Source organism: Sminthopsis crassicaudata, chromosome 1 (assembly GCF_048593235.1).
Source record: "Sminthopsis crassicaudata isolate SCR6 chromosome 1, ASM4859323v1, whole genome shotgun sequence".
Lineage (NCBI taxonomy): Eukaryota > Metazoa > Chordata > Mammalia > Dasyuromorphia > Dasyuridae > Sminthopsis > Sminthopsis crassicaudata.
The window spans coordinates 661,791,756-662,075,893 of NC_133617.1; the positions used below are offsets into that span (position 1 = coordinate 661,791,756).

At 38.6% G+C, this 284,138-nt stretch overlaps 3 protein-coding genes across 12 annotated transcripts; all 3 read right to left on the bottom strand.

Annotated features, from left to right (window-relative positions):
* Window positions 1-13,800: 13,800 nt before the first annotated feature.
* On the bottom strand, window positions 13,801-81,268 carry PFKFB4 (6-phosphofructo-2-kinase/fructose-2,6-biphosphatase 4). Of its 4 annotated transcripts, none has more exons than XM_074283036.1 (14): window positions 74,242-74,515; window positions 49,487-49,603; window positions 47,944-48,040; window positions 41,483-41,549; window positions 39,799-39,873; window positions 38,356-38,412; window positions 37,495-37,616; window positions 34,903-35,110; window positions 32,186-32,332; window positions 31,020-31,124; window positions 26,274-26,403; window positions 25,992-26,054; window positions 23,437-23,501; window positions 13,801-13,964 (listed from the first exon to the last, which is right to left on the bottom strand). In XM_074283036.1, the coding sequence occupies exons 1-14, from the start codon at window positions 74,336-74,338 to the stop codon at window positions 13,905-13,907; spliced, it is 1,410 nt and encodes a 469-aa protein (XP_074139137.1). In that variant the 5' UTR covers window positions 74,339-74,515; the 3' UTR covers window positions 13,801-13,904. The 4 variants fall into 4 exon arrangements, with proteins under 4 accessions (XP_074139137.1, XP_074139139.1, XP_074139138.1 ...); XM_074283038.1 differs by lacking the exons at window positions 13,801-13,964; window positions 74,242-74,515 and adding exons at window positions 16,860-18,287; window positions 80,961-81,268; XM_074283037.1 differs by lacking the exons at window positions 13,801-13,964; window positions 74,242-74,515 and adding exons at window positions 16,860-18,287; window positions 80,783-81,126.
* A 26,242-nt stretch (window positions 81,269-107,510) lies between these two features.
* On the bottom strand, window positions 107,511-153,191 carry CARD19 (caspase recruitment domain family member 19). Of its 7 annotated transcripts, none has more exons than XM_074283046.1 (7): window positions 153,085-153,188; window positions 124,850-124,992; window positions 119,054-119,207; window positions 112,413-112,472; window positions 111,437-111,508; window positions 109,563-109,631; window positions 107,511-107,877 (listed from the first exon to the last, which is right to left on the bottom strand). In XM_074283046.1, exons 1-7 carry the CDS (start codon window positions 153,101-153,103, stop codon window positions 107,762-107,764), a joined length of 633 nt encoding a protein of 210 aa, XP_074139147.1. In that variant the 5' UTR covers window positions 153,104-153,188; the 3' UTR covers window positions 107,511-107,761. The 7 variants fall into 7 exon arrangements, with proteins under 7 accessions (XP_074139147.1, XP_074139148.1, XP_074139149.1 ...); XM_074283047.1 differs by lacking the exon at window positions 153,085-153,188 and adding an exon at window positions 145,418-145,559; XM_074283048.1 differs by lacking the exon at window positions 112,413-112,472 and having other exon boundaries at window positions 153,085-153,191.
* Window positions 153,192-163,146: 9,955 nt separating this feature from the next.
* SUSD3 (sushi domain containing 3) lies at window positions 163,147-232,064 on the bottom strand. Its single transcript, XM_074283045.1, has 5 exons — window positions 231,464-232,064; window positions 179,917-180,105; window positions 176,002-176,149; window positions 167,399-167,563; window positions 163,147-163,826 (listed from the first exon to the last, which is right to left on the bottom strand). Exons 1-5 carry the CDS (start codon window positions 231,555-231,557, stop codon window positions 163,601-163,603), a joined length of 822 nt encoding a protein of 273 aa, XP_074139146.1. The 5' UTR covers window positions 231,558-232,064; the 3' UTR covers window positions 163,147-163,600.
* Window positions 232,065-284,138: the final 52,074 nt, after the last annotated feature.

Below are 284,138 nucleotides of genomic sequence, written 5' to 3' on the forward strand. Positions count from 1 at the left end.
TCAGATCTACAATAATGCTAATTCAATTAGTCATCTTCGGTCAAGTATGAATGGGTCAACAAGTATCCCTCAAAACACCATAGATCATCCCACTGTGGAATTCATGGGACTCTAAATCCTCTAGAGGGGAATGTCTTCTAAGACAGAACAAAGGCCTTATTCAACTTCAAGTTATCCAGGCTTTCTCTCTCTTGTACCATGAGAAGCTCTTAGGGTTGTGTGTGTGTGTGTGTGTGTGTGTGTGTGTGTGTGTGTGTGTGTGTGTGTGTGTGTGTGTGTGTGTTTTAAGCTCACATTTATAAGCAGCTTCAATGTTTTAACAAAGGACATTTGATGGATAAAACAACCTCATAAGACTGGTGCAATTATTGTTTCTATATTACATATTACATTCTATATTCAAAGAAGGAATTACTCAAAGTAACGGGGGTGACGGTCCATGTTCATATAGCAGAGTCAGAAATGGTGCTGGAACTCAGGTCTCTCCTTATTCTAAGTCTAGAGTGAAAACAAATGATAACACACTTCCTGGCATAGAGGTGATGGACTAAATCTGCAAGGGATACATTTTCGAATATAGCCAATGTGGGGATTTGTTTTGCTTGACTATGTTTGCTATAAAAGTTTTCTTTTTCCTTATTTTTTTTCCCCAGGAAGGGAAGAGAGAGGAAGTGAGGAGGGGAAAAAAATCAATGCTTGATAACTGAAAAAAATTAATTTTATAGGCTCAGATTCCGCATCATTATATATAGTTTTACATACTTGATTAATGTGTTGCTTTTTATGATTGTTTTGTATATACTTTAGAAAGTTTTCTACAGAGTAATACATAGGTATAGCATTTGAAGCTGATTAAATATGGCATTTATGATAATTTCCAAGAAAAATCTGGGCACTAGGCCCTGGGTCAGGGGCGTAACCATTTACTATAACACTGTTTCTTTTTAAAATGTATTTTTTAAAAGTTTTTTTCCCAGGTTATTTTTACATCATAGTCATTTCCTGGTAGCCCATCTACAATACTCCCACACTCAATGAGCCTTCCCTCCTAACAAAGAAAAACAGTAACATTAAAAAAAAAAAACAAAAAACTGGATTCAGAAGCCCCAGGCTGAAATCCCACTTGTGAAAATTACTCTGTAGGACCTTGGACAAAGTGCTTATGAGCTTTGTGTACAATGCTTTTATTTAGTTGTTGTTGAGTCATGTCTGACTCTTCATGACCCCATTTGAAATTTTTTTGCAGAGATACTGGAGTATTTTGCCATTTCTTTTTCCATCTCATTTTAAAGATTAGGAAACTGAGGCAAACAGGGTTAAGTGACTTGCACAGGGTCACACCACTAATAAGTGTCTGAGACCATGTCTAAACTCAAGCCTTCCTGACTCCAGGCCCAGCATTCAAGCCACCATACCACCTAGTGGCCCATAGAGAGAAATACCTTCTTCCTTATTCAGAAGGAATTACAATTTTTGATCTGCAGAGAAAAATATCCTTTCAGTCTTAGATGTTGTTCTATTTGTCAAAGTAGAATTTCTAGCATATTTTGACACATTATTTCATTTTCCTTGTCCAAAAACCATATTCATGTTGTTACTTTAAGTAATCTTAGGATAGATGTCCAAGGGCATAGCTTCCTGTACCAGTTTGGACACTTCTCTCTAAGGTAGGAAATCTTGAATTTAAAATAATGTTAAATTAATTAAAAATGGTTTCTGGTAGACTCGTACCTAAGATGCAGAGTATATTATGATCACCTTTTTTTCCTTTGGTGATTCTTTTGACCCATGACCAAAGCCATCACATAGACAGCTATTGCTGAATTTTCCTCTTCTGATGTATATGGTAATCTGATTCCAAGCTTTGGAAGGTATATGGGAAATTTTTCCTTTCTGCCTCCAAAAAGGCAAATTTCCATCCTTATGGAATAAGGAATACATGAACTAACCTGTTTTCTTCTCTCTTCTAGGTCACACTAACATGGTTCCTTCCAAAATTGGAAGAATGTCACCTTGTTCCTCAGTTATACCATCTGTATCTCAGGGAACCACTCGTGTCATCTCATCTTTACTTGGGGAGTTTCCCAAAGTCTGGGGAACCTCCAACACAACCACGCTAGCACCATACCTGTTTGATGAGCCCCAACAGGTTACACCATAGGTTTCTTGCTTAATTCCTAAGGCAGAGGCCCCTCTTCACTCACTGGATCATTCTTGAGGTAGGAGGACTGCTAAGGGAGAAAAAGCGTTAGATTTGGACTCAGAAGTTTCAGATTTTGGTCTCCTACGCACGTTGGTTCTAATTTCTCTAGCAATCATTGCTGAGTATTTTGCTAACTTGATTCCTTGCTTTGTATCCAGGCTGAAATCCTATCTAAAATATCATGTTGCCTCTCATTGAAATATATGGCACCTGATATATCTTGCATCCAACCCACAAGCTTCTCAAAACAAACAAAATCAGGTATACGATGACCATAAACTCTATGGCTTACACCTTTATTCATGATCCCCCACCAATGTGCTTACTTTTGATAGTCATAAAACATAATAATTGCAATGCAAAGGCATTTAGTGAAATTTAATAAAACAAAACATCCTGCCCCCACAAGCCAAAGGATAATCTCCATGAATATCCAGTAGGCTTTAGTGGAAAGAATTGACATGCACAGGGGACATGTGCAGCTAAAGTCTTTATGGAGGGACTATATATACACACATAGACTACTCACACCTTAGAGGCTGCTGGTTTTCTTAATTTCTTTGGGTGATATCATCATGCAGCTCCCACCAGGTCTGCTTGCAGTATCTCCCCGACTGACTTCATAATCTCTGCTGGACCCAGGACATCTGGACTGAGAAAATAGTCTCTGCTGGTCACTGCTCCACCAGGCATTGCTCTGCTATAGTCTCTGTGAGTGTCCCTCAGCATCTGCCTCTTCATCTGACTCTAAATCCTTGGCTATTTTTCTCAAGGGACAATGGGTACTGTCATTCTCTCTTAGCTTAAAGCCTATAGACTTTCTTCTGTTCTTTCAGAAAAATATAGGAATCCTTAGAACTAGCAAAAAGCCTTTTCTGTCTTGATCACTCAGAATCTTGTTCATGGAAACTTTTTATCTTTCCTGCAAAGGGAAAATATTTTTTACATCTCAAATGCCATCCTTTTTAGAACAAAAGTCAGGCTAAGAGAGTTAAAAGTCCATCAGGTTGCTAAGTGGTGCAGTGCATAGAGTGACAAGTCTAGAGTCAGGAAAACCTGAGTTCAAATTCAGCCTCAGACACCTATTAGTTGTGTGATCCTAATCAAATGATTTAACCCTGTTTGACTCAGTTTTCTCATTTATAAAATGATCTGGAGAAGAAAATGATAAATCTCTTTTTGCCAAGAAAACTCCAAAAACCATCACGAAGAGTTGGACATGATAGAAAAATGACTGAACCAAATACTTTTTTTTTACATTTTTTTATTAATTTTATAATTATAACTTTTTTCTTGACAGTACATATGCATGGATAATTTTTTACAACATTCTCCCTTGCACTCACATCTATTCCGAATTTTCCCTCCTTCCCTCCACCCCCTCCCTTAGATGGCAGGCAGTCCCATACATGTTAAATGTATTATAGCATATCCTAAATACAATATATGTGTGCAGAACTGAATTCTTGCTGCACAGGAAGAATTGGATTCAGAAGGCAAAAATAACCTGGGAAGAAAAACAAAAATGCAAACAGTTTACACTCATCTCCCAGTGTTCCTTCTCTGGGTGTAGCTGATTTGGACCAAATACTTGACCCTTTAAGCATAAGGTGAATCAAAATTTTCATTTCTGACAGTTAAGCTACAATCCTTGCAATGGTTATTTGTTTAATAACTATCATGCAGCTCTGGGATTCAAGAGTCTAATTTTTTACTTCTATGTCTTTTCCATTCTTCCATATAGATGAGAGAGTAGGGAAGTAGGCAGGAAGAAGTTAAGCCTAGGGGGCAATGCCATTGTCTCTTAATTGCATTCCTAGTTATCATCTAAAAATTACTCTTCTATTATTATTGCCTGAACATTGCACTGGTGTCCATTAGACATTTAAGGAAGGACATTGGACAAAGAGCCTATCAAGGAAGAATATGGACAAGAACCACACAGGATGTGAACACTTGGAAGGACTGTGATCTTCATGTGTCTTGGGCATGCTTCAGAACTGTAATTGGTATGTAGTGACCAAGGCTTTCCTCCAGGGAACTGACAATCTCAGGAAATACATGTTTACTTCCTGAAAAGGGGCTCATTTCCTTTTTGTGGTAACTATTATCCCTGAGTTTTATTTTGCAATCGTTTGCCAGCTGCATTACTAATGACTTGGCCACTTCCAATGTTTTGCCATTGTGCCCACCCTCCTCCTACAGCCTCTCTTCCCCGCTGCAATAAGCTACTCTTTTTTCCAGCACATCTGAATTTGTGTTCAGACTATCCTCTATATCAAAGTTATGGAACAACTTCCCCTCCCCAGATACTCTATTGAATTCGCCTCACGCACCAGAATTTCTAGTTATGCTCTGGAGCTGGTACTTTGACGAGGTCACAAATTTAGGAAAGCTTCAGAATGAACCAGTAAGAAAGTGTAACACGAGTGAGCTTGGAAGAGTTTGAGAAAACACCAAACAGAAAAGCATGAAAATATGTCTTATTTCACCTGCATAAAGTGTCTCAAAATTCCTCACATTGCAGCAGGGTCATGGATGCACTGGAACAAACTGAACATTCTATACAAAGCAGAAACAAGATGAGATAAGGAAAGGACTTCCAAAATCGAGAAAGTGGGGGAAATGCTAAGAGTCTAAGGTAGGGCTTTCCTTTTTACTTCCTGGATATTCTTACAGAAAGATCCTGATAAGTAGCCAACAACTCTATTACCTTTCCGGTGGTGGTGGAGGGGGGAGACTTAAAAGAAGCGGCCCTGGCATATTGCCCTATGAAAGACAGAGTCTCTGAGATTCTAGAGGGCACTGCTTGGAAAGGCAGGAACTAAGGTGGACCATGCTATTTGCAGGTCAGGGAAGAGTTCATTGATTCTGTTTATGTGTGTGTGCGTGAGGGATAATGGGGTGATGGAATCATCTGTAAAGAGATAATTTACTCGCACAGCTATCTGGTAGCTATTTTAATGAAATTTTCTTGCTAATGAGAAACAACAGTCAGTTGTTTCCATGTCACCAAAGGAAGGTAAACACTGTTAAGAATCTTTAACTTTTGGTACCCTGGAACAAGGTCTCTCATCCTACACCCTAATAGTGGTTCTGAGAGACAGAAACAATAGAAGAATTAGTTGTGACTCAGTTATAGAGATAGAAAAGCCAATAATAGCATAGACGTGATGGATAGCTATAGCCTCAATTTTTTGAGAAAGAATCTTGAGTCCCCTGGGGACTGAGTGTGGATCACAACAGAGTATTTTCACTCTTGTTGTTGTTGTTTTGCTTGCATTATTTTCTTACTCATATTCTTTCCTTTTTGATCTGATTTTCTTGTGCAGCATGATAATTGTATAAATATGTTTACATATATTGGATTTAACATATATTTTAGCATCTTTAACATATATTGAATTACTTGCCATCTAGAGAGGGGGTGGAGGAAAAGAGGGAACAATTTGGAACACAAGGTTTTGCAGCAGTCAATGCTGAAAAATTATCCATGCATATATTTTGAAAATAAGCTTTAATAAAAAAAGAAGTGCACATGTTTAACCTATATTGGATTACTTAATACTTAGGGGAGGGAGTAGGGAGAAAATTTTGGAACACAAGATTTTGCAAGGGTAAATGATGAAAACTATCTTTGCATGTGTTTTGAAAAATAAAAAAGTTATTATAAAAATTTTTTTAAAAGATTAGATGAGCTCTTCCTGACCTGAATCCTCTGATCTTTTCTAAGTTGCTTGATAAGGAAAGTCGAACCAAAATAATAGTAAATTTATTGATTACAGCACTATAATTAAAAGGCATTAATAAAGGGACAGCTAGATAGTACATGGATAGAGCACTATTCCTAGAGTCAGGAGAACTTGAGTTCAAATGCTACTTCAGGCACTTACCACTTACTAGCTGTGTGACCCCAAAAGAAAAAAAAAAGAAAATATTAAAAAAAAGAAAGAAAAGACATTAACAATGAGAACAATGAAATCTGGTTATAGAAAAGGGAAGTAAGTTTAAAAGGACTATAAAAGAGAAATGACATTGGTTAAAGTTAAACACATCCAGTATTTATCATGATTAATGATTTATTAAAATAACAAAAGTTTAAGGTTAGCGTTATAATGACTTTTTTAGTTTTTATTTTTCTTTGTTGGCTCTTGATATATCTTTTAATATTTTTACTCACTGTTGAAAAGTAAAATGATTATTCATTTTGAAAAAGCTGTCTACACTCATTTCGGCCACTTCCTCTTCTCTCATCCATTTTTCAGCCTTTTGCAATCTAGTTTCCAACCTCATCCCTCAGATGAAACGGTGAATTTCAAGTCTGACCTTTTTCTCAGACCTCATCCTTCTTCACCTCTCTGTAGCATCTGATGCTGTTGAATGATTTCATTTCCTTCTCCAGGTTTTCTTGCTCTTGCTCTTTCTTCTCCTCCCACCTGACTGACTGATCCTTTTCAGTTTTTGCTGGTGATCATTCATGTCCTGTCAATCTCACTATGGATGTAATTCAAGGTCCTGTCCTGAATCCTATTCTTTTCTCTCTCTCCCACCTCAGCCTTTGTGATCTCATCAGCTCTGTGTATTCACTGGCCTTCTTTATGCGGATAACTCTGTATATCCCAGCTTAGTTTCTCTCCTGACTTCCAGGGTCCACATCACTAACTCCTTACTAGACATTTAAACTACATGTCTCCACATTTCTCAACCTCAATGTATCTAAAGCAGAATTCAGTCTTTTCTGCAAACTTCCCTTTTTCTCCACAACTTCACATCATTCTTCACTTTCACTTATCACTTGTCAGTTCTGCCATAGTATCTGTTTCCATCCCCCCCACATCCATTCTAATTCAGCAGTCACAATTCTTTTTTTTTTCTTTTAATAGTTTTTATTTACCAGATACATGCATGGGTAATTTTACAACATTGACAATTGCCAAACCTTTTGTTCTAATTTTTCCCCTCTTTCCCTCCACCCCCCATATGGCAGGTTGACCAGCAGTCACAATTCTTGCCTGGACTATTGCAGGAAGCTCCTAATTGATTTCTGTGCCCTCCCTGTGGCTCTCTTCATATATTATTTATTCTCTACAGAGACTCCTGAAGCACAGTTCTGACTGCTATTGAGCAGCTCTAATGGTCCCCTGTTACCTAGAGAATAGAATTACTAATTACTTTATTTAAACACTTAAAGTCCTTGCAATATGGCTCCAGCAAGCCTTTGCACACTCATTACATACTTGAGTATGTTTGTTTTCTTAACAAACTCTTTGGCTCAGCCCCACTGTTTTACTTGCTGTCCTTTGTACATAGAATTCATCTAGTCTTGTCTTTCCATAGAATACCTGGAGTACATCTTCCTCACCTTTACCTCTCAGAAACACCAGATTCCTTCCTAGCTAGGTGGTAGAGTGGATAAAGCAGTGGGCCTAGAGTCAGGAAGATGTGTATTCAAATCCACCTTAGTAGTTGTGTGACTCTGGGCAAGTTACTTAACCTGAAACTCAGTTTCCTTGCCTGTAAAATGGAATAATAATGGTACCTCCCTCCCAGAGTTGTTCTGAAAAATGAAATAATTGTAAAGTACTTAGCCTGGAACTGGCATATAATAAACTCTATTTAAATGTTAGCTTATTACTACTATATAAGGCTTTTCCTGCTATTATAGCTTTCTCTTAGAACTTCAACAAATAGGATTTTATGTTTATTTATGTTTATATTTATATTTATTTGTGTATGTACATATTGTCTCCTCTGAGAGAATGTAAGCTCTGTGAAGGTCATTTATGTCTTTATACTCCTAGAACAGGCTTGAAACATAATTGACATGAAATAAAAGGTTGTTGATTAACTGAGATGAAAGAAAAAAATAACCCTCACTTATTCCAATACTTAAGAGGAAAGAAGTAGGGGGCAAACACCAAGTTACAGCCAAATACTAAAGGTTCAGCCAAAATGTTAGGGAGAGAGAAAAAAGATTAAAAGTCTCACTAGCATAAGAAACAAGAACAAATGTATGGTCCTTAGAAAACGGTAAAACTGAGAAATATAAGATGGAGATGGGGTGAAGAGGGAGGGGATGGTGGAATATATTAGATCCATTCCCCAAATGCCTTCAATGTTTTTCCAAATCATCAACACAGTTTTAGTGTCCAGGGTCCACAATTCTCACATGACAGTGGCATGTGAATCAGTGTGGGGAAAGGGGAGTTTCTTCAGGTCAGTCACATATGGTTTGAACCAGGAGGGGACAGGATAGGTGGATCACCAATACTGGCCATAAAAACAGTTCAATTGCCAATCATATCAGCACACAGAGCATGGTGTAATAGTCCTCACCGGGATGAGGACGGGGACTTTTTATTCCAGGGTCTAGAAGGTGATTAATAGCTGAAACAGATTAAACAAAACTATTCCAGGAAAATTCATACCCCAGCCCCCAAAAAAGATTTTAAGCCCAAATCTTTGAAGATTTAACCACAAACCTATCAGAGAGGATAAAAAAGCACATACAACTAACTTCTCGGTTACTTTTTGGTGACTTTTCCAATCAGGCTCCCTCCTCTAACTATAGGTACCCTCAAAATTCTATCTTAGCTAAGTCCCCTCTATATTTCACTTGGTGAGTTCCTCAGCTCCCACAGATTTGGCTTCCATCTCAGCTGAGAGACCAATATAGGTCTATGTATTAAAGACCTGATTTCCAGCCTTGCGTTAGTAAATGGATCTCCACTCTATCCCAGACATCTTAAACTCAATACATCCAATATAGCTTTCATTATCTTTCCCCCCAAATCCTCCCCTCTTCCCCAACCACTGTACTCCCAGTTACTCCTACTTGCAAACTTGGTGCCATTCTGACTTTACTCTTTACTTAAGAGTTTGTCTTGTCATATAAACCTTCACATCTCCTGCATATCCTCTACTTTCCACTCACTCAGCCACTACTGTAGCTCAGATCCTCATTATTCAAGTCAGAGCTATTAGAATAGGTTTCTGGTTGGTCTCCCTTCCAGCATCTCCTCTCTTCAATCCATCTTGTACTCAGTAAATGTAATTTTCCTGAAGTTGAGATCTGACAATGTCACTGCCCTACTCTATAAACTCTAGTAGCTCCCCATTATCTCCAGGATCAAATCTAAAATTCTCTAGAACAAAAAAAAATTCAAATATAAAGACTATATGGGCAGGTAGTTTCTGTAGTAAAGCAACAGCCCTGAAGTCAGGAGAACCTGAGTTCAAATCTAGCCTCAGATGCTTAACATTTCCTGGCTGTGTGACCCTGAGCAAGTCACTTAACCCCAATTACCTCAGGAGAAAAAAAGAAGAAAAGAAAATATGTTTCCTTTCAAGTCAATAGAGATCCATACATACAGTTAAGTGGCCATTTCCACATAAGTTTGATATCCCTGTCTTTTTTTATTTTATTAGTATAGCTTTTTATTTACAAGATATATGCATGGGTAATTTTTCAGCATTGACAACTGCAAAACCTTTTGTTCCAACTTTTCCCCTCCTTGCCCCCACCCCCTCCCCCAGATGGCAGGTTAACCAATACATGCTAAATATGTCAAAGTATAAATTAAATACAATATATGTATACATGACCATACAATTATTTTGCTGTACAAAAAGAATCGGACTTTAAAACAGTGTACATTTAGCCTGTGAAGGAAATCAAAAATGGAGGACAAAAATAGGGATATTGGGAATTCTATGTAGTGGTCCATAGTCATCTCCCAGAGTTCTTTCACTGGGTGTAACTGGTTCAGTTCATTACTGCTCTATTGGAACTGATTTGGATACCCCTGTCTTAAACTACCAAAAAATCCTTCTTTTCATTCCATGATTACTATAGTTGTTTAGTCTGTTCAACAATCTGTGACTGCATTTTGGGGTTTTCTTGAAAAAGATATTGGAGTGGTTTGCCATTTCCTTTTCCAGCTCATTTTCCAGATGAGGAAACTGAAGTAAAAGGGGCTAAGTGACTTGCCCGTGATCCCTTAGCTAGACTCTGATATCATATTTGAACTCAGAAGATGGATGATCTGGACAAGTCACCTCACCTGCTGTAAAAAGGGGGTACCAGCACCTATATAAGGTTGTTGAAAGGTACAAAAGAAAAAATAAAAAGGACTTTGCAAATCCAAAAGTTCTAATTCACTAAGGAGTGACTCAGTTTGGGGAAGGGGGCCAACCACAACAAGGACCAATGGGAAATGAGAGAGATGCATATTGATGAGTCTAATGTTAGTCAAATACCCCAGTAATTTGGGGTGAGCTGAGGACAGCCCAGCCTTCTGGTTCTGACTTGTGAATATCCATTCACAAGTTTGGGATAGCAAGCTGGTCTGGATCTGGAATACATGGATGCTGCCAGAGATACATTTCTCTTCCCATTTATGGGCAGCTTTGGCTGCCTGTGGAGGGTGATACCAACTAGCCTGCATTGTCTCCAGTTCCCCCAAGGCAAGGAGTTCTTAACCCAATATATATGTATGTTGTTGTTGTTTTTTTTTATGTAGGTAGATATAGATAAATATTTCAATAGAATTGGTTTTATTTGTAAATAATATATATTTTATGCATTTTAAAAATGAGCCTGAGAAGGTTTCAGTAGACTGCCAAAAGTGTAACAGGGAACCTGAACAGAGACAGCAAAGGGAAACACTGTGAAGCTAGAAACATTTTTAAGTAAGAAGTTAGCACTGGTGCTAGGGTCCTGCATGAGGGAAGAAAGGAACCATTTTGATGATTTTTCATAACCCAGAGATGGCATCATAAACCTGAGAAGCAGATTATTCTCTGATAAAATCCAGTTGCATTAATACTCAGGGTGATGGGGACTTAGCAACTGATTCCACACAAAATCTCTGACTCAATACACACGTCAATTAAACAAACATTTATTAAGTTCCTCCTATGTGCCAGGCACTGTGCTAGGTGTTGGAGATACAAAGACAAAAATGAAGCAGCCTCTGCCCTCAAGGAGCTTCCATTCTATCTTAAAGACCTGGTCATAGTAACAGATGCTACATCGCTCGGGTAGCTGCTGCTAGGCCCAGGGATATCAAAGTTTACACTGTCCCTTTTAGTCATCAGCCATGCTGATGGTTGATAGAGGCAGAGCCAAGCCAACCTTTGGGAGCAGAGGTTCAGGAGCCCCTTGAGGATTGACTCAATTTTGAGAGGCAGCACAGTATATTAGGAGAAGCTTTGGACTTCGGAACAGAGGGCCTGGGTTCAAATTCCAATTCTATCAATTATTATCTGTGTTTGTGGGCAAATCATTTCCCTCTGTCACGCCCTATCTCTGGACCTCAGTTTCTTCATCTGTAAAATAAGACTAAGCTAGATGACCTCTATGGTCCCTTCTAGTTCTGACACCACGCTTCTGGGCTTTGAATGCAGATGCCTGGAGGTGGCTGAAGGGATCCTTCAGCTAGTGCAAACCGCTGGCAGATTGGTTCCTAGTGGATCCAATCAAGGATGAGTGGTTAGAAAGATCTAGCTGAGGTGGCTGATCCACCAACCTGATGAATTCTGGTTTCTGTAGCAGCTACTCTTTTATCATCTACAGTATTCTAGAATACAGGAAATGGTAGAGTTAAATCCGTTTAAAAACATCAACCTAAACAGTGGATTTTTCACTGATTAAACTGCTACATAACTGAAGCTTTTACTTGGAGATCTCAAGTGCTAAGTGGAACCCACCATCTCCCAAGGCAGCTCCACTTGGGAATCATTCTACTTGTTGGGAAGATTTTCCCTTCACTGAAATTTTAATTTGGCTTTTTGCAACTTTGACTCATCCCTCCCTGTTCTTCCCTCTGAGCCAAGAAGTCAAATGCTTCTTCCACTCAACAGAAGACTCTTGGACTATCTGAAGAGCTCTCCTGTGTCTCCTCTGACTCCCAAGGCTTCTCTTCCTCAGTTCCTTCAATTGCTCTTCCAGGCTACCTATCATCTAGTTCAAGCCCCCCTGAACACGGCTTCCAGTCGTGGCAAGGCTCAAGATGGGTTCTAGACCAATCATTTCAGGGAAGAGACAGATAGAAAGAATATTTCTTGCAGGAGGTCTTCAGACATTACCTAAAATCTGATGGGACCAAAACCCATTGGGATCCTATTTACATGATTCTCCCTGTCTCCGCCTCTAATTATGGCTAATTTATATGTCTTTCTAATTATGTATGTATGTATTTCTAATTATGGCTATTTTGTATGTCTCCTTATAAGACAGGGAAGGAACAGTGGGATACACTGGATGAGGACAGAAATGGGAATAAGTGAACCTCTGTGGTTGACAAACATTTCACTGTGAAATATTTTTGTCTGATTCCCCCTCTTCTATTTCCTGCTGCCTCACTCCTTTATCTGTTACAGCTCAATAGTTTGGCTCATCTACAGTTTGCGCCTCTGGCCATAGCCTAGTTCTTTATGATGGTCTATCTTTGCCAAGAAAAGCTGACTCTCTCCTGATAGCCTTTTTTGCTCTCAAGTCCCTGATCTTCCCCAGAAGAACAGTTGTGCTCTACTCCATCTCTACTCCAAGGCCCTGGCTTTGTCTCATTTGTTGGAAAATCAGGGGTCCAGAACCCAGGTGATTCAGTAATTAGGAGGAAAAAGAGAAGTTTCAGGACTACACAACCTGGACCTCGGCGGGTCCAGTAGGAATTTTCTTCACTTCAAACCCCAGAGCTGCCCTGGCTTGTGGTCCTTATCTTTCATGACTGGACTGGGCAGATTTGGAAAGCAGAAACTTAAGGGACTTGTAGGTTCTGTTTTTTCTTTTGTTGACTCCAGAGGATCTTCTTAGTTCTGGTAATTTTTCCCCCCAAAAAAATCCAGAACTGGATTGCTGAAAGGAGCCTTGAATGGCCAAGAGGATTGAAGGGGAAGATTGTCATTCTGGGTATGGGATTCAATTCCATTCAACTAACATTATATTATGTTTAGATTTATAAATCTTCCACCAAGATCCAATCACTCAAAAACTTGAGAACCTATACTCATTCAGAATGCAAGCTCAGTTTCTAGCCCTTTTCCTCTCCCCAGTCACCACAACTCTCTCCTTCCTATCTCCAGCTTTGGATTCTCCAACTCGCACCAAAAGCCAGTGGTATTGCTCCTGTGACCTTGAAACACCCGAATCACAGATCCATCCCCAAATCACAAGGCAAATATCAAGAAGCCCGGATAGAGCCAGAGGAGGAGCGAGCTAGGGCCTCCTGTGGGTAAATAATGGTCTCTGGGTACTAAAAACACATCTACTCTACAATTCTGGGCCTCTGTGGTCAGGAAATGCTTCACAGGGGCTGCAAGTAAGAAATTAATTTGCTAAACCCGGCTCAAAACATCTATTTCTGCTCCATCAAGTCAGGAAACAGATACAAAACTGCCCATAGACACTAGAGCAGAGGCCAGTGAAGACATCTAATTTCAAGCAGCATTTTACAGTGAGGGATGTGTTGAAAATATCACAGAAAAAGGAAGGGTCAGTTTATATAGTCACAAGCTGTCCACTCAGCATCCTTCCACGGGGGGCTTGAAGCATGCTTGTAGCTGAACCCTCGAACACACCATCTGGTCTGAGGGCACAGATACTCCTACCCAAGAGCTGGCTGGGGAGCAGATGGCAGGGGGTGTGTGGTGTGTTGGGGCTGGGTAGGCCTCTTCTAGGCCCAAGCCCCCCTAAGCCAGGCTACAGGTGTTTTGGAACGGTCCTCAAGGCCTCCTCTCGGGAGCGGTGAATATCCACATTCTGCAAACACAGAAAAAGGACCATTAGGGCCCCACTGGACTCTTCCTTCGCTTCCCCTCACCCTCCCGGCCACCTCCATTGTCCATGGCTCCAGGAGACTGTCAGTGGCTCAGCTTGGAGCCTTTGGAGATGTCTGTTGTGCTCCAGAGTTCTCAGGGGACCCTTAACCTAAGGAATAGGGGAGGGGGCAACTATAATGGGGCACCCTAAAGCCTGGGAGGTCTTGGATATGGAGTAGCTGGTTCAGAGGTAGGAGGGTAGGGGAAAGGCAGAGGGGGAGGAGAGGTTCAGGGGTGAAAGCCTCCTTGGAGAACTGACAGGATTAATGCTACCCATGCGCTCTCCCTTCCCCTCTTAGCCTCTTGGAACAGGACTTGTGTTTTAGGCAGTCTGATGAGGTGAGGTTCAAACGAAGCTGGAGAAGCGGCCCTCTCTCTGGCAGGTTCAGTCTTATCCACCAAAGCCTCCCATCCTCCCACAGGAAGCCCCCACATGTCACAGGGAAGAAGCCCCTTCAGCACTGGGTACAGCATCTGGCAGACCAAAGAGCTTAATGAACGCTTGTAGATTGATCCTTTTCTCTGAACCAAAGGAAATAGGATACGGATTCTGAGAGTCCTCCTGAGACACAGGAAACAAGAATCCGCCTTGCCAACGTGGTTTCTCTAAATGGTGCAGGGTCACAGTGAGGAGTGAGCTTTCTGCTGTTGCTGACTAGCCCCCCTGAAAGATAAAGGACTGATTCAGCAGCAGAAATCAGCAGCGACTCCTGATTTGTCTGATTTCTTGATTGGTTTCTTGGAGGATGCTCAGGAATGGGCAGAAGCAACCCAAGAGTCTCTTCTTTGCACGTTTTCAGCAGAAGCTGTCTTTATCAGACCTGCCTTAGCCCACCTTCTCTGTTTGTGCAAGGAACAATCCTCAAACTTGGGGACGGTTTGCTTTGGGGAGCCTGTCAGGTGACGGTGTATATTCTGGGGGGAAGTTGCAAAATGAGAAGTTGTAGTCATATAGTGAGCTGGAGAGGGAAGTTGAGTGCTTTAGACCCAAAGAAAAGTAGGTGACCTACAGCCTTCAGACGAGACTCCCTCATCCCCTCCCTCTGATGCCGAATCAGCCATACTTTGGACTCCGCCCCATGGGCTACGTGTTAGCGGAGGATATTGCCAGACTTCCTAATCTAGGGACACTGAAAGGCCTGGTGACCATTACCCGCCCATGTAGCACCTGTTCTTGGTGGAATGGGGTTTCCATGACAGCTTTGAAATGAGTAATAGGAAGATTCTCTACCTCTGAGCCTTGGTTTCTCTACTCAGAGGCAGGGAGGTTGGACCAGGTGATTCCCAAAGTTCCTTCCAGCTCTATGATCCATGTTTTTAATAACTATAGGCAAGGATCTGGCGACTTTTCTGTATCTCTCCTATTCCATGACTGAGGAGCAGAAATAACAGATTTCAAACAGGTCTTCCCCACTCTTAATTGTTGTAGTTCCTCATCCTGCAATTAGCAAGAGTTTTGCATCAAAGTGCAGTGGGATCCTGTCCACCTCAAGCCCACCCTTTTTGGCCCCCTGGATCTGTTTCCACTCCCTTTAGATTTCTCATTTAAATAATAATAATAATGCTTCTCTCTCCTGCAAACATTATAGGGTCAGCCCTTCTCTGGAGGCTGACATACCCCAAGTTAGTCCACTCAGGGCCAGGTGTCCCGGTCAGCTTAGTGAAGGATGAATCACCAGCTCCTCCTCCTCACCCTGTCACACCCAGGTGTATCAGACCCATGGAGCCAAGGTTTCCTTCCTTGGGTCATGGGATATGTTGTAGGGACCTACCACATTCACATCACCAATTCTTTTCCAGCCAGAGATGGAGCACACTGGGCAGGAATTGCTCAGAAGTGTGGGAAATGGGGGAGTGCCCCCTCCTCCCCATCCTGAGGGTCAGCCTGTTGTCCCAGCACAAATGAACCAAGTTTTCCAGGATACGCTGAATTCCAGAATGTTTATTGAGATTAAAGTCCAATTACATGCGTCATGTGGACAAGACACAATACAATTAAGTTTGCAGAAAAGCCCTCCTGGCAGGTGGCAATTCAGTGTAGGTTTCCTAGCATTCCCTCCTGCCCCAGACCCTAACTCTTCCTAATCTAAGACCAAGGCCCTTTGTATGCTGCTGCTCCTGAGAATAGGCACAGATGGCTTAGGAAACAAGGTATATATGGACCAAGGCCCTGGTGGCCAGTGGGACTGACAAAGCAGCAGCAATTTGGTCCTGGCGAAGGGCAGCTGAAGCTGTTCAGGACTGACAGGGCTGTGGGACTCACACCAGTGGCCAGTGAGGGAGTCATGTACCACAGGCTGCTGGGGGCTGCTGGTGACTACTGATGAGTCTCTTGGGCCCAGGATTCCAGGAAGGTAGGTTTCTAAGGGAAAAAGTTCTGGACTTGGGCAGAGGCACTGACCAGTTCCTAAGAATCTCAAGTGTCAGCACAGTGATTTCTGGAAGCACTCTCTTCTAGGTCATCCTACAGGAGACTGAACCTTAGGAATCAGAGCACTGACCACCAAAGGCTACGTCACACAAATATAGGGGTCCTCTTCCCTGTCCCGACAACCACTTCTAGAATCTCCCTCCTTAGTGAGCCTTAGCAATGAACCTCCAGTGCTCAGGGAGCATCTGGGTTTATTCTCTACAAGGCTTCAGCAAAGCAAAGTCTCCAAGCATTCTGTTCTAGGAGCCAAGAGACCTGGCTTCAAGTTCAGGGCCCCCCATGAATCCTCTGCACAAGCTTACTTCCTCATCTATAAAACAGAAATAATGACTTCCCTGCTGACCTCACAGAGTGTTGTGATGCTCCAAGAAGAGAACGTACGGCAAAGCACTGGACAACTGGGAGGAATTGTTATTATTTTTATTAAGCTTCCATAGACACATAAAACGCAGTCATGATCCTTCCATAAAGTGCTTGGGACCACAAGGTCCCAGCCCTGGTCTCCACACCTTTCAAGAAGGACTCAAGCCATAAACCTGATCCACAGGAAAGATGTCCACATACTTCAGAGCTAAAGACTTCAAGAGGACACGAGAAATTTTCCTGATGCTAGTCACATCCACATCTCTTTCTCCTCTGAGGTATTTTAGTTTGAGCAGTTGGCTAGGGGTGAGACTACAGCCACTATCCACCTTGCTAATGAATTTTCACTTGTGATTATATTCACGAAGTGATAACAACAGCTGTCACCTTTCCATGTTAAATCTCAGTATGTAAAATTATGAGAATTTCTGCATGGACAAAGTGACTCAGGGAGACCATAGCTGCTGCTCTAAGAACTCCTGTATGTGTACATATCAACAGGGAGCCGTCACCCCCTTTATAAATTTCAAAATGGATGCAAAACTGGTAAGAGGTGACTAGAACCCCACAGCCCTTGGTAAGTGTGTGAGCACCTGGCGAAGGTTCATTTTGGCTGATGCTTTGCTATATGAAATCTGGTGTGCCCATACGAGGGAATAATGACAGCTGCTGTTTGGAATTTCAGTGTGTGTACAAATCAGCAGTGAGTAAATCTGGTCACAGAGTGGAGTACAGTACTTAGTGATACAACTGGAGGTGGAGGGTGAGTCTGGATACTTTCAGCTCCTGCAGTAGGGGGCTATGGAAATTTCAAATGTTTAAAAGGGAAAGGATATCTGGATCCCTCTAAAGTGAGGGTGCTCAGTGGAAAGATGTTTTTAAGGCAAATAACACTATGAGAAGGCTCTGCCAGCAACAAGCTAAGGTGGACGCGTCCATTGGTCCCTGCCCCACCCCAGGAAATACTCTGGAGATGTGTTTGGGGATTTTGCCCATCAGCAAAATGCACCAGTTCAACAGCTTAGCAGAGAAGGCAATCCAATGGCACTAGTTTGGCTCTCCCCTAGGGCAGTCAACATAGGGAATTTGCTAACATTCAAGTCCGTCATACAGAGGTTTCACAGTGGCAGTTTACTTCGTACAGGTCTGCCTGCTACTGCACATCAGAGTTCAAACACTGGAGTAGAAAGATTGGATGATTAGAAAACTTTGGAGAAGATGAATCAGCAGATTAACTCTAATGATTAATGCAGAACAGGTGCCTGCCTAATTCTGGGGCAGCTCCTTTGGAGCCGAGCCCCTTGGGGGAAAATCTCTTGAAGACAACTCTTGAGTTGATTTAAAAGTGACTAGAATGATTGAGTTTATGAAAACTGCACCACAAGTTTGATGGCTGATGAGGACACAGGTTCACTGGTGAGCAGGGACGGTGACAAGGGCTTCCTCTGGAGGTCTTGAAATGTCTACATTCTGCATAACAAAATACAGGAGAACATTCATCATGCAACAGGAACAGTTACTCTGACACCAAAAAGCTACTTTCTCAAATACAGAGTCCTGTTTACACAATTGGAACCCAAAAATTTACAATTAGCAATTTTTCTATAAAAGTCATTTACAATATTAACTTTAAATATTTGTGATCTTAGAGATGTTCATTTTTATGATGGTCTATTGTGGGAAGGGAAATCTGGAATGGTTTAGGAAAAAAAAACCACTCACTTTTGCCATAGAATCCCCATCCAGCTCTACCTCTCCCTTCCCCCCAAAAAAATCTTGGAGCTGGTTCCTTCTCTCCAGCTGTCCTTAGCATAGCCAAACACAGAAGTGGCTGTGCAGTAGCTGCTTGGTAAATGCCAAGCATTTGAACAAACTGGCCAAGTGTCTCAGAGGCCAGACATATGCTTGACTTTGGAGGTACTGGGACTACAAGGGACCAATAAGAACCAGAAGCGTTTCTTCCCACCCAAAGGTTTGTGTAAGGGCAGCCTTGCACAGCCCGACTGCTGAAGACTGGAGGGAACAGAAACAGAGAAATTCCGTTCTCTTTCCTTTAGCCTGTCAGCAAGGAAGCACATACAATGGGCCAGGCCCTGTGCTAAGTGCTGGTAATACAAAAGAAAGCCAGAAACGCTATTCCTGCCCTCAAGGAGCTCACATTCTAATTGGGGAAGATTTATCTAGGCAGCAAGCATAGAAAGTCTGGGGGGAGGGGGGAGCACCCTATCAACCAGACAAAATGGCAGCCGGGAGGCAGATTCAACTGAAACACAAGGAGGCAAATTTCTTTCTTTGCACATAGCTTGAGGATCCCTGACATCAAACCCTCCTTCAGCTGTTAACGTCAAATCATCTCTCCCATCCAGGGTGTTGGGCCCTGACAACAGTTTTATGTTTGGGCTCCAACTGCACTTGTAGCCCGTGAATTGTCTCGAGCAATAACTTGAAGGATACTTGTCCAAATGGGAGTAGGGCACAGCTCCATCCTCATTACCAAAGTAACTTAAATTACTTAAGAGAAAATCTTGTACCTCTGATGGCCTCTGACCATTTCAGAGAAAGCCATGCTCCCACTTCAAAAAATCAACTTCCTAAGTACAAGATGGGGAAGCATGGCTGGACAACAAATTGTATGTGAACTGCATGGAAATCAAAAAACTGTGATCTTAGGTTACAGGGGAAAAGCATGGTGTTCAAAACATGAGAAATGCTGGGTTTATTGTAGCTTGACAGTCTGCACAATTCTGAAGTATTGTGTCCTTTTACACCAAATTGACAAGTAGGATTGGTGAGAGGACTGGCAACCATTGTTATACAAGGATCAGTTGAAAGAAAGGAATTTTTAGTCTGGAAGAGAGACTTCTTGGGAGAGAGCAAGGAAAAAGAAACATCATGGTTTGTTTTCAAATATTTGGAGGATTTTCTTATGGGAAAAGGATTATACTTATCCTACTTAAATTAGCCTCAGAGAGCAAAAGGTAGAGGGAAGAGACAGTTTCAGTATTTTTAGCAACGCAATGGCTCGCTAGGATCCCAAAGCACTGATGTGGAAGCATGTTTGAAATATACATTTTTTTTGACATGGTCAATGAGAATTCATCTTGCTGGCTTATGCACATTTGCTACAAGAGATTTATTTCTCCTTTCCAATAGAGGTAAATGGTTAGAGAAAAATCAATGTGTTCACTGACCAAAATTAAATTTATAAAGAACCTTAAAACATGTTGGCATCTTTCTCACCGAAGGTCTTCAAGCAAAGGATGGATAACTACCTACTTGAGATGCTGTGATAGAATGTCTGCTCAAATTTGGATTGGTTTAGAGCAGGGATCCTTAAATTTTTTGTCATGGGCTGTTTGGCACCTGCTGAAATTTATGAACTTCTGTTAACATTTTAAAATACATAAAATAAAACTTAGGTTTACAAAGAAAACAATTCCTACTGAAAGTGAGAAGAGTTGACATGCTGGGCCTGCTACATGTTGTACATAGTTGTATCCTGCATTTCCTCAGGGAGGGTTTCTTTCTCCATTGCAATGACCCTACTGATGTTACATATAACATCAAGCAAAATTCCTATCTCCCCATAAGGGCCTAGACAGAACCAGCAGCTTTAGGATATAATGAATTCTTCCCCTGACTACACCCACATAAGCATGCATCTTTCTTTAACCCCTGATGTAAGGGGGATGATATATCTAATGTCCACCATAGTCTAGAATACGATTCCCAGTGACAATCCCCCATCCAGAGGAAGACCTATCATCCACAGCTATTTCAGGGCAATAGGTAAGAATGCACTGAGTCCTGAGTTGAGTATGTCCTATTACAGATTCAGGGGCTTAGGAAACCTTGATATAACCTGAAATTGAAAGTGGATGGAAATAAGGTGTTAGGTTGTTGTTTTTTTTTTTTTTTTTTTTTTTTTTTTTAACTATTTTCAGAAAATAGCTTCCTTTTTTTTCTGCTAGTATTCCAAAGTTTTAGTAACAGAAAAATTAAAGTGTGATCCCAGAATTCCAAAAACTTCCCAGAGGCAGTGTGACAGTGCTGGGCTTGGAGTCAGCCAAGGTTCCAATTCCAGCTCAGAAACCCATGAGACAGGCAAGTAAGTCTCTTAGTGTCTCTAATGTGCCTTTACACCGTCACTGGAAAAATGAAGAGGGACAGCTAGGTGACGCAGTGGATAGAGCACCAGCCTTGAATTCAGGAGGACCCGAGTTCAAATCTGGTCTCAGACACTTAACACTTCCTAGCTGTGTGACCCTGGGCAAGTCACTTAACCCCAGCCTAAAAAAAAAAAAAAAGATATGCAGCACCTATCCCACAGGGCTGTTGAGAAGCTCAAATAAGATACGATGATAGAGAAGAAGCTTTTGCAAAACGTAAATCATTATCAACAAATTATCACTCAACACTACTCTATTACAAGCTAGAAAATGGTCATCTAAGCATAGGAGGGGCTACCAGTGACCTCAGTCTGATGCTCATCCCCTATTTTGTCCCCAAGACACAGGACAATTCTGGCTTCCAGACTAATCAATGCTGAGCAGACCCCAGGGCTGAGGTGGCTGACTTGAGCCAAATTAGTGCAACTACAAAACAGCTAAAGGAGAATGTTGCAGAATGAGAAAGAGCAAGCCTGGCCCCAAGAGGAAACAAGAGGAGAACACTCTTCCTGCTCCTCTGCAGGGACACAGCTTATATTTCCTGAATTTTCTGATGCACTGCTTGGTTTTGTTGATTTTTTTTTTCTGTCTTTTTCTTTAAAAATCTTCTTTGTTAAATAGCTTGGCTTTCTGGGAGGTGAGAAGAGAAGGGATACAAAGACAAATAGAGGCAATGTAAAAATAAAACACATTCCTAAAATTCTATTTTTTAAAAAATTAGCCTTGCATAGATGGTGCCTCTAGGTCTGGCATTCTCCAACAACATTCTCCTAACTACCAGTGCCCAGCTCTGCCTTCGGGGAGGAGGAAGCAGGATGGACACTTCTTGGCTTTTAGCGGAACAGATGCCCCTGGGCCTTTTAATTCAGATGGAAGTTTTCTCCTTGCAGACCATGCCCAGCTTCTCTCTCTGTAGTCTGTTCAGGTATGGAGAATTATTGGGAAGATGCTCTGTGCTTTTGCAAACAAGTCCTAGGAGCTTTCCCAAGCAGTCCCTAAAGAAAGCTTCCCAAGCGAGCCCAAGCACTTGAGCAGTAAATTCCCTCCTCGGGGATTTGAGGGCCCCTGAATCCATCTTGCGTCCAGCCCCACTGCTTCTCCTGATGCTGTCCCTGGGGCTGGTGGTGCTGGATCCATGTTTCCATGTTCCAGGGTTAGCCGGGCAGCCAGTTGGTTCAGTGCCACAAATATTCAGTACTTCCAGCTGGGCAAATGTTCAGTAATTCCTCCCTTGCCCCGCTGTGGGTCTAGAAGGCAGAGTCCTTGGAATGTATGCTAAATGTATTGCGATTTCCAAGAAAATCTGCATTCTGCATGACTGCAGAGAAGCCAAGAACGGGTGTCCAGGTGGGAAAGTTCAGAGTTACAAACTAAAGTGGGAAGGCTTACCCAGCAAATAGCTGGATCCTGAGTGGGTGGCGAACTTTGGTGCTCTCTTCCGGCCCGCCCCCTTGCCTCTCATAGTCTAAGGGACCACTTAGGAGGTGCACAGGGGACAAGAAGCATGCCTGATGGCTACATAAATTGGCGTTAAGGCCAGTGTCCAAGGCGGTCCACAGACCACAGCGAACACCTGGCTCTCCCTTCTCCAGTGTGCTCCAAGAAGATGCCAGACGGCAGATCTTTGTCATTCCCAGAATGACCAGCGCCATCTTTCTCCACAGCACCTGACCAATCTCTTCAGGACCTGGTGAACTCCCTATCAATGGTCACCGAGGATCAGAGAGCAGCAGGACAGGTCAGAGGAACAAAGCTGAGAGGGAGAGGTCAAAGGGGAAGGAGAACCTGCTCCCAGGTCCACATGACCTATCAGAGATGACAGGAGCACACGGACTACTTTCCTGCATAAATTGTCTTTTCACTTGCGTCTCATGGCCAGGTCAGGGTCCATGTGCACAATGCTCCCGAAGCTCTGAGAAATCAGAACAGATTCCTAGAACTCCCGGGAACTTGGAGCCAGTCCTCTGATGCCAAGCAGATAAATGCTGGTAATCAGCTCTAAGGGCAGGCTGAGTGCCCCTTGTGATCCCATTTAACTCTTTCCATCAACCTAAACACCCTCAGCTCTGACCATGGCACAACTCGGGAAGAGCCGAGCTCATATACAAGGTCAGACACTTGCTAGAAACGTGACCCTGGACAAGGCCCACTTAGTGCTTTTTTGTCTCTGTTTTCTCTTCCATAAAACAGGGATAATAACAACAGCACCTCCTCCCAGGGCAGGACCAAACAATAATTACAAAGCACTTAGCACAGCGCCTGGCACATAAATATTAGCCATTGTTAGCTGTTATTATCCTGCCTCCGGCTGGGCACTGGTATTGTAGAACATAAACTCCCAGTGGGTAGGGACTATCTTGGTTTGGGGCTCTTAACCTTAGTTTCTAGTATAGCCTCTGACCTCAGTTAACAATTGATAATTAGTGATTGGTAGCGGGGCCCACTCCTACCTCAGGTCTGTCTCTGTGTGTGTTCACAGCTTCAACATTGAGGAATATGGATTCCAATTTACAACCTGCAGATTACAAGACAAAGCAGATTAATTGGATAGAAACCACGTGATCTCTGTGCCCGTCCAGCACCAGGCCCCCCAAGGCTGTCTTTAATCCTAGTTTCTCTTCCCCTTTATAGTTTCTCCATTGATGATCTATCACTCCCATTTAGTATCTGAATGCATGTGACCCTCAGATTTCTATCTCTGATGCTGACCTCTCTCTTGTACTTTAACCATGTATTTCCAACTGCTTGCATCAATACAAATGTCCTGCCAGCACTATGAATTCAGTATGTGCAAAATTAAATTCATCATCTCTTCCTTTACCTGACCCTCTTGTTAATGTCTCTATTGCAAAACCCTCTCCCCTAGATGGCAGGTAGTTCAATAATGTCTCTTTTTTAAAAACAAAAAAATAAAAAACAACAACAACAACAACAACAACAACAACAAAAAAAAAAAAAACCAAGAAGTTTTGACATTTTTTTAGGCTTCAATTATTTTCCTCACTTTTTCCCTCCTTCCACTCCTTCCTTGAGGTCCAAAATGAACAGTTAAAAAAAAAAAAAAAAAAAAAAAAAAAAAAAAAAAAAAAAGGTAAAAATATCTGCAACACTAATTAACAGGTCTAAAAAGCCTGATGTCCTAAGTAGTACTGTGTACCCAGAATCCCCTGTTTCTGTATAGAAGCAACTCCTTTGGGCTCAAAGTCTGTGGCTCCAACTGTTTTGCTGTTATCTTTTCCATTTTTTTGGTTGGGTTTTTTTTTTTTTTGGGGGGGGGGATGGGGGAAGAAATCTTTTTACTTTGCATCTGTTCATTTTTGTCTTTCCAGGCTACTTCGACAGAGGCATTATTTCTTACAATATATTCCTATCACATTACATCCCTAATCCTCAATTTGTTTAGTCATTCACCAATCAAATGACATTTGTTTTGCGTTTTTTTGGTTGCCACAAAAAGAGCTGCTAGAACTATCGTGGTGTCGGTGGAAGGGGTGGGCGTGGGCGTGTTTCTTTTTGTCATGAACTTTTTTTCTATTTTGCTTGATAATGCCCCTCCCCACTCCCCCAGAAGTTGGACCAGGTGTTCTAAAAGTTCCCTTCCAACTAAGTCTCAGGATTCTGTGATTCTCTCTGTGCTCCACTCTTCATGACACTGACGGAGGAATCTTCCTACAGCACACTCTGAACATAATGCTGCTTTGCACTTCAGTAGCTCCTCACTGCTTAATGAACAAAGTATAAACTCCACGAGCAAGGCATTCAGTGTCTCCCAGAGCTCGGCCCCAACCTATCTTCCTAACTTTATTTCATATTGTCCTCTTTCACATGATCTGTGCTCCAGCTTATGCACAGTCCTCCAGCATCATCCTGCCCTCTTCTATCTCCCTGATTTGTTTGTGCCAACTTCTATACCTGGAACAGGCTCCCCAGCTCTCTAGCCCATCTCCTCTATATCTATTGAACATCCAACTCAACTGCTACAAGTTCATGAAATGTGCTAATATTCCCAGCAATCTCCCACCCAAATCTCCCCATAATACCTTAGATAAGTATTCTAACTAGTATTGGACTTACCTGTGCATATGAATAATCTCTTTATTAAACTAGTTTCTATTTTATTCCCTAAATTCCATAAGGACTGAAACCACATCTACTTTCACCTTTGCATCATCCCCCAGTGCCAACCCCAACAAGGCTTTGCACACAGTAGGCTCTTAAATGCTTCTGAATTCACTTGAAAGGAATTTTATCTGAGACCACTTCAGTGGTGGAAGATTTCCCCAAAGGGGGCCCAAGAAGCAGCTAGACCAGCTCTAGCAGCTGCAAGGTCATATTACAATCTCACCCCTTCATAGCATTTCTCAAATTCAGTATAACCCAGGCTTGAATAGGATCAGCTAATTCCCTTCTAATTGTAACAGCAAACCCGTGGCCACTACTGCCCCCTCCCCCAAAAAAGTGCTCTGCATCTTAAGCCAGCACTTCCTCAAGCTCTCCCCAAGGCAAGATGGCTTAGGAAGAAATCTGCTTGGGAAATGTGTGTGTATACGGGATAGACAGACACTCTCTTAGAGAAGGGCTAAAATGAATAAATGTCCCAGTACAGAAAAGCAATAATAACAATATAGAATCCACACACCTTTGCTTTAAAAGCTACAATCTTTGGAACCTTACACATATACAGTAACTTAGGAAAAATCTCTTCTTAGGTCACTTTCATGAATCTCTTGTCCACTAAAGCAATCTTAGACTGTCACTCTTATTTATTCAGATCCCTGGAGTTTCTGGCCAGATCACAGCCCACATTATTTTTTTTTTTTTCCCCTGAGGCAGTTGGGGTTAAGTGACTTGCCCAGGGTCACACAGCTAGGAAGTGTCAATTGTCTGAGGCCAGAGTTGAACTCAGGTCCTCCTGACTTCAGGGCTGATGACACAGCACACATTCTATGGCACATTCAGGCAGAGTGACTGAGCTGGGAGATAAACAGCAGGTCTTTTTCCTTACCGTAGGCCACTGGGGTTAACTTTAAAACTGTGTGCAGCGGGCATTTGAGATAAGGCAGCTGTTCTGAGAAATACAAATGGAGAAGAGAGTTAGTCACATCCCAGAAAAACTGAATCCTCCCAAAGCACACACAGCTTCTACTGAAAGGCCTGTGCCCAAGCCCACCACAGGCACCACCTGTGCCCACTGCCCTTCTACGACACATGGCACAAACACAGACACCTCAGGAAGCGGAGGGTTCCCAGGGTGGGGCTGGGCCACACCACTCTTTGACCCCCCTACCTGCAGTCTTGTCTAGAAAATAGGCAAGCAGGCAGCGCATTACGGCCTGGTGACAGATCACCAGGACGTTCTCTTGTCTCTCCAGCTCCATAATGACTGGCTCCAGTCTCTGTACAAGGTCTTCATAAGACTGAAAGAGAACAGAACATCTGTGTACAAGTGACAGCTTCAATTCCCCCAGGTTAGATCCCTCTTTTTCCTTTTCAATTCCAGCAGGGGTAGAATGGGATGGAGTGGATTGAAGAGGGACAGTGGCCAGATCCAGGGGCCGGATTGTGCAAACAAGAGCCGCGAGTACATAAAACACCTCTTCCCAATGCTAGTCTTGAAAATATTCTTCCTAAATCTGGGTTTTTCTTTTTCTAGTAAGGCAGAAGCTGATCCACAGTGAGGCAGCAGGACAAGGGTAACTTGGGCTCCAGCCTCCTCTCCAAGTATATCCTAACCACTGGTTTCAATGCAATCACTTTTGTGCTCCAGTGACTGATGTTATAACCACAACTCTCATCTATACAGAGTCCTTCCTGTAGACTCCTTCTACAGATGGCCAGGGCATCTAGTTGGCACAGTGCCAGGCCTGGAGTAAGGAAGACCCAAATTCAAAACTGGCCTTAGATATTTACTTGCAGTTTGACCCCATTTGTCTCCTCAAGTCAGCAAGACTCCTCTCCCTGAGTTCCTATCTGTCCTCAGACACTGACTTCGCTGTATAACCCTGAGCAAGTCACATCACTTTGTTTGCCTCTGTTTCCCCATCTGTAAAATAAGCCAGTGAAGGAAATAGCAATCCACTCCAGTTCTCTGTCAAGAAAACCCCAAAAGGGGATCATGAAGAGCCAGACATGACTAAAAACGACTAGAGAAGACCAGGTAGCAGCCCCAACACGGACACAGTCAGTGACAGAGCACTCTCTATGCTCATGAGGGAGTAAATACTGAACATCGAATTAAAATCCCAGATCCTTTTCACATGAACTCTTATTTAGCCATAGTTCCCTTATTCTAAAACTGCACAGTAGCATCAGTAGTACTAGTATAAACTCCATGAGCAAGGCATTCAGTGTCTTTCAAACTTTTATTTCACATTATTGTCTTTCACATGATCTGTGTACTACTATTACTACTACTACAGTGAATGTCAGAAAGTACAAGGTGAGCAACTCAAGGCAGCAACCTGCAACAATCCACAATGCTTAATGCTACAATTATTTTATTCAAGTGAAGGAGAATCAATGGAAAGTCACTGTAGACTGACTTTAAGCAAGCAGACTACTCTATGAGAGTGAGATAAGAAAGGGAAGGTTTAATTCAGGAGCACCCAAGTGTCCATGGTGTTTAAGGATCCTAAAGCATCAGTCCTTTTTTTAATTAATAGAGCATTTATATAGGGCTAACACCCAGCACAGCCTCCTGGGATGTCTGGTCAGTATCATATGCCATGGAAGGGCAGTTGGGAACAGAAGGTATCTGTGGTGGGTTTTGGGTAAAGGCCTTTCAGTAGAGGTTGTGATAAGACAGTTCTTTCTTTGTGATATGACTAACTTTCCTCCACATGTGTATTCCTCAAAACAGCTGCTTTATCTCCAGTGCCTGCTGCACACAAATTTAAAGCTAACCCTAGCGGCCTAGAGTAAGGAAAGAGAACTGTTATGTTATCTTCCAACACAATCCCTTTGCCTCAACGTGCCAAAGATTGAGTTGTAGAAATGAGTGTGGACCACAAAATAGCATTTTCACTCTTTTTATTGTTGTTTGCTTGCGCTTTATTTTCTTTCTTACTTTTTTCTGATTTTTCTTGTGCAGCATAAATGTATAAATATGCATGCATACATTGGATTTAACATATACTTCTACCATGTTTAATAAACATTAGATTACTTGCCATCTAAGTGAGGAGGGGGGGGGAAGAGGAAAAATTGGAACACAAGGTTTTGCAAGGATTAATGCTGAAGAATTGTCTATGCATATGTTTTGAAAAATATCTTTTTACATCAGAAGTTCTGAATCTTTCTGTGTGATATGGACTTCTCAGATGTTGTTAGATAACATAAAATATATAGGATTACAAAAGAGGCCAAATACAAAGAGTCACAGTTATCAAAATAATAACAAGACAAGTTTACGGACTCTAGGTTAAGAACTCCTAATTTCGTACAGCAGTGTTATCTATAGAGGCACTCCTGGAGTCTACAAGGTCAATAACTGTGACGTCAGACTCTGGGTCCTCAAGAAGCACCTTCTGGGAACAGCTAGATGGCACGGTGAATAGAGGACCGGCTGTGAGTTCAAATTCGGCCTTAGACACTTAACACATCCTAGCTGTGTGACCCTGGGCAACTCTCATCCCCTCTCCGAAACAAACAAATAAAAAACAATTTAAAGAAGCATCTGCTGATCTAGGGGCAAAAGCATCTGTATCAGCTATTGGGTGACAAAAGACAGATTCCATGCAAGAGTTTGCAGGCCATTCAAATGACCTGAGAGCTTCCCAGAAATGATGACTTCAAGGGACCTAAAAGGGAGGACTTCCAAACCTAGCTTTCTTCAAATATCTTTCAAAACTCTGTGGCCAATGAGGCAATCAATCTTCCTTCCTCTCTCCCTTTCTTTGTTTCTTTTATTTTCAGTCCCTAACTTTTTCCCTTTCTCCTTTCCTTCCTTTACCCATTTCAAATATTTGTTGTCACAAATTTCCATTCTAGTCAAGTTCAAAGAAAAAATAAAATAGGCTTCATTCTAAACTTGGAAGTCTATCAGTTCTCTTAAATGGAGGTAGGTAGAATGTTTTCTCATGAATGCTTTGTAATTATTATTGGTTACTGCTCAGAGTTGTTAAGACTTTTGAAGTTAATTATCTTTACAACAAAAATAAATACTGTTGTTATTATATAAATTGTTTTCCTGGTGATGCTTACTTCATCAGTACATTCACATTTTCTCAGGTTTTTCTGGAACTACCCTCCCTTTAGTTCTTAAAACACAATAGTATTCCATCACATTTACTTACTATAACTTGTTTAATCATACCTCCGTTGGTGGGACATCCTTTTAGTTTCCAATTCATTGCTACCACAAAAAGCTTCCCCATATGCAAAGTTTATAGCTTTAGAGAGCATAATTCCAAATTGCTTTCCAGAATGGCTGGACCAGTTTGTAGCATTACCAACAGTGCATTAAAGGACTTATTTTCCCACAGCTCTTCTACCATTTGTCATTTCTTTTCTTTTTTGTTAAATTAGGTAATCTGATTATAGTAGTACTGTGGAGTTATTTTAATTTACATTTTTCTAATTATTAGTGATCAGGGGCAGCTAGGTGGCGCAGTGGATAGAGAGCACCAGCCCTGAAGTCAGGAGGACCCGAGTTCAAATCTGGTCTCAGACACTTAACACTTCCTAGCTGTGTGAGCCTGGGCAAGTCACTTAACCCCAATTGCCTCAGCAAAAATAAAATAAAATAAAATAATTATTAGTGACTTAGAGCATTTAAACAACATGGCTACTGAGAGTTTGGATTTCTTCCTCTGAAAACGTTTCTATCCTTTAACCATTTATCAATTTATGGGGGGCGATTTTTCAAATCAAACCATTACACTAAACTCAATCGACAGTACCTGGGGAGAGGCTAACTGTCCTTGGGAACTTTCAGATCAGAGATCTGCCTGTTTTGTTTAACTCTTAGCAGGCGGCCAACAGGAAGTCTCCATTGCTTTAAAAAAAACCTTAACTTTAGCTTTTTATTCTGAACTTAAAGATCACATAACATGAGTATTTGCATAATTAACAGGAAAAAAAAAGGAGGAATAAATGTGGAACTTCAGATCTCAAGTATAAAATAAGTCCATTCTTTCCTGATTCTGTTTCTTTCTGATCTTCCTTCTATCTTGCTCTTGGCATTTTTAAAAATCGATGTCTCAGTGAGTTCCTTTTTTTTGGATACTCCAGCTCTATTTGCTCTCATCCTTCAACCCTTCAACCCTCCCCTACTGGGAAGAAGTCCATGTACAAATCTGTCCAATTAAGCAAATTCTCAGACTGAGTTTGCACCACTGCAAATGGCCAGAAGGGGGCAGCAGCTACACCAGGTTACTCCGGAGCTCCGGACATAGGCGAGCTCTAAGTGGCGGGCACAGTCCTTGCATGGGGCCGGGAGCCCCCCTAAGGGGCCGGCACAGCTGAGGTCTCACACTGGCAAGGCCCAGGGTCCCGGGCCCAAGAAAGGTGGAGGGAACCCTTCCCAAGTTCATGGGGGTGAATCAGGCACTTCATTGGGCACTTCTCCAACACTGGCAATTATTTCTAGTGTCGAAAGAGGCCAGACCTCCTTCAGAGACCAGGGAAACCACACCAAGTCAGCATCTCCACCATCCCTGGGCCATGCCCTGAAGGCCAGACCACTCGGAATCAGGACCGGTCAAGTACTGAGGAGAGCCCGGCTCTCTATGTGTCCAAGGCAAGAGACAATCGGTGACTCAGATCAGATCAGCAAAACTTGGAAGGCCTATTTATAGCTAGACCGAAGTTCTTATCTTAGGGTCTGTGAACTGATTTTCTAATATTAATATTATGATGGCTGTAATTCACTATTTTTAATTTCCTTTGTGATCCTAGGTATTCAGTGTCCCCCCACCCCAGGGAACTGGGGGTAAGCACCCATGTCCTAGACAATGAAGCTACAGACAAACCCTCTTCTCTTCAGCCCAGCCAAAATAGGCAAGTCGTAAACCAGGCCCTGAAAGACACATACCTCTCCCTTTGGGTATCGGTATCTATATTTGTCTTGATCTCTAAGTGCAAATTCCAAAGGGTGATGCTCCTGAATTTCTTCATAAGTCATCTCTTCACAGACACCCTTGAAAACAAGGCCAGAAGGCATTAGCTTTATCGCCCCTCCCCCAGACCATAATTCTCTTATCCTTAGAGCTTATTCTGCCCTCCAGCCCTGGAGACATTAGCATTATTATGGGATAATTAGAAATTATGCCATATACTTTGGAGCTCTCAGTCTCTTAAGTATTGTCCACCTAATTCTGAGCCTTCAATATTCTACCTATTATTCCTTCATCCTCAGCCTAGAAAAACGAGGTCCACATGAAGGGACACCACTTTGTGAGAAGGATAGACTCAGGGTTCAAGTAGCTTGCCAGCTGTGTAGGTAAGTTAGGAACTTTCGCTCCCCTTTCTGACTGGTAGGATTTCCAAGTGTCAGCGGAGAAACAAGGAAAATAAAATGTATAACGGGCAGCTTGTGTTAAGGGCAGAGAGGGTTCCAGGAGTTTAGAAAAACAAAAGCCCCTGGGGACTGGGGTTAACAGAACTTCCTAGAAGAGGAGCATCTAAGCAATGGCTTGAAGAACGAAAGAAGTGGGAAGGCTTCCAAGCAAGGAAAAGTATATTAGTAAAGAATAGGGTTGGGAATCTATATAGGGTTTAACAGCAAGGAGTCATCTCCATGGAGAATAAACAGAGGTAGAAGATACAACTGGAAGACAAGCTCAGACCATATCATAGAGTCCTGGCAAGGCCAGTAAAGATACTGGTGGACTTCATTATAGAGAGTCCTTACCTTGCGGACATTTAGGAGCTAATAAAGCATTGTGAATAGGGAAGTGATACGAACAGTTCTAGTCATTAGGGAAATTACTCTAGCAGTCTATTTGGGACAGACCAAAGGATGGAAGGAAGCAACAGGTAGGCAGCTGATTTAGATGTCCAGGTAATGAGGGTCTGACCTAGCACAAGCCCTTCGTGTGGAGATGGGAGGACCCCTGCCAGGGCACCAGTCCCGGAGATCATTTTTTCAGTCCAGTTTTTTCCCACTTCAGGACGTATACCCTGGACATGTACCCAGTGATCTATGGGCGAGCAGGTGAGGGGGTGTGATATCCACTGCAATGGCAGCAGGGAACTTACCGCATCAATTTCATTCAGAACCTTCCACTGCTCATAGGGGACCCCCAGGGCCTCTGCAGTTTGAATTGTCCTCTTCATCTGGCTGGTCCAAACCTTCAGATCTTTGATATTCTGATCATTAATGAACTGGGCCAAGATCTTGGCAAACTGGGGGTACAAAGCAAAATCAGACTCCGCACTCAGACTTCCTTTTACTCCTGGATTCCCTGAACTCCCCAGAGCAGAAACCACCCAGTCCAAAGGAGTCACAGCACCTATCGCTTGTTTTTCATAAAACTTGAGAACACCGCCTCCCCCCCCATTCCCTCAACCAAACACACTCTTGTTCTGATTGTAGGGCTGTACAGATGGATCAGCCATATCTCATCCAGATCAATTCTAATTATGAATGGTTATGGTTATCTTCTAGATTGCCCGAGTGAAGGACAGTGGTTCGGAGGTCAGCATGTATTCCAATAGGAAGTCCTGCTGCTCAAATGTTTTCAGACTTCTCCTGCCTGTGGTCAAAGGAGTGGCAGCATGGGTCTGGCTCCCCCCAAGCTAAATTCACCCCTATCAACTGGGGACCATGATCTTTTCCTCCTTGTACCCCACAGTTCCCTCAGATCACTGCTCCCAAATTCTCATGCCTTTCACAGCCAAACTCCTAAAAACCAAAACCACAAAAATAAAACCTATTTACATGCCTGGCCCCCGTGGCCAGCCGCCTCTCACTTACTTCTCAGCCCCTTGTGATCTGGTTTCTGACTACATCACGCAATTGAAACTTCTCTTTCCTAAGTTACCAATGATCCTATTGCCAAATTTAGTAGATTTTTCCTAATTTGACCTTTCTTTAGCAATTTACATTCTGACATATTTATTATCTCCCCACTGAGTTTTTGATTTTCTCTGCCCTCTCTTTGTTTTTCTTCCTCCTCTGTGATCAGTCTTCAGTCTTACAGACCTCAACCCCCTAATTAGGGATTATCCAAGGTCTGAGACCCTCATGATCTCTCTCTCAGTTATCAGCCCAGCTTTCATAGTTTCTATTATGACCAATTTATGCAGATGACTCACAAATATATACACTTTGCCCTGAGGTCCAATCCTGCATCTTCAGCTGACTCTTGGACATTTTGAATTGGATGTCACAGAGATATTTCAAACACATCATTTCTAAAACAACTCATTATCTTCCCTCATCGCTGCCCAAATCTCCCATCCTCCAAACTTCCTAATTTCAGTCTGGGTACCACCTTCCTTTCAGGTGCCCACATTTGTAACCTAGTCATTCCCAATTCCTACCTCCAACCCAAGTTCTTTCCCGATCCTTCCAGCAACCAGGATGTTGTTTAGTCATGGCCAATGTTTTGTGACTTTACCAGCTACTAGTAGCTCCCAGAAAGTATTTCCTTGTGTTTATTTTTAATATATTGTATGGAGGGGTCCTGAGAGCCAACTTCTGATATAGGCTGGCTGTGTGAAACCTGTTAAGTTACTTTATCTTTCAGTGCTCTTGGTAACTCTTAAGCTCTAAGTTGTAGAGAATGTCAACTTGCCCTGATAGAGCTTTCTCACTTGGAGTTTCTCTAGTGAAAGTCATCCCAAGACTGTTTACTACCTTTAAAATTTCCATATATTTATATAGTGTCAAGCAAGTAGACTTCTTGCACCATTCACTAGTCTAAGCAAGTGTAATCCAGAAAACAAAGAAACAAACAAACAAAAAAACTGTTGCACACACAATACATAAGGAAGGGTGCTTTGATTAAAATTCAAATTTTTTAAATTATCATAATTCACAAAATAAATATAAATTTAACTTTTGAAAATGACTTTTTTTTTGCAGATTTGCAATATTTATATTTCTGAGGTTATTAAAGTTTAAACCTGCACCAAAACTTTTGAGACACCCTAAATCTATACCTGCTATCTCCTTAAAAGGATGCAAGGCAGGGAACTGTTCTATTTTTGTTATTGAGGCTATAGTGCTTAGCACAGAGCCTGGCACTAGTTTACTTCAAACGAGTAACTACTGGGACAGCTAGGTGGCGCAGTGAATAGAGCACCAGCCTTGAAGTCAGGTGCACCTGAGTTCAAATCTGTCTCAGACACTTAACACTTCCTAGCTGTGTGACCCTGGGCAAGTCACTTAACCCCAGCCTCAGGAAAAAAAAAAAAAAAAACAACACAAACAAACTAGCAACTACTCACTGATTGGACTGACTTCCCAGAAAGGACAATTTGCCTCAATATCCAGTGAGCTAAGTGATTAACAGAGTGTTTAGGTTTATGGCAGTTTGGATACATGGATACTTGAATACATGGGAAATACTCTTTGCCCACTTTGGAGATTTTCAGGTCTACTTCTCAACAGCAGGAAGGAGAACTCTATCCACCCTACACCCACAAAACTTCCTGAACAAAAGCTTTGCCATCCATTTTAACTCAGTCCAGCTGGGTTCTAGGAAGGAAGGAAAGCTCCAGTGCTTTCTAGTGCAGACAGGCAGAGCAGCCTGAGCATTCTTGGCTCAAGCATTTCCTATTTGTGGGATGACCTTAGTCATTTAACTTTCTTTACATTCAGTTTCCTCATCTGTAAAATATAATGGTTACTTACTCTATTTACCTTCCAGGGCTGTTGTGATCAAAAGAAAACATGTAAAGCACTTGCTGAAAGGTCAATCAATGGCTGTGTCAGCTACCATCACCGTTATAAGATCATCATCACATACCTGTTTTCCCCTTGGGGACAGTCCTGTGTCCCCTCCTATTCTTCCTTTGAGATTCAGTTCACTTTCTCCATGGCGACAGAGGTAGATGGATCGAGGGGTTACATGAATATTCATGAGGTAGTAAACAATCCGACTCTGAATATGGTCCATCACTCGATTTACCAGGTAACTCCGTCCCACATCCATGATCTTGATATAGGAGAGATCCCTTTCTCCCACAGAGGAGGAAGAGTTGGAAAAGGGGAGGAGAGATAAGAAAGGGGGACCCAGAGAGAGGAAGTTGGGGAGAGAAGTGGAGAAGGAGGAAATAAGAGAAGCACAGATGGGGGAAAGAAAGCAGAGAGAAAGAGAGATAAAGGGAATGGGCAAAAGAGACAGAGACAGAGATGGAGTAGGAGGAGACGGAAGTGAAGAAGAAGAGAGAGATACAGAAAAGGGGACAAGACGAGGAGGAAGAAAATGGAGCAGTAGAGAAAGGAAGAATGAGGAAGAGCCATATTGAAAGAAAGGCAGAGAGAAGGGAAAGATGTGGAGTCAGAGGGGAAAGGGAGAGAGGGAAGGAAAGCACAAGAGAAGGAAGACCAAGAGAAAAACACAGAGATGCTTCACTTCAAACTTCCAGCTCAAACGCCACTGGCTCAAATAACAAGACATTTAATCAAATTCCTAGCCGCTTATGGTCAGGCTACTGTAGCTCCTATCATCACCTCATTCACGGGCACACACTTTCAAGACAAAAACCTTAGCAAACAGCTTGGACTCGTTAGTTGGCAGAAGACAGGATGGGAGGAGCCATTATGGGATCAGACAAGGACCACTAGTGTGCTCTCTAGGCTTCCAGCATACCACCAAGGGGTTTGCTCACACACCACACGTGACAACAATCTGACCTGCAGAGCAGCAGAATCTCTGGCTCAAGGAGCCACTTTTAATGGAGCTTTACTGACTTTTCATAAAACAAAAGGCAGTCCCAAGTTTTCACTCTCACCATGTTCTTCTTGTCCCCTGTAATCCCTTCATCTTGTGCCTCATCTGTGAGTCAAACCAAGAAGCCATGGTGGTAAAAAGCACCTGGCCAGTTTGGTAGATATCATTCCCAGTGTCTCCCACTATGATTTTTCAGATCATGGAAAAGCAAACCTTGAGCCGAAAGGGCCCTTGAACCTCACCCCATCAAGTACAATGCCTTCCTTTTACAGATGGGGAAACTGAGATACAGAGAGGAGAAAAGTCTGTTTAAAGTCACTCAGGGAGTGTCTGAGTAGGGATTTGAACCAATGCCTTTTAGTCTCCAAGACCAGCACTCTCTCCATTACCATGTTCATAACCTCTCTCAGTCCCTCATCTTCCCCTTCTTTTTTTTCACAAAGAAGTCAGTGGTCAAGTTAATCTCCTTTTAACTGATACATCTGTCCAGAGGTCTGCAATTTGCCTCATGCTGGGCTAGACTGCTGAATATGGATGGTGAACACATTGAGGAGGCACAAAAAAAGCTCAATAGAAAAACTGAGGTGGTCTTTGTGCCCAGTACAGGGAAGGGAGGAAAGGAAGAAAACTTCTCTGAAAGAGCAGCAGGCGGCTCTCAGTGAGCCACATGGTACTGAAGGAGGCCCTCACCAAGCTCCAGATGTCAGAGACCTTGCAACCTAAAGGCACAATGAGTGCAAGAGGTGAAAAGGATGGAAGAATAATTCCTACCACTGTGATAAGGTCTACATGGAGAGCAATGATCCTGTTCATCCTGGGAACTTTTCTCTTGTCACCACTAATCATCACAGCAAAAAAAAGCATGCAGGACAATAATTGTCAGAAGAATAAAAAAAAACTCAAGAACACTCCTTGTTAGCCTCTATAGATAGAGGGAATGAAGCCAAGGACCCAAGCAAAAGGGTGAGCCTGGGTGGGAACAGGTCAGGTCTGGCCCTGTGTTTTTCCTATAGGAAACCAGCAGATTCAGCCCACAGCAGTGAAGACCCAAGAAGTTACAGGGTACCACTGGCTACTACCACTGGCAGGAGGATGACAGGGAGCTATTTTCTCATCTAACGCAGGGATCACCTAAGCTTATTCAAAAAATATGATTAGAAAGTGCTATTTCTTTTTTGGAAAGATTATTTCAATGAGATTTTGACAGGACTTATCTTTTTTTTTCCCCCCCTTTTCTCTAGGCAGTCGGGTAGCATAGTGGATAAAGTGCTGGACTTTGAGTCAGGACATCCTGAGTTCAAATCCTGCCTCAGACATTTACTAGCTGTGTGACCCTGGGTATATCATTTAACTCTCTGCTTGCCTCAGTTTCTTCATGTGAAATATGGGGATAATATTAGTACCTATCTTTCAGGGTTCTAATAAGACTAAACATCTTTGTAAACCTTCAAGTGCTGTATAATAAATGCTAGTGATTGTTGTTATTATTATTACTTCTTATCTTCATCCCCAAGCAGTTTAGAAAGGAGGCTTGCCTTAGATGAGCCACATGGGATAGGACAAAAGGAAGGGGCTCTCCACACCAGGCTAACTGAAAGCTGTTTCTTGACAAGTCCGCTTCAGGAGACCTGGCTCTTCCTGGAACCAGGCAACAGGGACACTTACTTGTCTAGATTTTCATCCAGTGTCTCGTAGGAGTTCTTGTAGCATTCAATCCTGTTCATGAAGTCTTCTGTGGCTTCATCATTCCCACAGTCAATGTAGTCAGGACTGCCCAGCTTCACTTGCTATAGGAAGAGAAGAAAAGGAACAGTCAATCCAGGGGAAGAAAACAAGGAAAAAGAGTTCATCTTTTTTTCTACTTTAAGGCTACAGGCCTAGAGGGAGAATGCTTTGTGTACATCCTGTCCTCAAAGTCCCTCCAGAGAAGATCTAACCTCCTTTGCACCTTTCAAGCCAGGTAATACCTAAGTTTTGATAAGAAAAGAAAATGGAATGGGTAGGAAAGAAGGGCTAAAGGATGGGAAATCTGGGTAAGATGAGGTGTTCTAGACAGCCAGGGGGTATCAGGGTGCTCGAGCCTGGGAGGAGGGATGTGGAAAATAGATTCAGAAAAAGGAGGAGGAGAGGGATTTATAAATAGAAGTTCACCAATGGAATTGCTTTCTGCAAACGTGTTGTTGGTCATTGATCCTTGAGTTGTGGCATTAGTACTAATTTATAAAATTGAAAATCTTGGCTACCCTCCATCCCAGGCTGAGCCAGGCTCACTTATCACCTTCCCAAGGGTGTTTTCCTTAATAATCTTACCAGCTTTACAATCCTTCTCCTCCTTTTTTAAATGACATACAGTGTTTCCAGGAAACTCTAGCCTTTTTCACAATGCTGAGCACTAACTGGCTGTGTCAGGCAATAGATGAGGGACAGAATAAGAGCAAAAGATTCCTTTTTTCAGCCAGGGCTTACTCTAGCTCTATACCATAGTCCCCTGAATGTCAAGCAAAGAATTCAGATTAATTCACTTACCACAATGTTGGCAGCAATGACTTCAGGATCCACACAGATTGATTCAACAAAGAAAGTCTGCAGCCTCAAATCCAAGGAATTAAGAACCCCCAAGAAGGGAAGAAATCAAGACACAAAAAAGGAACAAATTTGAATTAGATGTGTTAACTGCTAAGATAACTTAGTTTAAAATCATGGCTAAGACACTGAAATTCCTTTCCCCTCCACTCTACTGTCCCCATGGCAGACCTTCACAATTCTAGGATTCAGAGACTATGATGTTCCTCTCCAAGAGAATAAACTACCCTAAGGATTAAATAGTAGGAGGCTCCTCTTTTTTTAAGAACATTAGCTAACATTTATATAGCACCTTAAAGTTTGAACAGAGTTTCACACACATATTATCTCATTTTCACTTCACAACAACCCTGTGAAGCAGGGGTTATTATCATCCCTATTTTACACATAGGGAAACACAAAGAGATTAAGTGACTTGTTCAGGATCACACAACTGTTATTATTTTGTGCCTCTCAGTTGAGCACTCTATTTGCTATGTTACCTAACTACACGATTTCTTTTAAAAATATTCCAAGTTTGTATCCCAAAGGAATTTTTTTTTAAAAAAGAGAACCCATTTGTACAAAGATATTTATTACAACAGCTCTTTATGCAGTGGCTAAGAATTGAAAATCAAGAGGATATCCATCAATTTAAGAATGGCCAAACAAGTTGTAATATGTGAATCTAATGGAATATTATTGTGCTGTAAGAAATGATGAATAAACTGATTTCAGAAAAACCTGATGCTGAATGAAGGGAGCCAAAACACAGGAGAACTGCAATACTATATGATGATTAATTGTGAATATCTTAACTATTCTCAGCAAAACAATGATCCTAGGCAATCTCAAAGGATTCATGATGAAAATGTTTTTTTTTATCATGATGAAAAGTTAATATACTTAACATATTTAACATGTATTGGTCTACCTGGCATCTAGGGGAGGTGGGGGGAAGAAGGGAAAAAGTTGGAACAGAAGGTTTTGCAAGGGTCAATGCTGAAAAATCACCCATACATATATCTTGTATATAAAAAGCTATAATAAAAAAAATTTTTTTTAATTGTTTATGTATCATTAATGAGGGAAGAAGAAATTATTCAGGTATTAAAAAGAATATTCCTCAAAGCTCAGGCTGTAAGAGGAAGCTCTTTCCTAGAAAAAGCCTACTCCAGGCTCACTGTGAAGCCTCTTTCCTAACAGGGAGAGAGCTTCAGAGTTCGGACAGTGGGTCCTATCCCACCTAAGGAAGCAAGCTCTGGCAGGACCTTCTAACATCAGAATTTTTGTCCAGGGAATAGATCACAAATGAGCCTTATTGGAAAGACAAGTCATAGGAGCAATAGTGGTTGAAGATTGGGCCCCTCGGGTCAAGTCACACAAATCAAGAAATTGGAGATTCACCTTGTAACCATTTTCCTCTCCAAATTTAAAGATGGACTCTCTGCGTTCTCGTGTTGTATTTGTGGCATCAAAAACCTAGAGTCAAATGGAAAAATGGGACTCAATGAATAGTCCTTGACATTTGAAAAAAAGCAATAGAAGACCCCAGATGGAAAAACACACTTTCAACATCCAGTTTGGCAGTAATAGTTCATATAAGTATCAAGAAAAATTGTATATTACAGAGATTGGAAGGGTACTAATTAAGGTATGGAAAGGTGGGAGAGAGCAAGAAGGAGAGAAGGATGAAGCTGTTCTCATGACACCTGCTTTATCTCTTCAACTTCTGTCAAAACCCCTTACCCCCTTCAAAGATGGAACAAGGATTAAACACACATGCATTTATGAGTACAGAGAACAGATGTTCTGTACACAGAAAGTGCTGAGCTGACAAGAGTAGTTCTACATGATTGTGTAGATGGATTACTAGGCCCCTAGAGACCCTTTTGTCACTTGATGACTGACAATATGGCCTGAAGGAGGCAGGGAAGGGTGCTGGGACACATCCTGGAGAAGTTCTAATTTTTTTAAAGACCGTGTGAGACATGGTCTGTGCCCACCAAGGATATCATGAATCCCAAGATTGGGGAAGATGTGTCTCAATAGTCAATCCCCAGAGCCCTTCCACAGGGCTCAGCTTGGGAGTTTTTACACCAACCTCTAGGTCAGGGATTCTTAGCCATTTTTATGTACTTTTGGCAATCTGATTCTATAGACCCTTTCTCATGTTTTTAAATGCAAAGAATGAAATCTATAGTTTTACAAAGGAAACCAATTATACTGAAATATTGTCAAAGTGTCAAGAAATCAAGTTTACAGATCTCAAATTAAGAGCATTTGCTCTAGACACAAAAAACAGTTAATGATGATAATGAAAGCTCACACTTACCTTCCTCACAATCTTGTATTGGAGGTACTACTTCTACTATATCCATTTTATAAATTGGAAGGGCTATAGAACTAGTAAGTGTCTAAGGCAGGATTGCATTCTATTCCCTACACCAAAGGAACAGCTTTGACCAACCTGCCAACCGAGTCACAATTAAAGCTTTCAGTCTTATGAGACGCTAAAATAGCTCCTTCAGACTCAGGGCTGATGAAATTCTATCATTTGTTGGAGTCCAAACTCTTAATCCTGAGAATGGTATAGTTCAACTCTAAGGATGTTTCTCTGAGGTTTCCTACTTATAACTCAGAAGCAGGAACTTTCACAGAAAAAAGCCTCATTTCCCACAAGGGTTTTGGGATTTGGCAGTCTTAAAGAAGGGAAAAACAGATTTATTCCCCATCTGGGACAGTGAGTTGCTTCCCATCTCTTTCCTTCCCAGGCAGAGAAGGTCCGGCTTGCCTCTTGCCCTGGGTGATACGTCATCACAGCATAGGGACAGACAGGTCCATGGGAAGTTTTGCCTCAAGGATTACCTGTGATCAAAGGCCAACAAATACCCCACATAAACATGTTTTTTATACAAAGGCATTCAACTCTTTCCTCAAATTCAAGGGCAAGAGACTATGACCTTGAAGAATGTGGGTGCTCTAAGCGTAACCATGAGCTCACACCGCTGGGTGTGTCTACGTGTAAGTGGAGCACAAGCACAATATGCTGCCATGTATGCTGTGGAGGGATGTGGGACATCACACTCACCGCTACATGTCCGCCCTCTTCACTGAGGAACCGCCTGACATCTCGGAGGGCTGCCTCTGCACACTGTCTGGGAAAAAGAAAACACCTGTGAATATTCTAAGTTTGGATCTACATTAAAGAAAAAATTAAAACTTCATACCAATAAAAATGGTTCCTTCAATAATTTAAACATTATGATTAAGGTAAACTTTAATTTTTTCCAATAGATTTTACTGAAATTCATCTGAGCAAATAATCTGGAAAACATTTATTAAGAGCCTAGTATATGTGAGCTACTGTGCCAAAGACAAAATTGAAGTAGTTCTTGCTCTCAAGGAGTTTATATTTTTCCAAGAAGATAAAGTACATATAGCCATAATAAAGCTAGATCGCCAAAACAAACAGGGTAATTGCTGGGGAGGGGAGCAGGGATGATACTTCAAAAATGTTTTGAAGAAAAGGAGAGACTCTTACAGAGGTGAGGAGGAAAGAATATCTAGGAATGGGGGACAAGGAGAGCAAAAGCAGAATATGATGGTATATGATAAAAAGAAAAAGCAGAAAATAAATGTGATGAAGAAACAAAAGGTATCATTAATCCCTTTTTCTGTAGAAGAAAATCTTTAATTCATCTCTCTGTGTATATACATACATATATACATATATGTATGCATATATATTTTTTCACTTATATATATATGCAAATAATTGATATAGACATCTAAGACCATGTGTTTTATTACTGAGTTTTTATTGTTTTTTTTTTAAAAGGTATTTTTATTGACCCCTTCAGTTCCTGCAGTAGATATGGTAGAAAAGCTTACAGAATAGGCCAGGAAGTGTTAAGTTCTTAAACAGGAACTAACATTGAGTAACATTGGCCAACAGATCCAGGATCTGTCAAAATAGCCAATCTTACCCAATGTTACAATATAAAGGTTGCTATAAGATCAGATATTCATAGATAAGGTGGACTGTGACCTGTCATAAATGGAAAAGAAAAATTTTCTGGTGACTGAAAAGAAATATAGAAAAATAAGAGCTAAAGAGATTTGATTCTAAATAATCAGTACCAGATCCTTTATGTAATTTTATTTAAGTTCAGCCACCTATCCTGCATGTTTAAATTTAAAATAAGATTATTTAAAGTAAGATTTTGTCTTTTAGACCAGTGGTCTCCAATATTTGTTTGACTACTCAATATGTACGATTTACTTTATCTATAAATCATATACAAGTTATTGTTCCTTTTTCAGTTGTTTCCTAACTTAAAAGACTCCATTTGAGATTTTCTTGGCAAAAATACTGGAATAGTTTGCCATTTCCTTATACAGCTCGTTTTTCAGATGAGAAAACAGAGGCAGAGTTAAGTGACTTGCCCAAGGTCACCCAGCTAGTAAATGTCTGAAGATAGATTTGAATTCAGGCCTTCCTAACTTTAAATGAGCTAGAGAAGGAGTTGGAAAATTACTCCAGTATTTTTGCCACTAAAAGTTTAACCCTTTTGGGAAATGTCTGAAGCCAGATTTGAACAAAGGGAGATGTAATACTGTGTAAATTATTAAGTACATTATAAGTACATAACTTACATACAAAAAAAAAAAAAAAAGAAAAGAAAGAAATGACATTTGATACTAGATCATTAGGGAGTCAATGGAGCTTACTGACAATTGTGTAGAAAATGAACTGGATAGACTTCAAAGGCAGGGATCCCAATCAGGAAGCTGTTATTGTTTGTCCCAGAAGTAAGTGAGCTGGATTTAAGAGAGGCCAGGCAAAATCAGGAGGTTGCAGTGACCCTGAAGTAGGGTGAATCAGTGGCCAGAAGTACAGCGAGCCATATGCTAACAAGTATGGGAAAGAAGAAGATAGGGAGGGAGGAACTGGGGTAATGCAAGACAAAATAATGAAATTTCAGATCAGTTGCAACTTATCAGTGTCAACTTATCTGTTGCAATTCACTCAGCAGACTCCAAGAGGAGTACACAGCAGAAGAAGGATGTTGGAATTTGGCCATGGGCATTTGTGCTACATGTTATGAGAGCCCAGGGAGTAGTTTTTGCCGGAAGGGGCTGATCCCTGATTTAGAATGGGAATTAATAAGAGGGAAGCAGGGGATACTTGAGGATAAAATGAGATTATACTGGAGACAAGTCTCATGACTGGTGACCAAAGGGCAGGTGGGTGGGATCCAACTTTTCACCCTCAGAATGTGGGATCACGTATCTTGGGGCTCTGGCCCTTTCTCTTTAAGGGAAATTGGCCAACTTTTTGGACCACGCTTCTGGATAATTGTCAATATTAAATAATTGTTTATTAAAATTATATTATCCTTGTTTTTAGGCAAAAAGTCACTTAGGCCTGGATGAGTTATGTTTATACAATTTGAACTTACGGTTCTTGTTTCTGTACACACTGGAGATGCTAAATGAAAATGTTAAGGATTTTAATTGGTCTTAGAATGTCATACATATCTAAAAATATCTTTTATCATAATCCGTCTTTTAAATGCCCTGTCTCCTTATAAGTTTGTTTCCAACTTTATCTTGATTTCTTTGATCTTAATAGAGCATTTCATTCTGGTTGAACTGACTTTAAGTTTTGAAAAATGGAATTATCTCCAGAAGCTTCCTTATCTTTCAGTTTTTGTTCACTTTAAATTTCCCCCTCTTTCACCTTGAGAAAAACATATTAGGATTAGTAACATTAAAAAGCTGCATTGCTCCTTTTTAAAGTTTTATTGTGATCTTTCTTTATAAATATTATGGTGCTTTTTACTACTTTCATCACGATCAACCTGGGCTCATCTTTGGTTTCCATAACTTTCTCTAATGTGTTTTCCACTTTCCACTTTGTAATATTGCTTCTACTTTTGCTCAGGTGTAGAAGCATATCTTTATTTTTGATAAGATACATATTTTTGGATATGATCAAGCAGGAACTTCCTTTCTTTGACTAGGCATATTGTTACAAAAGTTTTATTTTTATTTCTTTCACTCGGGAGGAAGAAAAGTGAGAGGGACAGAAAACCTAATTGGAAAAAAAAAAGGAAACCAAGCATTCTCCTTCCTGTCACCTAAACTACAGCTCAGATAATGTGACCTCCCTTTGCTATATAATATGCTCATCTCCAGACAGTTCCTCCTTTCATGATAATTAAGGACTGGTTCAGAGGCCATTTGCTTAGGTTCTCAAGAGGTATTTCTGCCCAAACCGTCTGATGATTTCAGAACTTTATCTGATGTCTTCCTGTCTTTCATGGAACTATATTTTAGTCCTATTGACACCCATCATTGCTGAAGATGAGACTTTTTGATCTAAAATAACTTGTGAAATCTTTTGACAGCCACTGAGAAGAGAATCAGTCCCTTAAAATCAGGTTCTGATTACTACTTGGCCACTACTACTGATTCCCAGTTTCTTCCTCTGTAAAATGAGAAAAACTCTTGGCTACACACATATAAACATGAATATGCACACATACTGAGGAAATGACAGCACTTTGGGGTCTTCTGAGAAAGGAAGCTAAAATCTTGTTATGCTTTTCTTCAAAGGACAGCTCCTTTTCCATTCTTCCAATTTATTTACATCAAAGTTTTTTCAGGAAGGCCAATGTTCTCCCAGAAATGGAAGGAATGGATCTTAAAGTCAACAAGTCAATTCACCAAGTTTTTATGAATTACCTACTATATGCACTGGGATAGAAATAAAGGTGAAAAATAGGGTTATAATGAGAGTGACAATATACAAACAAGCTATAGACGTAAGGGATAAATTGGTCAGAGGGAAAGGACTAAGATAAAGAAGGCTTAAAAAAAGCAGGAGTTCAGATGAGCTAAGAAGGAAATCTAGAAAGCCTAGAAAGACAAAGCTGAGGAGGGAGATGGTCTCAGTTAAGCATGACAGTGCCCAGAAAGTAGCATTTTGGAGGAATGGCCCAAAGAGGGCCACCTGACAATGACTTGGGTTGGTTCTGACAAAGGCTTTCTCTTACCCAGAGACCATGGCACCACTGTCAAGAAAAGCCTACCAGCCATGGCCTTTACCAGAAGCCATGAGGAAGCCAGCAAGCTTTGCCCTGAGATACCTTCAAAACAGAAAGAGATAAACATCTAGCCCGCCACTCAGAGACAGCTCTCTGGGAATATAAATGAGAATATAGGCCTCTAAGACCTGAAGGGCCCACTAAACTGGGCCAGTGCCATCAATACTAACTTTAAGAAAATATGGGAATGAGGGTGGAATGGAGAAACCTATGACATACAAAGCTTGGACCACATAGAAGATAGAGAAGGAAACATTATTTAGGCAATGTGTCTACTTGAATCAATACTGGTGAACATCAAGTGGGCCCATCCTTTGTAAAGTTCTTGGGGTAATGTGTAGGAAAATGCTGAAGTAGTAGATAGCCAGTTGGGATTCTGGGGACCTGGGCAACAGCTCTTTGGGTAACCTGAGTCAATCTTCTGAGTCCCCTTTATCTTCTCTATATGATTGACTCTAGCTCCTGGCCTTTTGGGAAACAGTCAGGAATCCACATAACTTGTGTTTCCCCAAGAATATGTATGTGGGTCCATGGTCAAGTTATATGTTCTTCTGGAGCACAGGCATATATGCTATAATAAGATCACTATCTCCCTAATATAGCTGTTTTCTTTTTACCCTTAACATAGGGAAGTTTTACTTGGAAGAAGACAATGCTTCTCCAGGAAGAGAATGGCCCCAACTTTGCTGATGTAACTCCCTGATCACCTGGAGATAAAACTAAGTACCAGACATGTGGAATCTTGACATTTCAGACTTGATAGGTGTCTAAGACCATGCAAGTCCATATACCCTGATGACCTGTTGACAAGATGCATTTCCACATGGAGATGATGGGGCTCTAAGTGTGGAGAAACTAAGTATCACTATATTCTTGTTGCATATTCTTGGCGAGTTAGGGAAAACTAAAGCTCCTTTTTTAAGTATTCAATGCCTTTAGGAGTACTTCATTTTATCTCCAAATTGATCCTGATCCGAGTGCTGGAGTTAGAGCTGCTACACCTCCCACATACATAGAGATTTAAGTATTTATTCATTCAAACCATCAGGCAATTCCCCAAGAATTCAGCTCACTTTCTTCCTCTTGTTTAATTCTGGACCTAGCTCACTCACTGTCCACATAAATTGTCTGCTCTAAACACTGGAAAAGGAAAAAAGAGCAGACTATCATGCCCTGAAGAATTGTTGTCTAGTTTTCCAGCATCTCATTTGGCTATTCAGAGCCATGTTCAACCACACATACTTTCAGGAAATTCTAAAAGGGATGGACCAGTTTGATATTTATCCTTTATGGATGAACCAACATTATGGGCTGCCCATCCGACAATATATTTTAGTTATTTTTCAATCACTTGGGTTTTTATGTAAATAATTAAATCAAATGATTTTAAGTGATTATAGTTCTCATTTAGGAAGCTCTGTAATGTGGTGGAATCAGCAACAACATCATCTACAAATAGAAGCATCTGCAGACTTTACTGTCTATAGCAAGAAGTCTTCTATATCATACCATGAAACAATTTTTTGCAATCTTGTTAAATGGTTGGAAATTTATAAAATAAAACACAAATAATCAAGGGAAACCAACTATATAAGAGTAGTTATCAAAATACTTTTTAAAAAAAACCACTAAGTTCATGAACCCTAAGTTAATTTGTGTTCAGTCATTTGAATTGTGTCCAGTTCTACATGACCCCATTTGGGGCTTTTGTAGCTTAAGATACTGAAGTGATTTGCTATTTCCTCCTGCATTCATTTTATAGATAAGGAAACTGAGGAAGAAAACAGAGATAAGTCACTTGCCCAGGGTCACACAGTAAGTGTAGAAGCCTGGATCTGAACTCAGGAAGATGAATTAAGAACCCCAGATTACCTAGGTTAAGAACTTCTGGTGTAAAGGGAATTCCTTTTTTCACTTTGATAACATATAATATATAATACATAGGTTGTAATTTTTGCTAGAAGAAAAAAATTTTTTTATAGTTAATAAATAAAAAGCACAGTGGAACCTTGTATTCTCCACACCTTTTGGCCAACTGTGTGATGGTAAATGATGTGACCCACTGGAAAATACTGTTTGTGAAGCCTGCTGGTTCCCTTTTCAAACCTTTAGCAAGGATGCCCTGGTTGTACAGATAGATTATTTTCATAAAAATGTTAATGACGCCAAACTCCATAACAACATTCTTTTGTTGGTGATGTTACATAGCTTTGAGTCATGCAATACCATGGTCTTCAAAGAATTAAAATTAAAGGTCACAAAAGGTCAACGCATATGCAAGCTAAATGAGAGCAAAGTGGGGAAAAAAAACAGGAAACCTCCCCTTAACACTAAATCAAAGGTTAATTTAAGTGTCTTCCATAGCAAGTCCAGTCCTGTCTCCTCTTTCTTGGTCTTCCACTGGAAAAAAAAACAACCCAATGAGGCTTCAACTTACTTTCTGATTTTCAAGCCTTCTTCATTGTCTGGAAGAAAGAACTCAAAGGATCTATATGTCTTCACCAGGTCTCGACGATACTGGCCAACATTAAATTCTAAGATGGAAAAAAAAAAGCCATTAAAAACAGTAGGGCAAGTGGGAAGTCCAACACTTCTAAGAACAACACTTATCTCAATGGCAGAGGATCTGCACCCTGCCCCCTCATCAGTCAGTATCCAGGCTGCCTGCTCTGGGATTACCATAGAAGGTGTCCATAAGGCACTGGGCCCTTCATATATGAGGACAGCTCTTCTTGTTCCCTTGTAAAGAACAAGGGGCCATGCTCCCTCTGATCCACTCACCCCAAATCATCAGAGAGGCTTCTCCATGAACCAAAACCATGCATGGCCTATATGCCAGGGATCAGGACAAGCATATTCCAAATTTTATACTCTGCCTCTCATCCCTGGCATCCTTCAGTGTCCTCGACTCTATAATTCACTCAGAACTGATGATTCACAAACAAGGCCATCTGGCTTGAGACATTTCCTAAGGAAGAGCAAAGTTTCCCTGTACTACCAAATGCCAAAACCACCTTTCTAGATTCAGAAAGTCACATGATGGTCAGGGTACCTCAAATCCCACCCAATCTCTTGGAAGTCTTCCCTTAAACCCAAGGAATTCTTTTCTCATGTGTCCAACACCACCACCATTGTCTGGTCAAAATGGAAAGTGTGAAGGTACTCCTTCCTTCCTCCTGAAACTTAAAGAGCCCCTTTCTGAAATTCTTTGTCTGAGGGGAGGCTGGAGGGAGTAAGAAAGGGAAAGAAAACTTTATCAGTATATAAAATACTATATCAATGTGGATTAGCCATTAAAGTTACAAACCTAGTCTGCAAACAATGATACGGAACAGAGATTTTAGCTCCAGACTACAGTGATTTCCAACAAATTTGTAAATTAAATTATTCTAAAAAATTGAAAGCTTCCACTAAAGTCTTCTTATTATGATTCACTATGTTGTGGAGATAAGCCTGGGTTCTCAAAAGTAATGTCCATGAGCCAGTGAACTTAAGTGTGGAGAAACTCCTGAGAAAGTTGGTCATTAAAATGAGTTCATTTAGATGGTTTACAACTCACGGACGGAGGGAGGAATTCCACCAATGAACTCGAGCACCTTTCAGAGTACCAAGGCATAGACTGAAAAACGAGAGATTTCTCCTCAAATTTCTTTTTGGATGAGGTAATTGGGATTAAGTGACTTGCCCAAGGTCACACAGTTAGGAAATATTAAGTGTCTGAGGACAGATTTGAACTCAGGTCCCCCACCTAATTGTCCCTATTACTCCTCAAACTTTAAGATGGTTTCAGAGAATAGTGAGATGTCAGAATTTTTATAGTCGTCTTTGTGATGACATATGCCCTATGACCACCAGCTGCTGGGCTAAAATCGAAGCCTTTCAGACTGTCTAGATGAGGAGCTTCTTCCTTCAGAAGTACCAGTAATGAGATGGAGATGAATCACAAGCCACACACTTATTGAGGCTTCTCTGGCCCTCACCTCTGGTTGGGACACCAATCCAGTTTAAGTAGCGTGTCAGCTTCTTGGAGATATAGGTCTTCCCTCGAGCTGGCAGACCCACCATAACGATCAGTGTGGGACAATTGGTCACACAGACTGAAAGAGAAAAAAACACAAACATTCAAAATCTCTTCTCGCTACACAAGCTTGGAGCCATAAGTCTGGAACAGACTTCTCACACATCAAAGGAGGTCTGTAGAGCTCAGCAACACCCAATGCCCAATGACCTTTGATGTTGTCTTTTATTAACATTTTATCTTTCTATTCACAGGACCCAGCATAAGCTGGGTATATGCTATACATGTAGCATTTGACAAACACTTATTGAATTGAATCTCCCCATTAAAGAAGTGAGGACTCTGACCAAGGGGGAAAATGAAGCTGGTGCTGTTCTCAGAGACGCTGTAGAACCAGCTTCAGTCATGTTTCCAGATGTTTTTGCTTTTTTTTTTCCCCCTGACAGATAATAGCTGGAAGAGGGTTCCACCGAGTCTTAACATAGAGAGGCCCCCAAACCATCCATAAATTAAATCAAAGGAGGAAAATAACAGAACCTAGTCCTGAAGCCAAGGGTTTTTTGGTTATCCAGACCCCATTTAGGGGAGCTGAGCAGGAAGCATCACCAGGGAGAGTGGAGTTCGTTCCCTCTTCAATTTCCCCTAACCCTGCCTACCCTGGCATCCCAGATCCCATCAGGGCTGTGGGCTGGGAAGAGCAACAGCCCCTCGAAAAACCTGGATAAACTAGAAGTCTCTGACCCTCCCCCCTCAACCCATCTCCCCTTGTTGATGCTGTTATTTATGATGGCTGAAGCATCAAGGTGACTTTCCCATTAAAGCTGCCTCCCCACAGCCCCATTCAATGTGCTAAACTCTAGAGAGCTGCCTCCAAAAGCCTTTTCGAACTCACTTTTTACCATAAGCTTTTCAGTTCCCACTTATTCAGGTCTTTCTCTTCGGCCTTGTGGCAGGAGAAAATCTTCCCCTTGGGCCTAAGATTAAAACTGGACACCTTCAAGGATTCTTCCTTGTCATTGGTGACTTGGAGGAAACATCTTTTCCAAGGAGGACCCTCCAAAAAGGCTAGCAGCCCAGCCTGGTTGAGCCAGACCTAGACTTGGTGACCTCCCCAGGTCTGTTTAGTTTAGCCAAGGTCTTTTTTTCCCAGAAGTATGATGCAAAACAAATAGCATCACTTGGAGGCCAGAAATTTTGGCCATTAGATTAGGCTTTAATGTTAATTCTTTAAGCACCTAAAGGTAAATCTCTTTCCTTCTTAAAATTTGTATTTATTTTTTATTTTTTGGTAACCTGCTTGGGCTAGATAAAACAATTTCTCAGGCTTTGATATGCTATGAGCCCACAGGAGCTATCTGCTTCCCTTCTGTCCCTGACCAGTGCCTGGGCTGATTTGCTAGCCAAGAGCAGCAGTTGCTCCATCACCTTTGGGTTTGGGGGTGGACTGGGAACATTAAGAAGGCCCCCTGGCCAGCACTTGCTCCATCATGGGTCAAGGAGAAACACTTGCTCCGCCAGAGGCAGAGCACAGACTCTGCAAGAGGCTTGCAGCAACAACAAAAAAGCCACAACTGACTCGGAGGAAGAAAAACAAGTTAAGCAATGAATTGCCTTCTGGGGCCAAATGGTGAAAGCCTTGAACTGGGGGAGGGGATGAAGACTCTACTTTCTAAGCACAAAGATAGCATTTCAGTCTCAGCCCCCAAATAGTGAATTAACTAATTCCTTCCCCACTCCCACCTCCTACCCCCCAGCATTATTAACAGTGGACATTCACACAACATAATGGAGAAAAGATTAGAGTTAGAAATAGACTTAACAAAGGCAGAATTTGAACCTAGGTTCTATCTGTGGGACCTTGGACAAGTCACAGCCTCTCTGAAATTGTTTCCTTATTTGTAGAATAAGGGAGTTGCCCTCGATTCCCTCTAGGACCCCTTCTAGCTTTGAACTGATGAACAAGCTCTAGAGGTGCTAGCCTGAAGTTATCAATGAGGAAATGGATGAACAGAAAAATTAAGTATTAACATGAATGGCCTTCTAAACTATAATAGGACATAGTACTCAAACACACATGCCCTTCCCAAGCTGAAATCACAGGGTTTACAACTAGAAAGTTTTTCATACCTGTCACTTGTAGACAAGGAACCCGTCTCTCTGAGAGGCTGTTAAACAGATTAACACAACACAAGACAAATATTTACTAAGCATTTTAAGTGCAAAGAAGATGTGCAGGGCACTGGAAGACATTCACAGTTTAGATGTGCTATGGAGGAGCTCACTGATGACGAGACAAGGATCTTTAATATTCAATATTACTGACACACCTTATAGTCTTGCAAAACATGGCATTGTATGAGATCTAAGGGACAGAGTTATTATGGATGGGGATAGAAATGAGGAAAAGATTCCTATTAGTGTTCTATTATTTCAATTATGTTATAACCAGGCTCTCAAGGATGGGTAAGACTATAACAACTCAAGGGCATTAGAGAAGGCATTTTAGGAACAAGGAACAACAAGAATAAAAGTATGAAAGTGTATGAGAATATACAAGGACAATTATGTGGGGGCAGTAGTCATCCAGTTTGGCTGCAGTGTAGTATTAAAAGATAAGCTGAAAAGCTAGCTAGGATAGTGTCAGATTGGAGGATCTCAAATGTCAGTCTGAGAATTTTGGGCTTTAGCAGGCAATTGATAGAGAACCATGTGAGTTATCTGAGCAAAAGATTGATATGGCCAGATTTCTGCTAAGGAAGATTAGTCTGGCAGCAGGTGAAAGATTAACAGGAGGGAGGAAAATAGAGAAGTAAAGATCTATAAGGGTATTGAAACGCTTCTGGCAGATGGTATAAGGACCTCTATTATTACTACTACCACCACAACTAATTTTTGTTGTTCAGTGGTTTTCTTGACAAAGATTCTAGAATGTCATATTAGTATGATTTAGGAGGCCAAGGAGTGTTCTTTCTCCAGACCATTTTACAGATGAGTAAACTGAGGCAAATAGGGCTAAGTAACTTGCTGGGGGGATCACAGAACTTACAAGTGTCTGAGGCAGGATTTGACCTCAGGTCTTCCTGACTCCAGGCAGCTACTTAGCCATTACATTTATATAGCACTTGCTATGTACTAGGCACTGTGCTAAGTGCTTTATAATTATTATCTCATTTGGTCCTCACAACAACCATGAGATGTGGGTACTATTACCATCTCCACTTCCTCCAAGATGAGGAAATGGAGACAGAGGTTCAGGGAATTTCGAAGGCTCATGGAACTAATTAGTGTCTAAAGCTAGACTGGAACTGGGTCATCCTGATGCCAACCAAAGCCTGGTAGTTCTGTCTCCTACATCTGTCCTGGGGTGGTAACAATGGGAATCAAATTGAAGGAGAGCTACAAAAGACATTTCAGGACTAGAAAATGGATTGGTAATGAAAGGGGAAGGAGAAGGAAGATAACACTAAGCCTTACAACTCAGGAAGCTAAGAAGTGAGAAGGAGCAGTTTTTGGAGAAAAAGCAAGAGGTCTGGTTGGGTTGGGTCTGAAGCAGCAGTATAAAGAATAACCGGAGAGAATGGTTTTAGTTAAAGAATAAACCATAAGAGTTGATAGTATCTCCAAGGGAGAGAATGTGGAGAGGAAAAAAGGTTGAGGACAGACTCTTGGGGAATATATACCTCAAAGTGGTAAATGGAAGAAACTTAGATGATCTGGGTGATAGACACCAGATGACGGCAGGCACCAAAAGTTCAGTCATGTGAGGAATTCACAATGGCCATTCTCTCTGGCAAGAACTGGATTTTTTAGGGGAATAGTTACAGATAAAACGGAGGGACACTGACACCAGGAATGGTAAATATGAAACAGAGTGGGAGAGCATAGGAAAAAACAAGTTCCTCAGTGAATTCACAATTACTCAGTTGAAAGGGAACAGCCCATGAGGCTAGGGCATGCCGAATACCGAAAGGGACTCAGTATCCCAAAAGAGTTAGTTAGCAATAAGGAGAAGTGGGGTTGAGAACATAGTGGAGTTAGGAGAGTACCACATGGCTTGGGGGAGAGGGTAAGGAAAAAGACACCATGAGGCAGAGTGCTGTGGCAGACTGACCCAAAGGAGAGCAGCAGCCATGGGATGGCTCACAAATACATTTCATAGGGAAAATTTAACTTCAGGGACATGACTAGGATGTGACAGGACACGGCAAGGTGAGACTTCTCGAGACCCCTACAGAGATTAAATCTCAGGGCTTTGACAATAACTTGGATTTCTAACTGGACAATCTCCCCAGAGGGTGGGACTATGAAGTTAAACTGATCTCTATCAATGCCTTCTCATCCTTGTTTATCTCTGTCCAACACACCATTCAGGACCTCATTATTCCCCACTCTTTTAATTTGTTAAAGAAATCTTTTGAGGATCCCTAAACAGAAGGGAGTCTATCAGATCAGTGCTGAAATTTTAGGGGCCAAATCCTGGGACTCATCTTAAGTAGTGTCTAGAAACAGAGATGAACTAAAGACAAAGATTAGTAGCATCATAAGGGTACAAAGTAGTTACCAGGGCAGAGATTAGCACCAAATCAGTTTGCATCTCACTGGAGCTCCACTCAGGTACTGTGTAGCATTTTGCTCGGGTCCATTCACCCCAATAATCAGTTTCCCTATAAACATATGTGTTTGGGACAATGACCTCATCTTCTGAAACTACTTCCGGCTGGGAATGGACATAGAGCTCATTTGGAGGGGTGGGCCAGGAGTAACTGAAGTGAGTTATCCAGTGAGGTTCTGAGTTAGATGTCTGAAGCTGGTCAATGAAGCTGACTGACCAAACAGAGAGACAGTATCATTCCAAACAGCAAAGGGGTCAAAAAGACTTAGGTATTGGGTAGAGAGGATAACAGGCTGAGATCAGACTCTGTTCTAAGCTGACCAAAGAATTCTGCTGTCCAGCACTACTAGGAGTCCAGGGAGGGAGAGGACAAAGAGCAGAGTTCTTCCCCCTGGGAAGGAATATAAAATCCACTTTCTCTGAAGATAGAGTTTGCCAGGCAAAGTGGAGATAATAATCAATTTTAAGTGCCTTAGCCACAGTTTGGGTGACAAGAAGGCTAATTACTTTGTTTTGGCCTGCCCAGCTCTTTACAAACTAGGACCTCAGTTAATAGATGTTGCTGTTCTTGAGCTGGCCTGGCTGTTCCTCCTGAGGAATTTTCTCTGCATCAGGAGTAAAAACAGGCTTAACTGGAGAGATATGACACCAGCAGGGACTATAACCTTGGGGATTTGATTATCATAACACAGCTTTCTATTTGGATACAGCAAAAGTGGAATTTCTAGAGATCTCTGACAGGACAAAGCATCCTTAACTGTTTGACTTCAGGGATGAAAACCACGGATAAATTACACCTCCTTGCCACACTCAAGAATAGATGGGAATCTATATTCCTATAGAAATAAACTAGATTTGGGAATCAAGTTTAAAAAGGTCTGATCTCAAAACAGAGCTCAAAAAGCCATTCTTCAAACTCTTTTTGCCCAGACAAACAAACCTCCACTCTGAAGTTGTGTGGCATTTCTCTGGGATGGAGGATTTTCTGATTTATTGGTCCTCATCTATACCCAGATTCAAACTTGAGAAATATTAGTTACAGTCCCTTCCCTCCATTTCAAACAGTCAAATCTCCTATCAGAGGCTTCAGGTCTAAAAGAAGGCCCAAACTAGGCATTCTCAAGGACATGCTTTCTTTTCACATGTAAATGAACGTGAAGACAGGGGATTTCCCCAGCGTTATACAGAGGACAGACAAAACAGAAAAAGAGAAAATTAAAGTTTTGAAAATGCTGCTTTAGGTATTTTAAGAAAACTATAGATTATATTGGCTAAACAGTAGCCATAATGCACTAAATAAAGGTTAAAATAGCCATTTTTAGAGAATTTGCAGTTAACCAGAACTCTAACAAACTTCTCTTAGAAGTTCCTTGCATTGCTAAGCAATAGTACACCAACTCATCTAAGTGATCTTTAGCATTACAGAAATGATCTTGCTCTTAAAAAAAGACCCACAGAATTGAAAAATAAAAAATATTTGGTTATTAGCACCTTGTAAACATAGGCTGAAAAGGAGTTTTGAGTGTACCTAAGAAAACTATCGTTAACTTCCACATAATGGATTGAGGAATGATCAGCTGTTCCATTGGGAAAATGTTTAAAGTTAAAAGAAATTTTATCTAATTAGCAGGGAGGCCCAGAGAGGGGCTGAGCAGGAATAGGATTTTTTCTACCTCCCCCCCAAAATCAGTGGAGTGGAGAAAGGGCTCAGGCCAGGCCAAGGAGCAGCCACATCTAAAATGAAAAAGGTGAACTATACCTTCAAGTATAATTATACCAGTTGATCTAATAAAATTACCATATAGATTTTAATTCTAAATATTGGACTGTAACCAAAACTCCTTTAAAACTTTTTGAAATGATAGTCAATTTGTCACCTGCATTTTCTTTCTTTTTTGGGAATTTCATATTCCATACCAGGATCATTTCCTAGAGCTGATGACCTTGCTAGCAAAAATGTTCTGTGAATTTTTCTTCTACTTCCCCCACCAGTGGGGGGGGGAGGGGGGACGACTAACTAATCTGAAAATAAAATCCAAATACATTTTTTTCCACTGTCCTTTACACATTATCTGTATTTTTTTAGATTTTAAAATGCAAGCTTCTAAAATTCAGAACATAGTGATAGCTATGTAATTTTGAGCAATAACTTCACAAAACTCAGCAGGGCTAACAATTTTTAAAACGTAGCTCATAAAATTTTTACAAATTGTACAATATACAATTCAGAAAGCAACATAACACTTTAAACATAGTTCATCTAATTAGGAGATAAAAGCATATGACCTTTTTGAATAAATTACCAAAGAGAATTTTGTACTGTTACTCTACCACTGAAGTAATCGGGTTTTTTTTGGTTTTTTGCTTAAAATTAAATCAAATACAGATTTAAATTTTCAGTAGTAATACTTCTACTTTACCCATATTTCTAAGATCTTGCATCCAGAATAAAGTTCACAATTTTAGCATGTATTTGTTAATAGTGTGTGGTACGGAAATGGTGAGGGGTCACCATTTAATAAAAAAAAAGCTGGAGGGCGCTCTAGAGAAAATCAGCTTATTGTACATTCTGCGGAGAAGGGCATCCCACCCTTCGAGCCTCCTGTGGGCAGGACAGCCCCTAATCCCTAAGGCAAAACACCCCCTCCCACCACTGACCCTCATCCTCATTGGCTGAGAGTCTTACATTCTAAACGAGAGATCTGCCCATGAAATTGAACTTGACCAATAAGTACATAGTTGCCCATATTTGGCTGAAATAGGGAGGAGATATCATGAGAGGGGAACGCAATTATGCCCTTGACTCAGAGTCCTTCAGGCCTACTCAAACACTGAAGTAGATGAAGTCTTACTCGACTTTCACAACTGTCTTGAAAGATCTCACCTCATCTCATTCAATAGCAATTACCTCATAAAATTTGCTTATACAGTTTTAGAATCAGAATTCCAATAAAAACACACATAGTCCCTCTTGCTCTTCCAAGTTACAACAGTTTTCTCCTATTTTACTATTCAACTTTTCTTTCGTTAAGGTTGAAGGGAAGAAAGTTTCCTTGGGGTGCAGGATGGCTAGGCTAATAAGATATACCCTCCACCTTCTTGGGTCCAAAAGGAGGATTTAGCTGGAATTATGCCCAAAAAGTTATCAAACTGTGCATAACCTTTGATCCAGCAGTGCTACTACTGGGCTTATATCCCAAGGAAATACTAAAGGGAAAGGGACCTGTATGTGCCAAAATGTTTGTAGCAGCTCTTTTTGTAGTGGCTAGAAACTGGAAAATGAACAGATGCCCATCAATTGGAGAATGGTTGGGTAAATTATGGTATATGAATGTTATGGAATATTATTATTCTGTAAGAAATGACCAACAGGATGAATATGGAGAGGCTTGGAAAGACTTACATCAACTGATGCTGAGTGAAACGAGCAGAACTAGGAGATCATTATACACTTCAACAATGATACTGTATGAGGATGTTTTCTGATGGAAGTGGAAATCTTCAACATAGAGAAGAGCTAATCCAATTCCAGCTGATCAATGATGGACAGAATCAGCTACACCCAGAAAAGGAACACTGGGAAATGAGTGTAAACTGTTAGCATTTTTTGTTTTTCTCCCCAGGTTATTTTTACCTTCCGAATCCAATTCTTCCTTTGTAACAACAACAACAAAATTCGGTTCTGCACATATATATTGTACTTAGGATATACTATAACATATTTAATATGTATGGGAATGCCTGCCATCTAGGGGAAGAGGTGGAGGGAAGGAGGGGAAAAATTCGGAACAGAATGGAGTACAAGGGATAATATTGTTTAAAAAAAAAAATTACCTATGCATATGTACTGTCAAAAAATGTTATAATTATAAAATTAATTTTTTTTAAAAAAGGAGGATTTAGGACTCAGAAAGTTGGGGACATAGGAGATCCTCATTTAGAGAGAAACTGAGAAGAGCCTATCATACATCAGAGAAGTTGGAGGCGACAAGCAGCGGGGATCTAAATCAAGCAGCATGGTTATCTAATCAAAGCAGTCTTAGATAAGGAATCTCCTCAAGGGAGAAATGCTTAACTTAAAAACTCAAGATTTATTTGAATTACAGAAAGATAAACTGTCACAGACAAGCAGAAATGGGGAGCACAGGAATAATACAGAAAGAAGCACATCTTTTATCGTATATGACCAGATACTACACTAATTCCCATTGCAATATTAAAGATGCAAACAACCCTAAGCCCCCCAAAATAAGACTAGAAACCAGTGGCCTCTCCCACTCCTGGTTCCATCTTTGTAGCTGATACCTATGGATCTAGCATTCCAGAAAAGTGGGGTCATCACCAGAAATGTCAAAACAACTTGATTCAGGGAATCCCCCAAATAAGTTTGATAACTAGCCTTCAGTTTAAAACTGGGGGAGGGAAACCATTACATTTAGGAAAAGGAGGTTTGTTGGCCTTCTTAGTCACTCCTCACCGTAGTTGAGGAGCAGGAATCGAGTAGCAGGAAAATGTTGGGGTGCACATTACTTTCCTTTTGTCAAGAAGAAAGCCAGGGTGTCAAGTACCAAAATGATGTAGGTGATATAGACACCAAAAGTTGGAGTTTGGTCATATGAAGAATTCACAGTGGCCATTCTCTTTGGTAAAAGGTAGATTTAAGGGAATAGGTAAATATGAAAATAGAGTGGGAGAGCATGCCCTTAGCTGGCAGGATAAATCCTGGAAGGGACTTAGACCCTAAAATAGTTAATTAGCAATAAGGAAGAAAAGTAGGGTTGAGAAGCATAGTGAAGAGGAGATACTACATGGCATGAGGAGGAGAGGATAAGAAGCAAGAGTGCCATGGTAGACTGACCCAAAGGAAGCAGTAGTCATGGAATGGGGCATAAATAAATTTCAAAGGGAAAATTTCACCTCAGGGACATGACTAGGATTTTTGATAGAGCACAGCAAAGTAAGATTTCTCAAGACCCCTAAAGAAGATAGGTCTCAGGGGTTTGAAATAACTTGGATTTCTGACTAGACAATCTCCCCAGAGGGTGGGACCATGAAGCTAAACTGATCTCTTTATCAATTTCTTTTCCTCACTTGCCTCAAAGATCAATTAGTTTCTCTCTATCCAACACACTATTCGGGACTTTATCACAGAAGCCAAAGTCAACCTCCTCAGTTTATAGATGGCAAAACTGAGGGACTAGGGCTCACAGTTGTGTCTGAAGAATGAATTCTGGTCTTCCTCAAGTCAGTCCAATACTCTAGCTACTATTCCACTTAATTACCAGCTAAGTGTGGTATCTCTGAAACCAAGAAAGTAAGTAACAGAAGTGATGGTCAACATTATGAAATAATATTGATAAGTCAGGAAGATAATAAGTTTTGTTTTTGTTTTTTTAAATAAAAAAAGGCCATTGGATTTCAGAATTAGCATGTAATTGGTGATATTGGAAATAGCAATTTCAGTAATGCTAAGAGCTGAAGCCAAGTCTGAAAGGGTTGGAGAGAGTATAGTCAGTAAAGAGGCAGAAGTATTGGGGCCTTTTTTTTTTTTTCTTCTTCTTTTAAAATTACTAACAAAACCAAGGACAGAAGGGAAGGTAGTTAAATGAGGGGCTAGGAAAAAGGACATGACATTACATCCTACTCATTCATTAGTTACCTATCTTAATCTGCCTCCACTTGGGTTCCTTCCTTTCTCATATCTCCATTTTCCAGCTGTATACTGATGCAAAAGGCCCCAAGGGTGAGATCAACTGAGTAATTCTGTACACTTGCTATCTTTATCATTATTCAAACCCCATTCTTTGTTCCCAGCTCCCACTCCCTTAATCAAATTCTCCTCAATCCAGTCCTTCTAATATCCCCCCTCCCTTGCCCTATATTCTCTGGAATGCTTGCTTCGAAAATAACAAACTTGCTTTTTTGTTTCCTGCTCTTCCTATCATCTTTTTTTGCTTTGCTTTAATTTTTATTTTCATTTCTAAAATTTCTTCCCGCCATCTCCTTCCCCATCCATTGAGAAGATAAGAAACATAATTCTCATTATATACATGTCATTTCAACTTCTTTACTCACTTAATTCTGGTCAGAAGTAGGAGTGGAAATATTCACTGATCTGCACAGCCACATCTTGGACCTTCCTTTTACTTCCATCACTCAAAACATTCCTCCTATACGGTTCATTCAATCTATCTATCCTTAGAAATCAGTCAAGAATCTGGTAGCTGTTATCTACCAATCCTCAAGGCACTCTCTTTGCTCTATGAGTTCAGTTGCGGGCTCAAATTCCTGCCCTCATATTAATGGACTAACATGCATATTTGACATTCAAACACCCTGACCTCTCAGTTCTTCAATTTCCTCATTTTTCATTACTCACTTGTTCATACCTCACCACAGCTACACAAAGATGGTTACAGCCTTTATCTTGACATTAGCTATAAGTGTTCCATTTCCATGTTCATGAATCCATATTCACCACAACCTGAAGTGCCTCTAGCCCTCTACCCTTTTCCCACCATCACCCTCTGTACACTCTACATTGTCCAATTTTCTCAAATCTTTGCTCCTCATTTTGCCCTACTGAGCCTCAGCCTTGGAATACCTTAAAAACATCTGCTGCCTTTGTTCCTGCTCACATGCTACTGAAATGAAGAAGCCAGGAAACACCAACACATATATACAAAGTAAAAAAGTCATCTACAATCCATACCTCTAAATACTGCCTTTTCATTCTTTTCTTAGCTCTCTGGAGTACAATTTCTAACTTTATTATTGAAATAAAACTGCTCTCCAGAGGGAGAACTATGGCAACTGTATGTATGTAACCCGAGTGTCATCTACAGCTTCTCATTCTCTTCTCATCGACAGAGTCAATCTTCTGCTAAGTCCTTTCAATTTTGCCTTTTTATCATTTTTCATATATTCCCCTTCAAATATAGGTCTCCTCTGACAATGGCACTGCTTAGCACAGATAACTACAATGGGCTTCTGGGTGTTTTCCCTCTTGCCTCCTCACTGGCACCCCCTCAGCCTGGAATGCTTTCATTTCTCCACTTCATCTGTTTTCTCCAATTTCCTTCCAAAAATCCCCCACCTTCTACAAGAAGCCTTTATTCCCCCTTAATGTACTGCCTTCACTCTCTTGGCTATTTCCATTCCATCTTGTACATATCTGATAAGTATCTAATCATTTGTATAGTGTCTCCTCATTACAGTGAACTCCTAAAGACCTGTTTGTTATTGTAACAAACAAATATTTGTTATTTGCTTTTCTTCGTATTCCAAATACTTAGCATACCAGTCAAGGAAGAAAACTAGGTTACAGTGCCTGGCACATAGTAAGAACTTATTAAATGCTTAACTGATTTTTATAGAGAGGTGGGACAAAGCCAGTAATGGAGACTGCCGGTGATCTGAGAAAGAAGAGGGACTACTGAATCAAGCTAGAGAAGAAAGGAATAAGCCAAAGTAAAGGGATTAAGCTTAGAAAAACAGAGATAGTTCACCTGTCATTTGAAAGAAAAGAGGGAAAAGGAGGGTTGTTGATAAGTTTGGAGAAATTCAGGAACAAATCTGAGTAGGTCCATGGTAAAAAACCATAGAATCTTACTCAAAAGAAATCAATTAGTCCAACCTGCATCCAAAAGAAGTCTTTCTACAAGTGCTTATCCTGTTTTTGTTGAAGACTCTCAATGAGGAAGAACAAAGAATATTTGTACTTTTGAATAGTTCTGGTTGTTACAAAGTTTATATATCAAGCCTCAATTTGCTACTTTGCAACTTCCATCTATGGCTTCTGCCTCACAGAATAAATCTAACCCTTCTTTTATAAGATAAGCTTTCTTTTTAAAAAATGTATTTTTATTTATTTCATTAAATATTTCCCATTTACGTGTAAAAAAAATTAAGATTTATTTTAAAAATTTTGACTTCCAAATTCTCTCATTTCCTCCCCCCTTTCCTCCCCCCTTGAGAAGGCAAGCAATATACTAATTTTACATGTGAAGTCATGCAAAACATTTTCATACTAGCCATGGTGCAAAATGAATAAAAAAAGCAAAAACAAAAATAAAAGCATGCTTCAATCTGCACTTAAGAGTTCAATGGTTCCCTCTCTGAAGGGGGATGGCATTTTTCCTCATAGGTTCTGTTGAAACTGTCTTGGATTAATGAATTGATCAGTGTAACCAAGTCTTTCAAAGCTGATCATTACTATCTACAATGTTCTCCTGGTTCTGCTCACTTCAGTTTGCATCAATTCATCTGAATCTTGCCAAGTTTTCTGAAATGAATCTGCTTGTCATATCTTATAGTACAATAGTGTTCTGTCTCAATCATATATCACAAGTTGTTCAGTCATTCCTTAATGACAGGCATCCCCTCAATTTTCAATTCTTTGCCACCACAAAAAGAACTGCTATAAATATTTTTGTACAAACAGGTCCTTCTCCCTCTTCTTTGATCTTTTTAACCAATAGTCCTAGCATTTTTTTTATTTTTTTTTTTGGTGAGATCAAAGAGTATGTACAGTTTATAGCTCTTTGGACATAGTTCCAAATTGTTCTCTAGAATGATTGGAATAATTCACAAATTTACCAACAGCACGTTAATATTCTACTCTCTCAGATTTTCTTGCTCTGTCTTGTTAGCCAATCTGATAAGTGTGAGGTGGTATCTCAGTCCTAATTTGCATTTCTAATTGATGATTTAAATTTCACCCCTTTATTGTATTCTATCCAACAAATATTCTATTTTCCATTCTTAACATTAATTAATTCTCATATTTTGACCCTAAGATGCTTCATCATCTTGGTTGCTTTCATCTGGACATAATCCAGCTTACCAATGTCCTTCCTAAAATATGATAGCCAGAAGTGAACACAACATTCCAGACACAGAATAAAGTACAGCAGGATCCTTACTTCCTAGTCCTAGACAATGTTATATAACCACTATGTTCCAAGTGAACGCTAGTTAATCATGGGATTGGAAGGTATAGTTGGGGCTTAGAGAAGAAAAGAACTGGAATAGTCACGGTTGGGAATGAGATAAGGAGTTGAAATGAGCATAATATAACACACCCTGACATTGTAACAGGTGAAATTAACTTCATTTCTTTTGACAGAGAAACTCGGAGTTCTGGCATAAAGGCAAAAAAATCAAATGGTGAGCATCCTCAAAGGATTCAGATTATCAAATAAGGATGGCAGGCCAGGAAGGAAAAATATCCCACAATAGTAGATAGAAAATGATAGAAAAGGCAGACAATGTGTATGAAGGCTTGACAGAGTCAAATCAAGCCAGAATGGAAGGAAAGATTTTGTACCGAGGGAAAAGTCAAGTCTCCAAAAGTCACGGTGAGTCTGAAGAGTTTACTGTGGATGGGTGTGAAGGAAGACTGGTAAGGAGTCTCAAAGTTCTAAATCTTGGAAGTAACATAACTGAAAGATGGTGAGAGACATGGTGTGATCATTTTGGATCAGACTAAAGTAGAGAGAAGATCAATGGAATCTCCCCATTGCATAGATGAACAAATATAATCATGTCTACTATCCCAAACAGAGGAGAGAGTTTGAAGAATAGGGAGGGAAAACCAGAGAGATCCCTTTTCTGCTCCTAGCTATAAGAAACCAAAGATTACATATTTTGAAATGAAAGACCTTCTTGCCCAACTCCCAAAGCCAGACTTTCTCTAAAGCTTCAGCCAAGTGGTCTAGGAGTCTGGAACTAAAAGCTGTTTACTAACTTCTTCTATAATACCATTTCACAGCAGGACAAAGGTATCCAATCTGTGAAGAAAGAAGTCTTCCATTCAGTGGTCATTTCTGAAAGGACAGGGGAAAAGTTGGGTCAATCCTTGCCTGTAAGGTTCCAAAACAGAATTCTGTCCTCCTTAGCTGCTCCCAAAAAATAATTAAAAACAAAACCTGAAAAAAACAAACCCGTTGCTACATAATATGGCAAAACAAATCCCTCTATTAATCATGTCCAGAAATGTCTCTTTCTATATTTTAAATTCTATCATAAGATAGCGGATGAAGGGTTTGTTTTATCATTACTCTTTTGGACTTAAAACTTTTTCTCTACAATGTTGTTTTCATTATATAAATTGTTCTAATTCCAGTTCACTTTGATCTGTCAGTTTAGTCTTCAATCTCTGAAATTGATGTGGGTTGTCCTCCCTTTAAAAACTAATCCTTTCAGATTCAGCTCTTTGGACATAGTTCCAAATTGTTCTCCAGAATAATAGGAATAATTCACAAATTCACCAACCGCACATTAATATACCATTCTCTCATTTTCCTGTTCCTTTCTGATCCCCAGCCCCTCCTCTAAAATATCTCAAATCCAACCCAGAAATTGCACCTACTAACTACTATGACTTGACCTGTCATTCTTCATTGAGGGTGAGGATGGGAGAGATCTGGAAAGGGAGTGAGCAGGCAATTCAATGAAAAATCAAAACTACATTTAATCATACAAAAATGTTTTGAATCATTATTGATTAGAGAAATGCAAAATTAAAACAACGTTAACTTTGAAATATCATCTTACATTTATTAAGACTGCCTAAAATGATAGATGCCCTTCAATTAGGGAATGGCTAAACAAGCTGTGGTTGTTTGTGATGGAACACTAAGATAAGAAAGAATGAGTAGGTTGACTTAGAAAAACATGGAAAGATTTGAAGGAAGATACTATTTATTTCTAGAGAAAGAACTAACCAATAGAAATATGCATAGTATGATCTTACCTCCAGGTATGTGCTAATAATATATATGTAAAAAGATATGATGAGGTCTAGGGTATCCAGGAAGGTATTAGCAGAAAAAGTCTAAAACACTGATAGGATTATAATATTCCCAGAGACACACAGGGAAAGGCTGGGATGGGATCATCTTGGTCTTAAGTAGGCCTTTTGATTACAATCCTACTCCAGATGGAGGTCTCAGAAAACTCCTCCTTTATTAAATCCAATTAAAGTTATGATGTCAACTCCATAGTTGCCCTCTAAAATATCTGTTCATACAGTAGATCCTAGCTAAACTTCTCTGAATAGCATATTACTATACTACTATATTATATATAATATATATTAATATTACTATACTATATTACTATTACTATAACAAGGATTATAGTTAACTTCTCTTAAAATTTAGCTTGCTCTTAGCTAATAAAATCCTTATACCTTGATTTGGAGAATGTCTAAGCCTACAAATTCTTTTGGGACTCCCAATACCATCCAATCACCTCACTATACTTTTGGGGTACACCCATGCTCCATTATTTTGGGAAGTCTGACTGCATCCCAACATCACAACAGATAGGTATTTATGTTTTAAATTTAAATTCTCTTGAAGCGGGGAGGGAAGGAAAAAAATATGCTACAAACAAAAGAAAACCTAAAAAGCAGCACAGAAAAGCTGGGTAGATTTGAAAATAATGTATTAGTACATTTGTACATAAATAATGTATTAGTACATTAGTACATAAATACTACAATAATGTAGTATTTATTATATAGCTTTTCTTGAAATGGAAATTTACTGTTTTATATAAATCCTGGGTATGTGGAAATGCTTTTTTTCTTTACTCATTTTGTATTTAAATTTAAAATTAATTAAAAAAACCTTTTTAAAAAGAAAGGTTTAGCTACTCTGAAAGTTTAGGAGGCCTATGGCTATTTCTCAGCCACAATTGAAAGGGCATTAAATTTGAAGTCAGATGATCTCTCCAGTTCAAACCTCAGTATGGGTATTTTAACAATCTATTTGACCAGATGTAAATCTAAATGATTAAATCTCTCTGGGTCTAGGTTCATCAATTTTATTAAATGATGGGGTTAGTCTAGCTGATTTCCAATTCCACTGGGCTTTGTAGTTGTAAATCTATGATCTTGGTGGCTTAGGCTGCAAGAGATCCATTCCCACCACTCCAGTTCTGGCCAGGGCTAGTATATACTTCATCCAAGGCTAAACCAAGGTCCTCTAACTTCAAAACCCTTTGTTCTACAAGCATAGAAGGATTTTGAAACAAGTCTATCCCCTATGCTTCTGAATTTCTCAATAGCCAGTGATTTTTCTGTTCCTAGCAGCAGAGAAAGTTCAAATCACATGCTAGGAAAAAGTCTTAAGCTTTCTTTTAGCATTTTGTTCTCCAGAGAAATGGCCTTCCCAGGAACTCCTTCTAAAGGTAAATCTGCCCATTTCACACCAGCCAGAATGACTCCCTGTCAAAAATACTGAGTTCTGCTTCCCTCCTTCAATTTTTTGAAAGGTACAGCTGTCAGGAGATGAGTCCACAGGACAGAGCACACACAAACCAGGAGTCTGTCATTCACCCAAACACCAGCTGGGGTGTGAGCACACACTAATAGCAATCAGGTCAGATTCTGCCCAGCAATATTTTGACATCTCGATTGCCACATATGACAACAAGCTGAAAAGTAATTCTCTAAAGCACAGAGAGGTACAGGTAGCACTTTTGTTTGGGTTTTGTTTCCAAAGTTTAGATCAGCAGAGTTTACTGTCATTCCACATAAGGAAACTCTCCAAAGTCACTACCTGCCTGGCAACTTTTTAGAGTTGCCTCGGGGCACTGAGAGGTTTAATGATTTTTTTTTTTTTTTTTTTTTAAGGAGCAGTCAGTAAACTTTTAGTAATTCCTTACTGTGTGACAGGCACTATGCCACACAGTGTCAGGCTGTAAGACCTGAGTTCAAATATGGTCTCAAATGTTTACTAGGTTTGTCATTCTGGATAAATCATTTAACTTCAGTTTGCCTCAGTTTCTTTGAATTGCAAAACTGAGATAATAGCATCTACTTTTCAGATTTAAGAATTAAATAAGATAATTTTTCTATTAAACAAAAATAACCCCACTTACTGTGCCTGTCATATAGTGGGGATTATCTATAAATTCTTCCTTCTCTTCTATCATAAGCTCTCCCTTCTTCTAAAGTACTTAGATGTATAGGTTTATTGACTCCAGTGGATTGTGAGCTCCTTACATCTGTAACCCCAGCCCTTTACAAAGGGCCAGGCATAGGGAAGAAGCCTAATGAATACATACTGATTGATTCACTAACTCCCTTGGCTATGTCAGATCCAGGCCCAAGGGCCCTGCACCTTCCCACTTTGGCATCTCCAATTGTTCCCCATACCCTTTCCTGGTACAATCAGAGAATCTTCATCCTTAGGGGAACCACTTGATTGCAATTAATGAAGCGGGTCCCATTTACTTGCAAGATTCAGTCTTTTTGGCCTAGTCCAAAGAGATCCTCAGAAATAGACTTCATCAGACCTGGGAGCCTTATGTCCTAGTCTAGGGGGACTCAGAGATGGGTAAAGAAGGCTGAAGGCAGTGACTTAATGGACTTTGCAGAATACAGTGAGTAGGTATAGGACCTGGGTATCTAGAAACTTCCTGGTCACTTAGCTGCTAGGTTTGGAATTTTTTAATAAACTGAGTGGCAGTTTTCAGGTAGTTTTTGGCTTTGGAAAACCTAGGTTCAAATCCCCCCTTTGACACTCTAACCATTCTGCTACCAGCTACCTATTAACTTTTGTACTCAACTGTTCACTCAATTTTCACAATCCTGGTTTAGAATCCAATCACTCTGAGGAGGTTCCCTATACTGGAACTATAGGAAGCAGAAACTCCTTTAGATGAGGGGCTCTAATGACCACTCAACAATTCACTTAACTTCCTCAGTACTGGTTTCCTCATTTGAAAAAATTAGAAGATTTAACTGAATAATTTCTAAGATTTCTTCCATTTTGAGTGATCCTATGACTTTCTCACATGAAAAAAAGAAAACAAGCCTCTCCCCACCCATAAAAAGCTCAGCAACCCAAATTATCACCACAGCCCTCAGAGAGTAAACAAAGCAGTTTCAAAAGGCCAAAGATTATAGAGGAAGATGAATGGTTAGAAAATAGAAAGAAAAAGTTTAAAGGCACTAAAAGGCAAATGAGTTTTTAGATCTTAGATCTTTTTGATCTTAGAACCATCAAATGATTACTCAGGAAGGGAACTAGAGGCAACCAAAAAAAAAAAAGTAACTGAAGGATAGAGCTATTCTGAATATTATAAATATTCAAATCAATTACAAAGGTCTTGGAAGATGCTATCCACACCCAGAGAAAGAACAAATAAACAAAAGTATGTGTAGTATGTGTCAAATAGTAGCCATTTCTAGTTTGGGGTAGGGAGAGGGAAGGAGATTTGGAACTTATAACAAAAATTTTAATTAAATTTTTTTTAAAACTTTTTTTCCCCTGAAGCAATTGGGGTTAAGTGACTTGCCCAGGGTCACCTAGCTAGGAAGTGTTAAGTGAGGTCACATTTGAACTCAGGTCCTCCCGACTTTAGGGCTAGTATTCTTTCCACTGAACCACCCAGCTACCCGGAAAGTTTTTTTTTTTTTTTTTTTTTTTAAAGGAAGTGATTGTAAAAAGTTCCTCATGCCCCAAAATCAGTAAGGCTGCACAATGCTGTCAAGGATAGCACTGAGGACTTATCTGTATGGGTTAAAAAGTTAGCCCAGAAACCATTGAGGCCTTTTCCACTCAGCTCTCACCCCTACCTTCCACTCTTCTTCTCAGGCAGTTCTCTTCACTTCCTGTCTGCAATTTTGACAGTTGAGTACTGTATTATGGGATTAAAGTTCTTTGTATATGCAGGAAGTTGTGTTTTTGTGGTTGTAGCTGTGGCTACCAGACACTTCATCCTTCAAATTCATACATAACTCTAGATAATTTTTATCCACTAACCTGGTGGGGACCTTTTTGGGAACAAACTGCAGCCTGTCTAACTACATCTCTTTGAAGCTAGTTTGTGTTTCTCACTCAAATGCAACTAGATAAACGAGAGCTGATAAAGAAAAGGGGGCAAAAGAAGGCAAACATTTCTTTTTATCCCAAGTTCCGCAACTCCTTTAAATCCAAAGGAAAGATTTTCTGACTTCATTTTTACCCATTCTTCTAAAACAACTTTGAGGTTAGATCATGTCTCCACTCTTCCAATCCTTCCTTGTCCAAGAGAAAAACTCCCTTTTCTTATTGTTGAGGTTGGGAAGGGGGAGACCCCAAAACTTTGAGGTCCCAGACCGATATTGTAAGGTGTCTCAAAAGAATTTGCAGGCTTGAACCCATCTCCTAGTCAAAGGGCAAAATTTTATTGCGATATAAAGACTGAATTCTAAGGGAATTCAATAAAGAACCAAGCAAAGGAGATATTTTCATACAGCTTTCAATCATAGATATTCTAATTCTATGGCTCAAAGGTAGGAAGGATTAGTCTCAGGAAGGAGTGGTTCTCTATTGACCAGATTATTACTGACAAGATTGCCGGTCAGCAATGAATTGAAGAGTGGTTATCTTAACTATATCTCAGGAGTTTGATCAGTGGGAATTTCCAGAGGCAGAAGATTTAGGATTACTCCAATTTAATTTTCATAACTATGGAAACCAAATAAATGCCCATTCTCACATTATAAGATCTATAGTATGTGCAGACCTTTTATAGGGGAAATATAACTTGGGGGGGTGTGCAGAGTTAATGTCACAACTTAATTGGAAACAATCAAGGTGGAGTTTCCTGACACCTCCACCAGATCTAAGTACCATTCCCTGCTTGCCTCAGGGAGAATTATAATCCTAGTCTCCTTCAGGCTTTCTAAACTGATTGCCCACCAAGCTACCCAGGACATCACTAAAGGAAAGTGAAAAGTGGCATCCAGGCAAGCCAGTTCATTACATGGATTGAACAGGGTGTTCCCATAGCCTGGTGCATTCTCCCTCCATCCTCAAATATAATGTCACCTTCTACACAAGACCTTTTCTGATCACCTTAGTCAGTGATCTTCCTCCCCAATCTCTCTACCTCTCCATGAAGGAGATTGTTTTGTATCTATTTTTTACTTACTTAACTGGGTACATATTTTTAACAAATAACTCTTTAGTGAAGTTTCATTTTGGGTTTTGTATCCTCACAGCCTACCTTTCTATGTCTAGATTCTTAATAAATGCTTGAGGCGGAACTCCTATTTTCCTAAAAGATAAGGAAGCTATGTTTGTTCTTTTGCTAAAATATCCAGAGAAAAATACTAAGATCCTGACTCCTGATTCTCAGCTTCCTATAATTGAGCTTACACCCCCACCATTCAAAGGAAACTGCCCACTCCAAGGTCACCAATGACCTAACATCCAAGCTAAATAGCTTTATCCTAAAGTCTTTATATTCTTCCAGATATCAGTTGTATTTGACAATGTTGACTGGCCCCTCCTTCCACATTCTCACCCTTCCCTAAGCTTCCCTGATCCATAACTCCTAAATTCTCTTCTCTCTCTTGACTATTCCTTATACATAAGCCTCCTAAGGGAAAAACCATCACTACTTGCCATAAAACTATCCTTGGCTCCCTTCTCTCTCTCTCTCTCTCTCTCTCTCTCTCTCTCTCTCTCTCTCTCTCTCTCTCTCCTTAGAATACTGCATTCACTCTCTGCAGATGTTCCCATCTTTTTCTAGATCTAAGCTCTCTTCTAAAGAGTTCCATTCCCAAACCAGCTATCTGGATTTTTACCAATACCGAAAACCAAATTTGTAAAAAATAAAACTCATTTCATTCCCTCCTCCTCCTTCAGACTTATTGACAAATTTTATTTTGTCAATATAGATCCTATATACTGACCAATAAGGGGAGACAGAAACACTAGGATGCTGTGGTTACCCCCCCCAAAAATAAGTTACTTATTACTTCCTAGTTTAAACTTTTATTGGTAAAATATTCTACAACTACTTATCTGTAACATCTATGGGCCTCAGGTTTTTCCTATATAAAATGAGGTAAATGAACTAATTGTGCTCTACTGACCCTACCAGATGCAAGTCTAATTAATTTAAATGTAAATCATTATTACAAGCTGTGGAGTGATGTTTAAGGTTAACTTTCTAATAAAAAATAAATTTCCCAACCTGGAGAAAATTTCCTTGGGCAGTTGTCAATAGGGTCTAAGAATAGCATTGGCTCTGACACATGAGATAGTGATTTGTGCTAGGAGAGGGATAAACTACATTAAGAAAATCAAGGCCTTTATAGTATTTCTTTTCTGAGTTTTAATAATGCTCTTATTTACACAGTTACTATTATCTTCTTCTGGCTTAGCCTTTCATCCAGGGAGGCAAGTGTTCCTCTGCTTCTTTGTGTTTTTTATTGTCCTCATTTCTTACAGCTCAGTATTCTATGTGGCACAACTTTGGGGGATGCCACCCCCAATTCTGGGGTATATAGTTTGCTTTCAACTCTTTATTAATATAAATAATGCTGTTGGGATTATTTTCATATGGGTCTTTATCAACATTCTAAAAGTGGGATTACTAGAGCAAATGCATCAACAGTTTATAACTTGTATTGCACAAATATGTATTTCTCTCAAACAGTATTTCACCAACATTCCAGATATTTCCAAACCAAAATTTCATCTCTGCCAGCAATGAATTAATTCACTTTCATCCACCACAATGAATGTTATTCCTCATCCTATTTGCCAGTTTGGTGATGTAAGGTGAATGTCTCAATTATACTTCATCATTGCACTTCAGAATTATTACTTTTCATTTCTCTGATTATTAGCAATTTCCTTCCCTCCCCCAAACTGTGGTCGACAGTTTTCCTTTTTGAAAACTGTTATATTTTGACCACTTATTTTTTAAATTAGGGAATAGCTTACAAATCATTTTAATTGTTCCTGTTAATGGGAATAAATACCAACACTAGGTTTAAAATTCAAGTCATTGATTTTTCCTTCTCTCATCTCCCACATCCAATAAAGTTCCAAGCGTGAAATAGATAGCACAATTAACTCTCCAATATTTCAGCGCCTTTTACCTCTTCCCATAGCTATCACCTTAGCTTGGTCCTCACACCTCTCAAATGGTTTAATAAAGTAACCTCCTAAGTAGTTTTCAGTAGTTTCTGTATTTATTGACTCTCCCCATAGAATCTATGCTTCATAGCATTTCCCAAACTATCTTCCTAATGTATATGTCTGACCTATTCCCATTTCAGTGGCTCCCCACAGTCCATAAAATAAAACACCTTTTTTATATTCCAGCTGGCCTGGAAGTTCAGATCAAATGTCCCTTTATCTTATAAATTATTTTCTGATGCTGTTATCAAAAAGCAATCTCTCTCTCTCTGAGCTTCCTCAGTCCAGAGTCACCGTGTTTAACACAACTTCCTTTGTTCTACATCACAGATTTATCCTCCAGAGGATGATCTTTCCCCGGATCAGGGATTCAGTCTGATCTCCCTCTCAATGGCCCTCCCCCTCCCCCAGTGTACAAGTGATAAAATATTTGTAGAACCAATGAAGGGTGAAAAGAAATCCTAAAGAAGAGGCAGAAACGTGTTGTCTGATTGGCTTAAGCTCTATTTTTAAGTGTGAATTCAAACAGAGAAATGTGGATTGTTTCCCTGGAAACAGAAAAGAAGTTTTGCCAAAAGGATGCAGGCACATGTATTGTATATAAGATAATATGGTTTCCAACCCCCCCCTGAGTATAAAGGCAGAACTAGTTTGGAAAGCAGATCTCAGCAGGAAGCCAAGTTCTTCTGATAGCAGTCTGACAGCAGAAATGTAACAGATTTAGGGAACCTGAATCAGAGAGAATCCAGCTTGGGCATCGAGAGACCCTTTCGTTGCAAAACTATTGCTTGGGATCGAAGGGGGTGGGAGCTGGACTTGTTGCGATGGGACAAAGATCACTACTCAGGCTCATTCTGGGCTGGAGCAGAGGCCTGGGCGGAGTGACAAGGCCCAGAAGCGCCTCAGCACGGAGGGACTTTCCCCGATTCTCCCCATCCAAGTGTGGCAGTTTCCTCACTAACTCGGAAGGATTCCACATCAGATATGAGGGCCCCACAGGGAGCTTAAACTCGTCGGACCAGGGATAAAGGAGAAGGGCAGGTAAGAGGGGGGTCAGTCTTACTGCGGCCAGGATGGGGGGGAAGGAAGTCGAGAAATCCTATCACAAAACGCCAAAAAGAATTACAAAGACAATGACATCCCCTCCCCTCCCTGGCCTCCGCTTCTCACTCATACCCCTGTTCCACTGCTGACCAGCTAATGCAAGCAAAGGCTTCCCGGCTGCCAGGGCTTGCCCAAGAAGGTTGCTCAAGGGCTGCAGCTGCTCGGGCCTTCCTCAGCTTCCCCTGCGGAACCAGAGAGCCTTAGACTTAGCCTTAGAACTAAGAACCACTGGGACGCTGACGCGAGCCCAGCCTGGGTTCAAGCTCACCCCCAGGGGGTAGGACCAGAATGTCTGCACACACACAACTTTACCTCCACTGGAAGGCCCCACACTGGGTCGGGGGAGGGGGCGCGCCGCTAACACACCCAAAGGCCAAAGTGCAACAAGCCTCCCTCCCCCAGCCCTTCTGCCGCGGCCGGAGCGCTCTGGGGGTCAGAGGCGGCTTCAGACCATGCAACAGCCGCACCTGGAAAGCGCCCCTGCCCCGACTCCTCTCACCCAGCATCCCATTCCAACGTTGGAAAAGACCGAGGAAATCCCTCCAGGGAAACTGAGGTGCGGAGCGGACCGTGCGGTCTGTCAGGACGCCGGAGCCGAGAATTCAGGCTCTTTCCTTGGGATCAGAAAGCTCTGCCTCCAAAACTGCCCTCACGCACCTCGGAATGCCCGGGCTCCAGGTCTCCCTCCCCCCGAGCTCTTTCGGACACACACGGACACACGCCCCCTTCCCTCCACCATCCTTCCCCCTCGGCTCCAGGTCCGCACTCCGCACAGCTCTCACTGACAGGTGCAAAGGTGCCCGGCGGGTCTCCCCCGAAGCCGAGGCCGCTCCTCATGCAGACACCCGGCGGGCGCCGCCCGCCCCCCACCCCGGGGTCACCTGTGCCCCCCACCCCCCAGGTGCACCCGCGCCCCTCACTCCCACCCGGACATGCGTGGTGCGCACGCCCGCGCGCCTCCTCCCCCAGAAGCACATATTCCACTCCTCAGCAGGGAGACCGGGGCAGCCCCCCCCCCCCTTCGCCCCCCAGCGCGCGCCCCTCCGCAGCAGCTCAGCGCCTCACCTCCGCGCGGACACGCGTGCTGGGCCGGCCGCCCGTTGCTGTACGGCATCCAGATCTTCTTGAGGGGGTTCTGGGTGAGCTCTCGGGGGGAGGCCATGGGGATGGGCCGCAGTGTGGCGGGCGCTGCGCAGCCGGGAACAGCTAGCGGGCAGGCTAGCCTCGGGATCCGGAGCCACCTCCTCCTCCGCCGGCCCGAGATGGAGCCTCTCCCTCAGAGGCGGGGCCCCGAGGCTCCACCCCCGCCGCCCGGGAGCCATCTCCCCGCCCTCCTCCCACGCCACTCCCCGCCGCCGAGGCCCCGCCCCCAGCCCCTGAGCGGCGGGGGCGGGAGGTCCTCCTCCGGCCCCGCCCCGCCAGCCGGGGGCGGCGGGGAGCGTGGGCTGGGAGAGGGAGGGAAGGAGAGCGGACTCGGAGATCCCGGATCCTCGGCGGCGGGGCCGGGCCGAGCTGGCAGCTGAGTCCCGCCCGCCCCAGACCTCCGGGCATCGGGGCCCACTGAAGAGCTCTAGAACCCCCTCTCCGGGTCTCAGCTTATCCCTGGCTCTTTTCCCGTTCTCCGGATACCGGCTCTCCGCCCTCAGTGCCCAAACCTCCAGTCCCGGGGCCTGCCCTCGCGGACCCCGCACAGAAACCCCCCGAGATCAGCCCCGAGTTCCGGACAAGACCGCTTCCCCTCCGAGCCTCGATTTCTCAGGCCGAAAATGGGGAAGGGCGACTAAGAGGGTCTCCAGTGCTTCTCCTGGGATGGGGAGGGAATTGTCATCCCGAGACCATCACTGAGGAGGACTGCAGGGGTCCCGGGGATGAAGGAGCAGTGGGTCTAGGCCGGCATCCCCGAAGCTGCTCCGGACTCAATCGTGGGAGAGGAGGGAGGGGGAGGGCACCTGTGGGCCTCAGGTGAGGGGAAGGGAGGGACGGAGCCAGGGGAAAGGCCGTGGGGTGTGGCTATTGCGCCGGCCCAGATGCCAAGAGGAGCCTGGAGTTTGCCCTCTGGCCAAGGCACGGCACGTGAAGTGCGAGCTCTCTCCCTGCATGACCAGCTAATTAACCAAGTGGTTTGGGTGAGGGTTAATCGGGGCGTCTATCTTGATCAGCCTCCATAGGTCAAAGGGCACCGTGGCCTACCCCTCTGAGACCTTTCTGCGCCATCTCAGACATCCCCTCCCCCTCAGGCCCAGGCAGGAGCTCAACCCAAGCTCCACAGCCCATCCTCTTTCCCGGACATCTTTGTTCCTTTCTAAAAACAGGTGCTAAAGTACTAGTCCCTCAAGAATCCTCCCGGCTGTGACATGCGGGTCAGAGAACGAGTCCGGGTTCTGCCACTTACTCCCTGTGTGGTCCTAAGCAGACCAATCAATCTTTTTTAGAGCCCAGCTACCTGATCTATAAAATAAGGACATGGGATTGCATGATCAGTTCTAGATCCACGAACACATGACCACTTCATATTTAATCCCACCTCTCCCTCCCAGCTGATGACAGGACTTTTAATGTGTTTTCCATTCTCTCCATATTTATACTCGCCCATTCTTAGCAGCTCATGAAGTGATTTCTATGCACATTCTAATGTGTTAGTCATCCATGTGTTCTTGTAAATGAATGCCCAACGTGAATGCCATGTTCTCTGCTGAGCCCCAGATTTTTGGACCAAGTGTCTGATGGGGTCTATACCCAAGGAAAGGTCAGTGCTGCTTGTCTCCAGAGCAGCTTCAGAGAGTCCAATAACCTGGCTGTGGTGGTGCTGAAATACATGAGCAGGATACCAGAGGGAGAGCTCATCCACCCTGAAACAGTCTCCCCCTGCCCACAGAGTCTGAGTGCGTCCACTTTTAGAAACTGCCATATATGAATCACTTCCTTAAACATGGGGCCATAATCAAGATCACCGAGTTCAGGCCACCTCTAGAAAGCTAGGGTAGAAGGAAATAGAAGCAGCAGATACTTTCTACATTGGTGGTTGTCAAAATGCCTTTTCATCACATTCTTCTTAGAGGCCACAGACACATACTACTCACATCTCGGATGGAAAGATCAAGATGCAAATAATAGCATTTATATAATACTTTTAAGATTTGCAAAGTGCTTTACAAATGTTTTATCTTCTCAACCCTGGAAGGTAGGTGCTTTTATCTCTTTTATAGAAGCAAAAACTGAGGCAAGCGGAGATTAACTTACACCTGAGGTCACCCAGTTTCCAAAGCTTTGATTTAAATTTGAGTCTGACTCCAGATCCAGTGCTCTATCTATAGTACCACTTAGCTACTAAAAGCCACACATAAAGCTTCTTCTCTACCTATCCTTACCTGCTTCTACTTCCCCCTCCATGTAAAGTCTGCTAAGTATGTAAAAAGTTTCCCTTTTAGAGTAAGCACCTGGATTCTCACACTTGGTTTCCTTAAGAGATACTCAAGTCTTTGCCTAACCCATTTCCTTCCTAGACACGGAACACACCTGCAAACCTGCCTTACTCCCAAGGTATCCTCCGTATCATAGATTTCAGGAGAATCTGTGAACTTGAATAGAAAAAAAAAGATATCTTTATTTTTATTAACCTCTGTCTGAACTTGAGCATTTCCATAAATTATTCTTAGAAGAGATCCATAAGTTTCACCAGTTTGCTAAAAGGTCTGAGACACACAAAAGTCACAAGCCCCAGATGTACATGAGTGACTACCAAGCCTCCATTTCTGAATTGCTGAGGGATGAGATCGGGGTATTTAAAAACCCAGAACTGAGAGACTATTTATTCCTAGTTGCCTTCAGCTGCTACTGACAGTGCTGCGGGCTCTGGGCTCAAGGGTAGAAAGAAGCCTGATAAATCCACCCCATCTTCTTAGCTCAGAAAGGGAAGAATCTCCTTAGGTAGAGAAGAGTGGTTCATAAGTGGTCAGCAGGACGCTGTCAAACCTTGACAGGATCATCGAGTTTCAACTTGTTCTAGCCTAAGGGACAACCAGAAAAATGGACATGCGCACATGCAAATGCAAACATTTATACACGGATGCTCAGGCAGATGACCTTTCCATCCCCAGCATAACTTCTCTCCTGGGACCTAGCTGGGAACAGATTCTTACTGGGATCACTTTCCCAAGAGCTTTCCATCTTCCTCCTTACTCCCAAGAAAAAAGTGGAGGAAGTTGGGAGTTAACCTTTGTAAGTCAAAGAACTGATGAGGGACCCTTCCCAACGTAGAATCCATGGCTGAGGTGAGGGGATGAACCTGGCTCAGAGCAGTTCATGCCTAAATAATTGCTGTCCCCACAATTGGCTCTTCTGAGCACATCCCCTTCCCCTCAAACAAAGCAGACCCTCTGTCTTTCCCCCAACTATAATCAGCTCTTAGTTCTCCCCACAAATAGTCAGCAGACATAACTAATCCAGAGTGTTTCATTTGACTGAGAACCTCCTCATAGGGTTGAATTTAGGGGGGAAATGAATTTCTCTTCATTTCCATCACTGGGTCATTCCTCAGCTCCAGAGCCTTTGATGACTTCCACTGCCAGTAGAATCAATCTCAAGGACCTCAATTTGCTATTCAAGATTCTCCACCAAGTGGCCTCAACATACTCAACATTTCTCTATTCACTTTCCTTTTATATCTTAAATGATTTATGAATGCTTTTCTTTTTTAATGGCAGTTATTTCCCAATGGTTGTCATTTTTATATTCCTTCTCTCTTTCTCCTATATAAGAGAAGACAGCTAAAATTAACAGACTTGCCACGTGGGAAAATAACTCCATTCCACACCAGTAGTTTACCACCTCTCTGCCAAATCGTGAGAGCCACGCTCAGTGTCAGCCCTCTGAAGTCTAGCTTGGTCATCACATTAATCAGAGTCCTAATTTTTTTCCACTAAGTCTTATTCCACTACCAACAATTCAAGGTCCAACTTATTTCACTTCCAGGAAACTTTCTCTATAACTCACATAACTTTTTCTCTCTAAACTGTGTTCTCCAGCAGGGAAAAAAAGGGGAAAGGAGAAAAAAATTGGTATTTTTGAAGTGAGGGGAGGGGGAAAAAAAAACACTTGCATGTGACAGTTCTTTGTATACTTCCCTGCCCCATTCTCCTTGGGTAAGAAAGGAGGCACCTAGTGTGACATAATTATGCAGTAACTAATTGGCCAAGAGAGGGCATGGAATTACAGGATGGGCCAATCAATACTATCCAGAGCACAACAGTGGATAAATCCTAGATTGGCAGGGAAATGTTTGGGGAATCTTCATGCCTCTGTAGGACTCTAAGGGAGGCTGAGGCTCTGGTCTCTGGAACCTTGGGTTGGTTTCCTCCTAGAGAACCTTAAAGATGAGGCTAGAAGGTTTAGGTACTATCCAGACTGGTTTGCTCTTGATCTTTTACTCACTTTAATTTTCTTCCATGAATCCTTCCTAAATCAGTTGACTCTTTAACCTTGTGAATTGACTAGAAAACAAGCATGTATGTGGTCTGGATGATGGGGAAATAGAGAGTGGGAGGACAAACTAGGGCACAAAATTACCTTGGAAGGGTAATTTAGGCTAGAGGTTTAAGGGAGAAGGGACAAGTTTCTGAGTCCAAGAAGCCATGCCATATTCAGGAAGCAGGAAAGTCAGAAGGTTGAACAGGCTAAAAAGTTGAGACTTGATTGCCAGTGAATGTTAAGAAGGTAGAGAAAAAGTGCTATGAGAATGAACTGGGAAGAGTACTGGTACACTAAGCCCCGCAAGTTGTGATATCTTTTATAGGGCCCTAAAAAAATTAAGGTCTCCGTTTAAAATGACCACTAATGGGGCAGCTAAGTGGCACTGATAAGATAGAGCACCAGCCCTGAAGTCAGGAGGACTTGAGTTCAAATCTAGCCTTAGACATTTATGTGCCTATGTGACCCTGGGCGAGTCACTTAATCCCAACTGCCTCACAAAATCAAAAACCAAAACCCACAAATATAGAGTAGAAGGTATCTTAGGAGTCATCAAATGCAGGGGAGAGATGCTATTGTCCCTGTGACAATGAAGGCACAGCCTCCCTTCTCTGAATCTTGGTTTCCCTGTCCCAGGAGTGAGAAACAACTCTTGTAGTTTTGTGAAGACCCAAAGAATTAGTAGCCATGAAAGCCCTTAGCAGAATTCTGCACAGATGTAATGGAGCAATGTCACACACACTATCCAGATGTCAGCCTCAAGGCATTCTCTCCAGATGTTGGGGAGGTCTGCAAGCTTTGCACAGATGTGCAGAAGGCTGCACAGAAGAGGGACCATCATAAAAACCTAGAGCACTGGCTGGGCCATGTCGTTGCCATGTTCAAAAATGGTCCACGACTCCCTCATTGCCTCCTTAGCACAAGCATTCCTTCCACAAGCTGTCTTCAGCCTCCTTTTCCACCCTGACTTCCTACTACTACCCTTCACACAAATTACCTTTCAACTAAATTAGCTTACTTTCTCTCCTCATCCTGCCCTCTACCATCTTTGTTCATTCCACCAATGAACAACACTTCCATTTTCTTATCTGGAAACTTGTTGAAATTCATGACCTAACTCGGAGGTCTTCTCTTCCAAGAAGCCTTCCCCATTTTTACCAACTTAAAGTGATCTCTTAAAATACGTGGTATTCTTCCTTTGCACTACTTCAATAGCCCTGATTGCTATTTGTGTACTGTTTTTTTCCCTTCCATTAAACTGTGCGCTTCTACAAGCAGGGTCTTCAGGAGGGGAAAGTGAAAGGTTAGGGATATTTAACCTGGAGAAGAGACTCGAGGGCCCCCAAAAGCTGGCTTTGTCTCCAAATGTATGTCAGGAGGAAAAGGGATTCAGTTTGGCTTAAAGGGAGGCCCTAGAAGCAACGTGTAGAGTAACAACGAGGCAAATTTTTATTAAAAGGAAAAACCTAAAGAGAGCTACCCAAAAACACAATGGCCAGCTGCCTCTGGGGGTAGTGTTTCCTCCCTCCTTGGAGGTCTTCACGTAAAGGCTGGATGGCCACGTACTAGGTTGGTTGCACTGGAGAACAGGACCAGATGCCTTTTAAGGTTCTGGCCCAAAACAAAATCCTGAGGTTCGGTCCTTCAAGGTTCTCTCAGGTTACAAGAGCGCCGAGGTCTCTCACTTCTTGGGTTCTTAACGTGTTTTGTTTGTTTGTTAAAGAGCGGAGAGAGGTGTTGGGGGTGGGGGAAGTTCTCGCTAATCCCTGTAAACTGTAAACTAAAGATCCAAATGTTGGGGAGAACTCGGAGGCTCCGGGCTGGGAGACAGGGAGACTCCGCACGGATGCGTCCAGGAGGGCTGGTTTTCCACTCCTGCTCGGGACAACCTCGGGGAAGGAGGCTATTTTTAGCTTCCTCTCCTGCCCCCTCCCCCCCACCCCCTGCAGCACTTGGGGATGGGAGGGAGGGGAGAGGAGTCTGGGGCCATTCCGAAGAAGCACTCGGGAACCCGGAGGGAGTGAAAGTGGGAATCTGGCTCAGACGTGCCCGCCCCGAGCAACAGCGACGCGGGACAGACAACTGACTGGACAGACATACTGACCCACTCCTTCAGCTGCAGGCCCCGCCCTCTCCTTACCTTCCATGCTCCAGCAGTACCCGAAGGTGTACGCACGGGCGTGTATCACTCCCCGCGAACTCGAGGCTAGTTCCCAGAGGAAGGAGGCAGGCTCAGGGTCCGGCAAAGCAAGCGAATAGCCAAGAAAATCCTGCCTGGGACCTCTGGTCCCCAGCCCCAGCCCCGTGAGCTCTCCTACCTCTCAGGCCCTCCGGGGGCGCTCGCTGGCTCTCCAGATCAGACATTGGGTTCAGCCCGGACCCCCAGTCCAGGAGCTCGAGCAGCTGTTTGCTCCAGGGGCCGGGACCCACCCGGGCCCGAGGGCGCAGGGGCAGCCCCAGCCCCTCCTCCCGGGCCCCGCCCCTGGAGAACACACCCTGGACCCGCCCCCTGCAGCCTCCGGCCCCGCCCCCGACGGACAAGGCCCCGCCCTTCCTGGCGGGCTCCCAACAACTCCCAGCCGCTCGCGCTGGGGTCTCGTAGCGTTTGCAAGTGAATGGGAGAGGGGCTCAGAGAAAGAAGCCGGGAAAAGTTCCCCGCGGAAGCTGCGCCGGGCCCCCTCTGGGAGGGGCCGAGGAATGGGGGAGGGGGCCTCGGAGTGACCAACACGGTCTGTGGGCTGGGCCGGCCCCGCCCTGGGCGCTCCACACGCCCGTTCTGAGAGGGGGAGTCCCCGGTGTGCCTGCTCCTCCCAGGTCCGGCTCTCTCCGGCCCAGAGTCAGCGATGGCCGAGCCGCTCCGGGACTGGCGTCCGTCCTGCAGCGATCACTGCGGCGGGGTCGCGCCGAGCTCGGTGTTAAACGTTCCCCGGTGACAGACACTGGCCCGGTGTGGCCGGGCGTGCCCTAGCCCCTCTAAAAGCCCCGGGCCGGGCCTCCATCCCCTCATCGTCCGCGCTCTCCGGGCTTCGGGGTTCCGTCCGGAGGGTCGTCCCGACCTCCGCTGGGGTTTCTGTGGCAGACACTGGAGCTCTTCGCTGTTCTTCTCTGGGCCATCTTACAGATGGGCAAACTGAGGCAGGCGGAGCCAAGACTGAGGCGCTTTACCCCGGGTCGCACCGCTCGTGAATGCGTGAGGGTCTGAGTTCGTGACTCTGCTCCACGCTGTGCCCGACACCCAAGTCTGTGTGGTGCGGAGATAGCCAAGCGCCGCCTCCGCGCCTCAGCACCGGGGAACGGACGTTCTCTGTTTTCTCGGCTCCGGAGACTTGGTGACCTCTCGTAGGGTTTCCTGGCAGAAATGCTCGCGAGGAGGTTTGCCATTTCCTGCTCCGGCTCATTTTACAGATAAGGAAACTGGGACGGGAGGCGCTCAGCCAGGGCCTGGGCAGGATTCGAACTCGGACCGCAGCTGTCCCGACTGCAGGACTGTGGGTCCATTCACGTGCCACCCAGCTCCCCCTGGAGATGATAATGAACAAGCTTTTATCACACGCTCGTGTCTCCTAGGCCCGGGAAGGAACCTCAGAGCCCCTGGCAGAGGGTGGGATGGGAGTCCGCTTGTGAAGAGCAGTGTTATGGATCTGAGGAGCGCCTATGAGAGTAAAGGGCAAGGATGGGAACGGACAAAGTCGCCAGGGATTTAAAAGCCAGAGCAGAAGTTTTCCTTCGATTCTTGGAGGTGACCGGGAGCCACGAGAGTTGTTGACCTTGGGGATGACATGGACTGACTCTCTACCTAAAACAACCGTTTTCACAGTCGGGTGGAGGATTGTCTGCAAAGAGAAAAGGGGGGGTCTTCTCATTTATTGCAGGGTCCAGGCATGCGCGGGGTCATGAATGTTCGTGTGTAAAGCACTTTGCGGACTTCAGCAGTGGTCCTCAGACTTTTAAAACTCGGGCCTGTTCCCTGCCCCTCCGACTGCTGGAGGGCCGGACTAGGGTAAAAACAAAGACTCACACCCTGTCTCCGCCCCTCAGCCCCTTTGCTTTGTTTTCTATCTCACTATGTGACCAGTATAGGCCTTTTATTGTTTGATAGTTTGTCATATCTTATTCTTTGTGACCTCATTTGGATTTTTCTCGGCAAAGATACTGGAATAAGCTGCTATTTCTTTCTCCTGTTCATTTTACAAATAAGGAAACTGAGGCAAATAGGGCTAAGTGATTTTCCCAGTCACACAACTAGTAAATGTGCAGATTTGAACTCAGGAAGAGCCTTGTTCTGTGCATTATGGTGCCACCTAGCTGCCCGGTTTGATTTAGTCAGCTCTAGAAGTGAGATTTAAGCTGTGTCTTGAAGGAAGCCAGAGAAGGTGAAGAAGGAATGCATTCCAGCCATGGGGGGCAGCTGCCCAGAGAGTGTGGATGAGAGGAAAGTGCAAGAAAGCCAGCCAAGTTATGAAGAGTTTACATTTGAATCTGGATGTAATAAGGGGCCACTGGAGTTCCTTACTAGGATGCGGAAGGAGACATGTTGGGAGGGTAGAAGCAACAAGAGTTGATAACAAATTAGATGAATATGGGGGTGAGTGAAAGTGGCTCCTGAAGACAGCCAGGTTGATGGGAAGGATGTTGGTGCCCTTGACAGCAATACCCAATCTGGGAATAAAGAGTTTAAAAGAAAAGATAATGAAATCTAGTTTGAATATGTTGAGAACCTGCAGGTTGTCCCATTCGAGCCGTCCAAGGGACACTTGGTGATGAACAATTCTAATGAAGAAAGCCTTCACTCAAAAGGCCTAGGAAACAAGGTCTAAGGGGTGAGGGTGGCAGTTCATCTATCACTGCCATGGCAGCCTTCTGCTAGATGCCCAGCTCAGTTTCCATACCAAACATGGAAATGTTCCAGCAATGGGTCAGAGGAACACGGAAACATTTATTGCTACATATTTGTATCCCCTTACTGCACCCAAGTTAGAACTTTTTTTAGAAGAATAAGGGTTGTTAACCGATGATTCATTAATCATAGGGTTCATGGAGAGATTTCAGAGGATCTATGAAGTTAAATTTTTTATATGTGAGACTTTTCATTAACTTCTAACTAAAAATGATAATTTTCTTTAATTGAGAAGGATTCATAGGCTTCACCAGATTCCCAAAAGGGTCCATTATTCTAGAGTCACATGGACCCAAATATTCTACCCATAGGGGAAAAAAAGGAAATTTGTGATGCTTCTCAATATCCCTTTCTCCAGAAGCTGTCACAGTTGCAGGAAATATTTAGAATCAGTCAAGGAGGAAATATAAGAATTCCTCTAAGGGCCTGACAAGATCATAGGGTTATGTAAGAGCTTCTCTGGTCAGAACAGAGGGATTTCAGGAGTTTCTCTGAAGGCATGTCAGGTCAGATTTGTGTACAGAAGTTGCTCTGAGGACTTAGAATATAGTTCATCTAAGGACTTGATCTGAGAAAGTACAAGAGCTTGTCTGAAATCTTGGTCACATCCCAGAACATACAGGATCTCTTCAGTGATTGGATAAGAGCAAAAAACATAAAGAACAAAGAAGGCATGGGTCATTGACCTGCTTGTGGAAGAGGTAGCAGGGTCTGTTCTCACCAGATCTTCAGAGACTCCTGCGGGTTGGGAGAAGAAATGCTGCTAAAAAGGGATTATGCCAGTAAAGGAAGCCTGTGTTTTCCAGCTATGACAACTTCACTTTAATTTAATGGAGGATTTCAAAGCCTTTGTAAATGTAATTTGTGGTAGGGTCATTTCCTCCATCTTGTCGGCATCCATTTTAGAAATGGGCCTAATCTAACATGAAGAAATTTAATAAAATGGAAACAAAATTTGGCATTTGAATTTTAAAAACTCTCAAGTGCAAGATGGGAGCATGTGGCTAGATAGTCATTCATAAAAAAAAAATAAAAAAAAAAAAAAAAAAAAAGCCATAAGATTGTAATGGACTACAGACTGTGTAAGAATGGTGTGACAAAACCTACAAAAATGAAGGTGATAATTGTAATTTTATAAGAGGAATAGTGTTCAGGAAGCCAGTCCTACCTTTCTCTGTCTTGGTTAGACCACATCTGGAGTATGGGATTAAGTACTGGGGACCTTAAGAAGGACATATACAAGCTGAGGAGCTTTCAGAGCAGGGCTATCAGAATGATGAAGGGTCTCAACATCTCATACAAGGATAGGTTGACAAAACATTTACTTTGCAGAAAAGACAAAACATTTACTTTGCAGAAAAGTTGGGGGTGGGTTATGAGTTTATTTTACATGTCCCAGAGAGAAAAGTCAAGAGAAATGGATAAAAAAAAATGTGTAGAAAGGCAAATTTAGGATTGATACAAAGGAAGATCTCCCTAATAATTAGAACTGTTTAAAGGTGAACTGAGATGCTTTAGGATTGAATGAATTCCCCTTTACTGGATGTTTTTAAGCAAAGGCTAATTGAGCCTTGCTTAACTAGAGGAAATTGCTAAAAGGGTTGGATCAGATGATCTCTGAAGTCTCTTCCAGCTCTGAGATTCTATAATTCCAGGATTCTATTATAATTTGTAATTCTATGTACATGTAAGAGATATACAGAGATGAAAAATCCAAAGTTACATACTTATATAAATACATACTCATGGGCTAGTGGAGATGGAAGAGGCTTGAGAGAAGACCAGACTTTGGTAGGGCAAAGGGTGGAGAATGTCCTTCTCTCCAACCCCCTTCCCGCCCCAGCAACAGGGAAGCAAAAACAGAGGGTACTATGTGAAAGGAAGGGCAAGGGAGGGGAAGGATCTGCTAGGCTAATCCCATACAAAGCATTACCACATCCAGAGAAACTCCTCCTATACACAACATTTCTTCCCCCGGAAAAATTACCTAACCCTACTCTTATTCCTATCTGAATAAAAGGTCAGAAATCTTATCCATTTATGTGTGGTTTTGTCCACTGAAGTCCACACTCATACAGAAAACTACCCACATAAGTCTATCTCATCTTGCTCCTCCAAGGAGCATCACCTTCAGCCAATCTGTTCCAGAATTTGAGCATTGAGAGCTGCTTGAGTCCTGTGAGCTTCTGCTCTGGCCTGTTCTATCAAGATCTGTAGGAGACCTGTGGGAACATCCAGGGAGAGGGTGATCCGGGCTCCTCGGCAGCAGCTGGAGAGCACAGAGGATGGTTTCCTTGTAGCCCTTTGACTGAGGGGTTCCTGGGCTCTGTTTCCCACGAGACTGTCTTCCCCAGGAGACACTGGCTGGTGAGAGGCTGCAGAGGAAGCAGGGGGCTCCGGTGTGGTCAGATTCTGGGCTAGACCTTGAATTACTATTACAAGGACTATCAGCATCATCAGGCTCAGCTGTGTCATTGTCCTGGCGGCAGTCTGCTAAGAGAGGAAATAAAAGCTTGGACCAGTCTCACTGGGCAATTCAGAGAGACAGAGACAGAGACGGAGTTAGAGACTGAAAGACCCAGAAACTGAAGGATTCGCAGGCAAAAGATCTAGACTCATACATCCAGAAGCTTAGAGTTTGGAGACTAAGAGATTGAGAAACCAAAAGAACCCTCCTTTACTTACCATACCTTCTGGCCTTACCCCCAGGAATGACCATTAACCCTATTCCTATTCTCTCCCTCTCCCAGTTATAGATCAGAAGTCAAAAAGGGCATATTAGTCCTTCCATTTAATTCCCCAGGTGCCCAAGGACAGCTGTGAAGCTTCACCTTCTTCCTATGAGCAGATCCCAAAGGGTTAATTCCAACTCTTGGGAATTGTCTTCCTAGGTGGTTATCTTAAGACTTGATGCTGATCCCTTTTTCTAGGAGTCCCACACAGAAAAAGGAGAGTATTGTTGTCTGGAAGATTACCAGAGGACTGGGGTCTCAGGAGTTGTTCCAGTTTTTCTGTCCTTCCCTAGAATTTGATCCCTATATCCTCAGAATTCAGACCACGGGAGGGCCATGTAATGTGGGGGAGGGTTGTGATGGAGGAGACTATGACCCTAGCCATGTGGGCACTAGGTGGGGGGCATTTCCAGGAACCTTTACCCTCCCCCAATGACTCAGATGCCCTCATCATTGCCTTCCCCTAACCCCCCTTAGATCTTAACCAAGAATGGAGCCTGGGGTACTGGGAAGGGGACAATTAAGGCTCATTCTCATCCTAATACTTTTGATTTTGAGGTAAAAGGATGAATTGTTTTGCCCTGGGGATAAGAGAGATACTAACGAACTGTGATCTTAGGCAAAGGGAACACTGAGAGGAAAAGTGGCCAAGGTTAGAAAGGGAGAGCTAGGACTTATAACCCCAAGGTTCCAAGGAGTGGCTGGGCACAAGGCATAGAAAAAGGAGAAGGAAGCCTATTCATGCACAGCTACCCACATTCATTGGAACTGTAAGGATGGGTGAATCCTGAAGGGACTTTGTGAGAGCAATAGGAGGTTGACACAGCATAACCATGTGAAATCATAGCAGAGATATTCTATCTGGACTCAGTTCCCAACTTTATTACTTCTGTTTTCTATCAAATATATGTGTGTGTGTGTGTGTGTGTGCTGTGTGTGTGTGTGTGTGTGTGTGTGTGTGTGTGTGAGAGAGAGAGAGAGAGAGAGAGAGAGAGAGAAGAGAGAGAGAGAGAGAGAAATGTAAATTCACTAATGCCACCTCTATTTTTTTCTGTTCTTTCTCCTCTATGACCATTAACACTCCTTCCATTATATATGTGTACCCTGCATACCCTCAGTTTGGGGGTTTCTTTGAAAACAGCAGCTTCAATGCTCCCTAGAAACTGTATCCCTTCTGAGCTAAAGAGAGGAAAAGATGTCAACTTTTCTGGTACATTACCTCATGGCCCCTACCCAAACAGCCTCATCAGTATTTATGAGTGAACATGGGGATTGTGGGCTGAAGAGACAAGTCCTCAGTCATAGGGTCAGTACTCTAAGTATTGTCTCTTGCCTTCCAAAGGTGAATCATCACATCTTGGGGGCCTGAGATGGCCTGGCTGGTGTGGCTATTTAGTCCTTTCAATAGATAGAGCTTCATGGAAACTCCCACCCCCACCCATATGCATGTAGAGCCAAGTTTCCATTGTACCACATCCAAGGGGGGGGGGGGGGCTATCCAGATCCAGCTGAACCACACAATCCAGCCTCTCAGTCTTGCCATCTCATTTCCTCTTGATCTAATTATTTCTGTCCTGATCTTTTTTTGGTTATAAATGTCCGTCCTTGGTGATTAAATCAGAGATGAAGCTAGAAGGGGCAATTCCAAGGGTCAGCCCCAAATGGTGACAGGAATCTGGGGATCCCTGACCCCCTAGTGAGTGAGCCTCAGGTCATTATGAAGTATGACTATAAAAATATGTCTGTGGGCAACAGCTTTCACAGTGCATGGAGGAGTTCTGATTCATTCAGATTGACTCAACAGGCATGACTTGTTGGACCTACCATGTTCAGGAATGTCACAAATGGGGTGGGAGGTGGATATGGGGAAGTGCCTCTCTGAGACTTTTGATCTACTGATCAGGAACCAAACATGGTCTCACCTAATTCTGATATAGAGCAAAGAGGAAGAAAGAAAAGGGCAAGAAGGGTGTGTGGGTGGGTGTGGGTGTGGGTGTGGGTGTGGGTGTGACAGAGAGAGAGAGAGAGAGAGAGAGAGAGAGAGAGAGAGAGAGAGAGAGAGAGAGAGAGAGAGAGAGAGAGAGAGAGAGAGAGAGAGAGAGAGGAAGAGAGAGAGAGAGAGAGAGAGAGAGAGAGAGAGAGAGAGAGAGAGAAGAGACAAAGACAGAGAGACAGAGACAGACAGAGAGAGAGAGAGAGAGAGAGAGAGAGAGAGAGAGAGAGAGAGAGAGAGAGAGAGAGAGAGAGAGGAGAGAGAGGAGAGAGACAGAGAGACAGAGAGAGACAGAGACAGAGAGACAGAGAGAGAGAGAGAGAGAGGAGGAATAAATTCATCCTAGAGTTGCCTTGAGCCCAGTTTTAGCAGTTAGGTCATAAGGTTCAAGAATAGGCTATCTACCTTTATCCTGATATAATTATATTGGTGGGTTCCCCCCCATCCCTGGGAAAATTGAAGATATCTTACCATTTATAATGGAGCAAGAAAATGTGAGGAGTTATACTACATGATCTATAAATATCTCTGCAACTTTGACATTCTAGGGGACCTTAAAAATCTGTTGTTTTCAAGTAATAATCCCCAACTCCCTGGGGAGAGTTAACTGGTAACATAGATAGGGATAAATCCAGCTAAAATTAGAAGAGAAACAGGAAATTAGGGGAAAACTTTTGCAGTAAGTTTCTCTGATAGGTTTTATTTTTAAGATATGTGGGAAAGGTTTTATTTCTAAGATATATGGGGAAATAAGTCAATTTTATAAGAATGAAAGCCATTTCCCAGTTGATTAATGGTCAAACAATATGTACAGTTTTCAGAGAAAGAAAGTCAAGCTATAAGCAACTATATAAAAAGTCCTAAATCATTTGTAAGGAATGCAAACTATACTCTGAAGTACCATCTTACGTGTATCAGAGGAACAAAGTTAACAAAAAAGGAAAATGACAAACATTGGAGGGGCTATGGGAAAGCAGATGCTTTAATGCATTGTTGGTGGAGCTGTCCTTTCATAGCAATCGTTTGGAATCATGTCCCCCAAACTCTTAAGCTGTGCATATCCTTTGACCCAGGAATACTTCAACTTATTAGGATTAAATTTAGGTCTAATGTCTTAACTAGGACTAAATCTCAAAGAGATCCAAGAAAGACGATAAGAACTTATATGTACAAAAAATATTTATAGCAGTTCTTTTTGTTATGACAAAGAACTGGAAATTGAGGGAATGGATATCAATTGGGCAATGACTAAAGTGTTGGTATATGGATGTTACAGAAATGGTGTAAGAAATGATAAAGTGGGACAGCTAGGTGGTGCAGTGTATAGAGCACCAGCTCTGAAGTCAGGAGGACCTGAATTCAAATATGATCTCAGACACTTAACACTTCCTGGCTGTGTGACCCTGGGCAAGTCACTTAACCCCAATTGCCTTAGGGGGGAAAATGGGGAAAAAAGGAAAAAAAAAGAAATGATGAAGAGAATTGTTTCTAAAAAATGGGAAGACCTGTATGAACTGATGCAAGTGAATTAAGCAGAATCAGGAGAAAAAAATTTTATATACATATAAAATATTGTAAAAATAAATAATTTCAAAAAACCTAGTAACTGATCAGCATACTGACTAATCACAATTCCAAAGGACTTGAAATGTTCTATCCACCTTCAGTGCTCTATCTCAGATTGGAAATTGAAATATATTTTCTTTTCTTTTCTCCTCCTCGTCCTTCCCCCCCACTCCTCCTCCTCCGCATCTTTCTTCTTCTTCTCCTCCTCCTTCTCCTCCTCCTCCTCTTCTTCCTCCTCCTCCTCCTTCCCTCCCTCATTTCTTTCATTCTTTTTATTTATTTCTTTTCTTTTCCTATTCCTTCTTTTCCTTCCTTCTCTCCTTTCTTTCTTTTTTTTTAAATTTCACTAATGTGGATATTTATTTTGCTTAGCTACCTATTTGTAATGGATTTTGTTTTTCTTGACTTCTCAATGGATGGGAAGGAGAAGGTGAAAGAGAATTTGTAACTGAAAATAAAAAGAAATTGAATTATAAACAAACAATAATAATATAGCAAAATTTAAGAAATAAGCCATCGGGGGAAGCAGAGAGATCTTAGAAATTAAATGTCTTGGGGCAGCTAGATGGCACAGTGGGTAGAGTGCCAGCCCTGAAGTCAGGAGGACCTGAGTTCAAATCTGGCCTCAGACACTTAATACTTCCTAGCTGTGTAGCCCTGGGCAAGTGACTTAACCCCAATCACCTCAGCAAAAAAGAAAAGAAAAAGAAAAGAAATTAAATGTCTTTGAAGAGGCTGAAATATTCTTACTTGCAAGTGTTATAATTGTGTGCTTAAGAAATTTAGGAGATCTAAAGACAATACAAAACAACTGAAAAAAAACCAAAGGACTTTAAGAAGATATTGGGCATACCCCTCTCATATTGGCTAAGATGACAGAAAAAGATAATGATAAATGTTGGAGAGATATGGGAAAACAGACACTAATATATTGTTGGTGGAGTTGTGAAGTGATCCAACAAGTCTGAAGAGCAATTTGGAACTATGCATAAGGGGCTACCAAACTGTGCATACTCCGATGCAGCAGTGTCTCTACTGGGCCTGTGTCCCAAAGAGATCATAAAAAAGAGAAAAGGACCCACATGTGCAAAAATCTTTGGAGCAGTGCTTTTTGTAATGGCAAGGAACTGGAAGCTGAGCAGATGGCCATCAGTTGGAGAATGGCTGAATAAGTTATGCTATATGAATGTTATAGAATATTATTGCCCTGTAAGAAATGACCAGCAGGATGATTTCAGAAAGGCCTAGAGAGACTTACATGGACTGATGCTAAGTGAAGTGAGTAGAACTAAGGGAACATTGTACACAGCAACAAGATTATAGAATGCTCAATTCTGATAGATAAGATTCTTTTTTTTACAATGAGGTATTTCAGCCTAATTCCAATAAAGCCATCTGCATCCAGAAAGAGGCATATAGAGACTAATTGTGGATCACAACATAGTATTTTCATCTTTTATGTTTGCTTGCTTTTTTTTCTTTTTGATTTAATTTTTCTTGTACAGCATGATAAATGGAAATATGTATGGAAGAATTGCATATTTAGGATAAATTGGATTACTTGCTGTTTAGGGGAGAAGGGGAAGGGGAAGAGAGGGAGAAAAATTTGTAACACAAGGCTTTGCAAGGGTGAATGTTGAAAACTATTTTGCTACTTTTTTTTGAAAATAAAAAGCTATTATATAAAAAAGTGGGATAGAACATGGACCCACAATCACCTACATTTTACATAAAGAGGGGCAGTATAATGGAAATAGCACTGAAGACAGGAAAGTTTCATATTAATTTTGGCTTTGATACTATCTGTGTGGTCTTGAGAAATCCACTAGATGTCCAAGCCTCAGTTTCCTAATTTGTAAACTGGAAATAAAAATACTTGTACTCCCCAACTCTTTTGTATAAATGTGAATTATTACTATCACATACCACTAATAATGACCAATAAGAGAGACATTATTTAAAATAAGACCCATCAAATATCTAGGTTTCAATCTGCCAAATTATATGAATATATATGCATGTATATATATCTGTATATATATATGAAATCAATGAAACATAATGACATTTTCAGAATAGTTTTGATAAAGATTAAAAACAACTAACTTGAAAGAATGCTCTCTGAACATAGGTGATCCCTATAGCAAGATGTCATTACTTCCCCAATTAATTTGTAAGCTTAACTAAACAAAGTACTAATGGGTTATTTTTTTTTTATTCTGAATTTAGCAAACAGACAAAATAGGGATTTTTTATATAAAGAACCGAACAAAAGAAAATAGGACATGAAAAACATGAAAATGCAGCTTTCTATTCAATATACTTAGCTTATATATATATATATATATGTACACACACACACACACACACACACACACACATATATATAATACTACATATATGGCTTTTCAAAATTGTCCTGCTTATCTATATTTTGTTCTGAATTTCCCTTCTATTCCATTCTCAGCATCTAAAAAAACGGCTCCCTCAATAACTTTCTTTTCTTTTGGGGGGATAGAGAGTAATCCCCATTCCTTCCTTTTTCATCCCTAATTTAAAAAGAGGAAGAAAAATCTATGTTCCAAATTTGCATAATGGGTGTCTGCCCCATGTGTAAAGTGCCTCAAATAGAACCTCCTAGATAAAGGGAGCACTTGACCATATGTGTTCAAAAGGTTTGAGATGTACCTTGGTATTCCAGCATTCTAGGGTTTGGGCTCCAGAGCATCAGGGCACTAAGAAGCAAGGAGTAACTTTTGGGAGAACCTTGAGGACCAGCTTAAAATCTTCCTCCAGTAATCATGCTGAATCTAGACATGAATTTGGTAGGATCAACACTACATGAGAACTGAACTAAATTATAAACCTAGTGTCTATCTACTCTCACTAGCCAACAAGGTACAGAGGAGTATATGCTCCTGAGATGTTGGGGGAAATGTTGATACTTTGCTCTTTTATATTCTTGAAGCAAATTTTTCTTGCAAAGGATACCCAATATTAAGTGGTTAAATAGAATTGGAGCAATATAAGCAAGACAAGAAAATTATATACACAATGACTAACATCAATGTGAATGAAAAAACCCAATCATACTCATGTCAAAAATGAATATTGTAAAATTATAAAAAACAAATGTGGCTCAAAAGAAGAAATGTAAGCAGACACTTCCAAACTATTTCTTTATAGAGGTGGGAGATTCATGAATATTTTTTTTTTTTCCTGAGGCAATTGGAATTAAGAGACTTGCCCAGGGTCACACAGCTAGGAAATGTTAAGTGTCTGAGGTCACATTTGAACTCAGGTCCTCCTGACTTCAGAGCTGATACTCTTATCTACCAGGCCATCTAGCTGCCCCTTATGCTGCACATTTTAAAAGACTTCCCCCCCCCCTGAGGCTGGGGTTAAGTGACTTGCCCAGGGTCACACAGCTAGGAAGTGTTAAGTGTGAGACCATATTTGAACTCGGGTCCTCCTGGATTCAAGGCTGGTGCTCTATCCACTGCGCCATCTAGCTGCCCCTTTAACGACTTTTTTGATGTATGGATCAATCATGCTAATTTTTTCCCTCCTCTTTTTCTTTTTTCTTTAAAAAAAAAAAAAAAAAAAAAAAAAATATATATATATATATATATATATATATATATATATATATATATATATATATTTGTTTTTTGAGAGAGTTCCCTGGGAAATGATAGGGGAGGAATATTGAGGAAAATTATGGTAGTAAAAAAACAAAAGACATCGATAGAAACTTTTTTAGATAAGTATTAGGGCATATCATTGGTTCTGTAATGGTGGGAGGATAGGGAACATAGCTAATGAGATCTTGAGCTGATAGCAATAGGAGACAAATCCTTCAGAGTACCTGAGCACTCTGAAGAGCCAAAGAATCTGGCTGACTCTGGGAGAGTATTTTAGAATGCTTTCACTACATTATGCACAATCTAACATAATATATTTCCACATGTTGATGGATTGAATTCTAAAAATAGGAGAAATGATTATGAAACCTAAATAGAAAACCAGGTTTGTTTGATTGGAGGGGATCAATAAAAAGAAAGGTTGATATGGACTGCCATATTTCTGAAAAAAAAAAATTTAGAATTCATATTTTACATCACTTTCATTTCCAAATATTTACCTCTCCTTTCCTCCTACCCATAGAGACATACCTTAAGTGAAACGTTCTTTCTAGGCTAAAATGCTTTATAGACTTCCTCACATTTTGCCCTCACAACAAACTTGTGAGTCATTCCCATTGTAGACATGAGTGAAGTGAAAGCTTGAGGGTCTTGTCTATGGTCACATAGTTAGTAAAATAACAAAGGCAGAATTTGAATTCAAGTTTTACTGACTCCAGACCCAACAGTTTATCTACTACTCTACTGTCATTATTTTGCCATTTTTTTTCTGTGATCACATAAAAGGTGAATTACTATTTCATGCTTTTGTATAATATTTTCATTTTGCTACTTATATTTATAGTTATAAGTATAAAAACAGATTTCATGGATTCATTGTCCTGGGAATATCCTTTCCCACTAAGGACTCCCAGTTCTAACCTCAAGCACAGACTGTTTCAGTCCTAGGAGGAGCCTCCCCTCGAGAAAAGGGTAAGGCTCTTTTGTACAAGTCAGACTATGAATAAGACAGATATCACAAAAGAAATTACACAAAGTGCAAAAGATTTATAAGCACTCTTTGACAAAGACTTAAGACATGATATAATAATACATATCTTCTATTAACACTTCACTGGAAGAGTGATGCTTAAAACATTAAGATAAGAGCAATTTCTCTTTTCTCTCAGTTCTTCACTGTAACAAACAACAACCCTGGAGTCCATGTCTTCTAACAAGCCAGGTTGGGGCTTGCTTGTGTTTATCTTCCTATCAGTGTCCATTTTCTCTGAGAAAGATATATTTTCAGATCTGTATCTAGTCGGTTCCAACTGGGGTCTTAGGAACTTAGGAATTTCTCAAACTCATAAATTTACTTCTAAAGTTGGAAATGTCTCTCTCAGGATTACTATTCTTAAATCCACAAAAAGCAATTCAAAGGAGAAAATGCAATGAGGACCTTTAAATATCCCTCAGTCTCCCTTAGAGTTCAAAGTCTAAGGGCTGTAGGCTCCAGAGAAGAGAAACACTCTTTTCTCAAGCCTTTTTTCTACAATGAAGAAAACTATTTAGAGGCAAACATTGTTATTCAGTTATTTTAGCTATGTCCGACTTCTTGTGACTCTTTTTAGGGTTTTCTTTGCAAAGATACTGGAGTGCTTTGCCTTTTCCTTCTTCAGTTCATTTTACAGATGAGAAAACTAAGGAAAACAGGGTTGAGTGGCTTGCTCAGGATCACACAACTAATAAATGTGTGAGGCTGGTTTTGAATTCAGGTCTTCCTGACTGAAGACCCAGCCTTGAATCTACCTAGCTACTCCAGGCAAATATTAAAACTCCTTAATTTCTTTCTTAACAATTCACAATTCTTGTATACTGTTTCAAAGTCCGATTCTTTTTGTTTAACAAAATAACTGTTTGAACGTGTATACATATATTGTATTTAATTTATACTTTAACATATTTAACATGTATTGGTTAACCTGCTATCTGGGGGAAGGGGTGGGGAGAAGGAAGGGAAAAGTTGAAACAAAAGGTTTTGCAATTGCTGGAAAATTACCTATGCATAAAATTTTTGCCAAAAAAAAAACCAACCCCAAAAAACAAAACTATCTGTAAAATGGAAAAAAAAATCACAATTCTGTTGTCTTTTCCAGGCTCTCTACTGAAAGCTTCTAATCTCTGGAGTATTATTTGTGCAGACATTTCAGTGTTTAAAGAAATTAAAATAACAGTCTGTTAGGACTGCCAATTTTTAACCCAAAGGCACACACATTCAAGATCTAGAGTTTGTAATTGATGAATAAGCCTGAAGAAGTACACCAGGCAGAATGGAACTACCAAAACTCCAGAGGGAAGTTGTAGCAATCCCTTTTAGAGTGACACTTGGTCTCTTGTTCACTGGGCAGAGGACTGAAGCAGCTCTTGATGGGCAAGGCAGGGCAGGAGGCAGAATGAAACTATGAATGATTTGGTTTGTGCATCACTTTGTAGAAAAGCTCTTGAATACCATTGACCTCCCTAAGTCACATAAGGACTAAACAGTGAGTTCTGGGAACTTCTGTCCAGGCTGAGAAAGAAGTGGGCAGTTTGAGAGCCCACATCACAACAGTCATAGAGATGGTATTGTAGATTATGCTGTTGGAGTCGAAGAGCTGGGCCCAAATCTTTCCTCTGACACTTAATAGTTGCATGATCATGAGCAAGTCCTCATCATTCTGAGCTTGTTTCTTCATCTGTCAATTGGGGATAATAGCTACCTACCAGGGCCATTGTGTGATTTAAGTAATATTACTATAAAGTGGTTTACAAATGGAGAAGAACCAGAATGGTAAAGGACTCTTGGTAATTTAAAAAAATATCTATTTGGGGATAAAAGTATGAGAGTCAGAAGAGATGTTTTCATCCAAAGCCCCTTGTTACTACAAATTTCTCAATAATGAGTCTAGATTTAAATAGGTAAAGAGTGGGCTGGAATGTCTTTGAGAAACTGTAAAGCTCCTTTAATAATCCCAAGATTCCCAGGAAAACAAAAGTCCATCTTTTTAATAATGATATTCTATTGATGTTACAAAATGGCCGAAAGACACAGAATATAACCATTTCTGAAAAATTTTAAATGAATATCAGACAGAAGGCAATGGAGAGGCACATGATAGGTATGAGAAGGCTGCAACTTACATTCAATGAGGAAATTGAACAGGAATTAAAGATATCATTAAGAAAATGTATGATAAGATGATAAGATAGGTTGATTAAATAGTGAGGGCAAAGAATGATATGTGGACAGCCAGAGTGTTCCATTGATACTGCCATGATGTCAGGGGAAAAGAAGGAAGTCATATGGAAGTCATATGGTAAATTTTGGGAGACACTAAAGAAGAATCAAGTGGAATGACAGGAAAATAGATGATTTTCAGTTTGCAGCTTTGAAGAGAACTTCAAAGTTGATGGGATCACAGGTGGGAACTTGAGAACAACACAATCTCCAAAGGAATATCCTTTTGGATGACTGGGTTACAAGGGCAGGGGCTCCATTTAAGCTATTCTTTGTATCTCCTCCAGAATTGTGGTCTGTATTCAATAGCTATTTAATATAGGAGATTTAAAGTCCCAGTGAAAATGGAAAGGTAAAGGATAAATAGATGGTTTTTTTTTTTTAATACATCAGATAGAAGAAACAAAGAAAGCTAAAGAAGTTTCTTTCTCCTCCTTCTTCTCTTTTTTGTCCTCCTCCTTCTTTTCCTCCTCCTCGTTGTTGTTATAATACAAATGGATCTCCTGGTTCTTCTCACTTTTCTGTATCAATCCAAAGTGAGGTTCAAATTATACCTGTTCTCTTTCCATCCCTTCCTTGTTTGTATAGACTGTACTCTCCAATTATGTGAGATAAGTCCTCTCTTTTCTCCCCTTATATATACTATCCTCTCCTTTTTTCTTAAAAAAAAAAAAATCAAAACATAGCAAAAATAACTCACTAGTGTTCCATAGTATTGTCTTTTTTTGGAGGGGCAGGTAATTGGGGTTAAATGACTTGCTCAGGGTCACATAGATTAAGTATCTAAGGTTAGATTTGAACTCAGACCACCAGGGCCAGTGCTCTACATATTGTGCCCTCTAGCTGACCTGCTGGCCACCTTATTTAAGCCCTCCCATGACCCTGTTGATATTAAAGTTTTGGGGAAATATCTGTGTCATTTTCCCCATTAGAATGAAAATACTTCATTTTTATAGTCTTTTCCAGTTTTTCTCCTGTGAATACTTTTTTAATGTTTCTTTTAACTCCCATGTTAAATATAAAAGTTTCTAGTCAGTTCTAGTCTTTTCATTAAGAGTGCTTGGAAGTTTTCTGCTTTATTAAAAATCTATTTTTTCCCTTTTAAGGTTATATTCAATTTTTTCTGGATAATTTAGTCTTGATTATAAACATATCATTTGCCTTTTGTATTTCATATTTTTTACTTCATCATAGTGATAGCTGCTGGGTCTTATGTAATTCTGATTATGGCTTGTCAGTACTGGAACTCTTTCTTTCTGGCTAATTGAAGCATTTTTCTTGGATCTAGAAACTCAAGGCTTTGGCTATGCCAATGTTTGGAGTTTCCCTTTTGAGATTCTTTCAGAAGGGAATAACTGGTGGATTCCATTTTTCCCCCCTAAGGTTCTAAGAGTTCTATGTAATTTTCTTTCATGATTTCATAAAATATGATTAGGCTTTTTTTGGTCATGGTTTTCAAATAGTCCAATTATTCTTAAATCATCTCTCTTAAATTCATTTTTCAAATAATTTTTGATAGGAGTTGTTTCACATAATCATCTAAATTTTTTTTAGTCCTTTGCCTTTGTTTTAATATTTCTTATTGACCATGGTAATAGCAACATTGTGTAATGATCAACTATGAATGATTTAGTTCTTCTCAGCAATACAAAGATCCAACACAATTACAAAGAACTCATAATGGAAAATGTTATCTATATCCAGAGAAAGGATTCAATGCATTTCAAAGAATACAAACTTTTTCACTTTAATTTTTTCATTTTTTTTCTTTTTGATCTATCTCTTCTTTCATAAGATGACTTACATGAAAGTGTTTTATATGATTGCACATATATAATTATATTAAACTGTTTACAATTTCAAGAAGGAGAAAAATTTGGAAGTCAAAATTTTGTAAAAATGAATGTTAATGATTATCTTTATATATAATTAGAAAAAATACTATTAAAATATTTATTATTGACTTATGGAGCCATTAATTTCTGTTTGGTTTTTTCTTATTTTCAGAGAGTCTGTTATTTGTATAAAATTTTTGTACCTCTTTTGCTAAACTTTGATTCTTTTTCCATGTCTTTCCTCCATAGCTCTCATTTCTTTTATAATTCTTTCCACTAACAATCTCTTATTATAATATAATTTTAAAACTACTTTTCAAACTTGTCTCATTTCTAGGAATTTTAATCAGCCTTATGAATAAACTATATTTTTCTTTAAATCTGTTTTTGTAGGAATTTTAAAATTATTCTTTTCTTTCTCGGACATCCCTAGCTTCCTCGATACCTCTATTTTTTGTTTGTTTTTCTTCCAACAATCTGCTTTAACAAACCTGATGCTGTAGACCTGGCTGGGAACTCTAGGGGCAGATTGTGGCAATTGTTAGAGACACTCTGCTGTTATTTTGGGTGGATGGTGGTGGTAGTAGAAGCTGAGATGCAAATCAGCTCTGGGTGTCCTGTTGCTGGTCTACTTTAGCAATATCTAATTCAGGCTTCTGGGAGCTGAGGATATGTTCTCAGTCCTTCTGGGATACTTGGAGCTGATATTTTGAGTCAGGGATCTGAATTTAAGCTTAGAGCTTAAGGTATAAGTCTACATTCCAGATTCCTTTGAGGGGCACCTCTCTGCTGGCCTGGGCAGGGGACTGTTTTCAATCAACTCTGAATGACTCTGTACTATTTTTCTGGCTCTGGATGTCTGTAATGTCAACCCACCTGTTCCACAAATCTTGCCTTGGCCACCTGCCTCTAGGTCAGATTTATAACCTTGAGCTGAAAATATGATTTACTATATTTTCTACTTTGATTTCCTGATTATTAGTCAGTACCATGTTCTTCTTGGTTTGCTGGAATTGTTGTGGGGGGATCTGGGCTGTGCTGCTTCATCTCACTGTGGTTCTGGCTAGTCTCCCTATGTTGTTTCCTTCTCACTTCCCAAGGATAATAAGCCTTTACTCAGTCTCCAAAAACCCTCTGGGGCAAAGAAGCAGAAACTAATTCACCACTGCCAGGGTCCTCTCCAGTTTTATTTTCTTTTTGTTGTTTATGGCAGGTGGTAAGTGAGCTGATCACAGAGAGAGGAAGGGAGATTCTGAGATGCTGGAAATTTGGGTGTGATCCTCAGAATGCTGGCTAGGTGAAGAGGCAGGTAGATCATGAAAAACATCACTAGCGTGGAAGGAACCTTAGAACTCAGGGCCTTGTCAAGGACTTTCCAACTATGCCAGGATTCTCAACTACAGGGTCCAGGACTGAGATACAGATAGAAGTTCAACTATGATGTGCCTTTTGTGGGCACAAACTGCAATCCATCCACACTTGTGCAGCTTTTGTCCTGGTCTCTCTACAAGTTTACCAACAGGGGATCTATCCAATGATCTGAAGGCTTTTCATTGGTTATCACTCACTTTCACTGGGCTGAGCCCATTTCTTTCTCTGCTCCACATTTTTTTCCTCTACAACATACTTTATTCTGGTTCTCCTTCATTATTCTTGATTTGTTACATATTACATCTCCTTCATGAATTTCCTATGCCTCTCCATTGTGTTTTGGGTGAGCCTTAATTTCAATTCTTTGAAAAGTGTAACTTACCATTACTCATTGTCATACAACACAGGATGAATACTAGTATTGAAAAGATGAGTCTGTTTTTATAAGAAGCTTGAAAAACATGAAAAAACCTTTGATATTTAGCAAAGGAAATACAACACACACTTTTCTTGCTGTTTATTTGCACTGCACTCACTGCATTGTCCATTTTCAGTGTCTCTCCAAGATACATATAGGTATATGTATATATAGGCTTTATAGGTTGTCTTTCCAGCTGCATGCCATAGTCTGGACCATGGATATAATTTGTTTTTTCCTGGGTAAGTAGTTACATGAAAGTCTTTTGAGTGACTATGGACCCCACCTAGGAAGCTTTTTAGTGTTTTTTTTTTTTTTTGGGGGGGATGTTGTTATAATCAGCCCTTTAAATTTACAAATGGGAGCATTTATAAGAAATCATCATCTCTAGTAGGGACTCTTAACCTCCTAAATTGTGGCTCCCACTTAGCAATCTGGAGAAGTTTAACTGACCATTCTCAATATAATGTTTTGTTGCCTACCTTCACAATGTAAAGAAACATTAAATTTTGGTGGGAAGTAAGTGAAAATAAAGATGTCAATTTTCCCATCCAAGTTCAAGGTCCCCATGCAATCTATCCATCAAACGCTTGGGAGGATCTGGGGAACCCATTCTTTTTTTTTATAATTATAAAAATTTTTGACAATATATATGCATGAGTAATTTTTTTATAACATTATCCCTTGTATTCATTTTTCCAAATTATCCCCTCCCTCCCTCTACTCCCTCCCCTAGATGACAGGCAATCCCATACATTTTACATGTGTTACAATATAACCTAGATGCAATATATGTGTGTAAATCCCATTTTCTTGTTGCACGTTAAGTATTAGATTCCGAAGGTATAAGTAACCTGGGTAGATAGACAGTAGTGCTAACAATTTACATTCACTTCCCAGCGTTCCTTCTCTGGGTGTAGTTGTTTCTGTCCATCATTGATCAACTGGAAGTGAGTTGGATCTTCTTTATGTTGAAGATTTCCACTTCCATCAGAATACCTCTTCATACAGCATTGAAGTGTACAGCGATCTTCTGGTTCTGCTCATTTAACTCAGCATCAGTTGATGTAAGTCTCTCCAAGCCTCTCTGTATTCCTCCTGCTGTCATTTCTTAGAGAACAATAATATTCCATAACCTTCATATACCATAATTTACCCAACCATTCTCCAATTGATGGACATCCATTCATCTTCCAGTTTCTAGCCACTACAAAAAGAGCTGCCACAAACATTGGCACACACAGGTCCCTTTCCCCTCCTTAGTATTTCTTTGGGATATAAGCCCAATAGCAGCAATGCTGGATATGCGCAGTTTGATAACTTTTTGGGCATAATTCCAAATTGCTCGCCAGAATGGCCGGATTCTTTCACAACTCCACCAACAATGTATTAGTGTCCCAGTTTTCTCTGGGGAACCCATTCTAACGGGAAATCCTTTATTAATTCAAACTCTGACTGGATCTACTCCCCAGTCACGAACATCTTGGGCAAGAAAGAGTATGTTTTCTTATTTTATGTGTGATATTAATGTCAAGAGAGGAGCATATAGGTGCACAGAGGATAAAGTACCAGGCCTGGAATTGAGAAGACTAGAGTTCAAATTTGACTTCAGACATTTATTAGCTTTGTGCCCTTGGGCAGGTCACTTAACCCTGTTTGTCTGTTTGCTCATCTGTAAAATGAGCTGAGAAGGAAATGGCCAAACCATTCCAAGATTTTTCCAAAAAAAAGCTCAAATGGGATCATGAAAAGTTGAATGAAAAGGACTGAACAACAACAATGCTACAAGGTAGTACCTCAATGTTATTTCTGTAGTTACATCTTTCCAAAAAAAGTCATGTAATAAAGCAGATAGAGGAATTTAAATGCGTATCAATGATGTCTTATCCATATAGTTCTTGAAGATTTATAAAGCCCTCTCCTTATAACAATTTAGTAAAGTATAGAACCCAAGTATTATCCCTATCTTATAACTGGAGGATAAGTGATTTATTCATAGCCATGCAGCTAATAAGTGAATCCAAAATAACTGTAATGGTTAAGAGATTGGGATCATAAGGTCTAAATTGGACATAGGCACAGAATAAAAGGCAGTATAGAGAACTAGGTGGAGCCCTGGAGAAAACATTGGATTTAGAAGAACTCTTCCCTCAAACACTAACTGTGTGACCCTGATCAAGTATCTCTACTTTAGTTTCTTCATCTATAAAGTGGACTCATCAGCCTTTAAGGTGCCACTCTATGACCTTATGATAAGTAGCCTAATATAGTGGAGGGAAAAACATAAAAATTACAGATATTGGTTTGAATTCTGACTATGTCACTTACTATAGGAACTTAGACAAGTCATTTTACATATAAGCCTCAGTTTCTGTCTCTGTAAATTGGTGATAATGATGGTTGTACCACCTACCTCACAAGGTTATTGGGAGGCTTTGAAAAACTTTAAGGCAATAAGCAGATGTAAACTAGAAATAAAATTTAGCCACAAAAATGTAAGCCATTATCATTCAGGTGACTGGATCGTCAATTAAAAGCTTTTCTGTTTTTTAATATGTGTTTTGATGAAGCCTGTATAAATAAGCATGGTGGTAATTTGTCATTCTAGTCTAAGTGCAAGGTGCTAATTATATTTGCAAGGTCTGAGCAAAAAGAAATTATACTTCATTATGAAAATAAAAATAGGCTTGTGGGCATTAAATCAGAGGCAAGTGAATAAGTTTGGCTGGGTACAAAGCAAGCATTTATAACCTCCAACACTGTTTCTATCTTGCAGAGTGCCTCTTAGCTAGTGGGCAAAGCAAGCTATGTACAAAATAAGTAGGAAATAATCAACAGAAAGGCTCTAAATTAAGAGGGTTGGAGAAGTCTTCCAATAAAATAAGATTTTAGTTGGGACTTAACAGGATGTTGGTGAGGTCAGTCCAGGAGGAAGTCATGAGGGACAGCCAGGAAAAATACTCTCGTTATTTAACGGCAGAGTGGACAAACATAGGTGGTCACCTCTCCTAGGATTTTCATTCTACCAAATATAGCTGACAAAAAAAACAGCAAGATGAGATGTGTTGAGGATCTTATAAAAAGTTGCTTATAAAATGCCATATAGGTTAGAGGCAGGCTCCTCAGTACTGTACTTGATTCTCACAGCAAGCCTGGGTATAGAATGGTACAGCACGAGGATGGGTGGGTCCAATAGCTTCTTTGAGGTTAGCCTTTTAAAAGTAGTATTCCTTAACCTTTCTTTATGTATTTCATTCTCTCTTATGACTTCAAACTATAGCAGTGTGGTACAGTGGAAAGACTGCTTGGAAATGGAGCAAGAGGACTGAATTCTTACTCTCAATTACTGTGTGACTTTAGGCAAGGCTCTCTGAGCCTCAGTTTCCTCAGGTGTAAAATGAAGGATTTGGATTAGATGACCTTTAAGGTCCTTTCTATCTCTACATTTTGGCTCCCATATGCAGATGGCTTCCATGTTCATATTTTTAATTTTAACTTCTCTTCTGAGTGCCAGACCCACACTTTCAGCTACCTAAGAGATAACTCCATTTGGATGTTACATCCCCACCTCAAATTTTACACATCCCACGCCAAACTCATTATCTTGAGCTCCCCAACTTGCTCCTTTTCCTGACATTACTACTTAATATAAAGAGAAACTATCTTCTGGATTTGTGTAAACTAGTGTAGAATGAAATATGCAAAACCAAAAGATGTCTGCTAATGATTATAGCAATGTCAATGAAAAGCTCATTAAAAGGAAGCCAAGCTGAGCAACTGGAAAACCAGTAATTGCCTTGGAGAACAGATAATGAAGTATTCCTTTGTCTTCTTGGCAGAAAAACAGGACAATCCTAGGCTAGAATATGGTAGGCAGCATCAGGCATCCTACTGGGGCAGGATTTTTGCTTAGCTCTTTTTCTTTGTTAGAAAGGAGGGTCAATTTAGAATATGGTGGGGAGAGAATATTTCTGGAAATGATTGACAGAGGAATAAACACCAATAAAAATCATCTAAAAAAAGACTGTCTTGCCAATGTATAAAGATACTTGTTTGAGGAGAAAAAGAACAATTTTTCATAATTTTAACCAAGCTAATTTACTTTGACTTTCATATTTGGCTGTCTCATGCCAAAATTCATCAGATAAATTCCTCGCTTCTTTTTGCATGCACATCCAAGAATAATACCAACAGCAAAAATGATAATAATGAAAGTGCAAATAAAAGTAAATTAGTAAAAGTATGTGTGCTCACAAACAAGGCAACCGAAAGGCAATGTGCATGTCCCAGGTGACATGTTAGGGATAACGGTTTGGGATGCTCCCAAGGCAACATGCGTGTCCCAGGTGACGTGTTAGGAATAACTGTCTAGGATGCTCCCAAAGGCAACATATGTGTCCCAGGTGATGTGTTAGGGATAACTGTTTGGGATGCGATATCTGTGTTTGCCACAAGGTGGCAGAACAAGACCAAGCTGCTTTAAGCCACTTGCCCTATGCATGCTCCCAGCTTTCAGTGGAGCAATGCTCCCTACCAGCTGAGCATGCTCACTGCACAAGGGAGCAGTTCCAGGCTCCTTATACCTGCATGATCAGGCCCCAGCAGAGTTGGCCCTTCTTCCTCCCTCCCTGCCACCATCTCAGTGGCTGCCTCCTTGGCTCTCTGCCTAGGGATATAAATAACTGTGACTCACAAATCTCTTAAATACTGCTAGTCCCCATTCCTACAGGACTGTAATTGCTTCCCCATCAATGTGATCAAAAAGGATAATTCAATCACTCTTAGATTAGAATGCATTTACTGAATGAAAGTGAAAGTCTAAGCATTTTCATCCGGTGGCCGAGTAAATCCTGGCCAGTTGTGTTATTTTGAATCTCCCAATCCTTTTCCTTTTGTGTCCTGTCGTGGATCAAAGTTATCCCCAAGCCTTCTTGAGTCAGAAATGTGGAGAAGCTTTATGATGTCATCCTCGTCCTGTTCGTCCAGTCTCATTCCAGATCAACGATCATCCATTCTGCCGACGTTTGCTTTTCTTTTCTCACAAAATGAGTGTGAAGAAAATTGTTAGTTGATTTGAATGATGTGAGAAAACTGGATTCTAATTATCTGAAGTTTTAAAATATTTTATTTCTAATTGCTATGACCTTTTAAAGGCAAAAATCATGGAATTATAAGACTAAAGCTGAAAGGGCTCTGAGAAATCAACTCAGTCCAATTGTCTTATTTCAGAGATGAGGAAACTGAGGCCCAGAAAGGTTATGTGATACTTATAGAAGCAAAGAATCAAACTCGCGTCCTATGACCTCAAATTCAGAGCTCTTTCTGCTGAACTCTTGCATTGGCAATGGAAGTTTCCTCTCCTAGGAGTTCCTGATGTCCCTGTCACTTGGATTTTATTGATTTGGAAACCACTTCATGTGATGAGGGTGGGGATAGAATTGGTCCTTCAGGATGGTACACTTGACTACCATGGCTCCACTCTCCTAATCCTAGAACTTCCTTTAGCACCAAGGGGTTTCTGATTCTGGAACATCACTCCCCCCATCTGGCCCCCTCCTCCCATTAAGGAATTTCTTCCTGGGGCCAGTTTCCGTTCCTCCCCAACTGTGTTTCTGACTGATGTCTTTTCCCATAATGCCTTTTCCCTGCAGTGCCCCATCCTGCCCCTTTTCAGCTTCTTTTTTATAAATGCTCTTCCTCCATTAGAGTATAAGTTCCCTGAAGGCAGGACCTTTCTTTTTTGCTTATATTTATATCCCCAGTACAGTGCTTGATACAGTACTCTGCACTGACCTACCCTATTCACTTTGCCTTTCCATAAAAAATACCTGTGGAAGGAAGCATCGCAGCTGGGAGATTTTCTCCAGTTTTCTCTGCTAGTTAAACCACCAACAAAGGAAAAACAAAGCTGTTGGGAATTTGGAAAATGCCTTCTCTCTTAAACTTAACTCTTCAGGCTTTCAAAATGGGATATGGTCATCTAACGGAGTTCAGGAGACAAACTACTAGGGCAAGTTGGGCGAGGGAGGAGGTAGAACTCTTCTGTATCTTTTGGCCTACTCTGGTTTTCTGAAGCTGAGATCCTGGAACAGAAGGAAATGAAATCATCTAGCTAGAAGTATTCTGTTGAATACAAATTTTACCTAATGAGGGCTTTTCAACAGAGCAACTGAAAGGACTACCCAAATGGGGCACATTAGAAAGAATGCTGAATTTGGACTCATGACTCCAAATCTGCCCTTCTGCTATTCACTACCTGTGAGACTTTCGATATCAATTAACTTCTCTGAGCCTCAGTTTCCCCAATTACAAAATGAGATTGGACCTCAAAAGCCCTTTCCATTTCTAAGATCTTTGTTCCTGTTTGAAGTTCATAGTCCAGCTTACTGAACTCTTTATTTTTTGTTTAACTGCTATATTTTTCTGCCTCCAATTATCTACAGGGTCTTCCATACTCCTTCCAAATATAATCTCACACATTATGCTGAGTCTTGTCTATGAATAAATCTTATGCCTTCTGGCATGATAGTCACACTGGGATAACTTTAATTAAAAAAATGTTTTGGCTTCTTTTGAAATGACTTTAAATGAAAACGTAGTTACCCCTTTGTTGTAAGCACATAAAATTTTTTTATTCCAAAAAATTCAAGGTTAAAAAAGTTTCAAGAATAAATTCATAATTTATTCAAAATTTAATAAATTTATATTCTATTATAGCTCTTTTATCCATGAGAAAGTGGTCAGAGAAATTCAAATAATATCAGTCTTTGAAAACTATATCATGTAAATGTGAAAATATGTGTAGAAGAATTGCACATGTCTAACATGAATTGCTTCCTGTCTAGGGAAAGGGGTAGGGAGAAAGGAGGGAAAAAATTTGGAACACAAGTTTTGCAGGGGTGAATATTGAAAACTATCTTTGCATAGTTTGAAAATAAAAGGCTATTATTTTTAAAAGGAAAGAAAACTATATTATGGAAGATAGCTATGTTCTTCCACAAGTGGTCCACCTGGAAGTTCTCTGAAGTATCCCTGCAAACACTGCTTGTAAGAAACAATTACTTACTCTTGGGAAACTTTTACATCATCTTCAAAAGAAAGACAAATAGCTTAAGACCCATTCCCATTTATTAAATATAGCCATGCTCTAAAGTTTGAGTTAAAAGTGATTTTTATTGAAGTTATAAATATTTAAAAATAAGCCATTAAAAAAATAAATGATCTGCTCCCACCAACAAAGCAGAGGATACAGGACTGACTCTTGGAATACACTCGCAATGATACAGTCACCGCTGAAGCAAGGTCAGGCCAGGCAATCTTTGGTATAAGAACTTCATATATACTAGAAAGATGTATATACTCCATCAGAGAGTAGGAGATGAGAAGACAGAGAGAAACACATTTGGTTCATGGTTCATTGGAGCCTTTTTCCAAGTAGGCTAACAAATAATGACTGACATGTTTTCCAATGATGATGGGAGAGAATCCTATAACTCTTCTGGCTCCCCTGAGAACTCTGGGATCTGAAAGAAAACACAGAAATAGGAGGAGAACAAAAGATCATGTCAAGGACAAAACCTCCCCATAAGTCCCCTTCTCGAGATGCTTCTCATGGAGAAGTTTTTGAATAAGATTGTTAAGGGGCAGCTAGGTGGGCAATGGATAGAGCACCAGCTTTGGAGTCAGGAAGACCCGAGTTCAAATCCAGCTTCTGAAACTTGATACTTACTAGCTGTGTAACCCCAGGCAAACCACTTAACCCCAGATGTCTCACATAAATATACCAAAAAAAAAAAGATTGTTAAACAATTATGATAGTTGTTTTCCATCAGCTCTATTGTAATTTGTCTCTCTGTTTTTATACTTCTCTCTTTTAAAACAATCCTCCAATCATTCTAGATCAATGGCTGTCACCTGCCAGGGCTGTCTCTATACTCCTGGCACCTCATTCTTAAGTCTCTTTGATCAAAATGAGGTGCATTCCATGTTGGCTGGCAGCCCCTTCAAATGGGCTAAACAGGGAAACAGTATGAGTCTCTCCCTCTTAAAGATTGGCTGCAACAGTAGAAGCGTAGAGGAAACTACCCTTGCTTCTGGTCTAAACTTTGGGGAAGATGAAACCTGGGATACAGAGAAGAAAACAGTCAAACAGTGAAACATCCAAACTCATCACTAAGGAAGAGCTCTTGTGACTGCCCAAAAGGGAGGTTTGTAACTATTCTGTTGGAGAGCTCCTACTGAGCACAAGTGGGATCCCCTGGAAGATCAAGAGTGACAGCATAAAACACTCATTGAGTTAACCAAGTTTTCAACTAAAAGTTTTCTAGTGATTTATAGACACTGGGAAAAATTCAAGAAAAGAAATATCTGATGGATAAGCACTAATCAGTTGCATTAATCCAACTGAATCAGAAAACAAAGTGCTTAGTTTCTCTAGAAAGACTTTAAAAAAGCAGATGGTCCAGACCTGGTCCTCCTTTATTTCCAATGTGGCTAGAGAATCTCTCCCTTGGGAGGTAAGGGAGGGAGGGAGAAAAAAGTCTGGAACTCAAAATCTTACAAAAAATTAATGTTGAAAATTATCTTTAAAAACATTTTTAAGTGTGAATCCCTCCCTTATGGAATTTTCATGGAAACATGACTTAGAGAAGAGCTTTATAAAATCTGAAGGGGGCAAAACGATTATTAGCAATTATCTAAATTATCTAGCTACAACATTCAAGCAGCTCATGCTAAGCTATTTGATTCAATTCACCAAACTTTTACTAAGTGACTACTTAACCACAGTGCTAAGCATTGGGTGGAACATAAAATTTAGATAATCCAAGATCCCTTCCCCTGAAGAAATGGTGGAGGGATGGGGAGGACTATGGCATATATTTAAATAACTAGAACACAAAATAATGCATGGTCAGTGCAGAGAGGACCAACAGAGATATATGTGAAGTCCAAGGTCAGAATCTGCAATGCTACATCTCCATGAATTTATCCTCCCTCACTCAGCCAGCTACTTAGTTCTTTTCAGTTGTACTAGGTGATATCTGGGAGCTTACTTTCATCCACCTACTGGTTGTAGGTATTTATTCAATTTCAATAGCTATGTCTCCCCACCCCCATCCTCATTTCTATGGGTCTTTTAAAGAAGGTACCCAAGTGTTCCTCTGCTATGTTCCTTTATGCTATTGAATACCGTCATTTATTCACTCACTCGAATGCCTTTGGCACCTATTGGGTGCCCAGCACTGTCCTAGACGATTCAAAACTTGCTGCCTGCAGACTGATAGGAAAACCAAGTTAGAGAGACACAGAATCACAGAATCTCAGAGATGGGAGGGACCACTGTGGTTGCGTGGCTCAAATTCTCTCCTCTGCAGAGGGGCAAAATCATTGGCTTCTTGTCACTAAAGACTGATATGATAATATCATATTACTAAGCTGTTCAATTAATTAACCAGTGCTCCTTTGTGATTATAATGATCAAACTTGGCTCTGGAGAGGAGAAAATGTATTTCTCTACCTTCTTTGCAGAAATGGGAGACTATGGGTACAGACACTATCATACTCTCTGCCCCAACTTTTTTTCATTTTTTCCTTTGTTAAAATAGATATCTTTTCTTGGTATGGACAATGCTATCCACATTCAGAGAAAGAAATATGGAAACTGAATGTGGATCAAAGCACATTATTTTCATTTAAAAATCTTTTCTTTTTTATGTTTTTCCCCTGTTTTGATTTTTTTGTTATAACATGACAATATAGAAATGTGTTTAAAATGATTGCACATGCATAATCTATATCGGATTGTTTGCTGTCTTGGGGAAGGGGAAATAAGGAAGGGAGGGAGAAAAAATATTGAAACTCAAAATTTCACAAAAGTGAATGTTGAAAATTATATGTAATTGGAAAAAATAAAATGCTATTAAATCAAAAAGATAAAATAAATGTGTCTCTCGGAGGAAAGGAAAAAGGGAGATATTTTGAGATAAAGTTGGCATAAAAGCAAAATATATCATTTTTTTTTTAAAGAAGTCAGCACTCCCACTCTGCAGGATCTGCATATACATGGGATAAAAAACACACTCACCAATAATAGTGGGTACTATAGCTTCTTGGTGAACACTGCAATGTGCAGACTTTACTTGATAACAGAAAAAGAGGAAAATATTGCTTCAACTCATAAGCTCTGATTCATTCATTTAAATCATGCTAAAATGTCATTTCTTCTCAGTAAAAGAGATGAGAATTGTTTTTAGTTTTGTGTTTGTTTGTTGTGCAAGTGGCTCTTCTGGGTATGGTCCCAATAAAGCAATGACCCTGGAGCAGCACTAAAGACTTAAGGTGTCTGGGACCCATCAAGAGCCTCCCTGTTTGTCCTGAAGGTCACCTTTCCACTCTGACATCTCCTAGGCTCCAAATCTCCTCATATGTACATCTGTGGGTCTGAGACATACATTGCCCAGAGACTGTGACTATTCAAATTATGGGACGAGAAAAACAGGAGGGATTTGACAAACTGATTTTTAAAAGGGGGAAGACTGCATTTCTTAGTGAAGAGGCTGCAGGGCCATTATTCTGGAGGATTTCATCTGGCTGGTATACAAGCTATCCTTTGCATTTTCTTGGGAAGGTGTAGACCAAGGGACTCTTTCAGTGCTGCAATTCTGTGGTCCTGGGAATCCCATGCAAAACCAAAAGGTTCTTTCACTGTTACTTCCACTGGTGAGAAGATGGAACAACATCCCTGCAAACAGGCCATCTGTTTTATGTCCTCATGACTCATACTGCCTGTTTGGGTGAGCTTGACAGTGTAGAGTATTGTAATATAGATACATACGGATGCCATAATAATAACAGTGCCTCACATTTGAACAGGACTTTTAGGTTTCACCATAAAATACGAGAGAAATAGATTTCATTTAAAGTCATGGCAGGGGCAACTATGTGGTGCAATGGATAGAACACTGAATCAGGAGGATCTGAGTTCAAATCTGCACTTATTAGTTGTGTGAACCTGGGCAAGTTATTTAAAAAAAAAAAAGAAAAAGAAAGAAAAAATAAACACATTGCCAAATTTCATCCTACCTGGTGAGCAGTAATAAATCAAGAAAGCTAGTCCTGCAGCCACACTGAAACAAGCAAGAAAAAACATGGGACCTGAAAGGCAAAGAGAAAGAAATAAATAACATGTCATCTGGAATTGATCCCACATGAACCAACCTTCTCCTTACAGAGACAGAAGAGTCAAAATAGAGGATCACACATGGTCAGTATGGACTGAATCACAAACAAGAATGAGGTTCATAAGTCATAGACATGCATGCAATTCTATTGGAAAAAAAAAAAAGTGCCATCCATATATTCCACAGTGGAGCAAGAGACAAGACTGGTACAAAGGCAAGCTTTAGAACACAAATCATTCAGCGTGGGAAAGTGGTGGGCACAAATTTAAAGGCCAGGATGGAACTGGCTGAAAATCTGCCCCCTTCTATTTAGGCAAAGTGAAAGCAAAGTCGAAACAAATCCAAACCCAAAGGACAGGAATATTCCAAAATGGGGAAGATAGTGAGTGAGAAGTGGAGTATAGACTCCTCCTTCCTGCCTCTCCCAGTCCTTCTCTTCCAAACCCACAAGATGAATAAAGGAAGCTGCCCATTTCACACACGATGAGATAGCTTCTGAGGTTCGGCTGAGAGGGGAAAGGAATTAGGCTGGTCTCTTGCATTTTTTCCAAAAGCATCCCAATTTAGTTGATTGGTTTAGTTTCAACCTACCCCACCCCTTTTCCAAGAAGACACAAAGTCCATCCAGCATCCCTTTTGAATACATTTTTTATCCATTTGGAGAAAGCTTTGTTTTCTGAAAAAGCAAAGAATTTAGGTGGCTGTGATGAGGGAAAAGTATGGACAATTTCCTGTTATTCAGGAATAAATCAAAACCCAGAAGAAGCAGCTTCCCATCACCATGGTGACTGGCACTTTAGAAGTACATGAACAGAGAGGTAGATGGAGATGAAGAATTTAGTGGAATGCCCTCCAAGGGGCTGATATGTTTTATTTACCCCTGTCATTTAGATTATATTTCTCCTTGTCAGGGTCTAGCTCTGTGGAATCTGAGGTTTCTAGAAATAAAATAATACACCAACCATTAGTTTGGAATCTGAAGCAAAACATGCATTTCTGGTATCAAGTCATGAAACAGTGAATGAAAGAAAATCATTAATAACTGCTTTTCCAATTCAGATTAAGCATCACATGAATAATTCCCATTTTAAAGACATCTTAATAAAGTAATACATTGTACTTTTAGAAAGTTGAGCTTTGGAATTTCCTCTCCTGCCCTATTCCTCAGAGAGATTTAGAAACTAAGGAGTTCTTTATAATAAAAATTATACTAAAATTCAACTTAATAACATTTATTAAGTGTCTTCTGTGTGCAAGATGAGGAGCAACATAGTACAAGGAATAGAGTCTGGAAATCTGATATCAGGGTATATGACTGTGAGCATGATGTAATTCTCTAAGGAAAGAAGCTACATTTGTAAATTAACATTGAATTTATAGAGGTTTGTTTTCACCCTGAAAATTCCTCACAAAAATGAAATTACATGCTCGGATCAAAAAAGGTACAAAGCATTATGCTAGATGGAGGTAATAATGGATACAAAAACAAAATAGTTCCTGTTCTCAAGAAGCTTACATTCGATAGGGGCTAACTTTCATAAATACCAGGAAGGGGAAAAACAATTAAATGTATTTAAGCATTTTGAGTCCTTATCTCTAATTTGCACAGAGTTAGGATTATGGGCTAGAGAGCTTATGGACAATAACCATAAGTCCTTGCTGCTCTATAACTATGGTTGGTCAAAAGCAATTGTAATCTTGAGCCTCAGGCCAGGAAACAGGTGGCCTGTACAGCTTGGGCTAAGTCAAAATCACAACTGCAAAGACATATTGGCAAGCAGCATTGGACAGCAATTAGTATTGCCCACCTTGAGGGGGTTTACCCAGAAAGCACCAGAACAGCTATATCATTTTCACAGAATACCTATCAAACTATAAATTCAAATGTAGCTGCTGTTGTATTCTGACCAAAGCTGCAGTTGTATTCTGGACACCTCAACTGTCCAAAAGTTTTGACACATTTTTTAGCACATTTTCCAGTGGGAAGTGATGGGTATAAATATTTGCTTCCCAGAAAGCATGTGTCAAAATAATTCACAAAAGTGGAATCAACTGTATGCTGTAGCTTCTAAGAAAGATGAGTATGATGAGGCTATCATTTTGTCAGAAGGCTAAAAGAAATATGGTTGGTTTTTCATTTCATAGTCAGGAAACTGGGACCTGAAACCATAATACTTGCAATGATATTTATAGCCTCAGTTCTTAGCTCAATTCCCAGAACACAGGTTTTTAATAAATGTTTGTTGATTGACTGATTGTGGTGTCATTAACAGAATATTTCTAGTTTGCTTTAATCCATTTAAGAAATCTGATTCTTTGACCCATCAACTTATAAAACTGGGAGAGGTAAGTCTCTCTACAATTCCATCCATCAGAAGAGAATACAAACTACCAGCTCTCTTCCTCCCCAGCCCTGCCCCAATGGAACAAGCATGTGGTAGTCAGTCACCTATCCCTGTTTAAAAGATTCTCTGTTTATACAGGATATGAACATAGGCCCTTCTGGGCTACAGAATTTTGGAAGGGAACAGACAGGATCTTTTTTTCCTCCTTTGGATAAAAGGCAAGCCTGTCTAGGTTCATACAGATCAGATAGCCCTAAGGCAAATTCCAGGTCTTTAAAAGAAGGTAGATATGATACGTATCAAACCTACCAACAACAGGGATATTCTCATGATTCCATCTTGGTTCCCCAGTGACAATCAAGTCTCTCTAGTTGCTACAGGCTTTGAAGCTCTTAACTCATGCTGATAACTGAAAACTACCCTGGGGAGCAATATTTTCCCAAGATGAAGCTGATCAAAAGCTTGCAGTGGATAAATATAACCTCTGATCCCCTCACAAGCCAACCAAAATGAAAACTGAAGCACAAACTACATTATTTGAAATATTTGTGAGGCTTTGACATGGTAATGTATTGCTTTAAAATACATTTTGCTTTAAGTATGTCATCTCTATCCCTAACATTGGCCAATGTGGGAAAATTATTAAGAGCCATTCATTAAAACGGTTCCAGTAATACCATCTCCCCCCACTCTCTCACTCAAGAGAGAAAATGTCACTTCTTCCTTTGTAGCTCCATGTGATGGGAAGAATGGGACCAAATATATGAGCTGGCTCCAACAAAACCAAAACAAAACCCAAAACCCCACAACTTTATAATCTTCAATTAAAAAAATTTTAATTACTTAAAGTGCTACCAAAAGGCTGTAGGATACTTAAATATTGCCAAAAAAAATTTATTATTTTGTATCTTTGTTTTTTCTTAATTGACTTTTAATTTAAAACCTCTTAAAATAGTTACATCATCGTTTACAAATTTTAAAAAAGCTTCTAATAAAATATGAAAATAAAAATTTTAATTGTAAGGTTCTCTGTTTTCTTGTGGGTACCTAAGTACCACAGTGCATAGAGTGTTAGGCTTGGAGCCAGGAAGACTCATCTTCTTGAGTTCAAATGTGGCCTCAGACACTAGCTGGGTGATCCTAGCCTAGTCAATTAAACCTGTTGGTCTCTGTTTTCTCTTCTATGAAATGAGCTGGAGAAGGAAGTGGCAAATACTCCAGTATCTTTGGCAAGAAAACCCTAAATAGGGTCATGAAGAATTGGGCAAAGTAAAAAATGACTAGACAATTGCTTTCTTATGAACAAAAAGAAAAAAGGAACCCTCTCTATCTAATACTCTCAATACACTGGGGGCTATAAACAAATTCTCAAATTAGCTTTCCAATTATAAGTAGAGATAAAGTAACTTAGTGGGTCCAAAACTCTCTCAATATAGCTCTGGGGGTAAGCCATCCTTAATGACCATTTCTCATTCTCTGCACAAAGCATCTTTTCAGCATAATTTACATTGTTAGTCATTCATAAAATAAAATTTACTTGCCTTTTTTCTTCCAAGATGTCTTCACCATAGCAATCTATATACCCTAGATAAAGCCTAATGCCCACTCTTGTTGCCTAAATTATTCTGAAAAAGCTTAATTAAAAAATGAGATCCTTAAAAAAAAACTAAAAAAGAGACCCTTAATAGGCTATTACTCTAACTTCATATAAATATGGGCTGCAGGTACTTTTAGTCCTGCTCTGTATATGAATTATCCTCCCCATTTCACACGCCTTCAGGTTCATCACTTAGTTCCTGGTTGAACTAGAAATCTTAATCTACATGAACTTCAATTCTAATGTAGCTAGGTGGCACAGAGAATAGAGCATCAACTTTGGAATGGGGAGAGCATGAGTTCAAATCTGACCACAGACACTTACTAGTTCTGTGATCCTGGACAAATCATTTAATGCCAATTGCCTTCAAAAACAACAAACTTCAGTTCTGTGGTCATATCCAGGATAAAATAGCATACATACAACAAAGGAATATAGGATTTAGAGCTAAATTTCATTTCAATAAGCACTTATTAAGTGTCTACTATATTCACAAGACTCTAGGGATATAAAGACAGAATGAGAGGTAGCAAGGTATTGTGAAATCCTAGGTAAAAACCCTGTTTCAAATACTCTTTAGCAGTGTGATCCCAAGCAGGTCATTTAACCTCTTTATCTCAGTTTCTTCATCTGTAAAATGAGAGAGTTGGACTCAAGGTGTTTTCTAACTATGATTCTATCAGTTCTTGCCATATAGTCACTCACATTATACTGGAGATGATACAACATTTAAAAAGATAAGTTAATGTAAGCTAATTTAGGGAGAGAGAGAGAGAGAGAGAGAGAGAGAGAGAGAGAGAGAGAGAGAGAGAGAGAGAGAGAGAGAGAGAGAGAGAGAGAGAAAATATGATAACTAAGGGATTATTAAAAAAAAAAAAAACTTCCCTTAGATGGGGGGTATTTGAAATGAGCCCTGAATGAGGTTAAAGATTTTAAGTGAGAGAAGAGAAGGTACTTAAGAGATCTTCTAGTCTAATTCCTTCATTTTAGAGAGGTCCAAACTAGAGTCCTTCCAAGTTCACAAAGGTAGTAAACAATGAGGTTCCCTGAAGACAAATCCAGAATAGTTTCCACATAGTTTAATGATGATAATGATGCTAACACTAAGCATTTATAGCTCTTTAATTTTGTAAATATATCCTTCTCACCACAAGTCTGGGGGGCAGGTGCAATTATTATTCCCATTTTGCAGATGAGGAAACGGAGGTGGACCAAGGTTAAGTGATGAATTCAGGCTCATACCATAAGTGGCTAAGACTGCATTTGAACTCAGGTGACTCACTCTTCTGTTTTTTCTTATTCAGACATTATAGGTCAATTATATGGACATTGCTGACCAAGAATTCCTTATAACAGGTCTAACTTCTATCCCTATCCCTGTCTCTAAAAAAAAGTAGAATAAATTGAGCTTAAAGTAAAGGGTACCCAAATAACATTCTGCTAAAAACTTGGGCATAGCTTCAAATGACTTTAGAGCAGAATCAGGTGAAATCTCATCAGTGTCCTAGGGCTCTCCTGGGAAGCTTATTTTAAAAATGAATAACACTGGATAAAAAGAACTAAGACAGAATGTCAGGACTTGAACCCTTCCAGAGTAGGAGGCAGTTTGAGAAACACGAGGTTAAGAGGGCTTTCTTTGGCACTGAACTCTGCTGATCTATTTTGTATTCTATTTAGAGTAAAAGATAAAAATAAGACACAAATGAGAGAGGATGGTGGTAGTAAAGTGGAAAGAAGGCTGGATTTGGAGCAGAATTCCTAGTACCAAATCCAAGATTCTGGGCTTTCTCTCTTACCACTTGGATGACTGAGACCAAGTCACTTAATCCTGGGGGTCTCAGGTTATTTTTATGTAAAATGAGGTTCAATATGTACTGAAATAACCAGTGAATTTAGTAGTTGTCAACAAATATCTGCTATATTAGCTCTAGATAGGGAACTTGAAAAACAAATCTTTGACTCCTGTGGACCTACATGCTATACCTTGCACAATAGTAGCTGACATGTAGTATAATATTTGGTATCATACTTGTTATTATGACCTTGGTAGTATAATATTCCAATAATATAATATGATTATAATTACAATAATAACCAGACTAATATAATGAGGTCTCACTGACTCTGTGGCTACCTTCACACTGTTGCTAGAGTGATCTTTTTTGGATTAGTAGCTAATCAGAGAGTCTCTGAGAAGTAACTAGGTGACTCAAGTGATGGGGCGATGGGCCAAATCCAGCCTCAGAATCTGCCTGTATGACCCTGACTGAGCAAGTGATTTACCACTCAGTTTTCTCATCTGTGAAGTGGGGATAATAAATAAGAGCAGCTGCTACCTCTCAGAGTTGTTCTGAGGACCAAATGAGATAATATCTGTAAAGGGCTTTGTAAATATTAAAGTGTTATTTAAATGCAAGCTATTAACACATGACATAACAAAGATGTGGAAATAACCAAACCTAACTATACATTGGACTGGTCAGGCCACAAGTCCAATTCTTAGCTCTATATTTTAGGAAGGAGATTAACAATCTAGAGCAGAAGCCTAGAAATTACACCAGATGGAGACTCTGTGGGTGTTTATTTAGTCTGGAGGAAAAGAGGCCTAGGAGAGCTATTGCTGTTCTTCTAATACCTGGAGAGCCATCATGGGCCAGGAGGATTAGAATGACAGTATTCTGTCTGGCCCAGGAAAGAAGAACTAGCATCAACTGGGACAAGTTCCAGGGAAGTAAATTTTGGTTCAAATTAAGGAAATGACAACTGTCTAGCAGTGGAAGAGGCAAACAGGTGAAGCAGTAAATGTTCCATTAGTAGATTTTTCAAGTAGAGAACAGATAACTGTTTGTTGGGGATGGTATAGTTAGGATTCTTATTTTAGGAAGGGGAAACACTCAATGATCTCCTAAGTCCTTTTTAGATCTGGAATTTTTAAATAGCCAAGGAAATTCCTGTGCTGCTAGATCTTCCTTCTTAGGGGTAGAAGTGGAATAATATGTGTAGCTCCATGTATATATATTGTGCAGACACATAGCATTTTTACATGTCAATAGCAACTCAAATGATTTCCTTATGTAATTAAATTCTATCCAGAATTAAGTGAAAATAAATTTTAGAGACTGAAAAGGAAACTAGCCAGGTCTTAGCTGCCTTTTCAATTAAGAGCTTTATGGGCTGTTTTTAAGGTCCCTGGACCCTAAATCTCCCAATCCCCGATTCTCACCAGTCAGTTCAGATCCCAAACTTCAAATAGCCTGAATTCTCTTAGCTTGTTCCAAACCTAGAATTTCTTCTAATGCTGTTCCATCATCTATGCCTCCCAGAAACCCTGGGGAGAGGAGAGATGGGCTACAGACAAAGCATCTACAGGAGAGCAGCAGGGCAAGCAGATAAAGTCAAAAGAACTATCTCTTTTGGCTACTTTGTCACCCAGGGACTTAAAAAACAAGGAGAGTTGCAACAATAGCAAATAAACAGGTTAAAAAAATCACACACAATTTTTAAGCTAAATGCAAACATTTCATACGTGACAGCCACCAAATGAGACCTCAATATGGCTCTCATGGCTTAAACTTACTCATGGCTTTCCTGCTGGGAAGGCTCACATACTGATGCTGGGCATTGATGTACAGAGCTCTGTAGAATTCTTGGCAGTCTCTTTCACCTTTCCTCTGCAGGTGGGTCAGGAGGTCGGATAAACGTATACGAAGAGATGTTTTGGGGTTCCGGAACTAAAAGTCAGAAAGAATGAATAGGACAGGGTCTAAATTAAAAACCCACATGCACAATGAAACCAGTCAATATGATACATGATGCTAGGAAGTGCTTTGAGTTCAAAGCCAGCCTAGCTGTGTAATCCTGGACAAATCATTCTCTCTCTGTCTGCTTCAGCTTCCTCATCTGTAAAATGGGAATAATAATAGTACCCATCTCCCACAGTTGTTGGGAGTATAAAATGAGATAATATTTTTTAAAGTGGTTTACAAACCTTGAAGTGATATAAAAATTATAGTTATAATAAGGATAATATACAGATAAGAATCACATAATATAGGCAGGGATAAATGGGTTGTGATCTATATGACTGAGAGGGTAACCACATTGAGGATACTACAGATGCATCAAAGCAGCAATAATTAATAACCATTCTCTTTTTAAAATTATTTCAAGATAAACAGAAATATGTAGAGAATCATTTTATACATACATACACACATACACACTCCTATTTTTGTTTAATGGTAGTCATCTCTAGTGGAGGGGAGGAAAGAAAAAAAAGGAAAAAAGAAATCTAGCTGATAAATGTATTATATATTTAAAAAGAATAGCATACAAAAGAGTTGTAATTTCATGTGTAATCATCTTTGTTACTATGCTATGTTATGGAAATGCTTATTTTATTAAAAATAAAATAAAACTTGAAGATTTACAGAATGTTTGCTCACAACAACCTTGAGAAGTAGGCTGTAGGAGCATCCTGAGCTTCATTTTGGGTAGTGATGTGTTCTCTGTCATAAAACCAAATAACTATTGGAATCAGGTCTCAAACCTAAGACTTCTCACTGTGGGGTAGTAGAAAGAGCACAACATTTGGAATAGAAGAACACAGATTCAAATCCTACTTCTGTCATTTGCTGCTTTTGTGACTTTGGATGAGTCATTGAACCAAGCATGTTAGAACTGGCTCATTTTTGTCATATTTTCAATGTGAGCATTAAACTTTTGAAACTGGCAAATGCTATAAATCAGGGTTTAAACTTATTCTTTTGTAGATTTCTAGACTAAAGAAAATGATGGAGAAAATGTTAAAAATTCAGTTTAAACTTAAAAGTGTGTTATGTGTACATGGCTATTCCTCTCCTCCTCCTTTCTGAGAGTTTATTGTTAAACATTTACCTGTACATGCCTGCATTTAACCTCTCTAGACCTGTTTCATCATCTGTAAAATGAGGGGATTGGAATAGGTCATCTTTCAGGTGCCTTCCTTCTTTGAAACCTGGAACTCTGGGTGTAGCATTTTTCCACTTTAAATGATATCTCTTTGTATAAGTACCATGTCCCTCCTTGCTCAAGAAATTCAAAGTGTTCCCTGGGATAAAATGAAAACACTTCTGAAAGGCATTTACAACCTGGCTCCAACCTAATTATCCAGGCTTATTATTGCATTACATTCCTTTACACACTCTACAAACCATCTAAATAAAACTGGTCTTCTTGCTGTTCTTCACACACAACATTCTATCTTCCATCCTCATGCCTGTCTCCCAAGCTTAGAATTCACTCTTTTGTGTGGTTTCTTAGAACCCTTATGTTTCTCAAAACTCAGTTCAAATGTTATTTCCTTCAAGAAGCCTATTTTGATTTCCCTCTTATCTGCAAGTGGCTTCCTTCTGAAATAACTTTGTATTTATTTTGTAATATCTTGTAAATACTTATGTGGTTATTTGTTATCTCTCTGAATTGAATATAAACTTCTTGTCTCTCTCATTTTGTCTTTCTATTCTGGCACAGAAGACAGTGATTGGCACCTGCTGCTCTGCTTGGTTTCAACTCTGCTGAATAAAATGCCCCTGCCAGGATAAATTCATCATCTCTAATCTCGACTCAAGTTCTTATTACCACTACACCTCCTTCATTCTCCTTTCCCTCTGATTGGAGGGCAGAGTATCAAACTCCTCCTAATGCTTTTTTTGTAGAAGGCAAAAACTCTTAGCTAAAACCACTTTACATCTGCTACTTTGCCTGGTTTCAGTTGTACAGAACAAGATACCCTCTTGTCTCTTCCCCCATCTGTTTTCCTGATTCCTTTCGTATATTGTCTTCCCCCATTACATTGTAAGCTCTCCATGGGCAGAGGGAATCTTTCTTTTTATTAATTGTATTCCCAGAGCTTAGCAAAATGACTGGCATATAGTACAATGCTTAATAAATGTTGATTGGATTGGATAGTGGGTGCTTAATATAAGCTTGATGACTAATTAGAAGGCAACAGAATTAAAGGAACTTAAATTATACACAACTGTCACAAAAATCTTTCAACAAAATTCATTCAAGATCCTAAAACTGTTTCCTATTTGCTGGGTGAAAGGACTGGATTACAGTGCCATTAGCCACCCACTGTGTGGCAACTATGACTCAAAGGAAAAGTATGAAGTCTGAAAAGCCTACTCTAAGAATTCATTTTTTTAAAGGTTACTTTTCAAGCACTGGAAAACTAAGTCCCTGGTCTAGTTTTAGTATCAAGCCTGGGGTGATGGACAACATACAAATTAAATATAGTCACCATGGCCACATTTTATTCTCAAGAGTATAGGGCTACCTCAAGAAGCTAGGGTTCCAGGGGAAACAGTTCAGAAATCACAGGCTTAGTGGCCCCATCACTGACAAGGAGTTTAATATCACTTCTGTCACTGGCTTACAGAATAACCTTTAAAAATCCAGGTATGCAGAATCAGGGATCTGAATTAAAATCCCATATCCTTGACATTTAATAACTATATGACTTGAGTAAGAAGCAGCATGGTGTAGAAGACCAAGAACATCTGGGTTTAAGTAAAACATCAATAAACATTTATTAAGTGCTTACTATATGGCAGGCACTGTAAATTGGGGATACCAAAAAAAGGGCAAAAAGGCAGTTCCACAAATACGTACATACACATAGAAGAATTGCACTTGTTTAACCTATATGGGATTGCTTGCTGTCTCGGTGAGGGGAGAGTAGGGAGAGAGGGAGAAAAATGTGGAACACAAGGTTTTGCAAAAGTGAATGTTGAGCACTATTTTGCATATATTTGAAAAATAAAATACTATTAATTTTTTTTAAATTAGGTCCATCCTTCAAGGAAATCACAATGTAATGGAGAAAATAGCATGCAAACAAACATATACAAACTATATTGCAGGATGAATGGGAAATAATGAACTTCATAGGGAAGGCACTAGAATCAAGAGGGGCTCAGAAAGTCTAACCTCTATCATACTGGCTGTGTCACCATGGATAAGACACAAAGCTTTGAGTGCTCCAGACAAATCTTTCAGCCCATAAGTACTGAATAATTTCTACCTGGATCCATGTAAGGAGTTCCTACACCAGTAATTTCTCATACCAACAAATTTATAAGTCCAGAACCCCAACAAAAAGAAATTAGGTTGGCAAGTACTTAACTATTACAAACCTGTTTTTCCCATCAGTAATAGGGAATGGTCAGTATTTGCCCCAAGAATGGTGGAATTAGGTAGATCTGAGTTCTAAAATTGCTTCTGTTCCAGATTGTCTGTATAACAAGGGGCAAGTCTTTTAACTTCTCAATGCCCCATCAGCTAAGGATGTAAGGTACAGACACATTTCTTACACTGATAAAATCACAATGTTGGACCCATCCCATACCCCAGTCCTAGCTACCAAAAAAAAATTAACCTATTGCTCTATCTTGTAATTGCTAAAGAAATAAGAGTTATTATTACTATTACTTGTTACTACCATTATTACTACCATTGTTTCTTGAAAGAAACATAAGAGTTCTTGCCTCTTCCTACCCCAAAGTGATAGGGTGGAAATATCTTCTTTCCAATGAGCAATTATTTATTATTGCTCTTTTTTGTTTTGGTCATCACCCATATTTTGGTTTGTTTATCACCCTATGTTCAGAGAACTATTCCCAATATCAAAAGATTTTTTAAAAAGAAAAAAATGTTAAGTAAAAACTAACCAACCTAAGTTGCCAAGTCCAACCTAAAATGTAATGATCTACACTCATAGACTTCTCCACCTCTCCAAAGCTGGGGAGGAGATATACTCTTTTTCTCTTCTTTGGAAACAAAAAAAGAAAAAAATTAGAAATCATATATCTGGATCAAACTAATTGAGATCAGTAATTTTCTGTTCAGTTTCTACACAGTTATAAAGACCACTGTCACTTTAAATCTCATTAACTAGAACAGTTTCCAATAGAAACCAATTAGTTGCTAAATCCTGAAGAGAGAAATCAGGTTAACAAGTCTGATCTTTAACTCCTGAGGGCCCAGCAAAAGGTCAGGTTAGACAGGATTCTTGCCAGGGGTGAAGAGAGGTTGTGAGTGCTCTCCTCCTCAGGCAGAAAGTAAGAGCAAAAAGGGACAAAGGACTAGCAGCTGGAGAGAGACACAAGTGGATCATGCTTAATGCTTCAGAAAGTAGAGCAATGAATGCTTAGTCTAACTGCTACTTTCTTAGAGGATCAGGGATGAGTTCATGAAACTCTAGAGAGTGAAAAAGAATTGGGCTATAAATGTTGCTTATGAGGGAAATAAACCCTAAGATGCAGTGAGAAGATTACTAGAATTGCTAGAAAAAGTTTATTTAAAACTGTTTCTACATCATCTACATTTCCCAACATTTCCCTTGCCAAACAATTGAAAATGTTCTGTGAAAGTTTCAGTGTCCAGGTTGGCATCAATTCTTTGCAGGAATGGGGAAACCTGGGTGAGTAATCCTCTCACATCAGATTTTTTCTAATATGTTGGTTAATTTTGCTGAACTTTCCCCCCCCCTTTTCTTTTAAAATTCTTTATTATACAGAAAGAAATGGGAAAAGGAGAGAGTGGGGAGGGCGAGAGATGGGTGATATAAAAACAAAAGAAATCCATAAAAATGTATTTTTAACAAAACAATCACAAAAGAAAACCAAGTTCTCTTTTGTTTAACATGAAACTATGGTGGGAAGGTTGAGATTTCTCTGACTTCTGGGCCGATCATACAAGTGAGAATGTTCTTTCCAGAATTTCAGGAGATCTCTAATTGCTAAATTTAATGGTTGACCACTTCGAAGTCTTTATCTTTTCTTGCTTTCTCCAAAGCATTTGATACTACTGACCACCTACTCCCATACTCTTATCTCTGGTTTGGTGAAATCAATTGAAAATGTCTCTAAATTAACTTTTAGATAAAGAATTTAAATCCTAATGTCCTTACATTTTAAAATGATTATGAAAACCAATGAAGTTCTTCAGGCTTCTGACCATACAGTCAATCCACTGAATTGTAGTAAAAAGCATAGCTCTGAATGTTTGGGAATTATTCCAGATGGCTTCAGCAGGAACAAGTAAACTTAGTCACCATAATTGCACTTATGGTGAAGACAGGTAACAGTTCATCTATATAATCTAAAGTGGGGGAGAAAGAGTAATATCCCAAAATGAAACTAAAATGAAGCTAAACAGAGAAAATCAATTAGGATTCAGCTTTTGAGTACGGGGACCAAGCATAGTCTAAACCAATGCAGTTCATGGTCACAAAGCTTAAGCCTTTCTGTCCAAGTTTTAGCCCTAGAGGAAAGGAAAGCAGGTGCAAAAAATGGAAGGAGATGCAAAGATCTAGAGCAATGCCCAATACCTTTTCTGCTTCTTTGTTGGTGAGAATTTGTGGGTAAAAACGGTTTAACTGGAGAATAATTTTATCAACTTGCTGCTCACTTAATCGGCCATTGCTTGTAAGAAAAGGTGTGTCTTGGACCAGTCGGTCACAATAAGTCTGATCTGAAAAACAAAAACAAACATACATCTTTATAAATTGTTGTCACCAGCTGGAAAAACTTGTTTTGAAATGAGCCAAGTTCACCTATTGTGAAAGTCAAACCTGCCAATTTGATAATTCCAAATTTCCTGAATCTCATTACCATAGAGCTACTTCAGGAGATTAGTTTTACAGGCTTCTAATCCCCAAGTGAAAAACTGGTTTGGGGACAGGAATTCAATGTAAGGAACAATTATTAGTACCTGCTCTGTACACAAAATAAGGAAGATGCAAAAATAAATAAAATCTCTCCTGCCTTTAGGGACCTTCTGGTCTAATGGTTGCACCACTGGAATACATAAGTAAATAGCCATAATACAAAATTCAACACAGGGTCTCAAGTGAGGGCAAAATGGAGAAAAATCATTCTGGAACAGGGAATGGGGAAGGGAAAATAGACAAAGCTTAAGGGTGGCATTTTAACAGTGTGTGGATAGATTTCAACAATAAAATAAGAAGAGGACATTCTGGGTATGTGGAGCCTACCAGAAATAAAACATACAGAGGTAGAGAAACTTGTCTGGGGGACAGAGATTAGTCTCATTTGGCTAGAGCTAGGAAGAACAGATAGAACTAAGGCTGGGAAGTTGGGTACCCCAAAATTGTAAGGACTTTGAATGCCAAGTTAAGCAGTTTGAGGAATCATTGAAAAGTTTTCAAGCAATAAAGTGACATGATAAAAATGAGGTAGCTGGGTGGGATTCCTATAGAAAGCAACTGGTTGTGTGAGCTTGGCAAGGCTGAGTGAGTCACTTACTCCCCTCCAGCCTCAGTTTCCTTATTTAAAATGGGGATAAGAATAGCACCTACTTCCCAGGGATCAACTGAGAAATATATGTAAAGTGCTTTGCAAAACTTCAAAAGACCATGCAAATGTTAGCTATTAAAATGATGTTTTATAGAAGGCAGATGGCAGCTTGATGACCAGAAAAAGAGAAGTTATCTCAAAATATGACAGAATTAAAGTGAGAAGAGACTTTGTTTTCTCTAATCAAAAGGGAGTCACTGAATATCTTTTAATAGAAGAGGGTCACGACATTTGGAAAGTTAACTATGATAACATTTAAGACTTGGTAATTAATAAAACCTCACTGATTGAATGGTTCTACATTTCAGCACACTATATAATGAGGCAGAAAAAGGGATTCTCAGCCAAACTGAGTTTATAGCAGATATGAAGATGATTTTAACTCTTAAAATGACAAATTATAAGGTTATATTAAGTTGTACTCAGAGATGAAGACATGAAGAAGCAACTGAACATCATCTTTTGTGCTTTCTGTCCAGACCATAATACAATGGTTTCCTATACAATTCTGTGGACTACATTTGCTAACCACAAATGGTTTGTCCTTGGCCCAGAACTACTAATAGAAGCTAATTACTGTGATTTTTCTCATTGGCAGAGTGTTTTTCCTCTGGAGACCATGGGGAGGATTTATTTCCTCATCTTAGATTCTGATATAATTTGGAGTGAGTTGTCATCGCCTGGCTTTGGATGAGATAATTTCTGTTAAATTCTAAGCCTGACTGTCACTAACTCACTCTATAACTTTAAGAAAATCTTGTTCTCAGGACAGCTAGGTGGCTTAGTGAATAGAGCACCAGCTCTGAAGTTAGGAGGACCTGAGATCAAATGTGACCTCAGACTCTTAACACTTCCTTGCTGGAAAAAAAAAGAAAGAAAATCTTGTATTCTGAGTCTCAACTTGTCCATCTGTAAAATGTGAGGGTTAAAATAATTTCAGAGGACTAATGATGAAGAATCACCTCCTACCAGAGATGTGATGGAATAACAAGCAGAGTGATTTTGGGATGTAATCAATACAAGAATTTATTTCATTTGCTTATTTGTTTAAAAAAGGGGGGTTGGGCTTTGTTTCTCTTTGAGAGAAGGGTTAGAGAGTCCGAAGGAAAAAAAATGCTTAACCACTGAAAAAAAAGTAAGAGGAAGTTAGAAAAGATAATGTTTAAGGCCTCATCCAGCTCCACCACTGTATAGTCTTTGATTCCAAATCACAGTCTCTTACCATTTTGCAGAAGTTCCTAGTTCTGAGCTTCTTGCAATCCATGGCATCAGCTAAACAATTCAAACACAAATTGTTTCCCAGGCCCCCAGATTCTAATGCTTTCAAAAGGAGCACTTAACTGGGCTCCCAAGTCAATATCTTTGATCTGAGCATGCTATTCCATGAGGCTTTTCAATACTGAAGCATCAATTATTTACCAAATGAGCCAGCCCTATATTGAATCAGAAACATGCATCATGCCAAAATTTCATCTCAATTTATTTCTGATTCCCAGAAAAAAGATCCCAAGAAAGTGCCTCCTAGGAGCCTCACAACACACTTGGATGACTGCCACCATTCAGGCGATCAATATAGTCTGGGTTTCTTCTTCAGAACAGTTAACTGTGTTTGGCCCAACCTGTCGTTGCTGCCCCCTGTACATGAACTGAAGTGAAAATATAGAAAGTTTGAACATTTGAACCCCAATCAAAGCTCTGTGGCTATTTGAGTGAAAGGGACAAGTTCTTGCCACCTCTCCCTCACCCTGCCTCATTCTCTCCATCTGTTTAATGAGAAGATTGGACTAGCTGAACCCCCGAGTCCCTGCCAGTTCTAATATCCTATGATTCTAGAATCTGGCTATGAAATAAGGAAAAAGGAGTTTGGAGTTCATTTGGCTAATTAACAATATACCCAAAAATTATGTCTTCATCTCAAAAATATGCAAAATTATCTGAGACCATTTCTCAAAATTTCCAGCAAAATTTCAAATAAATTAATCTTGAAGTTCCTTCTAAGTCTGCTTTCTGTGCTTTACATTCTTTTCCCACAGGTATGTTCTATGATATCCCAAGTGTTGTGTGTGTGTTTGTTTGTTTTGTTATCAATTGTTGTTCACTCTCTTTTGAGACTTCTCTTTCCAAGGTATTGGTCTTAAAATCATCTATAAAGCTATAACCTAAAGAGATCAAGCAGAATCCTGCTGCCCCATGAACTACAAGGGAAGAAACAAACTCTATAAACTATGACAGTCTTTAAATTTGGGACTGAGGGACTATAAAAATATGCATATCCTTTGACCCACCCATTATCAGGTCTGTAGCCCAAAGATTTAAAAAAAAAAAAAAAAAAGGAAAATGATCTATATGTGCCAAAATATTTATAATAATTATTTTTGTGATGGCAAAGATTTGGAAATTGAGCGGGTGTTCATCAATTAGGAAATGGTTGAATAAGTTGTGATTTGTGATTGCAATGGAATGTTATTGTACTATAAGAAATGACTTCCAGGCTTTTCCAGAAATACCTGGAAAGATTTACATGAACTAATGAAAAGTAAAATAATCAGAACTAGGGAACATTGTGGACAGGTAAAGTAGTAACAATAAACTATGAATGACTTAGTTATTTTCAGCAATGCAAAAATCCAAGACAATTATGAAGGACCTATGATGAAAAATATTATCCTTTTCCAGAGAAAGAACTTAAGGAATTTGAATGAAGATCAAAGTATGCTGTTTGTTTGTTTCTTTAAACTTTCTTTATTTTTCTTGTTTTTGGTTTTTTTTTTTTTGATCTGTGTTTTCTTTTACAACATGACGAATATGGAAATATGTTTTGTAAGACTGCACATGTATAACCTTTATCAGAGTGCTTGCCTTCTCAATGAGGAGGAAGGGCCTTTCTGAAATCATCTGCTGGTTGTTTCTTATAGAACAATAATATTCCATAACATTCTTATACCACAATTTATTCAGTCATTCCCCCAACTATGGGTATCTACTCAGTTTCCATTTCCTTGCTACTATAAAAAGGGCTGCTTTGTTACTAAGGGTTCTTTCTCTATCCAAAAGAACAAAACTGTTTTTAAGTCATGGTACAATCTTTTCACACAGGTGTTAGTTTTATTGAAACAAGTCTAAAACAAATAGATCAAACAAACCAGTGAGCCCCATTCAGAGTTGGTAAATGGTGTGGCAAAGACAGATAACAGAAGAGGTTGAAGATTAGATAACCTCAGAGCTACCAGGTTCAAAAAAAAAGGGATTGATGAGACATTTTGTTTAGAGTTATTGTAACCATGGGGCATGGAGCATGCCAGTTATTGGAAAACTGTCACTCCTTTCAATGTCTTGCAACCTCAAAGCACTATATAAATTTCAGTTATTATGATTATTATCAACAATGTAGGGCCATAGAAAGGACTCTGGACAGTTAGTAAGGTGGCCAAGTTTCAGCTCAGCCACTTCCTAGATTCCTGACCCTGAGTAAATTCTTTTTCTTTTAAACAATAAATACACTAGCACCTAGCCAATAGAGAATGGGACACAGTCAAGGACAGTTAGGTTTGAATCATATCTGATATTCACTAGCCATGTAATCTTGGGGAAATTTACTTAGCCTCTTTGAGCCTCACTTTAATAATAATGTTAATAGTAATAATTAGTATTTATGTAGCAGGGAGCAGCGAGGTGGTGTAGTGAATAAAGGGCCAAGATTGGAAAATTTGGAAGACCTGAATTCAAATCCTGCCTCAGATACTTTCTAGCTATGTGACCCTGAGCAAGTCACTTAACCCTGTATGCCTGGTTGGTTGTCGTTATTCAGTTATTTTTATTCATGTCCAACAGGCAAAGACACAGGAGTGGTTTTCCATTTCCTTTTCCAATGGATCTAGCTGATCTATTTAGTTAAGCAATTGGTTTCCTCAACTGCAAAATGAGCTGGAGAAGGAAATGGCAAACCACTCCTGTGTCTTTGGCAAGAAAACCCCATATGGGGTCACTTGTATCGGAATCACATCTCAGACACTCACTAGCTGTACAATCTTGGGGAAAATTACTTAACTCTATGAGCCAAAATGACTCAACAACAACAAAATTTATATAGTATTTATAGGTTTGCAAAATGCTTTACAAATGTGATCTTATTTTAATCCTCACAATTCTAGGAGATAGGTGATATTATTATTATTCTTATTTTACAGCTGAGGAAAACTAGAGCACCCAGAGATTAAGTTAATTGCCCACGATGTCATAGTTAATTAGTAAGTATGTCTGAGGTCAAATTTGAACTTTGATCTTCCTGACTCCAGGTCTTAGTGCTTTCTCCACCAAACCATTCAGCTGCCTCATTAAAATGAGAGTGTTAGATTTGATGACCTCTATGATCACTTGTGACTATAAGTCCATAATTCTATGGTTCATTTCTAGGTCTCAAATTCTCTGTCTTAAATTGCTGTTATTGTTATTTTTCCTTTGTTCTCAAAGAGAATATGATGTCCTCTTTGGGAGGTGATGCTATGACATGCAAGTGAATTAAATTGAATGAGGGAAGACTGTATACAGTCACCAGCCTCACTTTCTCCTCTGGAGCCATTTGGATCCAGTGGCCAGATATAGAACAGACTGGAGATGGCCCTGCACTGTAAGTTTCTCTTAAAAAAATAATGAATGACAATCCCTTATAAAACATTATCCATGACAACCTTCTAGATATTACTTTTTTGCATTTTTTGTTATTTTACTTTTTTCCTGGTAATATATGTACATTAATTTTTTTTGAATACAGATTTATGAATTATGTTGGAGGAGAAAAATCAGAACAAAAGGGAAAAACCATGAGAGAGGGAAAAAAACAGAAGAAAAAGAAAAAAAAAGTGAATACAGCATATGTTGATTTTCATTCAGTCTACATAGTTCTTTCTGGAGGCAGATGACATTTTCTATCCAAAGTTTATTGGAATTACCTTGGATTACTAACACTCTGAGAAGAACCAAATCTTTCATAGTTAATCCTCACACAATCTTGCTGTTACTGGATGCAATATATTCCTGGTTCTCCTTGTTTTGCTCAGCAACAGTTCATAAAAACCTTTCCACCTTACTCATTATTTTTATAGAAATAATAATATTTCATTACTTTCATATACTATAGCTTATTCAGCCATGCCCCAGTTGATGGGCATCTATTCATTTTCCAATTCTTTGCCACCACAAAAAGAGCTATGTCCAAATATTTTTGCACATGTGGGTCCTTTTTCTTCCTTTATGATTTTCTTGGGATACAGATTCAGTGGTTGCACTACTGGATCAAAGAGTATTCACAGTTTTCTAGCTCTTTGGGCATAATTCTAGAATGGTTGAATCAGTTCATAACTCCACAACAAGGTATTAGTGTCCCAGTTTTCCCATATCCCCTCCAACATTTATTATTGATTTTTTTGGTCATCTCAACCAATCTGAGAGGTATGAGATGATACCTCAGAATTGTTATAATTTGCATTTTTCTATTCAATAGTGATTTAGTGGTAAGGACCACCTAAGTGTGAAGGGGCAGGTCAGTTCTCCAAAAGCCCCCACAACTGTGAATCATAACCACCCTGAAGGAATGGCAAAACAGCCTTTACTGACACAGATGTTGCTTGTGGATTGGGAATGAAATAAATTGGAGGCAAGAGGGAAGAGGAGAGAGATCAGAGAATGCACCTGCCTCTCAGTCTCCTGTATCATTATCATCCTCTCACATGAAGGGATCCATTCTGCTGGTCTGAGTTGGATCTTTAGCAGCCACTGACAGATGGCTCCCATAACAATTTAGAGTATTTTTTCATTATGATTATAGGTGGCTTTAATTTCTTCATCCAAAAATTGTCTGTTCATATCCTTTGATCTTGTTAATCAGCATTCTAGAAGATTTCACTTCCATGTCCTTGACCTTAAAGAACTTACAATCTAATTGAGAAATCACATACACACACACACACACAAACAATGATATTATACACTACAGTGCATGGCACTGTGGCAGTGAATAATGAATAGACTATTTGGAATTGCTTGGAGTCAAAAAGGCTTGATGGTCTGATCTGCACTTCTTGTTATTCAGTGAGTAAGAATGACTAGATGATCTCTAAAGTGCTCTCCAGTTCTTATATTTTGCCCATTTACTATATTTTCAGAATAAAGGAGAGCTAATGCTTTTGGTATTATCCTAAAAGTATGAATACTGCCAAGTTAAGAACCCATCAAAGTGGGTAGAGGGAGGCACATGGTCCCTCACGAGTAAGGTAGAGGAAGTGGATAAGGGAAGGACTGAGGAAAGGACTCAGCAAGTTTTTCTTTGAGGACTAAAATTTAAACTTGCCTCTCTGATCAACTTCCTGTTTTTCCCTTCCAGCATGCTATCATCTTATATATTTTACTTTTTGCCCTACCATTGCTGCTATTCTACCCTTCAAATCAAACCACCATACCTAGGAGTTTAAACACTCAACTCTGAAATCCTCCATGCTACTTCTGAGCAAGGCTAACGATGAGGAAATTCTTATATTGAGCTAAAATCTTCATCTCTACAACTTCTGCCTGGTTCTCCTTGCTCTGACTCTTAGGCCAGGGTCTGATTCCTCTTTAGAAGACAGGCCTTAACTTACATGAACTGATGCTGAGTGAAAGGAGCAGAGCTAGGAGATCATTATACACTTCAACAACGATACTGTATGAGGATGTATTCTGATGGAAGTGGATATCTTCGACAAAGAGAAGCTCTAATCCAATTCCAATTGATCATTGATGGACAAAATCAGCTACACCCAGAGAAGGAACACTGGGAAATGAATGTGGACCTCTTGCATTTTTATTTTTCTTCCCAGGTTATTTTTACCTTCTGAATCCAATTCTCCCTGTGCAACAAGAAATTCAGTTCTACACACATATATTGTATCTAGAATATACTATAACACATTTAACATGCATGGCACTGCCTGCCATATAGGGGAGGGGGTGGAGGGAGGGAAGGGAAAAATTGGAATAGAAGTGAGTTCAAGGGATAATGCTGTAAAAAATTACCCATGCATATGTATTGTCAATAAAAAGTTATAATAAAAGAAAAGAAAAAAAAAGGGGAACTGTCACATGCTCTAAAAGTCTTCTCTTTGTGTACCTAAACATTCCAAATTCTTTTAATTGATCTTTAAACAACATTGTTTCAACAGGTTTAGCCATACTCTCTAGGGAAGTTATAAATAATAGAAATAATGTCATTTTCCTTTGTATTTTACTATAGACTTTTTAAATTAAAATTTTTCCCAATTAATAAGTATTTATTTTCTCTCCCTCCCATCTACCATCATTGAAAGGGGAAAAAGGGAAACAAAGTATTTGTAACAAACATGCACAGTTGAGCTAATCAAATCTCCAAATTGGCTCTGCCCAAAGATGTCTGTCTCTTTCTGCATATTTATTCATTGACTCTCTGAGGAAGACTGCCATATTGGCAGTTTTTTTTGTTTGTTTGTTTTTTCGTCTATAATAACTTTATTATCTTAGAAAAATCATTGTCTAGAAATATGGGGATACAAGAAAAGATGTTTGCAGTCAAGTGCCTGGTCAGCAGCCAGTATGATTCATAAAGGGGATGGAATGAAATTGCCATATGGTTTTAATACATCCGTATCTGTACCCTGAATTAAGAAAGACCATGGTATGATAGATAGTATAATGAACTGGAAGAACATGACCAGAGTCCCAATTCCAGTTCTGCCATTCTTTTATCTTTAGGAACCTCAATAAGGGCACTGGATTATATGATTTCTACAATCCTTTCCAAAAATAAAGTTTCATGATTCTCTGATAGTAGCTGCTATCCTCTTTATGGACCCACTTCCAAAAATAACAGGCACTCTGAACTGTTTCACTTGAAGGGAGGATATGTTACACCTGCTTTCCCACACTTTTTTGCCTAGTTATGACAGTACACACATCTGGGAGCCTCTGGATAGGGCTACAGGAATGCCTCTGGCCATAAAATAGAGCAAAGCTAACAGACCTATGTGAACCTAATCACATCATCTCATCTGTGAAAAGAGCAATGGATTTGAAGTTAAAAGATGGTTCAAATCCCAGCTCTTATTACTTCACATATGCCAGTGGGTACATTTTTTAAAAACTTATTTGAGACACAGTTTCTTCATCTATGAAATGAGAAGAATGGGACTAAGCAACCTTTAAAGTCTCTATGTACTCTAAATCCCATGATCCTTGGAATCATCAAGCCTAGCAGTCTTATTGACTTAATTAAGGGCCATGCCACTCAATACTACCAAGCTTCTGACTCTATCTCATTTTCTGTATACTTTATTAATTATTTTTTCTCCTGGGAGAAGCAACTGGCTAATGGAAACAGTTAAATATACAACCTCCCTCCCAGAAAGATTGTGGGAAGGCATAAGAATTCAGATTAAGTCAACAGACATATGGCCCAGATTTTCTGCCTAACTCTAAGAGTTACATGCTCTACTAAGATACCTGCTAGTGTGGTTTTGGAATGAAAGAACCACACCCTAACCCATCTCAACATTTCCACAACTCTGGCTAACAACCAGAATTGAGAAAGTTTTTTTTTTTCTTTCTTTTAAAATTTTTTTCTTTTTTTAACATGAATTTTAAAAACAAATAAAGTGACCATTTTCATATACAACATAAAACAGAAAAAGAGCAAATTTTTGAAGCTATAAATCTCTATTATCTCCAACTTACTTTTTCCTTTAAGTACACAATAAATTCAACATGTTACTTTCAAAATTGTCATGCTAGTTTGTGTTTCCTTCTGTTTTGTTCTGTACATTAAAAATACTTCAATTGTGATAGTGAGAGCTATCTTATGTAGAGAGGACCATGGGGAACTGAATGTAGATCAATACATTTTTGTTGTTTTTTCTTTTTTTTTCTTCCTCATTTCCCCCATTTTGATCTGATTTTTCTTATCTGGAATGATAAATATGAAAATATGTTTAAAAGAATTGCACATGTTTAATTTATTTTGGATTATTTGCTGTCTAGGAGAAGGGGGAGATTGGGAGGAAGGGAGAAAAATTTGGAATACAAAGTTCTTCAAAGGTCAATGTTGAAAACTATCTTTGCATGTATTTTGAAAAATAAAAAGCTATTATTATATGAAAATAAAAATAACTTCAATTATCCTCTTTTTTTCTTCTTTTGATAACCCTATTGCCTGGCTAGATCTCCTTTCTACTTCTCCTTCTCCCTCTCTCCTGAAAAATAAAAACAAAAAACAAAACTCTTTTAACAAATATTCAAGGTCAAGCAAAACTCATCATCATACTGTCATATCCATAAATTTATGCCTTGGCCATCTTCATTGGTCATTGCAATGAATGCTTCCATATGTAAAATATTGTTATTGTATATTACTCTCCTGCTTCTGCTCCTTTCACCCTTCATCAATTCATACAATCTTCCCAGATTTCTCTTTTGTCATTTCTTTTGTCATTTCCTACAGCTTGATAGTATGCCAATACATTCATATCATAATTTGTTCTGCCATTCCCCATTTGATGGATATCCCCTTAATTTTAAGTTCTTCACTATTAACATAAAGAACTGTTAAAATATTTTTGTATGTGTAGGTCCTTTTTGTCTTTCTTTAATTGTCAGTGTATAACCCTCGGAAAAAAACCACTTGATGAAGATTATTCCTGGAATGAATTCCTGGAATGAAGCCACAACAACTGCCCAAATGCAGCAGCAATAGCAATAGGAGTAGTTTTAGATATAAAAGAAATAAGAATGGTGGATATATATCAGCATCCAACAGCAACTTCCTTAGACTTGATACATTTATGCCACACCAAATAAATGGAGAAAAACTGTTGAACCAATGAACTATGGGGCAGAGTTTGCAAACAGGAGCCAACCCCAAGATCTGAAGTGTCCAATGAATGCTTTAGCTTTCAAGAAATGAAAAACAAAAGGCAAATTAAAAACAAACAATAGGCAACACCTTTAAGTTCTGAGCTCTAGAAAGAGACAATTAGGGTCACTCAGAAGGATATATGGGCAAGGGGGAATCTGGAGCAAGAGGAAACCTAGTGATCTCTCTAGTCAAGTGTTTGCAGGGCACAAAACTATGTGTGTAATAGGTATGGTATATTGTTGAGCCCTCAGATGGATGCCCACTCTTGCCTGTCCATTACTTTTCTATCTGGAGCTCTAGTTTCCTTTCAAGGTACCATAGTCATAAAAAATGAAGATGAATGAATAGAAAATATGATAAGTATAATTAATGTATGTAATTTCAGGTAAGAATATACTTTTTCTTAAAAAAAGCAAGTCATGGGGCAGCTAGTTGGTTCAATGGATAGAGCACCAGGCCTGAAGTAGGGAGGACCTGAGTTCAAATTTGGTGTCACACTTAACACTTCCTAGCTATGTGACCCTGGGCAAGTCATTTAACCTCAGTTGCCTCAGGGGAAAAAAAAAGTCACAAGATCACAGACTTAAAGATAGAAATACTATCTGGTCCAGTCCCACATTTTATAGATGGGGAAACTGAGATTGAGGGAGGTTGAGTGTCTTGGCCAAAATCACACAAAGGGAGTAAGAATATGAACTCCAGGCTTCTGATTCCAAAGTCAGTGTCCTTTCCCTCTGAATCCTGCTGTTTGCCACAATGAAATTGCTAGGTGTCATTCAGGATTTGTCAAGCCCAATCCTAAGGCTCCTTCACCCAGAACCAAGACTATTATTTGATTTCATCCTCCAAGGACATGAGCACCAGTTTACCAATGGAAGCAATTCTCTATCTTCTGACCGCTTAAGACCATTCTATGGAGAATTCTGAATCAGTTCAGCCACATGAGCTCTCTTCTCTCTGGAAAACGATTCACACTGCCTAATTGGCCTGCTCATTCTTCAGTGATTAGTTCTCCTGAAAAAGGCTCCCACATCCCCCAGTTACCCTGAAATCCAGCTTTGTTGTCTGGTTCTATTCCTTTGGGGGGGAATCATATGATATATGAATGAATGATCTGGATTCATGGGGGATTTTTTGTTTGTTTTGGGTTTTGTTTGTTTCTGAAGTATTTCTCTGTTATGAATCTTATTAGAAGCTTCAAGGAGAAATTAAGAGAACTATTCTCTTCAGATTTAGCCTCAAATTCAACAGAGATTTGTCCTGTGTGAATATGCAGAGGAAGCAATGCTCAAAAGAGGCTATTTCTTCATGTTAATCTACTACTTCTAAAAATCTACCAGAGAGCAAAGACTAGAGGTAATTTAAACAAATGTTACCCAAATACTTGTGCCCCTCAGCTACTTTGTATTTACTTTTCTATACTTTGTATTTGTTTATATTGTATATGTAATTTTCTCCAATAGAATATAAACTCCTTGAAGGGAAGAGCTGTTTCAGTCCAGTGCCCCGTGGATACTTAACTTAATAAGTACTTTTTGGTCACCATGGCCTTTATTTTCCACAGTTCTTTCCTCTTCAATCCAACATACCCATATTGCCACCAATTTGATATTCCACAGGTCACACCATGTCATCCCTCTGTTCAAGAAGCTCTTTCTAGGGCAAAAATATAAATTCCTCTCTTTGGGATTTAAAGGCCTTTATTAGCCATCCCCCGACTATATTTCCAGGCAAATTACATGTTATTTCCTTCACAAACTATGTTCCAATCAAACTAACCTAGGTGCTTTTCCTCCTATACAACAGTAGTATCAAACTCAAATAAAAATAGATCCTTGCAGGCCATATAGTGACTTAGAAAAGCACAAATTAACATTACCTGTGTTGTACTGTATTTTATTTATTTTATTAAACATTTCTCAGTTATATTTTCATCTGGTTTTTCTCACTCTTACTTGGGACTGTTGCAGTCTGAAGGTCTGTTGAAAGTTTGACACTTACAGCTCCAATATTTTAGGCTCTCATTCAAGCTGGGCTCTCATCCTTGGAAAGCTCTTTCTTACTCCTACCTTTTAGAACCCTTCCAAGGTCAGGCCAAGTGTCATCTCCTTCAAGAGACCTTCCCCAATTCCCCCAATTGGTTGTTGTTTCCTCTTCTCACTTAAAAATTATTTTGTATTTTTTGGTATTTATTCTATATTTACTTATATGTCAACATCCTTCAATAGAATGTAAGCTTCTTGAGAACAGAAATGTCTCACTTTATTTGATTCCTGTAGTATAATACCTAAAACTAAAAACTTCTGCTGTACTCTTTATTCCTAAATATGCTGCTTCAGTCATTTTAGTAACTTTTGTTATTTAAGATGCCACAGGAAATCTTGCCAAGTGGAAACCTGAGTTCTAATCCCAGTTCTATCACTGTATGGTTTTGAGCAAGTTATTTTACATCTTTTAAGGTCTAGTATCTTCATCTGTAACTACTGAACTCACCAGGTTGTTGTGAGGGTCAAATGAGACTAAACATGCAAAGTGCTTAGCAAACCCTAATGCACTATATAAAGGCCAGCTCTTAAAAATGATGATATTAATGTTAATGATTAATAACTAGCATCCATATGAAAAATTAATACAATCATGTTAATAATATCTATAATAATATTAATAATGTTGATAATGATCATATTAGTTATGAGATCCTATCAATTAGGGAATAACTGAACAAGTTCTGGTATGTGAATGGAGTGAAATGTTATGATAAAAGAGTGGTTTCAAAGAAAACTGGAAAAAATTTGTATGAATTTTAGCGATCAGAAGAACAATGTATATACTGCATACTTCTAAAGACTAGCAATTCTGAAAGACCTGAGAATTTTGGTCAACACAATGACCACTGGAAATGGTAGAGGGCTGATGATGAAGCTTTTTACCTAGTTCCTGACAGAGAAAGGATGTGCAGAATCACACATGGTGTGTGTGTGTATATGTGTGTGTGTGTGTGTACTTGAGCCATGATTAATGGCTTAAATTTGTTATGAGTTTGTTTTTGTGTTGAGATAGAAAGAAAATGAATCTTTGTTAACTGTAAAAACAATTAAAAATTTTAAAAAGGGACAAAAATAAATTAAGCTAGTTATTTTTTTAATCACAGGTGGGACTCTATTGAGGAAATACCCTCTATTAATGTACAACTTATGCTCTCAAGGAGCTGCCTGGGCCCCAAAGGTTTAAAGGATTTCCCAGGGATCATATGACCACTCAATGTCAGAAATGGTACTTGAACCTAGAACTTCCTAAGTTGGAATTTGGCACTACCCACTAAGATATGCAAATTCTAAAAGTACTATTAATAGTAAAATGACTGAGTCTATATGCCCTTTAAGTTTCTTTCCAGCTCAGACATTTTATGAGACTGAAATAATCAGATATAAACTCAGAACAAGGATATTCTATGGTATTCCAGTAAATGCATTTGGGCTGAGGTAATGACACCATTCAAAATTTCCTCTAGGTTTCAATGCAGGGACCCACAAACCAGAACCTAGATTGTAGGTTTTGCTGTGAGGGCTGGAGGAGAGGAGAGGCCCTGCATATGGTAGGCACTGTATGGAAGAGAGGACAACAGTAATAGAGAATAGAATAGGGAAGGGCATTGGGCCATATTCTAAAATGCTGATTTTGAGGATGATTTTGTTCAAATGGAAAAACCAGCAACACTAAAGCATCTTCACCATTCTTAGGCTATCCCAAGCTGAAATCTAGTCTCAGAGACCTGGGATATAAAATCCTAGAATATCAGATCTGGAAAGGTAGCCCAGAATTTCATATAGAACATCCCGTAATTGAGCAAGAAACTCCCTAAAATATTGCTGACAAGTGACTACCCAGGTCCTGTTTATATGTCTCTAGGAACAGAGAACTCTCAGTCTTATCAGGTGATCTCATCTACTTTTAGACATATCTAAATGTTTTGAGAGGCAACTTGGTATAGTAGGTGGTGCTGTAGAGTATCAAATGTGGAATCAAGAAAATCTGAGTTCAAATTGACCTCAGACATTTATTACCTTAGTAGGTCAGGTCATTTAACCCTGTTTATCTCAGTTTCCTCATCTGTAAAATGAGCCCTAGAAGGAAATAGCAAACTGCTCCAGTATCTTTGCCAAGAAAACCCCAAATGGGGTCACAGAAAAGTGTATATGACTGAATAACAAATAATATAGTGGAAGGAAACCTAGCCTTGAAGCCAAGATCTGGATTCCATTTTAGCTTGACACACTGGAGGTATGTGTGTCTTTAGGTAAGTTACCTCTAGGCAACTCTAGGTCTATAATTTGCAGAGAAGATGATAAACTGCAATAACAAAGGACAATGACAAACTCCCTCTTGGGAATTCCCTATATCAATGAAACCACAGATCCAAAATCTATCCCTATCCCAAAATGTTTTGTTCTTAAATGAATGAAAATGCATTTATTAATCATTTGCCATATACTAAAAGCTATATGATCTTGAGCCTGAATCTGTTTCCCTGTAGCTCTGCCTATTGCTCCTACTTTTAGCCCCTGTTGCCCAATGAAACAAGCTAAAATGTGTTTCACATAGTAGCTTTTCTTATACTTGAAGACAGTGCTTGAAATGCTCCAGGTTTTGTTTTTACTCTAGGTTGAACATCTCCACTTCCTTCAACAGGTGTGGAATGGTCTTTAGTCACCTCCTGGTCTCCCTGCTCTGGCTTGTCATGGGCCAAATGTATAGAGCCAATGCTTTAACATGAAAAATGTGAGACCTCAGTCTATGTTTCTGCTTCCTGATTGAACAAGACATGGGGCAGAAACAAAATCCTATGTAAAAACAGACGCACTGTTCAACTATTCAACATTTTTCATTCATACTGATTCTAAATGTCCAGCTTCACTGAGCATCTTGGAGGTCTGCTCTTCTAGCTAGGGAGATGGAATCAAGCACACAAGGCATCCACCTCTCCAGACTTATTTCACCCTATTCTCCTCTACACATCCTGAGTTATAGTCAGACTGGACTACTATAATGTGGTGGTGAAAAAAGATGCTATAAAATTGTCCCTTTCATATTGTGGGGGAGAGGAAGTTAAGGGTGTGGTAGCCACATGATCTGGAAAATCCATATAAAATTTGTTTGGCCCTGCATACCATAGAAAAAGTCTGAATTTTCATCCTCTCTAGAGGCCTTTCACCCAGAATATTCCTATACCAAGCTGGTCCCATCCCAATTCTTTCATTTTGGGAAGGAGCTTAGACTTGCCATCATTTATTAAGCCCCTGTTTTTGTTTCTGCCTTTTTGTACTTCAATACCATACCTTAATATTCCCCCCCTCCAAGTTCCGATTTATGCATTATTTTTCCTCATTAGAATGTAAACTCCCTGAGGACAGGCTTTTTTTTTTTTTTTTCCTATTTGTATTCCCAGTGCTAGTTAATTTAAAAAGGCCAAGGTCACCCATTTCATTCAGGGCCATCTCCAGTCATCCTGATCTGTATCTGGCCACTAGACCCAAATGGCTCTGGAGGAAAAAGTAAGGCAGATGACTTTTCCCAGCCATCCCTTACTTAAATCCAATTCATTTATATGTCATGGCATCTCCTTCTTGATCCTGATCCTCTTCTAGAATGAAGAACAAACAACAGCCAAACAAGGGGCCTAAGTAACCAGCTTGCCATTACACTACCCACTATACCAATGCACCTGGCCATTCAATCAATTTGGAATCCCCCTATCCATACTATTATCTAAACCACATCTCTTCTTATCCACAAAGTTATCTCCTCTAGTCTTATTAGAACTAGGTGGTAAAATAGCTAGAGTACTGGAAGTTAGAAAGACTTGAATTCAAATTCAATCCCAGATACTTAGTCACTGTGTGATTTTGAAATCTATCTGCCTTATCTTTTTCATCTGTAAAATAGATATAATAATAGCACCTACCTCCCTAGGTTGTTGTGAGAATACAATGAGATAATATTTAAGTCCTTTGCAAACCTTAAAACTACATATAAATAATACCTCATTTTTTATTACTTTGTATCATAATCTTCATATACATGTTGCAATTCTGTATGACTTTTCATCTTTGTATTACTGTGACAATTGATTGATACTTAACAATAGTTAACATCAGAGCTGAAAGAGTCCTGACAGTATTTTGAGGTTCATAAGAAGCCAGTCCATTGAGGGGTCTTGGTCAAGGTTCCAGAGTGAGTTAGTGACTTGGACCTAGGTCTCACTAGCTCTTGATAATATATTACTGTATCTTTAATAGGCAGAATGTGATTTTGATTTGGAAAAAAAAAAAGGAGGGGAGAGAACAAGTTGAAGAACAAACAGATCCAATATGCTTGATCTTGGGAGGGTGAGGTCAGGAAGAAACTTGATATATTGCTAACATAATATGCATCCATTAAAGTATTTTTTTCCTTGAATTTCATTAATATAGAAGATACCAACTGAGGGTCTAGCTAGCCTTCTTCCCTATGGGTGAACAAGCTTTCTCAAGGATTTCTTGAGGCAGCCAATCAAGTTCTGACTATAAGAATCCTCAACCTGATGTCTCAGCAGGAAAGACAATCCAGTTGTTAGCTCTGTCTTTACATCTAAAATACTTAAGAAAAATTTAAGAAATGATTCCATGCATCAATGGTTGGAGGGTTCTATTAACACACACACACAGCAACTAATGGAACATAGATTGTTTAACTTTTCTTACCTAGTAAAATGAGGAGTGCTTTCCTTGAATTGAAAAAGCTGAGTTCAAATCCTACCTGTAATTGTGTAACCTTGAGTAAATCAACACTTCAGAGCCTCAGTTTAACCTGAAAAATTTAGTAATATTATGATCACCTCACCTACCCTGATAAGGCTAGAGTGAACAAATTGCAAATGAGTTATTATTATTAATATTACTAGTATGTGAAAGTATTTCCTTTGCTAGGCTCAAGTTCATGAACAGATTTATGAACTTAAATAACTCTTAGATACAACCTCTGGTCACCAGAAGCCTCGAAGTGAAAGTCTCTCTTTGAGACACCTAACAGTAAAGACAATGCTATAATAGCTGGGTTGGACTTGGCATGCATCCACTCACTCATAGCTAAATTCAACAGCACTCCTGGGTATTCGATGCATGTTGCCTTAAACATGCTTTGACAACTGGAATATCAGAGCTTGGAAGTCACCTGGTTTTCTCCATCTTTGTAATCTGATTCCCCTTGTCAGTAACACTGAGGGGTGGGGGTGGGGAGGTGGAGTTTCAACACTACCAGCAGCAAGTGAATACTGCTAGCTATAATCATCAGGCTTGAGCCTGAGCAAGTGCTTCTTGTCCACTTTTTTTTTTTTCTCTGCATTTCATCCCCACCAAAGCAGAAGAGAAAGAAAAGAAGGGAGAAACTGTGGTGGTTTAGCATGAGTAAAAATGAATAGAGATCTGCCTTCTGGAGAAGGATGGGGTCCTTGAAGTTTCAAAAGATGGTCCCTATCTTTCCCTTCAAAAGAAAACTCCAGTCTCAAGCACAGACAGTACAAAAATTGCTCTTATTAGTTGAATGTCATCGTTCAAAGCAAAAGGTTTAGGACTGCTGCATTATTTATACTGGTCTCATTTTGACTCCAGAGGCTATATCTAAAAATTAGTCCAGATTGGGGCTGGGGAGAGAGTAATTAAAAACCAAAAGACCTAGGTTTGAATTTCAGCTCTCCCATTTAATGGCCTTATGGTTTCCAGCAAGTCATTTCATTTTTCTGTGGTTGTCTCCTCCTTACTAAGATGAGAATAAATAATACTTATACTGCCCCACCTCTAGACAATTGAGTTGGGCAGAAGGGCCAAGAGAAAGGGAAGTAACTACCTCAGGATTTCAATTCTGGGGGCAGCTAGGTGGCGCAGTGGATAAGAGTACCAGCCTTGAATTCAGGAGGACCCCAGTTCAAATCTGGTCTCAGACACTTAACATTTCCTAGCTGTGTGACCCTGGGCAAATCACTTAACCCCAGCCTCAAAAAAAAAAAAAAAAATTTCAATTCTGGGAGAAGGGTAATGCCACAGGTGATTCCATGACATAACACTGGATTTGGAATTACAGGACCTGTGTTCAAATCTCAATTCTATGTAACTTTGGGCAAAGATTCTGGTTTTCAATTTCTTTATCTGTAGAATGTTAGCATCTAACCAAGTGATCTCTAGGGTCTCTTAGAGATTGGAGTTCATGAATAGATTTCAGTGGGCCCATGAATAGGGTCCTTGGATAGGAAAAGAAATCTTTATTTTTAATATTATAACTATAATTGATTTCTTTGTAATTCTATATATTCAATTTATGCTCTTAAAAACATTATTCTCTTGCACATATTTAACCTGTTTCAGATTACTCTCGGTCTTGAGGAGAAGGGAGGGAAGTGAGGGAAGAAAAAAAATTGGGACACAAAATCTTACAAAAATGAATGTTGAAAACTATGGATCTTTACATGTATTTTAAAAAACAAAATACTATTGAAAACTTAAAAAAAAAAATAACAAAACGTTATTCTCAGTACTCCAGAAACTTCATCAAATTTTCAAAGGGATTCGTGGTACACAAACACCACACAGATTTAAACAAAACAAAACAAAACAAACCCAAATTTTATGTATTATTATGTATGTAAAATATCCTGTAAACCCTTGAGCTCTATTTATAATAAGCTCAATAGATAAACACATTTGCACATACATTCCATACCAGTTTATACTTACTATACTCTAATAACTTTCCCAAAACTTTTCAGTCAACAAGTTTTCCCCCAGAAGAATGGAAAAGTCAGTTTTCTAATGCTTAGGGCCAGAGTTATCGAGTTTCTAAGCATCCACATCGGGGCCAGAGAGAGGAAGGCTGCTTATCCCCTCCAGGTGAGAGAGAGAAGTCCCACTGTTCACCCGACTGGAGCCTATCCTCAGGAACAAAAGTTGGAAGTCACTTGTTTGACAACTGAGAGTCATCGATTTTCACAAATGTTTACTTTAAGTGATAGCAAAGGGAATACCCTGACGCCCGCAGTGAGTCAGACCCAGTTCTCTTTCCGGATACAGCTGAATGTTCCCGTTGGCAGAGGGATTCTCAAGAAAACCCGAAGCCCGTACCAACGATGCGCTTGGGCTCTGTGCCCAGTCCCAGCCCGAGTGACCAAAATGAAAGCTCAAGCCGGCCCCGGTCACTGAAAACATCTCTTAGGTCACTGAGGGCTCGGGGTGGGCGACGCCCGCACCCAGACTCAACATACAGACTACGTCCCCGGACTGAGGAGATAGGAAAGGCGTCTCGCAGTCTCGCCCCACTGATTGCCCCCTCCCCTCCCAGAAGAGGCGCTCTCCGCTCCCTGCTCCCCACCGCCACAGCCACCCCGCCTTCTCCGCGGGCCCTCGGCGGACACAGACAAACAAACCCCGCACGCACAGCCAAGCGTGCGCACCGCTGCAGGATACCCGGGCTACGGCCCCTTCCCTTTCCTTTCTCCCAGTCCCGATCCCCAGGCCCCGGGGGCTCTGCCAGGCGGGCCTGGGACCTCCTAGCCGGGGCCCAGCTCCTGCCTGTGCTCCCCGGACTGGGCCGGAGAGGAACTCTCCACCGGGGTCGCGCAGTCCCAGAAAGCTGCACTGACCTGACATGGTGACGGTGACCGCAGCACCAGCGGCTCAGGAGCCGGACAGGGCCAGCCCTGCAGACTTTCCTGTCTGTGTCGGGGCCCGGGCTTCCCAGTACGGGTAGGGCGGGGCCGGGCTGGAGCAGCGCGATCCCCGCCCCCGGCCCCGCCTCCGGCTCCCCCGCTACTGTCCCAGCTGGCCTCGGATTACGGCGGTCAACAGTCCCTTCCAGGGATCTTGTCCTCCACTCTTCTCCCTCTTCCCGGGACCCTGCCCTGCCCTCTGCTACCCCTATGCCAGATAATTCCCTCGGACCTTCAGCTCGACCTTCTTCTCCATCCTATCCCTAACTCTCCCTTCCCCCAACTTGGGTACTTCAGCTTCCAACCCTTCCCAGACAAGCATCAATCGGCCTGTTGGAACCCTCCTTTTCCAGCCTTTCTCCGTCTTGCTAGCATGGCTCCCCTCTCCCATTCTACAGTCTTCCCCAAATTACTGCCCTCTAGCTTCCCCTCCACCCCAGTAAAACCATAGCTCCTAAATGGGCATTACCAGCTTCCCAAAGCCGATAGATTCTAACGCACTCCACAGTACCATCTCTCATCCGTAGGAGGGAAATCAGACCATGACCTATTTATTAGCACCTTAAATTTCAGTCCCTAACATAAGGAAGTTTAGCCTAATAACTGGAGCTGTCCAGTCTGTGAGGTAGTAGGATTCTCCTTGTTTAGAGAACCTCAGAATGTCAAAAACATCAAGTCCAACCCTCAGTGTTACAAAGAAGAAAACTGAGCACTACAGTGGCCAAGTGTGCCAAAGGTCACATAGATGGATGTATTGGAGATGGGATTTGAACCCAGGTCCAATGATCTTTCTACTCTCCAAAAAGTCTTTTTTTTTTTTTTTTTTTTTTTAAATCAAGAATTCTGAGGCTTGGAGTCCTACGTCAGGCAGAGGGTTGGAACTCTAGCAATCCTTCCAGTTTTAGAATTAGCAGGTTTGCTAAGCAGAGACCACTCAGTTCTGATTCCAGTTCTAGTACCCCTTCTGAGTGGAATAGAGACCCAGAGGTCTCACCTGCAGAAGAAAAGAAAAGCTCTTCTGAATAAAGATGTCCAAGGTGCATGTGGCTACTTGGAAAGTTAGATTAAAAACAGAGAAGCTAAATAGGGCAAAAGGAGTAGAAGATTATATATGAGTCAGTTCTTCCAGACTAGCCTATATGCAGCCACACCCAGGAGATGCCAAACCCTAACCTTGGCCATGCGCCATGAGTACTCTGAACACACCCACTCAGTGTGACATGTTCCTAAGTAAGAAGTGTTAGAGGAAACGCCAAATAGCAAAAGATTAAAATTGTAAAAATGAAAGGAAGCAATAACTTTCTTCCATAAGCAGCTATCTAGAAAATAATGCAAGAACAAATGCTGTTCCAAAACCCTCACAAAATCAGCCATATTCAAGAGGCTCTAGAGAACCACAGACATTTAGCGAAGGGAGGGATCTAGTTCAGTCCTATCTTTGTATAAAGGAGGAAACTGAGGCCCAAACTTGTCCAAAGTCATACAGGTTTTCAGGGCAGAGCCAAGATTAGAATTTGAGTTACCAGACTTCCAGCTTTGAGCTGGATCTACTACCTCATCCCAATGTCAAAAGGTTCCTATGTCGCTTGAGAGTATAATTTTAGAGCCACAGAAATTTAGAACTAGAAAAACTTGAAAAATCATCTGATGTTCATAGATAAAGAAAACGAGGCCCAGAAAGGTGAAGATATTTGCTCAAGATCAGGGACATAACCGCTTATTAGAACCCAAGAATAAGTTGTAATGTATGTCTGTGATTGACTACTACTGTACTATAAGAAATGATGATCTCATTGATCTTAAAAAGGCATGGAAAGACTTGCATGAAATGAAGAACAAAATGAGCAGAACTAAAAGAACACTGTATACAGTAATAGCAATATTATTTGAGGAATGATTTAGCAACTGAGTCATTTTTGGCCATTAGAAATACATAAAAATAAAGGACATATTGAGATGTTATATGTATCCAGAAAAGAACTGAAAATAGAAGGTATTTATAGAATAATTTAATATATAGATATAGATATATGTGTGTGTTTATTGGCAGTCATCTTTAGAATAGAAGGCAGGGGAAGAAAAAAAGGAAAAGAAAAATTGATATGATAATTTTGTCTATTTGGAGAGAATAGCAAGTTGTACATGATAGATTTGCAGTTTCATATGCAATCATCTTTTTTATTGATCTGTGTTGTGGAAATGCTTGTTTTGTTCCCTGAATTGAAAATAAAATAAATTTAAAGGAAAAAAACAACAATGAAGACTTTTGATTCTCTGCCTAGAACTCTTTGCCCCAAATCACATGACAATGCTCGAAAGAGAGTGACATGCAAGTGGAAAAATCATAGGATTTAAAAGTTGGTAGGGATTGTAGAGATCTTCTAGTCTACCTTCTTCATTTTATAGATGAGAAATAGAGGCCCATTGAGAGAAAGTGCTTTGTTAAAGATCATAAAAGTAGAAATGAAAGTTGGAACCCAAACCTAGGTTCTCTGGCTCCAGTGTTCTTTCCACCATATCAATAGAAGCAGAGGATGGCCCAATAAGCATACCAAGGGCTTATAATAAAGCGAAGGGCAACCTTGGTAGTCATTACTGGATTGTTAAATGGTTCAGAAAAGACTTCATAGGAACAAGCCTTCCTGACTTTTCTTTGCCATAACAGTTCAGGTCTGGGTAAATGGAAACACCAGTATTCTCACCAAATTATGCCATGTTGGGTCAAACAGCCAGATGACATGACTTATTTTCCACTCACATGTTGATGTGTAGAACAGGGATGGAAATAGGGTTTGGAGTCATAATAGAGAATTGTTGGGTTTTGGAAGTGTAAGGGAAGCCTTAGTAACCATCTAGTCCAGCCCTCTTATTGTTCAAAGGAGGAAAACCGCCAAGAGACCAAGAGAAGGAATTGATTTGCCACTGTCATATAGCTGAGCAAGGACTAGAAAATAGAAGAAAGAACAATGGCTCAGAAACTAGGTGTGGATGCAAGACTTCCCTTCTCTATTTTAAGGTTCTCAGCTTCCTCATCTGCAAAGTGAAGGGACTGACTAGACAGCCTCTGAGGTATCTTCCAGTTCTAGATCTAAGTTCCTGATATCCTAATTCTAGGCCAAAGCAGTAATATGTACTCTGTGGCATGAAACACAATAATGAGGAGAGAGGGCTTCGCCTTAAAAGGAGCAGGTACCAAATCTTCGTGTCCCTGGGATGCTCCTTGATGCCAGTCAAAGGGCAGATATTCACTCTAATAGCTCACAATGGACTCATTCCACCTCCTGAGGAGCTTCTTCTCTTTTACTGCTCTAATAGCAAATAAGACCAAGTCATTCACCAGAAAATCTCCTACTGACTTTAGGATGAGGAGGCAGGGCTTCTAAGAAATCCAAAGATAGCAGAGACAGAAAAAACAAAATCATGCATTGTCTGTGATTATGCCTGGAATAATGGGAAGCTGACCCCATTGAACTCTCTCATCATATATGGAAATCTCAAAAACTGAGTTTGACTTGAATTGTAACTCGAGGCTGAAACCTTCTAATGTGCCCTGAGTAATCAAAGGAGCAGAAATATGGAGCTGGGCAGGGAGGTTATAGAGATCATTCAGTCCAAGGGCTCTTAAACTTTTAAACTGAGAGTCCATAGGCTCTCAAAGTCTATAGTTAAAACTTTGAACTTGGATAGGGAAAAAATGACATCTTTATTTTCATTAGCCTTTGCTTTGCTTTATGATTCTATGTTTAAATTTTGTTGTTATATCTGACTGCATTTGAAGTTTTCTTAGCAAAGATACTAGAGTGCTTTGTCATCTTCTTCTCCAGCTCATTTCATTGATAAACAAACAGAGTTAAATGACTTGCCTAAGATCACACAGCTAATAAGTATCTGAAACTGGACTTAAACTCAGGAAGATCATTCCTCTTGAATCCACTCCCAGTGCTCTGTTTACTATGGCATCTAGCATAAAAAGTTTTATGTATTAAAAGTATTATTCTGAAGAGTTCATTGGCATATCAGACTGCTTAAAGAGATCCATGTCACAAAATAGGTTAAGAATGCCTAATATAGTCCAACCACCTCATTTTACATGGCAGGAAACTGAGACCCAGAGAGATTAAATTACTTTTCCAACATCATATAGTATAAACAGGATTTGAAACCTATTCCACTGATGCCAAATATAGCATTTTTAAAAATATGTTATCTGGCCTATATTCAGGGATGTGCTGATAAATAGTTAAAAATTGACGCTCAAAAATACACAAAATGTTTTTATATTTAATCTACATTAATAACATTTTCACCTTGTCTTGTAAAAGGGTGATCAATCAATAAAACAACAAATTAAACACTGTTTTGTAGCCCTTTCCAATTTCTGGGGTGTACATGCTTCTTTAGAAAACTTAATCTGAGAATCTTTTGAGCTGATTCCAGCACACTCCTGCTTACACTTTCCTCCCACACCTAGAAAGATGGAAATCATTTCAGTATGTGTAAGAGGAAAGACAATCAACATGGAATCAAGAGAACTGGGAACTATTCCTAATTGTCCCTACTTTGCTGGATGACTGTCAGCAAGTCTCTGGGCATCAGCAAATGAAAAATAAAAGGGCTTGGACAAGGTGGTCTCTGAGGTCCTTTCCAACCCTAACATCCTCTGAGGTGCTAGTTGTTAAAAGAAATTCCTTGTTTTTTAAAAACAAAATTTGCTTTTAATTCCAATGATTAACAACAACTTCTATGCTTTCATTTTGATAGGCATATTTAATTTGTGCTTATATGACCAATTGATGATAATGGTAGAATCTTGTTCTCAGTGATTTCTTACATAGGTTAGAAATGAGAGAGAAGCATGCCATGCTAAGGAAGTCTGCTGATTTCAGGTACATTTATCTTTTCATTATATAAATTCATTCATTAGATAAAGCCTGGAAAGGAAACAATCCATTAATGTTCCTATAATCTTATCATACTAATTTTTTTCATTGGATACTCATAATTACTCTGGTAATGGGCCAAATCAGTGGTTGTTACTCTTATTTAACAAAAGAGGAAAATAAGGTATGAGAGAAGAGAACTTGCTAAGATGCAGAAACTGATAGATTACACTACTCCATTATTTTAGCAGAAATGCCTTTTTCACAATCTTTGGTTTCTGTGGTCTTGCCTTCTGTCATTTTGATTAGTGTCCTTGAAGTGCCTTGGGGTAGGTAAGTGAAACAGTGGATAGAATGCCAGGCCAGGATTTAGGAGGACTTGAGTTCCAATATGACCTTGGGTACTTAAGAGATTGCTCAATTTAATAGTTGGGCAAGTCAGTTAATCCTGTTGGCCTCCATTTTCTCATTTGTACAATGACCTAGAGAAGGAAACCACTCAAAAATCTCTGCCAAGAAAATTCCAAATGGGATCATGAAGAGTTGGACATACAGAACAACTTGGAAAATAGATGCAAGATGAGTTCAGGCTAGTGCCTAGTGGACTACAGTGGCCCACTCACACCATTTTGGTGCATCAATGGAAGAACACCTATTGATCTACTCCATATTTGTATAAGAGATTGGGAAAAATCTTCATTAATCACTATGAATGCAAAGTAAGTGTCTCAGGGTCTCCAGACTAATAAATCCTTACTCTAAATTCTGTACTGCTTTAATTACTAATTACATGCATGATTGTGAGTAAGTTATTTTCCTTCTCTCAGGCTCAGTCTCCCACCTCTGAAATATGGAGATAATATTGAAGGAAGAGACAGTAGAGACCAAAAATTTCACCATTTTCATTCCACCCCAGAAGAGGTCAGTCTGAGTATTAATCAAAGTTCAGAGATGGAAGTCTCAAGGTTAGAATAGGATTTGGATCAAGGGGATTATTGTGGGGTTTGTTCCCAAATGATTTAAGAAAGGACTTTCTACAGTCAATTACTGAAGGCAACTCATTTACAAGTTTTCACTTGGGGCAGAGATTTAAATCTAACTTTACTCCTAAAAGGAAAGGGGTTATATGGGAGAGAAGGAAAGATTCAAATTTATCTAGCACCCCAATATCTCCTCTTCTAAGAGAATGAAATTTTCTGGATCTTTTGAGCTATTCGGGTACATTTTGGCAAAGATGTTAGATTTTCTTTAATTTTAAGGTAGGACTCTGGAATATAGAATTTTCAGTTACAGAAATTTTGATTTTTTTTTTTTTTTTTAACACTGAGGTAGTGTGGTGTAGGGAATAGAATACTAGTCCTGGTCAGGAAGACCTTTATTCAAATCTTGCTTCTGATCTTTACTAGATTTATCACCAGGAGCAAACCATTTGTTTTCTCCGGGCCTCAGTTTTCCCATCTGCAAAATGAGGTGATAATGCCTTTAGAACCTATCTCATAGAATTATTTGTAAGGCTAATAGGCCTAATAAAAGTCTTTGTAGACTCTAAAGTACTGATTTTTGATCCTCCAATTGCTAGTAACCTCCTCATGGATTTAACTGCTGTGTACATATACACATACATATTTTTTCACTATATTGAAAAATACAGTGTATTTTTTAACTTTATATTGATGCTGTATATACTTCTACATGTACTTGCTCTCTCTTCCATTAAAATGTGGACTCCTTGCATGTGGGGATTATTTAATTCTTTTTACTTGTGTTTAGTGTCTGGAACATAGTGGGTGCATAATAGATGCTTATTGATTTCTTGATATAAAAACGCCAGTCATTATACTAAATTCCTGAGAAATAAATTATTCTACCTATGTTTACGGCTTATTTTTGTGTATGAATGAACCAATAGCCATTTCTAAAACAGGATGTAGTGAGTCTTTTTTCTTTATCAGGAGATGATGACCCATTGGCCAAGGGAAGTTTGAGTGATTTGTTTAAAATCATACAACTAGTATATTTTAGAGGCAAAATTGGAACTCTAATCCTCTGACTCCAAACACAGTACTCTTTCCTTTCTACATGCAGCCTCACATTTAATGTCCCTGAGCCTTTTTTTCTCTTTCCTTTCAGTGTTTCCTCTCTCTTGTAATTCCAGAGAAAAGTCCCCCAAGGTTGGTAAGTTTAATCATAAACTCAGGTGTGAACTTTTGATCTTGGTTTATAAAGTCATAGGGAATATAGATAAGGTAAGGGTGGACTTGGTCTTACTCAATTCTAAAAACTAGAATTATGGGACCACCTTAAAGCATGAGAAAGAATGAAGAAAAAGAAGTCCCTCTTGTCACAGCTGGTTAACTTGAAGAACAAATCATAGAATTCTTTCACTTCCCCAACACAATGGGAGATTTGTTTAGTGAAATCCCTACAAATGTCAAAGAAATAGATCTGGGAAAAAAATCACAACACCAAAGGATGGGGAAGGAACAAAGTTCCCTCAATCACCAAAAAAACAAATAAGCAAAAATTCGTAGAAGAGAAAAAAATACCTTCGATTGAACTTTGGAGGAAGAAAAAAATAAAAAGCACTTGACCTTTTTCTGTAAAATGTCTCCCTCATTTCCATGTCTCCTTGATTAGCTTTGGGGGGAAGGAGGGAGTCTTTGAACTTGTCAGTGGCCTACTAGTCCGAAGAAGGATTTTCCCGAAATGCTAAGTACTTACATTTTCTGTGGAAGAACATCTTTCATGAGGTTGTAGAGCTCAGAGTCGCTGGACCCAGGGCTGGCTGACAGCTGAGCCTTCAGTGCTCCCAGGAAACCAGCCTTCCTTCTCCACTGAACTTTGGTGAGGTGAAAGTGAAAGCTGCTTATAAGGCTGGCTTTTACCAGCAGGGGGCGTGGGAAAGTGGGAAAATGCCACAGGTGAAGAGGATGAGTCCTAATTCTACAAGACATCTTCAAAAGATGAGACATTATCCTATATACCATGACACAATGTCACTGACATTTACAGGAGTTATATGTGATGATAAAAGGAGGACGATATTTGCCCTCCTTCCCAAACATATCTGTTATGCTAATTTTTATTAAGGACTTTTCAGGGAAAGGAGGATATGTGCAGACTGTAATTTCATTTGTATAGAAAATCCTTCTGCTGGATTTAGGTTATCAACTCATCTTTCCCGTAGAGTTTTTTGGTTGTTAAGTCTCTTCAGTCATTTCTGACTTTCTAATACCCCATTTAGCGATTTCCTTGGCAGAGATACTGGAGTGGTTCCTTCTCCAGCCCATTTTACAGATGAGGAAACTGAGGCAAATAGGGTTAAGTCACTTGCCCAGAGTCACATAGCTAGGAAGTGTCTGAAGTCAGATTTGAACTCAGAAAGATAAGTCTTACTATTTAGTTGTTGTCCTTCATTCTCCAAGAGGATTAAAATGACATCACTATGTTAGAGTAGACTTAAAGGGTGTCTGTCTATGATTGATCAGACCAATACAAGCTCAGAATGCTCTGCCACAAGTTGGACACAAATAGTCCCTATGAACATTTGGGGTGGACTCTCTAACATTGTGCTTCTTCTGAGCTAATTCAATTCTGTTTTGCCCAGAGGCACAGCATCTTCTCCAATGAGAGCATGCCATGCTGGTTGTTCCTGTGCTAGTGTTTCCAATGTTATGCAATCAGTTAAAGTTATTAAAAGAGATCTTGAGAGTGTATTGTATTGCTTTTCCTGCACCTTGTGAAACTTGCCATGTGTGAGTTCTCCATAAAATAATCTTTTTGGCAAATGTACATTATGAGGCCAGCCCACTAGATTCACTGTCTTCAGTAGAGTTGGAATGCCTGGAAGTTTAGTTTGAAAGAGGCTTCAGTGTCTGTTATCTTATCCTGAAGGTGATCTTCAGAATCTTCCTAAGACAATTCAAATGGAAGTGATTCAGTTTCCTGGCATGGTATTGGTATACACAGGTATTTTCCAGGAATACAACAATGACTCTGTCGACCTTCAGTTTGATAGTCCAAGCTCAATTCTCTATTGATCCCCTGTGCTACCTAGTAGTCCTTCTAGAGCTTTAAAGATCACTAATTAATTAAATCATTTGTCCATAATCAGCTAATATGTAAAAAACAATATAAATTGAAAACTTTACTGCCCCATCCATTATTATTAAGGATATCTCACCGCTGATATGAGTATTAAGGATATATTACTGACAAGACTATTCTTTCTACCTCCCAAATATTTCTAAAAACATTTTTTTTCAGGCTATGTCTGTTATATCTCTGTACTCTGTACATATATCTATCTGCATCATATTGTATCTCACTCAAGACCTCCCTCCTAGAATGTGAGCTGCTTGAGGACAGGGAAATGTCATAGTTTAATTTCTGTGTCCTCAGTATTCAGCATAACGTCTTGCACATAATAAGCACTTACTAAATATTTTCTAGACTGAATTAAGAATGACACATTTGCCAACTGTCTATTAGAAAGAGTGTTGGGATTATAGTCAGTGAAAGAACGACCTGAGTTCCAACCTCAAGCCTGTTACTTATTATCTGTATGACTGATGTCAGTTCTCTGAAACTCAGTTTCCATATCTACAAGATATAGGGATATCTAGTATCTAGCCAACAAGGCTCTTGGGAGGATCCAAAGGGGCAATGTACTTAAAAGTTCTTTATAAACTCTAAGTGCTATGGAAATATTGATGGTGGTAGTTGTATCTTTTAAGGCAAGTACTACTATATCTGTTTTATGCATAAGGGAATTGAAGTTCCCAAAGTTATACAACCTATAAGCAGCAGAGTCTGGACTTGAACCCAGATGTGGTGAGGCCCCTTCCTGGACTTAATTTTCCCCAGTTTTCCTACTACCCAGGCTAAGACTTTGGAGTAAAAGTGAAGCAAATGCCCTCAAAGGGCCATGAAGTAGATGCTCAAGCTAGTTTCATCTTAACCACTCCTACCTACACTGTTGCTTTATTATATCAGTAATAAGCATTCTGAGAGAAATAATGATTAAATAACAAATGTTTGGGGAGATTCCTAACCTTTCCCTAGGCTCTCTTATCTAGGTAGAGTTGTTGTCCTACCCAACTAGAAAGAATTTACAAAAAATTTTAATATACAGTGAATTTTGCCCCATAGTGTTCTGCTGAGGCAGGTTTGGTAGGAAGGTAGATCCTTTGCCTAAAATGCCCAAGCCGATTTGGAAGTAGATGATATAATCAAAGTCATATCCCCTAAACCCTTATTGAAATAGGTCCTTCATTATAATATTTATTCTCAACTAACTGTTGATTATTCAGAGTAGATTGCCACCCTCAGAAACATTCACTTTTCCAAGGGCATGTAACCATTGACTGGTTTCCATGAGGCATTTTACATTTAAAAGTGTCACTGATCACTTTTATTAATTATATGCTAGTATGATTTATTTATCCAGAAATTCTCTCTCAAACTTTTTATTTGTCATAAATCACAAAATAATGAATTAATTCATTCAGTTTTTCCTTAAAATAAACCACCAAATACCAAATAATAGAACAAAAGAAAATGAGGTTTAAGACATTTTTGTATATATTATTGTAAGTATCCAATGAAAAGGGGAATTCCAATCAACCAGTCCTTTTGTTCTTTTTTTTTTTCTTGCCTGATAACAAATACCTGCATATTTGGACACAGCTGAACAATTAATTGAGCTTCTCATCTTTCACTCAGATTCTATTCCAACCACATAAAAGTGAACACTTGAAAACATAGTTTCCCTGGAGAAGGGCTGCTATTGTAACAAAAGGCTTATCATTAAGCCTAAGTGAAAGAGACAAAAAAAGGTATCAAGGAGCCTGGCTGAGGGAGCATGGGCCTATCTCCAGCTGCAGATGACTTCAGTGTTATGATGGTCTCAGACAGTGGACATTCGATAAATAGCTGAATGAACAAATATACTTAGTTCCACTTGTAATGGGGAAGTAAAGATCGGGAGAATTCGGAAGTATCTGAGGGATGGGGATTTCAAATGATTAGATCACTGGAACCACAAGGTCATTCATCCACTCTCTTTTATAATCAACCCCATTTGAGTCTTTAGACTGTTGGATGGTCAGGTATAGAATATCAACAACTCTCTGTTTGTGTGAGGATTCATTGAATGACCTTTTCCTACCTGACTCCTTATCTTTGTAGCCTTCTTACACATCAGTGTTCTTCATCCCATCCATGGTCTATCTGTTGTTATTCCTTGTTATTCCTCCTACATGATGTTCCCTGTACTGACATGCTGCTTTTTCTGTCTTATAATCCATGATTTCCTTCAAAACTCAGCTCAGCAGCAAGATAACTGCCTAAATATGTAGACATATATTGGATTTAACATATACTTTAATATATTTAACATGTATAGGACTACCTGCAATCTAGGGGAGGAGGTGGGGGAAGGAGGGGAAAAGTTGGAACAGAAGGTTTTGCAAAGGTCAACGTTGAAAAATTACCTATGCATATGTTTTGTAAATAAAAAGCTTAAAATAAAAAAAAAAAACCTCAGCTCAAATAACATCTTCTGCAGGTTACCCAGATGCCAGTACTGCTTTCTCTAAGCTTACTCTGTCTTGTAGGTACTGATTTATATGTATATATTCTCTCTCTCTCTCTCTCTCTCTCTCTCTCTCTCTCTCTCTCTCTCTCTCTCTCTCTCTCTCTCTCTCTCTCTTATAGATTAGCAAATAATGCCTGGTAGATATCAAGAACTTAATAAATGCTTATTGAATGATTGATTGAATTTTTTGGGAAAAAAACCTAAAATATAAAAAGCAGTACTTTTTTTTTTAGCAACACCACTCCCCCAAAATGTATCTGTTATTTTAGATCTAGTGCTGGAGAAACCCCTAAGAAGCCATCTAGTCCCCAGCTTCTTAAACTGGAGTTTGTGACCCCAAATGGGATCTTATAATTGAATGTAGGAGTTACAAAATTATGATTTATTATCAGTAAATGTTGGATTTGTGTACCTCTTTTACATACTTATACACCCTGACGTCATATATAAAAATTTCTCAGGAGAAAAGGGATCACAAGTGGGAAAAAGTTTAAAAAGCCTTGATCTAGCTCAACACTCTCATTTTCAAATAAAGTTAAGTGCTTTGTCCAAGGTCACACAAGAAAAATAGCACAAAAAGCTGGGTTTGAACTGAAATTTTTTGACATCAAAGCCAGCTTTCTTTCCATTATATCAAGAGGGATTCTTCTTGACTGGGGAATGGTGGAACAAAGTATTGTATGAGAATGTAATTAAATACTGTGGTACTAGAGGAGAGGAGGGCTGTGAGGAATTCAGAGACACAATGGGCAGACATATGAACTGCTGAAGGGGAAAGGAGGCAGAAACAGTAGAAGGTATACAACGACCATAACAATAGAGTTATAAGTAGGAATTCTGGCTTCTTGGATGAACAAATTCAGTTGAGGAGGAAACTCATTCAAGAGCTGACCTTGAGTAGAATATCATTGAACAATATCCATCTAGTCAACAGGAAAAAATTATTTATCAGGCAGACCCAAGCTGCTTGAAATACAGAGAGCTTGAAGGAAGGGTCCCTCAGTTACTACACAAAGTTCCTGGATCCCTTAGCTCTCCTTTTAGTGGACAAATTCAGTCTCCTTCCCAGCATTCTAGGCTCCAAGGACTAGTTCCCCTCTCCCAGTGGTTGTTATGATATCTCAAGTTGCTATGAACACTGCTGCAAGCTGTCTGCTACAGAAGTTAGTTGGCAAGCCAGATTGTTGCTAGAGCTTGCCAAGAATGGGATGCTACCCCAAGAAGCAGGGGGAGGCTGTGGAGGCCTGATTTCTTCTTAACAAGAGAACACGATCTCTTAACTAGATCCCCTTTGAAGCTATTCTGGGAATTTTTCTTTATGATCCAATAGGGGAAGGCCTGAATTCAGTGTTCATAGATGATTCTAAGTAATGATATATATATATATATATTTTTTTTTCCTTTGTAAGACAGAAGAATAAGAAATTTCCCCCACCTAGACTGGGTCAATAAAGAATTTGTATTTGTATTAGCTTTCTTATCTTATTGGATTGTCTTCCCCAGGGCTGTTCAGCTTTAACTGATAATAATTGACAATCAATGGATAATTTAACTGATAATAATTGACAATCAATGGATAGGTAAGATAGGTAAGACTATAACCTTTGGAGACTAATTCTAGGAAAGTTCCATGTCAATTTTTTCACAATGAATAGTTAATGGAGTATTTAGACTGACTTGAAAAATTTTGCTTTTGTGTGAGAACTGTTTCTCACTCTACAAATATATGCACATGTATATAGCACATTTGCACTCATGGGTACATACATGCATGTGCATTACACATTGTGGCTATGCTTGTGCCTGTGATGACATATATGTATGCATGTTTGTACATGCTAATGTATAAACTATACACATATATCTCTATTCATATATACATTGTATACATGTAAACACATGCATATATGTATATACATATTTATATTTTTCTGTGTGTATATATTTATATATGTTCACTCTCCCTCCCTCCCTTTCTTTTTCTTTCTCTCTCATTTCTATCTATGGGAATGTGTCTGCAATATTTCTGTAAGTAAGTACCACCAGCAGGTTAGCTGGAGAGAAGTGAAGTTACTTGAAGGATAATCAGAGCAGAAGTTTAGACCATCCTTGAAAAGTAGGCTGGGAAACTGAAAGACAACAAATGTTCTCTCTGAAGGTCTAACTGTTTCCTGTCTGTTACCTGTGGGAATAAAAAGTCAGTGAAGCATATAAAGGACAGGGTCACTCTGCTGAAGTGGTGAGCAGGCAGCCAGGTATCTAGCTCCCTCCTGCTTCCTCTACCACATGGTTTCTCTAGGCATGTTAACTTTTTCCCTTGGGGTATAGCTTTCTCTTTAGCCATACCTTTAGCCCCTTCCTCCTTGGAAGACTAATTTTTTTTTTCCAACCAGGCCAATGATGCTGACCAGTTAATTGCCTGGCCTCTGTGACTCATTGACAAGGAAACCCTGGTAAAAGTATATATATATATATATATATATATATATATATATATATATATATATTTTACCTTGGAAAGTTGTAAAAATTAATCAATCCTGTTAACACTAAGCCCATAGCCAGAAATCATACTCTAGCAAAATACTAAAGTTTTCAATTTATCTCTTCTCCTAGGCTATTCTTAATAACCCATCATACTACCTTTATCACATTTGCCTAAGAATCAAAGTGACTTTTAAACATACAATTATTTGAAAATCTAAGATAAGCCAGATGGAAGTAGATAGGCCCAGAAGTACGTATCCAACCAAAGTAAGGGAATAAGCATTTATTAAGCATCTACTAATATGTCAACCTCTGTGCTAAGTACTTTATATTCTCTCATTCAATCCTCACAAACAGCCTTATGAAATAGGTATTATTACATGTGTGTATATGTACATATATTTCCTAATTGTACAGTTGAAGTAACTGAAATAAATGAAGGTCAAGTGCTTTATCCAAGTTCATACAACTAGTGTCTGAGGTCATATCTGAACTCTGGTCTTCCTGATTTGATGCCTATAACTTCCTATCTATCCACTGTGCCATCAAAGAGTAAAGAAAGAAATGATGAGTCTCCAGCTTGCTCTGCAGTCTAAATAGAAGAACTGTTCCAACACCTTTCATACAGGATTTGTTCAGTCACTGTCCTTGCATCTGTGGCTCTCAATTGTTATACTTCTATTTCCTTCACTTCTTATGGCTTTTCTTAAAAAATATGAAGGGTGAGATGGAGGGGAAACTGGTCAATTAATCCAAACCTCTACTAGTCCCAAGATCAGGACAAAACTTTGAAGGAAGGGGTTTGGGAAGAGGAAGTAAAGAGATTTCTGACAGTTGTAGAAGGCATATCTCCAGCATCAGTGCTATCCATGCCCAAGACAAAACTACAAGGATAGCCCTATAAGCCCACAATAAGATTAATATAAGATTATTATTTTATGTTTTTCCTTCCCTGCCTAAATAAAATATTTACTGAAAGATAGATTACCTATTACTCTCAGTTAGTGAGAAATTGCTGTAAGGTTGTCTGCTTAATATCAATTTGAACACTTTGCTTATGATGCTGGTCTGATCTCAGGAAGAAAATCTATGTAAGTTGGATGCAAGAGAGAAAAACTCATTCCTTGGAGTTCAGGGGTTTTTCCTTGCCTCAGGTTCTGAGGACCTTTCCAAGTAGGAAAGAAAGAAAACAGGCTGGGGTAGAGGGCAAGTTGTGAGTATTAAAATGAGTTGGAGAAGGGGGGGAGCCTTGGGGTTCTCTGTGCCAGACACAGGAAGAAAATGCAACCCCACACCCGTTGTTGCTATTCATTTGTCAAGAATCAAGTTTGATTCCCCCTTAATCGAGGGAAAGAAGCTGTTCTTCTCTTATGTGCTTAGGAGGTATCATCCTGGTTCTTAATATTTGTTTCTGGGCAAAAGAACTCTGGGATATGACTATGAACCACTACATAGAATTCCCAATCCCTCTATTTTTGTCCGCCTGCATTTTTTTTTTCCTTCACAGGCTAATTGTACACTATTTCAAAGTCCGATTCTTTTTGTACAGCAAAATAACTGGATATGTATACATATATTGTATTTAACATATACTTTAACATATTTCATATATATTGGTCAACCTGCCATCTAGGGGAAGGGGTGGGGAGAAGGAGAGGAAAAGTTGGAACAAAAGATTTTGCAACTGTTAAATGCCGAAAAATTACCTATGCATATAAATAAAAAGCTATAATAATAAATATATCTCATTTAAAAAAAACACATTTGTTTCTGGGGAGCCCTGTCCCAGCATACTTGAAAAGATAAGCTTCCTCTGGAATGAGTTCTCCTAGGTTATAGATTATAGGAGAGATGGAGAAGAATGAAGCCTCAGAAATACAAGGGAACTCAGATGTTATATAGAATCCAATCCCCCCATTTTCCAGATCATATGATGAAAGATTTAGAATTTGGAAGGGACCTTACAAGTCATTGTCCAACCCATTCATTTTGCAGATGAAGAAACTGAGGTCAGGAGAGATTAGTTCACTTACCCAATGTCACATATCTAGTACCTGTTTGAGGCAGGATTTGAACCTAGGTATTCATGATTCCAAGTTAAATGCCCCAACCATGCTATACTTCTCCACCCACCCCCAGATTAAGTGACTTGCTCAAGATCATATAAGTAAGCATCAAAGGCAGGATTTGAACCAGGATGTTCTGGTCCCAGAGTCTCCTTTCTTGCTGCAAACGACTTTCCTCTCCATCACTTCCACAAAAATATTTTTGAACATGTAAAAGTATTACTATGGGGAGTTGGATGTCAATAAGAGAAATAACTTCTTATTTCATGGACATGATTTGCCTTAAATATATGCATTACTATAGATCCTCGTTACTAAATCTTATCCTTAAAGTCTCTGCAATAGCAAGTTAGCCATATTTTTAATATTTCAATGGAGAAAAAAAAGTATTTTAAATAAATGCTTAAATTCCCTACAGTTATCGATTCTCTCATCTTCATTCCTGATTCACATGCTTACCCTTTATACCTAATCACCCCACAACACAAGAATAATTATTAGTAAGTGTCTTCAATAAACTGTTATAAGATTTGACCAGGATGCTATATAGTTTGTTAGGCTTGGTTCAGGGTTCAGGATACATATCAGAAAAAAAAAGTTTGGTTGAAATTAGTAGAGGGTAAGTACAGAGTATGGGCATTGTATAGACTCCAGCCCCCAGTCCAGTGTGTACCTAGATAAAGAGGAAGGAGCAAAAAGAAGAGCTCAGGCAGAAGATGCCCTGGGTAAATTTGGCTCAATTCAGCATGTAGTTGTAGACAGCTCTATCTAGAGAGTACTCCATCATGAGGATGTACAAAGTATATGGCAGTATACTAAGCTAATGTTAGGGGTGACCCTAATAACAGCACCCTATTAGGTCAGGTTTGATTTTGGGGATAGAAGGAGGTACATGTCATTGAAAAGATATGTATTGTCTTAATGCAGAAAAATATATGCAACAAGGAAACTGTGGTACTTAGCTTCTGTAACACAGTCCCACTTGTCTCTGTATGGAAATGCTTCTGCTCAGCAGGGAAAGGTATGACATTTGCCAAGTCAGAGAGGTGCTGACTCCATAGCAATGGGTCTTTTTTATTCCCTTAGGTGACTGGAAAGCTGCTTCAAGGGGAACAAGAGCCAATCAGATTCTGGAAACAGCTTTTTTTTTTTTTTTTTTTTTTTTTTTTTTTTTTTTTTTTGCTTTTCAGAAAAGACAATCTTGGTTTTAGGAAAATGGGGAACATTGGTCCTATCATGACTAACATGTTCATTAAAGTGAGGCAAACATGGGGAGTAAAGAGCAAAAATAAAAATAGAGGTGCTAATTATAAACAATTCTAATGAATAAGGCCTAGAGACTGGTCAACACTGAAATTCTGAGGACAGATAGGAGTTGGCAGATTATCATCACTGGGAAAAATTGACAGGCAAAAGCCAGAGTGGTTACCTACATGTTCCTTCAAGAATCAACAAATTTTATGGAGGGAAAATGAAGCTATATTACAGAGCTCTAAGATGCCAGCCAGATGAAGTCAACTCCTCATTTCTCAATGATATAACATAACCAAAGATATAAAAGTTAGTACTGTGCAAAAAAAAAAAAAAAAAATCCACAAACATATATATGTATTTATGCATATATACATCATCTTTAGAAAGAAATATTTTATTGTAATTTTCTTATTCTACTGTGCAAAAATATGTTTTAAAAATGCTTCCTCATTTGCAAGTTTACAAAGAAATTCGAGTTAAAGGAATTCAGCAGCTGAAAGATGTTATGCTCCTTGGTGACATTCAAAGCAGTAAAATCGACATGTTGCTATTGTTTCCAGTTTTGTGCAAGATCACAACAGGATTTTTTGGTGACAGCTATGATTTCAATTGATTAGCTAGCTAACAGCCAGCATCACTGTTCATTATCAACAATAGATATGTTACTCGGGTTTATCCTAGAAGCATGTTTAAATATAATCTTCAGATATAGATTAATTTTCCCAACAAATGCCTGACATTGTCCTGTCAATGGAGTTTTTAAGGCACGTAGAGCGAGGTCTCCTAGCAGTGTCCCGGTCTAGATCCCACCGACAGGTTCAGTTTCTTTTGGCTAACCAGGGATATATGACATAGGCTTCTTAGGAATCCTCACATCTTCTTCAGAAACTTCAGACAGGTGAATTGTGCTCACTGATGGAATACCAACATTGACTCGTGGAAGAAGGTATCTTCCATGTGGCATATGACCTAATTGCTCCATGGACCGCAACTCATTTTCACTTTGATATTGAATGTTCACATCATTCCCCATCCATTCTGCATGTTCTTCCTGGTTTCTGGAGAGAGAGAGAGAAAAAAAAAAGTATTTGACATGCTGTATAAAGCATGTACAAATAGTTAAGTAATACAAAGAGTTAAAATTCTCTTGTGGGTCATGCAAGATTGTGGAATCATAGATTTGGAACCAAAAGGAACTTTAGAGATTATTGAGACAGATCTCTTCATTTCACAGATGGGGCCCAGGGTCACATATAGCTATTAAAACTCTAAACAAATATTTGAATACAGATTTTTCTGACCCCAAGCCCAGGCCCCTTGGATCCTGGACTTGAAATCTCCTTCCCAGCCCAAGTCCCTGTGGTCTTGGATTTGAGATCTCCCTCCAAGCCCAACTCTGCCATTTATTATGGGATGATAGGAAACCTTTTTGGGTTTTTTTCTGAGTTTAGTTTCCTTATCTGTAAAAGGGTATATTGACATTAGCACCTCATAGAGCTGTTAGAAGTGTTAAGTTAGATGAAATACATGAAAATGCTTTGTGATTAAAAAAAAAAAAAAAAAAGTAGTGCTATTAATGTGAGCTGTTCCTGTTGAGGGAGATCCTGTAATGATTTTAATTTGGTGATGGCACAAAATAGAGTGGAAAAATCACAAAGAAGACTCATTAGTTCTAAATCAGACACCAAAAAGGCCTCCTCTTTTTGACAGCACTTTAATGACCACAGTAAATGAACACAAAGAATGTGGATGGGATAGTTGGTCCATAATTGTCTTGCTCATTTGCCAGGCATCCTACTCTCCTTCCAGAGTTCAGAGGGTACCAAAAAAGCTGTATAGCATTGAAAAACAGCATTCAGTATGAGTAAGGTGATGAATCTCACTATACTCCACCCTGATCAGATCATTTCTGAAACTATTCAGTTCAAATTTTAGGAATGACATTGATAAGCTGGTGCCTGTCCAGACAGATAACTAGAATGGTGAGAAGACTGGAGGAAAAGGACAGATGGGTGGCATAGTGGAAAAAAGGCCGGCCCTGGAGTCAGGAGGAGCCGAGTGCAAATCTCATAGCAGATACTTGACATTTACTAGTTGTGTGACCCTGGGAAAGTCACTTAACCCCAATTACCTTGCAAAAATCCCCAAAACACCAAGAAAAAGAAGACTGGAAGGAAGAGTAGATTCTAATCTTTAGACTACATGGTTGTCAATAATGTGATGTTCTCTTAACCGAAATAAATAAAAATGCACATGCATGTATGGATACATGCATACACATATATAGAAAAAGTTTCCCAATCCAAAGGCTGAATGTAAAACTTTGGAGGGCAATGGATTAATTCTCGTGGAGATTTCCAAGCAGAAAGTGGGTGGATAATCATTTTTTGGGGGTGTCAGTCTCTAAATCAGATAACTCTGAGGTCCTTTCCAACTTTTGTCATTCTGTAAGGAACAATGGGATCCATGGAAGGGAAGGTCAAAGCCCTTAGAATTATAGACTTCATATGTATAGAAGAATCATACATGTGAAACATATATTGGATTACTTGCCATCTAGGGGAGGGATATGAAGAAGGGAGGGAAAAGATTTGGAACATAAGGTTTTGCAAGGGTGAATGTTGAAAATTATCTATGCATATGTTTTGAAAATAAAAAGCTTTAATAATAATAAAAAAAAGAATCATAGAAATCAGCTGGAAGGGACAAAGTCACTCAATATCTGGAAATGCTGTCTTTTGACCAAGTGCCTGCTAAAGTTAGGAATTATTATCTCTCGTGAAGAAGGCCTTAATTAAATTGTCTCTTATTCAAGTTTGATCCACTGTTGACTTGCTGGTACTTTGATAGCACCTTGTAACAGCTTGATACCAATGCTTTGAGAGAATTAGATTGCTATACCTTGGAAATAGAGATTGACTTTGGAAGGACAAGAAATGCAAAAAATGGTATAGGATGCTATTAATTGAATTGAATTGACTCTAAAAAGATTTGAATGTATCTAACTAATTGTGTTAAGAGAAACTCTGACTCTCTAATATGAGGAGCTGGTATCAGCCACTGGTTTATCTTGTTCATTTTCTTAAAAAAAAAACTACATGGTTTATCATGGTATTTTTGGATCAGAAGAAAAGCAATCCCAACAAAATGTACTTTTTTGTTGTTGTTGTTGCTAATGTCAACATTGTAAGACCTGCAGCTGTTCTAAATGGATTCTAATCTTTCTGTAAAACTGGTTTAGAGGGTAATCATGTATTATTAGCTTTATCAATTTTCTGAAATCTTAAAAGCTAAAAATGCAACCCACAGGTTTTGGTCAAACCACACTGTGTCCAAATGCACTAAATAGCACAAAAGGTGTTTTGATCAGCATGTTATACGACTCTGATAGATACCCCCTGGAGGCTATAGGCCATTAAAGGTCCATAGCAAATTAACAGTAAGTGCCGGCTGACAGGTGAATTACTTTGGGCTTCTATGAAACACTGTCAAATGTCAAGGGAGAAAGATAGAATTACCAGGTCTTCTTTTGGGTAAGGGGACAACTGCTAATGGAACAGACAAATCAAAACTAAGTGCACATGTATCTAGGTGCCAGAGTATTTCAAGTGCATGGTCTTGCATGCACTTGAAAATGAGGCCCCTATAGGTCTTCATATTTATAATAGCTCTTGACCCTTATTTAAGCTTTAAAAACTTTTAAAGTAATATCAAAGAATGATGATTAGAACTGGGAGGGCCTTTGGAGCAAAGAATGTAAGAACTAGGAGGACTTTAAAATGGCATCAACCTCAAGTAGATACAGAGGCCATCAAACTGTAGGTAAATGGTCCCCAAACTTTTTAAATAGGGGACCAGTTCACTGTCCCTCAGACTGCTGGAGGGCCAAACTATAGTAAAAACAAAACCTCACACTGTCTCCACCCCTCAGCCCATTTGCCAAAACCCAGAGGGCCGCATAAACATCCTCAGCAGGCTGCATCTGGCCCACAGGCCGTCGTTTGAGAACCCCTGCTGTAGATAAAGATCCTTGCAAGATTTAGAAAACCATATATTAACATTAGCTAGTTTTATTGTGTTAGTGGGTTCGATATATCCACCTTAGAACACAGGATGTCAGAGCAGGGAGGTACCTTAGAATACAAGTTGTCAGAGTAGGAAGGAACTTTAGAACATGGGATGTCAGAGCAGGGAGGTACCTTAAAATACAAATTATCAGAGTGGGATGGGACCTTAGAACACAACTTATCAAAGTTAGGAAGTGACTTTAGAACATATATTAGCAGGTGGGAGGGGCCTTAGAACATAGAATGTCAGAGTCAGAAATTGCTCTAGTCCAGTTTCATCATCTTATAAAGAATTATATTAAAGCCCAGAGAACAACCAGGGCAAGTCCATGATTTCCAAGGAAGTTATTGTTCATACTGGGGTAGACCTTACTGGGTCTCCTGATCCCTTTTGCAAATATTTTAAAATATAACAAATAAAATACTTAGGAATATGAGGGAAACCAAAGCCCAATGAAAATAAAGATGTGACATTTCCCCCCATCTGTACTCCTGGTCCTCCAACGGTCTGTGAACACACAGTTCACTCATTCTGCAGCAGAGCGGTTACAAGAGCATCTCACCTGGAAAAACTTGGGTTGTCGTATGCTGTGGCCCCCCCTTCAGCACTTGCTGACCTATTCCTGGCTCTGTTGTTGTTACTGTTGTTCCGACCCTTGTAGCCAAAGGGAGCGGTCTGCATGTCTTCCAGATCTTCGCTCCTGAGTTGGTACCACAACTGCATATCTCTGTAAGGCCAAATGATAACTTTTAAAACTTGTATAAACTAAAACTCTGCCAAAGAACCCACCGGGGGTCTTCATGACTTGTTTCTGCCTATGTCCATGGAAAAAAGGTCATTCCTTCTTCCATATCAAATTTCTGAAATCCAATAGGGAGGCATTTTGGATTTGGATTCAGAAAGACCTGGATTTGAATCTGAATCCTGACACTTATTAGCTATAACTAATTACTTACAATTAGTAACTAGCTGCAAATTATCAGAGAATTGTGATGATGATGAAGATATTTATATAACCCTTACTTCTTTATATAGATGTTTATATATATATATATACATATTTTTTTTTTGAAATAACTTTCTGAGAAAAGTAGGTTAGATGATATCCTTATCTTACAGAAGAGGGAAACTGAGGTTCAGTTACTTTCAGTTAAACAAACAAAAAACTTTTTTGTAGGAATTTTTTATGGAGAAAAATCATTATTAAATATCAACTGCTAAGTCAAAGCTTTCATTTGAAAACATTTTGTGAAATTGCTTGTGTAGGAACAGTCTGACTGTCCCTGCAGATTTCTGCAAATTTGTCATCTCTCTAACCTGTTCACTGCACCCCAGGAAGGCTTTCTGTGGTTGCCAATTTAGTTTTATGAAGGAAACAGGGATAAAGTAGAAAGAGAGGCACTCTGACTGAATCTAAGGAATGGGCAGAGGCAGTGAGGAGCTAGTGCTTGGCAGGGAAACAGAAAGGCTTCCTTTGGCACTGAGAAGCTATAGGTGTATGGGGAAACCTCTTAACCTCTCCACAGCTTCAATTTTTTGTTGTTTTTGATAAACTAGGGATAAATAGAATTCAGTGCTAGACGCAGAATCAAAAAATTCTGGATTCAAATACAACATTTTCTGTGTAACCATGGCTGAGTCCCTTAGTGTCTATGGAGCCTTAGCTTCCTCACTGGTAAATAAGGATAATACCCAAGGTATCCTCACTGATATAATGTCAATAATATCTATTTCACAGGATTGTTATAAGACTCAAATGAGAAATATATATATGTATATCCATAATTTTGCAAACTTCAGGGTGCTACATAAATTTATATTATTCTATGTACTTAAAATGACTAAGCTTGGCCCCAGAGAAGGACTAACAATGTTGGCTTCCCAGGAAGGAATTTTAATGCAAAAGTAAAGGACTATGGGTGTGGAATATTGAAGAGGGTGTCAGAGATGGGGGGTTTTGCTGAATTCCTTTTTTCTTCTCTATTTAAATCTTTCTTACAAAGGATGACTTTTCTTCTTCTCTGCATCTCCTTCCCCCAACCCAATGTATTTCCTCTTATGCTGACTCAGTAGAAATACAGAAGCTTGATAGAATTTGGGGGAAAAAAAGGGTTCCTCAACTACATCAGGAAATACAAAAGCATATTTCAATCATTGAAAAATTGTGCCTGAGGCCGTTGCTAAAAATCTCTGATGCTGCAAAGAAGAAGAAATATTTTCCCTAGATTTCACTGGATCTCATGGAAGTAGAGAAATAGGAATTCAGGAGCTACTGAGGCTCCCTCTTGTGGTAATCCCCCAAACTGGTCTAGTCCAGGTTGCAGTGGCTGGTCAGTTCATGGTTGTCCTCAGCCTTGCTCTGGTCAGGAAGTTTAACTATAATGCATGAATATGGTGTACATCCTGGTCAGTTACCCCAAAACCATGGGCATGAAAACTGGGGGCCCAGAGCTAAAGAGAGTGTAGGGCTGGCTCCCTGAATAACAGCTGGAAAGCTTACTCAAAGTATTGAGGTACACGGGAATCACAGAGTAGAAAATATGGAAATGCCTTAGAACCACCCACTCTGACTGAGAATTTCTATTACAAAAGAATCAGTAAGTAAGTGGTCATCCATTCTGTGCCTGAAATCCCCCTGTGAACAGGAACCCGCTTGAGGCGACCTGTTCTAGCTCTGAGGCGACCTGTTCTAGCTCTGAGGCAGCTCTAATTTTTACTATGCTTCCTAAGTCTGTCTCTACTCAATCAGCACTCATTACTCTTACTATTGTGCTCTGGTACCAGGGAGGACAAATCTAGCCTCTCCTGCCACACAACATCCTCTCAAATACATGAGGAAGTCATGATCAAATCCTCCCTCAATCTTCCCTTCTATCAATCCTCATTTCCCAGTCTTCTTACCATACTGACCATACCGATCTCCCTCTTATAGTTATATACAGAACTTTGTCTAAGTCTCCCTGAATCTAGACTGACTAGAGTAGAGGATACATAACAATGATTAACTTCCTCCCACTGGATACTGTTTCCTTGCCTAGAAAGGCATTACCTTATTTTGACTGCCAGAGTGTTATAATATTGCTCATACTGAACTTCCACTGTGATAAAAACCTCAGATCTTTTTCACAGAAACTATTGTCTCACTATATCTTATGTGCTTTTACCCTTGTGAAAATGATTATTTGGATCTAAATGTAGAATTTTGTATTGGTTCCTATTAAATTAAATTTTATTTTATTTAGCTCATTATTCCAACCCCCTGAGATCGTTTTGTATCTGGAAGCTGCTAGCTTTCCCTCCAGGTTTTCTGATTTATATGCATTTGACACGTTTGTATTTGATTAGGATTGACATGGTCTTTGTGACTTGAACATAATAAATGATTAATAAATACTTACTGCCTTCCTACTCTGAACTGGTGAGCTTCTCATCTGCTTCCCAAACTCCTTTCGCATGGATACCACCAAGCTGATTTCCATTTCAACCTCTTCCAGATATAAAACAGTCTCATACCACTCTGACCTTGTCTTCAATCCCCTTCCCAACAGGTACTATCTGCCATGTCATTGTTCCCCAAGGTGCATGGGACCTTATCATTTGTTTTGCTGCTTTACCTGACAGAGTTTAAATATCATCTGGTCTTTGCATTTGTGATCAGGCTGAACTTTCTTTTAAGCATTATCTATCTATCCTAATTAATAGATAAGTTCCTTGAAAGCAGACACTGTCTTATCTATTTGTATCCTCAGCATTCAGCACAGGAGTGCTTGGCACATAGTAAATGCTTAAAGACTGCTTTTTTTATTTCATTCCATTGACTAAATTAATCTATACCTTCATCCAAATAATTGATTAAAATGTTGACATTGTAGGATCAAAGAAAAATCCCAAGGGAATTCTACTAGAGACTAATCTCCAAGCTGATATTAACTGACTACATATTGTGTCTAGTTATTCAACAAAATTCCAAATAAACCTAACTGTGCTAAAATCCAACCTGGCATTTCTCATCGTTTATACAATAATCTCCCAGTATCTTGTCTACCAAGAGAACATGAAAGACTTACTTAAATGCTTTGTTGTTATCTAATTATACTGTGTCTATAGTGTTTTCCTAATCTAACACTAGTCATTCTGTCAAGAAAGAAAATAAAATTAGTTTGTTCTTGATGAAAACATACTAGATTTTAGTGATGATTGCTTCCCTTTCAAATTACTCACATATTTTATTAATGCTGTATTCTAAAAAAAAATTTAAGACTACAGTCAAATTCTCTGGTCTATAGTATCCTTTCTTAGTAAAAATCTCTCAAATCTTCATCTTCTCCCTATCAACTGCTTCTTTCCCTATTGTCTTCAAAAATGCCCTTCTCCCTCATCTTCAAAAACATATCCTCTTTTTCCATTTATCTGCTGCACCTAATACTCTTGACCACCTCTTCTTCCCAGACACTCTTGATTCTCTGGGTCTTTATGACGATACTCCTCGGTTTCTTTTCCTGACTTTTCACTTACATCATGTCCCCTACTTCTGGTCTCTCTAAGATTCTACCCTAAGACTTCTCTCTTCTCTATATACTTTCTCTTTTGATAATTTCATCAGGTTTTCATAGGCTTAATTATCATTTTTATGTAGATGACTCACAGTATACAAATCCAACCTCAGTCTCTATCCTGAGCATCAGTCCCTTCTCAACAATGATCTATTGAACATTTCAAGCTCAAGGTCCTGAAGATACTTTATAAACTTGATATATCCCAAACTGAACTAATTATCTTTCCCCTAAAACCTCCTTTGCCCTAATATTTCCTATTGCTGTCAAAGGTAGCATTATCCTTCCAGTTTCTTAAATTATTACTTATTGCATGATCCCAAACTCTTCTCTCTACTTAACGGCACACATCCAATTGGTTGTCAATTTGTACTTTTTCAACCTTACAGTATCTTTGAAATCTGATCTATTTTTTCTACTTACATAACTATCATCTTAGTTCAGGCCCTCTTCACCTTTTAATCATATTATAAAACAATCTCCCTGCTTCAAGTCTTCCCTTCAGTCCATTCTATACACCATGCTTAAAGTGATTTTCCTTAAGCTTAGATCTATGTGACTCTCTTACTCAATTGTAATAATTCTCTATAGACTCTCCTCTGTTTAGCTTTAAAAATTCTTCATACAGAGTGTCATCCCAGAGAGAGGAACTGAATATGGATCACAACATAGTATTTTAACTCTTTTTGTTGTTATTCGCTTGCATTTTGTTTTCTTATTCGTTTTCTTTCCTTTTTGATCTGATTTTTCTTGTGCAGCAAGATAATTACATCAACATGTTTACATATATTGGATTTAACATATATTTTAATATATATAACATATATTGGACTACCTCCCATCTAGGAGAGGGGGTGGGGGGAAGGAGGGGAAAATTTGGAACACAAGGTTTTGCAAGGGTCAAAAATTATCCATGCAGGTGTTTTGAAAATAAAAAGCTGGGGCAGCTAGGTAGTGTAGTGGATAGAGCACCAGCCTTGAATTCAGGAGGACCTGAGTTCAAATCTGGTCTCAGACACTTAACACTTCCTAGCTGTGTGACCCTGGGCAAGTCACTTAACCTCAGCCTCAAAAAAAAAGGAAAAAAAAAAAAGAAAAAGAAAAGAAAAGGCTTTGATAATAAATACACAAATAAATAAATAAATAAATTTCTTCATGACCTGGCCCTATCACTCCCCCTTCCATCACCCATATCCACACCTTTGGACTGATTATGTCACATGGCAAAGTATTCCCTCCTGGCCTCTGCCTCATAGATTTCCTTTCAGAGGTCCCTGTAACACTGTCTTCTTTTTGCAAGAAGCCTTCCTGATCCTTCAACTGCTAGGGTTCATTCTCTCAAACTATCTATTATCCAACTACTTTCTCTATATTTGTATTTATTAACTTTATTATGCTATATATATTTTTTTATATTTATTTATTTTTCTCCACCATTAAGATGTGAGGTCTTTGGGAGCAGGAGTCACTTCATTCTTTGTACATATATTCCCACTGCCCAGCACATAATGGGCACCTAATAAATATTTCTTGGTTGGTTGATTGCAAATTTCACCCTGCTCCATTTTTTTGAAAATTAGAATATTTCACTTTCCCTGGTCCTGTGGGACACTTATAACATTAGTAGCTCAGCAATCACATTAGTTCTTTTAGGACCTAGGACACAACTCATCCGTGTGTGTCACCTTAGTTAACTAAACTCCTCATTTTTTTGGGGTGACAGCAAACAAAGTTTATTCTCATTGAAAGCCAAAAATAAAAATAAAAAATTAAGATGTGAGCAGCTCAGTCTTCTTTCCTTCATCCTTTATTATCACTATGCACTTTTTTTTTCTTTTTCTTTTTTGATAAATGGATAGAGCACTAGGCCTGGAGTTAGAATGATTTGAGTCCAAATCCAGCCTTGGTCTCCTTAACTATATAATGGGGATAATAATAACATCTATCTCTCAGAATTGCTGTGAAGATCAAACGAGACAATGTTTGTAAAATGCTTAGTACTGTGCCTGGCACTCTATAAATGCTAGCTATATTATAATTATTATTATTCCCAATGTTTTCTAAAATGGTGATTCTTCAAGTGTGGTCTACACACCCTGGGGGGTCCCTGAGATCCTTTTAGAGGGTCTGCCAGATCAAAACTATTTTCAAAACAATACTAAAATGTTTCCATGTCAGAATATAATAAAATTTGAAAGATATAACCACATCAACAAAAATTTTATGGAGGGGAGGATATCATCACTTTTTTTTAAAGAATAAAGATGGGTTTTTAGACCAAAAAATTTGAGAATCGCTGTTCTAAACCAAAAGGAAAGCCCTTTGTGATGCATGAAACATTCATTGTTAGCCCAGCTCATTATAGGCTAGTGGTTTCCAGCATTTTTTTTTGTCCCTGAACTCATCTTGAAAACAATAAAAAAAATGTGTTGTCAACCCTAGGGTAATTTAACACACTATTCATATTCTTCTCAATTATTTATTGCTTAAGACATCATAAAAGAATTTTTAGTGAGAATCCAGGATTTTTCTTGGAGCCAGCTCCATCAGGATAGAGCTGATGGTCAAAATTTCAGAACACATATCTCAGAAACTGGCAAATGCTAATAAAAATCAGGTCTTCAGTTATTGTTTTATTGATCATCTAGACTTAAGAAAGAGATAGGGGTGATGCTAATAATGCAGATTTAACTGAAATATATCATGTATACATTTTTATAGTTTATTTTTTCTATAGTATTTCATTTTTCCAAATACATGCAAAGATAGTTTTCAACATTCATCTCTGCAAAACCTTATATTCCAAATTTTTCTCTCTCCCTTCTTCCCTCTAACCTTCTACAATACAGCAAAAAATCTGATATAGGTTAAACATGTGGAACACTTCTAAACATATTTTTATATTCATTATGTTGTGCAAGAAAAATCACAAGAAAGAAAAAAAAAAAAACAAGCAAACAAATAACAACAACAGAGATGAAAATACTGTGCTTTGATCAACATTCAGTCTCCATAGCTCTTTCTCAGGATGCAGATGGCATCCTACATCTCAAGTCGATTGGAATTGCCTTGAACCATCTCATTCATGCAAACATTTTCCCATTTCTTAAGCATTTACCAGCATACCACTGTGCAAATCCTGTGAACCATCATTCAACATCCACAAATGGTTTAAAATCAGTAGATGGGAACCACTATTCTAGGCTCTAACATCCCTGACACAATATTTACAGGGTTATGGGTAAGATTTTTGAATCTGTCTTTAATTTTGTACCCTTGTTTCCCTCTCCAAATTTCATTTTAAAATCTAAATTGATAAATGAATTCTTTATACATATATGCTTGCATTGCTCCTCTTTTCCTTCTTCAGAATAATTTCTGCTTAGATTATTTAGAATTTTACTCATGAGAGCTTCCCATGCCCTCTAGGACTGAATTTCTCTGCAGAATTTTAATCCATGAGGTCTCAATCATCCTTGCTTTTAATGCTTTAAAAATCTAAGACAGAATGGATACTTCCTCTCAAGGTCCCTAACATTTCTACTTTAAAAGTCTGTCCTTCCTCAGTTGGTGGGAATCGGGTCAATGGTTTCTTCACCTTGTGATGGGATGCCTTCTGTTTCTGACAATAGATAATCTTCACCCAAATGCTCTATGAACCATGTGTTTCTCTTTCTGGTTCTTTAATTTTTCTAAAGGATTTTATCTTCTTAATATATAGTTTATTCAGTTTCCTTTTCCTTAACCTTTTCATTTGAAATAGCCTTCCTCCTTCCCTCCCTTCTTTCTCTCTATATGTCTCTATTATGCTAGAAATTCAAGGGCTACGTATGGGTACGGTCTTGCTTTGATTGGCATAGGAGTTTTGACCTACTCTATTTCCAACCTGGGCTGATAAACCTCTCCTTAGGGAGCCTGGTTGCTCCTGTGCTCTCAGCAACTCATCATATCACTACTGAACTCAGTTAAAACACCTTATCAGCTTAACCCATTGAAGCTCAAGACTCCTGAATTCAAGAGATCCACCAGCCTCAGACTCCCTGGTAGGTGGGATCACAGATGTGCACCACCACACCTGGCTGGCTTACTCTTTCAAAAACCATATGCTAGATACAGCTCCTAACCTTACTGAGTTTTAATGACACTTGTGGGAGAACAGACCTACCTCCTAGCATTAGGATCTCTATTCATGCTTTGCAAATGTGTGTATCTTTTAGTACTGGCTTTCTTCTTCAATATATGTCTTAGGTTATTTCTTAAAGAACAAAAAAAGGAAAGATCGGGTAGTAGTTTTTGATAGGATTTTTTAAAACTAAGAAGATGAAATGAAAATATTAGGGGAAAGGAATAAAATTCTTCCTCCCAATCTCAGGAATGTTGCAAACTCTGTAGCCCCTGGGTTTTGAAAGATCAAAAAATGGTATAATGGCAAGATTTGGAGTCGGAATTGAATTCCAGCTCTGTTCCTTATTACCCAAAGGACTTGTGGCCAATTGCTTCCCCCTGAGTGGGCCTCATGTATTTCTAATATTCTTCTATAAAATGAGGAGTTGGAATGGTTAGGGACTAAGGTCCCTAACAACTCTAACTTTCATGATATACCAAGATGTACCTTTCAGTTTGGCGCCGTTCTTTCTTCTTCACACATTTGAGGAGGCAACAGGTTAAAAACGCGACAGACATCAGCAGGATGATGGCACAGCTTATAATGGAGGCGATCACAGCAACCTTAAACCCAAAGGTTTCATACACGGGCAGCGCTGTACAAATGGGGAATGGACATGGAAACAATTTACAAGGTGCCACAGGCCTGATGAAAATGAGCTCAGCTTTCAACTTCCCACAGAACCCTATTTCACCCTAGAGAAGCTTTCCTATAAAAGGGAATACAAGGCTGCCAGCCCCAAAGACTCCTGGAATGCTTTGCTTTGGTTCCCACTGGAGGCATTTTGCAAAGCAGATGTTGCCTGGTCCTGCGCTTACAGCAACTTGTCACCACCGAGGAAGAGAATGCTAGTCTCCCTTGGCTGGAAAGCACTATCAGATCAAATGCCAAGGCCAAGCAGCATCAATGCACCCAGGAAACACTGGCACCGGTTCTGTGAGTCTGTCACAAATGTCGCTGTTTCCAGATTGAGCAGCTGTTTGCCTGCCAGCTGTCTCTGCCATAAAGGCAGAGACCAGTGTGGCTTTGAGTCAGCCTGGACCTTATAAGGTGAGATTGGGCTTTAGAGATATTACCTCGAGTGCAGAGCCTGGCCTTTCCTTCAAGACTTCATTTATTTAAGTTCATCCAGAAGTGATCAGTCTTTAGAAAAATAATTTATATAAGCCAAACTTACAGCAGGTTGACAATAGAGACAGCATGGCATTCGGCAACTTACTTGCTCTGTACCCTTAGTGTCAGGTTACCCAAACTCTCCAAGTTTTGGTTCACTTATCTATAAAATGTAGATGATACCTGCTTATCACAGGTGTACTGTGACAGCCAAATGAGAGAGGGAAGACGGACCTTTATATGGTGTAAAGCACAATACATATAAGAGCCTTTACTATTCTTACACTAGGAGATGGATCTGAACAAAAACTTCATTTTCATAGGGTACCACAATCCATGTTGTGAAGATTGCTTGCTAAGCACAAAATTAACACATAGGGAGACAAATGTTACTAAGAGACATATCTATCAGACTGTAGCAGCTTGATGAATGTTCTGCTTACACTCTAGAAATGTGTCCAAAATACAGGATACTTCCTCACCTAGAGTCCAGAATCAAAGAACTACCCACCACATGTAGACCATGTAACATGTTGCCCTTTCTGAGATCACAACTCTTAGAAATGAGCTGCATTTCGAATTGGTGACTTCGTGACAGCAGAAACACACTACAGACATTATAAAGAATTTTATGGATATCAGCCATTGTTGTTTTGAATATCTTCTACTTAAATCTTCCCGTGATTTTTCATTGTGGTTTGGAGGTGACTCTAAGTTCTTGAAGGCCTTCAAATACAAGCCTGTCATGAACTGTCTGTCACCTGAAAGTCAGACTAGCCAAGTTCAGAGAAGCTGATTAGCAGGTTGTCCATAGGGTGATGCCTTTGTCTGCTACAACAATGATTGAAGAGCCTGTGCTGGTGAAGGGAATATCCATGATGATTAAATCACATATACTTAAAGTACTCTCCTGTAAAGAAGCAGGTCCCGGAGGTACCCCTCTGGGAGGAAAGGTGAAGATGTCTCACCTGAGACTAAACAAATCATCAACCTGAGAAAATGGGTAAATGGCAGGTAGAGCTAGAAGCTGGGTCAAGGAAAGATGCGCAATCCTTGGATCCACAGAATATTGGTTCTTGCAACATTACTAAGGAATTGGAAGACAAAGGCATGCCAAAATGGGATTAAGATCCAATCAGAAACAAGGGCTTTGCACAGAAAAAAGCCCATTCAGCATATTGGGAATCCTTTGTTACCACAATCCAGGACAATTGATTTTTTTAAAGGAAAGCCACAGCTGTTGTCAATAACTCCAACAAGGGCACAGATTTATATCCCTTCGAGGCTGCCTGGAACCAGTTTAGCTGAGAGCTTAGCTAGCTAGCCTAGATCTCTTTGAGTTATAGCAATGTTTGTAGAATCCCATTTAGAGCTAAAGTAATATTAAAGATAACCTTTGTCTAACACCAAAGAAGTAAAATGACTTGCCAAGAACCACATAGGTAATAAATGTCAAAGGTAGGATGTGAACCTGGTTCTCTTACTCCCAACCAGTGTTCTTTCTACTCTGCTCCTGGAATGAAAGTGAAAGGGCCAGGTGAAATGAAGGATCAGGCAGTACAATTAGCTGGCTATGGTTTGTGTTCACTCTTGGAGAAAGGATTGTGCACTGGGGGTTACTACAAGATGTCTTAAGTCATGGCAAGCCACCAGAGGGCAGGATAGTGATAATGTCATCAACAAAGCTTAATTCCTGAGATACCTTCTGAGCCTGTCCCTATGTTCTTATAAATGAAGAAATAAAGATGTTAATCCAGAATTACTTTCCAGAAATGTAAATAGCAATCATGAATCTATGAATTCTCTATCCACTACATCCTGCTTCTTCCCTTCTGATGTAGAGCAGAAGAGATTTGCCCATGATCACAGATCAATATAAATTAGAGAGGCATAATCGGCAGACTAACCAGAAGTATACTAAAGCCAACATATACTGACTCATGAAAGCCAATTATTAAATTGCCAGTCTAAGCATTTCCACTTTGGAAACCCAGAAAACATTGCAAATCAGGACTTGATTTGTTGGCTTGTTAACTATTTAAACTTGATAAAGTGATAAATATTAATACAGATTAAACTTTAAAATTGGGTTGTATAAACATATCCCACACATCCCCAGAGCCACTTGTTAAACATATACCACCTAACCAGTCCAAGTTTGTAAGCCAGCTCTACTCACAGAGGTTGTTGTTTATCTTTGTCTCAAAGACCAGGACATCAAGGAGATGATGCTGTTTCATGCAAATGATTTGGATTTAAGTGAGAGAGAGCAGTGCAAGGTCAGAATTCACCTTGAAACTAAGAAATCCATGGTTCAAATCCAGCTTACAATATATATTAGATGTATGATCCTGGGTAAACCCTTCATATCTCAGTGCTCTAGGAAAGATGCTGATCTGCTTTGGTCAAGTTTCCCAAACTGGGCAATTAACCAGGAAGTCACAAATCCAATGTCTATCTCTATCCCTAGATTAAATGGTCCTTAAGGGTCCTTACGGCTACAAATCTGTTTATTTTATGATTCTTATGCTTCTCCACTTAATTTCCTCAGAGCTATCCAATGACTATGAAAGTCTTACCTTAACTTAAAGGGAAAACGCAGCAGAAAATATGGGGAGGAAAGATCAGTAAATTCCTGCATTGTACTTTTTGTTTCCATTTCTTTTTTTCTGGAAAGTAATCCTGGATTAACATCTTTATTTCTTCATTTATAAAATATGACTAACTATCTTCCTACCATGGTTCCAGAAAGTTGTGTAAGTCTTGGATGTTTCAAAGCTCTCAATTGTAAGTAATTGCTATAATTGTTCCTTTTCCAAACTAATTATTTAATATATCTAATAGTAATATGATATAATAATATATAATATAAGCATTTCTGCTTTAATTTTGGCCTTTTCATAAAAAAGTGGCAATGTTTCCATAAATGTTATTTGTGTTTCTACATATCTTGTATCTTTTCTTTTAGGAATTCATGCTTAATAAATTTATTTTCATGTGCTAAATTCTAACAGAAACAAAAGGCCTTTCTTAAATAGTAATTGGCTTTATAACAGAAAGCTAAACAGAAGCACAATATAGAATATACAAACTATTTTTCTTTTATGGGGGTTAGTTGGTGTTCAGTCAGATAGTAACATTTTGGTAAGACTTCTTTTAGAAAACTGCCCATAAGAGACCTGCTCAGTTAGGTGTGGAGAGAGAGGGCAAAGTTAGGGGGGAGATTCAAGAAGGAAAGTGAATTCTTACCTTTGCATGTTGGTGTCTTATTGGTCCACTCTGTTCCATTCTCTCTCCAGACACAGCTGGTAATGCCTTGTCCTAGCATCTGGTGGCCTATAGGGCAATGGAACATCAATACTGTCCCAATGGCAGTGCCATTGCCGTAGATAACTTGGTAGGTGCCCCCCTGAGGTGGAAAGGCTCGGCTACATTGACCTGTGGATTTAATCAGAAAGATCTATTGTGAACACTGGGTACAAATACAAACAATCCTGTGGATGGAAAAGAAGGCTACTAGATTGTAACACACAATGTTTTGTGTGACTGAGACCAAAAATCTAGAGATTACCATTATCAATCCCACCTAGCAGGCAAGAAAAGGCAAACTGGTTAGGAAGGTGGTGCTTTCCACTAGTGATCGCTTGGTGTTCATTATAATTCTGATGACTTGTATCTGTGAATAGTCACTGACAGTAAAGGCTACCAAGGGCTCTGATAGGCAGAATCACAGAATGTCAGAGCTGTAAGACTAAGTTAGGGAGATGGAGAAGATACTTGTTCAAAGTCACACAGTAAATTAATGGAAGATCCAAGATTAGAACGCAAATTCACTTCCAAACCAGAGCTTTCTCCTCCACTCCCATATCATAAAGGTACAGTCAGGTAGCTCCATTGAAACATAATGGGCAGGTCATTGGATTCCTTTAAGACTATTAAAAAAATTTTTTTTCATGTTTGTAAACATGATATTTTATTAGTGAAATGTTTACATCCATTCACAATTTAAGATAAACCTGGAATGATTTGGCATGCCATTTGTTACATTATAAAAGTTTATAGAATGACTCAACTGAAACAATGAAGTTTAAGATACACCAAATCAACCTTTATTTGCAAACTACCTATGATATGAATATAAACAGAAAAATCTTACAGCAATCTGACTTCTTGATCACTTTCTATAAACAATATAGTATCATACTAATGTTTATATATAGACTCAGGTCCAGCCTAAGATTTAAACTATAAAAATAAAGCAAAACTAATTTTTAAAAGCCAGGTTTGTTTTTCAGTTACACTTCAACAAGTCATAAATGAAAATAGAAAAGGATAAATTGTCCAAACTTTTAGAAAAAAATCTTTCAACCCCCCAAATACTTTTCAACATATAAGTAAACAAAAATTACATTGGACAGAACACCCATATGTAAAGATATGGTGCCACAAGTGAGTTGTAGTTGTATGTGGAGTTGTACTTTGTGTTAAGAGACAGCATGGCCCGGAGAAAAGCACATTGTCCTTGGAGTCTCAGGACTGGGGTTCAGATCCCACCCCTAATGAGATTTGCTACTTGTGTAATTTTAGATAAATCTCTTTTCCTCTATGGACTTTAGTTTCTTCATCTATCAAATAAAGAAGTTGGACTAGATGATCTCTAAGTTTTACTCAACATCCTATGAATGACTATTATAAATACTGGTGTGTGTGTGTGTGTGTGTGTGTGTGTGTGTGTGTGTGTGTGTTAAGTCTATGTGTAAAACACTTCAGTTCCTATATTTCTCCTCCAAGGACTATCCTATCATCTATTCCACACCTATGCTTTCTTCTCACACTAAAAAAGAGGCAAGTTTTTTCTCACTCATTTGAGGAAAAGTAGTCTTCTGATCTACAGCAATCTTCCTGCTTCTCAGCTCTGAATGGCTTCCTGGCAAACCCATTGAGAGCCTAAAGTTATTGGTATTACCCCCTACAACCATTGAAATGGGAGCTAGAAGCTTTCCCACCAGGGTTAAAGTAAAGCAAGGATGCCCATTGTCTCTACTTTTCTTTTTACAGTAATAGAAATGCTAGGTTTAGCAAGAAGAGAAAGAAATCAAAGCAATAAGCATAGACAAAGAGGGGCCAAAATGATCTCTACTTGCAGATGATATGTTTGATGACCTATTTAGAGAATCTTTGAGAATCAATGAATAAAGAAAAAAAACTTCAGTAAACAAACAAAAAACTTTCAGTTTTTAGAAGAGCCAGAAAATAATAAGAGCAAAATTAATTAAATTAAAGGTCTTAAGCATATTTATAATTATAGATAAGGAAAAAAATTCTCTCAAACAGGGTATAGAATAGACAATCACTGTTATAAAACTTAAAACAAACTTTTGCTCCAACACAACTAAGCACCTGGAATCACAGAAGATATGGGTAAGAGAGTGTTTGAATTAAATCTTTGATGTCTGATATCCAAAAGCTATAAGAGAACTGACAAATACATGAGAATAATCACCATTTCTCTCTTAGAAAATACATTTACTGAAAGTACAGTTAATTTATCAATCATTAAAAGATAGAAATGGCCCTTAAATTTCAGGGAATGTACTTTGTAAAAAGGATTTGGGTGTTTGTTGGAAAGTGACTTGAATCAAAATAAAATTATTTCCAAGTGTTTTTAAAAATATGAATAACTTGTGATTTTATCATTGTAGGGAGCTCCCAGCAAGAAATTTCCTTTTAATCAATAAAGAGGTTTCAAGCCTTACAGAGCTACCCGGAACTGGAGAATTTAAGTGATTTGAACAGGTCACAAAGCCAGTATGACAAACGTCATACATGAACTCATACACAACCCTTAGGTTGGCTCTCTAGTTGCTATGCCATGCTGACTCTCAAAATAAATCTAATTTTAAAAAAATTTTTAAACTGAATGTGATTTGTATTGTATCTAGACTATATTGTAACACATGTAAAATGTATGGGATTGCCTGTCATCGGGGGGAGGGAATAGAGGGAGGAGGGGATAATTTGGAAAAATGAATACAAGGGATAATATTATAAAAATATATATATAATAAAAAATTATTAATTAAAAAAAAAACTGAATGTGATTGCCTTTAAAAGAGGAAGGGAGGTCTAGCTACCAGTGAGCTTTTAAATTCCTATTGCTTCCTACTCCCTAGGAGCAAAGGCAACTTTTAAAATTGTGTTTTAACCCATGAATTTATATTTTTTCCAAGGTCTAGGAATTAATCTCTAGACTGAGATCTACTTCATGCTGCATCTAATTAAATGTTCCAGATCTGTGTAAGAGCAGAGAAAAAGACAGAGGTCTGAGGGCAGAAAGGAACTTATACTTAGTGTCATTGAAATGACAAAAGCAAATAAAAGTCATCGATCACTTCTTTGCAGGCATTTATACACAAAAATGTCTTAGAAATATAGCTTGCCACAGCAGCTGGTGGCACAGTAGATAGAACACCTCCTGAAGTCAAGAAGACCTGAGCTCAAATCCAACTACAGATAATTACTAGCTGTGTGAACCAAAGTAACTTACTTATCCCCAATTACCTCAAAAACAAACAAACAAACAAACAAACAAAAAACTAGCTCCTGGCTCCATGGACTGGACAGCACCCATTGTGGGGAAAATGGAACTTGGCTGCCTGACAGTCTCTCTGAAAATCTGAGCTATATATTGTTTTCTTTTAGTGACCTCTCTTAGTCTGACTATTATTATCTTAGAAAACTCCCACTATTTCATCTCTGTGTCATTAGGTACCAATTTAACCCATATAACCCATATAACATTATCCAGGTTTTATGCCAGATTCCCCAGAATGCAGTTGTAGCATTGTAGAACACACCCAGAATCAGGGTGCAATCACCATTCTGCTAGCAACTCATTGTATGACCTTGAACAAAGTCATTTGACCTTTCTGATGATCTAATGAAGATCCCTGTTGTACCCTAAGATCCCTTCCTGCTTTGAGATTATCGGAATTCCTGAACTTACCTCCTCCTTTTCCCTTCCCTATTCCCTATCCTCAAGACATCTTAAGTTCTTGTTAATTACCCACAACACAAACTTTCTTTTTGAAGCATAAAATATTTACTATGCTTTTAAAAAGTTTTAAAGTTTAAAGGCATAAGACCCATGGGTAATGCCTATTTCTTCCTTTTTAAAAGTTAACCTGCATCATTTCTTATTTATTTCTTTTTTATTTATAAGTTTTTTTTTGACAGTATATATGCATGAGTAATTTTTTTTATAACATTATCCCTTGTATTCATTTTTCCAAATTATCCCCCCCTTCCCTCCACTCCCTCCCTCTGATGACAGGCAATCCCATACATTTTACATGTGTTACAATATAACCTAGATACAATATATGTGTGTAAATACCATTTTCTTGTTGCACATTAAGTATTGGATTCTGAAGATATAAGTAACCTGGGTAGATAGACAGTAGTGCTAACAATTTACATTCACTTCCCAGTGTTCCTTCTCTGGGTGTAGCTACCTCTGTCCATCATTGATCAGCTGGAAGTGAGTTGGATCTTCTTTATGTTGAAGATATCTACTTCAATCAGAACATCTTCATACAACATTGAAGTGTACAGAGATCTTCTGGTTCTGCTCATTTCACTCAGCATCAATTGATGTAAGTCTCTCCAAGCCTCTCTGTATTCCTCCTGCTGTCATTTCTTACAGAGCAATAATATTCCATAACCTTCATATACCATAATTTACCCAACCATTCTCCAATTGATGGGCATCCATTCACCTTCCAGTTTCTAGCTACAACAAAAAGAGCTGCCACAAACATTTTGGCACATACAGGTCCCTTTCCCCTCCTCAGTATTTCTTTGGGATATAAGCCCAATAGCAGCAATGCTGGATCAAAGGGTATGCACATTTTGATAACTTTTTGGGCCTAATTCCAGATTGCTCTCCAGAATGGCTGGATTCGTTCACAACTCCACCAACAATGCATCAGTGTCCTAGTGTTCCCACAGCTCCTCCAATATTCATCATTATTTGTTCCTGTCATCTTAGCCAATCTGACAGGTGTGTAGTGGTATCTCAGAGTTGTCTTAATTTGCATTTCTCTGATCAGTAGTGATTTGGAACACTCTTTCATGTGAGTGGATATAATTTCAATTTCATCATCTGAGAATTGTCTGTTCATATCCTTTGACCATTTATCAATTGGAGAATGGTTTGATTTCTTATAAATTAGGGTCAGTTCTCTATATATTTTGGAAATGAGACCTTTAGCAGAACCTTTAACTGTAAAAATATTTTCTCAATCTGTTACTTCCCTTCTAATCTTGTTTGCATTAATTTTGTTTATACAGAAACTTTTTAATTTGATGTAATCAAAATCTTCTATTTTGTGATCAATAATGATCTCTAGTTCTTCTCTGGTCACAAATTCCTTCCTCCTCCACAGGTCTGAGAGGTAGACCATTCTCTGTTCCTCTAATCTATTTATGATCTCATTCTTTAACCTGCATCATTTCTTAAGGCTTGCCCAGATACCAAACTATCTTAATCACAAAATTTTGGAGGATCAGGACCAGGCTTGGGTTTTACTAATATCAGAAATTCATGGGCGAGGGAGTTCTACCAAGGCACGTCAGCATTGTCTCATTTATATTTTATAATCTTAGGAGGTGGGCTAGAGCAGCTTCTTAAACTGTGGGTTGAGAATCCATATAGACTCATGTATGTAGAGATCGTAAAGTGATGATTTATTGTCTACCTATTTGATATACCTTTATGCCAAGGGTCGTGTAAAAATTTCTTGGATGAAAAGGAGTTGTGAGTGGAAAAAAGTTTAAAAAGTCCTGGTTAAAGCACTAAGAGATTGATTTGTCCAGAGGCACAAGCCCAGTATGTATCTGAGACAGGTCTTGAATATAGACCTTTATGGCTTTGAGGTCAGTTCTCCATACTTTTCCCCACAGAATTACTATTCTTATAAAATCAGCAACACTACTTATTACAAACTTTGTAATTATAAATTTATTTTTGTGTTCAGAACTACCCTATGAGGTTGGCAATACCCATTTTATAGATGAAGAAATAAAGGTCAGAGATTAAATGTCTTGTGAAAAGACACAGTAAACTTTCAAGCAGCACTAGTTCAAACCTAGACTTCTGCCATTATGACTTCTGCCTTCTGGTAGCTTCACAGACAATACTCAAATATCATGATTTTATTTTGCTTCTTCCAAACAGAGGTAAGTTGTAGAGTGTTCATCTTTCATGTAGTAAATTTCCACAAATAACCAATCTCCTGTGTACTTAAGTACCCCGGGGAGCAATGCGGGTTTTCAAAACAAGTCCAGCTCCTTATCTTTAAGAAGATACTAGGACAGAGAGAAGAGACTTTTCAATATTGAACACATTTTGAAAACAATAAAAATAAATAAAAGATTTTGGACCAAAGCTCATTTCACTTTTGGAGGGATCTATAAACATAGATCAGCCACAATTCTGCAATTTAAGAGTTTTCAAGAGGACCCTGCAAGATTTTAGTGACTGAACCAGAGTGACCCATCTAGTATTTCTCAGAGGTGGGACTTGAACCTTGGTCTTCCTAACAGAAAGGAGGGTAGCTAGGTGGTACAGTGGCAGAGCGCCAGATCTGAAGTCAGGAGGATTCCTCTTCTTGAATTCAAGAATGCCCTCAGATCCTTCCTAGCTGTGTAACCTGGGGCAAGTCACTTAACTCTGTTTGCCTCAGTTTCTCCATCTGTAAAATGAGCTGGAGAAGGAAATGGCAACCACTCCAGTATCTTTGCCAAGAAAATGACCAAACTACAAAAAGCACTGTAGGAACTGTAGATCTTGCTTCGAATGCTTAAAAGTGATTTCAGACAATTCACTTAACCTCCCCAAGGCATCAGTTTCCTTATTTCAAAATAAGGCTATTTCAGGGCAAAACTAATTCCATAACTTAGAAGGTTGTAGTGAAGATCAAAGGAGATAACAAGCATTGGAAACCTTCCAGCATTATGTAATAACATCACCTTAGTGATAAGGTAATTGAATCCTAAAGAGGGATGTACTTGGCTAACTGCTTAGTTCCTGGAAGGAGACTGAATTTTTAGTTGAGTCATTAAAATGGCAAATTGTCTGGGTTAGCAAATTGAGCAACAGTTACAAAAGAAAATCCCTTTCATAACAATTATTAGGAAACAATTGTTATTTTCAGCAGTAGCAGGATACAACTAATGCAAGTATATTTCTCTATCATGACCTGTCACTAAGAACATGATACGATTTCTCCAGAAATCATTTCTTCACTCGGAAACTCATAAAACTGATAGAAGGAATTTTACTGGCTTGCTGTCTATGATAAGGAGATCACACACAAGTTTGTGTTAAGTTTAGGATGAGCTGTCACAAATTCAAACCAGACCCTAGAAATCAGGCTAGAACAGACTTGGGAGTGGAGGGAAGGAAGGGCGGGGCAAAACTTTCATTGTTTCTTGGCTGTAACTAGAAAGTCCAAAATTTGGCCACCAAATACTTCTCTTCACATCCACTCCATCCAGATGAAGCCACTGGACCAGCTAGTTATCCAATGACAGGTTATACTCATCCCCAACATGTCTTACCTTTCTAGATCTCTCAATTTCTAACAGTCTATCTTACTTTTGACTTTTCCTTATTCAATTAGAATAGATCATAAGATTACAACTATATAGTCACTGATTCAATCCCCTCATCTGACAGAAGGAACTGAGGCTCAAGGAAATTGTGATTTGCCTAAAACCACAAAGATGGCTATCAGATGGTGAGATTTGAACACAGATCCTTTGATTCCAGGACCCAGTCTATCTACCTAATTTGATCAATTATCTTGTCTCAGATTCTAGCTCTGACATAATTCAATTGGGTCTGAGGATTCTCTATCCTGATCATTTAGGAGCCCTATTGAGTCTGTACAACTCAGTAAAGTGTTGTAATTTTTGTTTCCCTTTATCCTTACCCTTGGCTCATAATGTGGATAAATCAGCAGCAACTATTCCCACTGCCACTAATTTCCCTTCCCCCATCTTTCCTTGAGAACCACTTCCCAAAGCCTGATTCAGAAATAAAAGTTTCCCTCCGGCATATAGGAGACAGCTAGGGGGTACAGAGGATAGAGTGCCAAACCTGGAATCAAAAAGACTCATTTTCCTGAGTTCAAATCTGATCTCAAACACTTGCCAGCTTTGTGACGCCGGGCAAGTTACTTCACCCTATTTCAGTTTCCTGATTTATAAAATGGGCTGGAAAAGAAATGGCAAACCACTCCAATATATTTGCCAGAAAACCCCCAAACAATGTGACAAAGAGTCACATATGATTGAACAACAACAAATTTGGGGTACAGGTCTTACAATGGTATTGATGGGTCAAAGGGCACACACAGTTTAGTATCTTCCAGTAGTGCATCAAAATGGCTGCTTTTCCACAGCCCTTCTAACATTTATCATTTTCCTTTTATGGGAGGGGGGCATCTTTGTCACACTGATAAGTACGAGGAAGAATCTCACAATTGCTCTATTTTCCATTTGTCTGATTAGTAGTGATTTGGAGCATTTTGTCATAAGAAAGAAAAAAATTGTTGTTGCAAGAAGAAAAGATACATCCAAAAAATTGTAAATAATACTATATGTACAAACCATTAATAATATACATACTATATATGTACAAAATACTAATAGCAGCTCTTTTTTGTGTGTGCTGTAAAAAAATAAAACCCAAATTAGAAACCAAGGGGGGTGCCTATAAGTTGAGGAAAAAGAAATACTTCTGTTCAAGAGAGTAAGAATTAGAAGATTTCAAAAAGATAATGAAAGACTTCTTTGGGTTTACACAATGAAGTTAACAGAATGAGATAAATAATTTATCCTATAATATCGACTATAAAAATGAATGTTTCTGAGGGCTTTTATAAACAGGTGAAAAATGAAATGAGCACCATCAGAAAAATTTCTATGAAACAACTTTAAATCTGATAAACTATGATAATACAAGGATCATTCATTAGGTAAGAGGATAGGTGATGAAATATACTTTCCATGACAAGATGATAGATTTAATATACAAAAACAAACACACACATGCATACATTGCATGCACATTTTTGCACCCAATGTATATGTGTGTACATATATGCATTATATGTGCATATGAGCATATACACAGTGCGGCTAAAGGAACATTTTGATTGAATATGAATATTTGTTATAAGGAATTTTTCTTTTCTTTTTCCCACAGAGGTGGGGTAAGAGAGAAAATAGATCCTATTAATGAAAATAGAATAGAGAGATGTAGGTGTTACAGATGTGGAATATTATAGGTACTTTCATATAAATTTAATTTTATTTGTATTTGTATTACAAATACTTATTGGTATTAACAATTGCACTTAATTGTTTTACTTGGTTACAGGAGACTTCTCAGAATACGGATGATTTACAAATGTTTGCATGTTAAAACAAAATACATTAAAATGTTTTTTTTAAACAGGGATAGTGAGGTGGTAAATAAGATATTCTATCAACTTTCCTCACTAATATAAAACTGATCCTGGCTCAAAAGAGCCGCCTCTTGCCCTCTATACTGAATCTTACTATTGAGAGGATTCATAGACACGGGTATGTCATCCCCAAGACATCAGAAAGCAAAACTTTCTATGGGGAAGAGAATCTATTTTGCAGGCTCAGGTTAATAAATTATCTGTGGAACTAACCTAACATTCATTCATTAGAACATTTACCAAGCATCTATGTGCTGAACATGGATTCTTGCCTGGAGTCTCACTTGTTAAAATATGAGTTCCTTGAGAGAAATGACTGGGTTTTTCTTCTTTTTGGTAACCATACATACACAGTGCATGCTGGCACATAGTAAATGCTAAATAAACGTTTCTTGATTTGGGCATTTTGTCAGAATCTGTGCCCTCATCTTTCTCTTCCTTATCTATGTACATATTGTATCCTTCTTCTCCCACCTGGAAGAATGCATGGTCTTTGAGAGTAAAAATTGTGTTCTGTACATTTTGGCACAAGGCTTTGCACATTGTGTTTATGCAAAGAGATGAATAAAACCTGAATTTTAATCCTCATGTGAGGAGCGAGGTCATAGGGGAGGAGTTAGACTTTGAGCTCTGCATTAATGCCATCCAGATCTGGCTCTGTAGTCTGATGATTTTATGTAGTTTTACTGTTATATTGTCCTCAGCCCCTTCAGAACAAAGCATATTAAGGAAGTTCTCGGCGCAGAGAAAGCTGGAAGAAGAGTTTAGCTGGCCATAGTCTCAGACATGGATTGGTCAAGTTGGCTAAAATAAGCAGACTTGACTCTTGGTTCCTCATTTACAGTTTCCAGTTCCTCATTCCTGGAGACCCAGGGAAGCTGTTTATTTCTTACCAGATACAAATTGCAAAAATCAGAAGGATTCAAACATTCTCTACCTTCTTGTTTGTTATTAGTTTCCACTTTCAGGTCCTATGCTTTCTGTTAAAAAAAAGGATAGAGTAAAAGACAGACTTTTGGGTCCTGCCTTATCTCAGGGCAGGTTGTTACTATTCCAATCATTCTAAAGTGAATCAGGAAAAGTCAACTAGAGATGAGACTAAGAGGGACCCAGACTGTGATGTGGCTGCTGGGAGGAAGAAGTAAAATTAATTCCTATAAGCTCTAGGCCTTTTTCCTACTATTCTGCCTTGAGTAAGTATTTATTTTCCCAAGTGGAAGAGGAGAGAGATAAAATGGGTAGCCACTGACATGTTTTCTCACATAACCAAGCTGAGTTAGTCTATCTGGCATTTTTAAGTTTCAATTTTTAAAAATATTTAAAACTAAATACAAAATTCAAAAAAGTAGAAAAAGGGAAAAAAAAAATCAATTTTCATGTACCCAGCCGAACATTAGGGAGGATTCAAAATATGTAATAATAAATTTCCATTTCAAGAAAGGATATGTAATAATAGAAAACATTATACTCATGAGTATCCATATTTTTATTTTCCTTGTAGGTTTTTCTTTTCTTCTCTATGCACTTTTTTTACTTTATTTCTTTTTTCTCCTCTTTCATCTTCCCTCCTTCCTTAAGCAAGTCACAGTTAAGCATAGAGATAGATATTATATATATACACATATGTATTTGTTTAAATATATAAAAGCATATATTATAGTTACATGTCTATATACATATATCTATATACACACACAGATCTAGATGCAAATATATACCTTTACACCTATATAAACATGCATCTAAAACAATGTTAATATGGCTGACATGTAATGTAGATTTCTCTCTTGATTATAATTTTTTATTTATTTTTAAAAGTTGATGTTTTTAGGTTATATACATATATAGGTTATATTTATTATTTATATTTTTAGGTTATATACGTGTTTTATATATATATATGTGTGTGTTTTATATATATATATATATGTGTGTGTGTGTGTGTGTGTGTGTGCATGTGTGTGTATACACATTCATTTTTTACATATTTCCATGAGTCATGTTGAGAGTAAAATTTTTTAAAATTACATTATATTTCAGTAGATTGTAAACTTCTTGAAAGCAGGAATTGTCTTTTGTTTTTTACATCACCTAAATTTTCTGTGTATTCCTCTCCCTGCTAAAGAGCAATATCATATAACAAAGCACACACACACACACACACACACACACACACACACACACACACACACACATACACACAGACACAGGTGGTGGGGAGAAAAACAATTAGCAAAAAATAATCAAGATCTGAAAATATGCAATATTTTATGTCTATATTTCTCCTACTACTGCAAAGGAGTAAGGGGAGATATTGTCTTATATGTTTGAGACCATGCTCTTTTCACATTTGCAACATGCATTTTGTGTTTCCTTTCCTTTGTTTAGTTCTATTAAGTTCTTTGTTTGTTCTAATGTCATAATTAGTTTCTTAGAGCAGACTAATATAACATTACATCTGTTTGTTTGTTTGGCCATTCCCCAACTGATGGGCACCTAACTTTGTTGCCAGTTCTTTGTTACCACACAAAAAAAGTGTAGTTCTAATTGATCTATCTTTTTTCAATGGCCTCCTCAGGTTATATGCCGTAGAGACTCTTTTTCCATAGCCTCTGTAAGTCTCAGTCTATCATTAACCTAGGAGCTTAATAAGTGTTTGTTGAATTGAAGTCCAGTGACTTATGGGACCCTCAGGGCAGAGGGACAGATTGACCAGGATGCAGTTGCTACTCTGAGAAAATGCCTTTGAGGTGACTAATTCCATCAACATTTCAAACTCTCCAGGACTTCATCATACCTTCCAGCCTGGAGGCTTTCACTTTCCAAGGTAAAGAGCATAGGGTTATATCTCCCAGGTGTCAAGCAGATCAGAAAGACTAGTTGGAATGAACACTCCTCATTGCTTACCAAAGGAGTTTCTTTCACTAACTAAGCATTAGATACTCTAATGCAAAGAGTAAGAAGAATAACACATCAGCCTGTTACCAACCCTCTTCCTAAAACCATCCTGCATTTCCTCCTCTCAGGAGGGCCTGAAGACTCAGTTTTGAGAGTGTTTGTTGCTGTCCCTCTTTGGGCAACTGGATCTTACTCTTCAATTATCAATCTTTACATTCTCCCCCAGTTTCCTTTTGATGTTTTCAATGAAGCCCTGAAATGTAAAACTACCTATTGCTTTCAGCACTGACTGATCTCTAACAATTCTTTGATACTTTCCCATCTCCTACTTCCCATCCCTATTCCAGCAACAAAGCAAAACATCTACTAAGCCCTGAATAACAATAATAACAGTCAGTCAGTCAAAAAGCAGTCAGTTCATAAGCATTTATTAAGCCCCAATTATGTGCTAGGCAATTGTGCAAAGTACTGGATATATATATGTAGACAAAAAAAAAAAAAAGGTACCTACCCTAATATTCACAATCTAAGGAGAAAACAAGCATATGAACAAAGAAGCTATACATAGCATGAATAAGAATAACAGGGAGGAAAGCACTAGAATCAAGAGGGCTTGGAAAAGGCTTCCTGGGGTAGGTGGGATTTTAGCTGGGACTTAAAGGAAGCTAGGAGGTAGAAATGAGGAGCAAGCATGAGAGACAACTAGAGAAAATGCCAGGAACAAGAGAGAGAGTGTTTTGTTCTGGGAAGAACAGTAAAGCTTCTGAATAAGAGTATGTGGGGGTGGGGAAGGTTTTCTTTCTTGTGCAGACAGTTTTCAGTCATGTTCGACTCTTCATGACCCCATTTTGGCAAAGATACTGGAGTGGGCTGCCATTTTTTGCTCCAGTCCATTTTATAGATGAGGAAACTGAGGTAAACAAGGTTACATGACTTTCCCAGTTACACAGCTAAGAAATGTCTGAGGCTAGATTTGAACTTTCTGATTTCAGGCCCAGTGGTCTAGCTATTGAACCACGTAACCATATTGTATAAGATTTAAGAAAACCAGGAAAGATTATGAACAGCTTTAAATTTTATCCTCTACCTTTTGGGTATTTTCCCCCAAACTCAGACTCATGAGCTTTCCTACCTCTAGCTATACCTTTGCCCTTAATATTGTCCCTCCTTGGAAGAGTCTCCCTCCTTTATTCTTAGCTTGTTGAATTCCCACCCATCTATTAATGTCCAGATCAAATGCTCTCTTCCTCAGGAAGACTTTCCTGCCCCACTCTCCTAGCTGATTATGAACTTTCCAAAATTACCTCCCCTCCATTTGCTAGAGCTTTTTGTTCATACCTAATGTATTTATCATTTTAGTGGAGCTATCTGTGCATGAACCATATCCAAGTAAGAACCAAATATAGATATACATATCTATGTATATATGTCATATATATATATATATATATATATATATATAGAGAGAGAGAGAGAGAGAGAGAGAGAGAGTAATAAGAAAAAAATCAGATCCTCTCTCAGTATAGTCTACTGAGTAAACACTAAGTGAAGTTAAGTCTATACAGTAAGCACTTACTAAGTGCTGTAAGTCTACACAGTAAGCCATAAATGCTTACTGATACTTGTGAAATTGAATTGGTTTTGATAATAAATTGGTTAAGCAAGGCTCAGTTTCTCCACTTAATCTATGTTGACAGCATCACTATCTGGGTCTGATTCACACTTTATTCCAATTCAAACTGGTATCCTCCCCCTTTTCTATTTTTCTAAAATGTATGTCAAAATGAGATATTAAACTGTAAATACTGACGGAAAAAAATCTGGCTTAAAGGCAATGAATGCAGAGATAATTAGGCAAGTTAATTGCCCACATTTCAAAAATATTCCCTGGATTTCAATGAATAAATGTGTCCTGCACCTATCTAATCATTTTTCTTCTACCATAGCAGAAAAAAAAAAAATCAAGTCACAATACCCTCATGCCCCAAATTAAGTAGATCTCATTTGAAAGCAGCCCTCCTGTCCTCACTAATCAAAGCTTCATATTCACTCCACAGGACCAAATTTAGATTAGGAAATCATCAGATTATATCCTGAGGCTATTGACAAGGAGAATTATTCATTACATGGATGGAGCCACTCTTTGGCCATAGGGAGTAATAGAATTCTAGAAGGCTCTATCTGGAATTGACCTCAAGTCACATCTTTTCTCTGTTTAATGGATGAGTTCTCTCTAAAACATCCTGGACAAGTAATCACCAATATCCGCTTGAACACTGCCAGTGATAATGAGGTAGCCAGTTCTACCATTAGACTTGGATGGACAGGAAGATACTCCTTGTAATTATCTGAAAGCTGTCCCAGAACTCTGGACCACCTATCTTAGTTCTCTAAATTGTGGAAATATGTATAGAAGAATTATAAATGTTTAACATATTGGATTACTTGCCATCTAGGGGAGAGATGGGAAGAAGGGATGGAAAAAAAATCAGAACACCAGGTTTTGCAAGGGTGAATGTTGAAAATTATATACACATATAAATTTTTCCCCCTGAGGCAATTGGGGTTAAGTGACTTGCCCAGGGTCACACAGCTAGGAAGTGTTCAGTGTCTAAGGCCACATTTGAACTCAGGTCCTCCTGACTTCAGGGCTGGTGTTCTATCCACTGAGCCACCTAGCTGCCCCTATGCATATATTTTGAAAATTAAAAGCTTTAATAATTTAAAAAAAAAGAATAAATCGAATCTCATTTTATCATGTAATAATTCTTTTTATATTGGAATGTAATGATTGTCTCAGCTAATCTTAAAGCTAAACATTTAATTCACTTAATCAATAAATTATTATTAAGCACTTATACAGAGCACTGTTTAAAAAATATTTCCTTCCAATTACATATAAAATAATTTCTAATAGTTGTTTTTTTTAATTCCAAATTCTATTTCTCTTTCCTTCTTTTCCCTCTTTGAGTCAGTAAACAATATGATAGAAGTTATGTGTGTGATCATGTAAAATATATTTCCATGTTAGTCATTTTATGAAAGAAAACTCAAACCAAAGTCAAAAAAATAAATAAATAAAGTGAAAAAATGGCATGCTTTGGTCTATAATCAAGGCACCAATTCTTTCTTTGGAAATGATAACATTTTTCATCATGAATCTATGGGGATTATCTTGGATCATTGTATTGTTAAGGGTAGTTAAGCCATTCTCACTTGTTCATCATACAGTATTGTTACTTTATTGTATACAATTGTATACAATGTTCTTCTGGTTCTGCTCACTTCAGTTTGTATCAGTTCATATAAGTCTTTCCAGGTTTTTTTAAATCATTCTGTACCAGGTACTGTTAAATACAAAGGGAAATAAGATATAGCTAGAATATAATCCCTACCTCATAGAGTTGGCAGTTTAATAGGAATACAAAAGATCTTGACAAAGAGCCTGATCTAACAAGATAAAATGGAGATAAGTAGAAAATCCTACACTTTTATTAGAAATAAACCTACTGCATAAGAGTAGATTAAATGTGGTTTATTTAGTAAGATAAGAGTCCCTGTGGGAAAAGACCCACAGGTGTTGGTGGATTTTAAACTCATTGAGTCAACAGCACAAATCAGTCCAAAAAAACTAATAACAGAACATATGATGTAATAGAATATGTCCTAATAAAAGCATAAAACAGAGGGGAAATGAGAGTCCTCATGCCTGCTGTCCTGGGCAGACCACATCTGGAAGCTTATGGTTCAATCTTGGCCACATTTTAGGAAGTACATGACTAAGTTGGAGTGTGCCCATGAGGGCAAGCAGCATGGTAAGAGGAATGGAGATTGTGCCCCTTGAATATCTGAGAATGTTTATCTTAGAGAAGAAAAGACTTAAGAGCTGCGCCAGTTTTGTTATAGTTGTGTCATGCTTTCTAACCTTCTCATCATTCAATTCAGCTTTTTCTGGAGGTTCAACATTTCTTCTAGAATGCAGCACTCCTAAATGGTCTCAATACCATATCTGTGCTCAGAATCAAGCAGTCAATTATAGAATGATTTTTAATAAAGAGCTAGCATTTCTTTATATTTGCCTTATAAATGTTATCTCATTTTTCCTCACAATAACCCTGGAAGATAGGTCCTATTATTAGACTCAGTTTGTAGATGAGGAAATTGAAGCGAGAGAGATTAAGTAATTTGCCTAAATTCATAGCTAGTAAGTTTTTGAGGCTAGATTTGAATCCAAGTTTTTCTCATTTTACATCTAGTCAGTTAGATAAGAGTCCCCGTGGGAAATGATCCACAGGTATTAGTGGACTGCAAACTCTTATTTTAATCTATTTTTTAAATCTATTATAACACCAAGCTGCAGAACCATCACCTTTCTCTTTCTGGACAACCACATTAATGATGGACCTAGAACTTCATAATCATGGGTATTTCCCCCCATTCATACAAATTGCAAGCCTCTGTATCTTCTTATGCAATAGGATTATTGGCCATATCCATAGGGGACCATTCCTTTCAGGGTCCTGAAAGATATCCTCTTAAGTTTTTTTGTTTGTTTGTTTGTTTGTTTTTAATTCTAGAGGATGTCATTGTATCCAACTCACTGTTTTACTTTCTTGAATTCTTACTCAATGACTCATGTGTTTATCTTCAATAATGTTTTTATGCCATTTATTCCATCCAAGTTGTCATTAGCTTATATTGTAGCCTTCTTCCCATCATGTACTTACTTTTCCAAGTCCTTTGGGTCACTTGCTGTTTTTATTGTTTATTTATTTTTTAGCATTAGATCATGGTAAACCATGACTCAAAATCAGAGCATTATTATTAGAAGACTTTGATAATCCCCCTATTGTAGTTCTACTAAGGATGCAGATCACAGCCAACCCACATCTTCTCATCCTGTGGGGCTCTGATCCCTAATTTCCCATAAATCCTTCACAAGGGGACCACCCAATTTATTGGGGTCCTTCTAGCAATGGACGATGTATTTCTGGACATAGCAAACATGAGAATTTGTTTTGCTTAAATATACATATTTGTTATAGAGGTTTTTCTTTATTTTTTGGTAGTGGGAGATGGAGTAGAGAAAACCAATTTTTGTTCATTGAAAAAAATGATAGTAATAAATTATTTACACCAGTCCAGGTTCATCCACAGTGTGTGACAGTTTAATATTATGTTTTGTTGTTCAGTCATGTCCAACTCTCTGTGACCTCATTTTCTAGGCAGAAATATTGGAGTTGTTTACCATTTCCTTCTCCAGCTCACTTTACAGATAAAAAAACTGAGGCAATTAGGATTAAGTGACTTTCCCTGGGGCACACAGTTACTAAGTATAGGAGGCAGGATTTGAACTCAGGAAGATGAATCTCCCTGAGTCCAGGCCTGGCCCTCTATCCATTGTGCCATCTAGCTGCCCCTCTATGTGACCTCTGGCAAGTCACCTAACTGGTGTTTGCCTTAGTTTACTAATTTGTAAAATAAGAGTTTTAGATTAGATGACCACTGAGGTCCATTCCAGCTCTCCACCTATAATTTACTGATCTAAATTCGCTTGAGATATATAAATTGTTTTAAATATTTATCTTTTTATCATGTTATAAGTGCTAACTTTCCTTGCTAGAATAAAACCTGGAAAGTCCTCCAAGAGTTCATACAAAGTAAAAGCAATACTGTGGGTTTATCAGCTGTGAATGGCTTTGCTATTCTTAGCAATATAATGATCCAAGACTATTCTAAAGAACTTATGATAAAAATTGCCAATCATACCCAAAGAACTGATTGTGTCTGAATACAGATTGAAATACATATTTTTAAAATTTATTTTTCTTGAAGATTTTTTCTTGGGGGGGGAGCAGAATCAATGTTTTCTTATACAACATAACTTTTATAAAAATGTTTTGTATAACTTCACTTGTGCCTTTTTAATGGGGGGGAGTGGGGAGGGAGGAAAGGAGAGAATTTGGAACTCAAAGTTTTAAAAACGAAATGTAAAAAAAATTGTTTCATATGTAACTTGGAAAAATAAACTTTACGAAAAAAAGATTTAAGCTTCTCTGGACAACTAGATGGTGCCACTGATAGAGTACTAGCCTTGGAATTAGGAGGACCTGAGTTCAAATTCAAACTCAGACATTCACTGCTGTAGGGCCCTAAGCAAGTCACTTAACTTCAATCATCTCAAAGAAAAAACATGTGCCTTATCTTTTTTTGTTGTTGTTGTTTTACTTGTAGCCCCACTTAGCCCAATGCCTGACATAGTAGGGGCTAAATAAATTTTTAAAAATTCCTTTTCATTCATTCATAATGGTAACTTTATTATTCTTAATTCTCATTTCATAACTCCTTGATTGTTAAAAACTTTCTTTTAGTTCATCATTTATTTGGTTTTATTTTATTATTTCCCTACTAATTCTCACTCAAGTCCTTTAGAGTCATTTACCCATGTCTCAGGGCATCTTGTCTCCTTTCTTTATTCATCTGCATTAAGCTCATACTTTAGTGACTCAGTTACTAAAATGAGACTATTACCTAAATGCATAACTTACTCCTCAGGGCTTCAGGTGAAAAAGTACTTTATAAGCTCTTTGGAGAAGGCAGCACTGCTATATTGGGAAACAATGCTGGATGTGGAGTCAGAAGACTTTTAGTTAAATCCAAGTTCTGCTTGATTAACCAGAGAAAAGTCACTGAACATTTCTGAGCCTCAGTTCTTAAGATTTATAAAATGGGGAGAATAATATTTACATGACCTACATTTCAGGGGTGTTGAAAAAAATGTTTTATAACCCTAAAAAGGCTTTAAAAATTAAAATTAAAAAGTAAGCTATGTTCCCAAATAAATCTTAAAATACTTATGAATTGAGATGTTATTAACTTATATCTGAAAGATCTGATTTTTCTTCCTTTTTAAATTTTAATTGATGTTGTTTCTTATATCACAATAATATCCTATATATCCTATCCTCTCCACTCCTCCATGAGTTATCTCATTTGACAAATAGGTTTTTTTTTGGAATGGAACAAAGAAGTCTGTATAACTGCTCAACTATCTGATTTTTTTAGTGAGTACTCCCTTTTGGGAACTTGAATGAAAGAATGAAAAAGCACCCAAGAGCCTCTCTTCAGGCACTGGACTAAGCAATAAGTCCAACTACAAATAAGCAAACTAGTCTGTGCCTGCAATGAACATTAATTAAAAAAAAAAAAAAAAAAAAAGAGGAGAAAATGAGAGTACTCTCATGATGGTGACATGGTTTAGAAATGACTGGGAAGTGTTATAGTGAGAGAAAATAAGTTCTAAACTCATCTCTCAGATTTCAGAGCTGCGGGGCAGAGAACTTCATTTTTTTTTAAATTAATTTTATAATTATAACATTTTTTACAACATTATCCCTTGTACTCCCTTCTGTTCCGAATTTTCCCCTACTTCCCTCCATCCCCTCCTAGATGGCAGGCATTCCCATACATATTAAATATGTTACAGTATATCCTAGGTACAATATATGTGCAGAACCGAATTTTGTTGTTGCAAAGGAAGAATTGGATTCGGAAGGTAAAAATAACCTGGGGAGAAAAACCAAAAAATGCTAACAGTTTACACTCCTTTCCCAGTATTCCTTTTCTGGACATAGCTTATTCTGTCCATCATTGATCAATTGGAATTGGATTAGCTCTTCTCTATGTTGAATATATCCACTTCCATCAGAATACATCCTCATACAGTATCATTGTTGAAGTGTATAATAATCTGGTTCTGCTCGTTTCACTCAGCATCAGTTGATGTAAGTTTCTCCAAGCCTCTCTGTATTCCTCCTATTTGGTCATTTCTTACAGAGCAATAATATTCCATAACATTCATATACCATCATTTACCCAACCATTTTCCAATTCATTTTCCAGTTTCTAGCCACTACAAAAAGGGCTGCCACAAACAATTTGGCACATACAGGTCTCTTTCCCTTCTTTAGTATTTCCTTGGGGTATAAGCCCAGTAATAGCACTGCTGGATCAAAGGGTATGCATAGTTTGATAACTTTTTGGGCATAGTTCCAAATTGTTGTCCAGAATGGTTGGATTCTTTCACAACTCCACCAACAATGTATCTGTGTCCCAGTTTTCCCACAGCCCCTCCAACATTCATCATTATTTGTTCCTGTCATCTTAGCCAATCTGCCAGGTGTGTAGTGGTATCTCAGAGTTGTCTTAATTTGCATTTCTCTGATCAGTAGTGATTTGGAACACTCTTTCATATGAGTGGAAATAGTTTCAATTTCATCATCTGAAAATTGTTCATATCCTTTGACCATTTATCAATTGGAGAATGGCTTGATTTCTTATAAATTAAAGTCAATTCTCTGTATATTTTGGAGATGAGGCCTTTATCAGAACCTTTAACTGTAAAAATGTTTTCCCAATTTGTTACTTCCCTTCTAATCTTGTTTGCATTAGTTTTGTTTGTACAAAAGCTTTTTAATTTGATGTAATCAAAATTTTCTATTTTGTGATCAATAATGGTCTCTAGTTCTCCTTTGGGCACAAATTCCTTCCTTCTCCACAGGTCTGAGAGGTAAACTATACTATGGAGAACTTCATTTTTGTATAGAACCTTTTAGGATAATATACCATCTGTTTATCTTTTAATGATTTCTAGTTTGAATTCACCTTTAACATTACTACTGTCATTACCACATTTTGCGATTCAGTCAATTTATTATCATGGTCAATTTTATAACCCACTCTTCTCATTCATTTATAAGCTATTTAAAATTCTGGAATGTGTGTGTATCCTGTAAAAAACTGTTATAATTTGTTTTCTAATCCATTCTGTGCCATTTGAAGCTTATTGAAGATCTTAGTTTTGACTTAGTATTGCAATCAGACTAATTTTATTTCCAATTTTAAGTGTCATAGTAGCCTGGACTTGGGCAAAATAAGATCATTTCACCCAGAAGAGTCTATCATTTTGGGAGAGAGAAAACCAGTTCCATTGAGAAGCAGGTTAGTGTGCAGGTGGTATGGTTTGAATACAACTAGTAGATTTGCTGCAGAATTTATTATCTTGTGGCCAACCTGGTGAAAAGGTTATCTAGGCTCAGACAACAGATGTAAAGAGCTGCCACAGTTGAAACTTGACCCACCAGACCACAAGCAGGATTCAAAATAGGACTTCAGTGAAGGAATGACAGTAATGAGAATCTACCCCATAGTTCATTACCACTAATGACACTTCCAGTCTATATTCAAAACTAAGAGATTTCATCCCTCAACCTATATTTCTAATGCAAGGGCTTTCTTGACCTGGGGCCTATGAAGTTGGATTATCTATCTATCTATCTATCTATCTATCTATCTATCTATCTATCTATCTATCTATCTATCTATATATATATATTTTTTTTTTTGGTCAAGGCAATTGGGATTAAGTGACTTGTTCAGGGTTACACAGCTAGTAAGTGTTAGAGGCCAATTTGAATTCAAGTTCTCCTGACTCCAGGATGGGTGCTCTATCCACCATCTACACTGCCCTATATATATATATATATATATATATATATATATATATATATATATCTTCATATTGATCACTAGGTATTAGTATAGATGGATTAATAATTATCTCCATATAATTGGTTTCCTTGGCAATCCAAAGTACTTTCTTTTATGCATTTAAAAATATGATTCTGAGAAAGGGTTCATAAATTTCACCAGGTTGCCAAAAGGACCCATGACATAAAGACTATTAAGAATGCTTTCCAGCTCTAATGTTCCTCCTTAATCTTTGATGTCGTCTTTACCAAGTCTCATTCTTGCCTTGCAATATCTCTTCTTAGATCCTTATTTTGCCTCTCCTGAGGTATTTTTTCTGAGCCAATCTGTTTTTTCACTGTCTCTTCAGAACAAAAACAGCATGATTAAAACCCATCTTTACATTTTTATAAATTTGTCCACATTTAAAACCATCCTCACCTGCTTTGGCACAAAGGTTTTGATGGAATCCTGAGATAAGTGGATATTTACAGTCAAAGTGCATTAAAATTGATTCATATCTAGCCACTAAAATATTTATTAGGAGCCCACAATATGCAAGACCCAGTAGTTTGTAAGCATGCAAATGTCTGTACTGATGAGCCAGGAAATGAGGGCCTAGTTGAGCTAATTTCCTGTGGGTGGGTAAACTGCTAAATTCTGGGACTCAGCAAAACCAGCTGTATCTCTAGCATAGTTAGATAAAAATTGTACCATTAAGTAATTCTCTTGCATTTAGCAGATCTACGCCAAAAACCTCAACCCTTTAATTTTTCAGTGAAACATTTAAAATATAATTTTATTCTATGATCTTGTCCTGGACTCAGAGTAAAAAACAATGACTTTATAAAAAAAATTAATGTCATAAGATGACCATGCATTTATAGAGCAATTTTTAATTTTCAAAGTTCTTTCCCATATAAATGGGAAATGCAGCAGAAATATAAGTGAATAAATACAATGAATACAAATATATTCAAAGTAAAACAAAGTATTTGGGAGGAAAGGTAGATCAGGAAAGGCTTCAGGCAGAAAATGATGCCCGAATTGAATCTTAAAGGAAGACCCTGACTCCATGATGTAGAGATGCCAGAGCTCAGACAACAGATCTGTAGAGCAGCCAAAATTGGAACTTGGTTGGAAAAAGTGAGGGACACCTCCAAACCAAGCTCAGGATTCAGATAGGACTTTAGGGAAGGAATAAAAGTAAAGAAAATCTACCCATTGTTCATCACCAGTAATCACACTTCTAGTCTGTATCTTAGTTCCCCTTCAAAGCTAAGTTCTTTCCTTCCCTCAACTCTAAAGCAGGGATTCTTAACCTGGGTTCTGTGAACTGGTATGTGTGTATACCCATGTAATATACATAAACACATATCTATTAGATAGATAGCTGTATCATCATATAACTGGCCCTCTCTCAGCCAATGGGAAGACATGGCGGACTCAAGAGATGGAGATTCGCTGGATTGTGGAATGTTGGAAGGGAAGTTATTTTCAATAAGATTCAATAAGATTGAATTGACACAGAGTGAAGTAAATAGAACAAAGAGAACAATACAATATTGTAAAGATAAATGATTATGACAAACTTTGGAATTTTGATCAATGCAATGACCAACCATGATCTCAGAGGATTTAGGATGAAACATGTCATCTACCTCCTCACAGGTATATACAGATTTTTTTTTTGGACATAGCAAATGTTTTGTTTGACTTCATATATATTTGTAACCAGAGTTTGTTTTTCTTGTCTTTCTTTTCCCTTCAATGCAGAGGGCAAGGTAGGAGAAGAAAAGAAGAGGATTTCTGTTGATCAAAACAAAATTTTTACACAATTTCCAACGAGGCTGCAAAAACAGATTGGGACTAGGTTGAAAAGGGCTTCAACAGCTAAACAGGAATTTCTAATTAGTTGTAGAAGCAGTAGGAAGCCACTAAAATTGAGTAAGATGGTCATGTGGACAGATCTATGCTGAAGAAAAATGACTGGCAGCAGTATGTAAAACAGACTGTAGTAGAGAGGGATTGGGTAACTAATTCATCAATAATCTCAAGCTATAAAGATTTATCAGGATTTCTGGTTGCAGCTAGATTGGAGAGCTTACTATGTGGCAACTGACATGGATTCTTCACAAATCAATTATCACCTCAAGGTACTATCTACACTTTTGTCTTACTGAAATTTTGCAAAATTGGATGTTATATGAAATTAGGTGCTCACTGACTGGAAAATGTTAAAGATTAAAAAAATTATTTTTGGAGACTTTTGTCATTAACAACCAGTAGCTAAAGATTTAAGATTTAGGGTCCTCCAAAAGGTAAGAGAGAAACTCATAGTGGATATAAGGAGGCTTCAACATCTTTTTTTTTTTTTTTTTTTTTTTTTTTTTAATGTATACATATGGAACAAGCTTATTCCCATACAGAAAATAGAATTTAGGCTACAACATCTTGCCAATGATGAATCATACAAGAGAAGTGGCCTAAAGGATGTTAGTAGATACAAGATAGAAAAATTAGGGAGATCTAATGGATAACCCATGTACTTCACTGGCGTCAATTATCCCTGCAATGTCATAAGATTTAGAGGAAGACCCCCATCATGTTGAATGGATACACTAAAGATGATTTATTGAAGGACATGGGCAAGACACACTGGATGAGAAGGTATGGATGAATTACTAACTGCTTTGTTGGAGGGAGTCCCTATGTCAGTCAGGCCTTATATCTAATGAAGAATCAAAGTGCCCAAAAGAATTTCAGGGGATAATCAAGATAACATTCAGGTAACAAAAGTTCTCCATAACACCTGCACTCCCTACTTCACAGGATAATTTTAACAATAAAATGAGAAGCATGTAAGGGTACTTGTTAGTTTAAAACACCTCTATAAGTGGGAATTATCACTGGAATTCAATTGTTCCTAGAAAGACAGCATATAATAGCAGGAAGATTGTAGGGTTTGGAGTCAGGAGATCTGAGATCTTCAACTCCACACCTGTTTGCTACTGTACAATCTCCATTTCAATTTCCTCATCCATAAAAATAGGCATAATAATAATATTCCTACCACTTCACCAAGTAATTGTGAAGAAAAGTACCTTGAAAACCTGTAAAATGCAAATCAATGTCATCATCCCCTTGCATCCTAGATAGGTCTGGCTGATTGGTGACAAGTATGTTGGGGGAAAAAAATTGCAGTTAATATACAGAGGAAAATTCTGGAAATGGTTTGGAAATGGTGCAAATGGTTCCCTAAGATGTGATTTTTTAAATAACCAAATCCAAAAGAGCAATCGAGATGTAAATTCCTTTGAACCCATACAAGATAAATCTTTACAGGAGACTGAAATTTAGAGAGCAGAGTGTTGAAAATTAAAATTCTTCAGCACTTCCAGACCTGTAAGGTTCTGCTCTATCACAGTGTTTTTCTTAGCAATAAAAAAGTATCAGTTCTCATCTCGGAGGGAAAGTTTCAGCCATGTGAAAGCAAAAACACCTACTCAGTGGGTTCCACAGCTCTAATTCTTCCTGAAGTCATCAGATTTCCTCAGGTGGCATTTACATAATTTTATTTTTACATAGCGGATTAATCAAATTTTTTTTAGAGATGGAAAGGAAAAAATATCAATGATTTGCTTCCAATGCAAGTCTGGACCTCAGGTTTTTGGAAGAGTCCTCTCTTTTATCAAGGATCAATCATTTACAAATTTTTTTTCTAAGCTTAACAAGAAGGAGGAATGAGAAGGATTCTTAACATGGCTTTCTCACAAGACTTACGACAATTTTGGCCTTGCGATGACCCAACCCAAACATGCTCTTACATATGGGACAATTGTGATAATATACACAAGTCCTGCACACATCTGGCACCAGAAGTAAGCCTGTGTTTGTTCCCATGGAAACAATATCCAAGAAAATTACTTCCTCTGGGCTGCAATTTGTCCTTAGGTTAAAGATTTTTATGGTCTACATTTAACAACACAGATTGGATGTAATATTACACCTCGGTTTCTGGGAATTGCAAAATCTCACACTGTCCCCAAAGTCTAGCTGCTAATGACATCCCAAGCTAGGCTGGCTTCAGATGGAGAGAGGAGAGGACGGTGGTCACAAATTCTCCCTCCTAAACTCCACTCAGAACAAAGTCATGGAATATAAAACTAAGATCTTTGACACGAACAATCCCCTATGTCACTGAATTTTGTTTCATTCCTAGGATACCTCATGGCAAGGGGCCTTTAAGATTGAAATCCAAAGAGAAAATGGATCAAGAACAATACATGACAAAACAGAAGAAGAGAAGGAGTCACAGACTCTGTAAACTGGTAGATTGGGGGAAGAGGAGAAAAAGAAGAATACCCCATCCCTGGCTACCGATGCAACTTCACTTAATTAGACTGGACAAGGTGGTATCTTTTGTTCACAGGGGGAAATGCTGATGGCTTATTTATATCTCCAAAAAGTTACAACCGTTCCTAAAGAGCCATTTCTTGACAAGTTTTCTTTGTGGTTTCTAGGCAATTCTTAGATCTCAAACAAGATAGAATTCTTGACACTGCCTCAATAAAACATTAGATAGTGTTCATGCTATCAGCACAATTAAGGTAGTTAACTTATTTTGCCAAACTATCTTGATTTTTCTTTTCTTTTTAAAATCTATCACAAAGAATGGATCATTGAGAGAAGAGGTATATTTGGAAAGAAAAATGATTGTAAAGGCAAAAAAAAAAAAAAAATCAAATTTAAATAATAGCAACACAATTGAACCTTTGAAACTCTGGCCAAGTAAGGGAGAACAGGTCACCTTGTCCTTGTTCCTCCAGTCTCTATCTCCTTCTGAGGAGAGAAAAACGACAACAACAATTATATGTTTTTAAAGAAGGGTCTAAAATGATCAATTACATTCCATAAATATTTATTGGGAGCCTACTGAGCTCACTGAGGGACATAAAAGTAAGCGACATATATAGTTCCTGTTCTTAGGGACTCACCATCTAGTAAGGTCGTGAGACAGCAGATAATTATAATAAAAATCGAATGTTTTGGCACAAGATATTTTGAAAAGCCTCATGGGGGTCCAGAAGAGGGAGAGAATACTTCCCTTGATAGGGAAGAGAGCAGGAAAGGCATCAAAAAAGATGAAACATGGGAGAATGGCCTGGAAAGATGAGTTGAATGTAGAAATGTAAATTTGAAGAGGAAGGATGCTTTAGATAAAGGAAGCATAAACCCCACCCCCATCTCCAGTTCCTTCTTTGGCATTTGTGTAAAAATCAGTGACTTCCTGGGAGACTTCCACCTAAAGCAGAAGGATTTTGTTTATCCTCTCCACCTACCTCTCTCAATTGCTCTCTTCTAAGGTTACCTTCCACCTAATCTGTATGTATATAGTAAATACCTATTTATTTATATATTGTGTGCCTCTTAAAAAAAAAAAAAAAAAAAAAGCTAAAAGTTCTGAGGGCAAAAAATACTTGAAGCATGTGAAGAAACACAAAATAGTACAATTTGACTGGCGTATAGAATTCACGTAAGAAAGCAGGAGATAAGGCTGAATATGTAGATTTGGGTCATAATTTGAATGCCTAGTTAGTCAAAAGGCATTATTAAGTGCTTAACATGTGAGAAACATTGTGTTAAGCACTGGGGATGGAGAACAGTCAATAAACAAATAAGGAGGCAATTATGTAAGTAGATAGATAAGTTAATAAATAAATGATTAAATAAATGAATGAATAATTAAAGAAGTCTTTGTTCTCAAGGGGGTGTATATTCTAGCAAGTAAATACCTACATACACCCAAAATATATAGTTTATGAAGATAATCTGAAAGATGAAGGTGGTAGGGGAATAAATGGACTTATAGTAAGACACAAGAGAGCCATGGGAAATGAATGATCAGAGCTTTGGATGAGGAAATTAATCTGACCAGAGCTGTGCAGAATGGATTGCCAGGGAGTGGGTGTGGGGAGAAGCTAGAGCCTGGATGCTGAGATGCCAAAGAGGAAGGAATGAAAAAGAGGGGAGAGATTCAAGGGAAGTCACAGAGCAGATTGGATGTGGGATATGAGTGAGATGGAAAAGTAAAAGATGACTCCAAGAATATTTCTATGCTCTAAAAAACAATGAATATAAAGAATTCCAAAAAACATGAAAGACTTACATGAAGAGGCACAGAATAAAATAAGCTGAAAGAAGATATAGTTCCTAGAATCATCAGTTCAGAGATGAAAGAGACCTCTAGTTCAATCCCATTATTTTCTAAGTAAGGAAACTGAAGTCCAAAGTAACTTGCTTAAGGTCACACAGGTCTTGACACCGAAACGTTACAGTCATTACAACAAAGTAAAGGGTATTAATAAAAAGAACCAAAATAAATAAATAAACTGAAAGCTGTGTGTAATTATACTCACATCTGACCCAGAAGAAGAGATAAGAAAATGCCCACCCTCCCTTCTCTGGGGGAGGATGAGAAAAGGTGGAAAAGGTGACAGTGGTGGGGGTAACTATGGTGTGAAGTCTTTCATATACTAATTAGTTGGCTGTGTTGGTTAGCTTTCCTGTAATATCTTTCAAAATCTTTTTAAAGGAAAGGGCAAGTATATTTGGAAATGAGGTTGATATAAAACAAAAAAAAAATCAATAATAATATTTTTCAATGTTTTTAAAAAGAAAGATGACCCAAAGCTTTTGATTCTAGGTCATTAGGTGAATGGTGATGTCATCAACAAAAAAAGGGAAGTCTCAAAGAGATGCTGGTTAGAGCAGGAGAGAGAGCTCACTTGTAGACACAGAATCCTAGCTTTAGAACTGGAAGGCATTTTAGAAGTCATGTGTCATCTAGTTTACCTTCCTACTTTTTTACAGATGAAGAAACTGAGACCCAGGGTTCAAATCCTGACTTTTTGAACATAGGTCCATCCGTGTTTTGCTTAATGACACTGCTTTTCTATGTTGAATTTTAGGTGCTAGTGACACATCCAGATAGAAACATCCATTGGATGCTCTGAAATGAAAAACAAACCCATCTCCTTCAGAGAATGTAATCTCCTTGAAGATATAGGAACTGTTTCATTTTTGTCTTCAATAAACAGTGGTTGTTGAAATCTTTAAAGTAAAACAATTATGTGTTGATTAAAATAAAATTGTGATTGGGATAACCATGGTTAAATGGAAACAACACTGGATCTGGGTTTGAAAGTCAGGTCTACTCACTACTTCTGAGTGACTTTGAACAAATCCCACTTCTTATCTCTGGGCCCCATTTTCCTTATTTTTTAAATGGGGGAGTTGAAAAGAAAGCTGACTAATGAATAATTTTAATGATTAATCTTGGTTTGGGAAAGAAATGAAGAAAGGACTCCCTCCTTTAAGTAAAGGGGTTGAGTTTAGAGGTTCAGTAAATTTCATGCAAAGGTAGTCATTGTGTTAATAGTTTCTTTGTGGTAAGGGCAGTAAGGCAGTTAGGTAGTGCAATGGATAGAGTGCTGGGTCAGTAATCAAGAAAACTTACCTTCCTGAGTTCAAATCCTGGCCTCAGCAATTACTAGTTGTGTTAAGTAAGCAAACCAATTCACCATTTGCCTCAATTCTCCATATATAAAATAAACTAGAGAAGGAAATGGCAAATCACACTAGCATCTTTGCCAAGGAAACCCCAAATGGGCTGACTACATGACTAAAACAATTCACCACCCACTACCACCAACAGGAAATCAGTTAGTCAATAAACATTTATTAAGTACTTACTATAAGCAAGGCAGTGTGCTAAGTGTTAGAGACATAAATGTAGGCAAAACATAGCCCTGTTCTCAAAAATTTCACTGTTTAATAGTAGAGACAACATGCAAAACATTATATATAAGCAAGATATAGACAGGATAAATAAGTGAATGATCAAAACAATGATGGTCCTAGAATTAAGGAATATCAGGAAGTACTTCCTGTGAAAGGTGAAACTTTAGCTGTGACTTGGGAGAAGTTAGGAAGAAAAGAATTCTAGGTATGGGGACTGTCAGTGAAAATGAATCAAAGACGAAGAGTTTTATGGGAGAAACAATAAGGAAATCAGTGAGTGTCACTGGACTGAAAGGTCTAAGACGACTGGAAAAATAGAGATGGTAACAGATTATAAATCTGTTAAGCATCAAATAAAGAATTGTAAATTTGGCCCGGGGAGTGAGAGGGGACCATGGCAAGGAAAAACATTTGAGTGGGGTTTGAAATTCAGGGAGAGGAACTCCACAAATAAAAAATAACATGATATAAAAACAAAAAGTGTTAATACCTCCCCAAATTTAATTTAAAACAAAATAAAAAGGAGTTAGATTACATGACCAAAGAGATGAAGATCATACAGATAGCAAATGTTAGAGATTAGATTTGAACCCCCAAAATCTGACAAAGTCAGAGCTCTATAGTACTCTTGGTACTACACACAGTAATTACAGCAATGCAAAGCAGGAAATAGAAAAAACCTGGGGGAAAAAAAAGAGGCAGGAGAAAAGGGAACAGACCTGAGCATGTCATTGTGATAATGTGATGATGGGTATGGCTATTGTGCAATCATTTTAATCATGTCTGACTCTGTGACCCTATTAGGGGTTTTTTTGGCAAAGTTACTGGAGTGGTTTGCCATTCTCTCCTCAGCTCAATTTATAGACAAGGAAAATGAAGCAGAGTTAAATGACTTATCCAGGGTCACACAGTTCATATGAATCTGGATTTGAACTCAGATCCTCCTGTTTCCATGCCCTGCACTCTATCCACTCTGCCACCTAGAGAGAATCATTTTACCCCCATTTCTTTCAACTAAACCATAGCAATACCTTGAACTATCTTCCTCATTGGACAGGACCTTGGCCTGTAGCAAATATTTGGGTGAATAATTAAACATTTAGAAAAGTTAAAAGATAGTCACAATGGGGAGGGAGAGAGGATTAGGGAGAACTGACCTTGCAACTTGAGTAAACAAGCAGTGGGAGAAGTTTCTTTTAAGAGGTCCCCAGCTTTCCCCCAGTCCCACCCACCAAACCCACACCTGGGGCCTGCTTTCATTTCTGGGAAACCAAGACTGCAGCTAGAGAGGATCAGCCTTTTTTAACTGAGCTGTAATAGCCAGCTGTGAAATTTTGCCAAACCACAGATCTTTCTCCCTGGGAAGGGTCACTTTGATTCAGTGTAATCCCCCAGCCTTTGCCCATTGGAAAAGTCATCAGCCTTTTTTTACCTTTCAGATGGTGACCTGGCCATCTAAACTGAAGGTATATCTGGATACCTTTTGTTGCAACATAGATTGGTTTATAATCAAGAAACTTCTTCAAAAGTTATTATTATGAAACCGACTGAAACATTAAAAAAGAAGACAGACCTAATTTCAGTTAGTCTGCCATAGCACAGGGAGGGTTTGATAGGCTCAATGTTGATTCACATGTTTCCAACAGAGTTTTCTAGTTTCCACCAGGGCAAGCACAGGCAGGAAGAGATGCTCAAGGAAGAAAAAGACCTTTTGGGTATTCCAATCCAAACCATGACCTGCCTGAGAGGTAACAGAAGCAAATGCTGCCTGCTTGCTAAGGGGGACTCCTCGGCAGGACCAGTTGGTGAGACCATCTGGTCACGCTGGGTGCTCAGAGTAGAGAGCAAGGGTTTGCTCCCTTCCTTCAGAGCTCCCCACAAGCAGGATGGATTTTGGTAGAGGTTGAACTAGGGCATGTCTAGAGAATAGGAAAGCATTAGAATTTAACTCAGGAGATCTGGGTTCAATTCTCACTTTTGCAGGATTTGTCTGACCCTGGGGACAAACCCCCTAATCTGAGGCTCAGTGTCTACATCTATACAATGGGGAAAGGGAAACTCTTATGCCAGTTATCCCATGAGATTGTAAGTAAAGGGCTTTGTAAATATTAACTCGATGTAGAATTGTGGTGATACTATTATTTTCTGTTTTACTCAGATTTCTTCCTTATTGGAGATGTAATGATTTAGTTATATGCCCTTGGATTAATAAAAGGTGCTGAGGGACTATTGCCATTAAGGTAACAACTCACATTTCTATAGAGCCACAAGTTTTACAGAGTGCTATTCCTCACAAAAACTTGTGAAGTAGATGTCTTAAATTTCATTATCCCCATGATTTGCCCATGAACACTCAATTAGCAAGGATATAAGACAGAACTTGAAACTAGAGCTCTTATTTCCCAGTCCAATGCTCTAGTCATGCTACCATTTTTCTTGTGCCATGGACCTATGTGGCAGCTGAGTGAAGCCTGTGGACCTATCCTCAGAATATTTTTAAATATATAAAATGAAATACATGGAATCATAAAAGAAACCAATTCTATTGAGATTCAGTTATCACACTAGCATTTTAAAAAACAAGTTTATGGATCCCAAGTTAAGAACCCATGAACTAAACTACTTCTTAGGATGATTTACCAACATAACTAAATTTATCTCCCACGATAACAAACTCAGAAAGATTTAATAGTACAACCAGATATATGCTCTTTGATTTAGTACAAACACCAAGTGTAGAATGTTTAGTTGATATATGAAACAATAATCCAAAGGCCAATGGAAAGGTGAAAGTAAGGGTACTACTGGATGTTACTAAATACCACTTAATGTCAGGGACTGGAAGAATATGTTAGCTGGTTTTAGATCAAGGAAAACGTTTAACAGAGAACTAAAGGGTTAAATTGAAATCATAGCAGAAAGAACCAGTAGAAAGCTTCCTGGGATTATATAGATCATATGTAGGAGACATGGACAAGAATGGCATTGGATGAGAAAGCATGAAGGAGCTACATTCTATCCAAGGGAAGGAAAGACCCATATTATGGAGCTCAAGTAGTTGAAGCAGGGCACAGTGTCATAAAGTACATAAAGGTCCTTCACAGACCCTGCTCTTAAGGCAATCATCATGTAATGTAGAAAAGATATGCATAGGAATAACTGTGATACAAAGAAGAATGTGATTTTTAAAAAACAAAACACAGGTATATGAGGTCCAGGAGAATTTTGGAAATTAAGCAATTGCATTCTGCTAAAAGTGGCAGATAACTCGGGGAAGTTTTAAGGAGGTAATACCTAAAGTATTATTGTTTGTCCTTCAATTTTGAAGAGAACTAATGACATCATAGACAAATGGAGGAGAACCAGGAGAGAACAAGGCAGTGGCAACTTAGAGAGAGGAACTCAGGAGAAGAGGAAAAATGAAAATATCAAATGTTGTCAACAATTTAAGGATTAAGGAAATACCATTACATTTGGCAATTAAAAATTTACAAGTAAAAGTTACATTGGTAATTCTGGAGAGAGCTGTTTCAGCTGGATGATGAGGTCAGAAACTAGAATGGAAAGTTTAGAAAAGGTTTAAGAGGATAGCATCTCAGAATTGAAAGGGATCTCAAAGATTATCTCATCAAAGGGAGCACAGATGGAATACAGTCCAATCTGCTTCTATGAAAGCATCACCGCTCAACCAGTCTTTATCTGAAGACTTCCAGTGACAGGGAGCTCACTACTACCTGAGGCAATATTTTTCATTATCAGGTAGTACTGGGTTTGGAAGTCTTCCTTACATTGAGAAGGCAGTGTTGTCTAACACTGAACTTTTTAAACTGTGGTCCACAACCCCATATGGGAGTCTCATAACTGAATCTTGGGGTCATGAAATTATGACTTATTATCAGTTAATGTTTGAGCTGAATATCTCTTTTAATACCTACATGCCCAGAGTCACATAAAAATCTCAGGCAAATAGGAATCACAAGTGGAAAAAGTTTCAGTCCTGGATAATGAATAAAACCAATCTTAGAATCTGGAGGACTTGGGTTCTAGTTCTGCCTCTAAGACATAATGGTCCCTGATAAGTCACTTAATTGGTCAACATTCCCTTCTAACAGTCTTCTAAGGTAGTTCTTTTAGACTCTTAAGTTAAAGAAAATGTGCAGGGTTTTTTTTGTTGGTAAAAAGAGTTTCCTCATAGAGAGCTCTCTGTATCAGTAAAGCCCTACTTCCAGAAACACTTCCCTCCACTCCCTCAAATTAGCTCAAAACTGCCTTCCTTCCTTTAATCCACTTCTGACAGCTTTGTCCCCTGGAGTTATACAGTTCCTTACGACAGACCTTCAAATATTTGAAGCCAGTGCTTATGACCGGAGTCTTTTGTTTTCCCAGGTTAAATATGCTACTTTTCAAGTGGAAGTTATGTTTGATAACATCCAGCAGCAACCTTACTTCCACCATGTGTTTTTCCAATGACCTTTGGGTTGTTTCACAGTATCAGCTAAACATGCTATATTTGTTGTTTCTACTAAATCAAAGGTCATACATATAATTATACAATTAAATATTCCTGAGTATGTTATCTTTTTTCCTATTTTTTAAAATTTAATAGCATTTTGGGGGTAGCTAGGTGGCGCAGTGGATAGAGCACTAGCCTTGAATTCAGGAGGACCTGAGTTCAAATGTGACCTTAGACACTTAACACTTCCTAGCTATGTGACCCTGGGCAAGTCACTTAACCCCAGCCTCAGGGGGAAAAAAAAATTAATAGCACTTTATTTTCCAAATACATGTAAAAAGTTTTCAACATTTGTTTTTGTAGAACTTTGTGTTCCAAAGTTTTCACCTTCCCCCTTTACATTCATTCCCCTTCTGCAACACAAGTAACCTGGTAAAATATGTACACTTCTTTTCTTTTCTTTTTGCTTTGAAAATTTTTTATTAAAGCTTTTTATTTACAAAATATTTGCGAAATATATGCGCGGATAATTTCTCATCATTAAACCTTGCAAAACCTTGTGTTTCAAATTTTCCCCTCACCCTCTCCCCTAGATGGCAGATAATCCAACACATGTTAAATATTGTAAAATTCTTTTAAACTTATTTCCATATTTGTCATTTTGTGCAAGAAAAATCAGACCAAAAGGGGAAATATGAAAAAACAAACAAAAAGTAAAAATCTGAGTATGTTATCTTGAGAGGTAAATTTAATTATATTAGTATATCATCCTAGGGATAGGGGAGTTACCCCTAAAATGGGTGTTCTTAACCTAAAGTCCATGACCTTGTTTTTTAAAATGTTATTTTGATAATTGAATTTCATTAAAACTAGTTTCTTTTATAATCCTATATAGTTTATTTTATACATTTAAAAATATTATTCCGAATGCCCATCAATTGGAGAATGGTTGGGTAAATTATGGTATATGAATGTTATGGAATATTATTGTTCTGTAAGAAATGACCAGCAGGATGAATACAGAGAGGCCTGGAGAGACTTACATCAACTGATGCTGAGTGAAAAGAGCAAAACTAGAAGATCATTATACACTTCAACAATGATACTGTATGAGGATGTATTCTGATGGAAGTGGATATCTTCAACATAGAGAAGAGCTAATCCAATTCCAATTGATCAATGATGGACAGAATCAGCTACATCCAGAAAAGGAACACTGGGAAATGAGTGTAAACTGTGAGCATTTTTTTGTTTTTCTCCCCAGGTTATTTTTACCTTCCAAATCCAATTCTTCCTTTGCAACAACAACAACAAAATTCGGTTCTGCACATATATATTGTACCTAGGATATAATATAACATATTTAATATGTATGGGAATGCCTGCCATCTAGGGGAGGGGGTGAAGGGAAGGAGAGGAAAATTCAGAACAGAAGGGAGTACAAGGGATAATGTTGTAAAAACTTACCTATGCACATGTACTGTCAAAAAATGTTATAATTATAAAATTAATATATATATATAAACAACATTATTCTGAGGATAGGTTCATAGAAGTCCATGGCACAAGAAAAACGGGCATGCTTCTTGGAGTCACAGTTGAAACCAAGGCTGAATGACCAAAGTCCTCACATCAGAGATTTGTGCTCCTGCCCCTTACACCTAATATAAATCTTGAATAAAAGAGGGTAATAATCTCAAAACAGTCAGAGATTGATAGATGGGGGTGGATTCAGGCTAGGAACTAGAAACAACAAGCAAAGACAGAGGGATGAGAGAAGGGAGAACAAGAATGGGAGGAAAGAAGTCCAGATTGGCTCTTACAACAGTATATGGAAAATAGTATGAAAAAGAGGAAAGAAAGGGAATAAGCATAATGTAATACTTATGTGCCACACACTGTGCTATGTTCTTCACAAATATAATCTCAACCGGCCTTCACAGCACCCCTGGGAGGTGGCTGCTATTATTATCTCCATTTTGCAGCAAAGGAAACTGAAGTAGACAAAAGTTAAGTGGTTTGTACAGGGTCACACAGCTAGGACGTGTCTGGGGCACATCAAAAATTCAGGTTTTCCTGCTTCCAAGTCCAACACATTATTTCCTGCACCACCTGGTTGCCTCTAGTTGTATAGTCAAGTTTGACACAGCCCACAGCAAGGGCCACAGGCTCCTGGAATAAAGCCAAAAACATCCAGACCCAAAAGAGGGCAAAGAAATAAGGAAATGACCCAGATGTACTAAAGTATTTATAGCAGCATTTGAGGGGGTTGGTGCAAAGAACTGGAAGCAAAGTGAGTGTTCATAAACTAGGCAATAGCTGAACAGATTGTGGCATATGTATGTGATATATTATTACTGTTCCATAAGAAATGATGAATTAGAAGAATTCAAAGAAATTTGAGAAGACTTGGATGAACTGAAACAGAATAAAATGAGCAGAACAATGAGAACAGACATGTGACCACAGTAACTCAAAGGAAAATAATACTGAGTCATTTCCCTTATTGCATCGTAAGCTCCTTTAGAGCTGTTTTTCCAACTCTTAGTGCAGTATGTGGTCCATAGCAGATGTTGATCAAGGTAGTGACCAATAATTAATTCAGAAGATTGATGGTGAAGAGATTGAGGAAAAGAGGCAAAAGCAGGTCAGAAAAGAAGCAGTAGACTAGAAGCATATATTTTTAGATATTTCAGATACACAAATCAGATTGATTTGTGTCATTTGATTTATTCACTACCAGGGCAACTAGGTGGCACAGTGGATAGAGTGCTGCTTCTGGAGTCAGGAAGATCTGAGTTCAAATTCAGCCTTTCACACTCATCAGCTGGGCAATCCTGGGCAAGTCACTTAACTGTTTGCTTTAGTTTCCTCATCCATAAAATGAACTGAAAAAGGAAATAACAAATCTTTCTAGTATGTTTGCCAAGAAAACCCCAAAAGGGGGTCACAAAGACTCAGACATGATTGAAGATGAGTAAACAACAGCAACAAAAATTTACTACAAAGGATAGTTGTAATGGATGGGAGCTAAGTCAGTGAGATATGGAAAAGATTTTCTTTCTTAAAAACAACAACAACAAAACAAAACAAAACAAAAAAAAACCACTTGTTCACATGATTTTTGTTTTCTTATTTTTTTTTCTTTTTGATCTGGTATTTCTTGTGTATCAGAGCAATTGTAGAAATATGAATAGAAGTATTGCACATATTTAACATGTATTTGATTACTTGCTATCTAAGCAAGGGGATGGAGAAAGGAAAGAAAAAATTTGGAACACAAGGTTTTGCAAGGGTGAATGTTGAAAACTATGCATGCATTTTGAAAATAAGAAGAAAAAATATTAAAAAAAAAAAAAGTATGTAACCAAAAAAAAAAAAAAAACCTAACACTGAAACTTTTTTTTTTTTTTTGGCTGAGGTAATTGGGGTTAAGTGACTTGCCCAGGTCACACAGCCAGGAAGTGTTAAGTGTCTGAAGCTAGATTTTGAACTCGGGTCCTCCTGAATTCAGAGCTGGTGCTCTATACCATCTAGCTGCCCTCAACACTGAAACTTTTAAAAAGTGATAATCACCTACCTTCTTGGCAGATTCTTCTGGACAGAATGCATACTTACTTCCCATTGGAAACCAACTGGCTCTCACACATGGCCAGGAAGGGAATAGGGTAACAGCAGTATAAGTGAATCAACAAGCATTTACTTAGCACCTACTATATGCTGGGAAAATCACTTACTAGGCACTGAGGATGTAAATGTAAAAACAAAAGTGAAACAAGTTTTTCCCTCAAAGAGCTTACCTTTTTGTTCATCTGTAAGCCAAATACAATTAATTAATAACCATCTAGAATGCTTCCCTAGGATGCATCAACTAGATGCTGTGATCTACTTGGACCCCATCTATACCTCAGACAACATAGTATAGCACATTTGAAGTATTAGATGTGAAATCCAAGAGCCTGAGTTAGAATCTCAGTGTGACTTGGTGTGACTTGGGTAGGTCATTTTATAAGCATTTATATAATGCTTACTATGTACTAGACATTGTGCTAAATGTGGTTGGTTTGTTTTTTAAACAAATATTATCATTTGATTTTTACAAGAACCCTGGAAAGTACGTAATATTATTATCCCCACTTTATAATCAAGGAAACTGAGGCAACAAAGAGTAAGTGACTTGCTCAGGCTCACACAGCTAGTAAGTATCGGAGACTGAATTTAAACTCAGGTCTTCCTGACTCCTGACCCAAAACTCTATACACTTCACCAGTAGCTCCCTGTTGCTTTATCACTCTAGGCTCCAGTTTCCTCAACAACAAAAAAGGGGCTTAGGTTAGATGATCTTTAAAATCCTTTCTTAATCTAAATCCTATGATCTTGAAAGTGAGCAAAATTCAGAAAGAAGAGGCAGTCCTCAGATCTGGAAGACCATCTCTAGCTGTGAAATATTATAGGAGAATCTCAAAATTGACCTGATACAATCACTATAAATTTATGTTATGCTCCCCTCAGTGGGTCCTCACTGCTCCCTGGAAATACTTTTACCATATTTTTTAATCAATTCTCTCATTCCCTACAAATGATTCCGAACCTTTTCATTTCTCCTCAAGGCTTTAAGCATCCCACCATCCATTCCCACTTATGAAAAATGATAGTACTTCCTTTTTTCTGAAAAGATATAGGTCAATTGTCCTAAGCTATCTTAGATTTCCTGCTTTTATACTTCAAATCTTCTTAGTGTCTTTTCTCCTTCTCTTTCCTGTCTCATAAGAAAAGGTGACCCTGTTCTGTTTGCTCAAGTTAACCTTTTTACTTGGCTGTGGGATCTCATTCCCTCCCAACTCTTCCAATAACTTGTACTAACAGCCATCTTCCCTCTCATGAATTTTCAATCACTCCTTCTCTAATAGCTCCTTCCCCTTAGCTACAAATATATTCTGGTCTCTATTTTAGGATTTAAAAAAAAAAAAATGCCTGTAGTGTTTCTATCTCATCCACTCCTCATCTCATCCAATCCATCTCCATACTCTTCACTGTTAAACTTGATAAAGCTTATAACCTTGTGCCTCCAGGTATTACCATTCAGTCTATATTTAATTATTTGTAATCAATTGCCATAATGACAAGTAGTGAAATTATTCTCAAAAAGTCACCAATGATCTCTCAATAAATTGAAGTTCAGTCACCATCATCTTTAATATCTCTAAAGCATTTAAAATAGTTGGCCATTGCTTCCTGTATAATGTTATGTCTTTCCTTGGCTTCCATTTACTATATTTCACTCATTCTCTTTCTAAGCATGTCCCTCTTAAATGTCTGTCCTAATACAAGTGATGATGGAACAACTCAATGAATTGGTGATCTAACTACACGTCATTATCTGGACAACTGACATTTTTCATCCACCTAGTTTTCCCTGTATTGTCCGTTGTTCTTATCTCTTGAATAATGATATCAATGAGGAATACATTTAATGTTCTGGGACGTGATGCAATTAGCATAACATCATCTGCAAGCATGAGCATTTAAGGACCAACTATAGGGAATTTCACAACCACTTATTCTTGCACTGGATATTCTCCATGTTACTGACAAACATCTTTGGTGAGCAATCATTTTCTTTTTTTATGCTTAACTAAACAACAATCAGAGCCACTGAAGAGTGCCTGCAATTCTATACTTCCTTACTTGCATTTGTAAAAGGATCATATATCATCTTCATATGTGCATAAGACCCCTTCTTAGGGAAGAGTCTTGAAGATTCCCTTTTTTTTTTTTAATTGAAGAAACAGACACCATAGGATTTTGTATTTTATGATGTATTTATGATGTAGAAAACCTGCTCATTCCTTTTTCATAATTTCATCAAGGATACCCTTGATATGCATATAGATCATGCCTATAAAGATTTTAGAAAAATGGAAAAAAAAAAACCACCTTGTTATTCTCTTAGTAGCTTTTTTAATGATTTGATATCTGTTATTTTTCCTATTTTTGGTACCTTCTTATTGAAATAACCTCTAGAAATAATCCCTCACTGTCTCCAATACAGATCTCTTTATTATATTTCTGTTCTAGCCCAGCTGTGTTTTCCAGCTTCATTTTAAAGTTACATTTCAACTTTCCTATATGGTCCATCAGGGACTGAAGTTTCAAGTATGGTTGTTAATTTGTTAGTGCAAAGTGGCTATCAAAACTTTGTTTCAAGACCTCAAGTGAAGGAGACCCCATAGCTGCCCTAAAGTAGCCCATTCTACATTTGTATAGTTTTTGTTAGGAAGCTTATCTTGACATCAAGTTTAAATTTTTCTCTTTGTTGTGTCCACTTACTAATCTTATCTCTACTCTTTGTGGGTAAGAAGTATAGGCCCTTTTCCACGTAAAAGTGCTCCACAACTGACTACCCCTCCCTCCCTTCTCCTTTCCTGAAGTCTACTCTTCTCCAGGCTAAAACTTTCCAGTTCCTTCAACAAAGCCTTATATAACATGAAAGAGATCATCTGTTATCCTGGTTTCACTTCTCTGGACACTCTCCAGTTTATCAATGTTCTACCAGACCTTAACACAGTATTCCAGATAAGGACTGACCAGGGCTATCACTCCCCCAGATTAAAGAAATTGTTCTAAGAATGTTAACAAATTTGTTTGATTTGTCTCTTTCTTGTCCTCCAGTCAATCCACATATTTACAAAAGCTCTTAGAAACAACTTGCTCATCAATTGGAGATTGGCTGAATAAATGTGGTATGTGAATGTTATGGAATATTATTGTTCTGTAAGAAATGACCAGCAGGAGGAATACAGAGAGGCCTGGAGAGACTTACATCAACTGATGCTGAGTGAAATGAGCAGGACCAGATCATTATATACTTCAACAATAACACTATAAGATGATCAATTCTGATGAATGTGGCCATTTTCAACAATGAGATGAACCAAATCAGTTCCAATAGAGCAGTAATGAACTGAACCAGCTACACCTAGCGAAAGAATTCTGGGAGATGACTATGAACCACTACATAGAATTCCCAATCCCTCTATTTTTGTCCACCTGCATTTTGGATTTCCTTCACAGGCTAATTGTACACTATTTCAAAGTCTGATTCTTTTTGTACAGCAAAACAATTGTATGGACACGTATACATACATTGTATTTAATTTATACTCTTAACATATTTAACATGTATTGGTCAACCTGCCATCTGGGGGGGAGGGAGGGAGGAGGCGAAAGATTAGAACAAAAGGTTTGGCAACTGTCAATGTTGTAAAATTACCCATACATATATCTGGTAAATAAAAACTATTAAAATTAAAAAAAAAAAAAAAGAAAGAAACAACTTGCTCAGATGCATCTCAGGCCAAACTTTCTATAGGGTTTTGCCCTTCACTTCTTTTTATGGTCTTTTGAGATAAAAAACACCTTGCCAGAGTGGATAGGCCCCTAACTTTAAGGTCAAGAAGTTCTATGCACAAGTCATGTAAACCTGAGTATCTCAGACAACTCTAAAAGACCAAGTTGGGAAACAGTTGCTGATCTGCAGGAGTCCTCTGCAGCAATGACATCTCACAACCAATTCCATACCAACCCAAGAGGAAACACTGTTTTCATAACTTTTCACTATTCTCTATAATAGAATTTATATTATAAGTCAGTGTTGCCCGCAATTGACATTTATTTTTGCTTGCCAAAGAAGGCAAATGGTTTCTGGGTTCCTTTGATCTTCCACTTCTAGTGACTTCTCCAACATCATTTCGGCTTTTAAAGAAAAAAGTGATTATTTATCATCAATAGCTCATTCCAATAGGTCGGATTGTAACCTTTGTAATTGTTCTCAGTGACTTCTTTCACCTTCTCTCAAATTTGATATTGATTCTGAACTTTGCTCTAATTCTAACTTTGCTAACTAATCAATGGACTGAGTACATACACACACATGTTAATCTGAAAGATTTTCCATGTCAGTAATCAGTAACTTCCCATCAGTTAAGATATAATTAGTTTATTTTTATAAGTGTTAAAATAACAGCAATAATAGCTAATATTTACATAACACTTTATGTTTTGCAAAGTGTTTTGACACAAAACTCATTTGATCCTTACAACACTGTGAGAGAGATGCTATTTTATCCTTATTTTATAGATGAGGAAACTGGCACACAGAAGTTAAGCGATTGCCCAGTTAAGTAGCTGAAGCTAAATTCAAACTCAGGTTTTCCTGACTTCAAGTGCTGTATTCTATTGACCTATAAAGACACAAGCATCTGCAGTATTTAGTGATCTAAAATTATATCCCATGAGCACAAACTACATTACAAGTCCAATTTCCCCTCCTACAAATGTGTGTGACTTGGATACCAACATCTGTATATAATGTTAAAATCTCCCAAAACCTACTTGGTTAAAGCAAACTCTTAATCCTTCAGTTAATCAATCAATACATTTATTTAAATGTTTAAATGCTGAGTAATATGTTAGGGACACAAATAGATAAGAAAAAAATTTAGATATAAGTTTATGGTTTTAATAGAGTATATTACATAGATACAAGATATAAATATATGCAGAATGAATAATTATAAGATTATTTGGGAAAAGGGTACCAGTATATGGGGAGCTGGAGGAGAGGAAATTAGAAAAAACTTTCAGTAGAAAGAGGTGCTTAAAATGTAACTCAAAGGCAAACAAAGATCCCAAGTAGCAGAAGTAAAGAAAGAATGCATTCCAGGCATGAGGGCTGGTAGGTACCAAGACATAGCCTTAGGTGATAGGGGAGTGTAATGTCTAGAGGGAGAAAGAAAGAAAAGACCAGTTTAGCTAGATTTCAGAGATGAGTGCCTGAGGGAAAAACAGTAATGTCCACTCTGTCCAGTAAGATAAGCTGAGGACCACGTTGTGGGTGGAAACTAAAGAGAGGAATTGGTATTTTTTCCTAGAAGCAAAAGGAAGGCATTAGAGTTGATTAAAGTGGAGAAGTAATGCGGTCAGATCTGCATTTATTGAAAATCATTTAGGAGACCGTGGGGAGAATATCTTGGAGTGTGGAGAGACTTAAGCTAGAGAAACAAATAGACAAAAAGAAATAGAAAGAGAAAGAAGTTGCAATGATTCAGGTAAAAAGGTGGGGAGGGTCTGAACTAAGGTACTTAGGACTATGTTAAAAGAAAGAAAGGTTTGCATGAGAAAGATACCATAGAGATAAAAATGGAATTATTTAGCCATTGGTTTCATTGATGGAAAGTGAATTTTGGAAGAAAGGAGGGTTTGAAGAGAAAGATAATGAGCTCAGTTTTAGACATGTTGAATCCGAGATGTGTGTCTGGGACATTTGGTTTGAAATATCAGATGGGCAATTGATCATATTGGACTGAAGGTCAAGAAAGAGTGGGGCTAGATATATGGATCTGTGAGTCATCTGCATGGAGAACTTAGACCCATGGGACTTGATGAGATAATTAAGAGAGAATATGATTAGAGGGAGAGAAAAAGAAGGCCTAGGATAGAACCTTGAAGTGGGGGGGTGAGGTTACATAAGACAAGAAAGGAGCTAGAGAAGGAGCAGGTGGACAAAGGAGAGTAGAGGCAAAAAATAGGAGAAAGAGGAAAGAGCAGTGACACAAAAACACAGAAAGTGTCCACAAAGAAAGGGAAGTCAATAGTGTCAACTGCACAGATATGCTTTTTTTAAAAGAGAGAAAGAACAGAGAATACAATCTGATTTGGCAATTAAGAGATTGTTGGCAATTTTGTAGAGAGCAGCTTCAGCTGAGTGATGAAGCCAGGAGGATTGAGACTGGGAAGTCAAGAAGTGGAAGCAATAGATAAAGGTGGCTTTTTCTAAGCACTTGGGAGCCCAAGGGACATAAAACAGTACGATGAGGCAAGGGTATGTATAGTTAAGTGGGATTAGAGGCCCATTCGTGCACATCACAGAAGGAACTAGTAAGACAGAAACAGAGAGAGACAAACATAGGCAGAATCAGAGAACGATTAGGGTTTTGATCTGCTGGAAAAGGTAGGAGTGGAGAAGTTTCAAGCTCACAAGTAGAGATGGACCTTGGCAAGGAGAAGGGCTTGCTGAAGAATGATGTCAAGAGATAGAGAGAAGAGGCAGCTCACATCTTTGGGGCTCAGTAAAGTTAGACTCAAGATCCTCAGCTGAGAGAAAGAAAAGAAAGCAAATAGAAGATTCATATTCTAGAGCCTTCTTAATATAGTGTCATCTAGTATTTCAACCTTCTGTTATTCTATTATTCTTCTCTTTGTACTTTATTCTCCAGCCTAACTAAACTAATTAACATCTGTTTTTATAAATCCACTGCTTTCTCAACTCTGCTTTTCCTCACACTACGCCCTTGCATTCCTTTACCTCCTCAGAGAGCAATCCATCCAAGGCTTGCATCTACAGCATCGAGATGGTGAAGTAGACAGAGCTCTGGGATGGGAATCAGGAAGAATCCTTGATTTCAAATGCAGCCTCAGACACTTAGAAGCTATGTGATCACCTATTTGCCTCAGTTTCCTCCTCTATAAAATGAGCTGGAAAAGGAAATGACAAGCCATTCCAGTATCTTTGCCTGAAGTTGGACACAACTGAAATGACACAATAACAACAACAGGACTCCTGGGAAGGAAGTTGAGCCCTACATTCAAAGGTTAGAACTGGGTCATTCCAAGACATTTTTCAGGAGCAATTAGGATGGAGCGCCAAGCTGGAGTCAAGAAGATTATCTTTTCGAGTTCAGATACTTTACTGGCTGTGTGACCCTGGGCAGATCAGTTAACCCTGTTTCCTCATGTGTATAATGAGCTGAAGAAGAAAATGCAAAGCACTCCAGTATCTTTACCTAGAAAATCCTAAATGAGGTCACAAAAAGATGGAAATGACTGAAACAACAGAACAACAGATAGATTTTGCAAGTGAATTGAGGTGAGTGACTTGTCCAGGGTCATAGAGGTCTTGACTCCAATCCCAGCATTCTATTTATGATGCTGTATTGCATCTTTATTTCTCAAGGGCTCTTTTTATATTCCATTTTGTGCTATACCTAGTGCATGTGTTGTAAAGGATTATATTTTTGAATATTTTCCCTAATCTTCCTGTTAGATTTGTAAACTCCATGAGGTCAGGGACCAAACTTTTAATTATCTTTGACTCTCTGCCAATGGGGTAGAAGCAAGTGCTTCACACATTTTCCATTACTTCAAGGATCAATGACTTTATGTTCCATCCACAAATTTGTCTCACAACTTCTTTAAAACTTTAGCAGATAATTTTATGAATATCTGTGGACTCCCACTAAAGACACTTTCACTTAGCTAGCTTCATCCTTAGAAACAGAAATCTGAAGGAGATGAAAAAAAAACAGGTTTAAAACTTAAGAGAAATTCTCCTGGATATCACAACAGAACAACAAGGCTACCAATAGCCACAGATCATGAAATTTGTCCAATTTAATAAAGTGTATTGTTTTTGTTTTTTCAGATGAAACCTATCAAATGACTGAAGCCCAAAGGGTGGAATCAATAGACCTGCTCCATGTTGCCCATGGAAGACAATAATCCACATAAACTCAACCAAATACCAATAAAATGCTGATAAACCTCAAATAAATGTGACTCATATGGATTTGTTTACAGAAAGAGAGGCATTTATAATAGCAACAAAAGACTGTCATTTTTACCAGAAATCACAAAAAGGTTTTCTTTAAGGAGTCTGGATTTAATGATCAGTAAAGACTGTGTAAGGAAACAGCAGAAATGGTGTGACATATCACTGCAGGTTACAAAAAGTTCACATCAACCAACACCTTCAAAGACACCATCAAGTAGCCAAGAATCATACATAAAAAACTTGTCCCACATCAATGAAAAGATGACAAATTTTTATATTACAAAATACAGACTCCTCCATATTCTTGAGAAATTAATACACTATACTGGAGCCAGATAATTATCACAATCCAAAACCACAATTATCAGGGTATAAAGCTGATCCATAAAAATGCAAGAATAATCATTTTTAACATGTCATCATACCATATTGTCATTGCTCTGCCCTTAAGTCCTCCTCCACACCCATTGGTGAATTACTGCCCCAAACTTTCATTTCAAGATATTCCCAGGACAGTCATGCTCAATTCTCTCCTAGATCTGTTCCTATGTGGGCTTTTTTATATCTCCCTTGATTTTTAACTCACCCCACCAGTTTTTCAAATCCCTTTAACCTTCTCTCATTAGAATGTAAGCTCCCTGGAGGTATAGAACTGTCTTTTTTCTTATATTTGTATTCCCAGTATTTGGCAGAGTGCCTGACATATTTTTGCTGTTGTTTAGTCAATCAGTCATGTCTGACTGTTCATTTCCTTCTCCAAATCATTTTACAGATGAGGAAACTGAGGCAAACAGAGTTAACTGATTTGCCCAGGGTCACATAGCTAGTCAGTGTCTGAAATCAGATTTGAACTCAAGTACTTATGACTCTGGGCTCAGTACTCTCTCCACTATGCCAGCTAATTGCCCCATACATACTTGATACATATTTTTACTATCTTACAGGATGTTCCTATCATCTCCATTTCCTGTCTACTATTGAGGTTGTCTTAAAGATGCTTTTAGTGAACCTATAGATGCCCTTCTCTCCGAATACTTTTATTCAATGATAAAAAGCATTCATGTTATCCATCTACTCGATAGTCCTTAAAATAGAAAATATAAGGGAATAATGGGATGGCAACTCATCCTAAGACCATTTCTACCAAAAAACTCTATCTAAAATTCTGAGAAAAATGAAACCATTTGGGAAATCATAGAAACCATAATTCACCACTATTAGTTGAAAAAAATAAGTATCTGCCAAATACCTAGTGTAAGAGATAGCTGGTGGTTAGGATTATACATCAGAAGCTAAGGTATGTCATATACTTCCAGGTGACAAAAAAACAAACAAAAAAGAAAACACGGAACTCAAAATATCTTTGAAAGCCCAGTGGGACCTGGAACAACACCACAAATTGTTGCCCACAAGTGCCCAAACATAACATTACTCCATAAAAAATTGAGAACAACATTTTAAATAATAGATGTCACTGTACCAAATACTCAGCATCTCCAAGTTACATGATAGCAAAAGCCTTTCAAAATATAAGGAATCTAGCAGAAGAAATAGTCACAAAAGAAGAGGATGAGGGACAACTTCCATTCTACTATTTGCTATTGAAATTGTCTTCAAGATGCTTTCAGTGAGCCTCTGAAAAGTGAGTATATCCAGATTTTTTATTCAATTAAAAAAGCAATTATTTATCCATCTATGCAGATGGATAAATCTTCAGAACATTAAATATAAAAGAAAAATAATTTGATAAAGACTTGCTCCAACATCATTTCTATCTGAACTCTACCAAAAAAGATAAGTAGATAACAGTTAGCATTTATGTACCATTACAAGACTTACAAAGCTCTTTGCATAATGGCTTATATTTCTCTTATAAATATAAAAGTGTAAACACACACACACACACACACACACACACACACACACACACACACACACACACACATATATATAAACATGTATTAATTCCTTTGATTCCCCACCATACAACTACACTAATTGTTGGAAGTATTATCATATGCATTTTACAAATGAGGAAACTGAGGCAGCGAGGATAAGTGACTTGCTTAATGTCACAAGATCCAAAATAAGTTTTAGGTTTAAGTCTAAATGTTCCCTGACCCCAAGTCCAGCATTCCTTCTTCTACACCATGCTTCAGTTCTATAGATGGGCTAATGCAATTTATCCCCACCAAAAGAAAAATCGTATTTATGTACCAGGAGTGTCATATTTGTATGACACACACAGACTGTACATTCTCCTGAAAGCATGAAGCTTTTAAGGGAGTACTGATAAACAAAACACATTTACAATTATACATCCTAAACTGATCAATGTAATCAGCAGGAGTGGGTAAGAAACAAAGACAATCTTGAAGCAAGAATTGCTTAGGACATTAGTCTCCTGACTTTCCTGATTCAGGCTGATCATTATTCCAAAATGACTAGGGGACAGATGTTAAATTGGTTTAATAACTTTAAAAAATATTCATAAATGATAGAGAAAAGATGGTTAGTGACCACAGGGACTTCTTTATCAACATCCATACTGCTCTGTAGATAACCTCAGCTGTTATGGAACAGATATAGTCAATTAAAATAAAGATCTCACTATGTAAGGCAATAAATAAAAACTGGATTGACACAGGAAGGAAAAAATGATAGAAGCTTCTAGCTTCTCTACAATCATTGGCTAGGATTATATGCAATGAAATACATTTCTGTGTACAGGTATGAAAAAGGTTCAGACTATTTCATTTATTACTATGCTAAAGGCAGAGCAAACAATGATATATCGTGGAGAACAAACTGGATTTGATTTCAGAGGAACTCAGCTTTCCTTCCAATTTGTGTGATTTACTATTTGTTTGACCTTTTACAAGTCACTTCTCTATGAAGATCAGTTTTTGTAAAAATGATTTGTAAAATGAAGAAGCTGAAACAGATGGTCTCTTCCAGCTCTTAATATCATGATCCTGAATATGGATGATTATATTTTATTCCATGCTTTGACATTATTATAAGCCTGTTAGTAGCCTCTGCATTCCCATTGGGAGTAATCAGAAACAGTGTAAATTTCTAGACATCTACAATGATTGTTTAGGTCAGTGTAAAGATCACTTCTTCATAACATGAGAGTTGGAACAGATGGTCTGGAAAGACTATTCAGTGCTAAATTCTATGATTCCATTCAGTGGAATCTGGTAGATTAGCTTCTCTTTTTTAAAAAATGGTCATGTTATTTAAAATAACCATAATTAATAAGCCTTTATTGATCTCTATGGAGTATTCAGTCCTGACCAGAATAAGTGCTACGGGGAATACAAAACATATATAGACATAGTCTTCGTCCTGAAAGTAGCAGAGCTGATGGCCTATTTTTAAAGAAAATACTAATGTATGACCCCAATTAGTGTGTTCACTACATATAAGAGAAGCTATAATAAGTGTTAGACTGTATGGCACAGACAATGAATAAAACGAATTCATAGGAGAGCAAATACAATTAATAATAGTTAACATATAATTGCTAATTAGAGCATGTATGTGCACACACATACAACTAGAAGTTATCTCCCCAAATAGAATGAAAACTCCTTGAGAACAGGAACTTTTTTGTTTTGTACCTCCAGACCTAAAGGGTTTGGCACATGACAGAGGCTTAATAAATGCTTATAGAATGATGGATAGAGCACTCTACAATTCGAAAAGCTCTCATGTTTTGTATCTCATTTGAACCTCACAATAACCTCATGATAGAAGTATTGCAGCTATTTTATGTCCATTTTACAGAAAAGGAAACATTGGTGTAGAGAAATAAGTCAACATGTGTCTGGTCACACAGTTACTAAGTGTCAGAGGTAGGATCTGAACTTTTCTGGATCCCTGCCCGGCACTCTATCCACTATACCCATATAATTGTCATACCTATGGAAGGAGAAAATTCTCTCAGTAGAGCACAAGAGACATAAAACAATCAAAATCTCCCAATGTTTCCATCTTGTGTTTCAATTTTCTTTTTAAAGTGCTCACATACCTACTACCCTGTCCATTTTAATGGCAGGAACAATGTCCTGGCTTCATATTCTTTGAGACAAGTGGCACACTTGTCAGAAGAGCACCATTTCTCTTCCTAGCAGAAGGCTGGGAGTGAATATGCCATTTCTGTGAAGAGCTCTTTCCCTGAAAATGTTCAGTGTGCTTTTCTCAGGCACTGCATTTAATTCAATGTTTCCTAGAACTAAAAACCATCTTCAGTCCTTTCCAGGCATTCTAAGTTCTTTTGTGGGAGGAAGAATTCCTGCTTGCATGGATTACTTACTTGGTAAAGTTGACTTGCAGGAATTCATTTTGTTTTGGGGGCTTTTAAAGTCACTGTCCTCTAGCAAATCCCATCAAGTGAGCAGAAATAATTTAATTGTATCAATGTAACTCGCCTCCATCCATTTAAGTGTCCTCAAAACAATTTCTGAAGAGGCATTTGCTTCTCAGAAACCTACCACTACCGCCAATGAAAACAGACAAGACAACATGAGTGACTGATTTCTGAATGTCACTGCTTCCTGAGCAAAGACCCAAATATCTTCTGCAGCTGTCACTGCTACTGTGTTAGGAGATGGAAGCTGAGGCATGGAATTTTAATACTGGAAGTCGGATTACCATAATTTTTTGAAATCACGTTTTTATTTTTTTAAATCATCATTTTTAAAGAGACTCTTTACCCCAAAGAAATCCATTTCAGACTCTCTCCTCTCCCTCCCCACCAAAAAAAAACCAGTTTCAAGTCTAGTGCAGTGAAAAGAGTATTGCATATGGAGTCATAAAAAAAAGTCAGACTCAACTCCTTACTATCTATGCCATCTTAAATAAGTCATCTTAACCTTTTGGAGTCTCAGTTTCTTCATCTGTAAAGTGGACTGAATACATTCGAAGATCTTTTCGAGCCTTAAGCCTATGATTCAAAATTAACCTCCCAATTAGTTTGCCTTTTCTCTCAGTAAGGGAAGATAGGGATTCAAAGTTCTCAAAAATGGTCATTTAGAAGGCTGCCTTGACCCCTTTCCAAGGTAAATCACATCTCTTTAATGATTTTTAAGCTTCTGCCACCAAACCTAGTTTAAAAACAAAACCTGACACCTTCCTGGAAGTAAACCTGAAGGCCATCTCTGGAGATAGTCATCTACGGCTAATTGTTCACGTTAGATTTCGGTCTATAACACTTGGGTTAGTGTCTGTCTGCTTTCACAGGGGATGGTGGTGAAGTTCCTATTTCAAAACTGCTTCACATTTGCCCGCAGCTGAAAGGAAGAGTTCGAGAAGCAAACACATCCGCACCTACTCCCGCCCACAAAAAGATCTGTGAGGCAGGAAGGCTGATCAGGGGGCCCTGGTTTGAAAAACAAAGTTCAGCAAACCCCAACGTCGGGTTAAAAGAGGAGCGCAGAGGGTTAAAGTGGTTCTCAGCTTCTTCTGTAAAAATAGTGTGTCTGCTCCAGCACCGCTTCAGAGGTGACGCTGGTTATCCGCTCAATTAGCCGGGCACTTTTCTGCAAGGCTGCTGAGAGCCCCACAAATATCTGGCCTGAAGGGAAGACTGTTTCACTACCTCCTTGGACATCACTTGCTTCCATTCTCTGGCTACGGTATTAAACCCTGCGCTCGGAGGAGGGAGCAGCCAGGGCAGCCGCGAAGTCTCCCCGAAAGGCCGGGTCAGCCAAATCCAGGTGTTTCCTTCCCCTCCGGGCGCCGCCCCGCCCGCAGCTCCCCTGGGCCGCTCACACCTCCAGGGCTCAGTGCCTCGGGGGCGTCCCAGTCCCCGAGGAGAGCAGACCAAGCCGCGGGCTCCTGCGGTTGCAGGGGCTCCGGCGCCCGGCCACCTTTTCTCCCATTTCCCTTTAAACAACCTGGGGGCAGTCAGTCCCAGCGCCGCCTAGCCCCACCCCCATCCCTACCCCAAGTCCGTCTCACCTGTGCGGTTCTTTGGGACCGGCTCCACGTTGTCGTCAGCCAGCACCGCTGTCCGGGACACATCGAGGCCCGACGCCGCCGTGGCTGCGGGCATCGCTCCGCGCCACTTTGCGCTGCCCCCGCCGCCTCCCCCAGGGGCACCAGGCTCCGGCTGGAACCCGCGGGATAGTGAGAGGAAGGAGCGGGGGAGAGCGGACAGGACGCGAAAGGAGGGGGACAGGAGGAGGAGGAGAGAGGGAAGAGCCGGAGTGGGCAGCGGGAGGGCAGTGCTGCCTTGGGCGGCCTCGGGAGGCTGGCGGTCCAATCCGCCCCGGTCCCTGTCCCGCACAGCTCTCCTTCTTTCCTGTCTCCCTCCCTCCCTCTCGCGCGCCCAACCCAGCCTGGAGAAGCCTGCTGCCGGAGAAGAGCCACTCAGTCTCCAAACGCCGATAGCTCCATGCAGCCCTCTGGGGCGCTGGGTCCCGAGCGCAGTGGAACGCGGGCGGGCCGGCCGGGCTGCCGGCTGGGAATGAGTCGGGGCTAAGCTGGAAGACCTGGCGCCCGAGACGTAGCCCGGGCTCTCGCGGCTCGAGCGGTGAGCTCAGTTTTCCTTCTCCGACTGCCCCGCCTTTTCTCCCCCCACCCCTCCCCTAGCCCAGCCCAGCCCAGCCCAGTCCGAGCCTCCCTGCTGCAGCTTCGGGGGCCCTGTGGGGGAGGGCGGAGAAACGAAGTGCTGCCTCCAGGAGGCGGGGCCTCAAGGGAGGGGTCTTGCAGGTAAGGTGATTGTGGCGGTGGAAGGCCCTAAAGATTAGGAGAAAGGCGCCGTACTGATCCTTTCCTCTAGTTGACGGAGAGGGAATATTTCCATGTATGCCATATTACCCTACAGATCTAAGCAGGTGCGTGGAGGGGGGCCGCCGTGAACCCGATCCACCTTGTGCCACAGCCACACAGACCCAGACCAGAACTGTCCTCCAAAATAAGGGCTCATATTTCAGCCTTCAAGTTTATAAAAGTACTTTTCTCATAACCAGCTCTGTCAGACAAATCTGCAAGTGTGATGATTGTCCCCAATTTATAGTTGGGAAAAATAAAACTCAGAGAAGTGGAGCTGACATGTCAAGATCCAGGAGAGGTAATTGTCAAAACTGGGGTTAGAGCCAAGACTCCAAGGCCAGGATTCTTGGAGCTATTCTTAATATACCTCTCAGTAATCCAACCCTCACAGATGGCAGCAAATACAATCACAGATTTTTTGGATTAAAGAAATCTTAGAAATCATGTCTTTGAAAACCCCCATTTTACAGATGAGAAAACTGAGGCCTCTAGAGGAGAAAAAAACTTGCTTTTAGAGGCAAAACTGTTAGAGGCAGAACCTAAACTAGATGAAGATCATGTGCTCAAGCAGCCTCTCTTTAATACATAGGCAGCTATGAGAATGGGAAGAAAACTGGATTTGAAACCAAGAGACCTGAGTTCAGTCCTTATTAGCCTGTGACCTTATCCAACCTTCTGAACTTCAGTTTCCTCATCTGTAAAATGGGCATGAAAATACTCACAGGACTGTTTTGAGGATCAAATGAGGACATATATAATGCACATTATAAAATCATGAAACATTACATCCTATAAAGTCCCCTGTTGTTATTATCCCTCACTTCCTGTAATTAAATACAGTGGGATTATCATCCATAAATTTATCTAAACTTTTTTTTTTTTTTGACAACCTGTTTACATTTTACTCTATACTAGGATTTCTTAACTTTTTCTACCTTTTCACCTGAGAAATTTTTATTCTGCCCTGGGCATATAGATATATAAAACAGATATACAAATCAAATCAAACATTTACTGATAATAAATCATAAAGAAATTTGTTTTAAAACAATTCTTTGGAATGCATATAATTTTATAATTTATTAAAAATAAAAGCAAATTTGCATACCAAGATTGATATGCTTATTTATTTTTACATAAAGAATTAAATCTTGAACTGGAAACTGAATGGTTGCCTATCAATTGGAGAATGGCTGAATAAATTGTGGTATATTAAATTATGGAATATTATTGTTCTGTAAGAAATGACCAGCAGGATGATTTCAGAGAGGCCTGGAGGGACTTACATGACCTGATGCTGAGTGAGATAACCAGAACCAGGAGACCACTATACACGGCAACAAAAAGATTATGTGATGATCAGTTCTGTTGGACATGGCTCTCTTCAACATTGAGGTGATTCAAACCAGTTCCACTAGTGCAGTGATGAAGAGAGCCAGCTACACCCAGAGAGAGAGAACCATGGGGACAGAGTGTGGAACACATCATGGCATTCTCACCCTCTCTATTGTTATTTGTTTGCATTTTGTTTTCTTTCTCAGGTTTTTCCCCCTCTTGATCCAATTTTTCTTGTGCAGCAAGATAGCTGTATAAATATGTATACATATATTGGATTTAACATATATTTTAGCATATATTTTAACATATATTGGACTACCTGCCATCTAGGTGAGGGGGTGGGGGAAAGGAGGGAAACATTTGGAACAAAGTTTTGCAAGAGTCAATGTTGAAAAATGACACATGCGCATGTTTTGTAAATAAAAAGCTTTAATAACATTTTTTTAAGAAGAAGCTTTGGTCTGTACTACATTGGTTTGGGACAGTGAGATCCTATTGTTTCCTTCTTTAAACTGTTTTGCTAACCAGGACTTCCAAGAGCTTAGAAGCATCACTTGGTCTGTCACTGCCAGTCTGCTCCAGGTACCTTTCTGCTAATAAATAAGGGTCAGAACCAGAAGTGAGACCAGGAATTGCATGTAGCTGAGCTTCAATTTGTAATCAACAAGAGGAAAGTAATGGTCAATGTAAATTTTTTCTTTAGGAAGTAGATAAGAAAACAAAATTCTTAGCTCCTTGTATACAATACATCATATTTTATGTATGAATGTCTCTTATACACAAATGTAGACATATATATTATACAGTTTGCTAAGGCATGTCACTCATACTTCAGAAACTTTAGTGAAGATGGAGATGAGCCTGAGGGAAGGAAAGAAGGAAAAAGGCAAGGATGGAAGGAAAAAGATTAGATCCTGTATCCTAGCTCTGAAGTTGCTAGTATTAATTCATTAGGAATTCCTTCTCCATCTCATTTTATAGATGTGGAAATGGAGGCAGAGTTAAGTGATTTGTCCAAGATCATACAGCTAGTAAGTATTTGAGGCTATATGTAAACACAGATTTTCCGGACTCCAGGCTGCCACTTAGCTGCCTCACCTCTTTCCATAGCATGTCCAGAATTCGCCATTTTTGCCTTTTGTCACCTTGTATAATCTAATGGGTATAATGTAAAATCTCAGTTGCTTTAATTTGAATTTTTCTTGTTTTTAATGATTTGGGACCACACATGATTTTACAAATTCATTTATTTATTCTCTCCTGAACAGCAAGTCACTCAGGTAAAAGGAATATCCTTTTCAAAGAACAGATGAGGAAATTGAGGCAGTGCTTTGTCCAGTGCAGACAAGGTAATAGAAAGGTAAGAGTTAGAACCCCTATTACCAACCTGAAATTCTTTCCACCTTATTCATTAGACTGTGAATTCCTTGAGAGCAGGGATTATCCAGTTTCTGTTTTTGCCTTTTTTGTATTCTCCAACCCTTAACATAATGCATGGAACATAAATTCTCAATGACTTGAGCCAATACCTTTCCTTCTATTGCCATTGTTGATAGAAAGGCTCTAAAAACTCAGTTGGTGAACTTCCTATTATTCTTTCTTGCTTAAAAACCCACTGAAAAATATCCTTAGATTCAATTCTTCAGTTCATCATTTTGACACATATTAATTACCTACTCAAGTGTGTAAACTATTATATCGGGTTCAGTCTTGGAGTCAATAAAAAAAATCTTCTATGTTCCAGATAGTGTGCTAAGGGCTGGGGATACAAAAAAAGGCAGAAGACAGTCCAGTCCCTTCCCTCAAGGAACTCAGAATATTAGAAGAGACAACAAAAAGAAAGCAGCTGAAAACTGCTGGGGATGGGGGAAGTTGACCTGGCAGGAACATGTTGAAGAATAATGAAATCCAATAGCCAGCTAGATAATCTTAGGAGTTAGAAGTTTCAGAGTTGATTATATCTTGAAGGATAAGAAGTGCTGGGAGATCTTGAAGTCCAGGAATGGAGCCAAGTGACACAAAGACATAAAAGACCCTCTGTCAAAGGGTTTACATCCTACTGAAGGGGATATAACATTTTCATAGACAGGTAAGAAAAAAGCAATGTCCAAAAGGAAAGAATGCTAACAAATGTAATCAGGCTATTGTGTTTTCACTACCTAGAACACATGAATTATTGAGCTCCACCCAACTCTCCCTTCTCTGATTTGCAAAGAAATCTTACTCCTGAAATTCTCAGGAAATCTCCATGAAACCTTTTCAGCTTCATTGAAAGTATCTGTTTATTTGCAATTATGCAAATAAATTGACTAACAGAGTTCTCTGACTCAAAAATTACACTTCTCCTCTTCCCTCTTCAAGTTACTGACAAAAAGAAAGCTTTTCTTCCCATCACAATATGTGGCAGCAAAAAACTGGGAACAAAGTGAATGCCTCTCAACTGGGGAATGGCTAAATAAATTGTAGTATATGAATGTAATGGAATATTGTTGCACTGTCAGAATCAAAAAGCATTATGAATACAGAGATGCATGAAAAGACTTACATAAACTGATGCAAAATGAAGGAAACAGAAAAATAGTTCACCAGACGCCTATTGCAGAATAAATGAAAGAACAGCAACTGCCACAATCAAAGTTCAATATCTAAATTATGAAGAACAAGCCTGACCTTCAAAAAGAGACAGGATTGATATATGCTATATGAATTTTTGTATAGAGCTTTAAGGATCAACAAGTGTGGAATATTGTATAAGACATCAGGTATTTTCTACATGTTGTTTGGTTTTCCTGAATTTTTTTCTCTTTCTTGTAAAAAAGTATCTGTTATAAAGGAAGGAGGAGTGATACAGGGAAATGTAGGTAAAAGAAATGCAAAACAGCAATAACAAAATCTAGTTTTTTTAAATCTACAAAAAAGTGATTGCTTTCTATAAGCCTGCTCAGTCATTATGATACTCTCACAGATTAGGAGACCCATAGAATACCAAAGCTGGAAAGGTTCTTGGAGGTCATTGAATCCAACTCCCTCATCATATAGATTAGGAAATTTAGGAAAAGAGAAAAGCTTGTCCAAGATTATTCAGTCTTCTACTGTATTTTGACTTTAGGATCCAGCCTGCCCAAAGTCCATTTAAATGCATCTGTTTTTGCCAAGTATCTGATATTAATCCATGCATTGACCAGGTTGGGGTGAAGGAGGAAGACTGGTCCACACTTTATTAATGTATCTATGCTGAACTGCTATGTGGTACAGCAGATAAAATGTTAGGTATGGAATTAGGGGGACCTGAGTTCAAATCTAAATCCAGGCCTGGAAAGACTTACATGAACTGGTGCTTAGTGAATCGAGCAAAACTAGGAAAATATGATATATAGCAACAGCAAGATTGTGTGATCAACTGTAACAGACTTAGCTCTCCTCAGCAATGCAGTGATCCAAGACAATTACAATAAACTTGGGATGGCAAATGCTATCCACATCTAGAGAGAGAACTATGGAGACTGAATGTGAATCGAAACATATCATTGTCATCTTTTTTCTTCTTCTTTTTTTTCTTTCTCATGGTTTTTCCTGTTTGCTTTGATTTTCTTTCCCAATATGACTCTCATGGAAATATATTAAAAATAAATGTATATTTAAACTTAGATCACATAGATCTCCATAGCATGGAGAGGGGAGAGGTAAGAGAGAAGAAAGAAAAAAAGTTGGAATTCAAAATCTTATAAAAATGAATGTTGAAATCCATCTTTATACATAATTGGAAAATAATCTTATTAAAATAAAATTTAAAAAGGATAAAAAATTTTAAAACATTTGGCTTCAGATATAGCATTTCTGTCCCAGGGTTCTTATGAGAATAAAATGAGATGATACTTGTAAAGAACTAAACCTAATGCCTGGGACATAGTAGGTGCTTAATAAATGCTTGTTTCTTTTTCCCAGGCCCTAATTTCCCAGAGGCATACTTTTCTGTGAATCCCACATCTGTGTATCTCATCATTCAATCCTCTCAACATAGAGAGCTCCCAATTCCTAATCCAAATGTTCTTTCTAGTACACAGTATGGCTGCCCCACTTCACAATTATTTGAAATGTGTTTTGTGATACTGATTAAAAAATAAAAATAAAAAGGGACTAGAAACAGAGTCATCTGTTGGAAGGAGCACCAAATTTGGAACATCGCACTCTACCATTTTCTATTTGAGTGTTCCTGGGCAAATTACTTGAATGTTTTTGGCAGACCCTATTTTTCTCCTTTGTAAAATGAAGGGCTTGGTTTTAATAACCTCTGAGATCCCTTCCAGATCATAATTCCTATGAATTAAGGCCCTTCATATCTGAATTAGGTACAAAACTGGAATACAGACTTTGAAAATCATCTAGTATCAAACTCAAATAGAAAAGGAGCCACTGAACATAGTAACAGAATTGACTTAGAAAATCACATATTAACATTATCTTTATTCTATTGCATTTTGTATTTATGTTGTTAAATATTGGCCAACAAAAACAAATTTTAATCTGGTTCAGCAGCACTAAGGAGTCTGTATGGTTAACACCCATGATCCTAGTCCAACACTCATTGTACAATCTAGAAGGGACTTGTCCAAGTCACACTGGACTTGTGATCCAGCCTCTCCCTGAACCATCCCAAGGATGGGAAACAGTATTGAAAGTAACTCTCTCTTTGACACACAGGGCAATTGTTACATGTAGCTGGAAGCAGTGGCTGATAAGTAATTTTGAAACCCTGGGAACTAGGACTCCTATGACTAAGATAACACTGGCCCCCTAAGCTGCCCCAGAGTTCTTGAGGAGTGAAGATGATTCTCTTTGAGAAACCTGGGGAAGCCAATGTAACCCTCTCCATAATTGGGGTATCTCTTGCTTTTCTTATGAATAGATGGGCCTCTTTTTTTTCCCAAGTCACTTAATTTTTGTAATAATTTTTTTAAAGAGTGAGAGAAAAAGAGAGAGGGTAAGGGAGAGAGAGAATAAAAGAGAGAGAGAGAGAGAGAGAATAAAAGAGAGAGAGAGAGAGAGAGAGAGAGAGAGAGAGAGAGAGAGAGAGAAAGAGAGAGAGAGAGAATGCTAAAAGTCAGCTCCAGAAGGGCCAGTCTGAGGAATTTGTAAAAGAAAACCCTAGGTGTTTGGCTAGAATTGGGCAAGGTGGGCTGGAGAACTATCTTCATTGTGATATGTGACATCAGTCTCTGCTAGACATGGGAAAGAGAGGGAGATGTGAGAGGATGAGGGTAAAAGGAAAGAAAAAGAAGAGAAAATAAAAAGGAGAAGAGGAAATCACAGGGAGAAGAATGAGGAAAGAGAAGAAAGTCAAAAAGAAGAATTTTTTTAAAAAGGAAAGAAAAGATGACATGATGGTATACTTAGAGAACCCCAAAGACTCTGCTAAAAAGCTATTAGAAATAATTCAGAATTTTAGCAAAGTCGCAGGATACAAAATAAATCCACATAAATCCTCAGGATTTTTATATATTACCAACACAATCCAACAGCAAGAGATACAAAGAGAAATTCCATTCAAAATAACAGTCGATAATATCAAATATTTGGGAATATATCTACCAAAGGAGAGTCAGGAATTATATGAGCAAAATTACAAAACACTTGCCACAAAAATAAAGTCAGATTTAAATAATTGGAAAGACATTCAATGTTCTTGGATAGGCCGAGCGAATATAATAAAGATGACAATACTCCCCAAACTAATCTATTTATTTAGTGCTATACCAATCAGACTCCCAAGAAACTATTTTAATGACCTAGAAAAAATAACAACAAAATTCATATGGAAGAATAAAAGGTCGAGAATTGCAAGGGAACTAATGAAAAAAAAGTCAGAGGAAGGTGGTCTAAGTGTACCTGATTTAAAGCTATATTATAAAGCAACAGTCACCAAAACCATTTGGTATTGGCTAAGAAATAGACTAGTTGATCAGTGGCATAGGTTAGGTTCACAGGACAAGATAGTGAATAAAAATAGCAATCTAATCTTTGACAAACCCAAAGATCCCAAATTTTGGGATAAGAATTCATTATTTGACAAAAACTGCTGGGAAAACTGGAAATTAGTATGGCAGAAACTAGGCATGGACCCACATTTAACACCACATACTAAGATTAGATCAAAATGGGTCCAAGATTTAGGCATAAAGAACGAAATCATAAATAAATTGGAGGAACATGGGATGGTTTACCTCTCAGACTTGTGGAGGAGGAAGGAGTTTGTGTCCAAGGGAGAACTAGAGACCATTATTGATCACAAAATAGAACATTTTGATTACACCAAATTAAAAAGTTTCTGCACAAACAAAACTAATGCAAACAAGATTAGAAGGGAAGTAACAAATTGGGAAAAAATTTTTACAGTTAAAGGTTCTGATAAAGGCCTCATCTCCAAAATATACAGAGAATTGACTTTAATCTATAAGAAATCAAGCCATTCTCCAATTGATAAATGGTCAAAGGATATGAACAGACAATTTTCAGATGATGAAATTAAAACTATTTCCACTCATATGAAAGAGTGTTCCAAATCACTATTGATCAGAGAAATGCAAATTAAGACAACTCTGAGGTATCATTACACACCTGTCAGATTGGCTAAGATGACAGGAACAAATAACGATGAATGTTGGAGGGGCTGTGGGAAAACTGGGACACTGATGCATTGTTGGTGGAGTTGTGAAAGAATCCAACCATTCTGGAGAGCAATCTGGAATTATGCCCAAAAAGTTATCAAAATGTGCATACCCTTTGACCCAGCCATACTACTACTGGGCTTATACCCCAAGGAACTACTAGAGAAGGGAAAGGGTCCTGTATGTGCCAAAATGTTTGTGGCAGCCCTTTTCATAGTGGCTAGAAGCTGGAAGATGAATGGATGTCCATCAATTGGAGAATGGTTGGGTAAACTATGGTATATGAATGTTATGGAATATTATTGTTCTATAAGAAATGACCAACAGGAGAAATATAGAGAGGCTTGGAGAGACTTACATCAACTGATGCTGAGTGAAACGAGCAGAACCAGAAGATCATTATACACTTCAACAATGATACTGTACGAGGATGTATGCTGATGGAAGTGGATTTCTTCAACATAGAGAAGAGCTAATCCAATTCCAATTGATTAATGATGGAAAGAACCAGCTACATCCAGAAAAGGAACAATGGGAAATGAATGTAAACTGTTATTTTTACCTTCTGAATCCAATTCTTCCTGTGCAACAAAAAATTCGGTTCTACACACATATATTGTATCTAAATTATACTGTAATATATTTAACATATATAAGACTGCTTGCCATCTGGGGGAGGGGTTTGGGGGAGGAAGGGAAAAAATCTGAATAGAAGTAAGTGCAAGGGATAATGTTGTAAAAAATTACCCATGCATATGTACTGTCAAAAAACGTTATAATTATAAAATAAAATAAAAATTAAAAAAAAAAAAAATGAAAAAAAAAAAAAAAAAAAAAAAAAAAAAAAAAAAAAGGAAAGAAAAAAGAGAATTTGGGAAGAAGGAGAAAAAAGGAAAGTCAGAGTCATAATCATAATCAATAAAAAATTTGGGGTGCTTCTATGAACCAGACATTGTGTTAGATACGGGGGATACAAATACCAATAAAAATTCCTGCCTTCAAGGTACATAATATATAATTGTTATTCTGTTATTTCAGCTGTGACTTCATGACCCATATGGGCTTTTCTAGGCAAAAATACTGGAATAGTTTGCCATTTTCTTCTCAGGTTCATTTTACAAATGAGGAAACTGAAGCAAATAGAGTTAAGTGACTTGCCCAGGATCACACTTCCACATAATAGAGGAAGAAAACATACAAAGAAGTTGAAAATGAAGTTGGTTGGGGTAAAGTAGTGAGGAAGGAATGGAGACTTGGAGGAGTGGAATGGAAAAGTCAAAAAAAAAGTCCAAAAGCAGTGTAGCTAGTGAGGAACAAGAAGAAGACTGAACTAGAATTCATGGGTCTGCTCTCTAAGTCAGTGAAGCAGAAGGTACTGGATACCAAGGCTTATTTAATTTTGCAGGTTAATGAGATGAAAGGGAAGGAAGAGAAAGAGGAAAGAGGAAGGGGAGAAAGAGGAAAGGGTTAGGAAGGAGAAGAGGGAGAAATACAATTCTAAAAGCCCTAGATTTGACCCAGTTCTTCCTTTGGCTTCACACTGACGATGTTTATAGTAGCAGCAATCCATCTCACTTTCTCAAGTTTCATTTGGGCATGTTGTCATTCAAGGCTCAGCTCAGGTACCACCCACTTGATATTTTCTCTGATTCTCCACTCCCAAGAAGTAATCTCTCCTCTTTTCTGAATTCTCAAAGCCCTTTACTAGTCATTTTCATGTTTTTCTCAAACTGACTCAAATTATAGTTGTCTGTGTATTTTTCATCATTCACCACCAAACTATCAACTCCTCAAGGGTAAGAACTATGTTCTCCTGCAGGAGAAAAGTCTCTTACACGGTAAGAGTTTAGTAAATACTTATTGGATGGATGGATAGATAGATAAATGGATGGATGAATAATCTATAGCACTAAATTACAGTCTAATAATATTTCTCCTTTTCGGGAAAAGAAAAAACCCCCACAAAATTTTGATTTTATAGCTCTCTTGATATCGCCAAGATCCTGGATCTGAACTAATCAAAATAAATTATTTTTTTCATAGATTTTAGAGGTGTTTTTCTTTAGACATTAAAATTACTTTACTTAGAGACTCTTTTGTTCCTAGTAAAGACCTTAAGAGCAGCTTGTATATATCCTTTACAATTTAGAATAGTATTTTTTTTTTTTTTTAATAATCTTAGCTTTTAAAGAAGTTAATGCAAAGACTTTCCCACCCCTATGACAATTAAGATAGTAGAGGCTTCTAGAGATAGTCATATCCCCAGGCCACATGGCGGGGAGGGTAGGATCTAGAATTTGAATCCAAGTGTTCTGAATCCCTAATCCAGGTCTCTTTCTACTATATCATTCTATACCTTGGAGATAATAAAGAGTAGAAAGGTCTCTTTTCCTGTTTCCCAAAGTGCTTCTTATGTTTTACTTATATTTTATTTTTTCATCAAAGGACCTAAAATTTGACAGTCCAATTAGTCCAAGGACTCAGGCAGAATGGGATGATGACTAGGAAAGAAGAGTTCTAGGTACCTCCATGGCTCCAAACTCAGTTTCCCATTCTCTAACTGCAGGAAGCATTCTTGCTATCATATTAAAACTAATACACTCTTTAAAAACAGTTCAATTTCATTTGCTATCATCTTTTCTCATTCTACCTAATGTTTTCTATATTCATAATGAAAAAGAATTTTTAAAAATTTATAAGTCCCTACATGAACTAATGCTGACTGAAATGAGCAGGGCCATTATATACTTCAACAACAATACTGTATGATGATCAATTCTGATGGACGTGGCTCTCTCCAACAATGAGATGAACCAAATCAGTTCCAATAGAGCAGTAATGAACTGAACCAGCTATACCCAGCAAAAGAACTCTAGGAGATGACTATGAACCACTCCATAGAATTCCCAATCCCTCTATTTTTGTTCATCGGCATTTCTGATTTCCTTCACAGGCTAATTGTACACTATTTCAAAGTCTGATTCTTTTTGTACAGCAAAACAACTGTTTGGACATGTATACATCTATTGTATTTAATTTATTCTTTAACATATTTAACATGTATTAGTCAACCTACCATCTGGGGGAAGGGGTGGGGGGAAGGAGGGGAAAAGTTGGAACAAAAGGTTTTGCAACTATCAATGCTGAAAAATTACCTATGCATATATATGGTAAATATAAAACTATAATTAAAAAAAAAAGTAAATCAGCAGAACCCTGAAAAAAAAATTTGTTCCCTTTCCCAAATAATACATAAAGCAATATAATTCTCAAATAAAGAATGTTAGGTTACATCAGATATTTCAGCTAAGCTTTCTTATGCCAATACATCTAAGGAATTATCTTTATCTGATCAAATTCTTGGGGGTAACCTGAGACATTAATAAATATCTGTTGATGGATTGGTTCCCCACCTTAAGCCTAAAATGCCACACATGGTACAATCAAAACCTGGGGCACTGACTCCCCAGGTCCTTTTCCCAAGACAAACTTCTTTCTTACAATCCAGGCAGAAATGAAATCTAGATTAGGCTTCTTAAACTTTTTCCATTTGTGACCCTCTTTACCCCTAGAAATTTTTACATGACTCCAGATATATAGGTATATAAAATAGGTATACAAATCAACAATTCCTGATAAGGAATTGTAATTCTCGACTCCCACATTCAATTATGTGACCTCTTATGGGATCCTGATCCACAGTTGAAGAAGCTTTGATCTAGATCAAACCTTCTCACTAGGCAATTGTAGTCATGGTGGAACTGTTCTTTGTACCACTGCCATATTACTCCCCTGTAGCTGTTTTTGCCTTAAGTGAAAACATTTCTAATTAGAGCCCTATTGCTAAACATGGAACCACACAAATGATGTATATCCCAGGACCTACTCTTTTAAAATATTTACTAGAGAAAGTAAAGCAAAACAATATAAAACAAAATTCCAAACATTCCAGATCCCAACTGGGTTTCCTGTCATTTCTTATCTATCTTTTTCATAAAACACAGGGTGGGGGGGAAAAGTCCCACTGATTTGAAGCTTGCTTATGTGAAACTAATAGTAATTAGACAGAATCTAAACTGTCACCACTTCATTCCATATCACTCTCAAAGAGGTGCTGCAGGGATCAAATGAAATGTTGAAGGCTTGAACCACTTTGTCATCATAAAGGTCTATGCAAATGTAAGCATGTCCAGCATTGGTGCCCTTCGGAATGTGAATGCTGGCACTGGAGGAAATCAATGAAAAAATAGGGTTGCAGGGTTTCCAGGCTGAGGCACTGCTGTCAGATAGCTGCTTAAGGACACATGGCACAGTTTTGAAACAGTACCCAGCCTCTGGCACTAGACAGACAATGAGACCTGGGCTTTGGGCAGGGACTGTCTTTATCTAAAAACTTTTCAAAGAATGGCATTGAACATCAGAAGGGACTTTAGACATCATGAATCCCAAACCCCAACTTTAGAGGCAGAAAGCAAGGCCCATAGTAGAAATGGATAGATGTATAGTGACTGGGAGAGGCAGGTGATGGAAAGTTTAGGAAACCTATGATTCCTAATTTCATAGGGTTTGTATTCTATTGGTGGGAAAGACAAAAAGCTCCATGAAAATAATACTTAATTATTAATTACCTCATAGGATTTTTGTTGGCATAAGTGCTTTGAAAAGGCACTGTAAAAAGGTGAATTACTAGGGAGGGCAATGTACAGAGAAAAAAACACTGGGTTCCTGGGCTCAAATTCTAACTTTTGGATATTTTGACTTAACTCTGAAGGCCTTGTCTACAAAATGAAGGGGGTTGAACTATAGAACATCTAGTCTCCTTCAGCTTTAAACCCATGAAACCCTGTTTCATTTAACCTTCTCTGACTTTCATTACCCTCTTCAATAAAATAAGGGGGGTTGGACTAGATAACAAGAAGTCTTCTTCAGTTTTAAACTTATGATTGATTCTATTTGTGTCACTTGATCGTTCTGTGCCTCAGTTTCCTTATTTGTAATGTAAAGGGATTGAACTAAATGATCTCTAAAGTCTCTTTCAGCTTAAATACTTATTAAGCAGGTTTTCTGATTCATAATTAAGAGCTTTATTAAAAAAAAAAACTAGATGATACCACTTGTTGAAGTCAGAGTTATAATCAATAAAAAATCATATTTTAAGTGTCTACCATGGGCCAAGCAGTAAACACTAAGATATAAAGAGCAAAAACAAAAAGTCTCTTTTTATTTTCAAGGACCTATATTCTAATAGGGAAGACAAATACACATATAAATATTTGCAGAATATAAGTTACAAAGCACTTTAAATGACAAACGGGATTTTATATTTGATTCTGGAGGTGATTAGGATCCATTGAAGTTTATTGAGTAGGGAAGCAATACTTTGACAGCTGAATTGAGAATGGACTGGATGTGGGAAGAGACTTGGGCAGGAAGACCAACCAGAAATCTATTGCAATAATTCAAGTGTGAAGTGATGAGGGTCTGTACCAGGATGATGGTAATGTTGAAGATGAAAAAGGGGAATATTTGAGAGATATTGTAAAAGTAAATATGGGGGCAGCTAGGTAGCACAGTTGAATAGTGGAGTTCAAATCCAGTTTCAGACCTTTGACACCTATTAGCTGTGTGACATTGGGTAAGTTATTTAATCTCAATTACCTAACCAAAAAGAAAAAGAAAAGAAAGTAAATGTGAACAGGCTTTGGCAATAGGTTAGATGAGTACAGTAAGACTAAGTCAAGGATGACACTTAATCTGTGAGCCTGGATGCCTGGGAAGATGGTGATACCCTAAGCAATAATAGATAGTTAGAAAGAGAGGTGAGAGAGGGAGGGGAGGGGGAAATGATGAGTTCAGTTTTGGATATGGTAATTTTAAGATGTCCATAGGATATACAGTTTGAGATGTCCAATAAGCAATTAGAGACTAGAGGTCAGCAGAGAGATTAGTGTTGAATAAGTAGATTTGAGAATCAATATAGATATGATAACTAAATACATGGGAGCTGACGATAGCTAAAATAGTACAGAGGGAGAAGAAAAGAGAGCACAGGACAGAACCCAATGGAACACCCACACTTGGGTAATTTGGATGAAGATTAAGTAAAAAAGACTTAGAAGGAGCAGTCAGATAAATAGGAAGAGGACCAAGAAAGAGTAGTGTCATGAAATCTAAAAGTGAAGAGCATCTTAGTAAATATTCTTTTGTAAAGGTTGATTGAAGTTAATTGCTTATTGATGAAATTGAGGAGATATTAACTGGTTGAATGATACTGGTGATATTTTAATTTGCACTAACAAATGATATTTGGCCAGTAATCACTAGTGATTGACATTGAGATTGGAGACTGGAGATTACAGTATTAGAAGTCCCGTGCTCCCCAGGGTCATTAGAACTCTGAGAGAGAGATGTAGTCAGTTTTATTTTGAGGATCTAGCATCCTAGTGCATATATAAGTTGGGACAGAAAATCCAGAGACTCAATATAGCAGTAAGGAGAAGAGATGTGAATGAGATACCAAACAGGAAAAAACAGTATGACTGGCCTCATTAACATTCTTGGCAATACAGGAAAGAAAAATCAAATGACTGACTGTCCAGAAATCTTGGAGAAACAGACAAAAGCCAGTCCAGAGAAAGTCATGAAGATTCTGACTATTCATACCAGTCTTTGTGCTCTGAGGTGGGATTTTTATACACCTGTAGATGAACAAATGGGAGATACCCTGGGCACTGGAGTAAATAAAATTGCTGCATTATCAGGGAACCCTGAGGAAGACAAAAAGCTAGAACAATGAGAATGACATTCTCATAGGAAATCAAAGTTGTGCATGCCTCAATGGTTAAGAAGGTAAATGGTAGACATAGACTATAACATTACCAATGATGACATCTATAGAAATGATATAAAAGACATCATTAAGGGCATATATAACTGAAAGAAGGAAGTGGGTTTGAAATGTTGCAAGAATTTAAAGCAATGGGCAGCTATGTGTTGCAGGGCACCAACAGTGGAGTCAGCAGGACCTGATTTCAAATTTGACCGCAGACACCTGCCACTTACTATCTGTGTGACTCTGGGCAAATCATTAAATTCTGATTGCCTCACACAAAAATTAAACAATGGATTTGCTTGAAAAAGTTTTCTACATTTGATGCCTCTTCTTTCTTTTTATCTACTCATCTCAACTTTGTAGATCTCCAGTCCTATTTTGCTGTCTTTAAGGTAACTAAGGAGAAGTATAACTAATAGAGGGCCACCCTCTGGGCATCTGGGAAGGGTGTGATCGCAAAGAAGAAAATCACAGATCCAGGTTCTATAACTCTCCTGGGAAAAAAGTTACCAAAGTTCTCCTAGCCACAATCTATTGGGTTTTTGGTTTTTTTACTCTTTTTCTTTCTTTACCATTTTGCAGCTTTTGACATTGCTATCCACTCTTTCAATTCAATAGAGTCTCCTTTCTTGACTTTAGAGAAAATATTCTCTAGATTCCTTCTTAGCCATTCTTTCACATGTCTTTTGCATGATTTATTGTCCTTTTTCTCCCTAAGGCTGTGTTCCAAGGTGATGCCTTTGATGCTTTTCTCCTCAATCTCCTCTCTTTCTTCCCAGCAGATAACTCCAAATCTCTATCTTCCTCTCCGATTCTGATATGGTCCAACTCCCAACTTTTATAGAAAAGGAAACTAAGGAATGAAATAATTTCTACAAGTTTCCACTGATAAGAAATTGTAGTTTGTCCTTTATTCTCCAACAGGACCAAGACACCAGGAGGTAATGCTGTGATACACAAGTGAATTGGATTTAAGTGAGGGAGGGCTGTGCAAGATCACCTGCCTCACTTTCCCCTCCAGAGCCTTTTGAGTCCAATGGCAAGATATAGATCAAGGGGACTGGAGATGGCCCTACTTGAGGGCCAAGGGAGACCTTGACTTTTTTAAGCTAAAATTTTCAACCCAGGTCTCAGTTTGACTGAAAGAGAGAAGTGGATATGACCACACCCATTCAGTGATTTGGGTTAAGTAGCCATTCTAAGTCTTTCTGCATATCACCTATAATACCCAAAGGAAATAGGAAGAGAAATTCCTTTTAAAAATATCTGAAGATATTTATATTATATTTATATATTTATTTACAAATCTTTATCTTGTGAGACAGCTTTTACAATTCTATAATATTACCTAAATTAACTAATTATACCAATGGAAAAATGAAATCCTGGATAGCTAGGTGGATCTTAGAAGAGAAAGCCAGGACCACACACAGGATTAAAATACTCCCTGGGGCAAGCAGGAAGGACACTGATTAGGTCTTTTGTTCAAGTGGATTTTCATTTCAGTCCCACCCCAGGTGTGTGCTGGGGGGGGAGGGGGAATCTCTAAAAATCCCATCTTTAGCCATACTTATGTAAAAACAGATGGATCATAACTAACATTTATATTGCACTTACTATGTACTATGCTAACTACTAATAACAGAAGATTCAAACCCAAGGCCTCATTCCAAATCTAGGACTCTACTGTATCACACTGAGTTTCAGATCCCTGTCTCTAACTATTTACTGAAACTCTAAACCAACTGTCTATTAAACATAGACATAAACATGGTTTTAGTTATACATATAAATATTTGTATATAATGGTACTCATCTCTGGAGAAGAGATGGAAAGTAGGGAGTGACTGAAGTGAATTGTAAAAGCTGTCTCACAAGATGGAGAGGGTGTTCTAAAGAGTGAGTGAGGGTCAGCTGTGCCCCAGGGCCAGGTTTCTTTCTCCAGAAATCACTTGGTTTACAAGGAGTGGGACCTTTTCTTTGTGAGACTAAGTTGGGGCCACCTTGGTATAAGGTAATTTAGCAATCCTAAAGATGGGATTGGGTTAAGAAGTTTTTCCTCATTAATGACTTAGAATGTGAGATCATTTGTCCTGGCTAATCAGGGCAAAGATCCAGCCTTATAGGGAGTGTTAGCCCAGGCCCCTATATAATTCTTGTCGGTTAACTGGGCCTTGCCTCTCCTTGCCTACCTAACTGCTTGTGGAGAGGAAGATGCTCTTTCTCTAGAGATTGTAATAAAATTCCTTTCTGCTTTTGCCTTAAGAAATCTCCTTAATTTATTTGAGCTGTTGGTCTTATCCCACACAGGAAGAAAGAAAAAAGAGGAAAAAATAAAGTCATATGATAATTTTATTATATATTTAAAAGAAATAACAAGTTGTACATGATAGATTTGCAGTTTCATGTATAATCATCTTTTTTCCCTTATTCTATGAAAATGCTCATTTCTTAAGTTGAAAATAAAGAAAAAATTAAAAAATAAACCTATCTAACCTACCTTCTTCTTAACGTCAGTATGTCTAAAATTGAACTTGTTTTTTACTATAAACATGCTCTTACTTCTGACTTCATTATTTTTATCTGTGGCACAACCATTCACCCTGTTTTCCATGGTCAAGATCTTGGGCTTACCTTTGGGCTTACCTTTCCTTTACCTATCACATCCAAGTAGGTATCAGTTCCTGTCAATTTTACTTCATCAACATTAACATTTCTTTCTTCTCTTTGATCATTCCTTTCCTCATTGTTTTCACTGCCTGCTATTCTAGGTTAGACCTTCATTATTAATGCTTCTCTCTACCATCTAATTTATCCTACATATCAATAATAGAATGATCATTTTTATACATAGCGCTGATCATCTCAAATCTTCTGCTCAAAAAATTTTTCATGATTCCTCATCGATTCTTGAGAAAAGCTTACACTTCTTTTCCTGGCATTCAATACCCTCTGCAATCTTAGCTTTACTCTTTCTTATCATGAAGTATCTCATATTAATGCACTTCCATATACTTCATACTCCAATTGGTTTTTAAATATATATTATGATAATCAACATATGGCAATGAGGTGAGACATGAACTCTGTCCTAACTGAATTTAAAGTTTACAATTTACTGACAATAACCTACATGGATGTGGACCAGCAACCAGTTTCTTTCTGCCTCTTTCCCTTCTTCCTCTCCTGCCTTCTAATTCTCAGTCTCTGTCTCTTTTTTCTCTCCTAACCTTTATCCTTTCCTTCCTGCCTATCTCCCCTTCTTTCTTTTGTCTGTCTATCTGTCTGTCATTCTATCTCTCTCTCATAATTCCAGTCATGTTCAACCTTTCATGATCCCATTTGGTGTTTTCTTGGCAAAGATACTGGAATGATTTGCCCTTTTCTTCTCCTGATCATTTTTACAGATGAAGAAACTGAGGCAAATATAGTTAAATGATTTGTCCAGGGTCACGGAGCTAGTAAGTATCTGAAAGTTCAGATCTTCCTTAACTCCAGAGCTGGTGTTCTATCAACAGTGCTTTGGCCAGAGGTTCTCATTCTACAGATGGGGAAAATGGCCCAGAGAGGTCAAATGAATTATAAAGAATCAAGAAGGACCACAGCTCTTATTAGAACTTAGATCTTCTGAGATTTTGATACCAATGCTGATATTCTTTGCATTTCACCTCATCATCTTTCTCAATAGCTCCAATTTCGTAAATTACTTTAAGGTTTTTTGAATTACTTTCTGAACAGTCCTGTGAGGTAGGCAGTGGAAATATTTCAAATGTTCTATGTTTTAGGCTTTCTTAATGGTAATAATAGCTGGCATTTCTATAGCACTTTAAGATTTACAATTTACAAAGGATTTTAAATGTGTTATCCCATTTGACCCTCTTGGCAATCTTGGAAGGTGGGAACTGTCATTATTCCCATTTTGCAGATAAGGGTGCTGAGATGGACAGACATAAATTGACTTGCCCCAGAGCAAGTAGCTGGTCAGTGGTGCTGGAAATGCAGGTTCTTATTTATAAAATTTTAAATTCAATAAGGACAGAAGCCATGTTTCATCTAATCTCTATATGGTGATTGAGAGTCATGAGATATATATTTAAAAACCAGAGGAAGGTTTCCAGTTCATTGAGTGGATCCTCTGTGGTGTTTTACTGGAGGACATGGACATGGTTTCCCCAGGATAGGAGGACCTGAAGTGGTAGTAAACTATTACCAGAGGAGAGAAGACCATGGATCCATCCAAGTATCTAATACATAAAAGAAACAATGCTTCCCTGGGGCCTCTTACATATAATGTCCCAATTTTGAAAACACTATACTCTATAATTAAAGTATTGGTGCTCACCCAGCTTAATTTATAATTCTCTTTGATGTTTGCAGCTCTGTTAGTCCCCAGCTCTCTCAGCTGGTTGATTTGCTGAACATGTGGCACTTAAAATTTCTTTCTCTAATTAATTATTACTTATTCATCATTTGGACCAACCTAGGACTTCTTTGCTATAATAGGGCACATGGTATAGCAGATAGTCAGCTGTATATGGGGGTCCGGAGACATTGGTTCAAATCCCCCATTAGGGAATAAGCACATCTTTTAACCTTGATGAACTCAGTTTCCTTATCTGTAAGATGTAGATAAAGGCAGCTAGGTGGCACAGTGAATAGAATGTCTCAAGAAAACTCATCTTCCTGAATTCAAATCTGGCTTCAGATCACACACTATCTGTATGATCCTGGACAAGTCACTTAACCCTGTTAGCTTCAGTAATCTCTTCTGTAAAATGAGCTAGAGAAGGATATTGCAACCCATTCCATTATCTTTGTCAAGAAAACCCCAAAATGGTCTCAATGGTATGAGACTGAAAATGACTGAACAATGCGACATAGATAATGATACTTCCATTATTTACCTCCTAAGGGTTCTGTGAGGAAAGCATTTGCAAATGTCAAAGAGCTATATAAACGTGAGAGTGAGGCTTATGATTATTTTGAACAGTTATAATCAGCAGAGTAAAGTCTTCACTGATTTCCACTCTTTCTAAGTCTTTCCTAGAGCAAAACATGAATAAGATTGCTTTGTAGCATCTTTCCTAGACCTGTGATAATTTTTTTCCCGATTGTTCATGAATCAAAAACATGATTCTACACCTTCCAGCCCACAGGTCCTATTTTGGTACCTATGTCTGTTTTAGATTTTCTTTTCTCTTATCTCAGTAGAGTTATTTTTGATATAATTACTGTTTCATTGGTCAATTACCCAATAAAAGGCACTTGCTTGATAAGACTGGTATGTAGTCAGGTTTATCTAGAAAGCAGTCTATCAATCAACTGAATCTTCAGCTGACATGAATAGATAGATATATGTATATAAGCATACATGTGGATTTATATATATACTGACTTTTTGATTATGCAATTCACATATGTACTTTTGTGCAACATTGTTTTCTTCATAGAACCAATCCAGAAGTATTTATTAGGGATCATCCATATGCAAAGTCTTGTGTTGATAGAATGCTAATAATGTCAAATTAATCAATAATTATTCAATTAATCACCAACCATGCTTTAAATATTGGATGTGTTCCAAGCACTGGGCTAGGGCTGGAGATAAGAGAGGTAAATATAGTCCAGCCCTCAAAGAGCTTACATTTTATTGGGAGAACCAACATTTTAATTTATAAGGAGATTTAAAATTAATACAATATTAATTATAATCACACCCTTAAGTCATGAAAAGTTACAAATTAATATGTGACAATCTAATTCTAATAATAAGTCTCTTGAGGAGATCACCATCTTCCCAATCACTTTGGAATCATCTTCAATTCTGCTATGTCCTTTATGTGTATTGTCCTGTGTTAGGATTACTAAGTGAGAACTCAGGTTGTCTGGACAGTGACAAGGTGAGAATTCAGAGAATGGGCGTGGGATAATGCAAGGGCTTCTGGGAAGAACCACCCCAGCCAATGAGCTTGCCCCCTCTATCAAGTCAACCTGAGTTCTCACCTTGTAATTGTCCAGAAAACCTGAATTCTCACCTTGTCACTGTCCAGACAACCTGAGTTCTCACTTAGTAATCCTAACAGTCCTGGATGTGTATGATGTATGTGTGTATGTATCCTCATGCTCACATATATTATATTCACATATCTATATGTATCTGTAGCTATACACATACTACATATACCATAAACACATACACATATACATGTATGTATATACAGAATCTTTCACAGCAGATGATTTATCTTGTGCCTTCGCGGTTCCAAAGCAGTAGACTTTCTTGCATTTGTCTTCTCCTCTCCACTCCCATTGTATCTACTCCCAAGTCAAGCCCTCAACCATTCCATTGACTATGATAATGGTCTTGCCCACACTCTATCCCCCTCAAAAACCATCATGGACATTGTTGCCTGAGTCATCTTCTTCAGAGCTCTTGCTCTGACCATGGTGCTTCTCTAGTAAAAAATTTCACTGACTTCCCTGTGCCTGAAGAATTTAATATACACTTGTGATAATGGCAGTTAAGTGCTTCAACACTGACTCCAATGTCCTTTTTTCAGATTGCTCTTACTATTCCCCTTCATAGATCCTTTTCTAGTCAAATCACACCCTTTTTTGTCTCCTAACTTTGTTACGACTATTCACACTTGTAATGAATGACCTTCCTTACTCCCTCCATCTCCATTCATTGAAATCCCTTCTCTTTCTTCAACACTTCAGTCCAGTGTCATCTCCTCCTGTAAGCCTCTCCTGACCCCAGAAAAACACCTGGACCTTTCTGATGCCCCTTTACTGTTCTCCCTTACTTTACAGGTAGTTGTCTGCCCATTTCCCCACCTTTTAACGCCAATGTCTTGTATATAGCAGAATTTGGATAAATATTCATTAAATTGATTTGAAATTATCTATTAAAAATTAGGAAAAAGAAAATATCTCTTGAAAATAGATGTATATCTATAACAAATGATAGACTAGAAATACAGATTACATTTTAAGACAAAACCATTGTATTAAATTATTTTATTAGACCCCACTTGTTACAAGGGAGGGCTTCTACTGATAACAAGGTGAGAGAGTAATTACAGAGATTTTTTAAAAGGAATAAAAGAATATTAATAAAACATTTTTAAAATATGCAGAAAACAATAAGTTCACAAGAGGGCATAAATGGGGCAATATTGTTAATGATGGGGGAAGCCCCCAAACTCTTTTTTCTCTCTCTGACTTTGAGAATGAGTCATGAGGTAAAGCACTTGAAGTTCCTTGAAGGAGAAAAATCTCCTTCAACACTTCCTCAGTGAGAGATTGCCCCAGGGAATCAGATAAAGTGGTGGGGCTGATTGAGTCCTGAGCTAAAGAATTCCAACCCTAAGGGGAATGTAAATTGTTAGCACTAATATCTGTCTGCCCAGGTTGCATGTACCTTCGGATTCTAATGTTTATTGTGCAACAAGAAAATGATATTCACACACATGTATTGTACCTAGACTATATTGTAACACATGTAAAATGTATGGTATTGCCTGTCGTCGGGGGGAGGGAATAGAGGGAGGGGGGGGTAATTTGGAAAAATGAATACAAGGGATAATATTATAAAATATATATATATATATATATAATAAAAAAAAAAAAAGAAAAAAAAATACAAAGCACAAAAAAAAAAAAAAAAAAAAAAAAGAATTCCAACCCTATTCATAAAGATCTTCTATTTAATTCAGCTCAAGCAGTACCTAGCCCCATCAAGAGCAACCCCCAGCTTGTAGCCAAGGCTTATAAAAGAGCCAATCTAAAACCCTCTCTTTGCAGAGGTCCTAACATACTCTGCCATGCCATGCCATGCTATACTATGCCATGCTATGCCAAGGAAACCTCTGCCCACTGGAATAATATTTTCTTCCAACACTACCCTCTCTTTATCTCCTTCATCTATTTCCCTAACGAGACTTCTCTCTCGGTCAGGTGCCTCTCTGTCAGGATTTCTCTAAACTTTACTTCCCAATGCCTATAATAAACTTCTTTTTATCAATCTAGTTTTTTTGGGTTCATAAATTCCTTTACAAAGAATCTCTGTGCTGCCAGAAAGGGGGGGGTTCCCAAAGCTCCCTACCCATGTGTCAAATCCCAAGGGGGTATAGGGGAGCCAAACCTCTTATTTGATTCCCTGAACCCCGAACCTCCCACTAGACCTTATCATTTAATTTCCTGACCATCAGATTCATCATTTGGTTCCTTGACCACCCTAAATCTAGACCTCATCATTACTACCATGTTAAATTTGAAATACACTTTAAATAAATAAAGTGTAAAAATTAAAAAATAAAAAATTTGGTTTAAATAAACCAAAAAAAGTAGCAAATTCACTTACTGATCTAGTTGTTTCTGATATAATCATCTTTTTTTTTTGGTTTCACATACTGAATTGTTCATATTTGTTAATTATTAAGTTCATTTTTTAAATTTTGCAGCCCCCCCCCAAAAAAAAAAGAGGTTATAAGGTACTGTGTGAGCGATTCAGATTCTCCACTCTGTGGTTTTGTGTCTGTGGTTTGCAGGAACCTGAATTCCCTGATATAGATCCCAGATCCTATAATATGAGGTATGTGAAGTACTTGCTGTGTCTATATGGAAGCATACTTACAGATCCCTTAATTTGAGATGATATGAAGTACTTATTTATATCTCAGACCATACATCAAGTTGTTGCTAGAGCCAGTTTGGACCAGACCACTTCTGGTGATACATCCCAAATCCTACAATCTAAGAGTGTGGGTGAGTATTTGGAGTGAGATCCCTTAGCCTAAATTTATAGGTATCTAGAACCATTCATCCAAGATCCTCTAAGTGAGATGTCATGTCTGCATGGAACCACATGTCTTCACTCTGTGCCTGTGTAAGGTATTGTGTGTATACAGGAAAATGTGGCCCAAATTCCCCAGACTATCTGAGGTACCACATGTAAGCACCACATATGAACAATATGTGTCAATATACAAGGACTGCCCTGATATTAAGAAAATAATTTTTCATGAAGCTTTGCAAATCAATATCATATGTCAAATAATGTGTCTTAATTTTGGGTTCTGGAGATATGGTCAGTATTTGTATGTAGGAAGGTATTGGTGAAATCAAAGACAGAAAATAAAGTGTGAAGACTGAAAATTTCTGAGAGAGAGAGTTTCTGGAAAAATTAAAATCAATTGTATTGACTATGCCTAGAAAGTAGTCAACAAAATAGACTCATTGTCTCCTCGGTAGCAAAGAAACCAAGCCTGTTAAACTTTCAATACTTATAAAGTCTTTTGAAAAGGAAATGCGCCTAAGGGGGAGAATCAACCTTGATTAATTAATTTAATAATGAGAGAATGAACATTATGAGAAGAGGTCTTATTCTAATGAGGGGTTTTGAGTTATAGAGTACTGAGCATTTAAATCTTGGTCAAAGAGATTTACCAATTTCCCTATCACCCATCTGACAAAACAGAGAGTCCACATTTTCCCAGACCTGTCTAAGTAAACACAATGAGCAAGAAACCATTTGCCTAAATTTAAAATTTCTTAACTTTCATGATTAGCCATCCTGGTTGGGTAAGTCTTTGAGCAAGGTTTTCTACACTCATTGATTTCTGAATGAAGTAGAAAAAGGGAAAATCCTTGGTCCTAATTCAATAATTAGTTATTCAATGCAAGAGAGAAATAATCATTTCTCTCAGGTTCAAACATACATTGAAAGAATTATAGCAATTCTAATAGCTAAGAACTGGAAACAAATTAAATCTCTACGGATTGGACCATATGAGCCATGGTGTATGGATATGATGGAATATTGTTTTATAAATTTAAATAATGAGGACTATGATGAAGTTGAAAAAATACAGAAAAAAACTTGTACAAACTGACAGAGTGAAATGGTAGAATTAGATCAGACACATGATTAGAATAATACAAATTAAAGAAATGATAAATGGAAACTAAATACTTCAGTAACTGTAATAATCAATTTTGATCCAGAAGAACAGATAATTACACATATTTCCATCCTCTCAGCAAAAGTTGGGTAACTATGAATATGTGTTGTTTTTCTTTTTTTTTTTTTTTCCTGAGGCTGGGGTTAAGTGATTTGCCCAGGGTCACCCAACCAGGAAGGGTTGAGTGTCTGAGACCAGATTTGAACTCAGGTCCTCCTGAATTCAGGGCTAGTGCTCTATCTACTGCACCACCTAGCTGCCCCCTATGTGTTGTTTTTCTTAGCTATTTTTCTTTGTTATTAGGGTTTGGAATGGAGATAAAAGGAATATTCAGAAATGACTCTATTTCCCCCCAAAAGGCTTTAGTACAACTTTTTTTTAAAAAAGTACTTATGGCCATAATTAGATTAGACTATAAAATTATAGACACTTCAAATGTCAGACCAAAAAGCTAACACCCAATTCAATTCCTCTCCCCCCTCATTTTGTATAAGCAAAAAACTAAGTCCCAGAGGAGGAGAGAAAGAGAGAATGAATTAGTTGCAGGCCTGAGTCTAGAAGCTAAAGATTCTGTTTAGCAGTCCAAGACTTCTTCTCAACCTCTCCTTCAATCTGATTCCCCAGGGGTTCTCTATATAAGTTAGTTCTTGTTATGTAGGCCTGAAAAGACTGATCTTTTCATTTATGTGACATGAAGAGAATAGTTTAGAAATAAGCTGATCCCATGTTTCAATTTCTGTGTCTAATTCATCCATGACTGAAGATCCATTTCCACAGATCAGAAGTTTGCATTCTCAGTACAATAAGAACACAGAAAGTGTCTCAAAGGATTTATAGACTGCCACAACTTGGGGGACCAATATGGGTCATCTTCAGGAGGAAAGACATCTGAAGGGAATATGTATTAACACATATTGCTAGGGCCTTCTAGAGGGGACTTTTTTAAAAAGGGAAGCTAGGCTTTCTTTCAGAGTCACCCATGGAAATTGCCTAACAATGTGACTTCATTTTAACAACTTTGGCCAAGTTGTTTTCTCTCTCTCTGATTTCCCCTCCACAAAATGAAACATTGGACTAGATTATTGCTAAGGTCCTTCCAGCTCTTCTATTATTTTGTGATTTTTTTCCTCATCAAAGTTCCCCTTCCTCCAAGCTTTGCTGTTGTTTAATTGTTTACAGTCACGTCCAACTCTTCATGATCCCATTTGACATATTATTGGCAAACATACTGGAGTGGTTTGATGTTAAGGATGCGGTTCCCGCAAAACAAGAGAAGGGAATTGTAAGGGTCCTTTAAATAGGCAGCCACAGTGCAACAGGAGATTTGATTGGTCCAGAAGTAATCTCTGTGGATATAGGACTGCCCTGTGGGTGGGATCCTGGCCATATTTAGATAGCTTCGTAATGGGTGACAGCTCTCTTGCTGGTTGGCTGTGTGTGTGACCTCACAGGCCCTTTATAAGCCCACTGCTTGCAGCCAGTCGCTCTCTTTAACCTAGCTCCCTAACCTGGGGTAGCCTAGAGGTAAGAAGTTTGGTAGTGAACTCGTGCATCTTCAGACCAGGTGTTCACTAAGGAAAGGAGTTAACAAGTCAGGGCATTAAGTTAGGGCATTATGTGAGTAGGTATAATAAAGGCTTTTAAGATTATACGTGGCTGTTCTTGAGTGCGCTACCGGTTATTAAACAATAGATTCAAGAAATTGTGTCCAGAGACCTTTGAAGGCCTCAGAGGAGGCGAGCCGGGTAGAGTTGACACTGCAAAGGTCAGTGGTCAAAGGTACTCTGTCGGGCCTAGGACAGACTGGTAATAGGAACTGCCAGGAGTGCATGTTACAGTTTGACATTTCCTTTTCTAGCTCATTTTACAGATGAGGAAATTGAGGCAAATAAGGTTAAATGACTTTCTCAGGATCACCCAGCTAGTAAGTATCTAAGCTCAGATTTGCACTTTATCTTCCTGCTTTCAGGATTAGCACTCTATTATTCTCTGTGCAATTTAGCTTCCCAGCCACAAAAAGAAAAAGAAACTTTTAAAAATTTCTCTTCTTTTCCCTTTCCCACATCCTAGTAAAGGTGTGAATAAATGTCTAAAAGTAAATGGAAATGTCCTGGGATCAGTTCGAAATGCTTTTTAAGAGCTGATTGTTAAACTTTTCAGTGTGAGTATTCATACTTTGAAAAACAGCAAATGCCACAAATTAGGACTTGATTTTACTGTTATATTAATTTTATTTCTTTTTTTATTAAAGCTTTTTATTTTCAAAACATATGCATTGGGGCAGTTAGGCAGTAGTGGTTAGAGTACCAGCCTAGAAGGAAGGAAGACCTGAGTTCAAATCTGATTTCAGAGACTTAACACTTCTTAGCTGTGTAATCCTAGACAAGTCACTTAACCCCAATTGGCTCAACAAAACAACAACAACAAAAAAAACCCAACCAAAAAAACCAAAAAACCAAAAAAACAAAAACAAAACATATGCATGAATAATTTTTCAACATTAACCCTTACAAAACCTTGTATCCCAAGTTTTCCCCTCCTTCCCCCCACCCTCTCTCTTAGAAGGCAAGTAATTCAATATATGTTATGTTTGTTTTGTTGATTTTACAGATCTAACAGTGGTGGAGAAAATATTAATAAAGATCAAAGTTTGATCTTAAAAGTGTGTTGTACATACATTTTGTGGGGGAGAGACAGTTGTTAAATACTTACCAGGACGCTCCTGAAAATAGGGCAACTGGAATGAAAAAAATAATTTTATGGTGATTTCACTTTTACTTAAAGTAAGGGAGAGCCCACTGAGGTAGCTCATTCTATTTGGGAGTAAGAATTATTAGGAATTTTTTCCTTACCTCAGGCCTAAATCTACTTCTTTCTATCTTCTCTCTATTGCTCCTAGTTCTGCTCTCTGGAGTCTAGTAGAATGGATCTCATCCCTCTTCTGTTGACAACTCTTCAAATAGTTGAAGAAAACAGATGATCTCTCCCTCAAGTTTCCTCTTCACTGAGGTAACATGAGGCACATCTTCCCTTGGTGCCAACAGGGCTCTCAAGGCAACTAAAATATGTCAGGGTAGCGTCTGAAAAATTCATATCAAATATACATGACTTGTGGAGTATGCTTTAAAACACTCTGGTGATTTTACTTGTCCTCATTTGTCATTTAGATTACGTTCCCTCATTTGGCTCTATCCCTCCCTCCCTCTTAAGACCTGGCACTGATGAATTCTTTCTGATCCTAGCTGGTATTCAATTAAGTCATGAAACCAAACTCAATCGAACACAGAAGCCTGTGCGGGCAACATCTCTCTCACTGGAGGAAACTTTTGCTTCCTTCAGTACAATTTAAATTGCTACTGGATTATAAAGCATCAAAGTGATCTTACATCAATAACTCACAGTTCCAATGATGAAGCAAGATGTTAAAGCCAGATCAGATAGTTTTTCTTAAGATAGCAAGTATCATCAGTGACCAGCATTTTCTCTGGGAATGTCATGTGGCCATTAGAAAGTGCTTCCCAGTAGGAATTTGTTAAGATTAAAGTGGATTGAATTTAACTTTACAAGCATTTATTTTGTGTCTGATATATGCCAGGAAATGTGATAGGTCATGAGAATGAAACAGAAACAGAGATTGCATGAATATACAATTCACGATCAATACAATGATGTAATCTCTGGAAACCTAGAGGTCATTTAGTCCCACCCATATTTGTGTAGTAGGGAATCCCTCATTAACTGTGGGTTCCAGAGCTATTGAAATTCTTCTTAGATTTCAGAAATTCAAATCTGTGATTCTCAAGGTTTTTCATTCACAGAGAATACAAAATTTGAAATCAGCAGAGCTCTCTCGATGCAAATCTAGTCATGGCCATCTCCATAGTCTCAGGCCAGTCTTAATTTCTCATCTTTAAAATGAGGGAGGTGGAGATGGCCTCTAACTGCCCCCTTGGGGCTCTTAATCTTTGATGTTTCTGAGGATAGAACTGTACAAATGTCAACTATTGTCATTCTTATTTTTTCAAATACTTAAGAATTTCCTGGATCTGCCCCCCTTAAGATCTGGATTCAAACTCTAGTTTTGTGGTTACTAACTGAAAGACCTCGTACAAGTGATGGAGTCTCCCTGCTCCTCGGTTAGGAGATTGGACTCAATGATCTTGAAGGACCCTGCTACTTCTAAATCTATGATCTCACTCCAAATGCCAGACCTGTGAATGGGACATCTTATTTTCCTGAAATAAAGACTTTCAAGATCTCTGAATAGAAATACAAAGTGACATACACAGAATATTTCCAAAGCTGGTTGAAGGTTACAGTATCCACATCTTTGAAATGGCTATGAATGAGTTCACAATCTATGAACAGTCTGTGCTGTTTTATCTATTGGCTGCACACAATAATAAAGTAACACTGTATCTATGCAATGAAGTTTCAACCATGCCTCTGGTTATAGACAAGAGTATCTGGGACACATCTTCTATGGCTGAAAAGCCCTATACCTGGGATCTCTCTTCTGAGCTCCCAGTCACCTCCCATGGTCCGCAAGACATCTGGAGCGGGAGGTTCCATTCTCTCTTCTTAGACACCTTAACTGAAATATGTCCAAGGCAGAGAACATCATCTTTGTCTCTAAATCTGCTTCTCCTTTTGACTTCTATTTCCATTAGTAACAATAGCATCCTCTCATCTTGAATTATGGTTATCTTCTCTCTCCATGTGCCTTCATCACCAAAGAAAAAGGGAATGAACAGTTACTAAGAGAATCAAGAAAGGCAAATGAGTCAATCCTTGCCCTACTGTCTTCCCTTGTACACCCTCTATCAAATTGCCTATCTTCTCACCCAGAGGGGAAGGTGGGAGGGACAGAATCTGGAACTCAGAATATTAAAAAAAAAAAATGAAAGTTAATATTTAACCTATATTGGATTACTTGTTATCTAGGGGAGAGGAGGGGAGGAGGGAAGGATAAAAATTTGGAACACAAGATTTTGCAAGGGTGAATGTTAAAAACTATAAAATAAAACAACAACAAACAACAAACAACAAACAACAATAATACAACAGTTTGGGTGGAATGTAGTCTACAAAAGGCTGGGGCAACACTTTGAGGATCCTAGCAAGTCAAGGAGTTTGTAGTTAATCTTTGAGGCAATAGGGAGCTACTGAAGATTCTTGAGAAGGGGACTACATGGTCAAATCTATGCTTTAGAAATATCAATTTGGCAAGCATATATAGGATTTGGAGGTGGAAAAAGAGACTGGAAGGAAATTTGTTTAGAAATATGATTTTAAAATGTTTGTGGCAGCCCTTTTTGTAGTGGTAAGAAACTGGAATCTGAGTGGAAACCCATCAATTGGAGAATGGATGAATAAGTTATGGTGTATGAATATTATGGAATACATGTTAAATCCTATATATATTTAGGATTTAACATCTATTTTAACATCTATTGGACTACCTGCCAGCTAGGGGAGGGGGTAGAGGGAAGGAGGGGAAAACTTGGAACAAAAAGTTTTTCAAGGGTCAATGTTGAAAAATTACCCATGTATATGTTTTGTAAATAAAAAATTTTAATAAAAAGAAAAAAGAAAAAAAAAGAGTTTCTGGAGTTTCTGGAGATGACAGCACATTACAGAATATGTTTGTAATAATACAAGCAAGAGGACTTGGGGAGAAACTGAAATAGAGTTCTGGCTATGAGAGTGGAGAGAAGAAAATAGATACTTGAAATATTGTAGAGTTAAGGTGAACAAAACATGGTAGATGACTGATCATGGGGAAGAGTAAGTGAAAGGTGAGAGTATAGTGGATCACTGAAGAATTTGTAAAAGTGGATGATTAGAAAGATGGTGGTGACCATATTAAAAAAAAACAGTAGTTTGAAAAGAAAAGTAGGTTTAGGATGAAAATGAATGAGTTCCATTTTTGACATATCCAATCAGTTATGAAATCCAGCAGATTCTACTCTGGCAAGATATTCATCATTTCCCCATACTTGTATGTTTGCTCATGCTATTTCCTATGCCAAAGAAATCCTCTTTCCTCCAATTTATTTGTTGAATTCCATTCCAGAGGAAGAAATTTAAGGGAATTAAGAGAGGTTTTCCTAAATAAAACCATCAACATCCTTTCAGTTACCCAGGTTTGCCAACTCACATTGTCCTCTCCCTCCCTCCCTTTTCTATTCCTACATGGCTACTCCGCTGCCAATGCTTGTTCATTCTCCCTCATATTTTATGTGGGGCATATGGAGGTCACACTTTCTAAACTCCTTTTTCTCCCCTATTGTTTATCTCACATCACCTTTTGCCCCTTTCTCTTCCTTTATACCTGTATCATATGATGAAGTGGACTTACTCCTCAAGAAGCTAACTCTTCTCCTTGTTCAAGCAATCCCATTCCATCCCATCTTCTCCAATGTATTGTCCTTTCTGTCACTGTTCCTCTCATTTATTTTCAATCTCTCCCTGTCTATTCACTCATATTCTATTTACTAGAAATATACTCATGTCTTCCCTGCCTTGGAAAAATAATCATCCTTTGTCTCTTCTGCCTGTTGCAGCTAAATTTCTCAAAAAGGCAGTCTATAATACATATCTCTACTTCTCTCTTCTTAACCCTTTTCACTCTGGCTTCTGTCTTATTCCACCAAAAATGATCTCTCCAAAGTTACTAACAATCTCTTAGTTGCCAAAAGTAATGGACTTTTCTCAATCCTAATTCTCCTTGACTTCTCTGCAGACTTTGATAATGCTAATCACTCTCTCTTTCTTGATACTCTCTTCTCTGTAGCTTCTTGGTTCATTACTTTCTTCTGGTCCTCCTCTTACCTATATGACCAATTCTTCTCTGTCATATTTACCAAACATACTTATCCTGCTCCAGGTTCTCTGTTGGCCTCTAATCTCCAACTGTCTTTCAGACATCTTAACATGTCCAAGAATTCATTATCTTCCCCCAAAATGCTTCCCTTTTTCTACTTTTCTTATTATGTAGAGGGCAACATCCTCTCAGGCTTCCAATTTACTCCCAACTTTTATGGGGGGAAATGGAGTCCATTTTCTATAAAGTCCTTTTTCTTCCTATCTCTCCTTCCTATCTCTTAACCACCATATTCAATCTGTTGCTAAAACCTGTTATTTTCAGCTTTAGAACAACTCTAAAATATGGCTGCTTCCCTCCTCTGACATTGCTGCTACACCAGTGCAGGCCCTCACCATGTCACATCTTGACTATTGAATGCTATAAAAATAAAACCTCTCTTCCTCAAGTCTTTTCTTACTCCAATATATGCACCATTCAGTCACTAAAGTGATTTTTTTCTAAAGCATAGGTCTCATCATGTCACCCTTAATTAATTCCAGTAGCTTCCTATTGTTTTGAGAAACAAATAAATACTCTATTTGGCATTCAAAGCCCTTTATAACTTAGACTCCTCCTTTCCACTCTTATTAAACCTTTCTCCCCAATACATACTCTTCAATCCAGTCTCATTGGTCTCCTGGACATTCTACAAATAAGACACTACATCTCTCAGCTCCAGAAAGTTTTTCTGGTTGTCCCTCATATGTGGAATGCTGGCCTCCACTCAGACTACTGACCTCTCTGGTCTGTTAAGTTCTGTTTGGGACAAGAAGACCTACCTAATTTGACTACTTGGAGATCACTCATAGAAAGCAGAATTATTTATTAGAATCTCAAGAAGCAGACCCCATCCTGGTCTGCAAGCCAAATTTCACAGCAGGATAGGGCCAGAGCCTTAAAAATGTTTACAGCTTTTATACATTTTAGACAAAGAACCTCCAAAATCCTGCTCTCTATATGTTGTGACTGGTCACATAAGTCTACTGTTTGCCTAGTTGGTCAGTGGAATTTAGTAGAAAAGGTGATATTCAGCTTCTTCTACCCCATTGGACAATGGAATGTAGTCCAGGCCTTACCTAAAATCACATGACTAGGGCCTATAGGCTTGATCTACTTTAGCTAATAGTCTCTGATCAATATATATGCTTAATCTGTAAATTCTTCACCTTTTTCCCACACAGTTCCAACTAAAATCTTGCCTTCTACAGGAAGCCTTCTCCAATCTCTCTTGATTCCAATGCCTTCTTTCTGTTAATTATTTCCTATTTATCTTGGATATAGCTTCCCTTGTATATATTTGTTTGTATGTTGTTTTCCCCATTGGATTGTAAACTTCTTGAGGGCAGGGACATCTTTGAATCCTCAGTACTTGGCAGTGTTTGGCCACAGTGAGTGCTTAATAAATCTTTACTGATTGATTGATTTTACTTCTACAAGATCTCTTCTATCCATTACTCTCTTTTCAGTCCTAAAATCAGCATCCTAGTTCATTCTTTTATTATCTGTTGCTGGTACTATTATAAGTAACCTCTAAACCAGACTATTAGTTTCTAGCTTTCTCCCTTTCCAATGAATCATGCACCTGCCAATGTATTACAAACAGCCTCATGAATGGAAATCAAAATAGTCATTCAAAGGCAGATGTTCAGATATACAGCTTGAAAAAAGCAAAAAGAGTTTTGGAAACCAGAGGTTAATTGAGATCAATGACTCCAACTGCTGTCTGAGCACTTCTACTTAACATCTATAAGAATTTTAATTTTCTTACAGATTTATAACTCTACTTTCAGTACAGATTGTAACTTCACTGGGATCATTTTCATGCAGGCTTGAAGGGGCTAGAAGTATCTCTTCAATAGCAGACAAAAAATAATAATGATGATGATGATCAGGATAAGGATGAGGATAATGATGAATAATAGTAATAATAGCTAGCCTTTATATGATGCTTTAGGGAGAGGTAGGTAGTGCAACAAATAGAGTACTGGGCCTAGAATCAGGAAGACTTATCTTCCTGAGTTCAAATCTGGTCTCAGACAATTACTAGCTATGTGACTTCAGGTAAGTCACTTAATCCTGTTTGCCTCAGTTTTCTCATCTGTAAAGTGAGCTGGAGAAGGAAATGGCAAATGTCTCCAGTATCTTTACCAAGAAAATCCCATATGGGGTCATGAAAAATTGGACATGACTAAAATGACTGAAGAACAATGACATAAAGTTTGCAAAATGTTTTAAATATTTACAATTGTTTCTCACAGGAACTCCTGACAGGTTCTATTGCCATTTTACAAATGAGGGAAACTGATGCCAAGAGAAATTAAGTGATTTGCTTAGGGATACACAAAGTAAGTATCTAAGACAAGATTTTATTCCAAGACCAGCTTTATATTTACTGTGCAGCCCCCCCTTTTGGGGGCAGAAACTATTAGGAAGTGTTTCCTTTCCTCAAGCTTAAACCTACTCTTTGTAACTTCTCTCTATAGCAACTAGTTCTGCTCTTTTTCTGACTTCTGACCTTGAAGTGACCATTGCAGAAAAGTTGTGGTCATACTGAGAAGTACAATGGAGAGAGCCCGTGGGGACTGATTGACAAACAGGACAGAGCCCTTCTGAGACTCCATTCTGAGTCATCATAGCAATGGTCATCTTTCCTGGTCATCTAAGTAATGGCTATTTCTCATCTGGTAAATATGAGCAGAAGATAGTGGAGACCAAGACTGGAACAGAAGAGTTATTCAGAATTAGGTGAAATGGAGTCAGGCTGAGTTTGTAGAAAAAAAATTTAGACAGGTTTATCAGATGTGATTTGCTCAGTTCTCAGAGCAAGAGAAGCTTCTTTTCATTATCTTTGTCACTCATTCAATTCCTGTTTCCCTTTTAGCTTGGACAGGAGGCAAAAAGAGAAAGAACTGGAAGGGAAGATATTTGTCTCCTCCCAGGTTAAAACCCAAAGAGTTAGCATTTGAATTAGAGAAAGTCCATTTATTTAACTGCTTATCCTCATTTTTATGCTATTGGAAATGAATTCATTAAAAACCTAGATGACAAAGGGATGGGGAAAAAATAGGTGCATTAGTGTACTACTGATGGAACTGTGAACTGATCCAACCATTATGGAGAATAATTGGAACTATGCCCAAAGAGCTATAAAATTATGCATATCTTTTGACCCAACAATATTACTTCTATGTTTATATCTCAAAGAGAACAAAGAAAAGGGGGAAAGACCTATTCTACAAAAATATTGATAGCCCTGCTTTTTGTGGCAGCAAAGAAATGGAAATTGAGCAGATGCCCATCAAGTGACAAATGGCTAACAACTTATGGTATATGATTGTGATAGAATACTTTTGTGCTATAAGAAATGATGGACAGGATGATTTTGTTATCCGCAGTTTCTTTTAATTGTTCTGTCTCAGTTTCCCTGAATTGTTCTGCCTCAGTCCTTCTGGTTGCAACCCCATTTCCTGACCATTAGGACTAATATAAATTAGGGCTGGGAGGCCTGACCATTAGCATTCCATAGAGCTATAAAATGCAGATGGTTAATCTCAGATCTGGGGGCATAACCCTATCTCAGACTCAGTGACTCTTAGTCTCTCCAATTTATCACAATTTATGATCTTTCCTTATTCCCAACCTGTCAGAACCAAATTTATGGTCCATTCCTGGAAGTTCCAGCTTACCAGTGTTCACCCCCACCCTGCTTTGTTCCTCTGATTGCTGGAGCCCTATAAGAATCCCTGGAATCCATCACTCACTGTTGGATGCTTTGAGACAAGAGTCCAATTCAGCCATTGGGGGTAACATGGTCCCTGTTTTGCCCCTACTCCAATCTCTCCCTCTAAATAAAACATTAAAAACTTTCTAATCTCTATCTTGCCTCAGTTTCTCTGGCTTACAGTTTCAGAAAAATCTCAGAAGGATTGTATGAACTGATGCAAAGTTAAGTGAGCTGTACATTGTAATAGCAATGTTGCAATGATAATTAGCTGTGGAAGACTTGGTTATTCATATCAATACAACGATCTAAGAAAATGCCAAAGAGTTCATGAAGAAAAATGCTACATAAAATAAATAATAAAATAAAATGATGGCACTGGGGGGGAGGGAAGAAAAATACTGAATGCAGATTGAAGTTTACTTTTTTTTTGTTCCACTTTATATTTCTTGCTTTTAAAAAAAATTATTTTGCAACATGATTAATCCTGGAAATGTGTTTATGTGAGAAAAAAAACTCAGATGATCATCTAATATAAATATGTTTGACTATGAATTTGTCAGTGAATAAGACTGAAGGAGAGGAGGTCAAACCCAAGGAAGACAGGAAGAGATTTTTTTTCTCAGTACAGAATTCAGGTGGGACAGAACCAGTGAGAGTATTTATTATTCTTAGTATTTTTCCAGAGTTCATATTCAGATCACATTGGGATATCAACTCCTAGTAAGAACAATAAACTTGTGTGTGTGTGTGTGTGTATATATAATATATACACATATAACAATCATATTGAAAATTGATAAATGTACTTCAATATAATTTGTTTCTTATATAGTAATTCTGAGTGTTTTATTTTGTGCATTTAAAAACATTGTTCTGAAATGGAATTCATAATTCTGTGCATTACACACACACACACACACAGAAAGAGAAAGAAAGAGAGTTAAGAAATCTTACTTTAAAGTTTCTCCTTTTTTGACCCAGAGAAATAGAAATATAAGAAAATGAACCCATAAGCCAGGGAGAAATTGATGAACTTGCTACCTAAAGGTATTTTGGTACTGACATGGCTACATCAGCTATGGCTATTGCAAGTCTGTTTTGTTATTGATGTCTCTAGATAAACACACTAAGTATCCCAGAGAAACATCAAATAACAGAATGTTAAAATTTGAAAAGAACTTAAAGATCCCTGAGATTAATTCTCTCATTTTTATAATCCTAGCTTCATTTTAGCCTGTGTTTCTATAACTATCTAATCTTAGAAAGCCTAGGTTTTAATACTCTCAGATATTTCCAAGTTGGGTGACCCTGTACAAGTCATTTAAACTTCCTCATCACTGTATAGTATGGTAAAGAGAGCTACTTTTCCACCATCAACACCAGTCCCATAGATGTACAGGTGTACCTTATTTTATTGTACTCCATCTTGCAGATACTGAGTTTATTACAAATTGAAGGTTTGTGGCAATCCTCCATGGAGCAAGTCTATTGGTGCTATTTTTCCAATAGCATGAGTTCACATCATGTCTGTGTGTCATTTTTTTGCAATTCTCACAGTATTTCAAACTTTTCCATTATTATCATATCTGTTATGATGATCTTTGATGTTAATTGTTCTGGATTTCACAAACCATGCCCATATAAGATGATACACTTAATGGATAAATGTGTTATTCTTACTGCTCCACTAACATGACTTTTCCCAATTTCTATCCCACTTCCTATTTCTTGAGACACAACAATATTAAATTAGACCAGTGGCTACAGTGGCCTTCTAAGTGTTCAAGTGAAAGAGTCAAACCATGCAGCAAACTTCATTTTTATGATATTTTAAGAAATTGCCACATCCAACCCAGCCTTTAGCAGCCACCATTCTATTAGCTAGTAACCAGTGACATTGAGATAAGACCCTCTACCAGCAAAAACTCTCTGAAGGCTCAGATGATAGTTAGCATTTTTTAGAAATAAAGTATTTTGGAGGCAGAGCCAAAATGGAAGAGTAAAGGCAGGAACTACCCAACCTCTTCCTCAAACTGCTCCAAATTTCTTTAAACAATGACTTTAAATTTTAGAGCATTAGAACACCTAAAAAGATGGAGTAGAATATTTTCCAGCCAAAGGCAACTTAGAAGCTCGGCAGAAAAAGTTTGTGAGACCAGAAAAGTTTGGGGGAGTCCAGTGTGCAGTTTTGGGGCAGCCACAGGCACAGCCCCTGACCCAGACCCAGCCCCAGCTCAGGCCTGACCTCTCAATCAGCATCAGTACTGGAGGCTTCTGGACCTCTCAACCCAGGGACACCAGGGAGGACCCAGAAGATCAGTGAAGAGGATCTGTGGCAACAGGTGGGAGTCTGATCTGCAGTCCCAGCACAATCTCAGTCATCAGAGCCCTAGCCCAGGTCAACGCACTAGATCTTATAACTACAGTGGGGCTTGTGGTCAGATTCCTAGAAGAATTTCTGAAAATAGCTGTGCCAAATCCCTGAAGCTTGGGACAGTACACCCTCCATGCTGGAATACAACCCTACTTTAACAAAGATTTAAAAGCAGAGTAATAGTCTAGGAAAATGAGCAGGGAAAAAAAAAATTAGTTTCTGACCACTGAAAGTTACTATAGTGACAGGGAAGATTAAAACACACACTTAGAAGATGATAACAAAATCAAAGCTCCTACATCCAAAGGTGTTCCAAAAAAATAAGAATTGGGCTCAGGCTATGGAAGAGCTCAAAAGGGACTTTGAAATTCAAGTAAGAAAGATGGAAGAAAAATCAGGAAAAGAATTGAAAGAGGTGCAAAAGAAATTACAAAAAACTAATGAGGAAAAGAATACCTTAAAAAGCAAAATTGGCTAATTGGGAAAGGAAATACAAAAGCTCACTGAGGAAAATAATTCCTTAAAAAATAGAATTGAGCAAATAGAAGCCAATGACTTAATGAGAAATAAAATACAATAAAGTAAAACAAAAAATGGAAAAAAATAGGAAAAAAATAAAATATTTCATGGGAAAAACAACTGACTTGGAAAATAGATCCAGGAGAGATAATTTAAAAATTATCAGTCTACCTGAAAGTCATTTAAAAAAACAAAACAAAACAAAACAAAACAAAAAAAACATGGACATCATCTTTCAGAAAATTATTAAGGAAAGCTATTTTGATATTTTAGAACCAGAGGGTAAAATAGAAATTGAAAGAATCCACCAATTACTTTCGGAAAGAGATCCCAAAATGAAAATTCCCAGGAATATTATACCCAAATTCTGGAACTCTCAGGTCAAGGAGAAAATATTGCAAGTTTCCAGAAAGAAACAATTCAAATGTATGAAGTCGCAGTGAGGATAACACAAGATCTATCATAACATTTAGATTTAGATTTAATGAAATTCTATATTAAAGGACTAGACAAGAATCACCTACCCTAGCAAAACTGAGTATAATCCTTCAGAGAAAAAAAATGGTCATTTTCAAGTACTTGTGATGAAAAGACCAGAACTGAATGGAAAATTTGGTTTTCTAATATAGAACTCTAGAAAAGCATGAAGAGGTAATCAGGAAAGTGATATCATGAGGGACTTAATAAGATTTATCTGTTTACATTCCTACATGGAAGGATGATACTTGTAACTCATTAGAATATTCTCATTATTAAGGCAGTTGGAAGGAGTTTAGATAGAGGGTACAGGTGTGAGTTGAAAATGAAGGGACATCTTTTTTTTTTTTTTTAATGATGAAATTAAGGAGTGAGAGAGCAATGTACTGGGAGAAAGGGAAAGGGAGAAGTGGAATAGTGCAAATTATCTGTCATTAAATAAAAGGCAAGAAAAAGATTTTACAATGGAGGACAAGAGCGTAAGGAGAGGGTGAGTGAGTGAATCTTACTCATCAGAATTACCTAAAATAGAAAATAATATTCATACTCATTAAGAGTATAGAAATCTATCTTACCCTGTAGGAAAATAGGAGGAGAAAAGGATATGGGAAGGGGGGAGGGTGATAAAAGAGAGGGCATATTGGGGGAAGGAGGGCTCAGTAGCAAAACACTTGAGGAGGGACAGGGCAAAAGGAGAGAGAGAATAAATGGGGGTGAGAATACAATTAGCAATAGTAATTATAAAAAAAAAATTAAAGAAAGGTTCTCTGATAAGGCCTCATTGCTCAAACACAAAGAGAACTGAGTCAAATTTACTAAAAAAAAAAAAAAAAAAAGCCATGCCCCAATTGATAAATGACCAAAAGATATGATCTGTGCTGAAAGGGCTGCAAATTCATGCATATCCTTTGACAGACAACACTGTTAGACATGAATACTAAAAGAGATTTGGAAAAAACAAGGGGAAAAAAAGTAAAATGACTTATATGTACAAAAATATTCATAGCAGCTCTTTTTTCAGGACAAAAAAATTTAGAAATTGAGGGGATGTCTATCAATTGGGGAATGGTTCAATAAACTATGGTATGTGTTTGTGATGGAATATTATTGTTTTCTGGGAAATGATGAACAGGATGTTCTCAGAAGAAAAAAAAAAAACAACCTGAAAAATCCTCCATGAACAAAGTAAAATATACTGTATACAAAGTAATAGCAATGTTCTGAGATGACCATCTGTAAATGACTTTGTTATTCTCAGTAGTACAATTATCTACAAATATTCTGAAGGATTTATAATGAAAAATCCTATTCATACCTAAAGAAGTCACTGATTGTGTCTGAATAGAGACTGAAGTATTCTCTGTCTCTTTATTTTTCTCTTTCTTTTTAACTTAGTTTTTCTTGAGGGTTTTTATTTTCATGAGAAAATATATGTTTTCTTTCACAATTTGGCTTTTATGGAAATGTTTTGCATAACTTCACATGTGGGTGGGGATAAGGGAGAGAACCTAGAATTCAAAAATCTAAAAAAAAAATTGTTTTGAATGTAACTGGGGAAAACATTATATAAATTAATTAATTTTAAAAAGAAATAAAGTATTTTTTGTTTAAGCTATGTACATTGGGTATTTTAGACATAATACCATTGCACTCTTAAAGGACTACAGTATAGTGTAAACATAACTTTTATATGTGCTGGGGAAAACAAAAAATACATGTCATTTGCTTTATTGCAATATTTGTTTAATTGTGATGATCTGGAACAAAAGTGGCAATGTCTCTGAGGTATGCTGTACTCAGAAAAGGTGTTAATGTGGAAAATGAATCCAGTTTTTTGTCTGAGCACAATTATCCCTTTATGAAGTGTGAAGTAGTTTCATGATTTCTCTGATACCTAGAATCTCCTCCATATTTGGAATTCTCTCCCTGTTTATCTCTACTTCTTAAAAATCTTGACTTCTTTTGTTGTTGTTAATATCTCAAGAGTTTTTATGTAATTCTGTTTTCCAAGTTTGTACTTCCTTTTATTTAAATAAGAGTTTTTTTATCTTATTTCTGATCCCTGAGATCTTTTGTTCTTATCATAATTCTTTTAGCTAAGTTCCTGTTGCCTTTTAATTTAGGTTATTGCCATATTTTTTCTGCTTTATATGATGTGTGTATCTAATATTAAATAAAAATATTCAAGTACCATACCTAATACTGTTTCTTCTGGCATTCTGTCTCCTGGGCTTGTATATTTTCTTTTAGTCATTTGAGGGTGTTCTTATTCCTGTCATTTGAGACTTGTTTATCTTTGTTGTGATGTAATCAAATCTTCTCTGAGACCTAACATAGAATGTTTCTTTCCCATCTTCTACCCTTCCTTACTTAATGGTATTTTATTTTTTCCAATTACATATAAAGATAGTTTTTAACATTCACCTTTTATAAGATTTTGAGTTCAAAATTTTCCCCCTTCCTCTTCTTTTTTTCCTTCCCCAAGACAGTGAGCAATTTGTTATAGTTTATACATGTGCAATCATATTAATCATGTTTCCACATTAGTCACATTATAAAAGAAGAATTGGAACAAAAGGAAAAAAATCATGAAAAGGAAAAAAAAAAAGGTGAAACTGATATGCTTCAATCTTCATTCAGACTCCATAGATTTTCTCTGGGTGTGATCAGCATTTTCCATCATGAGTCTACTGGAATTGTTTTGGATTATTGTATTGCTGAGAAGAGCTAAGTCTATCAAAGTTGTTTATAGCACAATGTTCTTGTTACCGTGTAGACCATTCTTCTGGAAATCTTAACTTCTTTTAAGGCTTAAATGTTCAAATACCATCTTCTGGTACTTTCCCAGGAGCTTTTCCCAATCTCCCCGCCTCCCCCAGCTCCTGATATCTTCCCCTTTACAGTTCCCTTGTATCAACTCTGTATATATTTATATATACTGATTTATGTGCATATTGCTTTTTTTCATTGTAATTCATTACAAATTTAACTCCTGGGGTGGGAAGGACAGGATTATTTCCTCTCTTTTGGGAGGCATTATCATCCCTAAGCCTGGCACACAGTAAGAGCTTAATAAATGTTCCTTAACCTATTGCCTTCAAAGCGCTCAAATGTTAATAAAAGTAGAAAATGTTAATAATCACCATTCAAAAATAATTCTTAACCTCCATATTCAGAGAAATAGATTAAAACAAATTTGAAACATTACTGCTCACACCCAGAAAATTGGCAAAAATAACAAAAAGAAACTAAATTCATCAAGACTAGCAGTGTGGGCTGATGAAATTGAAAGCTTGTGCAATGGATTTGGAAACTAGCCTGGCAATCTACAGTAAAGGTTATGAAAATAATAGTAGCCTTTGATCCAATCATTCCACTGTTGGGAATATATTTTGAGAATGTTCAGATATTATTATAGCAAGTTTCAGTGAGTACAGATCACTGGAAATAATATAAATGTGGAGAGTGGCTAAAAAAATTGTGTTACATTTTAATGTAATAGAATGTTATATACTACAATTAAGATTGATGAATCTAAGTCCAGTTCTTTTTGTACAGCAAAATAACTGTTTGGACATGTATACATATATTGTATTTAACTTATACTTTAGCATATTTAACATGTATTGGTCAACCTGCCATCTGGGGGAAGGGGTGGAGGGAAGGAGGGGAAAAGTTGGAACAAAAGGTTTTGCAATTATCAATGCTGAAAAATTACCTAAGCACAACATTTTTGTAAATTAATAAATAAATTAATTAATTAAAAAAAAGATTGATGAGTCTGAGAAATAAGCAAAATCTGGAAAAGCCTTTATGAAATAATTCCAGGAGGGGGAAAACAGAAATAAAACAACACATATTTCATTGGACCTGAAAATTTAGTGATTGAGAATGAGATGAGAAATATTCTTCAACTAATATAGGGCTGGACCTTCCCTGTTATTTATAGTTTTAATTACCTAGGGTGATTAAATGACTTGCACCAGTATGTGTGAGGGCTAATACTAGAGGCCAGATCTTCCAGGTTCCAAAGGCAGCCTGGTTTCTGTTAAGTGATTTATTAGGTGCCAGGAGCTCTGTTAAGCACTGGGGATGAGTGAAGAGTGAAGGGTAAACATGGAAAACTCCTCCTAGATCCTTCATTTAAAGATGGTACCCAGGACAACCACCTGTCATCATGTTTCATCCAGTTGTTCTTTTAAATTTTACTATGGCCTCCAGAAACCCATCATCCAACAAGATTACACCAACTCTGAAACTCTCTCCCTTTGAATGGAGATGATGGTGAAGAAAGTTTCATTTCTCTGGCTACAGGACTTCATCTAGACCTTACCCCTTCATCTTTTTCTTTTTTTTCCCCTTCACCTTAAAAAAAAAAAAAAAAAAAGTACAGCTGCCTTCTCTCATTAGATCGTGAGCTCCTTGAGAATTGACTTTTTGCCTTTCTTTGTATCCTTTTGCCTTTTTGTATTTAGCATGGAATCTGGCACATAGTAGACACTTAAATATTTCCTGATTGGTTGCAAAGAAATGCAAAAGACAATTCCAGATCTCCAGGAAGTCACACAGTCTAATGGACTTGCCTGATCTCTCACAAGGACGGCAGAAATGTAAAAGCCTTGGGAATGAATGAGCAAAGAATTCTAATGGAGACTTAGAAGGCACTAAAAAGTTATAATGCTATGCATTAAAATTCATGCATTTTAAATACAAATGCTTATAAAACACATTTAATTGGTCATATAAATATTTTATCATATGTTTTTTTAAAAGTCAACAGCTGTCCCATAGAGAACACCAGGGTTAGCTGCCGCCAGGATTGTCCCAAATATTCAAATGTATCTATGATCACCTTTATTCGGGTTTTCCTTCCAAGGATGCATATTCCCACCCAATCAAGCCTCTCCATCTTATGCAGCTCTGATCTGTGCCTTCTTTCAATCCTTTCTAGTGGGTTCTACTCACAGTACTGGGGTCTTCCATGCTTTCTCTTGATATTTCAATAAGACCAGTAGAGTGCATAGGCATTTCATCACTAATCTCGCTCTAATCACATGGCCAGTTCTGCTCCTTATTAAATCATATATTCTTTTAATAATATACTTTGTGGGGCAGCTAGGTGGCGCAGTGGATAGAGCATCGCCCCGAATTCAGGAGGACTGGAGTTCAAATCTGGTCTCAGACACTTAACACTTCCTAGTTGTGTGATCCTGGGCAAGTCACTTAACCTCAGCCTCAGGGGGAAAAAAATAATATCCTTTGGGAAACAATAAACTGGGGGAGGGGAAAATTTCACATTCTGATAAAAGCTTCATTTCTAAAATAGAAATATTGAAATTTTCTCATAGAAAATTGTCTCAAATTTATAAGAATTCAAGCCATTCTCTAATTGATAAATAGTCAAAGGATATAAACAATTTTCAAATGAAGAAATTGAAACTGTTTGTAATCATATGAAAAGGTGCTGATACATTGTTGGTGGAGTTGTAAACTGATTCCTATTGTGAAGAGCAATTTAAAACTATGCTCAAAGGGCTATCAAACTGCGCATGCCTTTGATCCAGCAGTGTCTCTACTGGTTCTGTGACCCAAAGAGATCATAAAGAAGGAAAAGGGACCTGTATGTGCAAAAATGTTTGTGACAGCCTTTTTTTGTAGTGGCAAGACATTGGAAACTGAGTGGATGTCCATCAATTAGAGAATGGCTGAATAAGCTAAGGTATGATATATGAATGTTATGGAATATTATTGTTCTGTAAGAAATGACCAGCAGGATGAATACAGAGAGGCCTGGAGAGACTTACATGAACTGATGCTGAGTAAAGTGAGTAGAACCAGGAGAATATCAACAGCAAGATTATACAATGATCAAATCTGATGGACGTGGCTCTTTTCAGCAGTCAGGTGTTTCAGGCCAGTTCCAATGGTCTTGTGATGAAGAGAGCCATCTGCACCCAGAGAGAGGACTGCAGGGACTGAGTATGGATCACAACATAGTATTTTTACTCTTTTTATTGTTGTTTGCTTGTGTTTTGTTTTCTTTTTTTCATTTTTTCCCTTTTTGAGGTGATTTTCTTGTACAGCATGATTGTGGAAATACATATAGAAGAATTGTACATGTTTAACACATATTGGATTACTTGTCTGAGGGAGGGGGTGGTGGGAAGGCAGGGAAAAAATTTGGAACACAAGGTTTTGCAAGGGTGAATGTTGAAAATGTTCTATGGGTATGTTTAGATAATAAAAAGCTTTAATTAAATTTAATTAATTAAAAATATTCCTTATTCCAGCTCTTTTTAATAGTTCTGTATTTGCTAGGTATCATGGTCTGATCATACCCATCAAGTGCTTCTACATTGCCTTCTCTGTGTGATAATCATTTTAAAAAATAAATTTTTAATTTTTAAAAATTACCAAGTATTTATTTCTTTTCTTCCCCCATCTCTCACCCACTGAAAGATAAAGGAAAAAGAAGAAATATAGAAACTTTGTATCATATAAGTATAGTTGAACAAAACAAATTCCCATGTTATCTGTGTCCAAAAATGTGTTTTTCATTCTGCTAGACTCTTCTTATCGTCCATCATTTTTCTGTTATGAAATGGTCATTTTTCTTCATCAGTCCTTTGAAATCATGATTGATCACTCTTTGGAGGAAGGGAGCATTCTATCACTCCCAGCCATTCAATAGCACGAGTTCAATATTGGTATTAAAAAATGCTTTGGGGGAACATTTAGGGTCATTCTTTTTTTTTTTTTTTTTAATTTCTTAAAAGAAAGCCAGCCCCATTTCCTCCTCTTGTTTAGTTCTAGGTCCACATCTTTGTCCCTTTAATGAGGTTGGGGTAGTAAGTCCTAGTGTGTGGGATGGGTGCTAGATCCCCTTTCCCAAATTAACTAATCAGAGACATCTTCAGTCACAAAGAGAAAGCATTTAGTTAGTCCCAGCAGGGACACACACCTGGAAGACACACCCACCATGTGCTAGTGGAACCTGACCAGCTTCCAGCTTGTCAGAGATTTAAAAAGCAAAAGACCCAAGCCTATTAATTGGATATTCTAAAAGGACATAACCATCCTTGACCAATGTTCTCTGACCTTTAGAGACCATGTGACTTCCCAAGGTCCTTCTTGGACCCAGAGTTCAAGACTTCATTATTTAGCTCTGGGAATAGGGATCATATGACTTAGTCTCAAACTGAGAAAACTTCATCCAATCAGGCCTGTTCACTAGTTTGAAGTAAACATGTGACAAATTCACAATGGTCATTCTCTCTGGCAAAAGACAGGTTTACTTAGGGGAATAGGTTACAGACAAATGAAGGGATACAATAGACCCTGGAATGGCAAATAAGAAAGAGTGGGAGAGCATATGAAAGACAAGTTCTCCAGGGGAACTGACAATTAACCAGGAGAAAGGAAATACTCCCTGAGGTGGGAGTAAGTCATTGAGTGGCAGGATAGATTTAGAGAGGAGTTTAGAGACTAACCAGAGTTAGCTAGATAGAAAGATACCATTAGGGAGAAGGCATTATAAGGAAGAAAAGAGTAATCTCATAGTTACTTCAGTCAGTGCTGAAAAGAACTTAGCAAAGAACTTCATCATGAGTAAATCCTGTATGGAGAATCCTCAGGGAATTCAGAGGGAGGATCAAAATGCCAGGTAGAATGCACCTGACAGACCAGGTATAAAAATATAAAATATGCTAATCAATATCTCAAACATTGTTTAAAGATGCACAGAGGTTGGGGAATAGATAATGGAGGCAGATAAAATGTTCCATTCTCACAATCACTCTATACAAATAGGATAGTCTGGGAGTTGGTTATATCTGATAATAGCCATCTGGCTTTCTTCCTGACAGGGGAAAAGATTAACTCCACATCACCCTGCAATATTATTCTACCAAACATGTACCGATGCATGATGATACAGGGTGAGAGAAAAGAGTAAATGCATGTTCTTTTGCATTCATACATATTGTAACCTCTAGCCCACATTGATTTAATGTATAAGGGTGTAGGAGACCAGTATGACCCTGGAATCATGGATGGGAATTGGCCCTACTCCATAAAAATAAATGAGGCATGCAGAAACTCCTTCCCTTCAACTCAGTAAAATCAAAGACATTTTGAAACAAATCTAGTTACTCTTTCACACAATATTCCAAGTCCCTATGATGAGGTTTAGAGTGGTCTAGATTCCTGGTGGTCCAGAGGTTAGTGGCTATAAGAGAGTTGTTAAGAATCCCCTTTAAATTGGCCACAGGTATTAGGAGTGAAAGAATTCCCACTTCCCGAATTATTAGTTGCAAAATGAAAGTTTATTATTAGATAGAAATCAGTTTACCCAGAGACTGACTTCTATAGTGGCAGATCTATTGGAAAATGGAATTTTGCACTGAGAATGCAGTTTCAGTGTACAGAAAGTCCTAGCAGCTCAGTGAGCTACAGAGGTCCATCTGCAAAGACATTAGTAGTTGATGGAAGCTTATTATATTGGGTGTTTTGGTGGGGGTTGGGAAGCCCAAGCAGATCAGAACCAGTGGGGGCTGGGCAGCCCAAGCAAGTCAGAATAGGGGCTGGGACAAGCCAGATCTCCTACTGGAATTCAAAGGGATGCTTTTTGACTAGGATTTGTAATTGAACCAAAGGCTCTGGCATCCTGGAAAGATAACTTGTCTGGGGAGGAGATGCCTCAGCCAGTAGGGGCTGGGAATTTGAAAAGGGATCACAGATCAATAGGAAATACAGTTTCTTAAAGGGACCACAACCCGCTTCACCTACAGCAACTTCGTATGGGAGGGATGGGGAGATAACTGCTTTTAGAAACTCCCAATCAGTTGGGAAGACTGAATCAAGATCTAGACAAAAAAACTCCCCACAGAGACTCTCCACCCAAGTTCAACAAACATGCCCCCAAATCTCCCCAGTTGACCTAGTTGATTCCCACCCACTCAGTACTTTCAACAGAAGAAATTCAGTCATTCTTTAAGTCTGGATCTGCCCTAGATCTGACCTCCTTAATCTCTCTCTAACTCATCGTATTCCCAATCGTATTCCCAGTCCCCCACTCCCTCCCACAATCATGTTATTTAAGGAGAGTCAACTCAGTTGGTAAAAAGCTGCAAATGAAAAAGCTGTTATTAAACATGAACTATATAGCTAATGAATTGGGGATGAAAATACAAAAGCAAAAGACAGTCTTTTATGCTAATATGCTAATAGGGAAAGACTACACACAGTTTAATGGTGACTTGGAAGCTCCTTCTGGATGTAAAAGTTGGAGGATGTTAAGTGCGGTCTTAGGATATTTTCTTCCAGGAACAAAGATAGAGCTTGGCTTTAGAGCAGTAGAAAGAAGAGAGGAGGTTACTGGAACCATGACTTTTGAGGTCTTGAAGTAGTAACTATTAAGCACAAGCCACTTTATGAGGTTTTTTTGCTGATGTATTACAGAGATAGTAACTGCCCTCAAAAAACATGTATTCTGAGTGGTGATACAAATAAGTAAGATAGAGAAAGGTTGTGATGAAGAAACAAAAAAAAAAAAAAAAAAAAAAAAAAAGAGAGAATCAGACAGAGAGAATATATTTAGCAATGACAATCATGTGAGCCCAGACTTAAAGGAAGAGAAAGATTATGCAAGGTACACCCTACCCCCTACTCTTACTTTTGAATTCTTTTTGTGTATGGTCTTTCCTCATTAGGATATAAGTAACTTTTGAGCAGGAACTGGTTTTTTTTTTTTTGCTTGTATTTATATTCCATGATTTGTCTAGTGTCTGGCACGTAAATGTTTAATAAAAATTTCTTGTTTTGTCTTATATTCAAGTGATGAACAATACACTGGAGCTAAGGTTATCATCACTGAGATGTGGAATTTGAATGCTTAGAATGAAACCTCTTAGGACAAGCAGGCTGCTTCTAGAGAGATCCTGGTCCTGAACTCAACTCTCATGTCATGTAGTTTGGGCCAAGAATTTTGGTGAATCTGGCCTGCAACCAGATGCAGAAATGACTCTTTGTATGTTTATCATCTTTCTGGGATCAAAAGATTGTTTTGGGAGAGGGAGCTGGGCTGCAGAATCAAGGAATGGGAGGAAAAAACATTTAAAGGAAAGAATTGCCTTGAAAAATATTTTGATGAAATTTGTGGGACTTGGCAAATGAATGGATATGGGGGTCCGTGAAAGCAGAGAAGAGATTCTGAACCTTTTTGATCCCATTAACATTTCAGCAGCAGGTCAGAATCTCATCCTAACTACTTTGGGACCTGGTCAAATGTAATTTTTTTAAGGGCAACCTTATGCTTTTTTTTGATGAATAATAAAAAAAATTCTAGTAGATTGGTTGACTAGTAGATGTAATTTTATCTCTTATTCTGGAACCAAAGAATCAGAGAGTCCTAAGTGAGAACCCAGTCAAGCGGTGGTTTGTCCATCTTCCTTCTACCTTTGAAAAAGCATTAAAACCAAATCACCTGGGATAGTGTTTTACTTTGTGCTTTTTCTTAAGATTCGTAAATTCTTACACTATGCCAGAAACAGCCAGGGAGATAGTAGATAGGTCCCTGAAGTCAGGCCAGGAGAAACTAGATCACTTTGGAAATCCCCAGACAGTGTGCAAGAAGAAGAGTATACAAACATGGAGGAAGTAGAAGGCATCAGATAAAACTTATTCTTCGACATGCAGAGGACACATAACAAACAGTTTGGCACAGATGGGCTGAAGGGGTCCTCATAATGACCTGGGAGCAAATACATAAATGAATACATGAACTCCTTGTTACTGTAGGGATATTTAAGAGGGCACTGAAGCAAAGCACAAGAATTTAATGGGGTGCCCATCCACTGGATGATGACTGAACAAATTGTTGTCTGAATGAAATGGAATGAGATTGTGTCCTAAAAAATGGTGAAAAAGATAGTTTCAGAGGAACCTGGGAAGGCTTGTATGAACTAATGCAAAGCGAAATGAGCAGAACCAGGAGAACAATTTATACAAGGACAACAATATTGTAAAAAACTTCAGAACTCTTGTCAATGCAAAGACTTGCTATATCTTCAGAGGACCTACGATGAATACAAATTTCCTGACAGAGAGACAATAGACTCAATATAGAGACATGTATATTGTCATTGAGGGTTTATTTTGCTTAACTATGCTTATTTGTTAGAAGAGGGTTTTTTTTTTCTTTTTTTTCTCAATTTTTACTTGAGGGAAATTGGAGCTAGAAGGTGGGTTACCAACAGTAATGTCAAAAAACTAAAAAGGATGCTGTTTAAACTTTTATATTAAATAATGCACATAATTAAATTGATGCACATAAGAAAAAAGATCAGAAGGAAATGCAGACTAACAGGTTGGTTTGGAAAGTAATGTATGGAGATACAGTTTCATATATAATCATGTTGTACTATATATATGGAAATACTCTTTTGGGTGTTTAAATTCAGAATATATATGTGTGTGTGCATGTAGAAATATATATACCTACATTTACTTCCTTTAAATATAAATAAATATATATATATATAATATATTTGATGAATATATGTATTCCTAGTATATATATTTGATAGATATTGAATATATATTTATCATATATATATTCAATATAATATATATATTTGATGAATATATATGTATATATTTTTCTAAATATATATATGTGTATATATATATTTGATGAATATATATGTATATATTTTTCTAAATAAATATATATATATATATATATATATATATATTTGATGAATATATATGGTTTAAGGAATGGAAATCTAGGCATGTATATACTTACATACACATATATTTTAAGGGAAGGAAATCCCCAGAGGGGACTAAGCTGGCTGTGGGGGCAAGACAGAGACTGTTCCCAGAAGCCCTGGGGGTATAGAAGAATTGTCTCTTCTCAGCCTAGGGGAATTTCTTTATAGAACTTTGGATGTGTGACCCAGATTTCTCTTTCTGGTTGCAACGTGACAACCCTTCCTCCCATAGGGAGATGAAGGTCAATAATTGGCCTGTGCCCATGAAGCAGATCAAGGCACCTATATAACCCCAGGGCATATGCACAAGTGTAGAAGGGGTGGGAAAGGGATTGACCTTTTGATGATTCTTGTGTGGTCACAAAATGCAGCTACTTTGAAAAGTGGTTTTTAAGCAGAGTAGGAGGGGGAAGCCTGGATGCTCTTTGTAAAAGCAGAACTGACTTCACAGTTCAAAAGGGAGAGGGACATTTCTCTCCATGTCCAGGCAACCAGGCAGAAATGCACTTGGAATAAGGAAAACTGGGTTTAAGTATTAGCTTCATCCCTTAACTACCTATGGAACCTTGAATAGCTCATTTAATTTCTGAGAGACTTGTCTAGAAAGCAGGCCTAATAATTTATACTTTCTCAATTCAAGAGTCATAAGAAACTAATATATATTACATGTAAACTGGAATAATCATTCTACAAAATGGTATAGGTGGGAGATATATTATAGACCAGATAAGTGGGTCTCAATCTTTTTGGTTTTAGGACCCCTTTTCTTTTTTAATTTTTAAAAATTTATTTATTTGCTGGTTTATTTTAAACACACATTGCTTTATGAATTATGTTGGGAGAGAAAAATCAGAGCAAAAGGGAAAAACCATGGGGAGATTAAAAAAAAAAAAACAGAAAAAAGAAGTGAACATAGCATGTGTTGATTTACATTCAGTCTCCTTAGTTCCTTTTCTGGATGCAGACAGCATTTTCTGTCCAAAGTCCAAGTCTTTCTTAGCTGATCATTGCATATTCTTGCTGTTATCGGGTACAATGTATTTCTGGTTCTGGTTGTTTTGCTCAGTATCAGTTCATGCAAATCTTTCCAGTCCTTTCTAAAATAATTTTTTATAGAACAATACTATTCCATTATCTTTATATACCACAACTTGTTCAGCCATTCCCCAATTGATGGGCACTTACTCCTTTCCTATTTCTTTGCTTCCACAAAAGGAGCTGCTACAAACATTTTTGCACATGTGGAACCTTTTCTCTCCTTTATGATTTCCTTGGGATACAGATCCACAATGGCACTGCTGGGCCAAAGGATATGCACAATTT

Bases quoted from the DNA above. Each gene is read 5' to 3' on its own strand.
- PFKFB4 (XM_074283036.1), bottom strand. From the start codon at position 74,338: ATGGCCTCCCCCCGAGAGCTCACCCAGAACCCCCTCAAGAAGATCTGG. The intron at 49,604-74,241 runs GTGAGGCGCTGA...TTTCTCTTTCAG, and splicing joins GCACGCGTGTCCGCGCGGAG to TCTGTGTGACCAATTGTCCC. The intron at 41,550-47,943 runs GTAAGTTGAAGC...TCTTTTTCCCAG, and splicing joins GAAGGCTTGAAAATCAGAAA to ACAGTGTGCAGAGGCAGCCC.
- CARD19 (XM_074283046.1), bottom strand. The intron at 112,473-119,053 runs GTAAGTTTAAGC...TTTTATTTCTAG, and splicing joins TCCCAGCAGGAAAGCCATGA to AAACCTCAGATTCCACAGAG. The intron at 107,878-109,562 runs GTGAGTGAATAA...GTTTTCTTTCAG, and splicing joins TAGGTGCCAAAGGCATTCGA to ATCCCAGAGTTCTCAGGGGA.
- SUSD3 (XM_074283045.1), bottom strand. From the start codon at position 231,557: ATGCCCGCAGCCACGGCGGCGTCGGGCCTCGATGTGTCCCGGACAGCG. The intron at 180,106-231,463 runs GTGAGACGGACT...TTAAATCCACAG, and splicing joins GGTCCCAAAGAACCGCACAG to GTCAATGTAGCCGAGCCTTT. The intron at 176,150-179,916 runs GTAAGAATTCAC...CCATTTGTACAG, and splicing joins TAAGACACCAACATGCAAAG to CGCTGCCCGTGTATGAAACC.